At 43.5% G+C, this 288358-nt stretch overlaps 3 protein-coding genes and 1 long non-coding RNA gene across 6 annotated transcripts; 1 reads left to right on the forward strand and 3 right to left on the reverse strand.

Annotated features, from left to right (window-relative positions):
* Positions 1-38816: 38816 nt before the first annotated feature.
* On the reverse strand, positions 38817-169516 carry SUCLA2 (succinate-CoA ligase ADP-forming subunit beta). Its single transcript, XM_077483256.1, has 11 exons — positions 169353-169516; positions 129906-130083; positions 119894-119993; positions 113221-113383; positions 98364-98492; positions 96218-96356; positions 76323-76484; positions 64764-64906; positions 59934-60054; positions 47970-48058; positions 38817-39692 (listed from the first exon to the last, which is right to left on the reverse strand). Exons 1-11 carry the CDS (start codon positions 169425-169427, stop codon positions 39618-39620), a joined length of 1374 nt encoding a protein of 457 aa, XP_077339382.1. The 5' UTR covers positions 169428-169516; the 3' UTR covers positions 38817-39617.
* A 22146-nt stretch (positions 169517-191662) lies between these two features.
* NUDT15 (nudix hydrolase 15) lies at positions 191663-212366 on the forward strand. Of its 3 annotated transcripts, none has more exons than XM_077483259.1 (4): positions 191663-191827; positions 198725-198944; positions 205861-206057; positions 211609-212366. In XM_077483259.1, exons 2-4 carry the CDS (start codon positions 198796-198798, stop codon positions 211737-211739), a joined length of 477 nt encoding a protein of 158 aa, XP_077339385.1. In that variant the 5' UTR covers positions 191663-191827; positions 198725-198795; the 3' UTR covers positions 211740-212366. The 3 variants fall into 3 exon arrangements, with proteins under 3 accessions (XP_077339385.1, XP_077339386.1, XP_077339387.1); XM_077483260.1 differs by having other exon boundaries at positions 191725-191747; XM_077483261.1 differs by lacking the exon at positions 191663-191827 and adding an exon at positions 198427-198448.
* Positions 212367-218216: 5850 nt separating this feature from the next.
* Positions 218217-238434, reverse strand: MED4 (mediator complex subunit 4). Its single transcript, XM_077483257.1, has 7 exons — positions 238325-238434; positions 233253-233319; positions 229192-229362; positions 227693-227750; positions 222239-222325; positions 221317-221448; positions 218217-218853 (listed from the first exon to the last, which is right to left on the reverse strand). The coding sequence occupies exons 1-7, from the start codon at positions 238393-238395 to the stop codon at positions 218681-218683; spliced, it is 759 nt and encodes a 252-aa protein (XP_077339383.1). The 5' UTR covers positions 238396-238434; the 3' UTR covers positions 218217-218680.
* Positions 238435-278353: 39919 nt separating this feature from the next.
* On the reverse strand, positions 278354-280611 carry LOC143984444 (uncharacterized). Its single transcript, XR_013274863.1, has 2 exons — positions 280131-280611; positions 278354-278724 (listed from the first exon to the last, which is right to left on the reverse strand). It is a non-coding gene; the product is annotated as an uncharacterized LOC143984444 (long non-coding RNA).
* Between the last annotated feature and the right edge of the window lie 7747 nt (positions 280612-288358).

Below are 288358 nucleotides of genomic sequence, written 5' to 3' on the forward strand. Positions count from 1 at the left end.
CACACACAGCCTAAAGAACTGGTATATGCCAATGACCACTGCATTCATGCCGGACCACCTACATGGATATTAATGATATGCTCTGCCAGTCTACATATCTTGTAAGTGTTTTTAACCCTTTTTGGGGAAATTAAACAGCTTTTAATTCTACACTTAGAGGCGCCTTTTCTTTGTTTTTCTGTTTCCTATTCAGAGATTGCTTCTCTCCATAAGTGCAGCCCTAAGTGTGGAAGATACCCTATTATAGACTTTCTGGTTCATAAAGACATCTGTTTTTTTTTGCTTGGTCCTGAAGTTCAGAGCGCCCTTACAAACTGTATCCAGCTATTTATAGGCCTGTGATTGGCCTCAAGTCACACCTGATTGCAGGAGGTGCTGCCTGCTCCATACTGCCAGGATCCATCCGCTGGTGGACGCCAGTACTGCAGCCCAAAGATGATATAACATCAGCAGGGAAAAGCTCTCCTGGCAGCTCAAAACTGACAGGAGACACCTGCTGGTGGACCACAGTACTGCACGCCAAAAGACAGATATTATCAACGGATGGAACATTTCCTGACAGAAACACTACTTCTTGAGTTCTGTGTAACTTGGATGCTACCTTATTGAGGTACAGGGGGTCCTGCCTAAGTATAACCTTGTCCTCAAGCAAACTAAAATTTGGTACTTTAATCGAAAAGGCCTGAATATCGCCTACTCACCTGGCAGATGTGATCGCCAGTAGAAAAGTCAACTTAAAGGTGAGAATTTTGAGGGGAATCTGATCTATTGGCTCAAACGGAGCTTTGGTTAACCCCTCTAAAACCAAGGTAAGGTCCCATGGTGGAAACCTAGACAGCTGAACAGGTGACAACCTATCTCTGAGCAATAAGAACCTCTTGATTAGGGGGTCTAGTGCCAAACGTTTATCCAAAAAACAGAACAAGGCTGCAACCTGTGCCTTAAGGGTCTGGGTTGCCAGTCCCTGATCCGCTCCATCCTGGAGAAATTCCAGAATGGCAGGAATTTCTTGTTGGGAAGTCCCGCTTGCCTGACATCAGCGAGAGAGGAAAACAAACAGGTCTTAGCGTAAATACGCCTTGTGACCGGCTTTCTACTTACCAGAACAGTATCCACTACTCTGTCTGATAGGCCCTTCTCCCGCAGGTTCTGCCTTTGAAGAGCCAGGCCGCCAGCTTGAAGAAGCTGGGGTCTGGATTATAGACTGGACCCTGAAGGAGAAGGTCCTGCCAAACAGGTAGGTGCAGAGGCAGGGCTATGGACCAAACCTGTAAAGTTGGAAACCAAGCCCTCTTGGGCCACCAAAGGGCTATTAGAATCAAACTGCCTTCTGAGAAAAACAACTTCTTAAGAACTCTCGGAATTAGCCCCGGGGGGAAGGCATAGGCCAACCGGAAGCCCCAAACCTGGGCCAATGCATCTATCACCTCCTGCGGGCGAAGAATTCGATCTCTGGATTGCCTAACTGCCGGCATACCAGGGGGAATACCTCGGGATTCAATTCCCATTCTCCCTGGAGAATCAGCTGAAGACTGAGATAGTCTGCCTCTATGTTTAAAGCTCCCTTTATGTGTACTGCAGAAATAGAGAGAATCCGATGCTCCGCCCAACCAAGGATCTCTAGTGCCAGGGCCAGGAGAGCATGAGATTTAGTGCCTCCCTGATTATTTAAGAATGCCACCACTGTGGCATTGTCTGACAGAATCTGGACCTCCTGGTCCTTGATCCTCCCTTTGAAAGCTTTGAATGCTTCCCCGATGGCCAAAGGCTCTCGAAAATTGGAGGAGGCTTTTCTCTGATCCGGGTCCCAGGAACCCTGGGCTTGTAGATCCTCCAGGTGGGCCCCCAACCCCCAGGAACTTACATCTGTAGTTATCCTGAGAGGCTGAAGTTGATTCCAAAGGAGACCCCCCCCCCCCTGAACCCTCTGAGGAAGGAGCCACCAGCGAAGAGTCTTTTACTTTGACCGGAATGGCGACCTTTATATCCAGAGACCTTCTCTCCCTGTCCCAAGAGGATAAGAGGAAGTGCTGGAGAGTCCCTGGAGTGTAGCTGCACCCATGGAACTGCTGGGATACATGAAGTCATTAGGTCCAGAACCCTCATAATACTTATGTATGGGATCGTTTTTGCCTCTAACTCAGATCTGACTGCTGAAATGAGGCCCTCTACCTTGTCCTGAGGTAGAACTAGTTTTTGTTCTGAGAAATCCACCAGGAATCCTAGATAAACTTTCGTCTGGGCAGAAATCAGTGAGGATTTCTCCTTGCTGATGATCCACCCCAGAGATTCTAAAATCTCCACTACCCTGGTTAGATCCAAGAGCAGCTGATCTCGATTCTGATTGTAAATCAGAATGTCTTCTAAATAGGGGATCAGCACTACTCCCTGGAGATGCAGGAAGGCCGCTACTTCTGCCGGGACCTTCGTAAATACCTTTGGACTGGATGCCAGTTCGAAAAGGAGGGCCGCAAACTGCCACTGCTGAATTCCCTACGGAGAGGCAATTATGAATCTCAGGAAGACCTGATGATCCTGAAAAATAGGGACATGAAGATAGGCATCTTTCAAATCTAAATAAACACTCTCCATGCAGAACTTTTTGTACCGTAGGAAGACATTGATGTTCCTCAAATTTATAATGAGGCGATACCTTCCTGAAGGGTTTGGTACCACAAAAATGTGGGAGTAAAAATCCTGACCCTGCTGACCCTCTGGGACTGACACTATGGCCACTTGATTGGCAAGTTCCTCCATATTCTGCAGAATTCCCGCTGCTTTGAGGGGATTTCTGGGAAGTACGGCTGTTACTGATTAAAATTTTCGTGTTCGATTGATCGATTTTTTTTAAAATGGATGAATCAACTAATTTTGATTAATTATAACGCACACACATCCTGGGAGTTATAGTCCCCCCTCCTCCATCCCGGGAGTTGTAGTCCCCCTCCTCCTCCATCCCGGGAGTTGTAGTACTCCTCCTCTATGCTGGGACTTGTAGTCCTCCCCCCCTTTAGAAGTAATGATGTAGAATATGGGGTGTCATCTACCTAGTGGCAGTGCTCAGAGCTCATAGGAGAGCGGTGTAGTGCTTCCTCCAGCACGGCTGAAGCCCGATCTCCGGCACACTCACACATCGTGCTGCGGATAGAAATTTCCTCCCTCCTGCCTGCAGACACCACCGACCCCAGATCAGTTGACCCGCGGGCACTGCACATTCCCTCATTGTGTAGTCTGGGGAGCGCCGGAGGAGCACTCCTACTCCCCCTACTGCTACAACCCGGGAAGTGCAGTTCATGGCAAAACACTGCTGAGAAAAGCTCATTGAGGTGCAGAGGAGCCCTCCGGTGGCCAATAGTGAGAATACAGCAGAAAGAAATTTGGTCCCTGAAGATCCGGAAGCCGGCGGAGAGGTGAGTACCTATCAAAAGAATTATACTTTTTTTTTTTTACTAGTAATGGTGGCGATCAGTGATTTTTATTGTGACTGCAACATTATGGCGGACACATTTGACATTTTTGACACATTTTTGGGACCATTGTCAATTATACAGCAATCAGTGCTATACAAATGTACTGATTCCTGTGTAAATGACACTAGCAATGAAGGGGTTAACCAGGAGGTGGCAGTGTAGGGGTTAAGTGTTTCCTAGGGGTGTGTTTCTAACTGTGGGGGGTGTGGTTGTGATTTACAGATCACTGATCTCTGCTCCAATCACAGGGAGCAGAGATCAGTGTCACTTGTTGCTAAGCAGAATGGGGAGACGCTGTTTACATCGGCATCTCCCCGTTCTTCCTCCCTGTGAGACGATTGAGTCCACGGGACCCACGGTGAGACTCACGGGGGTCCCAACCGGCACACACGTGATGGCACAGTGGCAATTTTAAAGGGACGTACCTGTACGCCCATTTGCCTGTCTGTGGCATTCTGCCGGCATACATCATCGTGCGTCGGTCAGGAAGCGGTTAAGAGAGAGACCCTTTTACCTGGGAAGCGGTTCTTCGCCTGGGGGCCTCGAAAAAAATGTCTTATCCCTCCTCGGTTTAGTAGAGAATTTTTTCCCCTTTTCGGTAGATCTAGCAAGGGCTTGATCTAGGCCTGTACCGAAAAGGAGGGAACCCTCAAAAGGGAGGCCACATAAACGGGTCTTAGATGAACTATCCCTGTCCCAAGTTTCAACCCAGAGGGCTCTCCTTGCTGAGTTCAGTAAGGCACCGGATTTGGCAGTTGTACGCACCGTCCCAACTGCAGCATCCGCTAAATAGGCAACAGCACTACCTATGACATCCAACGAATCTAGGACTTCCTTAGATTTTCAGGTCCGGGATACGTGGTCTATTTAGACATCCACATGTCGGAATTTCATAGCCGCAGAATTAGACTCCCAGGCCCTGCGTAAAAAAAGTTTCGGCCACTGATCCATCTGATCTTTGATGTTACCAGTGTCTTTAAAGGAAAGATCGGACTGCTTAGCAACCTGTCCCAAGGAGGCGTCTAGCCTAGGAGTTTTGAAAAACTTCTCATCTTCCTCTATAAAAGTGCATCTATGCTTCCATGTCTTGTTTTTCAAGAGCTTCCTCTCAGGTTTCTTCCATTCCTTTAGGATAATATCCTTAAGGGCGGAATGTATTTGGAAGAACTCTAGCTTGGGGCTTAATTAAGCCTCTATACATTTTGTCTTGGGCAGAGACCTGAGCAGTGGGCTCCTGAATCTCCTCAGATGCATAAATGACCCTTAGAAGTCCCTCCATGCCGTTGGCTGAAAAAAGATGCCTACTAGACCGGGAGTCACCCCCCTCTTCCTCCTCTTGGCTGTCCATTACACCATCAATCGAAAATCCCTGCTCAGAGGATTCGGACTCATCTTCCTCCTCCGAAGAATAAAAAATGAGAAATTTTGGATTATCTGCTAATCCTTCATAATCTGAGATGTTTGCTTCTCTGTCAGCTTTTGTATGCATTTAAAGCAAAAGGGTTTGGAATGGTCCAGGGGTAACTTATCATTACAGATCCTACATCTTTTAGAATGGGTAGAGGATTTAACAGGAGAGCTGGCAACCCCAAGGGCAGTGGCATCCACCCCTGAAATAAAGAGTACACATCATAAAACAGCATCATAAAACAGCACTGTGACACACAGAGGAGAAGAGTTGGGGTACCTCCCCCCATCTAAACCTCTGGCGGCCTGTCTGACTCACCCCTGGTCCATGGCTGTGGACCCTGCGGGTCTCTCCTTGCACTCCATGCTGCTGGTGTCAGTTAGCTTCTTCGGATAGCCTCTGACAGTTACCGACCAGGTGGCAGCTGGTGTGCATAGTAGAAGTTGGCGTCTGCTCCTCCTGGACTTTCTACAGCGTCTTCCTCCACCTCCATATGCGCTGGTGTCGCCGCCATTTTGCCGGAGACCGGAAATTACATGGGGCCCACTGAGATCACTTCCTGTCCTAGGGAGGAAACAATGTCATTCCTCCACTAGATGCCAGGCTGATGGTGCTGAGTGCCCTCAGCTTACAGGACGCTGAGCGTTGCCTTCTCTTGTATGCGCCAGTTAAGAAAAACGGCAGCGAAGCCACAGGGGGAGTGACTGGGAAAACACAGCCTTCCATTGCTGCACCAGCCACCTGCTCTCCTCTCCCAGCCATCGCTGTATGGCTACAGATGAAGGAGGAAGAAAGTCTCCACACTATAGCCAAGCACCCTCAGCTTACAAGAAGGACAACCAGGGCTCCTTTTCTGCACGGCCCCTGCACAGGTAATGAGGGGAGACAGGATAATGGCCCCTGAAGTTCTGGGTACACCACTGTACCCAGGGTCCTTCAGTTCTCAGGGGGGCTCTTCCAATTGCTGCCCCCCCCCGAGGAAAAGGTAGGGGGACCCCCCAGAAAGGACAAGAATATCCTACCAGACCCAAAGGCTTCCCAAGCTTTAGGTCCGGCTCCCAGGGGGAGACCACCAGCTCAGGCTTCAGGTCTGAGGAAAATAAACAGTTTCGCTGTGGGGAAATGCAATCAAAAATTGAGGAGCACAGGGAGGGGCGGGGGTTTTAACCTCTTTGATTGATTGTGTTTTCTCTCAGGTGGACCAGTCATCTCTCAGGATGCCGTCCTGGAAGACAACTTGAGAAAATTATGATTTTAAGTGAAAATTTTAATATTTAGGCTACAAACAAGTACAATATGCAATTAGCAATGTGATTTAAAGTAGACAATAAGGCAAAAAACAAGGGCAAGAAATTAGAATGGGCAGGCACACACACACATGAAATCAACCCTCACAGTGACACTGACAGCAGTGTGCAACAGCACAGATGACAGCTCACGAATATAACACTTCTCCTCTTGAGTCAGTGACAGGCTCTCTCCATGCCAGGTGGTCCCTTCAGTCCACTCCAGTCATAATGGCGCTGACAGTTTTAATCCCGGCTTGCCTTGCCCTCATTCGGCAGGCCACACATGAAGCTCCGGCCGCTCAGCTCCTCTCCATTGCACCACGAGTCCAAGACATCACATGACACTCAGGCACCGCCTCCACTAAACCCACCCCCTCTGGTGATGCCCGAACACACTGTAGCAGGCACTTGGATGGTCTTGGCTGGGTGATACAGCGATGGTGGTCTATATTCTTTATAAGATTGCTGTAATTTATGGACATATTTCAAGTTAGACACTTCCAATGGTCTCATCTTCTGCTCTACAACCACTTCTTGAAATTGAATTTCTGAAGGAAACAGTTTTGGTCACCAAAGAGCAAGAATAAAAACGGAGCACTTAATGAAAATAGAACCACTGTAATAGAATTTATTGATGAGCACAGCAAAACAGAGTGAAATATAAGATCCCCTATTCACACAGCAGTTCAAAGCTTGCCATCAGTTACACTCATGGTAAGGTGTATAACATTTTTTAGGTGGATGTGTAACACTTGTCCTTTTAGTCCACTCCAGTCAAAACAGCACTGACAGTCCCGCTCCCGGCTTGCCTTGCTCTTGTTCTGTAGACCGCACAGCACATGAGGCTCCAGTCGCTCGGCTCCCTTGCACCATGACATCATATGGCACACTCAGACAACGCCTCCGCCAGACCCATCCCCGCCAGCGATGCCCAAACACACTGTAGCAGGCACTCAGATGGTCTCGGCAGGCTCTGGACCAGAATTGTGCATGCCTAGTTCTGAACTGAGCATCACAGCCATATTTTTTTCTGGCATCCTTTTTCCTGTCACTGGTATTTACTGCCAGGAGAAAAGTGCCAGTGTTTTACTGGCTGCCAGTAAAAATACTGATGGTTGGCAACACTGGCTCCAACACACTGCTAATAAACTACCTTGCTTCAAACTATTATTCCAGTTGTATCTAATCAGACACCCTTGCTAGGCAGTACTACCAAGCTCTACAATAAGTGTTCAAAATTTACACACACAAGGCACCCAATTTCAGTTATTCTACTCCTAAATACTCAGGAATGGAAAAATTAAGTTCAAATTAAATGCAATTTCTGTAGCACCTAGATTTTTTTCTGCAGCACCATGGTCTTGTATTGGTTGAGGCAGATCCCCTTTTAAAAGTTCTTGTTTGCATTGCAGAATGCATTCAAAAATGATTGATATGATCTGGCAATTTATTTGATGACATTTGTCTACAGACACACAACTAAAAACACTGCTAAATAATACTCTCCTTTCTAGGAACTACCCCCACTTTGTCATCTATGTGATAAGAAATAATACATTTCCCAATAAAATGCCATTGTTTGAAATATGTTCAGGTATTACTCTCTAATGTGATTATATTGGCTTTTATGTGAATAATGTAGAAGAACTTATTTTAACATTTGAAAATATTAGAATATAATAGTGTGTATATCAAAATGTACAGTCACGCAGCACTTGGTCTGCTTTCAAACAGTTAAACATTTATCTCTCTCCAGTGGCTCTGTTCAACTGGTAGCTATTCTTGAGATCTCCTGGTAGAGGTTATAGGGTTACGTCACTCCATGAAACAAAGAAACAGAGGGTTGATCGGGCTTTCATTGCAACATTTTCACATAAAAGGAATTTATAAAGTATATTCTCTCACATACCCAGAAAGACCTCGACTAATCCCAAGTCCCTTAAGTGCTCCAGTAAAAATGCTACACGCTGACATTTCATGATGTTCCCAACTCATGGTTCAGTTTGGTAAAAATGCCTTTTCCTGTTCCCGTCTGTTTAGCCTACTTGAATTTTTCTTTGAAATTACATAGTATTTCTTTTTTAGGTTGTACACACAGGCCATTTTTTATGAAATAAACAAAGATTGAATATCTTCACATTATCAAAAAGATAGGAATGGCGGTAATATGTATTTGGTGATCAGATGTTGAGATTCATGCAATTTTTTAATGATCAAAAGCTGTTTAGAATTTTTTGTTAAAGAAAGGGCTGTTTACTGTCCATCAGACTGTTGGGGCTCAGACTGAGGTCATTGGTAGTAAAATGCCCTAGCATCAATATCAGTGGTGTGAAGAATGCCTCATTGACAGTGGAAGTACAAATAAGAAAAATCAATATATGGTGGTGTGCTCCAAAATTATACTAAGCATACAAATTAATAGCAAGAATCAATCAGGAATACATTAAAGTAACAATAAAGTGTACTCGTGCCGTAAACAAGCGTATTAATACAGCCTACACAAACAAAGTACATATGTGCCACAAAAGTGCAAAAGGTTATACAATAAATGGGTGATCCACATAAGATCAGGTGGAAATTAGCAAATAAAGTGCATCCGTGTCAAAACATACTAAAGAGAGACATATATTGTAAATAAAATTCACATTAAAGTGCATAAGTGCCACACATATAAATCTGTGAAAGTGTCCAGCTCAAAATTAACCACGGTGCTAGAAAACAGCACATATGAAACAATCTGTCAATGCGCAACGTGCCACTGGGAAGTTATAGAGTCCGTGAAAAGTATTGGATGCCACAGGAGGTACCAGGGAGGTCTTGAAACTTCACAGTGCTCACAAACGTTTAGGTGCAATGGCTCCTTACCTTACTGCTGTAAGGCAAACAGCATAAATATATCCAACATACTGTGCTTAATGGAGGGTATACATAAGGCTCAGCAGAAATTCCAATAAACACTCCAGCGGTAGGGTATCATAAGAAAAATGAAAGGGCTCCAAATGGTGACGTATGTAAAACTCGGTTGAAAATTTATTAAAAATATACTGGGTACTCACAACAAAGCAAACATGCGAAACAAAACGAGCGGCGCTCGTGCTCTGGGCGTCACTTCTGGTGTCCGAGTATCACTCTGTATTCCTACGCATATCGCCACTCAATCATGTGACTTCATGAGGGATCCCTGATAAAGTCACGTGATTTAGTACCAATACTTGAGTGATTGAGTACCAATACTTTTCACAGATTCTATAACCTCCCACGTTGTGCCTTCACAGATTGTTTCATGTGTGCTGTTTTCTAGCACACATGCCTGCCAGGTTGTGTGCTCGGATAAAGGGTCTGGTATGGATATTTGGGGGAACCCCACGTCATTTTTTTAAAATTTGACTCTTGGTTCCCCTTAATATCCATACCAGACCTGAAGGGCCTGGTACTTGAATTTGGGGGGAACCCCACGCTTATTTATTTTTTTATCAATGACTCTCAATGAGTGTTCTCTGTATTACGGGGAGCCAGCAATTCATTATAGCCGCGAGTGATTTTAAATGACACTTTGTGCAGGGACAGTTCTAAGCACGGGAAGCATGCGCCCCTTTACAGGCATACTATACACACCCCCCAGGTACGAAATTTAAAGGAATATTACACTTTTATTGTTTCACTTTAAGCATTATTAAAATCACTGCTCCCCAAAAAAACGGCAGTTTTTAAACGTTTTTTTTTTGCATTGATACCTGTCCCCTGGGACAGGACCCAAACAATGACAATAACTTGCATATAAGCCTTTAAAATTATCACTTTAGATTTCTCCCATAGACTTTTACAGGGTGTTCCACGGCTTTTTGAATTTGCCGCGAACACCCCAAAGTGTTCGCTGTTCAGAGAACAGTCGAACATGAGTTTGACTCGAACTCGAAGCTCATCTCTATTTGCTGCAACCAATATATATATTTTGTTGCTTACCTTTAGTGTAGTAGCGCAGGGATATTTGATATACCTGGAAGTAAAAATAAACCCCAGCAGCAGTGGTCAGTGAGAGTAAAAAAATGTCCTGTAATCAAAGATCAGTTTGACAAAGCAATGCCCTAGAATTAGTGGGTGTAAGAAAAAAATTTGTGTCAATAGTTAGTGGGACTAAAAAATAACCCAATGTAACTGGTCTGTGGGAGAAAGTCTCAGCTTCAGTGGGAACAAAAAATGTCTATCATTGATGGCCAGCAGGAATAAATAAAAATGCCCATGTGGGAGTAAAAAAATTCCCCATGATCAGTGGATGGCAGAAAAATTTTCTATTGTTTGTGTCAATAGGAGAAACAGACACCATCATTGGAATCGTGCCCTATCAATTGTTAATTAGATAAGCTCCTTCTAGCGTTGGTGGTCAGAAGTCACTTATCTTTATATAGACTTCATGCCTTGCACTGCTCTTCTACTGACCAGATTCAGTCAAGGATGGAAAATACAGGCACCATCAATTCACTCAAGAGTGCCAGATAAGGTAAAACATTATTTCAGAACCCAAACACCTGTTGCCACTCTGCAATTTTTAGGTATTAGTTAGCACTTTTGACCAGCTTTCAGTTACAAAAATGACAGTTTCTATCAGCGCCACGAAGTGCTGATGTTAAGTCTGGATGGCTGTCATATTCATCAAATTACATTAACATATTTTAAGTAGTTGATCCAGAAAAAGATGCTAATCAAACATTCAAACTTTACTGTGACTTAGCTTGCTGTGCATTGATCCTGGTCACAGACATATAGAATTCTGAAGCCACTGTATCCAGCTGACAGGCAGATGGTTATCATTTTCTAAAGGAGGTCAGTAATGGTAGTTTATGTATTCAACCCTGAATAAGTAGGGTCCCTTAATGCAGGTCCCGTTCCATATTACATTGCAGCCTGCCATAGACTTTGACAGGCAGCAGGGCTGAACGTTGCATTTGTCCCTCCCAGGCGCTCTAAAATGCCAGGAGGGATAAACAGCAGTTAAATAGCCCAGTGTGAAAGGGGTCCTAGATGTTGTAATGTACTTCACACGTTATGAAATCACACCCTGAAAAATTGCTCCTTTCATCATTTTGTGAAAAATGGGCATCTGCAGAGAATTTCTTCATCAAACTGGAATCTCACTGATCGGTATAGTCCAGTGCTATCAGTCATCAGCAACCATTTTTGGACCTTGAATCTTTGAACTTTCAATCCTTCAATGCGCTAAATATTGTTTACAGTTATGCATTGTCTATAGTAAACATAAGGAGGTTATTTAAACACTTGACCTCCAGAAGCTTTTACCCCTTCATGACCAAGCCATTTTTTGCTATTCAGCAATGTGCTACTTTAACTTGAAATTGCTCAGTCATGCAACATTGTACGCAAATTAAATACAATTTTATTTACATAAATAGAGCTTTCTTTAGGTGGTATTTTATCACCCCTGGATTTTTATTTTTTTTATATAAATTTTTTTTAAAAATGTTCTACATTCTGTTAAAAAAGATATCCAATAACAATAAAATAATCAAATATATTCATAAATTTAGGCCAAAATTTATTTTGCTATGTCTTTGTAAAAAAATCCCAATAAGTGTGCATTAATTGGTTTGTGTGAAATGTATAGTGTTTACAAACCATGGTGTATATACAGTATACTGGAATTTATGCAGCTATGATGCTATACTGGTAATGGCGGTGATCAGCCACTTATAGTGGGACTGTGGTACTGTGGCCAGCAATCTGGGCAAACGGACACTCTGCGAGAGACACACTGACACCAACATCAATAGTGACATGAATATAGTGATCGGTAATAATACTGTACACCGGGGGTCAGCAACCTGTAGATCGCAATCTACCAGTAGATTGGGAACAAGTGGCTGGAAGATCTTGGTCTGGGTTTGCTAACCTGCCATTCCAGAGCATCAAACAGAGTGCAATGCAGAGGGCCTACTTGTAAAGTTGGAGCTGTAGAAGGGAGCAAGAGCCACATAAGACGATGCCTCCTCTCAGTGGCGTAACTAGAACCTTCAGGGCCCCGATGCAAGAAACCATGAAGGGCCCCCCTGAACCCCAGCCAGGGCCCTTCCCTCCGAGTCCGGCGGTGGAACTCAAGGGCGTGGTCACAGGTATGACCTTTGTGAGCCCTGTAGTTCCACCACTGGTATCAGTAGTTTTTTTTTTTTTTTTTTTTTTAGGTGCCCCATTGGGGGACTGTCCCTAGGCAGGATGGGGTCCCCATCCCCAGAAGAGATGAGGTCCCTTTTTCTAGGGCAGATGAAGTTACTGTGCCCAGATGAGAAGGGGTCCCTGTCACCAGGGGAGGTGGGGTTCCCTGTCCCCACGTGAGAAGGGGTCCCTGTCCCCAGGGGGAGATGGAGGGGGTATGTAATGGTGTGTGGGGGATGGGGTCCTCTCACTCCCCATGACCAAGCTGCAGGCCACACACTCATCCATGTTGGCCTGGGCTCCATCCAGTGTGCTGGACGGGCGATCGGCATATCTCCCAGAAAGACCTTTCATCATCTGTGTATGACGGGGGAGGAGGGGGGCTGGCAGACAAGCCTGCAGTGTCCTCCGGGGGGAGCCATCTCTCATAGGGCTGCACTGCATCTGTGTGCTTAAATTTTGTTTACCCGGGAGAAGTATGCAGTGCAGTGTGGGCTGGACTCAAGGGGGGGGTGGGACTCTGGCTGGGGAGAACAGACATCGGACTGAGCGGCAATGCATGGAGCAGGAGAGGGGTACTCTGAGGAGCCGGCCGAGGACACAGGTCATGCGGGGAATGCAAAACTAAAGAGCAGCCAGTACGATAGTTGAGAATGGAGCTCTGCTAGTCACCCTCCACCTCCAGGCACCCGTGTGCATGGTGCACTGGTACCCCTAGCTGCCTATGCTGCTGCCGGCCATATGTAGAGGGGGCTGCATGGGCCCCCTGCATCACAGGGCCGAGTTGCGGTCGCGACTGCTGCACCCCCTATAGTTACGCCCCTGCCTCCTCTGTAGTACTGGCTCCTGTCCCATTCGGAGTGATGCCAGCCTCTTATCCCGGATAGTGGTCTCAGCAGCAGGAAAGAAAAGATCTTCCAGTCAGGGTGAAGCAATACACTGGGCATTATAGTATAGGTCTGCTTTCACACTGATGTGCTACGGTTTACCCCCACGTGGGTGCTGTGCAGTGTACCTGCAGCTTCGCTGTGGGTTTGCTGCGCTTAGCCATAGACTTCTATTATATCCTGCTGTTTTACCAGCCCCTAACCTTACGTTTGAACGAGCACAAGTCCTACTCCTCTGAAAAGTGATCTGAGTGTACAGTATGTTGATAGGTGGTGAGGAGGCGACATGTGCCTTCTCACCACCTGATTTAAACCCATGATTGCCATGCAATGCATGCATTTGCCACATGGTAGTCCTGCAATTATAGCTTTAAATCAAGTATGAGGAGGCAACACTATGACCGATGATCTTTGACTTTTCCCGTGATGTTCAGGTATATCTGAAACTCTCTAAGGTTGCCTACCCCTGCATGTACACTGTCACTGTACTAATGGCACTGTGTGTAATATGTTGGTTTTACTTACAGATCTGGCTGTTTCTTTCTCCCTGCTTTGCATATTGTAGAAGCTATATCATATGTAGTTTGAAACACAGTCATTTGCTGATACAGAAACAGATGTGTAGGAGGCTTAAAACAGAATGAGGAACAGCAAAACTCTGCTACTAGGTGAGGTTGTGGAAGACATGTCACAGGTCATACACCATGGTAAGACTAAGCACAGCAACAACACGTAAAGTGATTATACTACATCAGCAAGGTCTCTCCCAGGCAAAGATTTCAAAGCAGCTGAATAAATCAAAAAAGCTTGGATCTACCGTTGACCTGACAATCAGTATAAACACCTTATAAACAGTAGAATTGATGCAAAAGGGATTTTGTATAGGGATTATAATGATACCCAGGTATATAAAAAAAATAGTTATTACATAAAAGATATATATTTTTTTACATGAATATGCAACAAAAAAACAAACATAAGGTGCATAAAAAATAAGCAGGATAGGTATACAGACATTAGTACTGGCCAAAGTATCCCTATGCATGGAATGGTCACTGATGCGTGTCAGGTCCCTACATGTTTCGCCAAACAATGGCTTCTTCAGGGAATTATATAGTAACCAGTGTTCAACAGTGGCTCTGATAATAATAAATACATAATAAAGATTACAATAGCCAAAGAACATCAAGAAATGAATTTAAATATAATATAACAAAAAACAAATCGAGTTCATGGCTCATAAACGCTCCCACCCCGCAGGTCCCACCCAACTTACCAAGGAACCCCCACAAAGGGCATCCAACCCGGCAGTCCAACAACCACGGCAAAGTGGGGTTTTGCTCATGTGACCACATGTGACCATGTGACCATGTGACCATACATGGGCCAGGCTATATCAGAATTAAAAAGAAAAATGAGAGGAGAGTAATATACATTGTTGGACCTAACACAGTCCAATATTGTGGGCTAACATAGCCCCAATTATACTTACATATACTCTGCTATGAAAAGGTATGGGTACAGGGGTGCCAGGAAAGCCAGACATCTTTGTAAAGTTTTAACTTCAACATATACAAACCACTGTAAACAAAAAGGAATGATACAGATGAGAATAAAGGAATCACGTATAGTTTAATAATAAAGGAAAAATAAAGAGCTGAAGTATGAAGACAATTCAAATATGCTGGTAAAATAGAAAAAGCTATAATGATGCAGAGACGCTGACAAGGATTAGATATGTCCCATTATAGACCTACAGAAAATAAGCAACCAACTGTAGAAAACACCCAGTCCCAAAGAAATAGTTAGCATAAGTGTACAGTGGTTCTCAGTGATAGCCCCGCATATAGGAGAAGAAGAAAAAAGAGAGAGACCAGCTCAGCACAATAATACAAAATGATTCAATCGAGCAGCATAAGCCCACCGATGACAAAAGCAGAATGAAGTAGTATAAGAGACCATCCAAGTTTACCTGGCATCAATTTGATTGTCACAATGGCTGCCCCTGGGATCCAGCTGATGGAATGCTGGACTCACCGGCCCTATATATCCTTCACTCGGTCGGCGTCTGGCGTCACCGACCGAGTGCTGATGAAACAGGGCCACTGCACATGTGTCGGAGGGCCCTCCGTTCGCCTACAAACCTCAGAGTGCTGAGCGGCGGTGGATGTCTAACACATGATGCAATAACCACATGGATGAAGGTGGGTGGGACTACCCTTCGCATGATAGCCTGCCAGCAGACTGGATTGGGCAGAGCGGGATGGGGAAGAAACCGAGGCCAGACTGACATGCCTCTGGCACGGCTAACAGCAGCCAAAATCAGGTATCTGTCCTAATTGGGAACAGAAGCCTGGGGCGTTCATACAGCTACACACTATGTCCACCCAAGGCCATCATGGACAGCCGATGCAGCCCAAGGAAGAGGGGGGTCACTAGAGTGAGGGGGGCAGGAGAAAAGAAGGGGAGGACAAGTCGGGGGACAGGTATTAATGGCCCCACTGGTGCCCCAACCAGTATGGACCAATCCCATCAACATGAACCATGACACATGATAATCAAGACATATCACAAAGATAAATGACCATTTAGACAAAACATAGTTATAAATATATATTCCAAAATAGCTGTAATACTAATAAGGACAACAATTAATAAAATGTGTATCAAAAGAAAATCATGTGCATATATTAATATATCCTAAAGTGTATACACTATGCAGTGACACAAATCACCTAATCCAGGATAGTTAAATGGCTATGGTGATACATAATGTGGGGGAAGGGAGACAAGATAAAGTACAGCATTCATGACTATATCTAATGTTTACAAGATATTCCAGATTGAACACACACTTTGCACAAGGTACAAATAGAATCTATACATTACAAAAAGATTTGAAACTAATATATTCATTCAAAGCCAGAATATCTTGTGGCATCCAAATTGTGGATCCATCAAAATCCTTCATTATCAACGTAAATCTCTAAATCCAAAAAATGAATTCTGCACTGATTGCACTCCATAGTAAATTTAAGGTTAAAATAGTTGACAGTCAGTTTTGTCCATGAACTGTGAGTTCATCCCTAGTACCGGACCAGAAAAATAGAATATTATCTATATATCTGTGCCAATAGATGACATGTTACAAAAGACCAGACATATCCTCTCGTGCAGAGTTCCCTCTCCCATCCCCCAGGTACAGGTTGGCATTTGATGGGGCACAGCGTGTCCTCATAGCCACCCCCTGTACCTGGAGGAAGTGGAAGGAACCAAACAGGAATATGTTACAAGTAACGATGAACTCAAGTAGGTCAAGGAAAAACTGTCTGTAAGAGTCTGCCATCGGTTCCCTTTCTTTTAACTGATTAGGAATTATCTCAATCCCTCTATTGTGTGGAATGAAGTTATAGAGGATTTCAATATCAATGACCACAAGCCAAGCATTTTTGGGGATATGCATCCCCTCAAGGGTATGAAGAAGATCAATGGTATCTTTGATATACAAGAAAAGAAAAGTAACATGAGCATATAAGTATTTGTCTACAAGAGAACTAGCATTTTCTGTTAAGCCTTGGCAGCCTGACACAATCAGGTGGCCAGGAGGGTTTATAAGTGATTTGTGCACTTTGGGCAATGCATGGAATGTGGGGGTGTTTGCTTCCTTAACATTCAGATAGTTCCAAGTGTTTTTATTATAGCATTATTATAGCTTTTTCTATTTTACCAGCATATTTGAATTGTCTTCATACTTCAGCTCTTTATTTTTTCCTTTATTATTAAAATATATGTGATTCCATTATTCTCATCTGTAGCCTTCCTTTTTGTTTACAGTGGTTTGTATATGGTGAAGTTAAAACTATACATTGCTGTCTGGCTTTCTTGGCGCCCCTGTACCCATACCTTTTCATAGCAGAGTATATGTAAGTATAATTGAGGCTATGTTAGCCCACAATATTGAACTGTTAGGTCCAACAATTTATATTACTCGCCTCTCCTTTTTAATTCTGATATAGCCTGGCCCCTGTATGCCCCCTGTAGTCACACAAACAAAACCTCCCTTTTCCATGGTTGTTGGACTGCCTAGTTGTATGCCCTTTGTGCCCTCTCCTTGGTAAGTTGGGTGGGACCTGTGGGTTAGGAGAGTTTATGAGCCATGACACTTGATTTGGTTTTTGCTATATTTAAAATAATTTCTTGATGAATGTTTTTTGACAATTGTAATCTTGTATTTATTATTATCAGAGCCACTGTTGAATACTGGTGGCTATACAAGCGCCTGAAGAAGCCATTGTTTGACGAAACATGTAGGAACTTGATGCGCATCAGTGACCATTCCACGTATTTGGATAATTGTGGCGGAACTATTATCTGTATATCTACTCTACTTATTTTTTAGGCACCTTATGTTTGTTTTTGTTGCATATTCATATAATAAAATTTATATCTTTTAACCACTTGCCGCCCGCCATATAGCAAAATGACGGTGGCAAAGTGGTTTTAATATCCTGACCGGACGTCATATGACATGATCAGGATATTAAGCCACTGCGCGCCCCCTGGGGCGCGCATCGCGGCGATCGTTGTTGCGGTGTGTCAGCCTGACACCCCGCAACTACGATCTCGGTAAAGAGTCTCTGACAGAGACTCTTTACCATGTGATCAGACGTGTCCAATCCCGGCTGATCACAGTGTAAATAGGAAGAGCCAGTGATCGGCTTTTCCTCACTCGCGTCTGTCAGACGTGAGTAGAGGAGAGCCGATCGGCTGCTCCTCTGACAGGGGGGGTCTGTGCTGATCGATTATCAGCGCAGCCCCCCCTCCCCCCCGAGGATGCCCACACTGGACCACCAGGGACACCACCAGACCACCAGGGATGCCCAGCAACAGGTATGCCCCCCCTAGACCACCAGGGATGCCAGTCAGTGCCCACAATGGATGCCAATCAATGCCCATAATGGATGCCAATCAGTGCCCACAATGGGCATCACTGATTGGCATGCATTATTGTTTGGCACTGATTGGCATCCATTCCTATAAAATACTGTACACTACAATGCCCATCGGTGCCGCCTATCAGTGCCCATCCATGCTGCCTATCAGTGTCCATCCATGCCGCCTATCAGTGCCCATCCATGCCGCCTATCAGTGCCCATCCATGCTGCCTATCAGTGCCCATCCATGCCCATCCATGCCACCTATCCATGCCACCCATCCATGCCAATCCGTGCCACCTATCCATGACAATCCATGCCACCTATCAGTGCCTATTTGTGCCGCCTATCAGTGTCCATCCATGCCGCCTATCAGTGCCCATCCATGCTGCCTATCAGTGCCCATCCATGCCACCCATCCATGCCAATCCGTGCCACCTATCCATGACAATCCATGCCACCTATCAGTGCCTATTTGTGCCACCTATCAGTGTCTATCTGTGTCGCATATCAGTGCCATCTATCAGTGCTACCTATCAGTGCCACTTCATTGATGCCACATAATTGGTGCCCATCAGTGCCGCCTTATCAGTGCCAGTCACTGCGGCCCCATCAGTGCCCATCAGTGAAGGAGAAAACGTACTTATTTACAAAGTTTTGTAATTGAAATTGAATAATTGAAACAAAAAAAATGTTTGTAATTGAAACAAAAAAAATGTTTTTTTCAAAATTTTCGGCCTTTTTTTATTTGTTTAGCAGAAAATAAAAATCCCAGAGGTGATCAAATACCACCAAAAGAAAGCTCTATTTGTGGGAACAAAATGATAAAAATTTTACTTGGGTACAGTGTAGCATGACTGCGCAATTGTCATTCAAAATGCGACAGAGCTGAAAGCTCAAAATTTGTCTGGGCAGGAAGGTGTATAAGTGCCTGGTATTGAAGTGGTTAAGTAATAATTGTAATTTTTTTTTTATATACCTGAGCACCATTATAATCCCTATACAAAATCCCTTTTGCAGCAATTCTAGCAATACAAGGGATGAGGTGCCGGATCTCATGAGGTCACTTAAACACCCTTTTACACCTTATAAATAGTCTTTTAACCAATCACTTTGGGGATATCTACATATGGTGCAGTTCATGTGACCAGAAAATCATATGCAAAAAAGGAGTGGAGGAACCCTTCGAAGAATGTGATTCAAAGCAGACTGGGGTTTCAAGATGTTCAATAGGGATGAGCTTCGTGTTCGAGTCGAACGTACGTTCGACTCGAACATTGGCTGTTCGTGCGTTCGGCGAATTCTGAACGTTTTGGCCGTTCGCGTCAAAATTCGAGTGACGCGCGCGTTGGCGCAGTGCATTGCTGCCCGATGATTGGCCAAGCATGCACTGTGACCCCGCATGCTTGGCCAATCGCAGCGCCGGCAGCGAGGAGAGCCATGATTGGCCACAGGCATCCTGCCTGTGGCCAATCATAGCTCAGGCTGTGTAGTGCACGCCCCACACTATATAAGGCCGCCTTTAAGGCGGCCTCCTGTAGTGTGTTACTTTGCATCTGAAGCAGTGGGTGTTCTGTGTACCTTCAACACAGTACACACCAATCGTTTTTGGCTGATTTCCTATCTTGCTGCTGTGTAGTGGTTGTTGTCTGTGCCCTGACTGCAGTATACACCACTATATTCACCTCACCTATATAGCAAGTGATCTAGCTTTAACCACTTAACAACTGCCCATTGCCGATTAACGGCTTCAGGGCGGTTGTTTAACTCAGAGAGGCCGTTAATTAACGGCCTCCCAGAATTCTGCTCTCGCGTGCCCCGAGGTGTGCGCACTCGAGAGCATCCGTGACCGCCGGGTCCATAGGACCCGGCGCATCACGGTAAACGGCCGCTCATAGCGGCCGTTTACCACGTGATTGCTCCGTCAAATGACGGAGTGATCACTTCGAAACAAACCGGCGTCATGTTATGATGCCTGTTCCTCCCTCCCCTTTCTGTACCGATCGGTACAGCGGAGGGGAAAGAGATCGGTGTCAGCAGCGATGTGGGCTGCATCTGCAGTGCCCACATCGCTGCTCACCGAATTTAACCCCTCAATTCCCTGCCAATACTCTGCAATACCAGTGCATACTCTGCAGTACCCTGCCATTACTCTGCAGTACCCCGCCATTACTCTGCAGTACCCCGCCATTACTCTGCAGTGCAGTACCCCGCCATTACTCTGCAGTGCAGTACCCTGCCATTACTCTGCAGTACCCCGCCATTACTCTGCAGTACCCCGCCATTACTTTGCAGTGCAGTACCCCGCCATTACTCTGCAGTGCAGTACCCTGCCATTACTCTGCAGTACCCCGCCATTACTCTGCAGTACCCCGCCATTACTCTGCAGTGCAGTAGCCTGCCATTACTCTGCAGTACCCTGCCATTACTCTGCAGTACCCCGCCATTACTCTGCAGTACCCCCCATTACTCTGCAGTAACCCCCATTACTCTGCAGTACCCCCCAATACTCTGCAGTACCCGCCATTACTCTGCAGTACCCCCAATACTCTGCAGTACCCTGCTATTACTCTGTAGTACCCCGCCAATACTCTGTAATACCCTGCCATAAATTGCCATACCCAGCCATACTCAGAGATACCCAGCCATACTCGGTGATACCCTGAAATACCCAGCCATAGACGCCCCCCACCCCTCACCGCCCTCCGGTGCTTCTACCAACTGTTTTATTTCAGGCTTCCCAGCCTAGAGGTGAGATGTGGGGTCATATTGACCCCCCAGATTTCACTGTAAAGAGGACCTGTCACCCCATATTCCTATTACAAGGGATGTTTACATTTCTTGTAATAGGAATAAAAGTGATCAAAAATATATTTTTTGGAAAAAAAATGTCAAACTAAAATAAATAAAGTAAAATGAACAATAAAAAAATAAAATAAAAATGAAAGCGCCCATGTCCCCATGTGCTCGCATGTGCCACACATGTGAGGTATCGCCGAGAATGTTAGAGCGAGAGCAATAATTCTAGTCCTAGACCTCCTCTGCAACTCAAAACATGTAACCAGTAAAAAAATATTTAAAGCGTCGCCTATGGGGATTTTTTAAGTGGCGACGTTTGGCGCCATTCCACGGGCATGTGCAATTTTGAGGAGTGACATGTTTGATATCTATTTACTCAGCATAACTTCATCTTTCACTTTATGCAAACATTGGGCTAACAAGTGGTTAATAATAGAGCTTGCAGTCAGTAGTGTTAGGAGATAGTGCGTGCTGTCTGCGTGCTCTGTACCCAGTACATACCGCTATAATATAGGGCAGGCCCCTACTTTCAAACATCCAACTTACAAACATCTCCTACTTGCAAACGCAAGGAGACAGCAGCAAGTGAGATGAAAAAAGATGGACGACAAAACAAATTATACAGGGGTGATAACCCTTCCCTATGTTTTCCAAAAAGCTTAAAGATATTTTTTTTGACTGGAGCTACACTTTAAAAATGTACCGGTTGAAAATGACAAACAGATTCAACTTAACACAACAAACCTACACAGTCCCTGTCTTGTTTGCACCGCCTGTATACTGCTGTTCTGAGTATATAGGGCCTGGGGGCCACACGCATTTCCTTTTTTTAATATGGGTACGGGGTTCCCCTTAATATGTGTACAAGACCCAAATAGGCTGGTAATGGGCAGGGAGGGCTACCCATGCCATTTTTCTGAATGATTTTCAACCATATTGCAGGAACCAGATATAACATTAAAACCGCAAGCAGTTTTAAATGGTGTTATTTCCGTTTAATGTCATTTTGTGCAGGGACTGTTCTAAACACGGGAAACACGTGGCACTTCACAGGCATACTATAGACACCCCCCAGGCACCATATTTAAAGGAATATTTCACTTTTTTTTTTTTCACTTTAATCGTCATTAAAATCAGTGCTCCCGCCAAAACGGTAGTTTTTAAAACTTTTTTTTGCAGTGACCCATGTCCCCTGAGGCAGGAGGCAGGTCGCCAAACCCTTTTTAGGACACTATCTTGCATATTAGCCGTTAAAATTAGCACTTTCCAATTCGAACGTTCGAGTCCCATAGACTTCAATGGGGTTCTAACGTTCGTACCGAACGCGGGGGTCGTTCGCAAGTTCTGGTGCGAACCGAACCGGGGGGTGTTCGGCTCATCCCTAATGTTCAAACTCTTGACAATGTTGAGGGCCATAAACGCAGTGGTCGGCCAAGGAAACATAATGCAGTAGATGAAAGACACATTATTACTATTAGATAGAATTGATATAGCACAGTTTGTGCAGCATTTTACACAGTAAACTGAGACAGTAAAATTACAACACAGTTCTACAAAAAAGGAATAGGTGGGCCCCCGCTCATGGAGCTTACAGTCTAAAGGGAGGGGAAGTTATTACAAATGATAATAGCTGCAGGGGATGATCTAAGGGAGATTAATTACATACAGTTGTTAGGTGAAGGTCGGGTATTCTTCCCTGAATAAATTTGTTTTCATGGATCACCTAAAGATAGGCAGGGTAGGGGCTGACCAGACATACTGGGGTAGTTCTAGAACAGTGATGGCACACCTTCGCACTCCAGATGTTTTGGAACTACATTTCCCATTATGCTCATGCACTCTGCAGTGTACTTGAGCATCATGGGAAATGTAGTCCCAAAACATTTGGGGTGCCAAGGTTCGCCATCACTGCTCTAGAAGATGGGAGAGGTTCTGAAAAGTCCTGGAGGCGAGCATGGGAGGAGGTAACAAGGGGGCTAGAGAGTATTGGGAGGAGCGGAGAGGACAATTTGGGAGATAGCTGCAGATGAGGTTGGTGTAGGTGAGGGTGGTGTTGTGGATAGCTTTGCATATTTTGGTATTTTGAATTTTACAGATTGTGCTAGTAGAATCCAGTGAAGGGATTGACAGAGAGGGGCAGCAATCATGGACCAGTTAGTAAGGTGTATAAGTCTAGCAGCTGTATTCATAATAGACTGAAACGGGGTTAGCCTATGTTAAGGTAGGCCAGTGAGGCCTTCTGCATTTTATCATTTTAATTTTTTTTTCACAATTTGTGGACTTTGTTCTCTATTTCTGTGATATATGTGTGATACACATAGTTATAATGAATATTTTAAGTGCAGCACTTTGTGATTCACTGGACACATACCACTTCATCAGGCTGCGATCAGGACTTTTGCCAAGTGGACTGCAAAGCATCAGAGTAGAAAAAAAAACCCCATCCAAGTACATATACACAAATTGGGACCCATGCAATAAGGGTACCCTATAACAAAAGGGCAGGAAGTGAATCTGTAAAGAATAAAACCTTGTCCCAGTTCAGTCTGATTTTTGGTTACTTGGTTACCGGACACTGAAAATTTTTCAATATCCTGTAGCACCCTCCTAGTTCAGAGTAGAGTCCTAGGCAAATTTAGTTAGCTACTCTGTGATCAGTGGAGCAGGGGTTGATTGTTTGGGGCTGTTCAGTGTCTCACAGGCTGTTGTTCTGCTACTCTCCCCTATCTTCTGGAAATTTCAAGAAGTATAGTGGGAGTGAGAGCAGGACAGGCAGTCTGAATAATCATGTGTCTCTGGCCAATCCCTTAGGAGGTGTTACCAGAAGGTGGAGGGAATGTGCAGAGTTCCAGGGTCCAGCCTTCTCAAGGAGAGCCCTGTGCTGGGGGCTTTGCCCCTGGGACAGAGAGAGACAGCTGAGGGGCCCTTTGAAGATATCAAGGTTCCAGCTAGGCAGAGCTGGGGGTCCTACCAAAAAAAACATGCATCAGGTAGAGCCAGGAGAGATGGTGAGGAACTTCCACTATTATGAGACTGAACGAGCGCTTAATTTCTTCTATATAAAAGGAGAAGTGACTGTGGGGTGATTTTTTCACAAACGTGCAGTGCAGCCAGGAGTATGCTAGACAGCCAGGAGCATGCAACACTGCTAAAGTGTGTGCTCAGTGCAGACCAGAGCTGTACAATACACGCAGGAGTATTACAAGTCAGCCAAGATAAAGTATAGTGCAGCTTGAGGTTGTGCAAAACAACCTGCATTTTGAACAGAGCAGCCAGAAGCCTAGCAATCTTTGATTTGTACAGTTAAGGGATGGGGAGCATGGAATACCCTGTCCAATCTCCTGTTCCCAATAATAAACCCATAGACTAATTATTGAGTCAAAATAAGAGTGCTGAAAATGCTGTGTGCCTGACTGTGCATGCTGTGACTGGGGGAAATGGGCTCAAGTAACCAACATCCCCTGCAGGGGGCAGTGCTTCAAACCAATATGGACCAAAAGTAATAAACAAAGAGGAAAATCCAATATTGTAGTTTATTAGCTAAAAAGTATTCTAATGCTTATCCAGAGAAAAACTGTGTAATGTATTAAACAAATATAACCAGAATTTCAAGGGTGCCAATTGCGTGTTGCATGTTTCCTGTGTATAGAAAAATATGTCATGAAAAGTAGTGAGAAGCTTTTAATATATGCTGTCACTGCAGTTACTTCCCTGAGGTGTGCACTAAAGCACTTCCTTCCCATAGAGACTGCTTCAAAAAGTAATTTAATGGAAATTTATGATTTCTCATTACGCACAAATAAAAACATGCTGACAGGATAATTATGAAGTTTCAAACAACTCAAAATTACTTAAAGCGGAGTTCCAACCATAAAAATAATTTTACATAAATGTGCAGCAAATAATATAACAAATTACATTTGGAGAATTTTTTATTTTATTTACCTTTTAATACGTGTTGCTATGTGGTCCCTTCTAATCTTCCCCTTCCTCACCATGGTTTGTGACGTCACTTTTGTTCACCCTAGCCACATCATACGACCAGTGAGCAGAGCATTATGTATAATTCCTGGGGGCAACCAAGTACTGCTAGGTCCGCTTGACCTCAAGTGACACTAAACAATATCCTTAGACTCCAAAAAGAGCCCATATGCTACCACTACCTAATGGTCCTGTAATCTAGTTTTCTTGAAACTGTTCCTTACTGTGTTTTTCTGCCTCCATCCATGTGCTGTCAAATCTCTCCCTTCCCCCCTCATTTTAATTTGATTGGAGCAAGTAGTACACATTAGTTGTGGTCGAATGCACTACTCCCATAGCCTATCTGGGTAGCAGGCAAAAGAGTGCCTATGTTCCCACACACAGTAGTGCCATGGACATCCACCGTAGCCCCTAACAGGAAAAATATATACTTGAATATTCTTTTGTTAGACCAGGTTTTTAATGTGATTATAATGGGTACATTTTCTTTTTTTAAAGCATATGATTCTTACGAGTTCTGTGCAATGGTTTTGCACAGATCAGCCCCAATTCTCCTCTTCTCAGGTCCCCCGCCAGTGGTCCTGGCTCCTCCCCTCTGAGTCCCCCCATTGCAAGTCATTTGCTCAGGGGGCAGTCGTGTGTGCTCGCTCCCAAGCCCTGATCAGCTCCGCCCCCCACATTGGCTGTGATTGACAGCAGTGGGGCCGCTACTGTCTCTGAGCAAATGAGGAGAGAGGGCCTCTGCTCTCATGCACATTGCTGGATTGAGATCAGGCTCAGGTAAGCATAAGGAGGGGCGTGAGGTGGGAGGAGCAGCACACAGAAGGTTTTTTTTTTTACTTTAATGCAGAGAATACATTAAGGTAAAATAAAATAAAAAACTTCTGCCTTTACAACCACTTTAAGGGAACAGAGCTGGAAGGAGCAAGTAATTTATCAGGGTTCTTCCAAACTTCATAGAGAAATAGTTGGAAAGGCAACAATGCAAAGGCATTATTAATTGACCCAAGGGCAGGAGGCAGCACTAGTAAAACCTACAAGCTGAACTTCTAGTTTCAGGGTGGTGCACACTGCATCAGCAAGAACCAGAATGTTTAGGCTCAAGGTAAGGGGCACAAACCTGGACAGCCAACAGCAGGTGAGGGTTGGATGGAGGTAGGTGAGCAAAGAAACTCTATGCAAGCAACAGGAAAGGATCAAAGACCAGAATGGAGTCCCCATGCAAAAATGTATTTCTAAAAGCTTCCAGGATATCCCCACAACCTCCAGTCCATGCTTGCGGCCCTTCCTTTTCCAGCCATTCAGGCTGGATAAGAGCCATAAGGATTTTAAGGGGAACTTGACAACAGTTTTTGTTAATGTGTGTGCTTAACAAAAAAGTTAAAGCCCAGCAAAGATGTGCAGTGACATCCCAGATCCAGGACTGCTTTGTTTACATTAGTGCAGCGTCAGTGATCAGTCTTAATGATGGAAGTGTGAGGCTGGGTTCACACCTATGTGAATTAGATGCAGATTTTTCCCCGCATCCAATTCACATAGCAGGAGAATGTGACTGTCTCCCTCTGGAGCGCACTGCACAGAAATGTTGTGCGTCTTTGGCTCCGTTTCAGGCATAGAATTGGCCCCAATTCATCCCTGAAACAGGGACACAAAGTGCTCCTGTGCATTCTGCAGTGGGTTACAGGGTGAACCCCGCCGGAGAGACCAACATCGTCAGGTGGTGATGGGGAAAAATCATTTGTCTGCAGGCCATTGCAATCGATTATAGATTTATATCAATAAAAGTACCCACCCTTATTCATAGAGGGCAAAAGTGCTCTATTTGCAACTAATATCCCCAAGTGTAAAATCACTACTTGACTCCTGCATTGAAAAGATTGGCAAGGACTTTAGTACTTCCATGCAAGGAATTGTTTTGGAAAGTTTTTTTTTTTTTTCGTTAACAAGGCTGGTTCACATTATTGCATTTTGGTAATGAGACAAAATACTTAGTTTTTTGATTCTATGCATGAAAGTAAAAAAACCTTGTGTGTGCAGCAGTACCCCCTAATACTTACCCAAGTCCCCTCTCAATCCAGAAATGTGCACAAGAGCATCAGCTCTCTGAGACTGTCCCTCCTCATTGGCCGAGACCGCAGCGGCGGGAGCCCCAGGCGTTTAATTTGGTGCTCACCTTCAGTTATGGTGCTGTAGGATGTAAAGAAAAAAAAAAATAGACTACAAGTGTGGTGACATCCCTATACTTTTGCTCCATTGAGATCTACAGATTCCTTTGCCATTATGTTCATTCACAGATCTGTCTCTGAGTATATATGATTGTAACAAGAAACATGGTCCCAAAAAGGTAGAATTAAAATAGTATTAAACCCCAAAACAAAAAATGTATTGAATTACAGCCAACAAAGTCATAGAAATGCAGTGGCTGCATTACTTTTCTTATTTTTGGACTTTTCTTTATTTTGGTCTAGTAATCTGGCCAGTAGGTCTGTTATATTTCAAAATACATTAACAGACAAAGTTGTCAAGCAAAAGTGGCAGAGGGATGAGACAAACCATTTAACATTGACAGGGGAAATTACAATGGTCAGCATGTATTCAATGGTTTAAAACATTTATTCCAAGGGGAGAATAAACTAGTTGCTGCAACTGCTTAAAACGTATTAGCCGGAGTTTTATTTGCTAGTCAAGTCCAAATCTGCTATGCATCTTATGCCACATAAACACGACCGGACTTTCCGTCACACCAGGTCCGAAGGAATTAGTCCGTCGGACAATCCGATAGTTTTTTGGAAAAAAAATTCAATAAGTCAGACGGACCTAGATATAGAACATGTTTGAAATCTATCTGATGGACTAAAATCGGGAAAATCGTTCGTCTGTGTGCTGGTCCGACTGACCTAATACGACGCAAAGGGAAGCTATTGGCTATTGAACTTCGTTGTTTAGTCCCGTTTACGTCATCACATTCAAAATGAACGGACTTAGTCCATTCATGTGGCGGTCCGTTAGTTTGGAAAGTCCATGGGAACTCCAACAAAAGTCTGTCGGGAAGACCGTCGGACCTAGTCTGCTGGAAAGTCCAGTTGAGTGTACGCAGCATAACACTACCTTCGCCACAGGCTGACAATGCTGCTCTCCAAGGGTGACTACATTTCTTCTCCATCCTAAGTGGAGAAACCCTAAGACAGGAAGCGTGTTATTGGCCAGATCAGCAGGTGAAAAACGAAAAAACGAAAAAGAAAGAAAACTAATGCAGACACCCCATCTTAGGACTGGTAAATTGCAACATATTCATTTTTTTTAATACAATCAAATTATTGTTTGTCAGTTTAATACCACTTTAACACAGTGTGAAACATTACACCACAAAAGGTTTAAGGGGCTTGTAATGTTTTATATTAAATTCATACATTATTCTTGATTTCAGGTGGATTGCACCTGGTGATGTAGCACTAAACCCATCGATTTTAGGGTTTCCCAAAATGGTTACATTTAAGGCATGTACTCTCAGCCTAACTGTCAAATCACCAAATGGCTGATGTCATAACTGATTACACGTGTAGCACCATAGCAACTGCAGAGTGTAAAGCATTTTTTCATGGATATGAAATGCAATGTTTGAATTGTGAATTATATTTTTCTACATGATTTATATAACGCCAAAAGGCACAGCGCCTTACAACAGGAGGGTGAATTTGGTCTAAAAGAGCAGTGTTATCCATGTCTGTTATTAGTTGGGCTATGCGTTGCTTTCCATCGCTTTCATTTTAAAAGTCAAGAATGCAGCTCAAATGCTTTTCTAACTTATCTTGGGCAAAGATCCACTGCATTTGACATCTGAATGCAAGTCACCTCTCTGTATCCAACTTGATCCTCAGTCCAAAGCTCATGTACACATTATCAGAAAGGATAATGATAATGGTTTGGCAACAGTATGAAATGGCTAAAGCCTGTTAATTTTTTTTTGTCTCTGTGGGGAGCTTTCACTATACTTCATAGACACAAGAAGAGGTAATCTCCAAAGTCAGAATTTCCTTAAAACAGCTGTCACCAGAACAGATTTTCCAATTGGAAAGTTTACCCTCATCCTTTGGTGACAACTGTCTAAACCTTTTGCATTTCCTGGTACTCTGTCTTTCTGACAATGGACATCAGAACAGCGGGAATGATACAAGTAACTATAGTGGTTGCAATCCTATCCTGTTCTCTCAAAAGGCTAAACATCGGGATTAAATGTAGGAATTTTTTAACTGTTTTATAACCATGTTTTACATTTACAGCAGGTAAAAAAAAAAAAAAAAAAAAGTAGACACATCATTTTTCTAGGTAAAAATATTTATAAAAGTGCTATTGACATTACAATTTCACCACGTCGGTAACAACGCATGCAATCCATACATACAAAGAAACTAAAACAAATACATTCAGAAATTAAGTCATGTGTAATAAAATGGAACGACACAGGGAAAAAAGTATTGAACACGCTAACTGAAATTCATTTAAATACTTGGTACAAAATCCTTTGTTGGTAATGACAGCTCCTGTATGGAGAAACTAGCATGCATTGCTCAGGTGTCATTTTGGACCATTCTTCAACACAGTCTTTAACCACTTTCAGACCGGACCATTTTGCTGGTAAATGACCAGAGGTCTTTTTACACTTTGGCACTGCACTGCTTTAACTGGTAATTGCGCGGTCATGCAATGTTGTACCCAAACAAAATTTGCGTCCTTTTCTTCCCACAAATAGAGCTTTCTTTTGATGGTATTTGATTGCCTCTGCGATTTTTATTTTTTGCGATATAAACGTAAAAAGACCGCAAATTTTGAAAAAAAATGATATTTTCTACTTTTTGTTATTAGAAAAATCCAATAAACTCAATTTTAGTCATACATTTAGGCCAAAATGTATTCAGCCACATGTCTTTGGTAAAAAAAAAGTCAATAATTGTATATTTATTGGTTTGCGCAAAAGTTGTCACATCTACAAACTAAGGTACGTTTTCTGGAATTTACGCAGCTTTTAGTTTACGACTGCCTATCTCATTTCTTGAGGTGCTAAATTGGCAGGGCAGTACAAAACCCCCCCAAATGACCCCATTTTGGAAAGTAGACCCCCTAAGGAAATTGATAAGAGGCATGTTGAGCCCATTGAATATTTTATTTTTTTGCCTCAAGCGATTGAATAATGACAAAAAAAAAATATTTTTTTTTTTTTACACAAAGTTGTCACTAAATGATATATTGCTCACACATGCTATGGGCATATGTGAAATGACACCCCAAAATAAATTCTGCTGCTTCTCTTGAGTACGGGGATACCACATATGTGGGACTTTTTGGGAGCCTAGCCGCGTACGGGGCCCCGAAAACCAAGCACCGCCTTCAGGCTTTCTAAGGGCGTAAATTTTTGAGTTCACTTCTCACTACCTATTACAGTTTTGAAGGCCATAAAATGCCAAGATGGCACAAAACCCCCACAAATGACCCCATTTTAGAAAGTAGACACCCCAAGCTATTTGCTGAGAGGCATGTTGAGTTCATGGAATATTTTATATTTTGCCACAAGTTGCGGGAAAATTACAAACTTTTTTTTTTTTTTTTTTCACAAAGTTGTCACTAAATGATATATTGCTCATGCATGCCATGGGCATATGTGAAATGACACCCCAAAATAAATTCTGCTGCTTCTCCTGAGTACGGGGATACCACATATGTGGGACTTTTTGGGAGCCTAGCCGCGTACGGGGCCCCGAAAACCAAGCACCGCCTTCAGGCTTTCTAAGGGCGTAAATTTTTGAGTTCACTTCTCACTACCTATTACAGTTTTGAAGGCCATAAAATGCCAAGATGGCACAAAACCCCCACAAATGACCCCATTTTAGAAAGTAGACACCCCAAGCTATTTGCTGAGAGGCATGTTGAGTCCATGGAATATTTTATATTTTGCCACAAGTTGCGGGAAAATTACAAACTTTTTTTTTTTTTTTTTCACAAAGTTGTCACTAAATGATATATTGCTCACGCATGCCATGGGCATGCCATGGGCATATGTGAAATAACACCCCAAAATAAATTCTGCTTCTGAGTACGGGGATACCACATATGTGGGACTTTTTGGGAGCCTAGCCGCGTACGGGGCCCCGAAAGCCAAGCACCGCCTTCAGGCTTTCTAAGGGCGTTACAGTTTTGAAGGCCATAAAATGCCAAGATGGCACAAACCCCCCCCAAATGACCCCATTTTGGAAAGTAGACACCCCTAAATTTAGGGGTACACTAGTGAGACTAGGTAATAAATGGCGGGTGCCCTGAAACTATAAAAAAATAACTAACCAACCAGCGTCACCTGTAACAGTTATATGGTGATCACTGGTGAAAGGGTTAACTAGGGGGCAATCAGGGGGCTTTATGCGGTAGTATATGGGGGTCTCTGGCGCTATAAAAAGCTGCGGCGAACCTAAATACCTACCTGCCTAACTAGCGTCACCTGTGACACTAATACAGCGATCAGAAAAACGATCGCTTATTAGGCTGGGTTCACACTGGAGCGATGCGGGAACGCCACGAATGCGCGGCGGGTTCCCGCATCGCATGCCTCCCGGCGGCAGTTCACACTGCCCTATGCGAACTGCTGGGAGTGTCAGTGAAATGTTAATGACACCCCCAGATTAGTTCGCATATCGCAGTGCGATCTGCAAACTTGGATCGCATGGTGTGAACACCCATGCGATCCAATTCTGCTGCGGACCAAAAAAAGGGTCCCGTGCGAGTTTGCGGCGGGTGCGGCGGGTGCGACACGAATTCAGCCATACTATCTGTATAGCTGAACTCGAATCGCACAGAGATCGGATGTGATTTGCACTGCAGTGCGGTGCGAATCACATCCGTTCTCATAAACCGCTGCAATGTGAACCCAGCCTTAGTGACACTGGCGACGGGGGGTGATCACGGGGTTAAACCTTTATTGGGGGGGTTAGGGGGTACCTTAGAACTAAAGGGGGCTAACCCTAACTGCCCTAACAGTTATTAGTCACAAATGACACCCGCCGGGTGATCAGGGGGTTAAACCTTTATTAGGTAATAAATGGCGGGTGCCCTGAAACTATAAAAAAATAACTAACCAACCAGCGTCACCTGTAACAGTTATATGGTGATCACTGGTGAAAGGGTTAACTAGGGGGCAATCAGGGGGCTTTATGCGGTAGTATGTGTGAACACCCATGCGATCCGATTCTGCTGCGGACCAAAAAAAGGGTCCCGTGCGAGTTTGCGGCGGGTGCGACGCAAATTCAGCCATACTATCTGTATTGCTGAACTCGAATCGCACAGAGATCGGATGTGATTTGCACTGCAGTGCGGTGCGAATCACATCCGTTCTCGTAAACCGCTGCAATGTGAACCCAGCCTTAGTGACACTGGCGACGGGGGGTGATCACGGGGTTAAACCTTTATTGGGGGGGTTAGGGGGGTACCTTAGAACTAAAGGGGGCTAACCCTAACTGCCCTAACAGTTATTACAGTCACAAATGACACCCGCCGGGTGATCAGGGGGTTAAACCTTTATTAGGTAATAAATGGCGGGTGCCCTCAAACTATAAAAAAATAACTAACCAACCAGCGTCACCTGTAACAGTTATATGGTGATCACTGGTGAAAGGGTTAACTAGGGGGCAATCAGGGGGCTTTATGCAGTAGTATATGGGGGTCCCTGGCGCTATAAAAAGCTGCGGCGAACCTAAATACCTACCTGCCTAACTAGCGTCACCTGTGACACTAATACAGCGATCAGAAAAATGATCGCTTATTAGGCTGGGTTTACACTGGAGCGATGCAGGAACGCCACGAATCCGCGGCGGGTTCCCGCATTGCATGCCTCCCGGCGGCAGTTCACACTGCCCTATGCGAACTGCTGGGAGTGTCAGTGAAATGTTAATGACACTCCCAGATCAGTTCGCATATCGCAGTGCGATCTGCAAACTCGGATCGCATGGTGTGAACACCCATGCGATCCGATTCTGCTGCGGACCAAAAAAGGGTCCCGTGTGAATTTGCGGCGGGTGCGGCGCAAATTCAGCCATACTATATGTATGGCTGAACTCGAATCGCACAGAGATCGGATGTGATTTGCACTGCAGTGCGGTGCGAATCACATCCGTTCTCATAAACCGCTGCAATGTGAACCCAGCCTTAGTGACACTGGCGACGGGGGGTGATCACGGGGTTAAAACTTTATTGGGGGGGTTAGGGGGTACCTTAGAACTAAAGGGGGCTAACCCTAACTGCCCTAACAGTTATTACAGTCACAAATGACACCAATGCAAAAAAAAAAAATGCAATTGGTGTCACTGTGACTGGGGGGGCAGGGGTGATTGGGGGGGTGATCGGGGGGTGAGAGTGTGCCTGGCATGTTCTACTGTGTAGTGTCGTGTTGGTGCAACTCACCGATCCTCTCTCCTCGGTGCCGGAACGAAAAATACCGACACGGAGGAGAGATTACATCACTTCCTCTGCCTGTGTTTACATTACAGGAGAGGAAGTGATGTCACGCCTCACTTCCATTCGTCAGGAGCGATCGCGAGGGGGTGGCCATGAACGAATGGCCGCCCCCTCATCCCGGATCGCTCCTGAACGGATACCGACCGCCGCTGGCACCGATCGGGCCCCCCACCCGCGGGAAGGCAGGGACGTACAGGTACGCCCATATGCCTGCCCGTGCCATTCTGTCGACGTACATCGCCGTGCGGCGGTCGGCAAGTGGTTAAATCTTAAAGGCTCTGTGAGCCTCTATGAACTCTGATCTTTAGTTCTTTCCATAGATTTTTCTATTGGGATTCAAGTCAGGTGATTAGCTGGGCCTTTCTAGCAGCTTTATTTTTTTTTTTCATTGAAACCAATTGAGAGTTTCCTAGGGGTTGTCTTTGGGATCATCATCTTGCTAAATTGTCCACCCTCATTTCATCTTCATCATCCTAGTAGATGGCAGCAGATTTTTTTTCAAGAATGTCTTGGTACATTTTTCTATTCATCCTTCCTTCCACGATATGAAGTTTGCCAGTACCGTATGCTGAAAAACAGCCCCACACCATGATGTTCCCACCTCCAAGCTTCACTGTTGGTGTTTTTTTGGGGTGATGTGCAGTGTCATTTGACCTCCAAACATGGTATGTATTATGGCATCCAAAGAGTTACATTTTGGTCTCATCTGACCAGATTATATTCTCCTAGTATTTCACAGGCTTGTCTAAATGTAGTGCAGCAAATTTTAAACAAGCTTCAACAGGCTTTGTCTTCAGCAGTGGAGTCTTGCATGGTGTCCGTGCTTACAGGCCATGGCGGTTGAGTGCATTACTTATTGTTTTCTTTAAAACAATTGTATGTGGTAATTCCAGTTATTTCTGAAGCTTAGAAATACTTCTGTAACCAATGCCACGAGTATGTTTTGCAATAAGTTTGCGAAGGTCTTGAGAGAGCTCTTTGCTTTTACCCATCATGAGATATTTCTTGTGTGACATCTTTTTATAGGCCAGCAGTTGAGACTGAACCAGCAGATATTAATTTGCACTGACAAGTGGCAGGATTGCTTTATAACTACTGACAGATTTCAGTGACTTGGCTTTCCTTACCTCTTTTCACCCCTTTCTTTACATTCAATACTTTCTCTGTGCCAGTCAATTTTTTTTGCACATAACTTCTGAACTCGTTTTGTTTTCTTTGCATGTATGAATTGCATAGGTCAGTGATGGTGAGCCTTGGCACCCCAGATGTTTTGGAACTACATTTCCCATGATGCTTATGCACTGTGCAGTTGAGCATCATGGGAAATGTAGTTCCAAAACATCTAGGGTGCCAATGTTCGCCATCACTGGCACAGGTTGTTACCAACATGCGATTTTCCTGTCAATAGTACTTTTAGAAATATATTTCCTTCGAAAAATAGTGACATGTTCAATACTTCTTTTACCCGCTGCATCTGAATTTTTTTTTTTTTTGTGTAATACAAAGTAAAAAGTATGTTGAGCTAAAACTTTAACCACTTCCCACCCAGCCTATAGCAAAATGATGGCCAGGTGACAGTCCAGCTATCCTGCGTGGACATCTGACGGAGGCTCTTTACCATGTGATCAGAAGTGTCCAATCACAGCTGATCACAATGTCAACAGGAAGAGATGTTTAATTGTTTATCAGCACATATAATGTGATTCTGTACTTGCCAAATATGCTGCAGAAATCTGCCTCCACCAAGTCTGGCTGCATCCATTTTAATTGTGGGCAGCTGAAGCTGCTGCTTGTTCACTTTTTTGATTTACAGAGAAGCAAACCTCAAGCTCTGCAGCTTTCATTGGCCCTCTTATGACTCATGCCCCCTCCCTTCCAGGCAAATGCGCTCTAACTTTTTATAGCTGTCTGTGTCCCTGCTTGCTAGATGTACACTATTTGTTTTGGTAACCTTGTTGAAAATTTTAGAACACTAGAACAAGGGTTGAGAGTAACTACTCCAATGAGGATATCTGTTGAAGTATACTGTATTTTTGTGATGTGGTGTTGAAAGACATCTCTCACTACAAATTGGTACTGCTGATGGCAACAGGAAACTCAGACGGTATGCCTTCAGATACAGTGCCTTGCAAAAGTATTCGGCCCACTTGAACTTTTCAACCTTTTGCCACATTTCAGGCTTCAAACATAAAGATATAAAATTTAAATTTTTTGTGAAGAATCGCCAACAAGTGGGACACAATTGTGAAGTGGAACGAAATCTATTGGATAATTTAAACTTTAGCAAATAAAAAAAAATGAAAAGTGGTGCGTGCAAAATTTATTCGGCCCTTTTACTTTCAGTGCAGCAAACTCACTCCAGAAGTTCAGCGAGGATCTCTGAATGATCCAATGTTGTCCTAAATGACTGATGGTGATAAATAGAATCCACCTGTGTGTAATCAAGTCTCTGTATAAATGCACCTGCTCTGTGATAGTCTCAGGGTTCTGTTGAAAGCGCAGAGAGCACCATGAAGACCAAGGAACACACCAGGCAGGTCCGTAATACTGTTGTGGAGAAGTTTAAAGCCGGATTTGGATACAAAAAGATTTCCCAAGCTTTAAACATCCCAAGGAGCACTGTGCAAGCGATCATTTTGAAATGGGAGTATCAGACCACTGCAAATCTACCAAGACCTGGCCATCCCGCTAAACTTTCAGCTCAGACAAGGAGAAGATTGATCAGAGATGCAGCCAAGAGGCCCATGATCACTCTGGATGAACTGCAGAGAACTACAGCTGAGGTGGGAGAGTCTGTTCATAAGACAACAATCAGTCATACACTGCACAAATCTGGCCTTTATGGAAGAGTGGCAAGAAGAAAGCCATTTCTCAAAGATATCCATAAAAAGTCTCGTCTAAAGTTTGCCACAAGCCACCTGGGAGACACAACAAACATGTGGAAGAAGGTGCTCTGGTCAGATGAAACCAAAATAGAACTTTTTGCCCACAATGCAAAACGATATGTTTGGCGTAAAAGCAACACAGCTCATCACCCTCAACACACCATCCCCACTGTCAAACATGGTGGTGGCAGCATCATGGTTTGGGCCTGCTTTTCTTCAGCAGGGACAGGGAAGATGGTTAAAATTGAGGGGAAGATGGATGCAGCCAAATACAGGACCATTCTGGATGAAAACCTGTTGGAGTCTGCAAAAGACCTGAAACTGGGACGGAGATTTATCTTCCAACAAGACAATGATCCCAAACATACAGCAAAATCTACAAAGGAATGGTTCACAAATAAACGTATCCAGGTGTTAGAATGGCCAAGTCAAAGATTAGACCTGAATCCAATCGAGAATCTGTGGAAAGAGCTGAAAACTGCTGTGCACAAACGCTCTCCATCCAACCTCATTGAGCTCGAGCTGTTTTGCAAGGAAGAATGGGCAAAAATTTCAGTCTCTCGATGTGCAAAACTGATAGAGACATACCCCAAGCGACTTGCAGCTGTAATCGCAGAAAAAGGTGGCTCTACAAAGTATTAACGCAAGGGGGCTGAATAATTTTGCACGCCCCACTTTTCATTTTTTTATTAGTTAAAAAAAAAAGTTTCAAAAATCCAATAGATTTCGTTTCACTTCACAATTGTGTCCCACTTGTTGGTGATTCTTCACAAAAAATAAAAATTTTAGTGTTGAAAATATTTTTATTGGTGCTTTTCAAGAGAAAACAGTAAAACAGTAAACATCATGAGATAAATGTAAGCAAAGAACAGTAACAGAAATACATTTACGGGGGGCCAGTTATCAACTATCGTCCACAGCTGGTCCCCGTCAGTAAGCTTGGAGAATTGGGAAGATAGCCTATTCTCTGATCCATGAGGTCATACTAGTGAGAGATGCTCATGGTTTACTACATGAGGCAATGTTTAAACAGTAGCATAAAGAGCCAGAAAGAGAGAAAAGAGGAAAGAGAAGAACAAAACAAAGGAGGAACAAGGTGGTAGAGGGGTGAACTGAACAGCAAGGAGGGAGGAGAGTAGAGGGAAGGGGAGAGGGGGAAGGATTATGGATAAGGGGGTAGGGTAAGAGGGAACCCAGAGTGTCCCTATGTGTTTGAGATTTTGTTCAACAAAGTGTCTAAAAAAAAAAAAAAAAAAAAAAAAAAAATTTATATCTTTATGTTTGAAGCCTGAAATGTGGCAAAAGGTTGAAAAGTTCAAGGGGGCCGAATACTTTCGCAAGGCACTGTATTTATCCCTCATGCCATACCATCAGGGATGCATGCGATTGGCCACACATTTATTCTGCTTTGGCCCCAAAGAGCCCTGATCCCATCATAGAGTCTGTTTGGGATTACATGAAGAGACAGAAGGATGTGAGGCAGCCTACATCCACAGAAGATCTGTGGCTAGTTCGCCAAGATGTTTGGAACAACTTGCCAAGTTTCTTCAAAAACTGTGTGCACAAGCACTGTGTGTAACTAGAAGAATTGATGCTGGTTTGAAGCCAAAAAATGATAGTCACAGCAAATATTGATCTAAATTAGATTTTTCTTCCATTTGTTCACTTTGCATCTTGGTAAAAATTAACAATTAAAATATATATGTTTGAAAGCATTCAGTATTCAAGAGGAAGTAAACCCTAATGGGTTTACTTCCTCTTTTTTTCCCTGCAAAGGTAAAGCATAATGGACTACTATGCATTGCATAGTAGCTCATTATGTGTCACTTACCTGACACAGGAGCCAGCGAAGTCGCCGCTGTCCCCTGTAGTCCGCCGCATCCATCTTGCTGGTGGCGTCTCGCAGCTCCGACGAATGAGAGCGGCGAAGCCACGATGATGTCACTCCCGCGCATGCGCACGGGAGTCACGTCTCGCAGCTCCGCCGCTGCCATTCGGCGAAGCCGCGATGACGTCACTCCCGCGCATGCGCACGGGAGTCGACAAATTAGGCAAATCCATTCTTGGACTTGCCGCATTTAGTGCGCCTGCGTGCCGCTGTCTACGGCGCATGCGCCGTAGACAGCGGTGCCCATTTTCGGGCAAATATCTCCTAAACCATATAGGTTTAGGAGATATTGCTTGGACCTACAGGTAAGCCTTAATCTAGGCTTACCTGTAGGTCAAAGTGGTTTGAAAGGGTTTACTTCCTCTTTCAGTTTGAAAGCATACAGTATGCACAGTACTGTATATGTAAGTAGCAGAGGAAGAAAAATGTACCAGTTAAATGTACACTGTGTATGTGTAGGTATGCAATACGGTATATATTCTTAGGAACCATGTAATGATTGAGACAAGGAAATTGATTCTACACATGGTTTTACTTTACAGTGCAAGAATTAGGATTGTTTTTACATTGCTTCAGTATTAAGAAAAAACAATTTACAAGGCTGACATTGTGCATTGATGGAATCTTGACTTTGGCTTTATTTGAAAATTTGTACATATGTTACGTGGCCATTTGCCAGACACAGGTTAATGCACAAAAGTGGAAGTAATGAACAAGCATTGGATCGTGAAGATTTTAATATGTATATACATTATCACTACAGAGAGGAAGTGCTTCAAGCAAACCTACAGCAGAACTAAAGTTGTTCCTCGCAGAGTAGTACTAACATTCCAAAGAATAATAACTTCTTTAATTCTGAAAAAACTACGTTCTATGTGACAGCATAGTAGGGTAAATCGGAAACAATCAGCGGTGGGATTGTTGTCTATAGCATCCAAATCATATTTAGAGGGGATGTTGCCCACAACAAAAAGGTTTCAGGTGACCTTTTTTGTAGTGCAGATTAGAATTACTAACCCGATTGAATGCTACTTACAAATATTCTTGTCTAAAAAAAAATAAAGCCTAAACATAAAGCTCATGTGAAGAGCCAGAAATGCAAAAATCCTGTACATGAATTTCAGACTATTTTTTTGAGCAGACAAACTTGTGAACAGTAACCAAAACACTGGTTTGGGAAGAAGCAACTCACACGATAGCTATAGGATTGTTAACTGGTAAGTGGACACTGGTAAAATGAAAAATACCAAATGTAAAAATACTGCCTATATATACGTCATGACAATGATTTCTAAAGCAGCAACTCAGTTTAAATACAAACCACTTTCAAAATAGATTCAAACATTTAATTAAAACCTAGACAAGAGGAAAAAAAATACACAAAATTTCCAACTCAGTAAATTGCTGGTGCACCATTAGATAGGTAACTGAAATTTGACATCCACTTGCGCTTGTTTCGCCAAGGTTACAATTTCTGAGAGTTTAACAACCTACAGAATGAAAAAAAGAAAGAAAATTAAAACAAAAAGCACAACATTAAATAACATACATTGGATGTATCACATGCTACTTGGAACTGCAGTTCAGATCATAATCAAACAGGACAAGGACAAAAGATCAAGAGATCAGCTACACTCAAGTTCCAAGCAAGTTTTATGGTTATACCTGGTTTGATATCATATGCTAGTAGGGGGAGGGGGTTGCGCACTGTGGATATTACACCCCTGAAACCTGCAGGCCGCACATAGCACACCCCTGAACCCCCTACAGAGTGCACTCTGAGCCCCACTCTGTGTACAGAGCGCACCCCCTGAACCCTGCACTGTGTACAGAGTGTACCCTCTGAATTCTGCACTCTGTACGTAGCACACACCAGATACAACTGGCCCTTTGAGGGAGACCATACCGCTGATGAAAATTGATTTTGCCACCCCCAATATACAGAAAAAGCATCTTAAAAAAAAAAAAAAAATAAACAACGAAACAACAGTTTTATTTAAAGTAGTTGTAAACCCTATTTTTAAACTTTATGCTACAGGTAAGCCTATATTAAGACTTACCTGTAGCTAACCAGTATATCTGCTAAACCTTCACGGTTTAGAAGGTGTCCCCTGCATGAGCCGATGACATTGGCACATGCACACTAGAGCAAACTGACGCAATGGCACCAATGTGCCGCTGCATTAGTATGTGTGTCATTACCGGCGTCTCCCGCGCATATGCACGGGAGTGACGTCACTGCGGCTCCAGCCAATCGCAGCACCGGAGCCGCGATACCCAGAAGTAACTCTGGGGCGACATGTCGGCGGCTGAAGGGGGAGACGAGGGCAGCTTTAGGGGCTTCAATCTGAGGTAAGTAATACATAATGAGCTAGTATGTTATGCATACCAGCTCAGTATGCGTTTGTCTTGCAGGTTGTCTTTTATTGTTGCGTTTTTGTTTTTTACAAGAGTTTACTTCCTCTTTAATCTACAGTTAGGTCTATATATATTTGGACACAGGCACAATTTTAGTTTTCTTTTGCAGGTATTTACCAAAACCTATTCAAGCTATAGCTATATGGATATGGGATGAATGTGCACACACTCAGGTATAATTTGAGGGTATGTACATCCAAATCAGAGGAAGGGTTTAGGAATTACAGCTCCCAAGAACAGCCAACCCCTCCCCTTTTTTTTTAAGGGAATTGGACAATTCAACCAAAAGTGGTTTCATGGCCAGGTGTGGGCTACTCCTTTGTTATTTTTTCATCAATTAGGCAGGTAAAGGGTCTGGATTTGATTCCAAGTGCAGTATTTGCATTTGGAATCTATTGCTGTGAACCTACATGCATTCAAAGGAGTTGTCCATGCAAGTGAAACAGGCCATTGTAAGTCTTAAACAACAACAAATCCATCAGAGAAAGGAGCAACATTAGGAGTGGCCAAATCCAGTGTTTGATACATTCTGAGCAAATAATGCACTGGTGAGCTCAGCAACATAAAAAGGCCTGGATGTCCACAGAAGACAACAGTGGTGGACGATTGCAAGATCCTCTCTATGCTAAAGAAAACCCCATACAGAAAAGCGAGGGACACTCTACAGGAGGCGGTGTATAAAAAATAGGATTTTTGTACTCGCCGTAAAAACCTTTTCTCTGAAGTTCATTGACGAACACAGCAACTTCATCTTGACCTTAGGGATATATCGCCCCTTCAGGAAAGGACTAGGCAGAACATGTTAAAAACATCAAAACTGCATAGTACCGCCCAGGGGGCAGTCCTACTGGCTATAACACCTCACACTGCATGCATCAGCTCAGTTCGTCAAAAGCAGTACAAACATAAATAGGGGGGGTGAGTGCTGTGTCCGTCAATGAACTTCAGAGAAAAGAATTTTACGGTGAGTACAAAAATACCATTTTTGCTTTCATTCATTGACCGACACAGCATCTTCATGTTTACCTTGGGGACGTCCACAACCAGTGTCAAAAAATCTAGGGGTGGGAACAGCAAGAAAATAACTCCACCCATAACAACCAGAGCTCCTCAATGGAGAAGTTGCAACCTTAAAACAGCCGCTTGCAAAACCTTGTGGCCGAAGCAAGCATCCGAAGATGCGCTCACATCGACCAAAATTTTGTGAAAGTGTGAATGGACGACCAGGTTGCTGCCTTACACACCTGAGAAACAGACGCTTGATGTCAGAAAGCCCAAGAGGCACCAATTGCCCTGGTAGAATGTGCCGTGACAGGAAAGGGAGTCGCCCGCTCCCTTATGGCATAAGCCTGAACCACAATCTGTCTGATCCACCGAGAAATGGTGGCTGATGAGACCGCCAGGCCCTTTTTCGGACCACCCACCAATATAAACAGGGAGTCCGACCTCCGAAAAGGAGCCGTAGCAGACAGATACACCCTTAGAGCTGTACCACTTCCAAGGAATGCAAAGCAACCTCTTTGGGGTGTGACGGACATAAGGATGGAAGCACAATGTCCTCATTTAGATGAAAGGCCGAAACAACCTTTGGAAGAAAAGAAGGCTGCGGGCGCATGACATTGGAGGCGCCTATTCTTGTGGAGGACCAAGTAGGGAGACTTGCATGACAAGGCCGCCAATTCATAAACTCTCCTGGCAGATGTAATAGCCACTAGAAAGACTACTTTCTGAGAGAGTATCAATAAGGGGATCTCCCTAATGTTTTCAAATGGCGGTTTCTGAAGCACTGAGAACCAGATTCAAATCGCACGGAGGCAGCGGTGGCCGAACCGGAGGGGCCACATGTCGAACCCCCTGAACAAACATACTCACCAATGAATGAGTCGCCAAGGGTCACTGAAAAAAAAAAAAGACAGCCAAAGCTGATACCCGCCCCTTAATTGTACTTAAGGCGAGTTTCTGATCCACTCCTCGGATGCGAGCGACCTCCTCCAGTGCTGCAGCCATGCTCCTTATTCCTCCTTGATGATTGACATGCTCCACCGCCGTGGCCCTGTCCGACTAGATCCTGACCGGATGCCCTTGCAGCCTTTGTGGAGAGGCACCGACCTGATCGCCCCCAAAGCTCCAGCACATTGATCGGTAGGCAGGATTCTTCCTACGTCCAGCAACCCTGGGCCGAATGTACGCCCCAAACTTCCCCCACAACCGGTCAGGCTCCCGGACCAAAGGGTCAGTGACCTCAGCCACCAGAGCAGGGAATCCCTGACTAGCTGGCTCCCCCGAATATGATAATCCAGGGACAATGGAGATTTGGACAGAATCTTGTTTTGCAAGACTCGAGTGTGGAATTGAGCATACGGTACCGCCTCAAAAGTGGCTACGATGAGGCCCAGGACTCGCATGCAAAAACTCAGCAAAGACCACTTGCGGGACACCAACAACTTCACCACAGCTTGAAGAGTCTGCAGCTTGTCCGAAGGGAGAAAGACTCTCACCTCTGAGGAGTCCAGAAGCAAGCCCAGGTACTTCAGGCGTGGAGTCGGCACCAACACAGACTTCTGGAAGTTCATTACCCAACCAAATTCCCAAAGAGTTTGCATGGCAATTGCCACATCCTCCCTTAATTCTGAGGCAGAAGCTGTTGTCAATCCCACGATTGCGATTCCTTGCTGCCTTAGCAAAGCCAGAATTGGGGCTAGCACCTTGGTGAAGACCCTCGATACTGACGCCAGGCCAAAAGGGAGAGCTAGAAATTGGTAGTGCTCGTCCCCAACCACAAATCAGAGAAACCCATGATGCCTGATGCATATGGGGACATGCAAGTATGTTTTATTGATGTCCAGGGACGCCAGAAAATCCCCCTGATGGAGTGCAGCGAGCACTGAGCGAACCGATTCCATCCTGAACCTTTGTACTTTTACATAGCTGTTGAGGGCTTTGAGTTCCAGGACCGGATGGACCCCTTCCTTCTTTGGGACTACAAACAGATTGGAGTAGAATCCCTGAAACCTTTCCGGAGACTGTACAGGCACCATCAACCTGTGCAGCAGCAGGTCCTGTACTGCCCCAAACAGGGCCATCGACGTGCCAGAAGAAAATTGGAGTTAAAAAATCTGGCGGAAAAGAAAGAAACTATCTTGTACCCTGATGAAACCAATTTGCAGACCCACTGGACGGAAAGTAGGGAGGTCCACCGAGCCGCAAACTCCCGAAGGCAACCCCCTACCCGAGAGTCGGGCGGGACTAACCTTCATGCGGCAACAGATTTGCTTGCAGGTTTGTTTTGCGTGCGAAACCAGGGATGCTTTTGTCCCTCAGCGGCCACCTTGTCGGACTGGGAACGCTTAACTGCCGACTTGGGCGGAAAAAAAAAATCCACTTCTGAGCGGAAAAGGAGGGCCCTTGCCTACGGCGTGGCTCCTTACCTTTCCTGGACTGTGAGAGCAATGTACTCTTACCCCCAGTAACATTCTTAATGTCATCCAGCGAGGCTCCAAATAGCCTCTCTCTGGAAGAGCAAGTCCGCCAGTGCTTTCTTAGATGCCTGGTCCGCAGACCAGCATTTCAGCCAAATCAGGCAACGTAAAGCTACTGCTGATACCGAGGCTCTAGGGAGCAAGGGGGTCGTATCTAAGGCTGCATCACTGACATGCTTAAGGCCCTGCACCAATTGGTCCACCAGCTCCACACAGACCTTGGAAGCCTGTTGCTTCTCTAACTCACGGTGCAACAATTTAGCCCAGTCAGTAAGTGTGACACCAGAGCCATGGCTAACACTGGCCGCAATGCTGACCCCACCACCGTAAACATGGGACCGGGCAACCGCCACGGCCCTCCTGTTGGCAGGGTCCTTGAAAGCAGGGGTCCCCTCTGCCGGAATCGTGGTTACCTTATTTAACCTGGATACCAGGGAGTCAGCAATCGGAGATGTCCATTTCTTCAGGAAACTCTCCTGAAAGGGGTAACGCACCGCCATGCGTGTCAGAACTGAAAAGGCCTGCTGCGGCTTCCCCACTCCTTGTAAATAAAATCAAAATAAGTTAGGTAAGGAAACACCTTACAAGTGCAGGCCAGCTTGTGGGACCTGAAAGGGACCAACACCTCTGTAGATGCCCCTGCTGTACTCTCCATCTTTAGGGTCTCCCGCATCGCTGTAATAAGTGCTCCTACAAGCGCTTTTTCGTGCGCTGACCCGGACACCGAGTCATTCTCACAGTCTGAATGGTCCTGAGCCGCATCCTCTGACAGGTCAGAACAGGGGTCGCCTGCCACAGCAGGACCCGAGTCTGAATCAGAGCTTTCCCCAGAAGACTGTGGGAGGAGGGGCATTTTTTACCCCCCTTGCGCATGCACGGCACTTTCACCCTGGCAACAAAGCACTCTAGGACCGCCGACAGAACGTTCATAGGTGGTGCAGGGTCACTGGTTGCCATAACAGGGATGTCTGGGGCAGAAGCGCCAGCTTCTGATGGCATGCTGACCCTCACTCACCTGTCACCACTTAGGGACCTAAGGTAAGTCACACAAAATGTCCACCCTCCTATCTGCCACAGACTGAGGGGCCTCAAGAAGGACTCACCACCCTGACCCAGGTACTGCGCTGTGCTGCTGCCATCCGCTCTCCCGTGTCAGCCACGAGGTGTTCTGTGTAAAAAGTGTGCCGTTCTATAAGGAAACCAGCAATAGAGCCAAAACAAGCTGAGGCTACTAGAAAATGGCCGCCTCAGCAAAAAAAGTCTGAGGGCACCAGGGAAATGGCCACCGGACTTCCAGGTAATGGCTGAAAGGAAAAAAACTAGTTGTGGCTACAGGAAAATGGCCGCGGCCCACGGACGGCCTCCCCACATGGCATACACACCAAAACACCCCACCATGGCCCAGAAACAGGGAAGAGGACGAGCGGACCCCCAACACCCAGCGCACCCCCCTGCCAGGACCTGGAACCCCCCGGAGGACCCCTGGCCAGGTACGTGCACCTCACCCCCATGTGAGTCATACGGCGGCCCATAGCATGGGGAGGAGGCAAGGGACAGGGAGAGAAGAAAGGGAGAATGAGAGACCCCCTAGCTACCTCCCAGGAATGCCCAGCTGCTCCATCCTGCCAAGATAGGTGGAACCATACTTGCTCCTCCTGCAGGGACTGCAGCACGCATTCCATGGACAGACCCATCACCCGAGCAGTACAGAGTGGCTGTCGGCCACGGCACACTGCGACACGGACAGCAGTAGCCCGGTCATGTGTGTGCCCTGGAGTATATAGCTCACCGACTGCCCCTGGATCAGGGGCATGTGGTGGCCGACCCAGCGCATAGCTAAGGTCTGCTCACGCTCGATGGCCAGGCTGGGGAGACTACCAGGATCTATATTATCCAGTCTGTCACCCAGCCCGGCTGTTGATTGTAGATCACAGGAATCAAAAATGAAGAAAAAAAATAAAAAAAATTGCCAGGATCAATGGTCCCACTGGGAGCCAGGTCCTTCTCCTACACTAGGCAGATAAAAACTGAGCTGCTGGATGCAGTGTGAAGGGTTATAGCCAGTAGGACCGCCCCCCCTGGGCAGGACTATGCAGTTGTGCTGTTTTTAACGTTAACGATATAACCCTAAGGTCAAGATGAAGATGCTGTGTCCGTCAATGAACGAAAGAGAAATGGTTGCAGTTCCTAAAATTTGTACCAGATATTTAATTCAAGGGGTTGAACATAAAGCTGAAAGTCTGCACTTCAAATTAATTTGGATTGTTTAATTTTATTCTGGTGGCATACAGGAGCCAATATGAAAAATGTGCCAAATATATATGGACCTAACTGTATATCTAAACCTATAAGAAAGCACAATTCTTCTACCACGCACCTAAGATTGTTAGAAATTGGAATATATTGACCTCTGCGTGACTTTTAAAAATCACTTTAAAATACACTTCAATCGTTTTGGTGTTCTTTGAAAAAGTAAGGTTTTGGACTTTCTACTCTTTGCACCACAGGGAGCCCATTCAGAGTTTACAGTGGCACTATGTTTAGAAGGAAAAAAGTCATCCTTTTATTAAGGCAGAAACAGATCAATTTAAAGCCTTAACCCTTCCACATCACAGAATAGTCCATGGGTATTTTACCCAATGCAAAACAGCAATTAAAATATGACACCAATTACAGGCTTATAATGATGATTTTTACATAGAAAGTAAACCTAAGCTCAGAAAGTGATTTGCTTTCTTATAGGGAACATCTAGAAATGTTAATTGTCAAAAGGAAGAACGCTTGTTTTTTTGGATTCTGGGGGAGCATCTTTGATGCTGGTGAGGCGAACAATTTCATGTCCTAGATTCTATGGTGGATATCTTCCTACAGAATTTTTCTGGTCAGGCTTCATGGAAGCCACCCTTTCACACTATAAGAATTTTCCTTTAAAAACTAAGCTTAATTCTCGCTTTTTTGATCAATGTTTTGAACATGACTGGGGCACTATTATTACATAGTATGTTTTCACACAAAGGCGAAAGAACATATTAAAAAGGCATATATAGTATGTTTACTATTTTTAAAAGATGTATAGCATCAATTGAATTTTACTTTATTTCTTTAAAACACTTAATACTATTACTCACTTACATTCAACCTGTTATTGCATTTCTTTGAATATCTTTCCAATAGCGTAAAAAATATCCTCAGAGAATTACAAAATCATCCTGCATAGCTGTATGTCATCATATCTAATAGCTGTATTCTAAGTTGTTACCTTGAAAACTCAGAATAATATGTTGTGTCTGGTTTGAATTTAATTAGGTGTTTGGACCACTTGGATAAAATAAAAGTGAGGATTGAAAACAAAACAGCCTTAAATGTATTCTGTCTCCTTGTACTAGGATAGAGCATGCATAATGAACATGTGCCTGGCTTAATATGAGTAAACTAAAGAGATCAGTAGGGTTTGATAGCTTGGCTAGTAAAACGTTCTGTAAATCAAATGATTTGTTAGGGAACATTTGCTAGTAGTCAAATATAAACTACTTTTAAATAGGAAAACCATAACTGTAAAACTATTAAGGTATATGGCCTTAGAAAAAAACAAAAAACCAATTCAATGGAAACTGAAAATCTATCATAAAATATGTGCTAAGCCAGTCTGAATTACACGGTATTCACTCAATTAGGCTTGCATTTGCATTTAATCCTGCATCTGTTCTTTTGGGGTCAACAGAATAAAATTATATTTGGTTAGCATTCAGCATACTAATTGAAACATATGTTCTTCTTTGACGACTAAACAGATATTTCCTAATACTTGTTAACAAAAGAAAATAACTCAATCAATTCAAAAGGTTTGGATCAAAGACATTTTATACTTACCATCTTTGCAGCTTCATCCAGATCATCACATGCAAGGATTTTCAGCCCACTGGCTGTTATAAGTGCTTTAGCATCATCGACCCTTGTACCTAAAGAAAAGAGGGTAAGGCAATGATGAGTGAAATTTAATACACTTAAGACTTCTTACTTAGAATATTGTGGGGAACAATTTAAAGTTTAGTACATGGTGTTGGGCAAGGTTCTAATCACTGTACTCCATGACCACAGTTGGGGAGGCAGGAAAGTTGAGGATTAGGCTTCTGCCTGCTATCCCTTGGCTCTGCAATGCTATTGTCATATTATGGGAAACCAAATCTATTCACCTCTTCTTAATATCTTGCTGCATAAAGCAAGATTAGCTTTTACATTTTTTATATTTCTTTTGACAAATTACTAAGTATTATTAACTATAAACTTAAAAAGGATACCTGTACATTAGAGGTAAACGTCAGTACCCTCCTTTAGAGAGTGGTTCCCAAGCTTGGATAGAGTCCTGGAAAATGAGAAGTTGGTCTACAAGACACAGAATAAAGTTGCAGAATTTACCAAGGCTTGGGCATGCTGGTCTCATTTCAAATGGAAACCAGATTATATCCCGATGAGGGTAGTCTTTTTGCCCCAACTTTAACTCCTACTGCACCACCCTAGGGAACATATGCCCTACTGTGGCCTGTGAGGGGAAGCATCAACAGACAAAACTTTTATAGGTTTCTGTGAGATCTCATACAAACTCATATTGCAGGAGAAGCCTGTACATTTGGATATACCGTGTAATCTGTATTATATTTTTTTCCTGTTCTTGAAAATGTTCAAACATTTATTATCCACATGCCGACCAGCCGCGGCAGTTATACTGTGGAAGAATGGCACAGCTGGGTGAAATGCCGTTATGCAACGTCACTTCGCCCTGTAGCCACTAAGCGGTGGCGCACACCCCCTGAGCCGATGCGGTTGGTGGTTTCGATCACTGCCGGGCTGCTGCGATCGCCGAGAACCCAGAAGTGCGTTTGTAAACGGTTCTCTAAGGGGAGAACTGACAGATTGTCTGTTCATACAGATTATCTTTCCTGCACAGTCCCCATCCCACTTCAGTTAGAACACAAACTAGGACAAACTAGGACAAACTTAACCCCTTCATAGCCCCCTAGTGTTAACCCCTGCCAGTGATATTTTTACAGTAATCAATGCTTTTTTAATCACGCTGATTGCTGTATTAATGCCAATGGTCCCAAAAAGGTGTCAAAATTGTCCGACGTGTCCGCCATAATGTCGTAGTCACGATTTAAAAAAAAAAAAAAAAAAAAAAAAAAAAAAAATCGCAGATCGCCGCCATTACTAGTAAAAACAAATATTTAAAAAATTCATAAAATACTATAAATCTATCCCCTATTTTGTGGACGCTATAACTTTTGTGAAAACAAATCAATATAAGCTTATTGCGATTTTTTTTTTTACCAAAAATACGTAGAAGATTACATATCAGCCTAAACTGAGGAAAAAAAATGTTTTTTTTTTATATTTTTTTGGGGGACATTATAGCAAAAAAAAAATGTGTTTTTTTCACAATTGTTGCTCTTTTGTTTATAGCCCTAAAAAAAAATAAAAAAAAAAATAAAAAAAAAAAAATCGCAGGGGTGACCAAATACCACCTAAAAAATGTCTATTTGTGGGGAAAAAAAGGACGTCAATTTTGTTTGGCTGCAACTTCGCACAATTGTCAGTTAAAGCGACGCAGTGCCGAATCGCAAAAAGTGCTCTGGTCAGGAAGGGGGTAGAATCTTCTGGGGCTGAAGCGGTTATAAAAAAAAAAGAAAAGAAAAAAGGATAACTGTAAAGGCAGGAACAAGTAGGTTCTCAATGCCAGCTGAAAATACTAGCTGCCTGGTAGTCTTCACCTTGGAAACATTCTATGACATTGACACAGAACAAGCATGCAAATTATGACAGGGAGAGTGAAATTTAAGTTTCTAATCTGCTGGGTCATCTTGATAACCAATTAAAATGGAACTTTACCCGTAAAAATTTGATAAAAAAAAATAATGTTCTTTAACAAGAAACATACATCTCACAATCATCATGCTACCAAAATTAGCGTGTGCTGTAAATTGCCTCCAGCACTGTTCCTGTTTCTTCTTACTGGATGGAGCCTGCCATTTTGTTGAAGCCCACAGCCCTGAGCAGCAGTTAAAGCAGAACTACCCCCCCCCCCCCCCTAGCCTTTTCAGTCAAGGAAGCTGCCATCTGTTTGATCTGAAAATGCCATGGTACTACACATGTGATCAGTTATATCACCAGTCATTTGATAAGTTTGTCACATTTGCTTGTATTCTCAACCATACTGTCAGCAATCCTGGCATTCCAGGAATGTAACCATTACACAAGCCTCATTCACACTGGCAATGACATACATGCATTTGTATGTGTTTATAAAAGACATTTCTAAAAAATAGGGTTGTTTGTTCTCGTAAAATCCTTTTCTCTGTAATTCACCAATCGACACAGATCCTCTCTGGAACAAAATGGGTTGTTAGCCCTATCACTGTAGATTACTAGGCAAAGTTGTAATACAACACTTCTGAACTTTATTTCAGCCAAGGGGGGCGGTCCCTTAGGCTACAATCCCCACGCTCTGCCCTAGCAGCCTCAGTAGGTCAAGAAGCAATATAACGTAAAGAGAAAAAAGGAGGGGCGGGTGCTGCGTCAGTCGATGAATTACAGAGAAAAGGATTTTACGGCGAGTACAAAAAAATCCAATTTTCTCTTATATTCACCGACCGACACAGCTCCTCTCTAACAAAATGGGACGTCCCCAAGTAGTGCCTAACAAGGGGTGGGAAAAAACAGCATAAAAACTTCATCCACCATGGCAAGTGGGAACTAGTGAAACTAAACCCACAAAAAAAACAGCAGTGCATGGAAAACCACCACAAAACAACATGGTATCCTCAACAGGAGTGAGCCCCAAGACCGCAGCCAACTGCGGAAGTAATGCAACAGTGCATTAACATAGCAGTACTGCGTTTTTTCGAAAGCCAGGAAAAAATAAAAAAATCGGTTGTATATTCAATTGCAACTACACGGCCGTCTGCAAAACTTTGCGGGCAAAACAGGCATCAGCCGATGCAATAACGTCTACCTTGTAAAACTTGGTAAACGTATGCACAGACGACTAGGTCGCTGCCTTAAGCACCTGAGCGACTGACGCTTAGTGTCGGAAGGCCTAAGACGTTCGATTGCCCTTCAAGGCGTAGGCTTGTACCACAATCTGTCTGATTCACATGGAAATGGTGGCCGACGAGACCGCCATGCCTTTCTTGGGAACAGCTACCGAAACAAACAGAGTCTGACTTCCGAAAGGGAGCCGTGGCAGACAAATACACCTCCAGAGCCCTTACCACGTCCAAAGCGTGAAGGGCCACCTCCTTAGGGTGCTTCGGCTTAGGACACAGAGATGGTAATAAAATATCCTCATTGATATGAAAAGCCGAGATCACCTTTGGTAGGAAAGACGGTTGCGGACGCAACACCACCTTATCCCTGTGGTTAACCAGATAGGGCGACTTGCAGGACAAGGCCGCCAACTACGAAACCCTCCTGGCCGAGGTGATGGCCACTAGAAAGACCACTTTCTGGGAAAGAGTGAAAAGGGGGGATCTCCCTGATATTCTCAAACGGTGGTTTTTGAAGTGCTGACAACACCAGGTTCAAATCCCATGGGGGTAATGGTGGACGCACCGGAGGGACTATGCGTCGTACCCCCTGAACGAAGGTACTCACTAAGGAGTGCGATGCCAGGGGTCGTTGAAAAAAATAAAAATAAAAAGACAGCCAAGGCTGAGATTTGCCCTTTGATGGTGCTGAATGCCAATCTCTGGTCGACTTATTACTGGAGAAACAGCAGGATTCTGGAAATGGAAAAGGAGCGCAGATGCCATCCTTTCTCCTCACACATGGAGATGTAGGCCTTCCAGGTGCGATGGTATATCTTCTGAGAAGATTTCCTGGTCTGCATACCAGGGACGCTGAGGCCAATCTGGGGCAACCAGTATTACTGGGATCCCCTCGGCTTCCACTCTCCGAAGCAGACGTGGCAACAGTTTCAGTGGTGGAAAGGCGTAGATCAGCTGGTACTGATCCCACGGGGCCACCAGCGCGTCCGACACATCTGCCCACGGATCTCTTGTCCTGGACATGAATCTTGGCACCTTCCGATTGAGACGGGAGGCCAGTAAATCCACATCTGGTGTGCCCCACTTCAGGCACAGCAGCATGAATGTCTCCAGATGCAATGCCCATTCTCCTGGGTCCAGCATCTGGCGGCTTAGATAGTCCGCCTGCCAGTTCTCCACTCGCAGGATGTAAATGGCCAACAGGGCTGATACGTGTCACTCTGCCCATCGAAGTATGTAAGCGACCTCCCGTGCAGCGGCTGAGCTTCTTGTTCGCCCTTGGTGATTTACGTACGCTACAGCCGTGGCGTTGTCTGACTGAATACTGATTGGATGCCCTTGAAGACTCATCGACCATGTGTGGAGACACAGCCTGATTGCTCTTAATTCGAGCAGATTGATCGGCAACTCTGATTCTTCCATCGACTAGAGGCCCTGAGCTGACTGAACCCCCATCACTCCACCCCAGCAGGATAGACTGGCGTCCATAGTGATCACCGTCCATTTCAGAGGAAGGAACGTTTTCCTGGAACGACTCACCGGGGACCTCAACCACCAGATCAGTGAGTCCCTGACTGGCTGGCTCACCTGGATCTGCCAATCTAGGGACAACTGAGATTTGTCCCATTTTAACAAGATCTCCTTTTACAGAACTCTGGTGTGGAACTGGGCATAAGGTACTGCCTTGAAGGAGGCTACCATGAGTCCCAGTACACGCATGCAAACCCGGAGCGACGACCACTTGTGGTTCATCAGTAGTTTGACCGCAGATCTGAGAGTCTGCAATTTGTCTGAAGGGAGAAAAACGCTTGCTTCCTTGGAGTCCAACAGCAAACCTAGGTACTCCAGATGCTGGGTCGGCACAATCACCGACTTCTTTAGGTTCAACAGCCACCCATATTCCTGCAGGGTCTGCATGGTGATCGCCACATCCTCCTCTAATTCTGAGGCGGAAGATGCTCTCAGGAGGAGATCGTCTAGGTAGCCCACGATCGCAATCCCACGTTTTCGCAGCAACGCCAATACGGGAAGAGACACAAATTGGTAATGGTCGTCCCCGACTGCAAAGCGCAAAAAAAATAACTTTTGATGCCGAAGGCATATGGGTATGTGAAGGTACGCATCCTGGATGTCTAAGGACGCCAGGGAGTCCGCTTGATGGAACGCAACGACTACTGAGCGAACTGATTCCATTCTGAACCTCTGCACTTTCACAAAGTGATTGAGGGCTTTTAAGTCTAAGACTGGACGTACCCCTTCCTTCTTGGGAACCAAAAACAGATTTGAGTAGAATCCCTGGAAGCGTTCCGAGTTCGGAACCGGTACAATCACCCCGCGATTCAGCAGGTCCCTTACTGCCCCCAAGGGGGCCTCCCGGCGAGCCAGGGATACGGGTATGCTGGAGGGGAAGAATCAGTTTGGCGGCCAAGAGAGAAACTCTATCTTTTAGCCTGTGGAAAACAGATCACAGACCCACTGGTCGGATAACCACCGGGCTGCAAACTCCCGAAGGCAACCCTCCACCCGAGACAAGAGTGGGGGCAAACTTTCATGTGGTAGCACTTTTATTCGCAGGCTTGTTAGGCTTGCAATTCCAGGGACGTTTCTGACCGTCCGTGGGCGTCCTGTCTGCTGGGGACGTTTAGTCGAAGCTCCGGGCGGATGAAAAAGCCGCTTGTGAGCGGAAAAAAAAAGAGGGCCCTTAGCTTTCCTGGCCTGTGGGAGTAGTGTACTCTTAACACCAGTGGCATTTTTAATAATGTCATCTAACAAGGCTCCAAAGAGGCGGTCGCAAAGGAAAGGAAGATCCGTCGGGGCTTTTTTGGATGCCTGGTCAGCAGACCAGCATTTTAGTCAAATTAGGCGCCTCAGCACCACAGCTGACACTGAAGCCCTGGATAACAGAGATAGAGTATCCAGGGCCACGTCACAGACGTACTTAAGGCCTTGCACTAGTTGGTTTGCTAGTTCCACGCAGACAGGGGAAGCCTGTTGCTGTCCCAATTCGCGGTGCAAAAGTTTTGCCCACTCAGTTAGTGTCTGCAACACAAGTGTGGATGCCAGTACAGGTCGCACGGCTGACACCACGACCGTAAACAAGGAACGATCCACCGCCTCGGCCTTCCTGTCCGTGGGATCCTTGAATGCAGGAGTCCCCTCAACCGGGATCGTGGTTACTTTATTTAACCTGGATACTGGGGGGTCCACGACCGGAGGAGCCGACCACTTTTTGAGAAGGCCTTCCTCAAAAGGGGAAACGCACCGCCATGTATTTGGGGACCGAAAAGGTCCATTGTGGGCAACCCCATTCCTTGTAAATTAACTTGTCAAAATAACTAAGATACGGGAACACCTTAGGTGAACGTGCTGGCTTATGGGACCCAAAAGGCACCAGTACATCAGCAGAGGGATCTGCTGGCTCCTGAATCTTCAGGGTATCAAGCACAGCTGTGATAAGTGCTCCAACAAGCGCTTTGTCACACACAGACCCGGACGGGGACTCATCCTCACTGTCCGAACGGTCCTGGTCAGCGTCACCTGACAAGTCAGAGCAGGGGTCACTGGCCTCAGCAGGGCCAGAGTCTGCGTCAGAGCTCTCCCCAGAGGACTGCCTCCATCTTGGCAACGTACAAATTGAGGACCGCCATCAGGGTGTGCATGGGAACCGCGCAGTCCGCAGATGACCCGGTTTGCAATTGCCTGGATTTCAGGAGAAGAAACACCAGTTTCTGAAGCCATGCTGACCCTACCCTGTCTGCCACCCGAAGGGGACTTAGGACAGTGATAGTCCCACCCTCCTTGTTGCCGCTGACTGAGGGGTTCTAACCCGCCGGACTCACCGCCCTGAGGAGTTTTGCGCTGTATACAGCAGTGCCTGTAGCCCCCTAGCACTCCCAGATGCAGAGGGACCAAAGCTGTGTCGGTGGCAGCCCGTCAGAACGATCGATGAACGATCGCTGAGCGATCTGAAAAATGTGTCCAGATTACATAGAAAGCCTGCCAGCGCTCTGTGATGAAAAAACAGGAAGCTGAGGGCACAGGAAGCTGCTGCCAGAGCACAAAAAACGTGGTCCAGCTTCAAGAAAATGGCCGCCAGTGTTCTGAATAGGAAATCACAGCGGAAATGGCCGCTTGAAGCCCAGAAGCATGCGGTCCCTTGCCCACACTGAAAATGGCCACCAGCCAGCGCCATGAGAGGCAGAAAGTAACATGTGGCAGACACAGCGCTGCACCGACACAGGGGCAACCCTCACAGACACCTCCCGGGATTAAGCACTCAGGACCCAGGCACCCCAGTACAACCAGAACCCAGGTGAGGGACCAGGGGCGCACACACACCGCTCAGCATCCATGCACAGCCCCCCTCCCCCTGTGAGGGGGGGGGGAGGAGGGTAGTGAGGGGGCCCCCGAATCAACCTCCCCGGGAATGCCCAGCTGCTCAACCCTGCCAGGACAGGGAAAGCCATACTTACCAGTCCTGAAGAGCTGGGAGACATTCCATTGTAGCCAACTCCTGATCAGTACAGGGAAGGATACTGGCCCGGCATACTGTGATGCAAACATCAGTAGCCCGGTCATATGTATGCCCCGGACCATAAAAGCTCACGACCACCTCTGGAGCTGAGGTATGTTGTGGCCTGCCGAGCCATAGCTGCGACCTGCACACGCTCGATGGCCGGACTGGGGAGACTACAAGGATAACTGAACCAGCCTGTCACCCAGCCGGCTGTTGATAGAAGATCACAAGATCATTCATCTTGCGCAAAAAGCCAAGCTTCTGCATCAAAAAAAAAACACGGACCTATGGGCCCACAGGGTTTCTAGGTCCATCTCCTCACTAGGCAAAATAAAACTGAGTCTGCTAGGGCAAAGTGTGGGGATTGTAGCCTAAGAGACCGCCCCCCTGGGCAGAACTAAAGTTCTGAAGTGTTTTATTACAACTTTGCCTAGTAATCTCCAGTGATAGGGCTAACAACCCATTTTGTTACAGAGAGGGGCTGTGTCGGTTGATGAATATAAGAGAAAGTATAACTCACACTTTGCGTACATTCAGTTTATCTGGATTTAGAGAAAACAGAATTATGCGTGTTTTGGGGCAGATTGGATACTATGAACGCATTTGAAACAATTGTAAACACAAGCACATTTAAATGCAGGAGAACAAGATCGGTGGAAACAAAGAGGTTGTAAACCTTCAAAAGGAAAAATTAACAAGTATATCCTTCTCATATAGTGTACTTGCCTTGGTCCATAAAACCTAGTTTGGATCCTGGCTATTTCCTGTGCAATCTATGTGTCACTTCTGACGGTCTTCCCAGATACCAGGCAATCTATGGGGTTGGAACATCCTCATGCCACCCCCCAGGGAATCCATAGGTACCCCCCCCCCCAGCACATAGCAGATTGACAGTGAGACTGTGTAGAAGGGAGTGTGCCTGTTCCCTCCACTCAGGTTTCAGATTACACTGCTGTGCAGTGTGTGATGACAGATCTCTGATCCCTTTAGCCCTACAAGCTAAGAAATATAATTCGTTTTGTGCACTTTGGAGGGCTCTTGAGGAGAGAGGGCAAGTAGAGCTTATATGGGAGGATGTGCTTTATCACTGTGTATCACCTGAGGCTAATCCCTTCAGTGGGCTTATATATGAGTTTATTATCGCTTAAAAGTTTATTGGGTGAATACTAATAAAAAAAAGTTTGTGTGGGGAAGTATACTTGATATTACCTGTTTATACCCTGTGGAATTTTAATGTATAACTAAAAGGCAAAACTTTTTCTTTTGTTTTGGATAGAGTGCAGAGGGATTAGAACACCTATCAGTTTCTATTGCTGTCTGTGTCCCCATTGAGGAGATTCACCTTCTCTGTTTGGCCTGTTTACCATTAATGTTAAAAGTGAAAGTAAAATAAAATCCCAAATTTGATTTCCCCCCAGAAAAGTAACTAAGGCAATATCTTCAAATGGGGACACTAGTTCTGGTGACCTGGGGGTCCCTAAGGAATTCTCTCAATTTGCAGGGATTTCCCCTCACTTCCTGCTTGGCTATGGGACAGGAAGTGAACGGAAATCTCCACAATGGGACACAGATGGCAAAAAAAATTCAAAGTAGTTAATAACCCTCCCTCTTGGTCTATCCAAAATTGAAAAAAAAAAAAAGTTTTAAATATAGATCTACTTTATTTAACCACTTAAAGCCCGCCTGCTGCATATATACAGTGGCAGGGCGGCTCTATTGCGCAAAATCACATACCTGTACGTCATTTTGTGCAATAGATGGTGTTGGACTGAGGGAGAGCCAATGAGCGGGTTCGCCGGCCACTGCGATCGTTCCTCAGAGATTTAGAACACAGATCTTCTGTTCCTGCTAAGCAAGAACACAGACCTCTGTGTACAACCAGTCAGTATATCCCCGACACAGTTAGCAAGCACCTCCTAAAGACACTTAACCCTTTGATCAGCCCTGGTGTTAAGCCCCTTCCCTGCCAGTGTCATCAGTACGGTAACAGTGCATTTTTTTTTAGCACTGATCACTGTAATGTCACCGTTTCCCAAAACAGTGTCACAGTTAGGTGTCCGATTTGTCCACCACAAAGTCACAGTCCTGCTAAAAATCGGTGCTCACCACTATTACTAGGTAAAAAATAAAAATGCCATACAAATATCCCATAGTTTGTAGATGCTATAACTTTTGCTCAAACTAATCAATATACAATTATTGGGATTTTTATTTTTTTACCAAAAGTATGTAGCAGAATACATATTGGCCTAAATTGATGAAGAAATTAGATTTTTTCATTGGATATATTTTATAGCAGAAAGTAAAAAAATAGTTTTTTTTCAAAATTATCGCTTTTTTTGTCTATAGCGCAAAAAATTATAACCGCATTAGTGATCAAGCACCACTAAAAGCTCTATTTGTAGGAAAAAAAAAAAAAAAGGACATCCATTTTATGTACAGCGTCGCATAACCATGCAATTGTCAGTTAAAGTAACGCAGTGTCATATTGCAACAAATGGCCTGGTCATTAACCACTTGCGGACTGCCAGATAGTTGCCATAAATCTGTTATCTTTTTAAACAGCAGGCAGTCCGCTTTCAGATAAAAGTGGCCTCTGCAGAGGATTCACTGCGAGATCACTTTATTTGGGGGCCAAACAGTGGTCTCCTCTGCTTACCGAAGCTGTAGGTAGCGGTGGCGACAATCAGGTCCTCTCTGAGATATGGAGCAGAGTGAGGGAAAGATGGTCCCCACTCTGCTCCATAAACACTGTATGACAGAAGCGATGTCCAACGTCACTTCCACCCAATGGTCTTAAAGAGGGTGGGGGGAAGAATAAATTAATATTATATATATTATATATATATATATATATATATATATATATATATATATATATATATATATATATATATATATATATATATATATTTTTTTTTTTTTTTTTTCTCTTTTTCCAATAAAAAAAATAATAAAAAAAATAATAATTTTTATTTAAAGTGTTAATGTGAGATCAGAGGTCTTTTTGACCCCAGATTTCACATTAAAGAGGTCCTGTCATGCTTTTTTTTTCTATTACAAGGGATGTTTACATTCCTTGTAATAGGAATAAAAGTGAAAACATTTTTTTTTTAAATGTACAGTGTAAAAATAAATAATTTTTAAAGTGCCCCGTCCTGAGGAGCTCACGCATACGCAAGTCGCGCCCGTGTATGAAAACTTGAAATTTGAAGCATGGCATGTTGGGTATCAATTTACCCCGCGTAACATTATCTTTCACACTATAGAAAAATTGGGCTAACTTTACTGGCGCCTTATTTTTTAATTCAAAGTGTATTTTTCTTTTAAAAAAATTGCGCTTGTAAGACCGCTGTGCAAATACGGTGTGACAAAGTATTTTATTCTCTAGGGTGTCTCTCTCATATATATATATATATATATATATATATATATATATATATATATATATATATATATACACATATACATATACACACACACACACACACACATATACATATATACACACACACACACAGTAATTTTCTAACAAAATACAAAAATAATTTTTACATCTAAAACAGGATCTCAAAAAGAGGCTCAGTCATTAAGTTGTTATGGGGGTAAAACCTTCAAGGGCTGCAGTGGGTAGTAAACTAAAAAAATAAACTAAAAAAAAATAAAGTTTGTTTATATTTACCAGATAATTTCTTCTACATTTAAATAAACCAAAAAATGCAGGAGGCTAATGTGATTGTAGCCTTAAAAGTATACAACAACCACAGTGACAGGTTGCCTTATTTTTTATTGTAATTACAGACTTGAAAAATAACCCTAGTTCACAGTGTCTTTACAGATCTTAAAAAGGTAGCTTATCTTCACACACAGGACATATTCTTGCACCTGACTTGTTAGCTGATGTTTCTCTTTTATCCTTCAACTGTGCACCCTTTGTAATTAATCTTTCTGCTTTTACTGACACTGTCCATTTTATGTATGTATCTGCCTATCTAGCAATACTGGAATGCAGAATAGAAAATCCTGTAATAAGGCCCAGCAATAAAGGGCAAAAAAATAAAAAATCACATTAAAAAAAAAATTCACAGTAATTACAAAATGTCACAGCAACTTCTTTTTTGTGCATTTACCAATTGATAAAGCTGAACCTTACACCTGCTCAAACAATGTAATAAGAAAGAAAGGACAAGAGTGAGATTCTTGGGAATGTAAAATGTGTTTCTCCTCATGAGAGCAAAACGCAAAGAAGAGCCAAGGGGCTTGAATAAATTAGGTTACCTTGTAAACGCACTACAATGGGTATCCTGAGTTCCAGATCCTTTACAGCCATTATGATGCCTTGTGCAATTACATCACATCTCATAATACCACCAAAAATGTTAACCAGTATAGCCAGCACCTACACAGAAAAATAGGTTTAAAGTTAGATTACACTGGTCTAATTCAAAAGGCAGATAAACCTACAAAGCAAGAAAAATTTGTTTTTCAAACAATAAGTGAAAATATTTTACAATATATCTATAGTAATTCATAGATTATAAATGCTTTTCCATTACGATTATAACTGTCAGTTACATTGCTTCATATATGCTGGTGCTTCTCCCATGTAGTACACTGAACAGCATACAGCAAGATTGTATGTTATTTTTTTTATTTTATTTTTTAACACAAAATGTTTACCAACCTGCTAAACCTGCACAACAGCCTTTGTTTAAGAAAAAGACCTATTGATGACATTAGTAATATGATCAACCATCTGCATGGATACATAATTAAAAAAGGATTCAAAGCTGCACTTCAATAAGATATATATAAAAAAAAAAAAATAATAATAATATGACACAAATTGATACAGCTTGGTAATTAATCATATATAACTGAGGTAGTAGCACAAGCAGCCAATCAGGTATACAGTAGTCCAAGGAGCAGGCTAATAGAGTCACAGAGAGAGGAGCTCATCATTGTACTGCTTCAGTTTTTACTATTTAGTCACAGGCTAGTGATAGGGAGGAGTAAGTAGAAAGTGCTACTCGGCAGCAGATAACAATCAGGTCTCCCCTCCTGTCAGGTAAGGCTGTGTGCTGTAACAGAGCTGTGTAAAACACGACTGGGTGAAAAAAAATAAAATACAAATTCTTTGGCAAGTAAAATAATTCACTTGCATGTATTCCATTTGTTTTTAGCTGTTTACTGGAAGTTCAGGTTTAACCCTTTCACTGGCAGGTCCATACGCCGTACGGAACTACAGAAGTGCCCACAGGTGGCCAAGTCACTTCAATGACCATAAGCTTATATCAGAATTGTTCAGCAAACTTTTCTGAACAATTCTATAACTCTGATCAGCGGATTACAACCCGCTGATCAGTTAATCCCAAATGTGACCATCCCCCACCCATGCTGCTGATTCCTTGTCCTCAGCCTCTCCACCCCACCGCCGCTCCAGTCTACCTGAAACTGCTCCCCCCATTATGCTTTACTATCCCTTTCACCCCCTCCACCCCCCCCCAAGCACTGGATTACCACCCCTCCATCCGATCCCCCAGCCCCCTCGCAAACCCGTAGCTACCCTCATTAGCTGGCATTCCCCCTCTTCCACTCCTGCTGGCTTCAGGTACTGCATGGGGCTTGGGGGGGGGGTTCAGATGCATCTCCCCGCCAGTCAGATAGCCCCCATACCAGCCCCCCAGACCCCTGATCCATTGCTGCTCTGGCGGCATCTCTCCTTGCCTCTCACCGCCTGCACTTATCTCTGCAATCTGTCAGGCTGGGGAGCATGGCGGAGAGAGAGGTGCAGGTGGGGGTGAAGTTGTGGCTTGGAGGGGCTTGGTAGACATGTGTTTAACAAGCTCCCCACTGTAGTACAGTATATATAGGCAGTGATCGCTCCTATATCCACTGATAGCTGATACATAGTAAACAGCGAGAGTTACTATATATTAGAGCTGCACAATTCTGGCCAAAATTAGACTTTTTGCTTAGAATAAAAAGATCATGATTCTGTCACAATTCTCGCAAAGTAAAATTATTCACATTATACGGAAAAAAATGGGTTAACTTTAATGAATTAAAAAATAAAAATAAAATAACCAGTAAAGTAATTTAAAAAAATAAAATAAAATTGCATTTGAAAGGCCGCTGTGCAAATACAGGGCATTTACTAAATGATATATACATATATAATATTATAATTATAATATGTTTGGGGGTTCTAAGTAATTTTCTAGCGAAAAAAAAAAAAAGATTTTAACTTTAAACCAACAAATGTCAGAAAAAGGTTTAGTGTTTAAGTGGTTAAACTTATTTCACTTATACACAAAGTCTATTCCATTGACAAAATTGTTACAATGTTTATATTTAAGTTCAAATGATAACGAATGTTTTGGTTCTTGGTAGACTGCCCAGTTTCTCTTCGTTTCTTTTAAAAAGAAAGAAAGAATTGTGAAACTTTAGTCAAGATCAATATAACAATTCTTGACGATTAATTGTGCAGCTCTAATACACACAATGATATTATATTATATTATATTATATTATATATATATATATATATATATATATATATATATATATATATATATATATATATAAAATCAGACTGTCATTTTATGAATGAATGGAATTTCTATAGATTCCTCTTTCATTCACGTAGAGTGCTACAGAGAAAAGGGACTATCATCAGTCCCTTACTCGGTCTCAAAAAGATATGGGGGTCTGTTTAGACCTCAGATATTCACCAAAGACCAGATTTTCACCATTTCTCAAAAAGGACGCAATATAAAATTTACAAAATATTTGTTATGTATTAATTCCATACATGTTAAGCTTTTATATTTAGTTGGAATCAAGCAGCAATTTTGTAAAATTAGCTGCATTTTTATGTGCCAATAATGGTTTTAGTGTATTTTATTATTTGGATAAACATTTGTGCAAATACCACAAGGCCTAAAAAAATCAGTAGCACCATCTTTTTATTCCAGATGTCATATGCTTTCAGAGAATATATGGTTTGGGGGTCTTTTACAAACTCTGAAAGCTGCAAGTGAAAATGAAAACCTCCAGATTGAGAAATTTTTGGGTATGTTAGATTTTCACCATTTTGCAAAAACGTACAATGTAAAAATTAAAAATATTTTTTATTCAATAACTCCATACAGGTTAAGCTTTTATATTTAGTAGGGATTTAGCAGGAATTTTGTAAAATGAGCAGTGTTTTTATCTGCCAATAATGGTTTTAGTGTATTTTTTTGCAAATATATTGGTTTGATAAACATTTGCACAAATACTGCAGGGTCTAAAAAAATTCTATCACCTTCATTTTAGTCTAGAGGTCATATGCTTTCAGAAAATATATGATTTTGGGGGTCTTTCACCAATTATGAAAGTTGTAAGGAAAAATGAAAACCTTCAGATCTTTTACAGAAATTTGGATATTTACATTTTTGCATACGTTTAATTAAAAATCAAAAAGATTTGTTATTCATTAACTCAATATAGGTTAAGCTTTTATATTTAGTAGGAATTTTGTAAAAAAATTTTTTTACCAAAAATATTGTTTTGATAAACATTTGCGCAAATATCGTGGGACCTTAGAAATCAGTAGCACCTTTTTATTCTACTTATCACACGCTTTCAGAAAATATATATGGTTTGGGGGAGATCTTTTACAAACTTTGGAAGCTATAAGTGAAAAATGAAAAAGCAATGGAAAAATTTGAAAATGGTTTGGCCACCTGAGTGTACAAAATGGAGCACAGGGCCTGGCAGCGAAAGGGTTAAAGAAAGTGGCTTGACAAATACTGCAAACTTTAATAGGAATGCACCTCCAGTTGCTAGATCTTGTTGCTGAACACCCATCTGTTTATTATTATCACAGGGTTCTGGATTTGAATTAACTGAGTTTACAAGTATACCATGCCAAAGTTTATTTATAAAAACATGTTTATTACAACCCATTACAAGCAATGGCAGAAATGGCTTTATGGTTGAGCAAAGAGCAAAGTTCAAATTACTGTATTTCATAGCAACAAATTATCAATTATTCTTCATTGTTTTGACTGAGGAAAAAAGTGATTTTTGTATAGTTAAATGCCATGGATGAATGCACACCATGGCACAACCTTATGATTCCACTTCCACCGGGGACTAAAACCACTGAGATACCTTACTGTACTAAGTATCTGTTTTCCTGTTTAAAGTGATTGTTATTTTAAAAAGGAAAAAAAAAAAAAAAAAAAAATCTTCCCTGTACAATAGAATTACCTAGAGCAGCCCCAAGCCTCCCCTTCTTGAGACCACAAAACGGCGCTCCTGGCTCCTCCTCTTCTCTGTGTACCACCACAGAAGCCGATTCCTTATAGTGGCAGACCTGTGGGCTTGAAAAACGAGTCACGCCACCTGCGTCTATAGACAAAGTGGCTCGGCCCTGCCCCTGCTACCTCATCACAGAATTTGATTGACTATCAATCTGTCATGTGAGGAGTGAGAGAGCCACCACTCTTGGGCACAGCTCTGGATCGAGATCAGGCTCAGGTAAGTATAAGGCGATACCGGAGAGACTACTGCAGAACACAAAGGTTTTAACCTTTTATAGCTACTAGGCATTTCCGTGCAGCTTTTATTTTTGCTTGAGCAATGAAATAGGGTTTCTTTATATCAGATGGAATTCCTTAGTGATGTCATCATTCTGTGATAAGTTTGTCTATGTTCACACTTGTCTGCAAGATGCACATAGTAACTAGAGCCATTAGGGAGCTTATCATATGTAGGTGTGAAAGAGAAATGGGTTACATGCCCAGAGAAACACAAGTCCAGCTCAATACTACATATCCCACTGGGCTGAACACAGAAAGCAATCTCTGTTTTGTGCAAATTGCTTCAAGCTCCATTTAACTGCAATATGACCGTCTCTTACAATCTGGAATTATTAAATGCCAGACAACAGAACAGAAAAATTAACAATCAATCAATGTTGCATAAAATTTTACCACTATAACAAAAGATAACTGAAAAAGCCAAGTCATTCAAACCTGCTACATGCACACACAGTCTTGCATGCAGATATGTATAATACACAAAACACTGCTGCATATTTCAGAGCAAGGCATTTACCTTTTTGTCAGACGTGATGAGCCTAAACGCTTCTGTTACTTGCTGAACCGTAGCGCCACCACCAACATCTAAGAAGTTTGCTGGAGTTCCTCCATGAAGTTTTATAATATCCATTGTTGCCATAGCTAGGCCAGCACCATTTACTGTTGAGCAAGGAGACCATATATTATACCAGGCACATAAAACACTGTTGTCAAATTTTAAGAACACCTGAAGCATCGGACAGCATTCAGGATTGTAGTTGTGTACTAGCAAAAGTGCGCCTGTTGATTAAACCAGATGGCATGCAGCAGTCAGAGGGGTATTTATAACTCCCCTCTACTAATGACAATACCGTGATAATTATTGGTATGAAAAAAACAGAGCACAACAATCATTGTTAAGTGGTGAGTATGCAATGTACAATGCATTTGACAGTATAAGACAGTCTGAAGAATGTCATGTATAGCACAGTGTAGGCAGAGGCTTCCCTGCCATGTACTCTAAATACACCCCACAATGCACCACTATACATTCAGCACATCTCATAACTAAATTCATCCTGGCCAGCAGGCCATTTTCCTTTGTTTTTTTGTTTTTTTATAAAAAGAAGCTCCATCCACTTTATACACATCGCTTCTCTACTTCTTGTTCACATTAAAATTGCCATAGAAGAAGGTGGATGGGATTTTATAGCAGAACGATTTTTTTCTAAATTGGCAGTCTCTTGTTTATAGCTCAAAAAAAATAAAAAAATATTTTTTGTTGGAAACAATTACAATTTTTTTGGGGGGGTAAAGCCTTGCATAACGGAGCAAATATCAGTTTAACACAGTGCCGTATTGCAAAAAAAATGGCCTGGTCATGAAGGGGGGTAAATCTTCCAGAGGTCAAGTGATTAAAGAATAATTGCAGGCATCTGCAAGTTTTACATAGCTGCAATGGTCCAGCTTGGACCAGTATAAAACTTTGTATATACCATACCTGGCTGATGCTGCTGGAAATCAATGAAGTAGACCTCACTAATTCAGTGATCTAGTGATCCAGTTTCTGTCCTTAAAGAGGAAGTAAACCCTGATGGGTTTACTTCCTCTTTTTTTCCCTGCAAAGGTAAAGCATAATGGACTACTATGCATCGCATAGTAGCTCATTATGTGTCACTTACCTGACACAGGAGCCAGCGAAGTCGCCGCTGTCCCCTGTAGTCCGCCGCATCCATCTTGCTGGTGGCGTCTCGCAGCTCCGACGAATCACAGCGGCGAAGCCGCGATGACGTCACTCCCGCGCATGCGCACGGGAGTCGCGTCTCGCAGCTCCGCCGCTGCCATTCGGAGAAGCCGCGATGACGTCACTCCCGCGCATGCGCACGGGAGTCGACAAATTAGGCAAATCCATTCTTGGACTTGCCGCATTTAGTGCGCCTGCGCGCCGCTGTCTACGGCGCATGCGCCGTAGACAGCGGTGCCCATTTTCGGGCAAATATCTCCTAAACCATATAGGTTTAGGAGATATTGCTTGGACCTACAGGTAAGCCTTAATCTAGGCTTACCTGTAGGTCAAAGTGGTTTGAAAGGGTTTACTTCCTCTTTAACGGCTGTTTTCCTGGATTGTGAATACAGGAGGTTGTCCGATGCTTTCCATTTTCTGAATGAATGTAAAGCGTTCTCTTATTGGATGATGTGGAGAGATAGGGTGGCGACATCACCCTCTCCACCTTGTTCAATCAGAGAATGCTTTGTATTTTTTTTTTTTTTAATGCAGGGCATTCTCTGAACAGTACCCATGTTGAGTGGCTGACCACCTGTATTCACAGTGTATCAGGCCAGCGGTTCAGGACCTAGAAGCCAATGGAGATCACTGAAATACCAAAAAAAAAAAAAAAATACCCACCAACAGCTTTTGGTATTTATTTTTATGCGGAGCCTGCTCACTGTTTGTTAAATTGTCCATCTCTGTGTGAATCAAAATCAGACAATTCGGCCAAAGCCAGCTTTGTTCATAAAAATGTCATCTGCTCACTAGGATACCATAGTCATCATATGATCGGAAAACATGCAGCTTGGTCCTTGATTACTTTGACAGGGTGGTATTAACCACTTAAAGGACTGTCCCACACAGATACTGCAGCAGAGCAGCCCCTCCTGTGCGAAATCACATACAGGTACATGATTTCGTGCAGTGGGTCTGGGGCCCTCACATGTGCCGCCAGCAACTTGCTCCCGCTGTGATCGGACACAGTGGGAGCCAATCAGCAGGTCCAGTGGCCGATATGGCCACCAATCATTTACAGGAGAGACAGAATGGGAGTCTGCCTATGTAAACAAAGCAGTAGGGATGGGCTGTCTATTTGAGTCGAACTCATGTTTGCTGTTCGCCAGTTCGTCGAATAGCGAACAATTTGGGGTGTTCACGGCAAATTTTAAAGCCACGGAACACCCTTTAAAAAAGTCTATGGGAGAAATCAAAAGTGCTAATTTTAAAGGCTAATATATAATAATAATAATAAAGCTATCATCATAAAAAGTGTTTGGGGGTCAGGTAACGGGTGACCCCGCCCCCTCTGACGTCATGGGGAAAGCCATAGGGAAGTCCCCGTCAAGTCCCTGTGCGTCAGAGGGGGGCTGGGTCACTGGGTGGCCCTGCCCTCCGTTATATAAGAAGTGTCAGAAGAAGAGAAGCTTCACACAGCGGGAGCCTCCCATGGATGCGGAGCGGTCCAAGAACGAAGTGGGGAAGAAGACGCCGCGGAGGAAGATGCCGGATGAGAACACTGGAGCAAGAAGATGATGGAGGAAGAAAGCGAAGATGGAGGAAGAAAGCGAAGATGGAGAAAGAAAGCGAAGATGGAGAAAGAAAGCGAAGATGGAGAAAGAAAGCGAAGATGGAGAAAGAAAGCGAAGATGGAGAAAGAAAGCGAAGATGGAGAAAGAAAGCGAAGATGGAGAAAGAAAGCGAAGATGGAGAAAGAAAGCGAAGATGGAGAAAGAAAGCGAAGATGGAGAAAAAGCGAAGATGGAGAAAAAGCGAAGATGTAGGAAGAAAGCGAAGATGTAGGAAGAAAGCGAAGATGTAGGAAGAAAGCGAAGGAAGAAGGAAGGAATTCGACCCGAATAAGATGCAAAGACGATGACTTTAAATAAAAGATATTGTCAAAAACTGTCTCTTGTCATTTTTAACACTTATTTAATGAAATGGTAGGGGTACTTTTGTACCCCATTACCATTTCACACAGGGGAGGGGGGCTTCAAGATTCCAATAAACCCCCCGCCTGCAGACCCCCACAACCACCAGGCAAGGGTTGTGGGGATGAGGCCCTTGTCCCCATCAACATGGGGGCAAGGTGCTTTGGGGGGGCTACCCCAAAGCACCCTCCCAATTAAGATGGCATGTGGCCTGGTACTGTTCGGGGGGGCGCTCTTTCCCCCCCCCCTCTTTTTCTGCAGCCTGCCAGGTTGCGTGCTCAGATAAGTGTCTCAGATAAGGAATATTACACTTTCATTGTTTCACTTAGCATTATTAAAATCACTGCTCCCAAAAAAAACGGTTTTTTTTAAAACTTTTTTTTGCATTGATACATGTCCCCTGGGGCAGGGCGCAGGACCCCAAACACTTTTTATGACAATAACTTGCATATAAGTCTTTAAAATTAGTACTTTTGATTATTCATGTTTAAGTTCCATAGACTAACGGTGTTTGCACAAATTTTTTGCCTGTTCGCATGTTGTGGTGCAAACCAAACAGGGGAGTATTCGGCTCATCCCTACAAAGCAGACCGTGGTTCTGTGAGGGTGGAAGATGGAGATGATGAAACATGCATCTCTGTACTCCTCCAATCACAGCATGCTCCCCACAGTTAGAAAGCACTACCTAGGAGCATACGTAACCCTTTGATGGCCGCTGATGTTGTGTCATTAGGACAGTTACTGTATTAGTGTCACTGGTCCCCAAAAAGTGTCAGTGTCCAATTTGTCATCGCTGCCATTACTACTAAAAAAAGAAAAAAAAAAAAAACATAAAAATATCCAAGTTTGTAGACACTATAACTTTCGTGCAAACCAATTATACGCTTATTGGTATTTTTTATTTATTTTTTGGTATTTTGGTACTTATTGGTATTTTTTTACCAAAAATATGTAGCGTAGAGTACACTTTGGTCTAAACTGATTAAAAAAAAAAAAAAAAAAAATTTGAATTTCTTTAACGGTTTTCTTTTCAAAATTGTCGGTCTTTTTTTGTTTATAGCAAAATAAAAAAATCACAGAGATGGTCAAAAACCACCAAAAGAAATCTATTTATGGGGGGGGGGGGGGGGGTGAAAGGGACAAAAAGGACTGCAACAAATGGCCTGGTCATGGGGGGTGGGGGTAAACCTTCTAGGGCTAAAGTGACTAAAGAACTAGTAATAAGTAGAAAAATGGCCAAACTAAAATGGTGTTAGGCCACGTAAACTCTCTGATGGTAGCAGGAAATGATACATCAGTGGGACTACTTTCACTGCTACATGTGACAGCTTTTGTTCAGGCTGGTTGTTAGGAAGCAGACAGCAACTGCCATCCTAACAACCATGACAAGATTTCTTTCATCTGGAAGCCAACAGTCAGTAAATAAAATTTACACACAGTACGAGACAAAGATACATCATTTCAGAACTTTTTCCACCTTTGATGTGACCTATAAATTGAACAAACTCAAATCTCTTAGGTAGAGGGAAGTAAAAATAAAAAAAATTAAATATGGATGCATAAAGCATGCACACCCTTAAACTAATACTTTGTTGAAGCACCTTTTGATTTTATTACAGCACTCAGTCTTTTTGTGTATGAGTATATCGGCATGGCACATCTTGAACTTGGCAATATTTGCCCACTAAAAACACTCCAAATCTGTCAAATTACGAGGGAATCTCCTGTGCACAGCCCTCTTCAGATCATCCCACAGATTTTCAATCGGATTCAGGTATGGGCTCTGGCTGAGCCATTCCAAAACTTTAATCTTCTTCTGGTGAAGACGATCCTTGTTTAGTTGGATTATGCTTTGGGTCGTTGTCATGCTGAAAGATGAAGTTGCTCTTCATGTGCAGCTTTCTAGCAGAAGCCTGAAGGTTTTGTGCCAATATTAACTGGTATTTGGAACTGTTCATAATTCACTCTACCTTGACTAAGCCGGGCTTGGATGTTTTTCTTTGTAAGAAAAGGCTTCCATCTTGCCACTCTACCCTATAGCCCAGACATACGAAGAATATGGGAGATTGTTGTCACATGTACCACACAGCCAGTACTTTCCAGATATTCCTGCAGCTCTTTTAACCACTTCATGCAAATTAACGTAGCTGAACGTCTGTACTTTGACGTTAAATATCAGGGTTATGGCAGAAGCTAGCTGCCATAACCCTGGTATTTAAAGGAACTGCGTGCATTTCGCATTATGATAAAAGTGGTCTGTGCGGTGGATTAATCGCAAGATCACTTATCGGTGGTGGGAGAGGCCCACCTCCCGCTGCGTGCCGGTAGTCTCCGCCGATTACTGTAGCCATCGGTAGCAGCGTCCGCTCCCCTCACTGCCTGGATGCAGAGTGAGGGAAAGATGGCCCCTGCTTGGCTCCATTGCACTGGAGGGCAGAAGTGACATCACAAGTCACTTTCGCTCAATGCTCTTAAAAGGGGAATTTTTATTTATTTTTTTATTGCATTTTAGTGTAAATATGAGATCTGCGGTCTTTTTGACATTTAAGAAGTCCTGTCGTGCTTTTTTTTCTATTACAAGGGGTGCTTACACTCCTTGTAATAGGAATAAAAGTGACGCAAAATTATCCTTTTTTAAAGGACAGTGTAAAAATAAAAAAGGTAAAAAATAAATAAATATATATATATTTTTTTTAATTGCCCCGTCGTGCCAAGCTCGCACGCAGAAGCGAACGCATACGCAAGGCGCACCATCATATAAAAACGGTGTTCAAACCACATGAGGTATTGTCGCAATCGTTGGAGCGAGAAAAATAATTATAACACTAGAACACCTCTAACTTAAAACTGGTAACCTGTACACATTTTTAAACGTCGCCAATGGAGATTTTTAAATGGCAAAGTTAGTCGCCATTCCACGAGCGGGCGCAATTTTGAAGCCTGACATGCTGGGTATCAATTTACTCGGCGTAACATCTTTTTTTCCCAAAACAATTGCGGTTGTAAGACCACTGCGCAAATACAGTGTGAAAAAGTATTGCAATGACCGCCATTTTATTCTCTATGGCGTTAGAAAAAATATATATATATATATAATGTTTGGGGGTTCTAAGTAATTTTCTAGCAAAAAAATAAATAAATTAAAGTAGTAAACAACAAATCTCAAAAAGAGGCTCGGGCTGAAGTCGTTAATGTTGCTGTAGGCAGCCTCCATGACCAGTTTTCTTCTTGACATTTCAACAATTTCGGAGGAATGTCCAGTTCTTGGTAATGTCACTGTGGTGCCACATTTTCTATACTTGATGACTGTATTTACTGTGTTCCATGGTATAGCTAATGCCTTGAAAATTATTTTGACTGATATCTTTTAACAATGAGATCCCTCTGATGCTTTGGAAGCTTTCTGCGGACCATGATTTTTGCTGTAGGATGCAACTGAGAAAATGTCAGGAAAGACCTACTAGAACAGCTGAACTTTAATCAGAGGTACTTTAAATGGTGGCAAGTGTGTATCGGCTCCTATTTAACATGCGTTGGAATGTGATTGCTTAACTCTGAACACAGCTACATTCCCCAGCTATAAGAGGTTGTGCACACTTATGCAACCATATTATTTTAGTTTTAGTTTTAGTTTTTTTACTTCATCCACCCCCCCCCCCCCCCCAAAATATTCCAGTTTGTTTTTCAATTGAGTTGTACAGTTTATAGGTCACATTAAAAGGAGGAAAAAGTTCTGAAATTATTTATCTTTGTCTTATTTTTTACATCACAGAAACCTGACATTTTAACAGGGGTGTGTAGACTTTTTATATCCACTGTATATTGGTGGCAATGAATGTGTTAAATGAGCTGTGCACTTTTTTTTAATCATTGTCCTTTAGTCAGTCATTCACTAAATGGCTGCTCCCCAACAAATGGAAATTATATATATACACACACACACATATATATATATATATATATACACACATATATACATACACATATATACACACATACATACATACATATATATATATTCACACACACACACACATATATATACATACACATATTTTAACGTAAAATATACACAAATAGTACTTTAATTTATACAGGCCTATATATCAACCATAAAAAAGGGGACAAATTTGGTTGAAAAAGATGCAAAGGCCTAAAAAAAAAAAAAAAAAAAAAGAAGAAAAGCCTGGGAGTTAAATAAAAGTAACTTTTCATCAAATCAAGCCAATTATGACTACATCTCTTCTGACCTGCTGTTATTCTGAAAATACCTGCGCTGACTAAGAAACAGCTAAAATTATTACCCAAGTGAGATAAGAAAGCACTAACATAGCCACATAGCAGCTGCACAAATCAGTTTTTGCCACATTTTCCACTATGATAATGTACCAATTAAAAAGTTACAGGGAACATAATAATGTCATTATAATACAGATAAAGAAAAAAAAAGGATTAACACATTCAAGGTTGCTTGAAATGTATGATATTTATACTCTAATAATCATGTTACAGAACAATTGAGCTAGTGGATTAATGCGATTTAACAAACAGATATCATAAAGAAATGCCTGCAGATAAAATAAATGTTTCCCCAAGTGCCAAAAAATAGACGCACATTTTAGATGATAGACATAACTAATGAAACTAAGAGAGGCCTGAAATACTGATCTCAAGTAGGTAGCACAGACTAGATCAGCTTTATTTAAAGCAAATCCTAACAATTTTAGTTTCATTTGGTTTGAAAGCCCCTTTTGTCTTCATAGTAATTTTACAGTGAATGCTAGAATTGGCTCAATAAAAACTGGATTATGTTATCCAGAGACATTGGGAAATGATTGTCCTATACATCCAACACGAAGAGCAGATCTACAGCACACCAAATTGCTCACATGGAGCCTTTTTTATGATCAGGCAACAATGCCCCGTATGTCTGACTCGAGCAAAATTGGGCAATGGTCATTATACCTACGAGTACAAGCAAGATACTACTTCCTATGATCATATAATCCCACTGACCAACTAGAAGGAAAATTGCAACTGATCTGAAGGATCAGGCTGGCTTCACGGGTGCCTGGCTGTGCTCCCCCTCCAATCCCAATTGCTAGCATATGGGTGAACCAGTTGTGTATAAAAACGCTTGCGAACCATGTCCATGTGTCCAACCACTCTCCTCAGGCAGCTTTAAACCCTGTTGCAGATTTGAGCAGTATGATCTGTATTAACTAAACTTATTTATTCTCATCACAATTCTGGAAATGTTGGTAGGATACATCTTTATTTGCTAAATGTGACAGATCTTGCGCTCAGCACAAAAATCACACCACGCAGGTCTCTGACCCGGTAAAACTTATTAGCAAATAAAAGCCTGCTTCTGAAGATGTCATACGATGATGAAACGGGTCAAGTAGAACTCCTGCTTAGTCATTTCCAGTCCTAGTGGAACATGCACAAATTGCTAAGGGACTAACCAGTTTGACCGGGCAGACCGGGTTAAAACGTCACTCTGCTTTTTTTTCTTTTTTTAATCAGATTTTGTAAGCGATTGTTTTTACAAATAAATTAATGGTTTTATATGCTATAGGAGGATCCCTCTTCTCTCCCTTTCACCAATTTCTGATGTCAAGACACCAATGTTTTTTTCACTTTTATATGGACGGTCTACTTTATTTGTGGAATATTACACACATATTACACGCAGATATTACAATACTATGGGATGGCAAACTTTATTATTTAGATAAATGTATACTATTTGTGGTAGCATTTATATTTGTCATTTATCGTTATTGTTTTTAGATAACAGCTACACAGTAGGTGCAATATTGGTGTGATTGATCATTTTTACACAAAAATAGTAACTTTGGTACAGAAAAATTGTAGACTAAAAGTAGTGCTAGATACTGATAAGCTATGAAAATAAAGTTTTGCTCTTGAAAAGTGCAAGTTTCAGATTCAACTACTGACAATGCTGTAAAAAGACCCCGAAATCGTTAGCAAATCCTAAAACTTTGTAACTTCGCACATGAATATGGTTTGTGTTCACAGCCTAAATTCACTTGCTCAGCAATCCCTCCAGCTCTATGAGTGAAAGGCAGGAAATACATTGGTCTTCAAACAAGAGAAACCCTGTATCTGTCTTTTCTATGCATGTTACACAATTACAAAATTTGCATGCTGCAATTTCAGTAAAGATGAATAGGTCAGGACAGACGGATCTATTTTAAAATAGTTTTTTTTTCCTTTTTAGTTAAGTGAACTATTCCATGGATAATGTACAATTTATTCAACTCATTTTTAAAGTGGGACATTTCTGTAACTGAGCTGACTTGTTTCATTAAGGATAGCTCCTATGAGGATTCCATTTGAAGATGCATGTGTAAAATTCTCAAAGAACACTTGATTAGTGTCTTTCAGTTCAACATTACATGTTATAGACGGGTATGGAAAGCATGACTTTCATTACAAACTGCAGAAAAACATTATTTCATCTTAGAGAATCTGATGCAAAGCAAATTATGACATAAGTTTCCATGTATGATGTGGCTGCTCTCCAGAGCACATCAAATTATATCATACATGGTTGGATAAACAAAAAAAACTAAATCTAATCAGAAGTACTGTATGGCCATCAAGTTCAACCTTAGAGTGAACAGACCTTGTCCACCAAATTGCATAAACTGATATTACTAATAAAGAGAAAGCATCATGGTTCTGTGCTTGCCTTCACACTAATCTTTTTTCCTCCCTTGGGGGAAGTTTTACTTTAATCTAAAGAAAAATCACCACTCTGTATGAAGTCTGGCCCTGGATTTATGGTCCTCCCTAGAAACAGATATTAGGCAAATGACAGGTATTGGCAGGCACAACAAAACATTTGTGTACACAACAGGTTCACAATGAACATATACATCAACTTGTTTATTCCCAGACAAGTTTATTTTGTGCAGGGTGCTCAACTCCAGTTCTGAAAAGCTAGGACCATACATGGTTTTATGATTCCTCTAACCAATAGACAGTAATGGACCAGCTACAGCCCACTAAGCAGAATTAATTTGATCCAAACATTTCAATGTTTTCCTGGCCTTCACAATCTGGAGCTGTTTATGTACTTCTCTAGAGCATTTTGAGCTGAGATGAATGGAAAACAAAAGCTATGACTGATGTAGTTTTCCATATGATTAATAAAACAATAACTTCTACAGGTCACCATATTGAATAAAACCCAATTGGATCGATTTAATAAAACTAGAGTGCACATTCTGGTGCAGCTCTACATAGAAACCAATCAGCTTCAAAGCTATTTTGTCAAAGCTTAATTGAACACGCGGAAGTTAGAAGCCGATTGACTAACATGCACAGCTGCATAATATGTTGCACTGTCCAGTTTTTTTTTTTTTTTACAAACAAAATGTTTATTGGGTTGAGAAAAAAAACTACAGGCACAAAGTACAGAATACATACAGTACGTAAATAAAACGGAGTTACATCAAAAAATAAACCATCATGCTGAGTGGGAACAGCTGGTAGCAGGAGCCAAACTAATGAAGAGGGTGCATTGTAATAACAATTAACATGGTCAAGTGGATAGGGGGTAAAGCAAAGCACTGAAACAGAACAGCGCAGGGGGTACAGAGCAACATTACGGACAGTCTTGGGGGAGATAGGGGAAGGGGGGAGACCAAGGTGGCCGGACCCTCCAGAGGACAAATATATTTGGGATCAGGGATCGACCTCTATGTCATTACAAGTGGCTGCGTTGCTTAACCATATATCCCATATCTTCCCATACTTAGCAGGGCAGCCCCTATGTGCATATATTTCCTTTTTATAAGGAAGGACACCATTGACGGTAGCTATCCATTCCTGTACACTCGGGGGTGTCCCTCTCATCCATTTCCTTGCCACCAACAACCTGGCAAGAAATAATACCTCCTGTAGAAAAGTGATATGGGGCTTGTCAAAGTCTGGATCTGGGAATATCCCCAGTAAGCACTGTTTGGGGCACATGGTCAAGGGGGATCCCAACTCATCATGTATAAATTTAACAATATGGGACCAGTAATCATGTATTACCAGGCAGGACCACAGCATGTGGAAGAAGGTACCGGACGAGCCATTGCATCTGGGACAGCTAGGGTCTTGTACCGGATTAAACCGAGCAAGGCGGGATGGGGTGATGTAGGCCCTATGAACAATGTACATTTGGGTCAGGCGGTCAGAGAGTTTGGTAGACACCTTTTTACATGTAGTCAAAGCATCTTCCCACTCCTCATCCTCCAAGCGTCCTACGTCCCCGACCCATCTATCCCTCAGCTTGTATGCAGAGGCGGCCGCTGCACTGTCCAGTTTTAGTAAATCAACTCCATTATTCAGAGTGAAAAAAGTGTTAAAAACTTACCGAGACATCCAATATTTCCATCCAGACCTATATAGTTGAGGTCAGCTTTCGCTGCTTGGTGGTCTCGCTCATCTTCCTGTGACCAGTCTCGGAGATCAAAAATTGTCTTTTGACGATATGCCGCATTGGTGTCAAAATTAATTTTTGCATCCATGCACATCACTGGTTAAAAAGAAAGAAGAAAATGAAAAAAAATATATAATTTGACAATCAATGAAATCCTTCAAATTTAAATCCAACCACACAGACAAATGGAGAGCTGAAATACATACATGTGTATGGTTTTTCGAACAAAGGATTCATAATTCTGATTACAAACCCTTATGGTTTATAAAACCCTGTTACTGTGTTTTGCCAGTAGTACAGTGCCACTATGCAAAGTCTGCAACTTCCTAGTTCACCGGAACAGCTAGAGGCTGAAAATTACTTTACACAGATTATGTATGTACCCATCGGAACGGCATTCAAATCTGCTTATACATCAATTTAGCGTGCAGTTAGAACACTCAAAGTGCTGCCACAACCTTCTGGAAATCCTATTCAAACAATTTTGCAAAAGTCCCTATATGCATAGGAACGCCCTATGGCAATGCTTGTGCTTGATTGGTCGCTCTGGCAACAATCATTGATGCAGGATGATTGATAATTCTACTAGGGTCACAAATTTTAACGGTTGTGCCCTTAACCACTTGACAGCCACGTTATAGCTTATTATTTTTTTTTTTTTTTTTTTTTATCAAGTAATTTTTTTAAATTCTTTTATTATTAAACATACTTACAGATCTGTTACATTAATCAACGAAATATCAAAAAATAGGAAAACACATAAACACAAATAAACCTGGCACCTCTCGGACTAAAGTAGCTTAGCGTATACTAAACAAAACATTATAGAGACAGATACATTTTACTCAACAAGTTGTTCACCGCTAATTTCAAACTTTAAACCATGGCAGCTTCCTCCATACAGCATCAAGTTATATTTCTATTGCGCACTAATTTAGTCTCTTCTACACCTCACGCCTCTACTTGTACTATTTGCCCTCATCTAACTCTTCTACCTCACTCCTCTCCACTAGGTAAACCATCATATAGGGATTACTAGGGTCTATCCAGCATGACCATATTTTACCAAACCTTTGGGGTGTACCTCTATGTTTATATGTTAATTTTTCTCTTTTGAGTGTGTAATTAAGTTTCTCAACCCATTGTTTATGGGTTGGAGGATCAGCAGATGACCATTTTTGTAAAATAACTTTACGTGCTAAATAAAGGGATCTTATCCACATAGTATGCTTGTCTACTAGCAACGTAGAGTAAAGATCCCTTATTAATCCTGCAAGAAACTGAAGTTGCCTTTGATAATATTTTAAAATATTTATACTGTAGTTGGATTTTCAAGTTCTGAATCTGTAAAGCATGGCGTAAAGATATTGGTAGAAGTTTTTGTTTGTTAACTGATAGCGATCTTTTAATATATCAAAAGGAAGTAAAACGCCCCCTTCATATAACTGATACAGAAATATTATACCCGCTTTTTTCCAATCCAAAAATTCCACAAGTTTATTCAGTTCATAAAGGTAGTAGTTGTCACATATAGGCATACGTTTCATATAGCCCTTATGTTGACTGATAGTTCGGACTGCTCCCCATAACCTATGAATCAAATAAAAAGTAGGGAATTTTCTTTCATTGTAAAAGTGGTGAGCTACTATTAGTTGAACTAAAGGTCATTTTTTAAATTGTGATATTATCTTCTGTGCAGGGTCCTGCATATCCACTAACTTCCAGCCATGCCAGTGTTGTAATTGTGATGCAATAATATAATCTTGGATTAGGCATTGCGACTCCCCCCTTATCTATGGGCTGTTGTAATGTTTCTAATCTAATTCTAGATTTTCCACCCCTCCACACAAAGTCCCCAGAAATGGAGTCAATAGTCCTAAATAATCGCAACGTCACACATATGGGGGGAGTTGTGTAATACATATAGCATCTGGGGCATCCACACCATCTTCACCAAGTTCGCCCTTCCTACCACGGACAACAGGAATTTACTCCACGTTTTACTCAGTTGTCTAAATTTGACAATGAGAGGGAGTACCATTCCTGTCTGTATTCTGTGATATCTGATGTAATTACCACTCCTAAATATTTAAATGATGTAACCAGGGCTATCCGATGAACCTGGCGTGGGTTCACAAAACGCATAGGGTCCAAGAGCAACATTACGGATTTGTCCCAGTTATACGTTATAGCTTTAAGATGGTTACAGCGTGCACCTCAAATGCCAGGAGACAGTGAGTAACACTACCTGCGATTATAGTTGCCATTAAAAGTCCTCACTACAGTTCTCAGATCAGCAGGTGACCTTAATCAAGCGCACCCAAGATGGTTGATTAGAACTTCCCGCCAAAACTGCCACTCATCCCAACTTCCTGCTAGCACTGCCACTCATCCCAATTCCTCCACCAAGGAGTAAGAGAAGGAATAAAGAGAATACATGGAAGGAATAGGGAGAGAAAAAAAAAAAGGGGGGAGGAACAAAGAAAAAAAGGGACAGAAAGAATAAGAGAAAGAACAAGAAAGATGGCTAGAGAGAGGGATGGGGGGCATGAAATTAGGATAGAGAGAGCTAAAAGGGAAAGAAAGGAGAACAAAAAGAGTGGTACATCCTAAAATGTATCACAAGGGGTTTTAATATTGTACAAGTGGAAAGGACTCATTGGCTAAATGCCAATGGGTTAGGGGCGCAAATTACTTGGCTTGCCTTGGGTTCTGACAAGCCACGCTACGGAAATTTTAGCGTTAAGGGTCTCCACAACATGGGAAATCTTATCAAGGGGTCACAGCACTTGGGAGGTTGAGAACCACTGTGTTAGAGGGACATCAGTCCCACACAGTGTCCTCCAATGATGCTGATCAGTGGCCATCAGTACTGCTGATCAGTGTCCACCAGTGCCACTCCATGCCCATCTGTGCCTCCTGATCAGTGCTGTCCATCAGTGCCTCCTGATCAGTGCTGTCCATCAGTGCCTCCTGATCAGTGCTGTCCATCGGGACCCATCAGTTGCCTCCTATCAGTGTCTATTGGAAGCACCTATCAGTGTCCATCAGGGAAGTCGAAAAAATTACCTGTTTGTAAAATTTTATAACAAAATATGAAAAATTTTGTTTTTTTTTCACATTTTTTCTGTCTATTTGTTCAGCTTAAAAAACAAAACAAACAAACAAAAAAAAACAGTGGTGATTAACCGCTTCAGCCCCAGAAGATTTTACCCCCTTCCTGACCAGAGCACTTCTGCACTGCGTTGCTTTAACTGACAATTGAGCGGTCCTGTGGCGTTGCACTCAAACAAAATTGACATCCTTTTTCTCCCATAAACAGAGCTCTCTTTTTTTGCGCTATAAACAAAAAAAGAGCGACAATTTTGAAAAAAAATAAACACTGCATTCTTTTTTACTTTTTGCTATAATAAATACCCCCGAAAAATATATTAAAAAAAATACTTTTTTCCTCAGTTTGGGCCTATACTTATTCTACATATTTTTGGTAAAAAAAAAAAAATATCGCAATTAGCGTATATTGATTGATTTGCACAAAAGTTATAGCGTCTACAAAATAGGGGATGGTTTTATGGCATTTTTATTATTAATTTTTTATTAGTAATGGTGGCGATCTGCAATTTTTTATCGGGACTGCGACATTATGGTGGACACATCAGACAATTTTGACACATTTTGGGGACAATTGGCATTAATACTATAGAAAATGCATTGATTACTGTAAAAATGTCACAGACAGTGAAGGGTTTAACACTAGAGGGCCATCAAGGGGTTAATGCGATTCCTAGTTTGTGTTCTAACTGAAGGGGGGAGGGGACAGATCGCTGTTCATACTCTGTACTCTGTCTGGACATAAAGTTGTTTCGCCTAGCCATGCCATTCTGCCTCAGTATAACTGCGGCAGATGGTCGGCAAGTGGTTAAATACCACCAAAAGAAAGCTCTATTTTTGTGAAAAAAATTATAACAATTTCATTTGGGTACAGTGTAGCATGACCGCGCAATTGCCATTCAAAGTGCGAGAGCGCTGAAAGCTGGAAATTGGTCTGGTCAAGAAGGGGGGTAGAAGTGCCCAGTAAGTTGTTAAGTAGAAGTTCCACTTTTGGGTGGAACTCTGCTTTATCTGTCTCCTCCGCCTCCTCTGGTGCCACATTTGGCAACTTTCGGGGGGGCGACAAGTAACTTTTTTTTTTTTTTTTTTTAACAGCGACCATGTCCCCACTTCCTTCGGACCTTGCCACGGCAGAAGTCTGGCCCCCTCCCTCCCCTACTGTCGAGCCAGTAGGAGAGTGCAGCCCCGCTTTGCGCACGCGCAGTAGGGGCTTCAAGGACGGTTTCCCGTACCGGCAATGGCGGCAGCAGCACCTGACAGCCAATGGAATCATCAGCTGTGGTGCCGACATCTCTGGACTGCAGGACAGGCAAGTGTCCTAATATTAACCACTTGCCGACCGCCGCACGACGATATACGTCGGCAGAATGGCACGGGCAGGCATATGGGCGTATATATAAGTCCCTGCCTGCCCGCGGGTGGGGGGCCCGATCGGGCCCCCCCCGGTGCCTGCGGCGGTCGGCATTCCTTCGAGAGCGATCCGGGATGAGGGGGCGGCCATTCATTCATGGCCACCCCCTCGCGATCGCTCTCGACGAATGGAAATCCTCCGTGACATCACTTCCTCTCCTGTAATGTAAACACAGGAGAGGAAGTGATGTATTCTCTCCTCCGTGTCGGTATTTTTCGTTCCGGCACCGAGGAGAGAGGTTCGGTGAGTTGCACCAACACACCACACATACAGTAGAACATGCCAGGCACACTCACACCCCCCCTTTACCCCCCGATCACCCCCCCAAATTACCCCTGCCCCCCCAGTCACAGTGACACCAATTGCTTTTTTTTTTTTTTTTTTTTTGCATTGGTGTCATTTGTGACTGTAATAACTGTTAGGGCAGTTAGGGTTAGCCCCCTTTAGTTCTAATGTGCCCCCCTAACCCCCCCAATAAAGGTTTAACCCCGTGATCACCCCCCGTCGCCAGTGTCACTAAGGCTGGGTTCACATTGCAGCGGTTTATGAGAACGAATGTGATTCGCACCGCACTGCAGTGCAAATCACATCCGATCTCTGTGCGATTCAAGTTCAGCCATTCGCCGCACCCGCCACACCCGCCGCAAATTCGCACGGGACCCTTTTTTTGGCCCGCAGCAGAATCGGATCGCATGGGTGTTCACACCATGCGATCCGAGTTTGCAGATCGCACTGCGATATGCAAACTGATCTGGGGGTGTCAGTAACATTTCACTGACACTCCCAGCAGTTCGCATAGGGCAGTGTGAACTGCCGCCGGGAGGCATGCGATGCGGGAACCCGCCGCGGATTCGTGGCGTTCCCGCATCGCTCCAGTGTGAACCCAGCCTAATAAGCGATCATTTTTCTGATCGCTGTATTAGTGTCACAGGTGACGCTAGTTAGGCAGGTAGGTATTTAGGTTCGCCGCAACTTTTTATAGCGCCAGGGACCCCCATATACTACCGCATAAAGCCCCCTGATTGCCCCCTAGTTAACCCTTTCACCAGTGATCACCATATAACTGTTACAGGTGACGCTGGTTGGTTAGTTATTTTTTTATAGTTTCAGGGCACCCGCCATTTATTACCTAATAAAGGTTTAACCCCCTGATCACCCGGCGGGTGTCATTTGTGACTGTAATAACTGTTAGGGCAGTTAGGGTTAGACCCCTTTAGTTCTAAGGTACCCCCTAACCCCCCCAATAAAGGTTTAACCCCGTGATCACCCCCCGTCGCCAGTGTCACTAAGGCTGGGTTCACATTGCAGCGGTTTATGAGAACGGATGTGATTCGCACCGCACTGCAGTGCAAATCACATCCGATCTCTGTGCGATTCGAGTTCAGCCATACAGATAGTATGGCTGAATTCGTGTCGCACCCGCCGCACCCGCCGCAAACTCGCACGGGACCCTTTTTTTGGTCCGCAGCAGAATCGGATCGCATGGGTGTTCACACCATGCGATCCGAGTTTGCAGATCGCACTGCGATATGCGAACTGATCTGGGGGTGTCATTAACATTTCACTGACACTCCCAGCAGTTCGCATAGGGCAGTGTGAACTGCCGCCGGGAGGCATGTGATGCGGGAACCCGCCGCGCATTCGTGGCGTTCCCACATCGCTCCAGTGTGAACCCAGCCTAATAAGCGATCGTTTTTCTGATCACTGTATTAGTGTCACAGGTGACGCTAGTTAGGCAGGTAGGTATTTAGGTTCGCCGCAGCTTTTTATAGCGCCAGGGACCCCCATATACTACCGCATAAAGCCCCCTGATTGCCCCCTAGTTAACCCTTTCACCAGTGATCACCATATAACTGTTACATATAACTGTTGGGTTATCCCAAAGAATGACAAAGCAGTGGTAGTTGGAACAATCATTAATTCACGACTGGACTACGCAAACTCGCTTTACATAGGATTACCACAATATCAACTTGCGCGATTACAACTGATCCAAAACACGGCGGCAAGGCTGATAACAGGAAAAAAACCCTGGGAATCCATTTCTCCTTCACTGAGGAGCTTACATTGGCTAACCGTGAAAAATCGGATCACGTTCAAGACCCTTTGCCTCACCCACAAATGCGTGCATAGAGAAGCTCCGCAATACCTAATGGAGAAAATAAATCATTACACACCAAACCGCAGTCTTCGATCAGCCAACAAAAACCTCCTCCTCGTGCCCAAAGCCCGGTATAAATCCAAGGGGGATCGGAGATTCGCTGTCCAAGGGCCTCGGCTATGGAATGCTCTACCAATCAACATCCGCCTGGAAGAAAATCACCTGGCTTTTAGGAAAAAACTCAAGACCTTCCTCTTTTAGCAGATGATCAAAGCTCGCCACAGCGCCTAGAGGCGATTCAGTTCGCATTGTGCGCTATATAAGTATTTCATTCATTCATTCATACAGGTGACGCTGGTTGGTTAGTTATTTTTTTATAGTTTCAGGGCACCCGCCATTTATTACCTTGTCTCACTAGTGTACCCCTAAATTTAGGGGTGTCTACTTTCCAAAATGGGGTCATTTGGGGGGGGTTTGTGCCATCTTGGCATTTTATGGCCTTCAAAACTGTAACGCCCTTAGAAAGCCTGAAGGCGGTGCTTGGTTTTCGGGGCCCCGTACGCGGCTAGGCTCCCAAAAAGTCCCACATATGTGGTATCCCCGTACTCAGGAGAAGCAGCAGAATTTATTTTGGGGTGTCATTTCACATATGCCCATGGCATGCGTGAGCAATATATCATTTAGTGACAACTTTGTGAAAAAAAAAAAAAAAGTTTGTAATTTTCCCGCAACTTGTGGCAAAATATAAAATATTCCATGGACTCAACATGCCTCTCAGCAAATAGCTTGGGGTGTCTACTTTCTAAAATGGGGTCATTTGTGGGGGTTTTGTGCCATCTTGGCATTTTATGGCCTTCAAAACTGTAATAGGTAGTGAGGAGTGAAGTCAAATATTTACGCCCTTAGAAAACCTGAAGGCGGTTCTTGGTTTTCGGGGCCCCGTACGTGGCTAGGCTCCCAAAAAGTCCCACATATGTGGTATCCCCGTACTCAGGAGAAGCAGCAGAATTTATTTTGGGGTGTCATTTCACATATGCCCATAGCATGTGTGAGCAATATATCATTTAGTGACAACTTTGTGAAAATAAAATAAAAAAAAATTAAAGTTTGTAATTTTCCCGCAACTTGTGGCAAAATATAAAATATTCCATGGACTCAAAATGCCTCTCAGCAAATAGCTTGGGGTGTCTACTTTCTAAAATGGGGTCATTTGTGGGGGTTTTGTGCCATCTTGGCATTTTATGGCCTTCAAAACTGTAATAGGTAGTGAGGAGTGAAGTCAAATATTTACGCCCTTAGAAAACCTGAAGGCGGTTCTTGGCTTTCGGGGCCCCGTACGCGGCTAGGCTCCCAAAAAATCCCACACGTGTGGTATCCCCGTACTCAGGAGAAGCAGCAGAATTTATTTTGGGGTGTCATTTCACATATGCCCATAGCATGTGTGAGCAATATATCATTTAGTGACAACTTTGTGTAAAAAAAAAAAAAAAAAAATTATTTTTTTGTCATTATTCAATCGCTTGAGGCAAAAAAATAAAATATTCGATGGGCTCAACATGCCACTTATCAATTTCCTTAGGGGGTCTACTTTCCAAAATGGGGTCATTTGGGGGGGTTTTGTACTGCCCTGCCATTTTAGCACCTCAAGAACTGAGATAGGCAGTCGTAAACTAAAAGCTGCGTAAATTCCAGAAAACGTACCTTAGTTTGTAGATGTGACAACTTTTGCGCAAACCAATAAATATACAATTATTGACTTTTTTTTTACCAAAGACATGTGGCTGAATACATTTTGGCCTAAATGTATGACTAAAATTGAATTTATTGGATTTTTCTAATAACAAAAAGTAGAAAATATCATTTTTTTTCAAAATTTGCGGTCTTTTTCCATTTATATCGCAAAAAATAAAAATCGCAGAGGCAATCAAATACCATCAAAAGAAAGCTCTATTTGTGGGAAGAAAAGGACGCAAATTTTGTTTGGGTACAACATTGCATGACCGCGCAATTACCAGTTAAAGCAGCGCAGTGCCAAATTGTAAAAAGACCTCTGGTCATTTACCAGCAAAATGGTCCGGTCTGAAAGTGGTTAAAAGTCAGCAGCAACAGTATGTAGGGGTAGGCAGAATTCCACTTTAAGGGTGTCTGCCATTTAACAGCAGCCTAGTTCACATAAATTTGCAACATCACAGATTTAATTTAAAATCTTTTTGGAAGTTTTACAGACATAGTATACATGTCATAAAAGTGCTGCGTTTCAAGATAAAGAATGCTTTTTTTCTTCTTCCTTACTAATAAAACACAATATCAGCGGAAGCATCAGAAAAATTACCAAACAGTGCAGGGTTTAACAAGTGAAACATTTTTCAGTGAAGCATGAGGTCTTTATCAAGCTCCATGCAATGCAAAAGAAAGTGACATGACTTCAAGAGCACCAAGGGCCCCCAGCATGACCTCTGTCAACATGTGGCATTTTTGAGAAAGTCACAACAGGTAAGCCACATTTGTGAACCTGATCATAAAAAGGACAATCTGTAAATAAATTTAAAAAAAAAAAAGAAATCTCTGCAAGAGTAAGCAAAAGGAATAAGAGGTATGCAAGCCTATAGGCTAAAGAAATAAAAACGGAAAAAAATTGCAAAAACACAGTAGTCAAAATCTGTAGGAAGGCATTTTTTCAAAAAGATTTAACAGCTGAAAACATAAGGGGACATACACTCAAAATGCCATCCTAAAGTGTATATAAACCCCATCAATGAACGCCCAATACTTGCTCAATAAGTGCAAAAACAAAATCTGTTGATCAGAAATTCAGACCTAGCCCTTTGTCCCCAGTAGACTTACTACGTAGGTGATATTTTGGAGTACAGAATGATTAGCCTTTATGTTGTTGAGATCTGATGGTATCAGTGGTTGAACAGTTTAGCAAAAGACAGTGGACAGAACTGACAATATCCAGGCCACAGAAACGCTATGGGTTGTCAGCCCACAACAGAACGTAGGAGTTCATTTTACAAACCATAGCCTTAGCTTTTGATCATACGATCTCTGCCAAAAAGGGAGAGCTTAGCCAATATGAACACTGATCCTCTGCTTCAACAGATCCAGTCAGCAGGGCAAGTAATAATGCCTGTTCCTGTAGCCCCTAGACCAGGGGTCTCAAACTGGTGGCCCTCCAGCTGTTGCAGAACTACAATTCCCATAAGGCATTTCAAGGCTGACAGCTACAAGCATGACTCCCATAAGCAGAGGCATGATGGGACTTGCAGTTCCACAACAGCTGGAGAGCCGCTTGTTTGAGACCCCTGCCCTAGACATTTGGCTGTACTTCTGTGGATCACAGGAGTACAGTTTGTTCTGAAGTCCCGTGACCAGTTTTCAGTAGATAGCGGGCTGGAGCCTGCTGGCAGCTGATGTTGCAGTGTAGGTCCAGGCTGGGATCCACCCACAACCCCAGACCAGCACCAGGCTCAGCCTCTCAGCAAGCTGCTGAGAGCCCGAGCCAGCTGCTCCCGCAAGGAGGGGAGGTCAGAGCAGACACTGGTGACCGACAGTGACCAGCTCCAGTTTTTGGATGCAAGCAGACATCATAGTTCAATTATCCTTAAAATGTACAGGATAAATGCACAATGAAGAAATTGAAATGTAGACTGGTTAGTATCTATGCATATTAAAATTTCACTATACATTTTCGCCTGTGTTTTAAGACTCACACGCCTAGACCAATGTAAATGTTGCATTTTTTTATTATATTTATTCTTTCTCTATCTGCTCTTTAGTGACAGAAATGCACGGAGAATGAAGCCATGCTCTCCACATACCCCTATGAATAAACATTATCGCTGTCAAGAGCCATAGATGATGGCGTTTATCCTGGAATTCACTAACGCAATTCCCGCAATCAAGGTAGATCAGATCACAAGCTGCTTAACTTTTGCTAGGGCTATCCACTGTAGGAAAGTGTTGCCCATCCTATTACAGGTAATTCCAGAAAGATAATTTTGCAAAGCAGATGGAGGGTATCAGGGATACCTGATGCCCTCCTTGCTCTGTCTCGCTTGGCAGACTTGCACTCTCTAAACAGAGCCCAATCTCATGCTGGGACAATATCTCCCACACCTCCTTCCTCTCTGAGGGTGCATCACCACACCAGCATAGGCTCAGGGTACTATTGCACTAAATATATACGCCAGGTGCGCTACCAGATAGATAATTTAATGAGTGCATAGAATAAAGAGCACTGCCAACTGAATGATTTAATAAGTGCTAAAAATAAAATATTGCCAAGAGGTTTGCAATTCATTTTTAACACGCCCATATCAGCTAGGGACAAACTCCTCCAACTGAGATATATTCACAGAGAGTTTACTACACCCCTCAACAACTCTTCCTTATGCACAAACAAGAGAGTCCTTTGTGTCACAAATGCAAGGCTGAATAGGGTTACTTTCTTCACATGGTTTGGGCTTGCACCAAGATTAGGCCTTTGTGGCCAGAGGTTACCAAGTTTATTGCCTCTAATTTTGAGCTCTCCAATATATGCAACCTCAAAATGGGAGTATCTGAGAATGTAGAGTCACCAGCTAGGACCAAAAGTTTTCTTAGACTACTACTCTTATGCTAGGAAGACAAATGCTCTGCATTGGATTAAGATTGATGGTCTCCCCTTGGGCATGTGGAAATGATTGAATAATCAAAATCTTTCGCTTTATAAAGCTGACATATGAGGCGAGAGGTTGCCCTAGGAAATTTTTTTTAAATATAGGGGAGCATGTATAGACTCTCAGAATACTAGTGATTCCTTGCTTTATTTAGACACCCACCCTTTCCCCTAGTATACTCTTACATTGAGTCTATATGTCCTCATGACAAAGTGATGTGACAATCCTACTCTGATCTTTAATGGTTTCATATTTCTTGACAAAAATGGTAATATGGGTGAGCACCAGTTACTGTACAATGTGTTATCTGTAGTTAAGTAGTCTGTACGTTTACAGGTAATTGTGCTGGTTCCGCTCTCTTTTACTCCTTGTGCATTACTGCAATATACTGTTGAGATTATGTGTATATATCTATTGCCAATACTATGCTTATAATATATTTCCATGTTTATTGTACTATGAATATATACTTTTTTTGGAATAACGAGTTAAAAAAAAAAAAAAAATCAAACATATGTGACCAATTCAATATAAATTACAGGTGGAAACAGTCAATAAATAAATAAATGTCCATCCACCAAGTATTAATGAAATGTGCAGGGCCCTGGGTTCACCCACAGCAGCATGAATGATGGTGTAGGAAACACTCCAAACAATCTCATGCCCTCCAATACAAATGAGCCTCTTACCAGATGTTATGGATCTCCAGTAACAGCTCCAAGTTGACAAACCCAGGGAGGCCGTTTATAGCAACCACATACTATTATGCGAGTACCTGTTCGTGTTTGTAATATATGCCTAGCGATTTTCACACTATATGCAGCCTCTGTTTTCTTCCTCCATGTGGTTGATACAAACAGCCTGCCTAGATTTGTGTACTTGGAGCTGCTCAGCTTTATTGTTGGATAAGAACCACCACAGGGTATCTACAGGCACCTGTTATGGCATATGCTTGATTGATCTCTGTCACTTGGAGATCCATAGCATTTGGCAAGAGACTCATTTGTAGTGGAGGGCATGAGATTGTTTGGAGTGTTTGCTAAACCTTCATTCATGCTGCTGTGGGTATGGGAACCTGCACATGTCATTAATATTTAATTGATGGACTTCCTTTCTTTATTTATTTTTGACTGTTTCCACTTCTAATTTATATTGGACTCGTCACATATACTTGATTTTTATCACTTACCAAATCATTCAGTTGGCAGTGCACTTTATATGTAATCCATTTTAAACCTTTTAATTGTTTTTTAGCACTCAGCTAATCATCTGATAGTGCACCTGATCTATGTGTATATATTTTTTGTTTATATTTGTATTTAGATGTGAATGTAGGTATAAAGTAATTATACGGAGTGCAAAAAAAAAAATATTCTGTTTGTCTACTATTGTACTAAAGTCCAGGGGTAGGCATCCTGGGGCCTTCCAGCTGTCGTGGAGGCATTGCAATCCTGGCAGTTACAATTACTCCCAGAGGCATGATGGGACTTGTAATTCTGCAACAACTGGAGGGCCCCAGGTTGCCTACCCCTGCACTAAACAAGGCTTACAGTTATTACATTGAGTGCCCTTCAGTGCAGGAGTGATAACATCCAATTATCGCCATCAGAGGAAGAAAGGACCCATGATGTCACTTAAAGCAGCCAGAAGACCCTTGACAAATATTTAATTTCAGTAATGAACCATTAATGCTCACTTAAGTGTTTTTCAAATCAAAATTTAAGAAAAAAGGTGTTGAAGAACATTTCAAATGACTAAAAATCATATTTTCATGGTCTAGGACAGCCTTTTTAAACCAGGGTGCCTTGGCAAAGTGCCTAAAAATTGCCCAAAAACTGTATACAAGCTGGCGTGTGGATAAAGCCTGCCTTCTAGTTACAAAAACCCACAGGTTTTCATTGTGCACCATTACAAACTTCTAGCAGCAAGGCATCCTTATTTCATTGTTATCAATTGATATGGAAGATGTCAGTCGTCTGCATAGCATCCTTGTTTGACCCTCCCCTGCCCCTCTCCATCAGCGTTGGGTAAACATTAGCTGAGTGATGGAGAAAAACTGAGGGAGAAGAGAAACATTGGAATACTAGTCAGTACCAGTTTACAAAAGTGTATTTGCTTTGAAAGAATACATCATCTCTAACATTTGGTGTCCTACTTGAGTGGATGTTGCTGCATTATGTAAAACTATTAGAATCGTTTTAACATTTTAAAATGGAGTGCTTCAAGATTTCCATTATTTTTAAAGGGTGCCTTGACTGAAAATAGGTTAAGAAACACTGGTCTAGGAAACAAGTAAAGCTCAAATCTAACATGTCGCTTGGCAAAGTCAGGACATATATGTGCCCCATAAAAGGGTCTATTTCTATCATCTTATTGCTAAAGAAGGATTATCCAATCATTATCTGAACACAAGCTCAAAGTTGAAGTATTATTTTTCCATTTGCGGCAATCCTTAATGCTAATCAAAAGTACTTTAATTCTTCAATTTTCCTCGGATGTCAAAATTCTTTATATATTATTAGGCACCAATTTCCGGTTCTAATATTGGTGACAACTCGCATGCACATGAATAGTGGCTTCGCTATAATAGTAGCAAGTCTTTTATCACTCCCAGTGCCAATACAATTAAGACCCCTTTCACACTGAGCCGCCACCGGCGTCAGAGGTAAAGCGGCTACATTTCTAGTGCCACTTTACCGTCGTTTAGCGTCGCTATTCGGACAGTTTTAACTGCCCACTAGCGGCAGAAAAGGGATTAAATCCGCCCGCAAAACACCGCCGGAGCAGCGTTTTGCCGGCGATGTCGCAGCGCTGCCCCATGGATTTCAATGGGGAGCAGCGGTGAGTTCACCGCTACTTCACCACTCCAAAGAAGCTGCTGCCAGGACTTTTTCTGATGCCCTGCCAGCACACCGCTCCAGTGTGAAAGCCCTCGGTCTTTCACACAGGCGCTATAGCGTTAAAAACAGCGCCTGCAAAACGCCCTAAAAAAGATGCTCCATTCACTCCTATGTGAAAGCGATCCAGTGTGAAAGGGGTCCTATGCCCTGTAGACGCGGTCGGACATTCTGATGACAAAATCCGTTGGATTTTGACCCAAAATTGTCTTGCATGCACACGGTCGCACAAAGTTGTTGGAAAATCTGATCGTTCAGAACGAGGTGGCGTAGAACACGTACGACGGAACTATAAAGAGAGCAGTAGCCAATAGCTTTCGTCTTGTAATTTATTCTGAGCATGCGTGGCACTTTGTCCGTCGGAATTGTCTACACACAATCGGAGTTTAAAACGATCACATTTTGTTGTCGGAAAATTTTTGAACTTTGTGTGTCAGAAATTCTGACGGAAAAAGTCAGATGGAGCCCACGCACAATCAGATTTTCCAACAACAAGATCCGATCGCAGATTTTCCGTCGGAAAGTCCGACCGTGTGTACAGGGCATTAGAGTGCATATTGCAGCCATGTACCCATGTGTCACGCCTACTAAATATTTTACAAAGCAAATCTCCTCCCACAATCGTGCGACTATATCACATCCTCTCTGCTCACATGCATCTTCTGAAATCAGGACAAATTGTGCAACTGGAACCAGGAGACTATTTTATAGTATTTTAACAAAATACATTTTTATAAAAAAGTGAACGTTTTATTACGCATACACCTGGTGTTTCCTTACAAAACTGCCTTCATTCCAGTGCCTTATCCTCTACTTCTATGCGAGTTATTTGTTAAATATATATCCACATTCAAAACGAATAGTATAGAAGGAATGGTATGGAATATGAAATATAAAAAAGGTGTGACAGTGAAAGCTATCGTTGTGTGTAAAATTGCTTTTCCATTGTGAAAAAAAAAATCAAAAGTAACACGCTGAATATTGTAGTCTTTTTAAGGCTACATTTAAAAACAAGTATGCATCCTCTACAAAAGGTTTGTTTTGTAGCATGAAATTTTCCAATTATCTTAGTTTCAGCCATCCACTGTGCCCCGCTATGGAGGATGAGTCAGACGCATTCAAGAAGTGTGTGCAGGCAAGCCACTCAAACATCTGAACAGAAGTAGAACCAGTGGCGTAGCACAGAGGCACAGAAGGGAGAAATGATAAACAACCATTACATATTGGCAATCTTTCTGCTGTAGGCAGAAAATGGTTCAGAAAGTGCCTTTTTAAATGAAGAACTAAATAATCAATCTCCTAGTTATTTTCAGGTATAACTAAGCAAAACACACAACTAAATATGGCTAGGTCTGGAGAATAGTCAACATCAGCATAGAAACAAAGGCAGATGTCATCAGTGAATGTAACAATTTGGTGCATAAAGGTGTGTACGTATGGCTGTAAACTATGGCTTTTGACTGTATACAATTTCTTGTGCAGGTTGCTGACCATCTATAATCTTTTACAGCGTATAGCTATAGACTATAAAAATGAATACACATCATAGACAAAAATATGTGAAACAGTAAAACAAGTATTTAACCATAGCTGCAGCTGAGGCTTTTTTTAGGCGCTATGCAGGCGCTATTTTTAGTGCTGTAGCACCTAAAAAACGCCTCCAGTGTGAAAGGGGTCTAAAGATTACATAGGATGTGGCACACTTACATTTAGGTGTCTGATTGGCACCTGAGGGCAATGCAATCAACCCAATCTCATGTATCTCTATTCTATCATGCAAGTCAGCCTTGTTATTAGTGCCATAAGCCAGTGATTATCAGCTGGAAGCCAATACACTGCAACCGTAGATATTCATGACAGGCTTCTCGGAGCTCTGCATGTTAAGAAGTACACTTAAACAGTGATTTGGCCACTTTGGAATATAAACACAAGCCTCAAATCAGCAGTTTCAATCAGGACACTGACCTAAGCTCTGATGCAGAGAAAGTCCTTTATAGATAGATTTACGGTCTATATTGCTTTCAGAATTTAAGTACTTTAGGGCAGATTAGCAAAAGCAATAGATCATAACGACAGCAATGGCCACTACATTTAGAAAAATAGTACACCGAGTAAACATATTCAACAGGACCTCAGCTCGTGAGCAGCAATTATGACAATTCATTTTACAGATGTATTGCGTCAGCACAACAGCATTAAAATGTGACATTTGCTCTCTTGGTATTCGATATGATGAGAATCCCTCATAATCTATTGTGTGTATAATTTATCTAGGAGACATTTAAAAGACCTTTCATTTAAAAATGCATGACATCTGCTCACTGGCAGACTTTGGCTGTGTAATGTCAAGTTCCACTGAGAAACTTCTGATGTGTAAATGACAAGACAATTCATTGCAGATATTAAATAAGTATGAGTCAGTATATTACTTTGTTTTCTGTAATAAAATTTAAAGTGGTATTAAAGTTATACTTTTTTTTTCAGTAACAAACATGTTGTTATACTTACCTGCTCTGAGCAGTGGTTTTGCACAGAGCAATCCTGATCCTCCTCTTCATCCCAATAGCAAGCTGCCTGCTATGGGGGCACTGATGTGTGCTCGCTCCCAAGTCCTGCTCTATGTGTCCATAAGACAGGGCTCGACAAACCCCAGGCGCCAGGTCGCCAATGCGACCAGAAATCGCAACCTGGTGCCTAAGCTGCCACCAGCCCACTCACTATCAATGCCCCAGACATGCAGCAGCATTAACACTGACTGCCGTCCTCCTCCCTCCTCCACACTCAGCAGCGCCTCGCTAAATGTGTGAAACTGACAAGCAATGGAGAGAGGAGGATCTGTCAGCCTGATGTCGGGGTGGGCGGGACCCGGCCGGGGTGGGGGCGGGACCCAGCAGCTATCAAACACCAGCCAATGGGATCTGGGCGGGCCGCTACGTGTATGTGGCCCGCCCCTTTTCTTAAGCAGCCCAATCGTTGGCTGGTGTTTGATAGCTGCCGAGTCCCACCCACCCCGGCTGGGTCCCGCCCACCCCGACATCAGGCTGAAATCTGACATATCTGCCTCTCTATTACTTGTCAGTTTCACACCCCGGCTGGGTCCCGCCCATTCCGACATTAAGCTCAATTCTGACAGCTCCTCTGTTACATTTCAGTAACAGAGTGCTCTGTGTGAAACCTGCCAGTGCCAACCAGTGCCACCAATCAGTGCCACCTGCTAGTGCCAACCAGTGCCACCTCCAATCAATACCACCTGCAACCACCAACCAGTGTCACCTGCCACCGCCAATCAGTGCCAGCGCCAACCAGTGCCACCTGCCAGCGCCAACCAGTGCCACCTGCCAGTGTCAGTGCCACCTGCCACCGCCAACCAGTGCCACCTGCCACCGCCAACCAGTGCCACCACCAATCAATACCACCTGCCACCACCAACCAGTGCCACCAACCAGTGCCACCTGCCAGTGCCAATCAGTGCCACCGTCAGTCAGTGCCACCTGCCAGTACCGAGTGTCACTGCCAATCAGTGCCACCCGCCACCGCCAATCAGTGCCACCTGCCAGTGCCAACCAGTGCCACCTGCCAGTGCCACCACCAATCAGTGCCACCTGCCAGCGGCAACCAGTGCCATCTGCCACCGCCAATCAGTGCCACCGCCAATCAGTGCCACCTGCCACCACAAATCAGTGCCAACCAGTGCCACCGCCAATCAATACCACCTGCAACCACCACCCAGTGCCACCTGCCACCACCCAGTGCCAATCAGTGCCACCTGCCAGTGCCAATCAGTGCCACGTGTCACCGTCAATCAGTGCCACCTGCCAGTGCCAATCAGTGCCACCACCAATCAGTGCCACCTTCCACCTCCAATCAGTGCCACCGCCAACCAGTGCCACCTGCCACCGCCAATCAGTGCCACCGCCAACCAGTGCCACCTGCCACCACCTACCAATGCCACCACCTACCAGTGCCACCACCAACCAGTGCCACCACCAACCAGTGCCACCTGCCACCACCTACCAGTGCCACCACCAACCAGTGCCACCTGCCAATGCCAACCAGTGCCACTGCCAACCAGTGCCACCTGCCACTACCAATCAGTACCACCTGCCAGTGCCACCGCCAATCAGTGCCAACTAGTGCCACCGCCAACCAGTGCCATCGCCAATCAGTGCCATCTGCCAGTGACTAGTGCCACCGCCAACCAGGGCCACCTGCCATCGCCAACCAGGGCCACCTGCCACTTCCAAACCAGTGCCATGTGCCACCGCCAGTGCCACCTGCCAGTGCCAATAGTGTCACCTGCCAGTTCCAAACCAGTGTCACCTGCCGGTGCCATCTGGCAGTTCCACGTGCCTTCCAGTGGCAACCAGTGCCACCTGCCAGTGCCAGCCAGTTCCATCTGTTGCCAGCCTTACTTTTCTGTTCAGCCCATACCCCTGATGTAACAGCGTTTCAATTGAGTTATTGACTGGGTGCTCCATTGTGAGTTAGGGATAGGGGGTGAAAATGAGTGGCCTTACCCTGGGAGCTGAAAAAAAAAAAAAAACTGGCTCCTAAGTTTTTTAACTGGCTCCTAAATTCAAAGCAAATTTGTCAACCCCTGCCATAAAGACATTGAGTCCTGGCTCAGCCCCGCCCACCGTTCTTTCCTCATTGGCTCACTGGCTGTGGTTGAGAGCAGTGGGAGCTAATGGCTCAGCCAATGAGGAGAGGGGGCCCTGAGGACAGCCAAGGGTCTCGTGCACATTGCTGGATCGAGAGGTGGCTCAGGTAATAGGGGGGCTGCACACAGAAGTTTTTTACCTCCATGCATAGAGAATGCATGAGGGTAAAAAAACCTTGAGCCTGTACAACCACTTTAAGTCATCACCACAGCTAAGCAGAATCAAGCCTTAAAATTCAAGCTAAACTATTTTTGGACATTTGCTATGTAAAATAAAATGACCCCTAATGAGTGTCCAATGAGTGGATGGAGCCGAGTTAGGCAACACTATTAGTTTCATTCATCTCAGACACTACTGTAAACACAGAACTTACAGCACTGAAACAGCCAGTTCTGGCTCTAGTACAGTGAATGATAATGGGTCGCTCACCCACCACTTTGCTGTCCCACGAGTCATTCTGTGAATGGATGAGGGGAGACCCTGATATTAACCTGCCCCTTCCCTCATCCATTCACACACCTTTGTATTCTGTGAAAGCATGAAGGGAACTGCTGCAGCCAAGGGCAGTGCTGGAGCAAAAGTGGACACAGGCAAGTGTCTAGGGATTGGGGGAGGGGCAGAAAAAGCAGTAGGAGGTTTCTTATCTCAATGTAGTGAAAAAGTATTCAGCATTCTTCTTTACTGCATAAAACATTTCCCTATTACGCGTCTCTATTAAAAACAATGCAAGTACAGATAATAGCTGTTGATCCACAGAACTTCAGTTCTTCTGTTTGAGTGAACGCCTCTGCTGCACTAAAAACCTGCGTTTTCAGCTCAAAGTTTACAGCATACTTGACTCCTGGTATCAAAAGGTAATTCTCTATACAAACGGTCATATATTGCATATATTTTTTGTTTCACCCTCGCCATACATTTTAAAGCTAGCCTATGTTCAAAACTCAAACTGCAGAGTCTGAAATGTTCCTGAAGGCTTGCATGGCTTACCTACTCCCGAAGCATCTTCTACCATGGGGTTAATTTCCACCATTGTAGCATCATACTTCATGAACAGATTATACAAGTTGATCATGCACGCAGCTGCCTCATTTACAATGTTCTCTGGGAAACCCATTTTCTGTGCAAGCTGAAAATACACAAAAGAAACAGAAAATTAAAAACAAGATAAACAATGGTCTGTTTAGTCAGCTAAATTCCCATGGAAAACATACTCATTTTTCTTTTCTCCTCTAGCACTGTGATGATTTACATGATTTGGAAGCATTACTATAGTTTAAAAAGGTATAAAGTAAACAATGTATTGAAGCAATCAAGGAGAGAAACACAAAGTTCTTTCTTCTAAACATAACTGATTATTTTATATCACTTTCTTTAGGGGATTATGCCATCACCACTTCCAAATGCTTACCGACTTTAAATAATTAAATACTGCCTTACTCTCCTGTGTATCCAGATTGTCATTTTTTACTGCTAAAAGCAACTGCTAGCATTAACATGTGGTAGGTCTCCTTTTTTACTGTTAATAAATATTAAAATGCTGGAGGGTATCCCATCATTGTCCTAGAGTTCTTCAATGGTGTAAAAAGCTTGACAAGAGTCCTAAGGCAATTTCTACAATGATAAAAAGCTAAGAGGATTTAGGAGACAACATATCCATTCATGAGGAGTTATTACAATTACAACATATCTTAACAGAACAGAACAATGAATACATGTCTTACTATAAGCCTACCTCTAAGTAAAACCTGTCATTTGAAAATAGTGGGGAAGCCTCAGAACCTCTGTTAGGTTTTTACTGACATCTTTGTCCCAATTGGGAGACAGGGAACAGGGAGTGATGGGTAATCTGTCCAACACAGAATTATATATATATACACACACACACACACACACACACACCATTTCAGCAGTAGTTCAGATGTAAAAACTTTTTTTTTTATGCCAAAATGTATTACAATTTAGGCCTCAGTTACATCACAATACACGTGAAGGTTTGCCATTGACTTTTAGCCCTCATTCACATTGATGTGGCTTTTAAATCATGCAACATCTGAAATTACACAATTTAAAAGCCGTATGTCAGTGTGACTTGAAAGACATCTGCACGGCTTCATGCACAAAGGTCTATTAAAGTCACACCTCAAATCGCCAAAAGTAGTGCTGGAACTACTTTTGCAAAAATCGGTGCAGCGTTGCAAAATTGGCATTGGACCGATCGGAATGGTGCCATTGCTGTCAATAGGCTGCGACTTGTCATGCGATTTGATCTGTCAATTTGCATGACAAATTGATCCAATATGAGCTAATGGTATCAGGTCAGATAAAACGCATGATGTTTACATGTGTTGGCCATAAAAAAATAAATAAAAAAAATAATATCATGTCCATTTTTTCATCCATGGACACATTACAAGGGCTCATCAAAAACAGCAGTGCATGTAAACGCATGACAACACATCTGCCCAAAGCAATAAAAAAGCATAACAGAGATACATTAGGTATGAGCCCAGCCTAATGCTGGATACACATGGGAAGTGGGGAATGAAAAAAAAAAACCTAGGCCACTTTCACACAGACAGTCCAAACAGGTCTGCCTGTCAGTTTTTCCAAGCAGACCCAATCGGACCATCCATTGCTCTTTATGGAGTGGCAGATGTCAACTGCTGACATCTAATCTGATCATTAAAAAAAAATCAGACGTTCCCCATCCATCTGGCGGATTGGATGACTGTTGGATCGAAACAGGCAGGTGGTCCGTTTCCATAGGACAGCTCATACAGGACAGTGGGCTGTGTCTATGTCCACTCAGCATCAGTGGAGTGGACATGAACCTGTCATCCGCCTGCTAAGTAGGGATCAGCAGAAAACTTCTTCTGAGCAGGTGGACCTGCTGGGAGACTTTGCCAATGTAAAAAAAAAAAAAGAGGCCTTACACAGATAGCCAAACTAACCCATCCTATGTTAGTGCGGTGATCTCCTTGCTGAGCTATCGTGTTCTGACAGGGGAACTGCCCCAGCCCACACAAACCGTGATCTGGATGCTGGTTTTCCAGCATGATCATTCGACAGAAACCAGTTGTGAGACAGGACTGTGTGTACCCAGCGTAAGGCTTCTAAACAATGACATACTTACCCTAACAGCTTGATCTTTTTGGATGCCTTCTACAATGTCAATTGGCTCTTTCACAATAGCATCTGGGTTTTCAGCCGCAACATCTTCAATGTTAACTCCACCTTGAGAACTTCCAATCAGCACAGGACCCTGAGAAAAATCAGAGTTGTTAGAATTTATATTTCTTGGTGGCTGCAAAGACTGTTTTACAAAAACATAGGCGCCCATGTGCACAGACACGGCAGAAAGGAATTCTCTTGTAGTGTCTGCATATTGAGTGCATTAGCACAGGCAATTTCTACCTCAGTAGGTCCCCTGGTACCTCTTTGGATGTGAATGTAAGGTAGTGGCACTATAAGAACCTGGAAGAAGTGATAAGTGTCAATCTGGGATGCACTTCACAGTAGAATTGCCCACATCTGTGCTCAAAAGAAGACATCATGACAAATAGAGAAGATGCCATGGCTAAACAGTTTTTGGAGGTGCCCATTATCCTCCTCGTCCTGCCTTCCATACTTGGTGAGTAACTGACCTGGAAAATACAGTTTAAACAACTGCTCCAAAGCAGTAACTCATAAATTAAGACAACAAATAAGGAGCCCAGACAAAGTACCTATGAAGCATGCGTTCATGTACTTTAAAGTGCAACAAGTACCCCCTTATACACCTATTTTAATTACTATAGCCACATAAACCTGGGTAATATAAAGTAAACGTAAAATGTGTCCCGTCTCCATTAGAGGTCAGTTCCACAGTCACGGTTGGACAAGCATTCATCGAAAACATACCTCTATATTAGTGGTTCTCAATTCCTGTCCTCAGGACCCACTAACAGGCCAGGTTTGCAAGATAACTGAAATACAACACAGGTGATATAATTTGCTGCTTGGTGATTGCAAAATTCTAGTCTGCATCTCCCCAAGGTAAAACATAGACCCCTTTCACACCAGGGAGTTTTGCAGGCACTATAGCATTAGAAATAGCGCCTGCAATCCGCCCTAAAAAAGCTGCACCATTGTTTGTAGTGTGAAAGCCTGAGGGCTTTCACACTACAGCGGTGCGCTGGCAGGACGTCAGGGAAAAGTCCTGGCAGCAGCTTCTTTGGAGCAGTGAAGGAGTGTTGTGTTTACCACTCTTCCATCGCTGCTCCCCAATCAAATCAATGGGGCAGCGCTGTAATACCACAGGCAAAACGCCACAATAGCTAGCGGCCAGAATGCGCCGCAAATCCGCTAAAAATAGCGGCGTTTTACCGCCCACGCTATGGGTGGTGTGGTGTGAAAGGGGTTTAAAACCTGGCCTGTTAGTGGGTCCGGAGGACAGGAGTAGAGAATCACTGCTCTAGGCAAACCAACTCACTTTTATTCTCAACAGCGTCTAGGCCATCTTCAAAATCCTAGTGGAATAGGTTCATTTTATATATGCCAAAACCTAGACAATTAATTATACATTCCAAGAATGCAATCTCTCTCTCTCTATATCTATATCTATATCTATATATATATCCTTGGGGCACTCTGAACAAGATAACTTCTGCTAGGCAAGCAATGCTAGGCCAGAAGATACTCGTTGCACACACCACTACAGGTTCTGTATTAAATAAGTGAGATAGCAGTACCTGAATTGGCAGAGAATATTTAGGTTGCCTTTACATTGTTGTGTGATAGAATACAATATGCATGTTGCAGTAGATTGACATGTATTGTTAAAACCACCCCAACCTGCATACATGAACCAAAAAAACTAAAATCTATCCCTTAGGACAGTTACTTAGTAAGGTTGAAAAAAAAAAAAAAAAAAAAAAAGACACTAGTCCAACCTGTGTGCACTTTTGTCAGTATTACATTGTATATCCCTGTATGTTGTGGACATTTAGGTGCCTAATAGTTTTTTTACATTATCGATGCTCCCTGGAAGGGAATTCCACATCCTAACCGCTCTTACAGTAAAGAACTCTCTACGCAGTTTAACTACTTCAATACCGGGCACTTAGATCCCCTTCCTGCCTAAGCCAATGTTCAGATTTCAGCGCTGTCGCTGTTTAAATGACAATTGTGCGGTCATGCTACACTGTACCCAAACAGAATTTTTATCATTTTGTTAGCACAAATAGAGCTTTCTTTTGGTGGCATTTGATCACCTCTGTTTTTTATTTATTGCTAAACAAATTAAAAAAATAGACCTAAATAAAAAAAAAAAAAATAAGTTTCTCTTTTGTTTCAGTTATAAAATGTTGTAAATAAGTTTTCTCCTTCACATTGGTGTAGCGGTGTGTCAGACTGCCACGCTGCACCACCGATCACAGCGATGCACGCCCCATTGGGCATGCACGGGCAGCCATTCTGGGCACCGTCATAGGACGTCCACCCAGAACGAGGGCTGCACCGCACCCACCACCATTTGACAGTGGACGGACGGCAAGTGGTTAAGGTTAAACCACTTTTCTTCTCATTTTAGTGAATGGCCACAAGTCTTTAAATGCCCTATCGTGGAAAAGTTGTACCCCTGATGTGGGGTCACCAGTATGGTAGTTGTACATTGAAATCATATCTCCTCTCAAATGTCTCTTCTCCAGAGCGAATAAGTTTAGTGCTAGTAATCTTTCCTCATAACAAAGATCCTCCAGTCCCTTTATTAGCTTTGTTGTCCTTCTCTGGACTCTCTCCAGTTCCAGCACATCCTTCCTGAGGACTGGTGCCCAAAACTGGATGGCATACTTCAGGTTCAGTCGGACCAGAGTCTTGAAAAGTGAGAGAATTATTGTTTTATCTCTGGAGTCAATTCCCTTTTTCAAGTGGAATTCCACCCCAAAAAAAAAAAATATTTGGAGAATAATTTTTTTTACTCACCTCTAAATGCCTATTGCTAGGGGTCCCTCGTAGTCTGCCTTCTTCGGCGCCTGTGCTCCTGACATCACATCCCTCAGTGCAGAAAGGGAGATCACCTCTCACCTCTCCCTTTTGTCAATCATCTGGGACACGTGACCGGTCCCAGATGATTGCCCAGCTGTGAAGCCACAGCTGGGCACCCACAGTTAAAATGCTGGTGCAGCCGAGCGGGGGGATGAGCGGGGCTTCGATCCCCCGCATCGCTGGACCCTGGGACAGGTAAGTGTCCGATTATTAAAAATCAGCAGCTGCAGTATTTGTAGCTGCTGACTTAAAAAAAAAAAAAATTAAGTGGGAACGTGTTAATGCATGCCAATATTCCATTGGCTTTGCTTGCACCACCTTGGCATTGCATACCATTGCTGAGCCCATTATCCACTAGGACCCCCTTTTCCTTTCTAGATTCCCTCAGAGGTTTTCCCCCTAGTGAGTAGATTGCATTCGTGTTTTTGCCAATCAAATGCATAATTTCACATTTTTCTACATTAAATCTCATTTGCCATGTTGTTGCCCACCCCATTAATTTGTTCAGATCTTCTTTCAAGGTTTCCACATCCTGCGGAGATGCTATTGCCCTGCTTAACTTAGTATCATCTGCAAATACTGAGATTGAGCTTTTTACCTCTAGATCATTTATGAATAAGTTAAATAAATAGTGTTGGTCCCAGGACAGAACCCTGGGGGATCCCACTTTCCACACCAGACCATTCCAAGTACTCCCCATTTATCACTACCTTCTGAATTCACCCCTGTAGCCAGTTTTCAAGCCATGTTACTCACCCTTCGGTCCATGCCAACAGACCTTAGTTTGTACAGTAAACGTTTATGGTGAACTGTATTGAATGCCTTTGCAAAATCCAGATGATACACCACGTCTAAGGGCCTTCCTTTATCTAGATGGCAGCTCACTTCTTCATATTCTAACAATCACATGCGTTGTCTTATGGTGTGCTCCAAAAAATGAGGCAGTCACATTTTGTTAGCCCATGAACACAACGCGATCATAAGTAAACTTGAGAAAAATAAGGCTGCCATTAAAGTGACACTAAGGCTTCATTTTTTTTTCTTGATAAAATAACAAACAGGTTATACTCACCTTCTCTGTGTAATGGATTTGCACATAGCAGTCCCGATGATCCTCCTCTCGGGTTTCCTGCTGGTACTACTGGCCCCTCCCTACTGCCGAGTGCCACCAGAGCAAGCAGCTTGCAATGGGGGCACCTGAGCAGAGGCACTCCCGAGTCACTGCTCTGTGTGTCCATTCAAACTCAGAGCCAAGGCTTGGCCCTGCCCCCTTTCCCTCCTCATTGGCTGTGATTGAATCCTTTTGAAAAAGCTTATCTGACTCTTAACTTCCAAAAGCCTTAAAGCTATCCTATATGGCAATTATTGTTTCAAACTGGACGAGGGTGTGCATTCCAGCACACCAAAGGCCGGGATAAATTTACCTTTATTTCAGTGATCTAAAAGTATGTTTCATAACCATAAATGAAAAGTCTTATAGGGTGAGGTAAAAATAAATATACCGTATTTGCCGGCGTATAAGACGACCCCCTATTTTTCAAGTGAAAACATAGGTTTTGGGCAATACTCGTGGTATAAGACTACCCCCCTTCTGAGGCCACACCATTTTAAAAATACATTAGAACGATTAAAAAATACAAAGCAAGAATGCCAACTACTCATACGCGATGCTGTGTTATGTCATAAAGTAAATCAAACAATAATAACACAAACAGAGATCTATTGAATGCCACAACTCTGGAAAGTAGAATTTTTCACTAACCAAACCTATACCACTTTTGGGTTACATTCTATGGGAATTGTCCACCAAAATGCATTTAATAACCCCCCTGTCATATGTCCCAGATTTACCTGTCCCTCTTGGGTGCCTGGGACTTGAAAGGCAAACAGCAGGATGTATAGTAGTAGGAGATCAGTGAATGGATTTACCCAGGGAAGTATGGTGAGCGGTGTATTATTTTAATGAATACAACGCCTGCTTGGATTGGCAGAGGCTGTAGCATCACCAGCCCTTGCCTCTCTCTCTCTCTCTCTCTCTCTCTCTCTCTCAAAGCCAATCCGAGCAGGCTACTCTATGTAGCCTGCTTGGATTGGCAGAGGTTGTTACTCCAATCCAAGCAGGCTCTGTATTCATTAATAGAATACATTGCTCGCCGGGATTGGCTCAACGGCGTATACTGTTTGTAGTTAAAACCACATACAGTATTAGCAGACATTTGGGGGCTGACATCCATCGGGCAGCATTGTATACCTGTATACCCGGCGTATAAGACGACCCCCGATTTTTGGGCATTTTTTTTAAGTGTAAAAGATAGTCTTATACGCCAGCAAATACAGTATACTTATTTTAAGTACCTTCAAGTAACATAAATCTATATAGATGTCAACTTTTATAGCAAATCAATCAATTATTCTGAGCTAAGACACCTATGGGACACAATAGCTACATGGTACTATCATATGTATACCCAAAACAGTTTTAAGATGTATAACTGGGCATACAATCTGGCCGTTTGGCTGATGTACAGGTTGCATCAATGTCAGAAATCCTTGGCTGCATGCTTGTTACTGATCACCAACTCAAACATGGGTCAGCTTAATAGTCCAGCCAACTTTTTCTTTCAAATCTGCTAAAGCCTTAAATGAATAAAATGAATTTACAGCATACATTGTTACATTGTTATATTATAAATGTGTGCGGTATTTGGTATATCTGTAACAAGGTCCTGTCCCAACTTTGAGACTGATGTTGCTGCCATCCTTCACCCAATTATTATTTTTTTCTTAAAATGGCACATTTTCTCATTTTAAACATTTGATGTTTTCTACTGTGAAGAAAATATGGATTTATGAGATTTGCAAATCATTGCATTCTGTTTTTATGCAGATTTTACACAGCGTCCCAATTTTTTGGGAATTGGGATTATAATAAATACATGTTTTGGTGTCACAGAGAATAGAGGGAGCAATTTTAGCTCCCCTCACCTCAGCGATATACAGTGACACACGACAATTGAGGAAAAAAAAATATGATCTGCTTTAATAAGACTAAATTTTAAGTATTTCATGTAACATAATCTGGAATCAAAAGATTTCAGATCAATTAGAAATTGTCATTATGATTAATTTAGTCTTTAAACTGTAATTTGAAGACTTGCGTGGAACAGAAAATGCAGGAATACACAAGGTTTTATGTGCTTGTTAGGCACAAACAATAAATATGTGACCAAAACACACAAAACAAATATGGTAAATGTGGTTTATTGCTGCCACCTAGTGGTTATGGTTGCTAACATGTAAAAGGATTTTGGAAACCTGTCAAACAGCAGAGGAAAAAGAACTAAAAATCACCCAGCGGAAGCAAATTGCTTCCAAATTACTGGATCTGGTATCTAGTTCCAGGTCATGAAAGTGAACCAAACCTTGCAAAAGACTTCAGCTGTAGGATTAGTAAATGGGCTTGATGGTGTTCCATGTGGCTAGCACTCTTGCCTTTCAGCTGTAGGGTTCTGGATTTACGTATCTGAATAGAATTTACTTATCTCTATGATGGTATTAAAAATAAAAAAAAATTATATATATATATATATATATAACTTGATTCTGAACAAATTAAGACTCTGGAAGGAATATTAGAGCTGGTTCACATCTGTGTGGTTCGCTGTGCTTTGTTTTACGCACGTTACCATTGAATTCTACAAAATGTGCATTTTGATGAAAGCATCAAAGATGCAGTATGCAGGATCTTGCCACACTGCACCTAAATTGCACATAACTGCATAACTGTGGCAGTGCACAACTGCACTGCCACAACCGAGGTATCCATCTCTTCAGGCGGCAGTTCGGTAAACGATAATGGTGGTCTTCGTGGCGGATTCACCACGAGATCCCCATTATCGGCAGCGGGAGAGGGGCCCCCGCCGCTCTCCAGAGCCGCCAGCAGAGGCAAAGGCCATCGGGTCTTATCCGTGGCTGGGTATGGAGACGAGTGCGGCTAAGATGGCCCCCAACAGTCTCCATACCATAGCAGGGCAGAAGAGACACTAAAACATCACTTCCGCCCTACGTCTTAAAAGCACTTTTTTTTTAATGTCTTTTTGACCCCGATCTCATATTTAAGAGGACCGGTCATGCTTTTTTTCTATTACAAGGGATGTTTACATTCCTTGTAATAGGGAAAAAATTACCCACATATTTTTTTCTTTAAAGCACCCCACACTGGCGAGCTCGCACGCAGAAGCGAGCGCATACGTGAGTAGTACCCGCATATGAGAACAGTGGTCAAACCACACATGTGAGGTATCGCCGCGATCGTTAGAGCGAGAGCACTAATTCCAGACCTCCTCTGTAACTCAAAACATGCAACCTGTAGAATTTATTAAATGTCGCTTTTGGAGATTTTTAAGGGTAAAAACGTTTGATGCCATTCCACGAGCGGGTGCAATTTTGAAGTATGACGTGCTGGGTATCAATTTACTCGGTGTAACATTATCTTTCACAATATAAAAAAAAAAATTGGGCTTACTTTAAATGTTGTCTTATTTTTTTATTCAAAAAAAGTGAATTTCTTTCCAAAAAATGTGCGCTTGCAAGACCCCTTGCGCAAATACGGTGTGACAAAAAGTATTGCAATGACCGCCATTTTATTCTCTAAGGTGTTAGAAAAAAAATGTAAAATGTTTGGGGGTTCCAAGTAATTTTCTAGCAAAAAACAAAACAAAAAAAAAACAACTTGTTTTTAACTTGTAAACAGTCTGAAAAAGAGGCCCGGTCCTTAAGTGGTTAAAGTGTAAGTTCTTTTTATTTTTTCTAAATAGGTGGTCTACACTGTACCCCCCCTCCCCACTCGACTTATCTCCGTGGGTGATGAGAGGTTTATACCCATACAGTTCGATGTAGCGTTTTAGGGCACCAGAAATTCTCGCCCTTTTCCCGCTTCCTTCTGCAGCTCTTCCAGGACAGATCCGAGTGATGATCCATCCTGAAAGCACTGCAGAGAGAATGGGCAGAATAGCAAGGATTTCAAATTTCTGGTGCCCTGGACTACCTGCCCATGGGCACTGAGAGCCCATCACTTAGCGAGGCAAGCATCAGGGAAATTGGGGAGAGTGTATGGTGTTCTTTAACCTTGTCCTTTTTTTCTGAAAAGTGAACAGCGAACCCTTTAAAATCTTCTCAGTACAGATTTCCTTTAAATTGCAAGTGTCCATTCTGCCAATATATTTCAGACACAAAGGGTATTGATAAAACTACCGAATTTTGAAAGCTGGACAACTTTTCCCCTGAACTAAAGCATAAAAGCAAGTGCAAACTGCATTTTTTGCCCGATGCCCCATTTACACTAACACAGCAATGTAACCTATGCACCATTTTTTACCTGCATGCGGCGTATCTTCTGTTTGCAAGCATGACACGTTCTAATGTCGTTTTTAAGTGTGAATGCAGCCTTAAGGCGGCTATAGAAGGATCAAAATGTATCTGGTTCAGCAGCAATTAACCAAATTTAGATCCATCCATGGGCAGGCTAGTTGTACTGAAGCCGACTTATCAAGATAAAATCGATATAGATATATACACACGCACACACTATATATAATTTGAATGGTTTCTCCGTTCCAAGGAAGTTTTGTAAACAATCCCCAGACTATTCTGTAGGAAATCTGTACAGAGAAAAAAATAAAATGTTGAAATTGCAAACCTACTTTTGATAAAGCTGCCTACCTGGCTTTAAAGTGATACTAAAGTCTTGTTTTAAAAAAAACAAACACGTCACTTACCTGCTCGGTGCAGGGGTTTTGCAAAGAGCAGCCCGGATCCTCCTCTTCCCGAGTCTCTCACCGGCACTCCTGGCCTCTCCCTCCTGCCGAGTGCCCCCATAGCAAGCAGCTTGCTATGGGGGCACCACATCTCTGTGTGTCAATTCACACACAGAACTGTGGCGCAGCATTTACCATCACTTTTAGGCCTCGTACACTGGACGTTTTTAAAGCTGCTGTTTTTGGCTTCAGACTTTTTTTTCTGCAGCCAGTAAACTCCCCCGCATATTATCCTGTGTGTCTATGGACACATAGGCTGTTGTCAGTGTTTTTTTGGCAGGGGCATTGTGTGGCTGGAAAAATCCTCCAGAACTAGTGGGTTTGAAAAGCAGTTTTACAGCTGTAAAAATGCTCCAACTCTGAAAAATGCTGAAAAATGTGGCTATTGGCCATTTAGGAGTGCTTTTGAGCAACATGCTTTTGTACGAGTATAGTTTTGCTAAAAAAAAACGCTAATGCAAAAAATCTACAAAAACGCAGCAAAACTTGTGTTTTTAACTCAACATTCTACAGCTAAAGCTACTGCCATTTTTTATAACATCCAGCATGCATGAGGCCTAACCTTTCATTTTTTTTTTTTTTTTTTTTTCATTTTGAATAAAAGGCTGGTGTTAGACCTTATAGGTAGAACTATAATAGCCAAAACTTTTTCATTTTGGATAGAGTGAGAGCTATAACCCCTGTCAATATTTTTTGCCATCGCCATCTCTGTCCCACTTAGGAGATTTTCCTGTCCCATATCCAGAACAGGAGCGAGAGGAAATCCCTCCAAAAGTGATGAAATCTCTGGTTGTCATCAGAACTAGATTTCCACTCTATTAGTCCCCTTTCACATTGGGGCGGTGCGGACGTCGGCGGTAAAGCGTAGTTTTAACCCCTGCTAGCAGCCATAAAAGGGTGGTGGTATAGCCACGCTGCCCCATTGATTTCAATGGGTAGGAGTGGCTTAGGAGCAGTGAATACACCGCTCCAAAGATGCGGCTATCAGGACTTTTTTCACCGTCCTGCCAGCGCATCGCTCCAGTGTGAAAGCCGGAGGGAAAGGGACCGGTTTTTTGAGGCGCTACACAGGCGCCTGAAAACTGCCTCGGTGTGAAAGGGGCCTTACTGTTCCCAAAACAGTAAACATTACAGCCAGAGAAGATTAATGCCGTTTTGTGTAACACAGGGATCTCCAAACTACGACCCTCCAGCTGTTGCGGAGCTACACGTCCCATGAGGCATTGCAAAACTCTGACATTAACAGACATGACTAGGCATGGTGGGAATTGTAGTTTCTGAACAACTGGAGGGCCAACGTTTAGAGACCCCTGGTGTAAGGGATAAAATAGACTGATATACAGACACATTATAGGCAGAAAAACACCAAAGGTGCGTTCAGGAGAGGAGCTAAAAAGCAAAAAAAAATAAAAAATACACCTAAACACGCATCTCGCGTTTGAGCGTTAATCCAGCCAACAAAATGACCTATAATAGGTTTCAATGTACTTTTATTACAAACAGGCGCATCCCAATTTATGTGTCAGTAAAGTCTGTTAAATTATTGGCTTTGGTATTTAAGGTTTCACCAATAGAATGCATTAAACGCCCAAACGCTAGGTCTGCCTAAATGCATGTCTACCGCATTTTTTAGAGCAGCCAGGAGTTCTGGAATTAAGAGGGGCTTAAAAAGATGCCCTGAGTGCATGAGGCCTTAAAGCTCCTACAGGTTGTCTGTTTAGAAATGGATGTAAATAATGGGTCCAAAATAATTGCTCTCACTCTGGCGTGTGCGGAAATATGCAACATGTGTAGCGCAATCATGCGTAGGTGGCCCTTAAAGTGTGCGCTTGCGCTTGTATGTGCATGTATATGGGGGTGGGGCTCGAAATGTTTTTGGGAGGGGTTTAAGTGTTTTGGTGTAACTACGTTTTTGACACTTTAACTAAAACATTTTTCATCACATGGGGACAAAAAGTCCCCTATGTGATGATTTCTTGGTGGCAAGTTGCCTTTAACGAGACATTGGGATTCTTTTAGATCAGCTTACCGGCATATATTGTGGTAGAAAAAGGACTGCAACAAAATGGCATTTTTCACATCTACCTGAAGTTACAACAATACCTATAACATTGGTCGGAGCAAGAACTCACAGGCATAATGAGTCTATCAGAACTAAAAAAAAAAAAAAAAAAAAAACCTTTAACAAGTTTTCAGACATTTGTTAATTAAGGAGTATATTTAAAAGGCTTAGGGGAAAAAAAAAAAAAAAAGGACCTATAGGGGATTATTTAAAACTGCTTGTTGTGAAGTGATCACAACTCTCACATATTTTTGCAAACTAATGCGAGTTATCTGCTCTCCAGGGCATCATAATATTGGCTGCTAAACATCTGACAGTATCATAAATCACTGCAAGCTGTTTGTGGAGATGAAGAGATGAAATACAGAGCATGCTCCAGGGACAGAAAAAAAACATCTTAGGCTGCTGCTGTTAAACTCACGTTTTTGTGAGTTTAGGTGTTTTTTTTTTTTTTTTCTTCTGCCCTTGAACTCCCCTAATGTTATCCTAAGTGTCCATGCACACATGGAAGTTTTTACCAGTTTAGTAGCAGGGGAGTTTAGAGAATGTTTTCTGAACGCCCAAAAATCGCGTTAAGAAGGAAGTTTGACCACAAAAACCTCTGAATGCAGTTAAATGTACCCAAGCGCTAGGTGCATTGAGCACTTCAACGTTATTTCAATTGCCAGAACAAAAAAAGCCATCCTAGACCCCTTTAGCTTTCAGTACTGTGAAGTAAATTCATCTTGCAACAGAAACTCAGAGTCAGCATTCACCTCTGTAGGGAACAGTGACAGGCAGTATTGCCTATCGACTGCAACATGCCTTATTTTCTTTGTCATGATCATGTGAATGGGGCTGTGCAGCGAATATTGCCTGGTTTTGACAGGCAGCTGACACGTTAAAAAATGTGCCTCAAGCACCAGGTTTTGCCACCTAACAGTGCCCATGTGAAAGGGGTCTTAAGAGTAGTTATTTTTTTGGCCCTTTTCACACAGACATTCTCCGATCAGGTCCGCCTATCAGTTCTTCAGGCAGACCCAATCAGAACCTCCATTCTTCTCTATTGAGCGGGTTGTGTAAACAGACATGTGTCCGTTTACACCAGTCTACATCCAATCTGATAAAAAAAAAAAAAAAAGGAAAGATGGGGATCTAGCGGATTGGATGGCTGGTGTAAATGGACAGGTAGTCCATTTACATCCATCTGCCCATAGAGGAGAGAGGTCTGTGTCCGTTCTGCATGAGCGAACCAGACATGGACCTGTCAGCCGCCTGCTCAGCAGGGATCCATGGAGAGATCCACTGCTGAGCAAGCAGATCGCAGCCTCAGCCACAGTCTGCCCCATGTGAAAGGGACCTTAAAGTGTTTGTTCCCTTATAGCAGGTTAAACAGCGGTGCTTGTGATGTGCAATTTGCCCCCATATATCATAAAAAACCTGGCTGATCCTGCCTGGTTCTGCCCTCACCCCTGTAAACTGGCCATGGTTTATCATGGCCGCTGAGCCCTGACACTGGTCAGTTTACATGCCTCAGTCATCTGCAGCTCTCCTCTGTCCTCCTCTCTCCCCCCCCCCCCCCCCCTCGCCTGTCAGCTCTGTGTGCCTGTGTCTCTGACCCATAGTCCAAACAAGCACAGCCTACATAAGAGTCTCAACTCTGCTCTAAAATCAGAAAGCTGCATTATATGGACTTCACGGGCAGGCGTAACAGGCATATGTAAGACTTTGCAGGTGGACCAAGGCAAAATTGTAGGTGCAGATATGCTATAATTAGGTGCCCCCACGAGAGGCCAAAGTTATACTTAAAAAGTCTCAGATCTGGAAAAAGAATGACAGCATATTAAGCTAAATAGGTCAATTAGGGCTGGTTCTAGCTCTTCTACTGCTTCTTAAGAATATGTAAAATCCTAAATGTCCACAGTCTGCACACAGAAGCACTTTAGGTACATGCATACAATCACAATGGGGCAATGTTTACTCATCTAATAAACTGACTGTACAGGTCTTAGACAAAATTGTTTTACATCACAAAATAAATGGCAACACCATGCATAACTTTTTTTTTCTGAGATCCCTTAGTGCAAGGGTAGGCAAACTTCAGTCTTCCAGCCGTTTCAAAACTTGAAGTCCCATCATGCCTCTGCCTTTGGGAGCCATGCTTGTGTTTGCCATAGTCTTGCAATGCCTCATGACACTTGTAGCTCTGCAACAGTTGAAGAGCAGAACCTACCCCTGGATAGTGATACTGAATACTGGAATTCTGACATTAGGTTTGCCACTGCTATTGCCAAAGCTGTAGATAACAGACAATAACCATAGCTGAAGGCAGAACTCAATGGAAAAAGCTTGAAAAGAAAGTACTGAATGATTGAAAAGAAAAAAAATCAAGCTAACAGATATTAAAGCACTATTAAAGCTAAAAGCAAACATTATATTGCAGATTACCAATTCTTAGATGTGATGGCTGTGTTTTTTTTTTTTTTTTTAGGATTTTTCTTCTATGTTCATATGCTAATCCAGCCAGCAAGTTTACGGTGTTTCAAAAGCATAAGCTCTCCAGCAGAATGTATCAGTTTATATTGGTGAGGCAAACAATTTAACACTGACGAGGGTGATAAAAACAATCAGCTTTTATTTTTTCATCCAAAATCTTTATCCCAAAAGGCTAAAAAAAAAAATGGTTTGCTGTAGCTGATTATAACGTGTGAGCTGCAGTTTGGCTTCAATCCAAATCTGCCAATACTATTAACACTCCCCTCTACCCCACACTAACAATGCTTCTGTCTGCTGTGCATCCTGTGCTCCTTCACCCTGAGCTGTGTCTCGCTAATACAGGAGGTGTGTTACTGGCCAGATCTCCAGATAAAAAAAAAAAGGAGGGGGAAAAAGCTAAAAAAAGAAAACAAATGCAGCCACCACATTTAACGATCAGTAAGCTGCAATATAATCCTTTCCCGGTTTTGGGTTTAATACCGCTTTTTGCTTTTCCCGTTTCCTCCCTTCAAAACATGTTAATGGTATTTTTAAAACATAAACTTTGTTTTATTGCATACCCAGCAACTGGATTGTTGTTATCCCTTGGTTTCCGTGCCTCGCAAAGAAACTGTCAGTGTTTGCAAAACATTCATGTACCTGAAGAAGTCAGGTCGAGGAGTTTTGTAGTGCAGTGGGTGGGGCCTGATGGGAAACAGACAATAGTTCTATATCTTGTCTGCTTTGCTGTTCAATTGAGGGCCAATTCACACTAGTGTGTTGATCAACATTTTAGTGCAGCTGTAAAATACAAAATGCAGATCAACACAAGAACATCTGAAAAACTATTTCCAATCTGGCCTATTCACACAATAATGCTGGGCAAGCCATGTCAACGGACATCAGCACACGTTAAGGGCCAAGTGACACTAACTTGCGCTAAAATGGATGGAAACATGCATGTGCATGCTGATGTCGCATTATGGTTTGAATAGGACACATTGGAAATTTTTGTTTTTCAGATGTCCTTCCATTGATCTGTGTTTTACAGCTGCGCCAAAACGCAGATCAACACACTGTGAATTGGTGCTAAAACTTGACTAAAATTGAAAGAAATGTACATACATTTTCCATACATTTATTGCCAGTCAGTGAGTGGGCCCTGACAGCGTACAGCAGACATTGTCATATTTGGGCAATAACATCAGCCCTAGTATTCCTTAGCCCCTTTCTTTACATTCAGCTGTGGGATGGGGAATCTCCCAGCCAGCAACACACTGGGGCTGGGGACAAGTCATCAATTGCTAGGAAGCTGGCGTCCAATAATCTCCACTCTTTCCATAACAAAAGTTAACAAATGTCTAGAGTTTTACGTTATAGGTCAGTATAGAATAAGTGTTTGAGTATATTAGATATGTATAATAAACAATACATTTAAAATCCTAAAACCATGTATGAATCTATGAAAACATTAAAGCACGTACAGTTTATAATACAGAAAAAAAAAAAAAAAAAAAAAAAAAAAAAGAATTATCAGACAGTTAAAAAGTAAAAAAAAAAAAAAAAAGGAAGGTTCTCTGCACCAAAAACCCCTCCTCACAGCTTCCAGAGTTTAGGAGAATACCGCAACTCACTTGAAATGACCTTTCCATGGTAATTGCGAAGTAATACTCTCTCCTGGGATATCTGCGCTCGCAGATGAACACATGGTTACATATCCTGCCCTTTTCTCCTGTCTGTTTCGTAAACAACTTCTTTCCAATCATCTGTGAGGAAATGGCTTTGGCTTCTTCTGGACTAAAAGGAGAGGTAAATGGAAAATGAAGGAGTAGAGCAAACTGTGAAATAAAACAGACATGTACTGCATTTTTTAACAGCCTGTCACCTTGCTTCAATTTCATTTCTTCGTTCTCCGACAGATGAAAATGTGAGCATGATAGAATGCATTCAGTACACGGTTACCTTTATCAACTGTGCAGCTCTGACATTTTCAACGACGACAATATCAAACCATTTCCGAGTGGAAGAATTGCATTTATAAAATCATAACATTGAAGTGATGGTGCATATGAAATCTGTCTCATTTCCCTGTGATGGCTGAACTGTACAAGTGTCCAGAGAAGCCTAATAGTAACGAAGCAGGTGTCTGAATGCCTAGGAAATGTATGATAAAAAGGCTAGGGATTGAACACCACCACCAAACCAATATACTTAAAGCTAAAAAAATATTAAAAGCCAGCAGCTACAAATACTGCAGCTGCTGACTTAATATATGGACACTTACCTGTCCAGGGAACCCGCAATGTTGGCAACCGAAGCCGATCTGTCCGTCGGCTCTCGGCTGCTGCCACCGGCATCCTCAGTAAGGGAATAAGGAAGTGAAGCCGTGCTGCTTCACTTCCTGATTCCCCACTGCGCACAGCATCCCTGCTGTGTTCTGGGACCCGTATGTCTCCCAGAAGACAACGCAGGAGGACAGAATAGGCGCCGGAAGTGGCGTAGGTCACCGCGATGATCTATGCCAGGAAGTGGGAGCAAATACCTATATTAGACAGGAATCTGCTCCCCCCCCCCTCCCCCCCCGAAATGTGACACCGGAGGGGGAATTCCAAAAAGTGGAAACTCCACTTAATAGGCTGCGTTTTTGTTCCATTTATATAAATTTGCTTTACAAATAAATATTTAATACAAAATACATCAGTGACAGGATTCCCAGAAAACTACTAGTTTACTACCTAGCAGAAGTAGAATCATTCAGATTTTAGTATGAGCTGTTAAGATATGTATGGATGTATGTATGTATGTATGTATGCACTGGAACAGCGGTTCAACAACTAAGCCATGGGCCCACTGCTGGGCTGCGGCCTTCCTCCTGCCAGGTCTCCAGAGCAGCTGCAGATACCCCAACATCCCACAATGCCTCCCAGCTCCCATTGTGCCCTCCAGTCTCTCGTTTTAAACCCCTTATAGGCCCCCAGCCTCCCTAGAGAGCCCATCCCATAAACAGTTGCCCCAAGCTCCCTCCAGAAACCTCTTTACCTATAGGGACACCAAGCCTGCTGCAGAGTCCCCCAACCCTCGCTAGAATTTTCATTCTCTCCACGGTGACACCCAGTCCCATCCAGAGTCTTCAAAAATCTCAATACATACTTTGTATTCCCAATATTTTATTGTGTGAGGGGACACCAAAGGTTTTGGAAGAGTTTATTGGATCTCAATAACGGCGAGAACCACTACCCTAGAAAACATGAGAAAAGAATCCTAGAGCTCTACCCACTGACTATATAATATGGAAACACAACCTACTCATCTGAAAAAAATATTTACTTTTTATCTAACTAAAAAGATATTCGATATTTTGTGTGACCATAAGGGCTCATGCACACAGGGATTTAAAAAAAAAAAAAAAAAAAAAAAGCCTTTACAGTAGATTGACTTTTTATTTTTTTTAAGTCTGTTAAAGCACCTCTAGATTAGCTTATATGTTCATAGACATATATTGTAGGTATTTACAGGTATATTAGAATAAGAGGAGTGTTTAACTCTTTCGCTGCCAGAGTCGCTTTTCGCACACAGTGGATATAAAAAGTTTACACATCCCTCCTTAAAATGTCAGGTTTCTGTAATGTAAAAAGACAGATAAATCATTTCAGAACTTTTTCCACCTTCAACCACTTCCATACTGGGCCTATTCTGGCACTTCTCTCCTACATGTAGAAATCTTTTTTTTTGCTAGAAAATTACTCATAACCCCCAAACATTATATATGTTTTTTTAGAAGACACCCTATGGAATAAAATGACTGTCATTGCAACTTTTTATCTCGCACGGTATTTGCACAATAATTTCAAATGCCTTTTTTGGGGGAAAAAAAAATGGTTCCATGAATTTAAAAAAACAACAAACAGTAAAATGAGCCCAATTTTTTTGTATAATGTGAAAGATGAGGTTACGCTGAGTAAATAGATACCCAACCCAAAGTCACGCTTTAAAATTGCTCACACTCCTGGAATGGCGCCAAACTTCGGTAATTAAAAATCTCCATAGGCGATGCTTTAAAATGTTTTAAAGGTTACCAGTTTAGAGTTACAGAGAAGGTCTAGTGCTAGAATTGTTGCACGCGCTCCAACGCACATGGCAATACCTCACATGTGTGGTTTGAACGGCATTTACATATGTGGACAGGACTTGCGTGTGTGTTTGCTTCTGAACTCAAGGCTACTGGGAACAGGGTAATTTTAACATTTTTTTTTTTTTTTTACTTAATTTTTTATAATTTTTACACTTTTTTTTACATTTTTATTCACTTTTATCCCTTTTACAAGGAATGTAAACATCCCTTGTAATAGGAATCTATTGCCACAGGTCCTATTTATGGAGAAATGCAGGGTCAATAAGACACCACATCTTTCTTCCAGGCTGGAAAGCATGAGATTGAGAAAAAAAATGAACCAATCTCATGCAGACAGCAACGATTGCAGCTTTGTTTACATCTGGGAACCCGGGCGTGACGTCCCAATGTTGCGCCTGGGCCTTCGATGGCCATAGAGATGACTGGTGACCATCTGGTCAACGTAAATCTCTATCGTCGTCATTCGGCGCTGGATAATTCTTTCTCCAGGCCCCCCGATGGCACGGGAGAGCACGGGGAAGCACCGGATGGTGGCGGGAGGGTGCACATCCCCTCCTGACGCCTAAAAGAAGGATCAAGTGGCAGAACTTTCGCTATGATTGTTCTTATCATGCATAGAATCGCTGGCTGGAAAGAATGAGATCTGAACGATGCCTGTAGCTGTAGGCAGCTTTGTGAGGGGCAGATGTCCTTGACTTTGTGCAGGGCTGTCATATGACTATGTGCAGTATTGAAGTGGTTATTGTGACCTATAAAGTGTACAACAAACTGAAATATTTTAGGTGGAGGGAAGTAAAAAATAAAATATGGTTGTTTAAAGAGGAAGTAAAACCTGATGAGTTTTACTGATGCCCGACGTACATCTACAGCGATTTGTGCAGCTGAGCCAACCTGCCGCAGTATAACTGGAGCAGCTGGTCGGCAAGTGGTTAAAAGGTGGAAAAGGTTCTCAAAATGATTTATCTTTGTCTCATTTATCTTTATCTTTGTCTCATATCTGAAAGCAGACACCCTAGAGCAGTGATGGACCTGGGCACCCCAGATGTTTTGGAACTACATTTCCCATGATGCTCATGCACTCTGCAGTGTAGTTGAGCATCATGGAAAATGTCGTTCCAAAACATCAGGGGTGCCAAGTTCCGCCATCACTGCCCTAAAGAATGAAATGGTTGTAGTTCCAATTTTATGTTACACAATATCAGTGCAAAGATGTAGGAAACACAAGATTTCTGTAAAAAAAAAAAAAAAAAAAATACACTCAAGTTAATTTTAGGGTAAACAGATGCAATAAAATAACCCAAATTTTAAGTAAAAATGTAAAATTGAGACCGTGCAGTGTAAGTAGATACCAAACATGCCAAACCAAAAAAATTGCGTGCGTCCATGAAATGGCCACAAACTTCATTACCCTATATTTTCCATAGGCGACGCTTTAAAAGTCCCTATAGGTCATCAGTTTAGAGCTAAGCAGGAGGTCTGGTGATACAATGATTGCTCTTACTCCAGCATGCACAGCAATAGGTAACATGTGTCTCAAAATCAATGTTTTTGTGGGAAGGTGGTCCCGGCGCCTGAGTTTACGTTTATACCTGCATGTTTTTGGGGATTGTGGGGAGGGGGGGGGCCCCAAAAAACATTTTGGGGGGGATTGTATATGCCTGGATGTAGTTAAAAAAGAAAAAAAAAAGAAAATAATTTTTTTTCCATCGCATAGGGGGACAGAAAGCTCCCTATATGATTACTGTTGTATGACAGGTTCTTTTTAAAGTGATTGTAAAGTCGCTCTCTCTTATTTTATTTTTTTTTATTTAAATAATAAACATGTTTTACTTACCTGCTCTGTTGGTTTTGCACAAAGCAGCCTGGATCCTCCTCTTTTCAGGTCCCTCTTTGCTGCTCCTGGTCCCTCCCTCCCATGGAGTGCCCCCACAGTCAGCAGCTTCTATGGGGGCACTGGAGCCAAGTCAAAGCTCCCTGTGTCCATTCAGACACACAGATCCGATCTGACTCCGGCCCTCTGTCCCCTTATTAGCTGACTGACTTTGATTGACAGTCCCAGGAGCCAATGGCAACACTGCGGTGTCTTAGCCAAATCAAGAGGAGTGCCCCAGATCTAAGAAAATAGGAGGTGTTGGTGAGGCTGCTATCCACAAAAAGTTTCTTAATGCATAGAATGCATTACGAAAAAAAAAAAAAAAATAAAATAAAAAAAAAAAAAAATACCTTCTGCCTTTACAACTCAATTAATGAGACATTCAGGGTCTAAAAGACCCCACATTTCTCACTTGGCCTCTAGCAAATCGAATGCAGTGCAGATCACACAATGTACTGAACTGGCAGTAAAAGGGCTAAAGGCAGGAAAAAAAAAACTGCTTTTTCCTGCCAGGAGTGAAAGGCATTCAGAGGAGAATTTCACACACTCATTGTGAGGCCTTATGAAAGAAAATATGTGCTAAACAATGTAGATTCCCCATTAACCACCTGACATCCGCACTATGGCCGAATGACGGCCCCAGTGTGGATGTGAATTCCAAGGAGGCCGTCATATGACGGCCTCCCCTGTGCAAGCTCCCTGCAGAGTGCGCGCGGAGCGTGCTGTGATCACCGAGTCACTGAGACTCGGGTGATCACCGATCTGAGTAAGGGGCCGGTCCCAGCCCTTAACTATGTGATCAGCTGTCAGCCAATGACAGCTGATCACATGATCAAACCAAAAGCTCAGTGATAGTTTTTTTTTTCCCTCCTCACGCTGACAGCAGGGGAGAGAAAAAAAAGCCGATCACCAGCTTATCTTAAAGGGACATCGGTCCTGAAAAGGAAGAGGCTACAAGTGCCACCTATCAATGCCCAGCAGTGCCACCTATCAATGCCACCAAGAACTGCTGCCTATCAGTGTAGCTGATCAGTGCCCATCACCGACACCCATCAGTGCCGCTTCATCAGCGTACATCAATGATGGACAAAAATTACCAGTTATAGAATTTTAACACAAAAGAAAAAAAAAAAATCAATCTTTTTACAGTGTTGTATGACCGCACAGTTGTCATTCAAAATGTGACAGCACTGAAAGCTGAAAATTGCTCTGGATAGGAGGGGGGGGGGGTTAAGTGCCCAGTAAGCAAGTGGTTACGAAAGGCCATCACAAGAGAAACTACGAGTCTGCCATTGCATCTGGAAATTTTAGACAGCTATCCTGCAGGGACACACTTCTGATGCGACAGCCAGGTGGCAGAACCACAGCAAGAAGCGAAGAAGGCGGGCCTTCAAATCACAGATCCTGAGGATTCTACCAACGGGTATAGTTATGCGGACTGCAGGACTGGTATAGGTTTTAAATGTATTTTTTATTTTTCTTGAACAAAAGAAAAGAAAGTGTATATTAGAAATGCTGGACCTCTTGAGTGGACAAGAATAGGTAGTCTAACCTCTGAACTTAGTGATATGATGGAAAGTTGAAAAGCTAATGCTTTTCAGGGGCTTGTTCTGACAATTTAGCATCGGCTCTCACAAAGCTGAGCCTAACTTCTGTTAGACCCCTTTCACAATGCCGAGCCCATAGCGTCGGCGGTAAAACGCTGCTATTTTTAGCTGTGTTTTCCGTCGGATTTGCAACGCATTTCGACCGCTAGCGGGGCGATTTTACTCCCCCCCGCTAGCGGCCAAGAAAGGATTAAAACCACCTGCAGTATGCCGCAATAACGGCAATGGGGAGCAGCGGGGGAGGAGAGGTAAACACACCACTCCAAAGAAGCTGCTGGCAGGACTTTTCCTGATGTCCTGCCAGCGCAACAGCCCTCGGGCTTTCACACTAGAGACAAAGGAGCCTCAGTTTGAGGGCGGATTGCAGGCGCTATTTCTAATGCTATAGCGCCTGCAAAACGCCCTCGGTGTGAAAGGGGGCTTAGACAAAGGGAGAGCATGCTGCACATGCATGCTATTTGAACAAGCCAGAGTGCCAACTGCCACTTCTAACCTCTAGCCAATCCTGCTATTAGGATAGGATAGAGGGGGTTTGGCTACCTGGAAATTTTTGAAGAAAGGCTGCACATGCCATATGAAAATGGAGTAGAAAAGAAGCAATGGCATGTAATGAGCTGAGGAAGCTGAAATAAATGTGTGCAGAGGGAAGACAACTGTAGTTTATAAAACTTCAAGCTTATCAAGTCATAACTTACGAATATACAATCTTCACGCCTCCTTTAAGGCCACCTTCAAAAGTTCCCTTGCCTCGACCACCAGCCAACACTTGTGCTTTAACTACCAAATCCTTTGAACCTTGAAGGAATAAAAAAAGAGAAGAGAACTTTAAAAAAGGTCATCTATTTACGTGAAGAAAAAAACAAAAAAAAAATCCCTAAAATACCATTGTACTTATTCAGTAACATTCATACATACATACTTGAAAGAAAAAGGAGGGTCTAGTTGGTGTAGCGTATCACAGTGGGATGGACTTAAAAGGGGATAAAAAAAAATATAATGTTCTTTAGCAAGGAACATACACCTCACCGGCCACTTTATTAGGTACATCTGTTCAATAGCTTGGCAACACAAATTTGCTAATCAGCTAATAACAGGCAGCAACTCAATGTATTTAGGCATCTAGATGTGGTGAAGACGACTTGCTGAAGTTCAAACCGGATGAGGAAGAAAGTGACTTTAAACGTGGCATGGTTGTTGGTGCCAGATGGGCTGGTCTAAGTATTTCACAAACTGCTGATCTACTGGGATTTTCATGCACAACCATCTCTAAGGTTTACAGAGAATGGTCCGAAAAAGAGAAAATATCCGGTGAGCGGCAGTTGTGTGGACAAAAATGCCTTGCTGATGTCACAGGAGAATGTGCAGACTGGTTCGAGATGAAAGAAAAGCAACAGTAACTCAAATAACCACTTGTTACAACCAAGGTAATTGGAATATCATCTCTGAATGCACAACACATCGACCTTGAAGCAGATGGGCTACAGCAGACCACACGAGTGCCATTTCTGTCAGCTAAGAACAAGAAGCTGAGGCTACAATTCACACAGGCTCACCAAAATTGGACAATATAAGATTGGAAAAATGTTGCCTGGTCTGATAAGTCTCAATTTCAGCTGCAACATTCAGATGGTAGGGTCAGAATTTGGCGTAAACATGAAAACAAGGATTCATCCTGCCTTTTATTAATGGTTCAGGCTGGTCATGTAATGGTGTGGGGGATATTTTCTTGGCACACTTTGGGCCCCTTAGTACCAATTGAGCATAGTTTAAATGTCACGGCCTACTTGAGTATTGTTGCTGATCATATCATCCCTTTAAATCAGCCTTCCTGATTTAAGGTATGGTATCTGTGGGGCCTGAGCGTCCTGGCTAGAGCACCGGATCACAGTTCACAGTGGAGCTAGGGTAACAATTTCTTTCTCTTACTACCACACCATTTTTATTTCTACAAGCTATGAAAAGGTCATAAAAAGATTAACTTGGTATGCATCAGCAGAGACCTCTACAACACTACAGCCAGCTGATGAGAACTTGTGGCAATTGCAAAGCTTTTAAACATCAAATGCTCAGAAAAGACAAAACAATTAACTCCACTGGAAACCTTCAGATTCACTATTCCTGTGTCAAGAAGCTGAAACGAGATCCACTGCTTGGGATAAAAATAGCCAGGCCTCAGCACATTTCATTTCAAGTTCCCTTCCTCATATTAGAAGACAACGTATCTGGAGATGCCATACCAATTTAGCATATTCTGTCAATTAGTGGCAAGCATCATAATGAGCGAGTCATTTTCCTTGCTACAATGCACAATTGTGTAACTAGAACAAAGAAAACAGAAGATGATAATAGAAAGGGACACGAGAGTGACACCAGTAAAAATTCAATATAACAATATAAAACCTAGCCATGGAATGCTGGTCATTTAAGGCCTGTTTACAATCGTAGACAGCTGCCAGAGAGTATAACGGAGTGCTTTACTTGTCTGTGGTAGGGGGTGGTGTGTTGTGCGATTTAGCGCATCACACAGCTTTTTTTTTTGGTTAAAAAAATAAATAAATATATTATATATATATATATATATATATATATATATATATATATATATATATATATATATATATATCATATACATATACATATACATATACACACACTTTTTTTTTCAACATTGTTTATCAATTGATTCTAGCCTACTCCTATTAAAATCAGAATGATCTTAAAGTTTGTGAACTTACTTTTTGATGATTGTACACATTTACTTCCTCCTGATCTCCATGAGAAGCACCACACCCCCCTCCCTGAACAGGAGCCCATTGTGTCATGTGCACAATGAATCGCACAACAATGTTGTATGCTTCATTTCATACATGTATGACAATACTGCAAGATCTCAGTTTTCTTACAGAAGGCAATAGTGATGATTGCCTTACCAGGAGGGAAGTGAAATAAAAAATAAAGAGAAGAAAAAGCAAAAAAGAAGAAGAGTTAGGCAATTTATTTCACATCAGTGTGCACAGATGCGTGCTGATGTGAAGTTTAGGGAACATGGGGGGGTGTAAGGGGCCTTTTACTACAATCTCCATATTAACGTATGGAGAACCCATTTGAGCCTGTGACGAAGATCTAACCTATCAAAGACATTGTCAGGTACAGTTGTCCTTTGAGGACCACTATATCAGCAGTCATAAGCATTCATTATGCACAGATTTTCAGAGAGGCAGTATTTACAGAGCCTTTGGAACACCAACAATAAGGCTCTGGCTATGTTAAGGCACAGAATAGGTCCGGTGAGAGACCAAGAGCAAATCTGCCAAGTTTTTTTCAATGACCAGTCCCTCAAAATAAAACCCTTGCAGAGATCTGGGGAGCTATACATTACACAAAAGAATGCTATGGCACTCATGGCACCTGCTAGCGAACTGTGGAATGCTGCACTCAAAAAATAAAAAGGGAAGCTTTTCCAGGTCATGTGGCTTTGCTCCCATGAGGCCTCAAAAATTATAATGCAATTTTAATTTACAAAAGGTGCAATTCATTATGTAAAAACGGGTTATACAGCCACCAGGACTAAATGTGCTTAGGTCTGGAACAAAATTACACTCAGGAGATTGCCAGCAGCAAAGACACAGGAGGTTACAAAGCCAGCTCAAGACTTCTGAAATCCGTTCAACATGGAATCACATTCATCATTACAATATTAGATTTACAATTAGAATCCAGAGCAGGGCACATACTTGAGCTGGAATACTGTTAGACTGCCACATAACTCAGCCACAGTACCCTTTAAAAAAAAAAAAAAAGCTAGTATAAAGAGTGGGACACGGCGAATACATAGGGCTAAAGTACTCAGCTGTCATAGGAAAAGTTGCCCGACTCAGATGACATTTCAGGGTACATAGACACGGCGTTCCTACCACCTGCCAGTACGAATGGCAGTTCATCTTCATGCCCTTTGTATGTGTAGATGTGGGAAAGGCATCGATAGCAATTAGGATAAGATGACACACAGCACTCCCATTTTGAAAGACTGCAAAACCTGGAAGCCAGTTCCGAAAAGAAATACCCATTTCTCACTAACTTTTTAAAGTAGTTTCTGCTGATGGAAAAAATAAATAGCCTCATAAAGTTTCATTCTCACCGACAACGAAACAATCAACAACTAAATAACCAGAAACAAATACTAAAGAGAGGTACAGTCTTGTGAAAAATTAAGTACACCCCATGGAAATTGTTGATCTCCCCCAAAAAAATTTCAACAAAAACATACATAAATATAATGGTGTAATGTGGATAAAGTAAGTACACCTTTTGTCTTGGAAGCTGGTCCCCTTACCCCCTTGAGCAAATCAATTTTGCAGTTCATATTCACCAGTCTGAAACAAAACTAAGTTTCCTTGCATGAATTGCCCATTTCAATGGGACTCAAATCCCACTTAACTAGGCCACGCTATAACCTTCTATGTTTTCATCTTGAACTATTCTTTCATGGATTTGCTAGTGTGCTTCAGATTATATGCCATTTGTAGAATATATTCTTACAGTGGAATGAAAGATTTTAAATAATTTGGTTTTACATGCCATGTCAGATTAATTTGCATCTACAATCTTTCACCTCCCCCCCCCCCCCCATGTGTATGCAAGACAAGTTTGGGGCAAAAAAAAAATGGATGGATTTTGTCGTTGGAATGTCCGACCGCGTATACAGGGAATATGCTCCGTTCACATCTTGGCATATGGGGGCGACAATATCAGTAAAACTGCGCAAATAGAATTGCGGGACGCCCGTCACTCAAAAGAAGTGTCCCACTATTCTGTTCGTGCAATTTTACTGAGTTTGGCGCCCGACAAATTGTGGGAAAAGTGCGCCGCGTTTGGGGTGCTATTGAAATCGACGAGCAAAGCATGAGCGTCCCGCGATTTGCCACCATTGCAAAATGCGAGCAGAATCACAATTCCGATTCGGAACGCGGAGGACAGAGCCTAAAGCATCCATTCCCAACTAGGGTTCATAGGTTTCTAGGGTTTTTTTAAGCTGTGGTCAATTGTCCTTCCATTTGATGATACCTGCATAGTTCCTAGTTACCAAGCAATTAAACAGGGGTACCTAATACAGTGGCCAGCGAGTGTATTTATAAAAAAAAAAAAAAAAAAAAAAAAAAAAAAAAAAGAAGGGGGGGGGGGGTGGGGGCATAGTTATAATAATGTTTATTAGAGCTGCACGATTCTGGCTAAAATGAGAATCACGATTTTTTTTGCTTAGAAGATAGATAACGATTCTCGCGGAGTAACATTTTCTTTCACATTAAAACAAAAAAACTTTGCTAACTTTACCGTTTTTTTTTATTATTATTATTGAAGTGTATTTTTGCCCAAACAATTGCATTTGAAAGACTGCTGGGCAAACACAGTGTGCCATAAAATATTGCAGCAATTGCCATTTTATTCCCTAGGGCAGTGATGGCGAACCTTGGCACCCCAGATGTTTTAGAACTACATTTCCCATGAAGCTCCACTACCCTGCATAGAGCCAGAGCATCATGGGAAATGTAGTTCCAAAACATCTGGGGTGCCAAGGTTCGCCATCACTGCCCTAGGGTCTCTGCTAAAATGATATATTATATATAATAATTTTTTATTTATTAATGTTTGGGGGTTCCAAGTAATTTTCTAGCAAAAAATATTGATTTTAACTTAAGAAAAGTGTCAGAAAAAGATTTAGACTTTAAGTGGTTAAACTTCCTGCATTTACAGGTGGTTGAAAGCTTGGCAGACTGCCCAGATTATTTGTTTACACAAGAAGTTCTATACCTTTGATCTAAGAAGTTAGTTACAATGTTTCATGCAAGTTCTAAACTTGGCAGATTGCCTGGGATGCTTTATTTTGACAGCTGAGTGAGCAGATAATCTCTCCACTTGTTTATATGAAAGAATCGTGAGATTGTCAGAGGAGAGAATCGAGATCGCGGTTTTATAACGATTAATCGCGCAGCTCTAATGTTTATATCTATACAGAATCGTTTTGCCTTCCATTTCTATTTTAGGCTGTATGAGTTGTTTTACAAGGCGAGTGGTGACATACTTAGAACATTTTGCATTTCGAATAAGGCAAGGGAGGTTTATAAACCCTGTAAGATTTTGTTGTTTTTTTGTCATCTGAGTTCCTTTGCGGAGACTTGGCTTTACTGCTTGTCTCACAGGAATATGTAACATTGTCTTTGCCTTAATGACATAAGTTGACTGTATGTGATAGAGATGATAGAGGAGATAGATCCTATGGAGTTGTCACTACTTTTCAAATCACTGGAGGGGCAAAGATGTTTTAAAGTTTCTTTTTTTCTTTTTAACAATACTGTTACTGGATACGGCATTGTTAATTTTCAATGGCACATGCTTATCATATATGCTATCCAGGGTACTATTTTTAAAATTTTTAAAATTAGGTTTCACATCCTGATGCGATTTCTATTTTCATTTTGGCTGTGTGTATTGCGAACTCTTGAATAATCTTTTCTGCCATGATGGGCCCCGCTGTGGTGCGCATTCGGATATGCCTGGCTTTGTTGTGTGTGTGTGGGGGGGGGGTTCAGGCCTCTTGTATCGTTCCGCGGGGGTGCGATTCTTTTCTGCTCCCCCCCCAGACGGTGATTATTGCATCAGTGGGCTGTTGCTGCGCGACAACCCTCCATCCGACTTGGGATGGGCGGTTGGCGTGCAGTCGTGGCTCGGAGGGTCCCGCTGTATGGCCTATGCGGATATGCCCAAAAACTTGTTTGGGTTTCCCCCCCCCCCCATATAAAATGTAATTATTTTTTTTCTATTTTTTTCATATATTTTTATTTTTTATTTGTTGTCTTAATTGTTTGAGGCATGTTTCTGCTGGGGTGTCACGATGTCAGCAGCTTTGATTGCTGGCATGTTAGACGATTCGCAGCAATGAACCACTATCTGAGGATTTTTCTTCCTTTGCAGACACCCATGTCCCAAAATGCATTGCGGGAGCTTCCCTCTTCCTGTGGGCTGTGCACATGTGTTATACACCCATTTTACACTGCACAGGTTTTGGCGGATATAAAATGACCACCGAATGCCGTTTTAGTGTGCTGTTCAACTGCCTAGCCACCACACGTGGAAATTGTTTGTTCCCTCAACAGCATAATATAAGGTGAATCTTTGGTGATGTTCATTGGACTATTTCCTTATTGTATTTGTTTGTTCTTTGTTTGGCTAGATGGGAGAGGAACAATTTGAAAAAGTTACTTTTTTTGTCATTAATTTTTTTTTTCTAATTTATTTATTTCCTGGGCTGCGTTTAGGCTGGGCTGTTGTGGGCTTTGTGGCCCTGACTGCTGATATGGCAGTAGGTTTGTGTTTTTGTTGTGTTTCTGGTTATGAAGATTTTCCTTTTTTGCGGACACTTGTGTCCCAGAATGCAATGCGCACACATTCCTCTTTCAGTGGGCGATGCTCTTACGCTGTACATTTATTTTTAATTTCACACTGAGCAGGCCGCCGAATGCCTGCTTCAGTGTGTTGTTCAAACTGTTTAGACGCCATACGCATTGATATTCTGTTCTCCCAGCAGCACAATATAAGGTTTTTTTTTTGGTAATGCTTATGGTTAGATCTCTTTATCATAATTATTTTTATTTTTTTTTACTCTTTTTTTGGTTTTGAGATATTTATACATGTTCATTTATGAGTACTTTCTTTTTTCTGTTTTTTTAGACCTATGTGCAGGTTTGAAGCGGGCCACCTATGGGTCCCTAGCACTTTCTGGCTGTGCATCTCCGTGGGGCAATCTACCAATAATTCTGGCAGAGAACATCTTCAATATACATACACATACATACATACACACATACACACATACATACATATACACACACACACAACTATTTACTCTTTATATGAGATTCATTCTCAGTTGTTTTGTTCATTTAAAAATGGTATGTACCCTGGATGTATATGTTTGAAGCTATGTGAATCCTGCCTTGTTGAACATGTCGTTAAAGAAATTTCTCTCGTTTTGATTCCTTTTCAGACTACAGCTATTTGTTCTCCTTAGATATGCCTCTGAAAAAGGGAAGGTTTTCCTGAAACACGTCAGGCGTTTTGGAGTTCACATTATAAAACCATATATGAAACCTTTGATGTTGTACAGACTATATATTTACATGTATGATTCCACGCATTGATATATGTATGGATTTTTATACTGTTCTATAAAACGATTTTGTGTATAATTTTTGTGAATAAATTTGTAATGTATTTTTTACTCATATTTTGGTCTGCCTTAAAAGTCTGGCTGTACCGGGGGGTACTGTGATCTCCTTGTTAGGGGATCTTTCCATTTTCCTGTCTCACAGCCAAACAGGAAGTGAGAGGAAATCCCTGCAAATTATGGGAATTCCTTGGAGACACCCAGGTCACTAGAACTAGTGTCCCTATTACTTTTCTGGGGACAGTCCAAAATTCAGGATTTTTCGTTACTTTTACTTTGAATAATAGTAAAACAGGGCAAATAAAGAGGGGGAATCTCCTTAACGGAAATACAGGCAGCAATAAACACAGCTATTCTAATCCCTCTCCACTCTGTCCAAAAAGAGAAAAAAAAATAAAAAGTTTTGCCTTTAGTTATAACCGACCGCCCTATTACAGTTTTACTGCTACAGGGTGTCAGGTGTGTGACAGAATCCCATATTTATATATATATATATATATATATATATATATATATATATATATTATATATATATATATATATATTACACACATATATATACACACACGCATGATTCCAGCCAATTCCAGCACCAGCTCCTGCCAATCGTCAGGCAGAGAGACAGAACTGTGATCTGCCAATATAAAACAAAGCAGATTGCCATTTTGACAGGTGGGAAGGGATGGAGTTTATGTTCCTGCAAAGCAGGGAATAAATTCCCTCTCTTCATCTAGTAAAAGCACCTGGCAGTATGTAGTAAAACCCTGGTTAAGCACACAGCTAACCCACCGATGGCCCCTATTAACCCCTTCCCAGCCAGTGGCATTAGTACAGTGACAGCGCATATTTTGAGCGCGGATCACTGTTATTAGTGTGACTGGTTCCCAAAATGTTTCAAAAGCGTCAGAATGTCCCCCGCAATATTGCAGTCCTACTACAAGTCACTAATGGCCACAATTAGTAAAAAAAATGTTTTAATAAAAATATCCCATAGTTTGTAGAGGCTATAATCTTTGCACAAAATCAATATACGCTTATTAGGATTTTGTTTTAGCACAGATATGCAGCAGAATACATTTTGGCCTAAATTTATGAAGAAATTAGATTTGAATTTTTTTTCTAACCACAGGCTAACAGAGCCAGCGTCCAGCGCTCAGACGCTGTGTCAGTCTGACACACCACAACCGCAATTGTGGTATGAAGCCTCCGACAGAGGCTTCTTACCACGTGATCAATCACAGCTGATCATCGAGTAATCCAGGAAGTGCCGGTAAATGGCTTTTCTCGGTTCACAATGGCAGCTCTCCCTGTCACTGGGTCTGCGCTGATAATCAGCACATTGATTATCAGCACACCCCCCCATCAAAATGTGCCCATCAGCTGCCAATCAGTACCCATCACCTGCCAGCCTGTTCCCCACTATAAACAGTCAGTGCCCATAAAAGCGCCAATCAGTGCCCCCATCAGTAATGCCCGTCAGTAGCTTCTCAGTGGGGCCTATCCAGTGTCGCCCATCAGTGCCGCCTATCCGTGCCCTTCAGGTTTTTTTTTTTTCCAAATTTGTTGGTCGTTTTTCCATTTATAGTGCAAAAAATAACTGCAGGAGCTGATCAAATACCACCAAAAGAAAATTATAAAAATGTAGCATGGGTACAGTGTTGCATAACTGCGCAATTGTCAAAGCGTGACAGCGCTGAAAGCTAAAAATTGTGCTGGGCAGGAAGGGGGGGGGGGGGGAAGTGCCTGGTATTGAAGTGGCTAATCAATATGTTTTAAAATCTAATCTAAAAAATATTTGGTATTTTCTTTCCCTAAAATTGTGTCTTTTTTGCACTATAAACAGAACACAGGTTGATCAAATACCACCAAAAGAAAGCTCTATTTGTGGGAAAGAAGGACATACATTTGGTACAGTGTCCCACAACCGTGCATCTGCCAGTTAAGGTAACGCAGTACCACATCGCAAAAAAAATGGCCTAGTCAGGAAGAGGGAGAATCATCTAGGAGGTCAAGTGCCTAAGTAAAGGTTCCCAGAGAACTGGAAATTTTAGTGGTTCCTCTGGGGTAGAAAGGTTGACAAAGGCTGCTCTAAATACTCAGTATGTGGGTGTAACTTATTTTTTTTTTTTTTTTTTTTTTTTTTAGGTAAAAGGAGGTTCTAATTGTTGGCATCTAATCTGGAACACCTGACACTAAACCCGTGAATAAGAAGTGGTTGGAAATGCATCGGTGAACTTTTTCCATGCGACAGATCTGCATTTTTGTTCATTTAGATTATGAGAACTGAAACGGCATATCAATTTAATGTTTTGTTTGTTTACCTTTATTTGTAGGCATTGTTTGAGTTGTTCACCTGTTAAAATGTGAACTCATCAATAATTCACATGAGGTGTACGTCACATAACTATAAATTGCCTCTGGTTTAAACAGCCAACTCTCAACTTTCAAATAAAGTTTTATCCTTTTTGGCACCAGAATACCCATACCTATTTCTTTAGCTACAGAATAAGCCTCTTCTGGCGTTCTTGCAACAAAGCCTTTAGGGATGGAGATGCCAGCATCTTTAAGAAGATCCATGCTTAGATACTCGTGCAGTGATAAGTTTCTGTGTGGTTGTGCTTGTAACCCATGGCAACCGAAGAGACCTGGGAATCCACCAAGAACCTGCAAGGAAAAGAAACTATTATTACAAAAAGAACAGTCAAACCAGTGTTAGAAATCAAGTTATAGTTTAGTAGTCAGAAATCATAATTAACCATCCCCTCAAATCATGGGAAAAGTCTGAAGATGAGCGGTCTGTGGATTTTCGGATCGTTAGTACGCTGCATTCGACAGACAATTTGACTTTTACAGCACACAAAAGCTGGATGTGCAGCCTATAAAATTTTTGTCTGATGTTAACTCAACGGCTGATTTTTCGGATGGTCAGTACAGAAATCAGTCACACAAAAGTCGAAAGTACAAATACGCATACTCAGAATCAAGGAACGACTGGCAAGAGTTTGGCTTGTAAACTACTGTTCGTAATCTAGCATCAACATTTGTGACATGGCAATTGATGAAATGTCAAAATTCTCATCTTCTTTAACCACTTGCTTACTGGGCACTTAAACCCCCCTCCTATCCAGACCATTTTACAGCTTTGAGCACCGACGCACTTTGAATGGCAAATGCGTGATCATAACACTGTACCCAAATGACATTTTTATAATTCCCCCCCCCCCAAATAGAGATTTCTTTTGGTGGTATTTGATCACCTGTGCGATTTTTTTTTTTTTTTTTTATGTAAAGCCCGAATAAAAAAATTATTATTTTTTTTTTATTTTGTTATAAAATTTTAAAAACGGGTAATTTTTGTCCATCATTTATGTACACTGATGAGGCGGCAGTGATGGGTACTGATGGGTGGCAGTGATGGCCAGCATTTCTATGTGGCACTGATTGGCACCACTGGTGGGCATAGATAGGTGGCACTTGTCATACGACGGCCTCCCGGGAATTCACATCCGCGCTGTGGCCATCATTCGGCCATAGCGCGGATGTCAGATGGTTAATGGGATAATAACGAAGCTGCTTTGCATGTAGTTATGCCAAACCTATTTTAAAAGGGCATTTGTTTTGTACGATTACCAAACTTCTACTAACATGAAATTCAGCATAAGGAGCCCATGGGGTGGCGCTTGAGAAATAAACTTATGCTCTATACTCGCATAGTACTGTACATCACTGCATTCATGTTTGTCAAACAATTTGCAAATAGTTAGTATGCTAGGCAAAATCCTGAACACGTCTTTTTGTCAAAAATCAGACGCTTGGTCGTCCAACAATCAAACTGTGTACAAGGCTTTAGATTGGAATAAGCTGCACTGTGTGACAACTGATGGAGGAAAGCACATATCTGGGGTGAAGAAAGGCATGGTTGAACAAATAACAAAAGCTTGTAAGGTTGGTGGATTCTCAAAGCCCATGTTTCTGCATTGCATTATCCGTCAACAAGCATTGTGTGGAAAATATCTGGATATGTCTTGCATTCTGAAACCTGTTCCTTCAATAGCAAATTTAATTCAATCTTATGGGCTTAACCATCGCCAGTTTTGCGATTTTCTAGAAAAAAAAAAAAAAAACAATGGCTAAGTTGTGGAACAGTTCTCACTGTGACCCACAAAAAAAATATTACAGGTGCCACTCAAGGCTCCAACAGGTTCTTTTGGAATGACAAACCGTTAGACGTGCCCACAGGGACAGAGCTCATTCCAGCTCAAATCATCCAATAGAGAAAGGAAGTCACATATTGCAGCAAAATCCTGTGAGGAGATACATGACAGCCCCAGCTCGGGCTCCAATCATGGGCCCTGGAGGCTGCGTTAGACATGTTGGTGGGCATGGTCTGGTTGGGGACCCAGCAGGGGCTGACATGCACCTCCTCACAGAGTTTTGCTGCAAGGTGCGACTTTCAGGATTTCCTTACCCCATGTGGAACAGTTCTATCATGCTTCTTTCAGTTTAGAGAAAAAATAAATTCATTTCTCACAGTAGATAATAGACCCGACCCACTTTTATCAAACAGTGCCTGGCTTTGGAAATTGCCCCTTTTTTATCATATGAAATCAACTGAATTTAAAATTGCAAGGTAAAACTGAATTTGATTTGTGACCACTTTGTGCATATCAAGTCATTCAGAAGAAAACTAATGCTGTTTGAAGGACAGGTAAAAAAGTTCATAATTTGGTTAAATTCCTATGCTGTGAAAAATGAAACACAATTTACTTTATTGATATGCAACTGAAATTGTTTAAACAAAAAGAATAACGGGAACAAATTTTCTGATCTTGATGGGAAAGCAGATGAAACAAAAACCTTTTCAAAATCCATTTGACTGCAATGTTGAAACACTCTCAAGTCCGTTTCAATTGGAAAATGATTGACCTACAGATGATATGCTGAAAGACAAAACATAAGGAAGCAAAATTTGATCCAATTTTGTAAAGCTCTGCAGCCTAAGGCCTCATGCACACGAGACGCAGTTAAATGCGCGTTCAGATGCAGTTGGACAGTTTTTTCAACTGCTCCTAAACTCATTCAATGTTATCCTATGTGTCCATGCACACAGTCTCGTTTTTTTTCCGTTTTTATGCAGTTGCGTTTAATCTCGTTTTTCCAGAAGCAAAAAAATGCGTTCAGAAGAAAAAATTTCCACGTTTCAGACGCAAAGCGCGGCAAAACGCCACTACCGCGTTTAGCCGCGTTTATATGCGTTTTTAAAGGTGACCTTTTTTTTTACATTAAAAATCTCAAAAATGATTGCAAATGATGAAAAACCATTAGAAAAATATTTTAAACAATTGCAATTGCAAGTGGACAATCCACAACTTGTGGCAAGTGACATGGCAGGTGGCAAGTGACGTGGCAAGTGGACAATCCACAACTTGTGGCAAGTGACATGGCAGGTGGCAAGTGATGTGGCAAGTGGACAATCCACAACTTGTGGCAAGTGACGTGGCAGGTGAAGTGGCAAGTGACGTGGAAAGTGGACAATCCACAACTTGTGGCAGGTGACGTGGCAAGTGACCTGGCAGGTGACGCGGCAAGTGACCTGGCAGGTGACGTGGCAAGTGGAAAATCAACAACTTGTGGCAGGTGACTGGCATGTGACGTGGCAAGTGGACAATCCATAACTTGTGGCAGGTGACGTGGCAAGTGGACAATCCACTTGTGGCAGGGGACGTGGCAAGTGACATGGCAAGTGGACAATCCACTTGTGGCAGGGGATGTGGCAAGTGACGTGGCGAGTGGACAATCCACAACTTGTGTCAGGTGACGTGGCAAGTGGACAATCCACAACTTGTGGCAGGTGATGTGGCAAGTGATGTGGCAAGTGGACAATCCACTTGTGGCAGGTGACGTGGCAGGGGACGTGGCAAGTGGACAATCCACAACTTGTGGCAGGTGACGTGGAAAGTGATGTGGCAAGTGGACAATCCACAACTTGTGGCAGGTGATGTGGCAGGTGACGTGGCAAGTGGACAATCCACATCTTGTGGCAGGTGACGTGGAAAGTGGTGTGGCAAGTGGACAATCCACAACTTGTGGCAGGTGATGTGGCTGGTGACGTGGCAAGTGGACAATCCACAACTTGTGGCAGGTGGCATGGCAGGTGACGTGGAAAGTGGACAATCCACATCTTGTGGCAAGTGACGTGGCAGGTGATGTGGCAAGTGACGTGGCAAGTGGACAATCCACAACTTGTGGCAGGTGACGTGGCAGGCGATGTGGCAGGTGATGTGGCAAGTGATGTGGCAGGTGATGTGACAAGTGGACAATCCACATCTTGTGGCAAGTGACGTGGCAGCTGACGTGGCAAGTGACGTGGCAAGTGGACAATCCAAAACTTGTGGCAGGTGACGTGGCAACTGACGTGGCAAGTGGACAATCCACATATCGTGGCAAGTGACGTGGCAGGTGACGTGGCAAGTGACGTGGCAAGTGGACAATCCACAACTTGTGGCAGGTGATGTGACAAGTGGACAATCCACATCTTGTGGCAAGTGACGTGGCAGCTGACGTGGCAAGTGACGTGGCAGCTGACGTGGCAAGTGACGTGGCAAGTGGACAATCCAAAACTTGTGGCAGGTGACGTGGCAAGTGACGTGGCAAGTGACGTGGCAAGTGACGTGGCAAGTGACGTGGCAAGTGACGTGGCAAGTGACGTGGCAAGTGACGTGGCAAGTGACGTGGCAAGTGGACAATCCACATATTGGGGCAAGTGACGTGGCAGGTGATGTGACAAGTGACGTGGCAAGTGGACAATCCACAACTTGTGGCAGGTGACGTGGCAGGTGATGTGGCAAGTGATGTGGCAGGTGATGTGACAAGTGGACAATCCGCATCTTGTGGCAAGTGACGTGGCAGCTGACGTGGCAAGTGACGTGGCAAGTGGACAATCCAAAACTTGTGGCAGGTGACGTGGCAAGTGACGTGGCAAGTGACGTGGCAAGTGGACAATCCAAAACTTGTGGCAGGTGACGTGGCAAGTGGACAATCCACATCTCGTGGCAAGTGACGTGGCAAGTGGACAATCCACAACTTGTGGCAGGTGACGTGGCAGGTGATGTGGCAAGTGATGTGGCAGGTGATGTGGCAGGTGACGTGGCAAGTGAAGTGGCAAGTGGACAATCCACATCTCGTGGCAAGTGACGTGGCAGGTGACGTGGCAAGTGACGTGGCAAGTGACGTGGCAAGTGACGTGGCAAGTGACGTGGCAAGTGACGTGGCAAGTGACGTGGCAAGTGACGTGGCAAGTGACGTGGCAAGTGACGTGGCAAGTGACGTGGCAAGTGACGTGGCAAGTGACTTGGCAAGTGACGTGGCAAGTGGACAATCCACATCTCGTGGCAAGTGACGTGGCAGGTGATGTGGCAAGTGACGTGGCAAGTGGACAATCCACAACTTGTGGCAGGTGACGTGGCAGGTGATGTGGCAAGTGATGTGGCAGGTGATGTGACAAGTGGACAATCCACATCTTGTGGCAAATGACGTGGCAGCTGACGTGGCAAGTGGACAATCCAAAACTTGTGGCAGGTGACGTGGCAAGTGACGTGGCAGGGGACGTGGCAAGTGATGTGGCAAGTGGACAATCCACAACTTGTGACAGGTGACGTGGCAAGTGACGTGGCAAGTGGACAATCCAAAACTTGTGGCAGGTGACGTGGCAAGTGACATGGCAGGTGATGTGGCAAGTCACGTGGCAAGTGGACAATCCACAACTTGTGGCAGGTGACGTGGCAGTTGGACAATCCACAACTTGTGGCAGATGACATGGCAAGTGACGTGGCAGGTGATGTGGCAAGTCACGTGGCAAGTGGACAATCCACAACTTGTGGCAGGTGCCGTGGCAAGTGACACGCTAAATACAAGTACACTGCAGCTCTCACAGCTGCTGCTACTCACTTTGGTCTCACAAAATTGCTGAAATAGTTAATTTTTGAGCTGGGGAGGGTCTATGATGTTAGCTTAACTAAACGCTTCTAGACGCAAATGCGGTAAAACGCCGCTAAATCGCGTTAAAAATCGCGGCAAAACGCGCGTTTCTAAACGCCGGTTTCAACATGTGTCCAGCAGCGTTTGCATCTGCGTCTCGTGTGCATGAAGCCTAAGCAGTTTACAAATTTGAAGCAATTTGCTCGTAGACTTCTGTCACTACTTGGTACATCAAACATACCTGTGTGAACAAACATTTTCAAAAATGAAGTAGGTCAAGTCTAAATATCAAGCAAATTTATCTAATGATCACTTGAAGTCTATTCTAATAGCTGGCTACCAAAGCTTGAAACAAATCAGCTCCACTGTTTGCATTAAACACTTGCTATAGCTATAATATATACAAATTAAAAAATATATATATATAAAACACACACACACACACACACACACACACACACACACACACACACAGTGATTTACCAGGGTTATGACTGAAGCTTTCAGCCATAATGCCTTTTTTTGTTTGTTTTTTTTAGCCACTGACTTTTCTTAGATTTTCTCATGAAAGCGGTCTTAGCAGCCAATTAGCCGCTGGATCGCCCCCTTCATCTGCTCGCCGGCGTTTCTTGGACTTACCATTTTTACCGGCACGCCTGAGACTCAAACTGACAATTACATTGCTTGCAATAGGAATAAAAGTGATGATAAAAAAATAACTAAAACATTTTTTAAGTGCCCACATCCCTCTGTGCTCTCGTGCAGAAGTGAACGCATACATAAGTTGTATATGTTAACGATGTTCGCACCACATATGAGGTATCGTCGCAAACCTTAGAGTGAGAGCAATAATGCTAGCGCTAGTCCTTCTCTAACAAAAATTATCATGTTACCAGTTTAAAGGGTCGTCTTTGGAAATTTTTAAGCTTCGTAGTTTCTCGCCATTCCATGAGCATGCGCAATTTTAAAATGAGACATTTTAGGTATCCATTTACTCTGCGCAACATCATCTTTTATATTTTAACAAAAAATTAGGTTATATATAGTGGTTTTTTGAATTTATTAAAGTGTATATTTTCCAAAGAAATTGCATTTGCAAACCAATACTATTTGACATAAAATATAATGATCGCCATTTTATTCTCTAGGATCTCTGCTAATATTATATATATGTTCCAAGTAATCTTCTAACAAAAAAATACGGTTTCAAACCTGTAAACAAAAGTGCCAGAAAAGGCTTTGTCGGCAAGTGGTTAAATTTGTCAAAGAACATACGCAAGAGATTCATTATGTTTTGCGGTTACTCAAAATTGCAAGATCTGTTTTGAAAGGTGCAGACTGGATTTATTTTCGTTTGACCTTTAGTTTATTTTGAATGCCTTTGCTTTGGCTTACTAAAGTCATTTATTTACTTATTTTTCCATTCATTTATAAAATAACATATTCTTTGGAAAATCTACAGTGTGCCCCTTGGACTGAACAGTTTGGAGAACCCAGCTGTAGAGGAACCTTTGAAATAATTTTCAGGTCTCGGGAAAACCCCCGTTATAATTATAATAATAATAATAATTTATATCTATGATTCATAGTACACTAGTGTGATCAGTAAATCAAAGAGTTTTAAATAAAATAAATGTTCTTGACAAAATGATGTTCAATTAAAAAAAGGTACATAAAATTAAACAATGACCAGAAATAAAAATAAAGACATTATGTAAAAGGACTGAAAATTGTAGCACCCCCTGCTGTTGCCTGTCAGCGGAGAATTTCTCCCTAAAGCCTGGTACACACAATCAGACTATTGGACGAATGATCTTCTGTTTTTTTGTTTTTCAAATCAGCTGTACGGATTAAAAACGAAAAATTGTACGATCTGGCATTGTACAAAACAATTTTTTGTGCGTGTCCAATCAAATAATATAGATGAACTGTCCTGATCGGCTCTTGAAAGCTCTGTACCAACGATCCGATTAACGCACAATCGATTCGAAAGCGGTATTTTTCAAACTATTTTCTGATTGTGTGTACTGGGCATTACACTGGCCGTCAGACGTTACATAGTTAGTCAGGTTGAAAAAAGACAAAGTCCACTTTTTTTTTTTTTTTTTATATGGTTGAAATAAAGGAAGGGCACACTGAAAACTGACAAATATCCACTTGAAGACCAAGCTTTTACTGGCACTTTATTTACATGCAAAAAAAAAAAAAAATGATTTAGAAGACCCAAACATAAAAATGTATTTTTAAAGCAGAAGCCCTAGAGAATAAAAATGGTTGATGTTGCAGTTTTTTAATGTCATGTGGCATTTGCACAAAAACACAATATAATGCCCAGTTGTTTGTTTAAAATATAACAGATGATTTTACACTGAGTAAATAGATAAACATGTCACGCTTTAAAATTGTGCACGCCCGTGCAACAGTGACAGACAATGTCAATTTTAATATCTATAGGTGGCGCTTTGAAAGCCTTTACAGGTTACCATTTAAGATTTGTTACCTCACATGTGGACCGATGGCTTTGAGAGGACAACGGGGAACAAGAACTTTCATTATTTTTACACTGTCCATTTATTTTTAAAGTATTCCCTGTGATAGCAACAGGTACTCTTATGGGGCGTCTCCTTTGCCCTTAAAAGCATTTGATCACACCAAAAATCGGTGTGATCAAATTGTTTCCCTTTTTTTTTTAAATGGCGCCATTTACATCTGGGGAAATGGAAGCGACTTCCCTTCCCGTTTCCTATACCATAGAGGCAGTCAGAGCTATTGTGGTCTCTGCTTACCTGTATGGCTGGCCAGCCAGTGGAAGTGCTGGCGGTTGCCTGCTTGGGCAGCCCCATCCACACCGCAGCAACAAAACTAGCTACAGGGGTGAATTCCTCTGATCGACATGTCACAATGCCCGCAGGCCTCCTCTCAGGCAGAACAATCTGGCCACACTCGACAGGGAACAATAAACACATTTTTCCCTGAGAGTCAGAGGCAGCAGAGTGGGAGATCCAAGATGGTGCCGAAGCGAGCGGCTCCACAGCACCACAAGGAGCCGCCATTCCAGCCTGCAGCATCTCCTATCCCCTCTCCTCTGTCGGTGAGTGATTCCCCCCCAGTCTCCCCCCTCTACTGTATCCCAGGACCAGAGCACAGACCTTGCAAGCCTATTTGTGGATAGGGACATTCCCTACTAAGGAAGACTCTGAGCACTTCACCAGCTTAAAGCAATTGGCGAACAGGCTTGAGATGGTGGAGCAAAAAGTTGACACCCTGACCACCATATCTATATTGGGAGACCAATGCACCGCTCAAGATCAGAAAGTTGTAGCCCTTCTCTGCCAGCTGGATGACTTCCAGAACTGTAGCAGGAAGGTGAACATCTGCATTTGCGGTCTTCCTGAAACCACAGATCCTAAGGATATCATTCCTACCTTAGGTGGCATATTCCACAAAATCCTGAAACTCCCCGTTACTGCTTCTATTGAAATTGACAGAGCCCACACAGCGCTTCTACCCCCCATCTGATGATCCTGAGAACCCCAAGGACATCATCTGCAAATTCCCCAAATTTACGCTTAACCACCGAAATACAGGGCACTTACACCATCTTCCAGCACTGTCACATTTTGAATGACAACTGTGCGGTCATGCTGCACTGTAATCATGTGAAATTTTTATCATTTTCTTCACACTAATAGAGTTTTTATTTTTTTTTTATTTTTTAGGAAAAAGACCAAAAATTGATGAGGCAGCACTGATGGGCAATGATGAGGCACAGATAGGCGGCACTGGTGGGCATTGAAGGGTTGTATTGACAGGCACCAGTGATGGGCAGAACTGACTGGCATCACTGATGGCCGATTGCTGGCACTCAAATGTAATCAGGGCACTGATAAGCAACTGTTTATAGCAAAAGAGCCCCTACCCCACCTCGACTCCAAACTCTTTAAACTACTGAGTTTCACCCCCACCTTGGGACATAGCTTTCAGATGACCAAATTACACATCTCTACTAATTAACGCATTCTAGCGCCATTGACTCGAAGACTTAGGAGACAAATTACAACATGCCAATGCGTTAGTATTGTGTACCTACAGCCTTTTCACAGCTGGAGAGGTTGCAGCCAGCATGGTAGACTGCTGCACTTGTGGTTGGAGTGCCCTGCGATTTTTCCTTTTTGGTTAGATATTAAAGGCTGGGTTCACACTGCTGTGGGATGCGGCTTGCAGCAGGTGAACCCTTGTGTCCCTGTTGTCAGTCAGTGGTGTGTTGACGCGTGACGCAGCTCCTCCTGGCCCCTCTCTTGGTGGTAGGGAGTGTGTGGCCGCACCGCGTGCCCAGATGCCGAGGGATCCATGATGGATGCTGGATGCCCAGACTTAGGCACCAGCCTTTCCACCTTGCTTTATTATTATCAGCTGTCCCCTATTATTCAATTGGGGATTGAATCATCAAGCAGGAAGTTGAATGAAGTCATGAAAGCGGATCCAGGGGTGGCAACATGTAATGACAGACAGGAACGCCTCTCTAGTATTTGGGCGACATGGTAAGATCACACCTCTGACCCTTCTTTGGTCCCGATTGGTTTAGATGTTGCTTTGTTGGAGTTAGCAGAGCCCTCCTACTGTACTTGAATACTGCAGCCATTACTAGAGTTTTGATATCATACTTTTCTTGGCAGCTTATGTTTATTATTACTTTATTTTCTCCCAGCCTCCTGGATTGGTGTGGGTGCCTGCAGTCCTGGCACATTTTGAATAAGCCCTCTGGTTATATACTAAAGTTGTTTTGTCCCTTTTATTTTTTTTTAAATGTCTCTAGGTTACCAGTACCTTGTTTATTCCTGACGCATACAGCCTAGGTCCCCATATTTTGCTTTCCCTGGGATGCCCCTCATGAGAGGATGGCCCACCCGTCTTGGACTGGCTTGCTTTCCGCAGACAGACAGCCGCAATCCTCGGTTATAACTTTTCCAAACAAAAGAACTCGCTGCTCCTGGTGAGACAGGGAGCCAAATGATATCAGAGCGGCCGTTTACGACGTGATCGATCCGTCAAATGACGGAGCGATTACTTGTAAACAAACCCTCCCTCCCCTCTCTGTACTGATCGGTACAGTGGAGGGGGAGAGATCAGTAACAGCAGCGCTGTGAGCTGGATCTGTAGTGCCCACAGCGCTGCCCAGTGCCACTTAACCCTGCAATGCTCTGCCCATACCCTGCGATACCCAGCCATGCTCGACTGTACTCGGCCAGGCTGTGGAAGTCTCACACATGTGGTATCGCCGTACCCAGGAGGAGTAGGAGAATCTATTTTGAAGTGTCATTCTTGCTATGTACATGCTATGTGTTAGAAATATTGTATAAACTGACAACTGTTTGTTTAAAAAAAAAATATATATATATATATATTATAATTACACACAAGTATTTTTAAACCACTTCCCGCCTGCTGGCCGTCATATGACATCCTTGACTTTGTGCGGGGATATCTGAATGATGCCTGCAGCTACAGGAATCATTCAGATATCAGCTTTTTCAGCCGGCGATTCCCTACACCATGAGAATGATCATAGTGGCTGTCCCGCTACTTGATCGTTCTTACGGGAGGCGAGAGGGGACGCCCCCCCCCCCCACCCCCACCCCCCTCCGATGCTGCAACTGACTCACCGCTACGATCAAAGCCAGAAACATTTTTTTTTTTTTTAATTTCAGGCTTCCCAGTCTAGAGGTGAGATGTGAGGTCTTATTGACCCCATATCTCACTGTAGAGAGAACCTGTCATGCCATATTCCCTATTACAAGGGATGTTTACTTTCCTTGTAACGGGAATAAAAGTAATCAAAAAAATTTTAGGGAGAAAAAAAAAAAAAAAAAAAAAAGGGTCAAACTAAAATAAAGTAAAATTAACAATAAAATTTTTTAAAGTGCCCCTGTCCCCGTGTTTTGGGGTGTAGTTTGTGGTATGCATATGCTGTGTGTGAGAGAAAACCTGATAATATGACAATTTTTTGGGGAAAAAAAAAAATCTTGATTTTGCAAAGAATTGTGGGGGAAAAAAAATGACAACTTCAAAAAAAACTCAACATGCCTCTTACTATATATACCTTGGAATGTCTTCTTTCCAAAAAGGGGTCATTTTGGGGGAGTATTTGTTCTTTTCTGGCATGTTGGGGTCTCAAGAAATGAGATAGGCCATCAGTACTTCAGGTGTGATCAATTTTCAGATATTGGCACCATACAGTAGGTGCCGCCGATATGGTGTTTCCAGCGCAATACTGTCGCACTGATTCCCGGCGACAGGCTTCTCCAACCAGCGCGATCCCATTGCGCTGGCTGCAATATGAAAATGTCATTTTCCTATAGTAGTAAGAGCAAGAGAGTGGCAACAATGTCGCCTCACTCATGAAGCCTGCATGCCTTCTCGGGGGCATACCAGGTCCTTAGGTCCGGTAGGGAATTTTAAGGGGAATCGCCTACGCCGGAAAAAAAAGGCGTGGGGTCCCCCCCAAAATCCATACCAGACCCCTATCAGAGCACGCAGCCCGGCCGGCCAGGAAAGGCTGTGGGGACGAGCGAGCGCCCCCCCTCCTGAGCCATACCAGGCCGCGTGCCTTCAACATGGGGGGGTGCCTTGGGGGAAGAGGGGGCCACGAGGCCCCCCCAACCCCAAAGCACCGTGTCTCCATGTTGATGAGGACAAGGGCCTCTTCCCGACAACCCTGGCCGATGGTTGTCGGGGTCTGCGGGTGGGGAGGCTTATCGGAATCCAGGAGCCCCCTTTAATAAGGGGGCCCCCGGATAGCTGCCCCCCACCCTATGTGAATGAGTATGGGGTACAATGTACCCCTCCCCATTCACCTGTGGAAAAAAGTATGTAAAAAAATAAAATAAAAAAAATAACACACACAAGCGTTAAAATAGTTTATTGCACAGCTCCGGGGGTCTTCCGTCTTCGGGGGTCTTCTCGCCGGACTCCTCCGCTATCTTATGCTAGCTCTTTTACTAGCGGAGGAGCCCAGCTTTCTTCTTAGTCACCGCCCTCTTCTTGTCCCCCTCTTCGGTTCTTCTTGCCTGGCCACCGCTTCTTCTTCCAGCTCTTTTACTAGCGGTGGCCCGGTCTGCTGCCGCCAGGCCTTCCGTTTTTCTTCTTCTTCTTTCTATTGGTTATTATATTAACCAATTAAGGACCGCTGCATGTAGATATACGTCGGCAGAATGGCATGTACGTGCTTGCCTTCCAGTGGGTGGGGCCCTGCCCCCTCCCGCTGACTGCGGCGGTCTGTTTTGCTTCAGGAGCGATCCGGGATGAGGGGATGGCCGTTGTTTTCTGGCCATCCCCTCTCGATCGCTCCTAGTGAATGAGAAGCTTTCCCTGCCTGTGTAGTGTAAACAAAGCCAGGGAGGAAGTGATGTCACTCTCCTCAGGCGGTCTTTTTGACCGGACTGCGAGGAGAGGACATAGTAAGTGTGCACCAACACTACACTGACACGTAGGTACATATAGGCACACAAATGACCCCTCGATCACCCCCCCCCCCAATCACCCCCCGCCCTCCCAGTCACAGTGTCACTGATTGCAGTGATCATTTATTTACCGATCACTGCATTTAGTGTCAGTTGTGACAGTAAAAAGTGTCAGGGCAGTTAGTGTTAGGTCCAGGGTAGCCCCCTACCTCCCCCCCCCCCCAATAAAGGTTTAACATCCTGATTGCCCCTAGAGTTAAACCCTTTCACCCCCTTTTGCCAGTGTCACTCATCGATCGTTTTTCTGATCGCTGCATTAGTGTCACTGGTGCCGCTAGGTAGCTAGTTATTTTTTAGGTTCACCGCCAGGTTTTTATAGCGTCAGGGACCCCCATATACTACCTAATAAGGATTTTAACCCCCCCCCCCCCCCCCGATTGCCCCTAGTTAACCCTTTCACCAGTAATCACCGTATAAGTGTTACGGGTGACTCTGGTTAGTTAGTTTGCTTTTTATAGCATCAGGACACCCACCATTTATTACCAAATAAAGGTTTAACCCCCTGATCACCCAGCAGGTGATATCAATTAGGTTTTAGGGTCAGGGTCTGCATCGCCCCAGGCAGCGCTAGGTTAGTGCCAGTACCGCGAACACCCACAAGCAAAGCATACACCTCCCGTAGTGGTATAGTATCTGAACAGATCTGATCAGATCTATACTAGTGTCCTCAGCAGTTTAGGGTTCCAAAAAAAAAAAGCATTGTTAGCGGGATCAGCCCAGATACCTGCTAGCACCTGCGTTTTGCCCCTCCGCCCAGCCCACCCAAGTGCAGTATCGATCGATCACTGTCACTTACAAAACATTAAACACATAACTGCAGCGTTCGCAGAGTCAGGCCTGATCCCTGCGATCACTAACAGTTTTTTCTGGTAGCGTTTTATAATTAAATCCTGAAGGCGGTGCTTGGTTTTCGGGGTCCCCTACGCGGCTAGGCTCCCAAAAAGTCCCCCACATGCGGTATCCCCGTACTCAGGAGAAGCAGCAGAATTAATTTTGGGGTTTAATTTCACTTATTCCAATAGCATGTGTGAGCAATATATCATTTAGTGACAACTTTGTGCAAAAAAAATAAAATAAAATAAAAGTTTGTAAAATTCCCGCAACTTGTGGCAAAATGTAAAATATTTCATGGACTCAACATGCCTCTCAGTAAATAGCTTGGGGTGTCTACTTTCCAAAATAGGGTCATTTGGGGGGGGGGGAGGGTTGTGCTATTTTGGCATTTTATGGCCTTCGAAACTGTGATAGGTAGTGCGGAGTGAAATCAAAAATTTGCACCCTTAGAAATCCTAAAGGCAGCGATTGGTTTTCGGGGTGCCGTACGCAGCTAGGCTCCCAAAAAGTCGCACATATGTGGTATCCCCGTACTCAGGAGAAGCAGCAGAATATATTTTGGCATGCGATTCCACATATAACTATGGCATGTGTGAGCAATATATCATTTAGTGACAACTTTTTGTAAACCTTTTATTTTGTCATTATTCAATCACTTGGGACAAAAAAAAAAAATATATATATATTTTTTTTTTTCATTCAATGGGCTCAACATGCCCCTCAGCAGTTTTCTTGGGGTGTCTACTTTCCAAAATGGGGTCATTTGGGGGACGTTTGTACTGCCTTGCCATTTTAGCACCTCAAGAAATGAGATAGGCAGTCATAAATTAAAAGCTGTGTAAATTCCAGAAAATGTACTCTAGTTTGTAGACGCTATAACTTTTGTGCAAACCAATAAATATACGCTTATTGACATTTTTTTTTTACTAAAAACATGTGGCTGAATACATTTTGCCCTAAAATGTGTGAGTAAAATTTAGTTTATTCGATTTTTCTTATAACAAAAAGTAGAAAATATCTTTTTTTTTTTTTTCAAAATTTTCTGTCTGTCTTTCTCCTTTTATATCGTAAAAAATAAAAATCGCAGAGGCAATCAAAAACCATCAAAAGGAAGCTCTTCTTGTGGGAAGAAAAGGGCGCAAATTTTGTTTGGGTACAAAATTGCATGACCGCGCAATTACCAGTTAAAGCAGTGCGAAATTGTAAAAAGACCTCGGGTCCTTAGGCTGAGAATTGGTCCGGGGCTTAAGTGGTTAAGGGGGGTTTAAGTGCCCAGTGGTCAAGTGGTTACACATGGTTTCATCGATGAGACATAAAATGACTACATATATACTGGGATCTGAATCGTGGTACAAACACTAGATAGTAAAATATTCTTCCAGAAGAGATGCCAGACAAAACCATTGAATTTGAATTCCACACCCCAGAATTAGAATGTAGTTGGACCCCTTTCACACTAAGCCGCAGCCACGTTAGTAGTAAAGCACCACTCGCTTTAGCGCTGTTTAAGCCCCGCTTTTCATCCACTAGCGGGGTGCTTTTAAACCTCGCTAGCGACCGAAGGGGTTAAAAGCACCTGTGTTGCAGCGCATCTAAAACACATTTCAAGTACTTTGGAAGCGCTGCTCATTCATTTCAATGGGCAAGGTGTTCTGGGAGCACGGTATACAGCGCGGTAAATTCAGCAATTCTCTATTTGACAATGTTTAGGAAAAAAAGTAATAATGTGGGTAAAGGTAGGTTTATAGGATATATTAACTACATAGTTGCAGGGAAATTATACATTTTCCCAAGTTTGTATTATTCATAAAGCAATTATGAAACAAGCAACTATCCCAATGTGATACAGCAGAGAACACATTTTCTAGGAAGGAACAAGGCATTGAGCGTTATAAAGTACAAGGCCCATAGGAAAGTTTTACAGTCTGCGGAATGTACAGGTAACATGAGGCCAGGGAATCCTATTACATTACATAGAATGCTACAGGAATTTTTCACAGTCAAAAGGTTAGCCAAGGACACTTAGTAATGTTCTCTTCAACCCAACTAATATGAAAGTTTACAGGAGAACAGTACTCCATGTAACACAAAGTGTTCACAATCTGACAGTTTTAGGACAGCCTTTTTACTTCACCGCCAGACTGCATTTATAGAGCAAAAGCAGGATGATGAGGGTACAAGAGGAAGAACTCTGTGTTACAGTGTTAAGGGATAAAGAACAAGAGTGGAGCCTTGTTAACAAGGGCATGCTACATGATACGCCCCTGCAAGGGTTCAGTTTCCCCGCAAGGGGATGCATCCCCATGCAGGCAGTCCCATTCAAGTCAATTGGGACACAACTGCTGCTCCCCATTTGAACCCCTGCAGGTGCACAGCCACAGCCCCAAAACACACATTGCTGTTACCAATCCTTAAATGTGTTGCTGCAATTTTTTTTTGTTAGAATTTTTTTCACCTGGTGATAACACTTCCGGTCATAGGGTGGCTTCAATTAGGATGGATGACTAATGGAGCCACCCTTGGACAACAGCCTTGTCAATCTGAGGAGAGGCAAATGAACCACTTTCTGCCCACACTATAGCTTAAAGAAAGCTACAGCACAGGCTTACTTTCCCGAGAGGGCATACATGGAAGTCCTTCTGTGATTGTAGCATGCCCTGTGTTTTTGCAGACTCAGCTGATCAAAAATCCAGGTATAGGGGGAAAAAAAAAAAAAAAAAATCACAGCAGCCCTTTACCACATGATCAGCTGTGTCCAATGACAGCTGATCACAATGTAAACACCACAAGCCGGTTAACGGCTTTCCTTTCCTCACACTGACAGCGTGAAGAGAGAAGAGAGATGATAACTGGCTTGTGTTAAGGGGACATCTACACTGATAATCAGGGCACGATTATCAGTGTAGTCCCTCATCCTCTGCCCTGCTGACCCCGTCCTATGCCCCTCTGACCACATATAAGGCACTTGGAGAATTCCTGTCTCAGGGTCTGAGGATGAAGCCACAGCAGTTCACTGTGAACAGCTGCAGCTTCCTTATCGGACCCCGAGACAACGGTATGGCACAGCTGAGGTGGGACAAAATTAGATGGGGGGGCAGATTTTAGTCTTCCCTAGGGCAGCACAAAACCAAAAATAAACTACTGGTTTAGAGGCATATTTTAAGCTCAGCGTTTAGAAGCAGAGAAAAAAAAAAAATGAAAAAAAAAAAAAAAAAAAAAACACCACACGCACAGATTTGCAAAAGTAGTTGCTGCACTACTTTTGGCGACTTCGGGGGACAATTTCAATAGACATCTGTGCATGAACCAGCACAAAAGGTCTTTCAAATAGTCCCCAACTTGCAATGAAATACAAGTTTGAACTCGCACGATTTTAAATCCGCCTACAATGTGAACGAGGGCTCAAGGTGGTTCACTGCACCTGGAAACCCCATGCAAATCAGGATTGCTGTTGCGTACTGCTCCAGATAATGGTACAGTTCAGGATAATGAAACAAAGGGGGAAGGTTTCATAGTGAACAAAAAAAAAAAAAAGCAAATATGAAAGTGCTGGGTAATTAGCCACAAGCGCTACACAGATTACTATCTGGTAAGCATGCAATCTACTTGGTGGAGGATTTTGCTGCGTTTGTGTGCCACCGAAACCTTGAGAGGATTCTGAAAAGCAATGCATTCACTCTAAAGAGCGATTCACAGAACTGCATATATCAATTTCAGCACTTAAATATTTGTCTCATTGACAATTTGAGAGGACTCCGAAAAGTGATTCACACACTTTAGAGAGCAATTCACAGATTTGCACTTTCATATTTGTTTTTGTTTACTATAAAACCTTCCCCTTTGTTTCATTATCCATGTTCATCTTGATGAATATTAGTGCAGTTCCTCATTTTCCTATATATTTACTGAATGCATCTTACGGTTGAGCTGCTGATGTTTGTCTATTTAGTTTAATAAGTTTATTTAGCACGGTTTTTTTGTTTTGTTTTATTTACCAATGGTACAGTTCAGATGGCTGTGGTTACCCAACAGTGCTCTCTGACACCGCGCACCCAAAGTCCTGCATGCATCTGTTTGTCTGCACTTCAGCTATAGGAATTCCCTTAGGTCACCTTATCCTAAAAGCCAAATCACAGGTATTTTCAATCCACAGTTTTGAACACAGATACTGTACATAAAATATCCAGAATTAAAGACCTAAAACAGTAGTATTTGGCTCTGCTACCTTACTTCAAGTGTACCTAAACCTAAGAACACAAATTTGATAGTATTGCAGCTTACTGGCCCTTAGATGGGGTGGTGGCTGCATTTGTATTCCTTTTTCACAAAGTATTAGGACTACACAACATGCTAACTGTTAACAGTCCACGTTATCAGCTGTTAATATCTGACAGGGTGAACAGCTAATTTTTGCACTCAAAAATGTGATGGTACATTTAACAGAAGAAACACAAATATATTATTAGAGTTTTGCATACACTATCAAAATGTTTTCTCAGTCAAAATATATTTTCAGCTCAAACAAAAAAAAAAAAAAAAAAAAAATTATAAAATAAAAACAAAAAAAACAACACACACACAGACCCATATCAATCACTACACAAGTGTGTGTATGTGTAGATAGAGAGATTATATATACATATATACACACACACACACACACACACACAACACACACATACATATATACACACATACAGAGGGGCGGCTGGGATCAGAGGCCGAGGGGCGGCTGGGATCAGAGGCCGAGGGGCGGCTGGGATCAGAGGCCGAGGGGCGGCTGGGATCAGAGGCCGAGGGGCGGCTGGGATCAGAGGCCGAGGGGCGGCTGGGATCAGAGGCCGAGGGGCGGCTGGGATCAGAGGCCGAGGGGCGGCTGGGATCAGAGGCCGAGGGGCGGCTGGGATCAGAGGCCGAGGGGCGGCTGGGATCTGACAAAGCCAGAATGATGAAACGTGTCCAAGTGTGACCACACGGCTTGCTGTGTCTGTCACTGGTTCCGATCTCCTCCCGGGAACCACCAAGGACGATCGTATTTCCACAAGAGGTGGCGAGTATTGGAACTGATTACACAGTGCAATATTTTATGCCCAAGCTGATAAAAAGAAGGTTTTGGAACTGAGCGAATCATAGGACCAGAATGTCTGATATCCTTCGATTAATTGATTATTGGAGATCCAGGCAGATGTCCTTTAGGCGGCGATCGTAAAGGTATAATATCTGCAAAGGCGCTTGTTAATTGGGAATCAGGTGAGTGCAACTCACAAGGGAGCGGAATCACTTGGTGTGGTGATGGTGGAACATTTAAATAGCTGATGTTTTCCATATGAACGGTCCCACAAATATTCAGAATTCTCTCACCCAGATTCATATCACTATTGATTGATTTATTGGTTTTTTAAATGTTTTAGCGCTGCTTAAGCTTGAAGGACTATATATTAGATCTTTTTTGCTCACCCTTTATAAATGCCTTGTATTAACATAGCTGTTTAGCTTAATTTGGATTCATTTTATAACTAAGCGCTGGAAAAGTGAAGCCGTGTACTACTATTTTGTGAAAGTCTACAATCAAGAGAAGGTTTCACAAGAGCAAATACAGAGGGTTCACCACAAGGTACAAACCATTCATAAGCCTGAAGAATAGAAAAGCCAGATTAGACTTTGCCAAATGACCAGTTCTGAAAAAGCATTCTTTAGACAGATTAATCTGTACCAGAACGACGGGAAGAAAAAAAAGTGTGGAGAAAGTTTGGAACAGCTTATGATCCAAAGCACACAGCGTCATCTGTAAAAAATGGTGGAGGCAGTGTGATGAAATGGGCGTACATGGCTTCCAGTAGCACTGGGTCATTGGTGATTATTGATGATATGATAGAAGCAGCCGGATGAATTCTGCAGTGTTTAGGAGATAGAATGTCAGCCCAGATTCAGCAAAGTTGATTGGACGGTGCTTCAAAAGCATAGATGGACAATGATCCAGAACTCATTGCAAAAGCCACACCGGGAGCTTTTGAAGGAAAAGAAGTGTAAAATTCTGCAATGGCCGAGTCAATCACCTGATCACAACCCAATTGAGCATGCATTTCACTTGCTAAAAGCAAAACTAAAAAGGCAGAAAGACCCACAAAGAACTGCAGAAAGCTGCAGTTAGAGGCTGGTAAAGCATCAGAATGGAGGAAACCCAATCTTTGGTAATGTCCATGGGTTCCAGACTTCAGGCAGTCATTGCCAGTAAAGGATTCTCAACAAAATTTTATTTACGATTATATTCATTTGTCCAATTAAATTTGAGCCCCTCAAAAAAGGGGGGGGGGGGGTGATGTATAAAAAAAAAAAAAAAAAAAAAAAAAAAATGGGTGCTGTTCGTTCCTAAAATTTGTACTGAATATTTATTTTCAACCCCTTGAATTAAATTTGGATTGTTTCAGTTTATTTTTATTCTGGTGGCATACTGAGACAAAAGTATGAAAATTGTGCCTGTGTCCCAATACATACAGGCATACCCCACTTTTAAGTACACAACGGGACCAGAGGACGTATGGAAAAAATACCTAAAGTTAAGCAATACCTTTTTTGACTTCTAGGGTGTAGTAGGGTGTCAGGGGCACACTGGAACAGGGCAGAATAGGCTCTCGGAGCTTCAGCTCCTTCTACTGCGGCTGCAAAATGTCTGTACAGTACTTGCGAGGCACTTTACATACACTCATAGGTATGTCCGTACTCACGAGTGTACTTAAAGCAGGGTATGCCTGTATGGACCTACCTGTACCACCAAAAGAAAGCTCGATTTGTGGGGGGGGGGGACATACATTTTAGTTAGGTACAGTGTCACACGATCACGGAAATGTCAGTTAAATTAACGCAGTGCCATATTGCAAAAAAATGGCCTGGTCACAAAGGGGGTAAACTTCCCAGAGCTGAAGTAGTTAAAGAATAAGTTAATCTTTAAAAAATAAATAAATGCACATTTTATGCAGACTCCTGCAGACTCTTAGCATGGCTGTCTGCTTGTACTTCGTATAGAAAGGCAGTTACCTGAGAGCAGGAAAAGACTCAATGGACTATGAAAGTGCTTACCAGCCCCCTTAAAGTTCATTGAGAACTACGAGCCGTCAGCCGCAATCGCACTTTTAGGCATTCATTCATGGGAAATTGTAAAAAGATGTGGCTGTGTAGGCGGATTGATGGCCATTTTTTGATTAGCACAAAAAATAAAAACCGCAGGGGTGATCAAATAACACCAAAAGAAAGTGCTGTATCGCAAAAAATGGCCTGGTCATTGAGGGGGTAAATCCTTCTGGTCCTCAAGTGGTTAATTTAGTGGGGAGAATGCACTTTGAAAAGCACCATCTAGCATTTATAGCCACGGCCATCTTGAGTAAGGGCAAATGATTCATGTATCATTTACATCCTAGAATCCATCTGTAATTAGCTCTAGCTTGCAAGCAGGAGGGTGTGCTTATCTGATAAATCCCATCCTCCCCTTCTCAAGAGCAAAGAAAACATAAATGCCCATGAAGACTCCTGGAATTTATGACATCATTTGCCAAGGCCTGAAACCAACTGAAGAAGTGTGGAAAAAAAACAAAAAGGTTTAAATCAAAGTAATTAAATTTATTTACTAATGCTAGCAGCATAAGGATTGAAAATAGTTAATGTTGGAGGAGGAAGAGGAAGAGGAAGAGGAAGGAAGAAGAAGAAGAGGAGGAAGAGGAAGAGGAAGGAAGAAGAAGAAGAGGAGGAAGAGGAAGAGGAAGGAGAAGAAGAGGAGGAAGAAAGAAGAAGGAAGAAGAAGAAGAGGAGGAAGAAAGAAGAAGGAAGAAGAAGAAGAGGAGGAAGAAGAAGAAGAGGAGGAAGAAAGAAGAAGGAAGAAGAAGAAGAGGAGGAAGAAAGAAGAAGAGGAGGAAGAAAGAAGAAGAGGAGGAAGAAAGAAGAAGAGGAGGAAGAAAGAAGAAGGAAGAAGAAGAAGAGGAGGAAGAAAGAAGAAGAGGAGGAAGAAAGAAGAAGAGGAGGAAGAAAGAAGGAAGAAGGAAGAAGGAAGAAGGAAGAAGGAAGAAGAAGGAGGAGGAGGAGGAGGAGGAGGAGGAGGAGGAGGAGGAGGGAAAGAAAGAAAGAAAGAAAGAAAGAAAGAAAGAAAGAAAGAAAGAAAGAAAGAAAGAAAGAAAGAAAGAAAGAAAGAAAGAAAGAAAGAAAGAAAGAAAGAAAGAAAGAAAGAAAGAAAGAAAGAAAGAAAGAAAGAAAGAAAGAAGCACTACTGGCTGCCTGCAACAAGACCAGTCATCCTGCCCAAGGAGAGAGAGCAGCAGTGACTGGTCTTTATTACAGGAACCTCCTGCACAAATGCAGTGTCACACAATTACTACACAGATCTGGAAAAATACACAGAGCCCACCGAGAACCAAGTAAGAAAAAAAACACGCCTCTTGTATGTAGATAATAATTAGCTTCTCCTGGAGATCAGTTTTAATGGCTAACTACAAAGAGAAAAAAGGCACAGATCATTAGCACATATTCAATATTTTGAAGGCCATGTGGCACAAAGAAGTTGTGTTATCACTCCGGCTACGAAGCTACTGATCACACAGTCTAGAGTACAACGCACATCTGTAGTTAACAGCCTAGAAGTAACATTCCAAATGCTGCTAAGCAAAAGAACGCCAAGTTACATTTACTCAAGACAGCTGATCTTAGATGTCAGTACAAGGACACACTCCGCAGCAACATAACACTCCCTCCTCCCCACCACAATTTCCTTACTTGCTCCCTACATGCTGAAAAAAAAAAAGGTCTAAGACAGCAGAGACATACTGTGCTCTACATTGCATAATATACACACTGCAGTGATTCATTGATCAAACAGCTCTGGATTTGTATGTTGCTGACAAATATGGCATTTAAAGCCAGGGCAGGGACATGTGCCTACCATTATGCGTTTACAGAATTAGGAAGTATTCCTGGAGACCAAAGAGGTTCGAACATTTTGCATGTTGGATCTGGGAATTGTAATAAAGGGTTCTGTCTACACACATCATAGTACATAGTAAGCCGCAGAAATGTTGCATTCAGCAGATTCCAAACAGTCTATTAAGGCCCCTTTCACACTGAGGTGGTTTTCAGGCGCAACAGCGCTAAAAATAGTGCCTGTAAAAAACCTGGGCCTTTCACTCCAGTGTGAAAGCTGGAGGGCTTTCACACTGGAGCGGTGCAAAAAGTCCTGCTAGCAGCATCTTTGGAGCGGTGAATTCACCGCTCCTACCCATTGAAATCAATGGGGCAGCGCGGCTATACCTCCGGCAAAGCGTCACTGCAGCAGCGCTTTGCGGACGGTTTTAACCCTTTTTCAGCAACTAGCGGAGGTTAAAACCATCCCACTAGCGGCCGCATATCACCGGTAAAGCGGCGCTAAAAATAGCCGACGCCCGCACCGCCCCAGTGTGAAAGGGGCCTAAAAGATAAAAAAGAAAGCCAATGGCGTGTCCCAAGGCCTCAGCTCCCCACCCCTCACTGTTGAGCTCCATTTGGCAATATAAGATTTCTCTTTTCCTTACCAAATAGTCGATACGGATGATCCCACCCCCACACTTCATCATTGTGCCAATAAGACATTACATTTCCTGAGGCTCCATTCACACTTGCTTTAGAAAAAAATAAAAAAAATAAAGCTTTTAGCAGCAGCTTTTGAGCACGTTGTTTTTTTCTGCCTCTAGAAGCAGATACTGTTATCCTATGCTTCTAGACCCCACACAGTTTTTTTCCCTAAGATTTGTAATTGCTGGCAATTCTTTTATTTACCTTCAGTTGTCAGCAGGGAACCCCTCTAACAGCCGAGTCATTGGTTAAGGTCAGCTGAATGCCAGCAAAACCGCCAGCACAGAAAAAGGAAACCACCATAAAAACATGCTCATATTGAAACGCATTTTATCCAGCGTTTCATTTTTTGCTCCTCGTGTGCATGGAGCCTTATAGCTTAACCACTTTCAGACCGGACCATTTTGCTGGTAAATGACCAGAGGTCTTTTTACACTTTGGCACTGCGCTGCTTTAACTGGTAATTGCGCGGTCATGCAATGTTGTACCCAAACAAAATTTACGTCCTTTTCTTGCCACAAATAGAGCTTTCTTTTGATGGTATTTGATTGCCTCTGCGATTTTTATTTTTTGCGATATAAACGTAAAAAGACCGCAAATTTTGAAAAAAAATGATATTTTCTACTTTTTGTTATTAGAAAAATCCAATAAACTCAATTTTAGTCATACATTTAGGCCAAAATGTATTCAGCCACATGTCTTTGGTAAAAAAAAAAGTCAATAATTGTATATTTATTGGTTTGCGCAAAAGTTGTCACATCTACAAACTAAGGTACGTTTTCTGGAATTTACGCAGCTTTTAGTTTACGACTGCCTATCTCATTTCTTGAGGTGCTAAAATGGCAGGGCAGTACAAAACCCCCCCAAATGACCCCATTTTGGAAAGTAGACCCCCTAAGGAAATTGATAAGAGGCATGTTGAGCCCATTGAATATTTTATTTTTTTGCCTCAAGCGATTGAATAATGACAAAAAAATAAATTTTTTTTTTTTTTTTTTACACAAAGTTGTCACTAAATGATATATTGCTCACACATGCTATGGGCGTATGTGAAATGACACCCCAAAATAAATTCTGCTGCTTCTCCTGAGTACGGGGATACCACATATGTGGGACTTTTTGGGAGCCTAGCCGCGTACGGGGCCCCGAAAACCAAGCACCGCCTTCAGGCTTTCTAAGGGCGTAAATTTTTGATTTCACTTCTCACTACCTATTACAGTTTTGAAGGCCATAAAATGCCAAGATGGCACAAAACCCCCACAAATGACCCAATTTTAGAAAGTAGACACCCCAAGCTATTTGCTGAGAGGCATGTTGAGTCCATGGAATATTTTATATTTTGCCACAAGTTGCGGGAAAATTACAAACTTTTTTTTTTTTTTTTTTTTTTCACAAAGTTGTCACTAAATGATATATTGCTCACGCATGCCATGGGCATATGTGAAATGACACCCCAAAATAAATTCTGCTGCTTCTCCTGAGTACGGGGATACCACATATGTGGGACTTTTTGGGAGCCTAGCCGCGTACGGGGCCCCGAAAACCAAGCACCGCCTTCAGGCTTTCTAAGGGCGTTACAGTTTTGAAGGCCATAAAATGCCAAGATGGCACAAACCCCCCCCAAATGACCCCATTTTGGAAAGTAGACACCCCTAAATTTAGGGGTACACTAGTGAGACTAGGTAATAAATGGCGGGTGCCCTGAAACTATAAAAAAATAACTAACCAACCAGCGTCACCTGTAACAGTTATATGGTGATCACTGGTGAAAGGGTTAACTAGGGGGCAATCAGGGGGCTTTATGCAGTAGTATATGGGGGTCCCTGGCGCTATAAAAAGCTGCAGCGAACCTAAATACCTACCTGCCTAACTAGCGTCACCTGTGACACTAATACAGCGATCAGAAAAACGATCGCTTATTAGGCTGGGTTCACACTGGAGCGATGCGGGAACGCCACGAATGCGCGGCGGGTTCCCGCATCGCATGCCTCCCGGCGGCAGTTCACACTGCCCTATGCGAACTGCTGGGAGTGTCAGTGAAATGTTACTGACACCCCCAGATTAGTTCGCATATCGCAAGTGCGATCTGCAAACTCGGATCGCATGGTGTGAACACCCATGCGATCCGATTCTGCTGCGGGCCAAAAAAAGGGTCCCGTGCGAATTTGCGGCGGGTGCGGCGAATGGCTGAACTCGAATCGCACAGAGATCGGATGTGATTTGCACTGCAGTGCGGTGCGAATCACATCCGTTCTCATAAACCGCTGCAATGTGAACCCAGCCTTAGTGACACTGGCGACGGGGGGTGATCACGGGGTTAAACCTTTATTGGGGGGGTTAGGGGGGTACCTTAGAACTAAAGGGGGCTAACCCTAACTGCCCTAACAGTTATTAGTCACAAATGACACCCGCCGGGTGATCAGGGGGTTAAACCTTTATTGGGGGGGTTAGGGGGGTACATTAGAACTAAAGGGGGCTAACTCTAACTGCCCTAACAGTTATTACAGTCACAAATGACACCAATGCAAAAAAAAAAAAAAATGACATTGGTGTCACTGTGACTGGGGGGCAGGGGTAATTGGGGGGGTGATCGGGGGGTAAAGGGGGGGTGTGAGTGTGCCTGGCATGTTCTACTGTGTGTGTAGAGTGTTGGTGCAACTCACCGATCCGCTCTCCTCCGTGTCGGAACGAAAAATACCGACACGGAGGAGAGAATACATCACTTCCTCTCCTGTGTTTACATTACAGGAGAGGAAGTGATGTCACGGGGGATTCCTATTCGTCGGGAGCGATCGCGAGGGGGTGGCCATGAATGAATGGCCGCCCCCTCGTCCCGGATCGCTCCCGGACGAAAACCGACCGCCGCAGGCACCGGGCGGGGGCCCGATCGGGCCCCCGACCCGCGGGAGGCAAGGGACGTACATGTACGCCAATATGCCTGCCCGTGCCATGCTGTCGACGTACATCGTCGTGCGGCGGTCGGCAACTGGTTAACTTTTTACAGAATTCCTTGTTATGGCAATGATCTTTTAGAGAGCAGAAATGCCACCTCTATAACCCCTTGCACCTTCTGCCATTATGGAGTGTGGACTTAAAAAAAGAAAAAAAAAAAGGCAGCCATACAAGAACTAATAGAGGAATTTAAAGAACAAATCTATGAAGCCATTTCCTCATCCTGTTCGTATTTTGCACTTTGTCCCGTGGATCCAGAGCTAGCATGGTCAACAGCATGTCCCCACTACCCCAACACTGTCGAACCATGCTGCTCTATAGGTGACGTTTAACTATTCACTGATAGACAGCGCCAGTCTTGGCACTAGGTGCTTTCCAGGGACCTGTGCTGTCACAACACTTTCAGAAGGCGTGGGTAAGGCAGAGCAATTATGTGTGCAAATTGGCAATAAGGGCACCTAATACTTTGCATTTTTATGCCAGTCAGCATCTTATGTCTAGCAGTGGGCCTGTCAGCTTTGAGAGAGGGTAACCCTGGGCCCCGCAGGGAGCCTCTCCGTTTTGGAGATTTAGTAATTTTGTGATAACAGACCTCATATATATTAGATATATGGGTGCGACCTCATAACATTATGAGGGGACAAGTGTATTGCAATACAGACCTGTCCTTTGTATAAACATGATCCATTGAAGATTGTGCTGTGGGCAGCTTCTGGATTTCATCTGCTACCGTGGATTATAAATGAAGGCAGCAGCACACATGATGTGCACACACTATAGGGGGGACTGAGCTCTGCCCAAACGCAGCAAGAAGAAGGTCTACAAACAGGGCTTCTGGCAGTGCAGAAGCTGACAGGCAGCAATGGGAGAAATGAAGAAATTCCACAAAAATCATGATTTCTTAGAAACAAATTTGTTTGTTTCTTTCCCTCACATTAATCTATACGGCAGTGTTTATTCACTTCTCATGAGTAGTGTTGATTTTGCAGTTAAATTTCGGTTTTAGTCATAGTCTTTTGACTAAAATGCCATTTTAGTTTTATTCCCATTTTAGACATCTGAATTGTGAAAAGTCATATTTTAGTAGACTCAAATTGAATAGGTTTAGTTGTAATGCATTATTTAAGCATGTCTCTAGAATTGCCAAACTCATTATATACTCCTGGAGTAAAAATCTAACAACATGTAGTGGGGATGGGGAGGTAAATAGGAGTTAAGGAGTACACAGGGCAGATAACTGGTCTGGGGAGGTTATTATTTTACACAGTGCCAAGCATTGCTACCTTGCTGGGAGGGGGAAACGCTCACCACGTAGTTCGCAGGGCATTGTTCCAGAACTTCCAGGTAGACAGAGGGAGCCTGCATCTCTCAGCCAATACAGCTTGTCAGGGGTCTGGGGCTTTAAACGGACAGGTGGAGCTCAGAGGAAAGCAGAAGTTCAGGAGGATAAAACGTCCCTCCCTCACATTTTTGTTCCGTATTTATCAATTTCCAATTATTGTCAATGAATGGTCATCATAGTTTTCAATTGACGAAATTAGAATTTTATTTCCGTTTAGTTTTTGTCTCTAAAAACATGCAGCTGATGAAAATATTTTTGTTTATGAAATTAACATTGGTCATGAGGCCACTTTACCAGTTCATTGTGTGAACTGTTGGTCAACAACATCATCCAATCACTACAGCTTTGTGTAATCTGATGTAAGGATGAGTTGATGTGCTTATCTGTGCGCCATATTCAAAACCAGTAAACTGCAGACAAGCAACAGGAATTATCAAACTTGGAACCATAATAATAATAACAAAAAAATAAATAAAAAAAATAATAATATATTTAATAATGTTAGCCTCCTGAAAAATGTCAATGTCACAGTAAACCTCATGCGTCCATTAACTTATTTTGGCTAGTTCTTGCTATAAACTCTAAAGATCAGTATCCATCCCCCTCACCATTCCCAGGTGTAGAATGCTCTCTCACCCTTTCTTGATGGAGCTGGCACCATCTTGCCTGCATTTTAGTATGTACTTCCTCCTCTAATTCTGTCAGCCTCCCCGAATGAGCTGAGCCAAGCTGCTTTACGATTTGAAGGTTGCCATGTTGCTTTCACCTCAGCTCACCCCCCTGGCAATAAGTAAACCCCGCTTTAAGAGAACTTCCCAAACCCTGTGATGTTGTCAAGGGATTGCAAGAACAAACTCCCAGCTAGAGACAGATGAGCTCATCATGGTTGGGCACTCTGAACATCTCGGCATGGCCAAGAATTAGAGAAAGAATGCACATGCATAAAATTACTTTACTAGAGGACAGCAGCTAGATCTCAGGAAAATAACAGTTCTAGAGCATTTAATGACAAGCAGCTTAGTACAGTAGATTGTTACCTTGACTTTACGTTCAACCGAATACTGTGCCACAATCCCAGACAAGCAGTTGTCAGACACAACAGTTACAGTGGGAGAGAGTACGCAATAAAAACCCCCATGCTTCTCAGTACAAAATTTCCTTTCATGTGAGGATGGAAACACAACGCAACCATTTACCTTAGTTTAAAGCTCCAAGGACAAAAAGGGAGGCAACTCTCTTCAATGGAGCAAAAGATAGCAGAAAAAAAAAAAAAAAAAACAAACAGACAGGAGTTCAGACATTGTCAGGGTGCCATATTCCATGCATCAAGCTTTCTGCAAGTTGACCTCAAACTCTGCAGATTTTTGTGAGAAGCAAACATTAAAAATGGAAAACTGTATATAATATAAATATAATCTTACCTGGTGGTAATTTTCCATTCCTGATGCTGACGCAAGACAGCATACACATATGGGTACAAGCTCCACCCCTTGCCCAATCGGGACCGGTTATACTATATTAATACGTTACCTTCCCCAAGGCGGCATTCTCCTAACTATACTCAAATGTGAAGCCCCAAGGGATGCATCAGGAAAGAAAAATTACCGGTAAATATACAATTTTCCCGACACAAGCATGACAGCATACATGTACAGGATGTAGCATGCCAAGAAAACTCCACATAGGCGGACCATGCTGAAGCATTTTAATCAAGATATCATTCGATTAATTTAGAACTGAAGTCAACTCCCCTGCTTCCGATGTTGCTTGATTACCTTTGTAACAAGCTAGAAATGGTTTGTATTATATGAACCTGGTTGGTATTCTGTAAAATAATTGTGGACCTTTGAACTTTGTCTGTGACCGTGCAATTCGTCTGGTAAAGTGGGCTCTGCGTTAGATTGATGGATTCATCTTCGCCACATAAGCCACTTAGGCTACTTTGACCAGAGATAATGCCTTTCTCCTAGTGGACAGTGAAAGTTTTCTGATACAGCCAGGCCTGGAGAGGCCATTGTCTGAGCCCAAAGCCCGGTGTAAATCCAAGGGAGAATCAGAGATTTGCTGTCCAAGGGCCTCGGCTATGGAATGCTCTACCAATCAACATCCGCCTGGAAGAAAATCACCTGGCTTTTAGGAAAAAACTCAAGACCTTCCTCTCTTAGCAGATGATCAAAGCTCGCCACAGCGCCTAGAGGTGATTCAGTTCGCATTGTGCGCTATACAAGTATTATATTCATTCATTCATCCATCCTCTAGAGAAGGGCCATGTCCATGCATTTCTTCCACATCAAGTTCACTACCAAAGCTTGTGGTGGCTCAGACAGACATTCTAGTTTGGACATGCTGGAAGGGCGATGTCCTCACCAGATGCAAAAGATGCAGCCCTTTGCATGGTGGTGGAGAAGAAAGAAACTAGAGCTATTCTCTTTGAGAATGGTAGCAATAAAAGTAGTTTCACAGCTTGACACTTATCTGAAATCCTTCGCCAAGACATGATAGCCTTAAAGTGATTGTAAGGCTTTGTTTTTTTGTTTTTTAAATAACAAAGTCACACTTGCCTCCACTGCGTAGTTTCGTTTTGTACATCGATCCTCGACTTCTGGGGTCACTTGCCAGTGCTGGTTACCTCCTCCCCCGGGGGTTACCTTGAGGGCTCCCGAGTCCAGCATTTGCGTCACTGGATTTGATTGACTGCAGCAGGAGCCCATGGCTATCAATACATCCAATCAAGAGCCGAGACAACGGGCAGAGGGGAAGAGCACATCTCCGGCATAGGAATTGCATGACTCAGGCGAGTAAAAATGGGGGGGGGGGGGGGGGGGGTTTCATTGTAAAATAAATAAAATATATATATATATATATATATATATATATATATATATATATATATATATATATATATATATATATATATATATATATATATATATATATATATATATATATATATATATATATATATATATATATAAAAAGCCGGCAGGTACAAATACTGCTGCTGCTGACTTTTAATAAAATGGACACTCACCTGTGCCAGGATCCAGCGATGTCAGCAGCCGAGGCCGATCGATCCCTCAGCTGCTGCTGCCGTCATTCTAAGTGAGGGAATCAGGAAGTGAAGCGTTGCGGATTCACTTCCCGGTTGCCTACTGCGCATGCGCAAGTCACGCAGCGCAATAAGAATGGTCCGTGCTGTCTCTGGGACCCATGTGTGTCCCAGCAGACAGCACGCCAGTACAGGAAGAAGCATAGACTCCAGTGGGAGTCTATGCCCAGAAGCGGGTGCAAATACCCATCTTAGACAGGTATCTGCACCCCCCTGAAAGGTGCCAACTGTGACGGGGGGGGGGGGGTGGCGGGAAGGGTTTCGATGAGCAGAAGTTCCACTTTAGGGTGGAACCCCGCTTTAATGCATAGATGCATTAAGGTGAAAAAAAAAAAACACGAGAGTTTGCAACCCCTTTAAGAAATACTGCTTCAGAGCCATTGAGGAAGCCTTGCTCAGAAGAATGTCGTGGGGGGGGGGGGGGGGGGGAAACCTTCCCAGCACCATTTGCACTGCAAGTCCTAAGGGGAAAGAATTATCTGTACAGGCCTTCTGGAATTGGTTCACCAGGATGTGTGGCAGTCACTGGATCCCAGGAGGTGAAGACCTAACCAAGACTCGACTACCACTTAATCTCTTATTTTGACTTACTTGCAGACATCTCATGCTTTACAGCAGGGAGCAGAGGATTCCATCCCTAAAATTCTGCGAGGTTTCCCCCATGTTCTAGTATATCTGAAGTTTGAAGCAGGTGCTCTGGCTCTGGCTTCCACAGGGTTTCAAATACTGAAGGCGAGACCCCTAGATGAGCCGTTCCTACTTGGTCTCCCAGGCGCTAGATCTAACTTGGCTAAATTTGAATAATACACTTTCCCCACTGTGTAAGGTCTGAAGTCTCAGGAAGGAGGTTCTTAGACTAAAGACTGTAGTTGCAAACACCGTGGCCTGCAAGGCCACCTGGAAATTATTGCCCCCATCACAGCTGGATGACTACAGATCCTGATGAGGAGCCTGGAGACCACTAGGTCTGGTGGCTAACCTGCTGACCCAGCTGGAAATTAGTAGAACCAGTTTTCACTTGCAGGAATCACTGCCATTAGTGACCATAGTTTACTGTCAGGTTGAGATTCGTTGAACTGCTTGTTGGTTTAGGGACCCACCCTTGACATCCAAGGCTTGTATCGTATAATGTCTGACAGGAAGTTCTGAGAAGCCAGAACACAGAGCGATGGGATGAAACAGGTTCTACTGTTGGCAAACTTGAATGGAAGATACCTCTGACATAAATTGCATAATCCTGTATTCCTTCTTGACACAAAGATAGGAAATTACCATCACCGTCAGTTTAAAGCATAACTGTCAGGCCCTGGCCCTGGTTTGGCGATGGCAGGTGGCCCTGGTTTGGCGATGGCAGGTGGCCCTGGTTGGCGATGGCAGGTGGCCCTGGTTGGCGATGGCACTAGTTGTCACTGGCAGATGGCACTGATTGGCGGTGGCACTGGTTGGTGTTGGCAGGTGGCACTGATTGGCACTGGCACTGGGTGGTGGCACTAGCAGGTGGCACTGATTTGTGGTGGCAGGTGGCACTGGCAGGTGCCACTGGTTGGCACTGGCACTGATTGGCGGTGGCAGGTGGCACTGGTTTGTGGCAGGTGGCACTGGTTGGTGGTGGCAGGTGGTATTGATTGGCAGTGGCACTGGCAGGTGGCACTGGTTGGCGCTGGCACTGGTTGGCACTGGCAGGTTTCACACGGAGCACTCTGTTACTGAAATGTAACAGAGGAGCTGACGGGACCCTGCCGGGGTGTGAAACTGACAAATAACAGAGAGGTGGATATGTCAGATTTCAGCCTGATGTCGGGGTGAGCGGGACCCGGCCGGGGGGGGCGGGACTCAGCAGCTATCAAACACCAGCCAACGATTGGGCTGCTTAAGAAAAGGGGCAGGCCACATACACGTAGCGGCCCGCCCAGATCCCATTGGCTGGTGTTTGATAGCTTGCTGGGTCCCGCCCCCCACCCCGGCCAGGTCCCGCCCACCCCGACATCAGGCTGACAGATCCTCCTCTCTCCATTGAGTGTCAGTTTCACACACAGCGCGGTGCTGCAGAGTGTGAAGGAGAGAGGAGGACGGCAGTCAGTGTTAATGCTGCTGCATGTCTGGGGCATCGATAGTGAGTCGGCTGGTGGCAGCTTATGCGCCAGGTCGCGATTTCTGGTCGCATTGGCCACCTGGGGTTTGTCGAGCCCTGTCCTAATCCTATACGGTTTAGGAGATATTTACAAAAAGACAGGCACCGCTGTCTACGCCGCATGTGATGTAGACAGTGGCGCGCAGGTGCACTGAGCAGGCCACAGATCACGGCGATATGTTGCTCGTGTCTGCTCCCGTGCGCATGCGTGGGAGTGACATCATCGCGGCTCCGGAGCAGCGACACCCGGAAGTCATTCCGGGATACATGGCAGCGGTGAAGATGAAGGAGGACCGATACGGGGGCTTTATTCTCAGGTAAGTTATTCATAATGAGCTAGTATGCTATGCATACTAGCTCCTTATGCCTTTGCCTTGCAGGTTGCAATTTTGTTTTTATTTTTTTAAGTGCCTTTACTTCCTCTTTAATGCACAGGCCCCACGGATCCTGGGCCTCCTCTGCCCAAATTGGAGGAGAGTTTTACCTTCCAAACTGCCTATACACTTTACGAATAGTATACCTACCTGACCCTCACCTTAATGATCATGGCTGGTCTCTAGGTAAGCTCATGGCTCAAGATGGGAGCTGCAGGTCTGTGGTCATAATAAATCCCTGGAAGTACTAAGACATTAGCATTAATACACGATCAGTGGCAATCCACACATCCATCTGCAGACATTGAAGCAGAAAACGGACCTATATGCTAGTGTGAGCGAGGATTAACCCATCAGACAGAATCAATTGCCGATAAAGGTGTAGTAGACAAATTACTTAAGGCACTGTAGACTTAAAGAGGAGATTCAGCCCCCCACCACGAAAAATTAAAAGTCACTAGCTACAAATACTGCAGCTGCTGACTTTTAATATATGGACACTTACCTGTCCAGGGAGATCACGATGTTGGCACCCCAGCCAATCTTAGGATCGGCTGTCAGGTGCAGCCACCACCATTCTTGGTAAGGGAACCTGGCAATGAAGCCTTTCGGATAAGCGAAAGTTACACTTTTGAGTTAAAGCTTGGCTTACACTGATCAATTGCAATTGTGCCACATAACCAGGTGTTCAAAGTGAATAGAACATCATTTTTTTTACTAAGCCAAGTGTACAACTGCAAAATATGAATACAGTCAGTCAAACATTCTATTTGCTAGATGAATAGTCTGTTTTAGTAAATTAACTTCACTCCCTACAAACCATCACAGAAGTGTGAACCTAGGCTGAACAAGGAAAAGAAAAATCAATAGATTCTTTAATCTATGCAAAACAACATGATAGGATGCAGACACAGTTCAGCTGATAATTTTCCTACTCAGCTCACTTGATTTTTAAATCAGCTTTTGTGGATCTAAGTGGCACCAATAAGTCCACCCACTGCTTAAATATAAGCTAATTTAGCAAAAATTATCGGACACTCAGGTGGTCTATGGCAAGCTTAACGTAAACTAAAGCCAAAACTTTTCTTCTGCACATTTTATAACGGGGGGTTAGGCATAAGGAAGCGAGAGGAAATCCCTCCAAAGTGATGAAAACCCTTTTTGGCCGTCACCAGAACCAGCATCCAGATTAGAAGATTTTCCCTCAAATCTTGTTCTGGTGACAACTCTATTTATTTTCATTCTCTGAAATAATGAGATAAATAAATAGAGGAGGAGAATGTCCCCTGTGGGAGTACAGATAACAGATGCCATGCCCACTCCCACATGTTTCTTGTTCCAGGGTGGCTCCCTTTTCTTGCAGCATCCTATGGAGTCACCCAGGCATGCAGGTCTGGATACACTGGATGCATCAAAAGAAACCAACCATCCCATAGTTTAGGATATCAAGGGAACCCTCTGATCCTTCATTCCCCTCCCTTCTCTGAGCTAACAGACTGCCTGGAAGCTGCACTATCCAGTGTCACACTTTCAGGTGAAGATTAAGTTCGGGGAAGCAACACAGAGAATAAGAGCCAGCAGATTTGAAAGTTGTAAACTGCAATTGCAGGGGTGAGAATTTTAACAAAGAGTTTAATAGGGAATGACTATGATATTGTGCTTAACGTGTTAAACCAAAAAAAAAAAAAAAAACACTGAGGGTTTATTACTAATGTAAGTATTGTTGTCGTGGCTACAAGAGAGGGGCATTTTAAAAACTTTAGCAACCAACAAATATGTAAAATATTGAATCATACATGCTAAAAAAAGGTAGGAGGTTCAATCTGCATTTGGTTACATTTAAAAAGCAGGATTATCCGCTAGGACAAAAAGGTTACAGTGAAACCATGAATACCAAACACTGTCAATGGAGGAGTAATCAGAGAGAGAAACACTGAGGACAGTCTCTGCAATAGGCAACTAAAATGATTTCCAGGGAATCAGAATTTCAGAGCAGGTGAATCTCAAACAAAGAACACTTTCTTCACTACTTATTTACCTCTCCCCTCTTTGTCCCCAGCTGTTATTTGCAAACACTTCCTTTCATTATTGTTTAAAAATAAATAAAAAGCTGTCAGACCAGAGATGTCATTGTGAATCCAGTAAAATATATATATTCACATAGAGAAACCATTGGAAACACAGATCCCTGGGGCAATACTCCGAGCAATAACAATCTTAGCAGCAGAACCACCAATGTGACAGGACCCTCTACCGACTAGTTCACAACTGTGTGCATACTAAGCCATGTGCTGGTGTGCATACAGTAGGGGCAATGCAATGTGTTATGATGTATTGCAGTTTACTTTTTTCTCATTAACCAGCAGCCCCGGAAGGATTTAACCTGAATGACCAGGCCATTTTTTGCAATATGGCACTTTGTTGCTTTAACTGACTACTGCGCGGTTGTGCGACGTACCCAAAAAAAATTGATGTCTTTTTTTTCCCCACAAATAGAGCTTTTTGTGGTATTTGATCACCTCTGCAGTTTTTATTTTTTTGTTCTATAAACAAGAAAAGACCGCAAAAAAAAAGTAAAAATACTAAATTTCGTTGTCAGTTTAGGCCAGTGATTCTCAACCAGGGTTCCTTCAGCATTGGGCAATTTTCCCACTGACACCATTGATCTTTTTAGCTATCTGTAAGGAGGTAATTCTTCCCAATGACCACAAGTGTAAGGACCATTCTTCCCACTGACCATCACACTATTGTATCATGAGGTGTAGATTTCTAATTTTTAGCAGGGGTTCCCCGAGACCGGAGAACTATTTCAAGGGTTCCTCTGTGTTGAAAAGGTTGAGAAAGGCTGGTTTAGGCCAATATGTATTCTGCTACATATTTTTAATAAAAATAAAAAACAAATCCCAATAAGCGTTTATTGATTGGTTTGCGCAAAAGTTATACCATCTACAAAACAGAGGATAGATTAATGGCATTTTTATTATTTCATTTTTTTTTTTTTACTAGTAATGACTGTGATCAAGTCAAACTTTGACATTCTACTACACGTAAGAACATACAGTAGAACAAAATGTATCTCACAGGACCACGGCGCTACATACAAATTAAACATAATTATAAATAAATATACAGAAAATAAAAAAACACCAATAAAAGTAAACCTATACACATCTGGGAACTACATAACTGTACATATACTATATGTTTCCAAAAGTCTTTGTAGCAGCAAGTGTTTATAAAAGTGTCTAGTGCATATTCAAGATTAAAAGGGAGGGGACGTGAGATGTTCCTGGTCACAATTTATAGGTTGTAGAAGAGGTTTGGAGTTGAGGGCTCTCACAGTCTGGCGGGAAAAAAATAAATAAATAAAAAAACTGCTGAGCAGTCGGACAGTCCTGGTTTTGATACTCCGGTACCTTCTACCTGATGGCAAGAGCTGGAAGAGACTGTGGGAGGGATGGATAGGATCCCTCACAATACTGATAGCTTTGCTGGAGCATTGTGTATGGAAAATGTCCAGGATGGATGGGAGAGACACACCAATATTTTTTTTCTGCCGTCTTCACTAGCCGCTGCAGGATTTTGCAGTCAGCAGAACTGCAGTTCCCATACCAAGCAGACAATGATGCAGATGGTCAGCACGCTTTCAATGGTTTCCCTATAGAATGTAGTAAGACCCGGAGTAGCCATTGCGTCTAACTACGCCACCATTTGTACCTGGAGGCGACACACACTGCAGAGACTCAGACTGAACCGTGAGGCCTGTAGCTGGAGATGATACACACTGCCGAGACCATGATCAGCAATTTTTAGCAGGACTGCGATATTACGGCGGAGAGATCAGCCACATTTGACACTTTTTGGGACCAGTGATATTTTTACAGCAATCAGTGCTATAAAAATGCACTGATCACTGTATAAATTAAATTACACTGGCTGGGAAGGAGTTAACGTAAACAACTTTGACCTACAGGTAAGCCTAGATTAAGGCTTACCTGTAGGTCCAAGTAATATCTCCTAAACCTATATGGTTTAGGAGATATTTGCCCGAAAATGGGCACCGCTGTCTACGGCGCATGCGCCGTAGACAGCGGCGCGCATGCGCACTAAATGCGGCAAGTCCAAGAATGGATTTGCCAAATTTGTCGACTCCCGTGCGCATGCGCGGGAGTGACGTCATCGCGGCCTCGCCGTATGACAGCGGCGGAGCTGCGAGGCGCGACTCCCGTGCGCATGCGCGGGAGTGACGTCATCGCGGCTTCGCCGCTGTCATTGGTCGGAGCTGCGAGACGCCACCAGCAAGATGGACGCGGCGGACTACAGGGATCAGCGGCGACTTCGCTGGCTCCTGTGTCAGGTAAGTGACACATAATGAGCTACTATGCGATGCATAGTAGTCCATTATGCTTTACCTTTGCAGGGAAAAAAAGAGGAAGTAAACCCATCAGGGTTTACTTCCTCTTTAAGTGTGTCCTAGGGAGGTGTTTCTAACTGTGGGGGTAGTGGGAAGAGAGGGGAAGAGAGACACTAGTAATAGACAAATCACACTGTACTCCCCTGACAGAACAAGGATCTGCTTTGTTTACAAAGGCAGATCCCTGTTTTGCTTCTGTATGGAGCGATAGCAGGGTGCTGGCTACCAGACACATGCATTGGCTCCGGCGCCACATGTGCCTGCTAGATCTATTAACTGAAGTGCCGTACCGGTATGGCGATTTGCGCAATAGAGTCGCCCTCCCACACTATAACTGTGGCAGCTGGTTGGCAAGTGGTTGAGGACAGCAACCCAACAGCAGCAGGAGGGAGGAGGAGGAGGAGAAACGGCTATCTGAAAAGCTATACAGGGAGATTGGTGCTTGTAGTGGTGCCCCCGATCATCTGTGTGGCTGCCTACCTTCCCCCCCGCTATACTGATGCCGGGTGTACTGGCCTCCTGTCAGGTGTCAGTTCAAGCATCGGAGCATTTGCACAAGTACTCGGTATTGGTGCAACCCTAATAATTATTATGCTACCAAAATTAATGTGTGCTGCAAAATGCCTCCAGCAGTGAGTTTCTTCTTGCTGGAGGCTGCTGCCAGAGCACCTGAACAGCATTAAATCATAAAGTGGAACTAAAACCATCCACCAGTTATAAAAAAAAACTGTTATGCCGGGATTGCAAACGGTCACATTTGCTTGTGTCCTCAACCAAACTGTCAAACTATCAAAGGGCCGGTGTCATAACTGATCACACATGCGTCACCATGACAGTTGCAGATCAAACAGAAGCAGCTTAATAGACTGTAAAGGGGAGGAGGGGATCTTTTAATGATTAATTGTGCAGCTCTAGTTCAGTTGAACCTCACGCAATTTCAACCAGGCAATGCAGTCAGACTTGGGGGGGGGGCGCTATTTGACAGACATCTGTGTGGGTTCATGCACAGGTGTCTATTCAAATTGCCCCCCGAATCACCAAAAGTTGCCAATCAGTGCTGCGCCGCACCAATTCGGACAGTGCCATTTCCGGCACTAGCAATAGCCACCGATTTGACATGCCAAATCGGAACCAATGTAAACCTAGGCTTAAGCTTACCTGTAGGCACACATTTTAAGAGCTTATTACCGCTTTAAGGACTCATTAATGACTCTTAAACTACATGTATGTGACATCCGGTACCTTGCATACAAATGCTGCATTTCTGGGGTTTTTTATACAACACACAGCAAACCACCTCAGTACAGCTCGATGGCATGAGCAGGGCACATAGAGAACAACTGAGCCCCATGGACAGAATCCTGCACACAAAAAGACAACAGCCCCTTCTACAGTGTAGGCATCCAAATGAAACCCACACTCTGATTGGTTGCTATAGGCAACCATAAACGTTGCACCGGTCACCTTCCCACACTGAGCCCTGAGGGCACCGAGGACAATGGGGGGTGTGCTGACAGCTGGGCTCCTCTATGGGCTGAGCTGACACGTCAGGCTCTTGTATGACAGAAAACTACAACGTCCAGCATATCATGCCCAGCTCCATATTCTATAGTCCTAGGAACACTGAGAGGACAACACAGACCCCCGAAACCCACACACCCCTCTTCCCGACCTCCACGTTCTCCTCATTACCTGTGCAGCACAGCCCAGAGCACCTCGACTCTTCAGCCCCACTGACAGCCGGCTGTACATTATGGAGGCCGCCATGTTGTCTCTGTCAGACACACCTCGACATTCAACTTTTCACGCAGGCGCAGCCGCCGTTACCATAGAGCCGTCCGAGCGGAGCGGCCGCCTACTGCGGCTGGGTTGTTTACACGCGGTGGACGCTCTAGCTCTGGCTGTGGGTAGAAGGTCAAACTCTATGGTAGCTGTACAAGTTCTCGGTTCTCGCCTGCGGCGGTCGCGCAACAGTATGCAGACATGGCCAGGGGAGGGTGCACAAGATGTCTCAAGATAAAGGAATGCAGATCTACTTTTACAGTATAGCTGAAGGCAAAACTTTTTTTTTTTTTGATAGAGTGAAGTGGAATTACAAGCCTGATCAGGTTTTACTGCTGTTTGTGTCCCCATTAGGGAGATTCGCCCTCTTTATTTGCACTTCCTGTTTCTCATTATCACGTTTGGACGTTTTGTTTGTCACCAGAACAGGAATAGAGGGGAAATCTTCCAGTGGGGACAGCCAGGGATTCTGTAGCTTCGGAAGGGATTTCCTCTCACTTCACGTTTTGGCTATGGGGCAGGAAGTGAGGGGAAATCTCCCACAATGGAACACAGATGTCAAAAAAAACCTAAGAGGCGTGACAATCCTCTTTTATCAAAAAAAAAAAAAAAAACTAACTTTTGGTCTACATAAAGACCCCCTTAATGACCAGGCCATTGTTTGCGATACGGCACTGCGTCACTTTAACTGACAATTGCGCAGTCGTGCAATGTTGTACCCAAACAAAATTCACGGGTTTTTTTTCCCCACAAAGAGAGCTTTATTTTGGTGGTATTTGATCACCTCTGTGGTTTTTATTGTTTGCGCTATAAACAAAAAAAGAGTGACAATTTTTTACTTTTTGCTTTAATAAATATCCCCCCCAAAAATTAAAAAAAAAGGAATTTCTTGATCAGTTTAGGCCGCTATGTATTCTACATATTTTTGGTAAAATAAAAGATCGCAATAAGTGTATATTGATTGGTTTGTACAAAAGTTATAGCATCTACAAAATAGGGGATATGTTTATGGCATTTTTATTATTTATTTTTTTACTGGTAATGTCGGCGATCTGCGATTTTTAGCGTGACTGCGACATTGCAGTGGACAGATCAGACACTTTTTTGGGACCGTTGGCATTTATACAGCGATCAGAGCTATAAAAATGCACTGATTACTGCGTAAATGTCACTGGCAGGGAAGGGCTTAAAGTGGTTGTAAACCTTTACAAACCACTTTGACCTACAGGTAAGCCTAGATTAAGGCTTACCTGTAGGTCCAAGAAATATCTCCTAAACCTATACGGTTTAGGAGATATTTGCCCGAAGACAGGCACCGCTGTCTACGGCGCATGCGCGCATGTCGGCTCCCGTACGCATGTGTGGGAGTGACGTCATTGCTGCTTCGCCGAATGACAGCGGCGGAGCTGCGAGACCCCACCGAGAAGATGGATGCGCCGGACTACAGGGGACAGCGGTGACTTCGCTGGCTCCTGTGTCAGGTAAGTGACACATAATGGACTACTATGCGATGCATAGTAGTCCATTATGCTTTGCCTTTGCAGGGAATGAAAGAGGAAGTAAACTCATCAGGGTTTACTTCCTCTTTAACACTAACATAGGGGCGATCAAGAGGTTAAATGTGTTCCCTCATTTGTGTTTTTAACTGGGGGGGGATGGGACTGACTGGAGGAGGAGAGAGATCACTGTTCCTGATCACTAGGAAAAGCAGATCTCTCTCCTCCCCTGTCAGAACGGGGATCTGCCTGTTTACATTGAGAGATCCTCGTTCTGGCTCTCTTTCCCACAATTGTGGGTGGCCAGCGAACATTGCGGTTGCCAGCCACACGCATCCGGCCCCAACCTGCCGCAGTATAATGACAGCGGCTGTTTGGCAAGTGGTTGTAAACCTCAGACCTGAAATATGAGCAAAGCATTTCCTTCTATAGCAGGGGTCTCCAACCTGTATGAACAAAGGGCCAGTTTACCTGCAATCATCTCATGCCTTTACCGCACAATTTCCACGATCCTCCTACATAGTGATCCAGTCAGGATTGGAAAAGACACTTCACACCAGATGCGCCGAAAAAACCAACCTCCCATCTTTATGAACATCTGACATTTGTGTGTCTCCCACCCATGAATAAACTTTGGTCCTGCTGGCAAAGAGACATTCCAAAACTGGACAACGATGACTGGGATGATGTGTGGGATTTCCCCTTTAGCTACCTGGTTTCACTAATGCCGCATACACATGAAAAAGCTCTGATGGTTTTCCCGACGGAATTTCTTACGGGATTTTGCTCAAGCTGTCTTGCATACACACGGTCACACCAAATTCCAACGATCAAGAAGGCGGTGACCTACAAAACATACGATGGGACAAGAAAAAGGGAGTTCAGTACCCAGTAGCTTCCATTTCGTAGTTGAATCTGAGCATGCGTGATTTTTGGCCTGTCGGAATTGCATACACACAATCGTAATTTCCGATAGAAAGTTTTTCCTTCTGAAAAATTGAGAACATGCTCTTACATTTTTGCTGGCGGGAATTCGGCCAGCTAAATTCCGATGGAGCATACACACGGTCGCATTTTCCGATGAAAAGCTCTCACCTGTCTTTTTCTGGCCAAAATTCCAATTGTGTGTACGCGGCATAAGAGACAAACTTGTGCAGTTTAAAATAGAGCATTCTTCACACCATATAGACTTCATAAAATGAAACTACAACACTCCGCAGAATGCTGGAGGTGCAGCACTTCCCCGGCAGGCTTTACTCATATTTTCTGGACCTGTCCTAAGATTCGGCGGTATGGACTGAAGTGCTAGACATGATTACTCTGGTTGCCTCGGTTATGATAACGATGAAGATGCAAGTGTGCCTCTTGGGCCTGATAGAAACAATAGTGCCAACTGTTGCGAAAAGAACTTTGATTGGGTTGTTGCTCTTTTATGCCCGGAAAAACAATGCTATGCATTGGAAAAAACCTACGGTACCTTCCTTGGCTCAATGGAAATGTCTCCAAAAGGAGAGCCTTCCACTATACAAAGACACGTATATAAATAGGGGATGCCTCCTGAAATATGATAACATTTGGCGTACATGGCTTACTGAACCTACTACGGCTTGAAGGCCAAGAGAAGAGGAGAACGAATAGGGTGTACATATAAGCATATTCATATAAACATATTCATATATTCCTAAATATATAAACAGAGGACAGTATGCCTGAATAGGCAATAGCTGACTCCGAAAATATAACGAGACAGCACACCAAGTAAACATTCTTAGAGCCATAAATGATCTGACAACTTATTAACCATGCAGACAACTGTTAAGCACTCAATGGTTGATGTTTATGTATAATTTTGGTTTATCTTTTGTTTTTCTTGTTTGTTCGAAAATACAATAAAAAGATTTAAACAAAAAAAAGAAAATATCCCCCACACCATCACACCACCAACCTGAACCGGTGATACAAGGCAGGATGGATCCATGCTTTCATGTTGTTTACGGGAAATTCTGACTCCACCATCTGAATGTCGCAGCAGAAAACAAGACTTATCAGACCAGGCAACATTTTTCCAATATTCTATTATACAATTTTGGTGAGCCTGTGCAAATTGTAGCCTCAGTTTCCTGCTCTTAGCTGACAGGAGTGGCACCCGGAGCTTCTGCTGCTGTAGCCTATCTGCTTCAAGGTTCAATGTGTTGAGCGTTCAGAGATGATATTCTGCATACCTTGGTTGTAACGAGTGGTTATTTGAGTTACTGTTGCCTTTCTATCATCTCTACCCATTCTCTTTTGAACGCTTACATTAACCATGCATTTTCCTCCATACAACCTCAGCTCACTGGATATAATCTAATTTTAGGACCATTCTCTGTAAACCCTGTAGATGGTTGTGCATGAAAATCCCAGTAGATCAGCACTTTTTAAATACTCAGACCAGCCAGTCTGGCACCAACAACCATGCCACGTTCAAAGTCACTTAAATCCTCGTTCTTCCCCATTCTGATGCTGGGCTTGAACTTCAGTAAGGCTGCTTTCACACTGGGGCGGTATTCAGGCGTTACAGCGCTAAAAATAGCGCCTGTGTAACGCCTGAAAAAAACCGGCCCCTTTAACTCCAGTGTGAAAGCCGGAGGGCTTTCACACTGGAGCGATGCGCTGGCAGGACGGTGAAAAAAGTCCTGCCAGCCGCATCTTTGCAGCGGTGAAGGAGCGGTGTATTCACCGCTCCTATACCGCTGCTACCCATTGAAATCAATGGGACACCGCGGCAATACCGCCGGCAAAGCGCCGCTGCAGCGGCGCTTTGCGGGCGGGTTTAACCCCTTTTCGGCCGCTAGCGGGGGTTAAAACCACCCCGCTAGCGCCCGCGCACCGCCGCTAAAACGACGGTAAAGCGCCGCTAAAAATAGCGGCGCTTTACCGCCGACGCTGCTCTCGCCCCAGTGTGAAAGCAGCCTTAGTCATCTTTACCATGTCTAGATGCCTAAATGCATTGAGTTGCCTGATTTGTGTTACCAAGCAATTGAACATGTGTGCCCAATAAAGTAGACGGTGAATGTAGATCCTTGTAATCTATCCAGTTAGCTAGTGAGCATGTCTCTACTAATGCTATAGTTAGAATTTACTGCAACAGCCATGCTTTCCAAACAGGTAGGCCAGCTCATGCATTCACGAGCACCAGGAGCACATACAACAGAAAGGACAGCCTCTCTGTCACAGTGCCCCCCTCTGGCTGCTTGGATTCTGGAGGCTGCTGGATGGGTCCCTTGTCAGTCAGTAGCTGATGCACTGGGATCATGCTGAAGCACTGGACCTCCACCCTCCCAGCTCAGGTGATAATCACCATTAAGGATAGGCTTTATGTTCGAGTCAAACATGAGTTACGTAAACGGGGTGACCCCGCCCCCTCTGACATCACGGGGAAAGCCATAGGGAAGTCCCCATGCATCAGAAGGGGGTGGGGTCACCGGGTGGCCCCGCCCTCCGTTATATAAGAGGTGTCAGAAGAACAGAAGTGTCACGCGGTGGAAGACTCCCACTGATTCAGATCGTGAGGACGGAGGGGAGAAGCCGGAGCAAGATGCAGGACGAGAAGAGTGGAGGAAGAAGAAGATGGAGGAAGAAGAACACCGAAGGAAGACCAGAATAAAGAAGATGGAAGAAGAAGCAGAAAGAAGAAGAAAATAATAAAGGACTTGTCGAAAACCGTCTCTTGTGTTTTTAACCCTTTTGACACTTTTTTTGTGAAATGGTAGGGGTACATTTGTACCCCAATACCAATTCACACAGGGAAGGTGGGATCTGGGGGTCCCCTTGTTAAAGGGGGCTTCTAGATTCTGATAAGGCCCCTGCCTGCAGACCCCCACAACCACTGGGCAAGGGTTGTGTGGATGAGGCCCTTCTCCCCATCAACATGGGGACAAGGTGCTTTGGGGGGGCGCTACCCCAAAGCACCCTCCCATGTTGAGGGCATGTGGCCTGGTAGGAGGGAGGGGGGCGCTCTTTCCCCCCCTCTTTTCCTGCGGCCTGCCAGGTTGCATGCTCAGATAAGGGTCTGGTATGGATTTTGAGGGGGAATTTTAAAATTGTGGTTTGGGGGTTCCCCTGTGGGGAAATTCCATGCTGTTTTTATCAATGAACTTTTATGTGTATTGTTGGACCAACAATTCATTATAGGCGGGAGTAGTTTAAGATGACTTTTTTTCCTTTAGAAATGTCATTTTGCTGTCAGAGTGTTGTTAACACGGAAAACATGCGCCCCTTTACAGGCATACTATAGAAACCCCCTAGGTACGAAATTTAAAGGAATATTACACTTTTAGCCCCCGTTCACACCTATTCAAATTAGATGCTGCTTACACCGCATCCAATTCGCAGGACATTTTAAAATACATTCAAATTAATGTATCTTGTTTACATATGTGCGTTGCATTCGCACTGCGCATTGCACAAAAAACTTGTGCGTTTTCTGGGCATTGCGGTGCGAATTACAAGCACATTATCCTCTATGGGAACGCATCTGATTCGCAGATGCATTGCGTTCTGAACAAGAAATCTTTCCTTCTTCTCACTACACCTCCCCCTCTTCTCCCCCCTCTCCCGGCTCAGCTGATGCGCAGAGAGAACGTAGCGGCACCACTGAACAGCTGCCCTTTCTCTTCACAGAGAAAATGTAGCTGGAATTCGCACCACACTGGTGTGAACCCGGGTTTATTGTTTCACTTTAAGCATTATTAAAATCACTGCTCTCTAAAAAACTGACGTTTTGAAAACTTTATTTTGCATCGATACATGTCCCCTGGGGCAGGACCCAGGTCCTCAAACACTTTTTTATGACAATATACCATGCATATAAGCCTTTAAAATTAGCACTTTTGATTATTCATGTTTGTGTCCCATAGACTTAATGGTGTTCGCGTGTTCGGACAAATCTTTTGCCTGTTCGCATGTTCTGGATGCGAACCGAACGGGGTGTTCGGCTCATCCTTAATCACCATACCTACATGGCAGGCTTACCAATTTTTAACTGTGATGGCTGCATTCATTTTCTGTTGTAGGCTTTTTTTCCTCTGTTTTCATCTGGTGATCTGGCCAGTAAGTCTGTTATCTGCCTTGTGTTTTGGTTAAGCTACAAAAACCAGCAGCAGCATATTTTAAATGCCCATAACGCCTGAAAGGAGGAGAAAGTGCTGTATTCAATTCACTTATGAGTGTTCACTTATAATGTTATTAGTTCTGTAACGTATATGTTAAAGTCTACAGCAGTGGTCTCCAAACTGTGGCATGGGGGCTGGATATGGTCCTTTGCTTGCCTTTATCTGGCCCTTGGGGCACTATTTCTCCAACTGACACTTACAATGGGGCATAATTCCTGGCACTGACACCAACGATGTTACACTATTCCTCCCACTGAGACCAATGATGGGGCAATATTCCTCCTACTGACACCAATATTGGAGTACTATTCATCTTATGGACACCAATGAAGGGGCATTGTTATTGATGCCAGGACATTTTCTACTTCCACTGGCCACAATCCAGCTCCTCTAAAGTCTGAAGGACAGTAAACTGACCATTTGTTTAGAAAGTTTGGAGACCCCTGGTCTACAGGAACAAGTAGAACTCTTATTTGTTACATTCTCTTGTAAACTAATGATGAATTATCAAAGAAGTTACAAATTTGGAAGTCTGTGACAAAAGTTTGTCTGCTGTTGCCTAAGGGCCGGTTCACACAGCGAGGCGCGGCGAGGCGTCTCCGACTTACCTCGCCGCGACCTGCGGGGAGCTCAGCGGCGACTTGCAGAGGACTTCTGTATAGAAGTCAATGCAAGTCGCCCCCGAAGTCGCCCCGAAGTAGTACAGGAACCTTTTTTCTGAGTCGGAGCGACTCGAGTCGCTCCTCTCAGAACGGTTCCATAGTACTGAATGGGGGCGACTTGCGGGAGCGAGGCGAGCCGTGTCGCCTCGCCTCGCTGTGTGAACCGGCCCTTACATTCTGTGTTTACCGGTGTTTGTATTTATACTATGGTACAAGCACCGGATTCATTTTTTTTTTTTTGCGTACCTTATGTTTTATTTCAATACATTTGGACAAAACAGCACCCAAGGGTACATGCAGTACTGTACAGCATTTGTAACATTTAGTCTGGCTTCACACCATTGTATTGTGGTAACGCATGTTACCAGCGTTGGTGTGTTATGTTATCATTCATTTTAAATGACACCCCAACACACTGCATCAGAAAAAAATGTTTTTTTTTTCTGGTGAGTTTCCAGCATTCATATAAACAAATTCTTTAACCACTTGACCCCCAGGCATTTTCTGGGGCTTTTTGTTTACATGTAACAATCTTGTATTTTTTGCTATAAGATTTCTCAGAACCCCCCAAACAATTATATACATATTTTTTAAAGTAGAGGCTCAAGAGAATACATTGGTGGGTGTTGCATTTTTTTTATGTCACATGAAATTTGTGTATTAGTTTTTCAAACGCAATTTTAGGGGAGAAAAAAAAGACACTTTTTAAAATTTTATTGCAAAAAAAAAAAAACACAATACTTAACCCAATATCAAAGATGATGTTACTCCAAGTAAATAGATGCCCAACAATACAAATTCAGATCACTAACTGCGTCAAAGTAATCCCTCTTATGGCCAGTTCTACGCTGCCTTGCCACTGCAAATGCTATGGTGGACACCATGCCAACACAAGGCATAAAGACACAAGGTGGGGGAGAGCAAATTGGTTCAGATCTGGTCACTGACCTGCACTACAACAGAGAAAAGACATACCTGTGCTACAATCCCAATAGCCTGTACATGTATTTAAACTATCAGGTGCTAAAGGGGTGTGACCACATATTAACACTACAAATTCTGGATGGACCCTCTGCACACTGCTACACCATTTGTTGTAACACACAACACTTTTCTTTGTTGTAACGCAGGTCAGTGACCAGATCTGAACTTTTCGTCAGCTGCACTTTTCGGGCACTTTTAACCCCGCTAGGGGGCAAGGAAAAGGTTAAAAGTGCCTGCAAACTGCCGCTGCCGAAAAGAGCAACTAAGTTCAGATCTGGTCACTGACCTGCGTTACAACAAAGAAAAGTGTAGCAGGTGTACAACAAAGAAAAGATAGCAGGCGAAAAGCGCAGCTAAAACGACAGTAAAGCGCCACTAAAACTAGCAGCGCTTTACTGCTAACGCAGCCATGGTGTCAGTGTGAAAGGGGTTTAAATAAATGTGCAGGCTATTGGGATTTGAGCACAGGTACAATTTTTCTTAGATTCCAAACATGGCACGCCCGTGCAATGGTGACAAACGATAAAGTTTACTATCCATAGGCAATGCTTTAAAAGCCTTCACATGTTACCACTTTAGGTTTACACAGGTGTTATGGGGCTAGAATTACTGATTTCGTGTTCATGGTGATGCCTCACATGTGTTGGAAAATGGCCATTTGTGTGAATTAGCATTTTCAATTTTTTTTAAACTCTCGCTTTGATTTTTGATTTTTTTTGTATCACTTTTATTGCTGTCACAAAGAATGTTAATATATCCCTTTGACAGCAATAGGCATGTTACAGGTATTCTTTATGGAGAGATCTGGGGTCCCTCTTCTGCCCTTAAAGGGATTTGATCACACCAGGATCTGTGTGATCCAATTATTTTAATTGTAAAAATGGTGCTATTTACATCTGGGTAAACTGGAAGTGATCATCCCATCAAGTTCCCTATATCATAGAATCAAGCAAAGTGGTTGCAGTTTTTGTTTGTCTCTATGATCAGCCGATGGAAGCGCCAGCAGGTTGATCGAGTGATCGGGGGTTATGTTCCCTCTCACTGCTTTTAACCTCCCCTGGCGGGCTGATTATTTCAGATTTTTGATGCTTAAAGCGGTACCATTATTTTGCATGAAAATTTGGCATTTTATATTGTAGGCCTGTAATTCTTAGGAATAACTTATTTAAACCAAATCAGAGTCTAGTAGACATCCCGGGTATGCTAAAATTTGAAAAACAAAATCGTAAATTAAAATATAATAACTATAATAAATAATCATACCAAATAATAATAAAAATTATTCAATAATGTAATCAAATCAAAAATACTGAAATTTGCTCAGTTGCAGAATTGTCACTGTCATTACTTTTCAGTATTTGATGACGGATCTCCACACAAATCGCTTAATTCTGCGAGTGGTTCAAATTTATTATCGCTGTTTTCTAGCTGGTCTAAAATCACTTTTGATGTAAAGGGACAGTTTTGGTTGCTATGGACAATCTCCAGTTTCCAGGCAGAAAAAAATGTTTTCATAATATAAAACTACACGCAGGGCACTGGACAGACCACTAGGGACAAAAGGGATGTAAAATAATTTCATACAGCAATGTAATCTGTAAGATTGCATTATACTGTATGTAATGTGTGTGTTTCACATTTTGAATTTGGCATCGTTCTCCATCCCCGTGCGTCACAACGCTCGCAGGGAACGGAGCTCGGCTTTGTGATATATCGAGCGGAGGATGAGCCACTCACACAGCGGGCGGACATCACTGGATCCAGGGGATAAGGTAAGCACAGTCTTCATGGATCCTACGATGCAATCCCGAGTCTGGCTCGGGGTTACTGCTTTTGATTCTGAAATTGCACCCTGAGCCAGACTCGGGAATACCACCAGGGAGGTTAAAAGCAATCTAGCTGCTAGTCTCCCCAAGTGCCCAATCGAAGCCTTCTTATCTGCTGTGAATAGATTGACCTTTTACATGCACATATTCAGCCATTAGCTTTTTTCAATACATGCCAGCTTGTATCTCGCCTACTCCAGCCTTTTGCTCCAACAACATGTACACCCCATTTTGTTGCCAATTCATTGGTGGCATCTTGAGCCAATTACCTATGGCTCAAGATACCACCAATTGGGTGGGCCAACCCCCCCCCCCCTCCCCCGTCTCTCACTCCCTCGTGGTTCTGCAGGGAGGCACCTGTGTACCTCCATCTTGTTTTTAGAATTTGGGGCTATAACTCTCTCTCTCCCTCTATACAGTATATCTTATGTGCTCAGCGTCATATCCAGAGGTTGTCTTTTGGAAATAGATGTATGAGTGCTGCCAGTATTGCTGCAAAGGTTGAAGGGATGGGGGGTCAGCCTGTCAGTGCTCCATACACACACCGCATCAGTATGGTCTGCATGACTGTTGTCCCAGAAGGAAGCCTCTTATAAAGATGATGCACAAGAAAGCCTGCAAACAGTTTGCTGAAGACAAGCAGACTAAGGATATGGATTACAGGAAACATGTCCTGAGTAGGGATGAGCTTCGTGTTCGAGCCGAACGTACGTTCGACTCGAACATTGGCTGTTCGTCCGTTCGGCGAAATCCGAACTCTTGGTCCGTTCGCGTCAAAATTCGTGTGGCGCGCACGGCCCACAATGCACTGCGATGGCGCAGTGCATTGCTGGCTCATGATTGGCCAAGCATGCACTGTGACCCCGCATGCTTGGCCAATCGCAGCGCCAGCAGCGAGGAGAGCCATGATTGGCCACAGGCAGGATGCCTGTGGCCAATCATAGCTCAGGCTGTGTAGTGCACGCCCCACACTATATAAGGCCGCCTTTGAGGCGGCCTCGTGTAGTGTGTTGGCATCTGAAGCAGTGGGTGTTCTGTGTACCTTCAACACAGTTACACACCGATCGTTTTTGGCTGATTTCCTATCTTGCTCTTGTGTAGTGGTTATTGTCTGTGCCCTGACCGCAGTATACACCACTATATTCACCTCACCTATATAGCTAGTGATCTATCTTTAATAATAGAGCTTGCAGTCAGTAGTGTTAGGAGATAGTGCGTGCTGTCTGCGTGCTCTGTACCCAGTACATACCGCTATAATCCACCTACATAGCTGTTCTCTATTTGAGCCCAATTGCCATCTGCAGGAGTTAATGGAAGTTGTGTGTGCCTCCAGCACAGCACAGTATACATCTGTATATACCCCTTTATCTCTGCTGTTTTCTGGTTATTGTCTGCGTGCCCTGACCGCAGTATACACCGCGATATTCACCTCAGCCTAAGGCCCAATTTTTCTGCCCCTGTTTAACAGGGGCGTTTAAGTACAATTTTTGATGCAATGCTTTGCAGCAGGGCTAATTCCAGCAAAAAAACTAGAGTATATGGAAGAGGTTGCAGTGTGGTGGCACCAGCAGCAGTGCCTAAGGCCACATTTTTCTGCCCCTGTTTAACAGGGACATGTAATTACAATTCTTGATATAATATTTCACAGGAGGGCCCCTTCCTGTGCCCACCCAGAGTAACGGTGAGGACTTATAGTGTTGTGGCACCAGCACCACAACCACCAAAGGTCAATTTTTCTACCACTGTTCAACAATGGCATGCAATTACAATTCTTGATATAATCGTTCACAGCAGGGCGCTCCAGCGCCCACCAAGAGTCACTTTGAGGGCTTACAATGTTGTGGCAAAACCAACACCTTGTTCCGCCATTTCTGCAGAGCATATAGGGCAGGCCCCTACTTTCAAACATCCAACTTACAAACATCAGACAGCAGCAAGTGAGATGAAAAAAGATGGACGACAAAACAAATTATACAGGGGTGATAACCCTTCCCTATGTTTTCCAAAAAGCTTAAAAATAGTTTTTTTGACTGGAGCTACACTTTAAAAATGTACCAGTTGAAAATTACAAACAGATTCAACTTAACACAACAAACCTACACAGTCCCTGTCTTGTTTGCACCGCCTGTATACTGCTGTTCTGAGTATATAGGGCCTGGGGGCCACACGCATTTCCTTTTTTTAATATGGGTACAGGGTTCCCCTTAATATGCGTACAAGACCCAAATAGGCTGGTAATGGGCAGGGAGGGCTACCCATGCCATTTTTCTCAATGATTTTCAACCATATTGCAGGAACCAGATATAACATTAAAACCGCAAGCAGTTTTAAATGATGTTATTTCCGTTTAATGTCATTTTGTGCAGGGACTGTTCTAAACATGGGAAACACGTGGCACTTCACAGGCATACTACAGACACCCCCCAGGCACCATATTTAAAGGAATATTTCACTTTTTTTTTCACTTTAATCGTCATTAAAATCAGTGCTCCCGCCAAAACGGCAGTTTTTAAAACTTTTTTTTGCATTGACCCATGTCCCCTGAGGCAGGAGTCAGGTCCCCAAACCCTTTTTAGGACAGTATCTTGCATATTAGCCGTTAAAATTAGCACTTTCCATTTCGAATGTTCGAGTCCCATAGACTTCAATGGGGTTCTAACGTTCGTAACGAACGTGGGGTCCGTTCGAAAGTTCTGGTGCGAACCGAACCGGGGGGTGTTCGGCTCATCCCTAGTCCTGAGGTCTGATGAGACCAAGATAAACTTATTTGGTTCAGATGGTGTCAAGCGTGTGTGGTGGCAACCAGGTGAGGAGTAAGACAAGTGTGTCTTAACTACAGTCAAGCATGGTAGTGGGAGTGTCATGGTCTGGGGCTGCATGAGTGCTGCTGGCACTGGGGAGCTACAGTTCATTGAGGGAACTGTGAATGCCAACATGTACTGTAACATACTGAAGCAGAGCATGATTCCCTCCCTTCGGAGACTGGGCCGCAACATAACGACCCAAAACACACCTTCAAGACGACCACTGCCTTGCTAAAGAAGCTGAGGGTAAAGGCGATGGACTGGCCAAGAATGTCTCCAGACCTAAACCCTATTGAGCATCTGTGGGGCATCCTCAAACAGAAGATGGAGAAGTGCAAGGTCTCTAACAGCCACCAGCTCCGTGATGTCATCATGGAGTGGAAGAGGACTCCAGTGGCAACCTGTGAAGCTCTGGTGAACTCCATGCCCAAGAGGGTTAAGGCAGTGCTGGAAAATATTGGTGGCCACACAAAATATTGACATTTTGGGCCCAATTTGGACATTTTCACTTAGGGGTGTACTCACTTTTGTTCCCAGCAGGTAAGACATTAATGGTGTGTTGAGTTATTTTGACGGGACAACAAATTGACACTGTTATACAAGCTGTACACTCATTACTTTACATTGTAGCAAAGTGTAATTTCTTCAGTGTTGTCACATAAAAATATTTACAAACATGTGAGGGGGTGTACTCACTTTTGTGAGAAACTGTATGTGTGTGTGTGTATATATAAGACCATATCCAACACAGTTCGAACATCCTTGAGTTTCGACATGAGCATCTCTAAAAAAAGAGCATAAAATTCCTACTCTCGAAATGCAAAGGATTTATAATCAAGATTATGTTCAGCCACAACTGTGTGTAGTCTATGTATCAGCCACTTGCATGCTATTTTATGGTCTCTGTGCTAGTATAATAAAGATTTGTATATTTTTATATATTCATGCTTTGAAGTTAATTTTTCTGTGTTGTCATTCAATAGTCTCATATTCTCTTTTTGGAGGGTATTTGTTTCTTGCTTTTACAAGAGAGTCAACCGTTGGCTTTAAAAAAACAGTACCGGGATGATGGGAACGAGAAATGAGAAGCCAGTGGGCGTTTAAAAAAAAAAAAACGCATCCATCTGTAACTATAATATTTGTTTTCGGTAGTCTGTTTGTTAACTGATCAGAATAGGACAATCCCATATAAAAAAAAGCCCAGAGGTCATCAATTATTCCATATAGTTCTATTAAAATTATGTGTTTCATCAAACTAATTTCCTTGCACTGACCTCATTGTCATGAAATACCATATTCACCATAGTGGACTCTCAACCTGTTGTCAGTAATGCATTATGCATTATTTTGATAGAATAATCACCATTTGTTCCCTTATCTCTATATTTTATGCAAGAAAACAGGATATTGACACCAGGACAATACTGAGCATCAGAGGACTACAATATGTTATTATGTAAGACTATAATATATTCACACCGATATTAACAGAGCTGTTTGTTGCTTGGTATTGGCTGTCACTGTGACTTTGGAACATTAGCTAATATCAGTAAAAAGAAAAGTGGATTCATCTGAAGAAAAATTTAATTTACATATCTTTCTTGGAACCCTATGTGGTTATATGTATGACTATGAAGACATCAAAGCTTGAGTTCCTTTAGTCCAGAAAGTTATCACTATAGCAAGTTCCACAATTGTGTCCCATGGTTCAAGTGTTAAAATACTTTAAAGTGGTTTTAAACCACTTTGACCTACAGGTAAGCCTAGATTAAGGCTTACCTGTAGGTCCAAGAAATATGTCCTAAACCTATACGGTTTAGGAGATATTTACAAAAATATTATACAAAAAGACAGCCACTGCTGTCTACAGCGTAGACATCGGCGCGCAAGCGCACTGGGCAGGCCGCAGATCGCGGCGATATGCTGCTCGTGTCGGTTCCCGTGCGCATGCGTGGGAGTGACGTCATCGCGGCTCCGGCGAATCACAGTGATTCACCGGAGCAGTGAGACCCGGAAGTCGCTCCGGGATACTTGGCAGCGGCGAAGAGGAAGACGGAGGACCACTTCGGTGGCTTCGTTATCAGGTAAGTTATTCATAATGAACTAGTATGCTATGCATACTAGCTTATTATGCCTTTGCCTTACAGGGTGTGTTTTTTTTTTTTTTATATATTGCCTTTACTTCCTCTTTAACCCTCTTTTAAAGAGAACCTTTTTTTAGAATTAATACAAGCTTTATATAAGAAAATATTAATAATAGTACATACAGTATCTCACAAAAGTGAGTACACCCCTCATATTTTTGTAAATATGTTATTATATCTTTTCATGTGACAACACTGAAGAAATTACACTTTGCTACAATGTAAAGTAGCGAGTGTACAGCTTGTATAACAGTGTAAATTTGCTGTCCCCTCAAAATAACTCAACGCACTGCTGGCAACAAAAGTGAGTACACCCCTAAGTGAAAATATCCAAATTGGGCCCAATTAGCCATTTTCCCTCCCTGGTGTCATGTGACTCGTTAGTGTTACAAGGTCTCAGGTGTGAATGGGGAGCAGGTATGTTAAATTTGGTGTCATCGCTTTCACTGTCTCATACTGGTCACTGGAAGTTCAACATGACACCTCATGGGAAAGAACTCTCTGAGGATCTGAAAAAAATAACTGTTGCTCTACATAAAGATGGGCTAGGCTATAAGAAGATTGCCAAGACCCTGAAATGGAGCTGCAGCAAGGTGGCCAAGACCATACAGCTGTTTAACAGGACAGGTTCCACTCAGAACAGGCCTCGCCATGGTCGACCAAAGAAGTTGAGCGCATGTACTCAGTGTCATATCCAGAGGTTGTCTTTGGGAAATAGACGTATAAGGTTGCATTGCATTGCTGCAGAGGTTGAAGGGGGGCCCAGCCTGCCAGTTCTCAGACCATACACCACACACTGCATTAAATTGGTCTGTATGGCTGTCATCCCAGAAGGAAGACTCTTCTAAAGATGATGAACAAGAGAGCCCGCAAACAGTTTGCTGAATTCAAGCAGACTAAGGACATGGATTACTGGAACCATGTCCTGTGGCCCGATGAGACCAAAATAAACTTATTTGGTTCAGATAGTGTCAAGCGTGTGTGGCGGCAACCAGGTGAGGAGTACAAAGACAAGTGTGTCTGCCTACAGTCAGGCATGCGAGTGGGAGTGTCATGGTTCATTGAGGGAACCATGAATGCCAACATGTACTGTGACATACTGAAGCAGAGCATGAGCCCCTCCTTTCCGGAGACTGGGTCGCAGGGCAGTATTCCAACATGATAATGATTCCAAACACAACTCCAAGATGACCATTGCCTTGCTAAAGAAGCTGAGGGTAAAGATGATGGCTGGCCAAGCATGTCTCCAGAACTCCAGAAGTCCTATTGAGCATCTATGAGGGCATCCTCAAACGGAAGGTCTCCAACATCCACCAGCTCCGTGATGTCATCATGGATGAGTGGAAAAGGACTCCAGTGAACTCCATGCTCAAGAGGGTTAAGGCAGTGCTGGAAAATAAATGGTGGCAACAAAAAATATTGACACTTTGGGCCCAGTTTGGACATTTTCACCTAGGGGTGTACTCACTTTTGTTGCCAGCAGTTTAGACATTATTGGCTGTGTGTTGAGTTATTTTTAGGGGGCAGCAAATTTACACTGCTATACAAGCTGTACGCTCACTACTTTACATTGTAGCAAAGCATATCATAAAATATTTACAAAAATGTGAGGGGTGTACTCACTTTTTTGAGATACTGTACAGCCAATTACAAACAGATAGTATCAGCAAACGGCACAATAGGTGTCCTGGTGGAATTGTGCTCATACACCTGCGTATATATAGTTATTAACCACTTGGCGCCCGCACTATAGCCGAAAGATGGTTACAGAGCGGGCTTAAAATGCCGGGAGCACATCCATGGATGTCCTTCGGATTTCGCGCTGCCTGCGTGCCCCGGGGGGCTCCCTTGGGACTCAGCTGATCACAGATCGGGGTAAAAGGCCAATCACAGCAGTCCCTTTACCACGTGATCAGCTGTCAGCCAATGACAGACAGTACAGGGCTAGATAGGTTAGTGTTAGATTGCGGATGTCTGTAGATGCAGGGATTTTAGTGTTAGGGTGGGTGGACTTCTACTTTAAAGCCAAATCCCATTCATTTCAATGGTCCCTGTTCTCATTTGAGCGTTCTGTTGCCTGAAGCAAAACGCCTGTCACTCAAAGAAGTACATGAGCTTCTTTTTTGGCAGATTACGGATGTTTTTGGCCCCATAGACTTCAATAGAAATGCTTGAATTGAGTGTTTTGTATAGGGTTGCCACCTCATCCCTTTAAACCCTTTTTTTCTGCTCAAACAGCAGCTCTCCATCCTTAATTTCCTCTCCCTCTCCACCCCCTAGTACTTTCTATTAGCTAAACAAAAACACTTGAAGTTGTAAAAAGCCAGAAAAATGCCAGTAAATTGATACCTTTCGGTGTGAATGGAGCTTAAAGTGTAAGTACACCTTTACAGAAAAATCTGTGAACTTACACAGGACCCCCTCTTCGCCCCCCCCCCCTGTCCTACTGACCTGTTGCGTGACAATCTCCCATTTTGAGCCCCGGTATAACCGCCTCAGGGGTACGGGGCTTAGAAATCCCCTCGGCATTCACGCATCTTCTTCCCTGCTGACAGGATAGGCTATGCGGGTTCTGATTGGTCGGCACCTGACGGGGTACGTCTTGGAGATTCATCTGCAGGGATTTCCAAGCCCCAGACCCCTGAGGCGGCTATACAGGGGCTCAGAATGGGAGATCGCTGCAATCCAGGTCAGCAGGACTGGGGGGGAGGAGGACTTCTTGTGTAAGTTCACCTTACAGATTTTTCTGTAAAGGTGAACTTACCCTTTAAATGAACAAGCTAAAATTAGAAGCTGATTGGTTTCTATTCACAGCTGCACCAGTTTTTGCACTCTCCAGTTTTAGGCTACTTTCACACTGAGGCGCTTTACAGGCACTACAGCGCTAAAAATAGCGCCTGTATAGCGCCTCTCCTGTGTCTTCAGTGTGCTTGCAAGACAGTACAAAAAGTCCTGCAAGCTTCATATTTGGAGCCGCTCCTAAAGCGTCCATCCCCATTGAAAACAATGAGGCAGTGCCGCTAAACTGCTGGCATAGCGCCGCTGTAGCAGCACTATGCGGGGGGGGGGGTTTGGCCGTTAAAACTGCCCTGCTAGCGGGTGAATATCGGCGCTTTACTGCCCAATGGCCCAATCTGAAAGTAGCCTAAGAGCCCTTTCACACTGAAGGCAGTTTTCAGGCATTTTAGCGCTAGAAATAGCACCTGTAAAGCGCTTGAAAACTGCCTCCCATGCTTTCATACTGGGGCAGATCGCTTGCAGGACGTTACAAAAAGTCCTGCAGACAGCATCTTTGGGGCGGTTTGGTAGTGGTGTATACTCCTAAACTGCCCCTGCCCATTGGAATGAATGGGCAGTGCTTCCAAAGTGCCTGGAAAGTGCTTCAGATGCGTCACAACACGGGCAGTTTTAGCGCTTTCTTCGGCCACTAGCAGGGGGGTTAAAAGCACCCCACTAGTGGCCGAAAAGCACTGCTAAAATGTCAGAAAGGCCAGCTAAAACGAGCGCCGCTTTACTGCCAACATAGCCGCAGCTACAGTGTGAAAGTAGCCTTCTGCCTCGTAGCCTTATGCCTCGTAAACACGATCAAACAATTTGGTGGAAAAGTCCGGCGGACAATCCCCCCGTGTGTGGGCTCCGGCTGACTTTTTTTACCCAAAAGTCCGGTGGACTAAGAAAGTATTTTTGCACTTCAATCTGTCGCCGTACTTTTGAAATGAACAGACTTTTCCAGTCCGGAGAAAAATCCGCTCATTTTGAGCGCGTCTTCAGGTAGTCTGGGCCAGCGAAGGAGGCGTCGCTGGCCCCGTCACCTAGTATGGAGTTAAAGGGGAATCCTTACGCTGTGCAATCGGCGTGGGGGTCCCCCCCAGGTCCATGTCAGACCCTTATCCGAGCACGCTACCCAGCCGGCCAGGAAAGGGGGTGGAGACGAGCGAGCGCCCCCCCTCCTGAGCCATAGCAGGCCGCCCCAAAGCACCTTGTCCCCATGTTGATGAGGACAAAGGCCTCTTCCCGACAACCCTGGCCGTTGGTTGTTGGGGTCTGCAGGCGGGGGGCTTATCGGAATCCGGGAGCCCCCTTTAATAAGGGGGCCCCCGGATACCGGCCCCCCACCCTATGTGAATGAGTATGGGGTACGATGTACCCCTACCCATTCACCTGTGAAAAAAAGTAAAAATAAACACAACACACAAGGGTTAAAATAGTTTATTGCACAGCTCTGGGGGTCTTCTTCCGTCTTCAGGGGTCTTCCTGCCGGACTCCTCCGCTATCTTCTGCTCTTTTGCTAGCTCTTTCACTAGCGGAGGAGCCCGGCTTTCTTCTTCGCCGCCGCCCTCTTCTTCTGACTTCGGGGGTCTTGTCCCCCCTCTTCGGTTCTTCTTGCCAGGCCACCGCGCCTTCTTCTAGCTCTTTTACAAGCAGTGGCCCGGTCTTCTGTCGCCGCTGTTGCCGTCTTCTGTTCTTCTCTTCTTCTGTTCTTCTCTTCTTCTGTTCTTCTCTTCTGGAGATGTTGCCTTGTCGCTGCCTCCGGTCACAATGGCAGGGACGCGGCGTGCGGCGACTTATATAGGGACATCACGGCATAGGGGTTCCCCTTTAAGTCCATACCAGGTGACGGGGCCAGCGACGCCTCCTTCGCTGACCCCGGCTACCTGGAGATGCGCTCAAAATGAGCGGACTTTCCTCCGCGTGTGTGGGCGAGTCCGTTCATTTTAAAAGTACGGCGGATAGTCCGGCGGACTTAGTACGCCGTATTAGTCCACTGAAAAAGTGCCATGTGTGGGCAAGTAGCTCGTTCGGAAAGTCCAGCGGACAGTCCTGTGGAAAGTCCGCCAGACTAAGTCCGCCGGATAGTCTGCTACGTGTTTACGCGGTATTAGTAAATCAACTCCATAGTAACAAAGTACCCTGCATTTTGGTGCAGCATGATTTAAAAAAAAAGGGTCATGCACTTCTTTTGTGCGATTTACATGCAGGAGGCAGCCTATTCAAATGAATGGGCTACCCTAACACAATGCATGGCAACGCACAGGAACACGTGCTCAAATGTGAATCTAGCCTAACTGAACAAGGGTTAAAATAGTTTATTGCACAGCTCTGGGGGTCTTCTTCCGTCTTCAGGGGTCTTCCTGCCGGACTCCTCCGCTATCTTCTGCTCTTTTGCTAGCTCTTTCACTAGCGGAGGAGCCCGGCTTTCTTCTTCGCCGCCGCCCTCTTCTTCTGACTTCGGGGGTCTTGTCCCCCCTCTTCGGTTCTTCTTGCCAGGCCACCGCGCCTTCTTCTAGCTCTTTTACAAGCAGTGGCCCGGTCTTCTGTCGCCGCTGTTGCCGTCTTCTGTTCTTCTCTTCTTCTGTTCTTCTCTTCTGGAGATGTTGCCTTGTCGCTGCCTCCGGTCACAATGGCAGGGACGCGGCGTGCGGCGACTTATATAGGGACATCACGGCATAGGGGTTCCCCTTTAAGTCCATACCAGGTGACGGGGCCAGCGACGCCTCCTTCGCTGACCCCGGCTACCTGGAGATGCGCTCAAAATGAGCGGACTTTCCTCCGCGTGTGTGGGCGAGTCCGTTCATTTCAAAAGTACGGCGGATAGTCCGGCGGACTTAGTACGTCGTATTAGTCCGGCGGACTTAGTACGTCGTATTAGTCCGCTGAAAAAGTGCCATGTGTGGGCAAGTAGCTCGTTCGGAAAGTCCAGCGGACAGTCCTGTGGAAAGTCCGCCAGACTAAGTCCGCCGGATAGTCTGCTACGTGTTTACGCGGTATTAGTAAATCAACTCCATAGTAACAAAGTACCCTGCATTTTGGTGCAGCATGATTTAAAAAAAAAAGGGTCATGCACTTCTTTTGTGCGATTTACATGCAGGAGGCAGCCTATTCAAATGAATGGGCTACCCTAACACAATGCATGGCAACGCACAGGAACACGTGCTCAAATGTGAATCTAGCCTAACGGAACAAGGGTTAAAATAGTTTATTGCACAGCTCTGGGGGTCTTCTTCCATCTTCAGGGGTCTTCCTGCCGGACTCCTCCGCTATCTTCTGCTCTTTTGCTAGCTCTTTCACTAGCGGAGGAGCCCGGCTTTCTTCTTCGCCGCCGCCCTCTTCTTCTGACTTCGGGGGTCTTGTCCCCCCTCTTCGGTTCTTCTTGCCAGGCCACCGCGCCTTCTTCTAGCTCTTTTACAAGCAGTGGCCCGGTCTTCTGTCGCCGCTGTTGCCGTCTTCTGTTCTTCTCTTCTTCTGTTCTTCTCTTCTTCTGTTCTTCTCTTCTGGAGATGTTGCCTTGTCGCTGCCTCCGGTCACAATGGCAGGGACGCGGCGTGCGGCGACTTATATAGGGACATCACGGCATAGGGGTTCCCCTTTAAGTCCATACCAGGTGACGGGGCCAGCGACGCCTCCTTCGCTGACCCCGGCTACCTGGAGATGCGCTCAAAATGAGCGGACTTTCCTCCGCGTGTGTGGGCGAGTCCGTTCATTTCAAAAGTACGGCGGATAGTCCGGCGGACTTAGTACGCCGTATTAGTCCGCTGAAAAAGTGCCATGTGTGGGCAAGTAGCTCGTTTGGAAAGTCCAGCGGACAGTCCTGTGGAAAGTCCGCCAGACTAAGTCCGCCGGATAGTCTGCTACGTGTTTACGCGGTATTAGTAAATCAACTCCATAGTAACAAAGTACCCTGCATTTTGGTGCAGCATGATTTAAAAAAAAAAGGGTCATGCACTTCTTTTGTGCGATTTACATGCAGGAGGCAGCCTATTCAAATGAATGGGCTACCCTAACACAATGCATGGCAACGCACAGGAACACGTGCTCAAATGTGAATCTAGCCTAACTGAACGAGCTAAAGACAGAAGATGATCGGTTGCCATCCACAGCTGCTCTGGATTCTGTCTGTTTAATTTTTGATGAATCTTTTTTAATAAATAAGGCTGCCCATGATCCTTCATGGGTAAAATGTATAAACGTCCTTTACAAGGAAATTCAGTGATCATCAGTTTACATTGATTTATGAATATAGATGCAAAGGAACCACCTAATGCACTATAGATTTCCTGTACCCCCACTTGTGTGTTTGTTTTGGACTCTGCACATGTATTACAGGGCACAGCAAGATACATCAGCAGAGAGCCTGGGCTGACACTTCACTCTGATGTCACAGGCTCCGCCCCCAGCAGTACAGGAAGCATGGTGCTGCAATGAGGACATCAGGAGATTGTACAATGTGGATGTAAGGTACAGTATATCAATCCTCAATCAGGACTGGGATGTACTGAACCAGAGAAGACTACAACTTGTGAACATTAACTGGGAAGGTAAATAATAGGAATGCTTAGCTAGTGCCTCTCATGCTTTCTTTTCATTCATTCTGGACACATTCATTTATTTTCATAATCACCCTTGGCTTGTATTCCTTATTCTTTCTCTGCACATTGCCATCTCTGTTATTTGAAAGTCCTACAGCAGTATGTAGTTATGGGACACAGAAAGTAATGTATGGTGAAGAACAGCACTAAACATTTGTACCTGATAACAGAACAGACATGTAATTTGTAAAGAAAACAGAAAGCTGTCTATGTGGCCCCCATTGCTCGGGGGGGGGGGGGGGGCAGCAACCTTTAGATCGCAGACAGGTGACTGGTAAGTGGGGATCTGAGATTGCTGAACCGCCATTCCAGAACAGAGGGACTACTGGTAAAGTTGGAGCAATAAACCGATGCCTCCTCTGTAGTGCTGGCTCCTGTCTAGGAATGGGTTCGGGGCATGTTCCCATCAGGAAGTCGACACTGTACAACGCTAATCACAGGCATCTCCCGGTCCGTGGCTGCACAGATTGGGAAATGTCTCACTACCTGTGATTAGCGGTGTGCAGTGTCGACTTCCTGTCGGGATCAGGCACGTGGGATCCCGAACACGCCCGAGCCCAGCTCTACTCCTGTCCCATGCGGAGTGATACCAACTGCACTCCATCTCTTATCCCAGCTAGTGGTCTCCAGAGTGGTGACAGCAGCAGGAAAGAAGAGATCTTCAGATCAGTGTGAAGCAATCAATCCACTGGGCATAATAGTATAGGGCTTCTTTCACACTGATGTGCTGCGGTTTACGCTCACCGCTGAATGCAGGAGTTTTGGTGCGCTTTCTGAATGCAGGAGTTTTGTGCGCTTTCAGAAAGTGCACCATACCTGCAGGATATAATAGAAGTCTATGGGAAAACGACACTTAATCCAGGAAAGTTGCAGATGCACTGCACTACACCTGTGGTGCAGGTGAACTGCAGCACATCAGTGTGAAAACAACCTCGTAGGGGGCTCAGAATAGTAAGGACTGGTTCACACTGCTGCAATGTCCGAGATCGGATGGGATTCGCACCTCACTGCAGTGCAAATCACGTGCAATCTCTTTGCAATGCGATTTCAGCCATATAGTTAGTATCAGTGTGAAAACAACCTTGTAGGGGGCTCAGAATAGTAAGGGCTGGTTCACACTGCTGCGATGTCTGAGATCGGATGGGATTCGCACCTCACTGCAGTTCAAATCACATTCAATCTCTTTGCAATGCGATTTCCGCCATATAGATAGTATGACTGAATTTGCGTCGCATTCGGACCAAACTCGCACATGACCCTTTTTTTGGTCTGCAGCAGAATCTGGTAGCATGGGTGTTCACACCCATGTGATCCTATTCCTGTCCAAGTTTGCAGATCACACTGCGATATGCTAACTGATTTGGGGGTGTCATTAACTTTTAACTGACACTCCCAGCAGTTTGCATAGGTCAGTGTGAACTGCTGCTGGGAGACATGCAATGTGGGAATCCGCAGTGGATTTGCAGGGGTCCCGCATTGTAGTGCAGTGTAAACCGGCCCTAGGGATTTGTTTACATTTGCAGTTTGGGGGGTGGTAAAACCCCATAGTTAAAATGTGTTTTTTATCACCCCTGCCCCAACCACACCCCCTTTAGCTGCAGTGGCCAGGGGTGTACAAATGTTGCAGCAGCAGTAGAAGTTATACACCCTGTCATGGTTGGTGGGTAGCACCTGCGAAGCATGACCTATTCAAGTGAATGAGGCGACTCTGCAAGTGCCCTGCAACCTTGTGCAATGCAGCAAGGAAGGGGTTAAAGTAGGGAGTGTTGTGTTTTTTTCAGCACCTGTTTTAACCCCTTGGACCCGAAGAAGAATGCAGTTGCAGGGCACTTGCAGAGTGGGTGCATTTACTTGAATGGGTTATGATTGCTAGGCGGCAGCGCTTTGCAAAAGCAACAAGGGGCCTAATTCTTGCTGCATCATGTGTACGCCTTTCCATGTGGGTTCGGATCTTAAGCAGGTTACAGAGTATGTGATTTTCTTTTCTTCAACTACGGTTGACTGTGTTGATGGGAGAATCCCTCCTGCAGAGCTATTGTGTTTTCCCAGCAGGGGGGGCCTGTAGAGCCATGATTACTGCTAGCTGCTGGCAATATTTGCATGCTAAAAATCTGACATGCTGGTTGTACCCAAGTTGATCGACGGATCAACTTAAGTACAATCAGCCTGCCCATAGATGGATCAAATCTGCATTGGCCCCTGCTAAGGATGAGCTCAGGCGTGTTCGCAAACAGCACGAGAAGAGCCCGCCAAGAAGTTGGCACTGCACATCGCTAATCACAGGCAGTGAGACATTTCCCGATCTCTGCAGCCGCGCATCGGGACAATGTCTCACTGCTTGTGATTAGTGCTCCGCAGTGCCAACTTCCTGGCGGGCTCTGCACGTGCTGTTTGCGAACATGCCTGAGCTCATTCTTAGTCCCTGCTTAACCAGCCAAGATTTGATCCATGGCTGGCTTTAGTTTGAACACACCCATGTTTTTCATGGCTACACGCTATTCAGCAGTAGGGATCATCTCAGGGGTGTTTGGATCCTAGTCTGAACCCACCTGAGCTATCCCACTAGGTAGATGTCACTGTGCACCACCAATCATAAGTAGCTGAGATGCACATATGAAAAGGGCAGAAATACATGCAGCTGCAGGGTGGGGAATGCCCGGTCACTTATTATTGGCAGTGCACATTGACAGCTTCCTGGCAGGATAGCCTAGGTGGATTGGGACTAGGATCTGAACACGCCTGAGCTCATCCCTCTTCAGCATCTGTGGCACCCGCAGCTTTCTGATTACGGGGCCACTGATTGCTCTGATAGGACGCAGGCACTGTTCAGCTGATAATTTTTCACCCGGCTGTACAATCTAATTTACATTTACCAAAATGATGTAATATAAGGACAAACCTAAAAAAATCCAACCAATTCCTATCCACTCACACAACCTTTATATTACATGTCTGTTGGTAGAGATAAAGAAGTTTGTACAATCAGAGTGTATAGTGTACAATTGTATTCTATAATTCCCCGTTCACCCCACATCGCTGATATAATGTGCGCTTCAGTGTGAAAAAATGCAGGCATGCATGCTGCATTTTTCCGCAGCGTGCTTAATGGCACTGCATGTTACCGCACTGCTGTGCAGAGACATGAGTTAAGTGTCAGCTTGTGCACTTCAAATAAAGTTAAAAAATAAAAGTAAACTGTGATGCACTGATATGCGCATCACACCACCCCCTTACTGTGGCTCACTGCAGGCAAAAACTAATGGCTGCCTGCATGCTGAAACAGAGAATTTAACATAAAGGCAATGTGAATGAAGCTTTACATTTTAGGCTCCATACACGCAGCAGTTTAGCAGCAATAAATTGCTGTCTTCAGAGGTGGCTAAATGCTGCCTCCAGGGGCATCAGCACTACACTGCTATGGCTGCATACAGTTTTGTGCATTGCTAATACTCAGCAGAAACGACAATCTGGCTGCATCCAGGGTCTATCAGAGGCTGTCACGTGTGAACACCGGTGGTGCCAGCCCATAGGTTTTGTACAGAGTACAAATCTGACAGTCGCCTTGGACAGCTGCAACTGTTCGCATACAGGGTGTACATGCAGCACTTACAACCACCCCCGAGAATCTATGTTTAGACCCGCTGCATGAGGCCCTGGCATTTACCTGCTCATGGAGTGTACAGCTTGTATAAGGCTAGGTTCACACTGCTGCGATGTCCATGATCAGATGTGATTCGCACAGCCCTGCAGTGCAAATCACATCCGATCTCTGTTGCGATGCGATTTCAGCCATACAGATAGTATGGCTGAATTTGCATCGCATCCGGACCAAATTCGTACAGGACCCTTTTTTTTGGTCCGCAGCAGAATCGGATTGCATGGGTGTTCACACCATGCGATCCGATTCCTGTCCGAGTTTGCAGATCGCACTGTGATATGCGAACTGATTTGGAGGTGTCATTAACTTTTCACTGACACTCCCAGCAGTTCGCATAGGGCAGTGTGAACTTCCGCTGGGAGACATGCGATGCGGGAACCCACAGTGGATTTGCAGCGTTCCCGCATCGCAGCAGTGTGAACCTAGCCTAACAGTGTAAAATTTGCTGTTCCCTCAAAATAACTCAACACACATCCATTAATGTCTAAACCGCTGGCAACAAAAGTGAGACAGTGGATGGCTGTTGTCCTAGAAGGAAGCCTCTTCTAAAGATGATGCACAAGAAATCCTGCAAACAGTTTGCTGAAGACAAGCAGACTAAAGACATGAATTACTGGAAACATGTCCTGTGGTCTGTTGAGACCAAAATAAACTTATTTGATTCAGATGGTGTCAAGCGTGTGTGGCGGCAACCAGGTGAGGAGTACAAAGACAAGTGTGTCTTGCCTACAGTCAAGCATGGTGATGGGAGTGTCATGGTCTGGGGCTGCAGGTGTTCTGTTAACCTCCCTGGCGGTATGATTCAGTCTGGAATAAGGTGCTGAAAGCGGTACAATTATTTTGCATGGAAATCTGGCTTTTATTTTGTAGTCCTGTAATTCTTAGGAATAACGCTCTGAAATCTGTTCAAACCAGAGTCTAGCGGACATCCCGGGTATGATAAAGTTTATAATATAATAAAGAATAATAAAAATTATTCAATAATGTAATCAAATCCAAAAAAAACTGAAAAAGGGACATGTTTTGGTTGCTATGGACAATCTCCAAATTCCAAGCAGTAAAAAACTGTATTTATAATATAAAAGTGCATGCAGGGCATTGCACAAACCACTAGGGACAAAGGGGGTGTGTATTTTTTACTACAGCACTGTAATCTGTAAGATTACAGTGCTGTGTGTGTTTTGTGTACTTTTACTTTTTTGAATTTGCCGCCGTTCTCCGCTCCCGTACGCCGTAACGCCGCAGGGAACGGAGCTTGGCGGCATTCGGCACTGTGAATCGAGCGGAGGACAACTCGATCACACAGCGCGGCGGACATCGCTGGATCCAGGGGACAAGGTAAGTAACGATCCCTGTGTCCTCCCCTGCATCGAGCGGTGCAAGCCCGAGTCTGGCTCGGGGTTACCGCTATTGTAATGAAATTCCCAACCCGAGCCAGACTCGGGATTACCGCTAGGGAGGTTAATATGTGCCCATCGTTGAAAAGTGCCCGTGTATGCACAGAACGGAAGGGCACTCCAGCTGATTTCCCTATCAGCTGGAGTGACGCCACCATAGCACATGCGCATATCATAGGAGCCTTTTTTGGATGGGAGATACCATTTCTCAGGCACAATTGAATGATATGCAAACAGCGGAGGAACACCATATTTGTAGTGCTTCGCTGTTGTGTTGTGGTTTTACAGCAAGGCACAATCTGACATCTACGGTGTCCCTCCTCTGCCAACATGTACTGTGACATACTGAAGCAGAGCATGATCTCCTCCCTTCGGAGACTGGGCCGCAGAGTAGTATTCCAACATAACAACCCCAAACACACCTCCAAGAAGACCACTGCCTTCCTATAGAAGCTGAGGGTAAAGGTGATGGACTGGCTAAATTCAGTATGTCTCCAGACATAAACCCTATTGAGCATCTGTGGGGCATCTTCAAACGGAAGGTGGAGGAGAGCAAGGTCTCTAACATCCACCAGCTCCGTGATGTCAACAAGTGTCTTGCCTACAGTCAGGCATGGTGGTGGGAGTTTCATGGTCTGGGGCTGCATTAGTGCTGCCGACACTAGGGAGCTACAGTTCTTGAGGGAACCATGAATACCAACATGTACTGTGACATACTGATGCAGAGCATGATCCCCGTCCCTTCGGAGACTGGGCCGTAGGGCAGTATTCTAACATAAGGACCCCAAGCACACCTCCAAGATGACCACTGCATTGCTAAAGAAGCTGAGGGTAAAGGTGATGGACCGGCCAAGCATGTCTCCAGATCTAAAGCCTATTGAGCATCTATGGGGCATCCTTAAATGGAAGGTGGAGGAGTGCCAGGTCTCTAACATCCACCAGCTCCGTGATGTCCTCATGGAGTGGAAGAGGACTCCAGCGGCAACCTGTGAAGCTCTGGTGATCTCCATTCCCAAGAGGGTTAAGGCAGTGCTGGAAAATAATGGTGGCCACGCAAAATATTGAAACTTTGGGCCCAATTTGGACATTTTCACTTAGGGACTTAGACATTAATGGCTGAGTTATTTTGAGGGGACAGAAAATGTACACTGTTATACAAGCTGTACACTCACTACTTTACATTGTAGCAAAGTCTAATTTCTTCAGTGTTGTCACATGAAGAGCTATAATAAAATATTTACAAAAATGTGAGGGGTGTACTCACTTTTGTGAGATACTTGTACATGCTGTTCTGCCCCATCCATTTGCAGCAGCTGTGATCTCTTCAGAGTTTGACAAGCTATCTGCAGCAAGTCAAGGACGGTGCACCTGTTCCCTCCACTCACAGCTAAAGACCAGAGCTTTATGCACCATGGCTAAACGCATGCAATGTGCATGAGGTCTTAGAATCTAAAATGTAAACTGGGGTTCCTAGAGATTTTGTATACTTGGAAATTGTGCCATGACTGAACAAAGGTTGAGAAACACTGCTCTTTACTGGAAATATTGCTCAAACATTTCTGTTGTTTCCTACTGTTGGTGTTGGGCTGGTGTGATCTTTGAATACATGATAATATAGTTACATGAATGTGTCGGAACGATACCTACCATCCATTTCCTTTCCAGACTAGTCCTGCTGCCATTGTCATTATTTATAATTCATGTTTGTACATGATTTTGGAAACCTTATTTTTATCATTATTGTGTCCTTTTATAGTTAAAAAACAAATGTATTTATAATAAATGATTCAGTTACAGGACCTGCCAGCAGTAGCCAGAAGTATCTGCGTTTTGTCAAACCTGTATGAAATCTCCGAGGCACTATGGCAACCAATGGTAGACCTGGAGTCGGAGTTGGTGTTGTGATTACAAGTACATCTCATCCAGGCTGTGTTCTGCTGGGAAGAAGGAAAGCAAAGGGATCTCCAGGAGCCGGCATGTATCAACTACCAGGAGGACACCTGGAATTTGGGTATGGCTTGCCTTATGCACATGGTGAACAATGTATAGTTAAAATAATGAAATAATAATAAAGTGTTACATAACCACTTGACCTCCGGTAGATTTACCCCCTTCATGACCAGGCCATTTTTTGCTATACAGCACTGTGTTACTTTAAAGGATATCTAAAGGTTAGTTTTTTTCTGTGTTTTTTTTTTTTTTTTTTAAAACAAACAAGTCATACTTACCTCCTCTGTGCAGTTGGTTTGGCACAGAGTGGCCCCGATTCTCCTCTTCTGGGGTCCCACAGCGGCTCTCCTGGCTCCTCCTCTTCTCGAGTGCCCTGTTGGACACCTGCTCTCCCTCAGGGCACTCGTATGGGCACGCTCCCGTGTACTGCTGCTGCGTCTATTGACACAAACAGCAAGACTCGGCCCTGCTCCCGTCGTTGGATTGGATTGACAGCAGTGGGAACCAGTGGCTGCGCTGCTATCAGTCTATCCAATAAGGATCAGAGTCACTGGCTGGAGGTAGTGTGCTCGTCCCCGTCACTGGAAAGACCGGGTTCAGGTAAGTAGAAGGGGGGTCTCTTGGGGACTACTGGATCACTGGAGGTTTTTCACCTTTAATGCATTAACGTGAAAGACCCTGAGGGTTTACAACCCCTTTAAGTGCACGGTCATGCAGCACTGTACATAAATTATATGTCATTTTTTTCCCCACAAATAGTGGTGATCAAATACCACCAAAAGAAATCCTGAGTTTTTTTGTATTTTGGTCCATACACAAAAAAAGATTGAAAACATTATTATTATTATTATTCACGATTTATATAGCGCCAACAGTTTATGCAGTGCTTCACAATGTAGAGGGGGGACAGCACAATTACAGTACAATACAGAAGGGACAGGAGGGCCCTGCTCGTAGAGCTTACATTCTAAAGGGAGGGGGTGGTGGTACAAAAGGTAATAGATGCAGGGAATGATTTGATGGGATTGTTAGGTGGGTGTAGGATAGGCTTCCCTGAATAATTGAATTTTCAGGGATCTCCTAAAGGTGGACGGGGTAGGGGCTGATCGGATATATCGGGACATGGAATTCCAGAGGATGGGAGAGGCTCTGGAGAAGTCCTGAAGGCGAGCATGGGAGGAGGTAACAAGGGAGGTAGAGAGCAGGAGTTCCTGGGAGGAGCAGAGGGGACGATATGGGCGATATCTGAAGATGATGCTGGTGACGTAGCTGGGGGTGATGTTGTGGATGGCCTTGTATATTGTGGTTAGCATTTTGAATTTTATACGGTGGGGGTGGAAACCAGTGAAAGGATTGGCAGAGAGGGGCAGCAGTCACAGATTGATTGATGAGGTGTATTAGTCTAGCAGCAGCATTCATAATATACTGAAGGGGGGATAGCCTGCGTAAGGGTAGGTCGTTAAGGAGAAAGTTGCAGTAGTCAAGGCGGGAAATAATTAGGGGTGAATATGTTTCTTTGTGGTGTCATTAGCCAGGAAGTGTCAAATTCTGGAGATGTTGTGGAGGTTAAGGCGGCAGGATTTAGCCAGTAATTGGATGTGGGGGCTGACGGAGAGGTCAGAGTCAAGGAGGACACCCAGCACCCTGGCATGTGTGGAGGGACCAATGGTTGTGCTGATGATTGTAATGGTAAAGTCATGGGGGGGGGGGCGGAAGGAGGAAATATTACAAGCTCAGTTTTAGAAAGATTGAGTTTGAGAAAGGGGTGTGACATCCATACCGAGATGTCATTCAGTAAATTTGAGATCCGTGAGGAGATCGAGGGGGTGAGTTGAGGAGTGGAGAGATAGATTTGGGTGTTGTCGGCACAGAGGTGGTATTGGCAGCCATGGGAGGTTATCAACTGGCTCAAGGAATAGGTATAAAGCGAGAAAAGGAGGGGCCCAAGGACAGAGCCTTGGGGTACCCCAACAGAAAGAGGAAGGAGAGCGGAGGAGATGGTATTGTAAGTGACACTGAAAGTGCGCTGAGATAGGTAGGAGGAGAACCAGGATAAAGCAGAATCACAGAGGCCAAGGGAGTGTAGTTTGCTGAGGAGGAGAAGTTGGTCAACTGTGTCGAAGGCAGAAAAGAAGTCTAAGACCGCGTACACACGGGCGGACTGTTCGCCCAACTAAGTTCGTCAGACAATCCGACAAACAGTCCGTTCAAAATTTGCATGAACGGACTTGACCACACACGATGAGCAGACAGTCCGCTGAAAGCGTGCGCGATGACGTGAACGGCACGTACGACGGGACGAGAAATTCGACGTCCAATACACTGCAATGCAACCTTCGCCGTGTAAATCCTTTCTGAGCATGCGCCAAACTTAGTCTGTCGAACTAGCCTACACACGAGCGGACTGTCCGCTGAAACCAAGTTTGGACGGACTGTCTTACGGAAATTCCGTAAGACTTTGTTCGTCAGACTGTCCGCTGAAACAGTCTGCTGAAGCCCACACACGAGCGGATTGTCCGCTGAAACACTGTTCAGCGGACTAAGTTGGGCGAACAGTCCGCCCGTGTGTACGCGGCCTAAGTGTATGCGTATAGACTAATGGCCATTGGTTTTAGACGTTAGTAGGTCATAGGGGAGTTTTAGTAGGGCAATGTCAGTAGAATGTTGTGGATGGAAGCCGGACTGTAGGGAGTCGAGAAGGTTGTTGTCCGTGAGGTAGGGACTCATTCGGTCATGGACAAGGCAATGCGAAGAGCTTGGAAGCAAACAGGAGCAGGAAGATGGGTCTTAAGCTATTCAAACAGGTGGGGTGCAGTGAAGGTTTAAGTATGGGGTTAACCAGTGCATGTTTGAGCAGGGAAGGAAAGGTGCCGGAAAGGGAGAGGTTGAGAATAAAAAACGTATCCAAAAAATAAAATAAAAAAAGTTTTCATAAATGTAATATGTACTCTGCTTATATGTATTATGCTGCATATTTTTGGCAAAAAATCCTAATAAGCATATATTGATTGGTTTGCGCAAAAGTTATAGTGTCTACAAACTGTGTGTGTGTGTGTGTGTGTGTGTGTGTGTGTGTGTGTGGCGGATGACGCTTTGGACAAAGTGTCATTCATGTGTAAATTTAGTTTTTGCCTCAGAACAGTAGTTGTGTTCTGACGGTTAATTATGTAGGTTTAACTTTGACATCAGTTTGGCTGGGCTGTGTTAGAGTTCTGCTTGGTCATGTGTACAGTGAGGTGCACATGACAAGCCAGAACTAGGCCTGGTTGGACATTTTGGGTATCGGCTTCCTCTGAACCAATCAGTGGGTGTGCCGGGCACCGCTGAGTAGTCTGGGAAGGGGTACTTAAGATGTTGAAGTCACATGTTCAGTAGGAGTTTGTGAGGCCCGAGCAGTCTGTTCTTGATTCCTGGACCAGGGTAGCCCCGCGAGGGGTCCCGGTCACGGGGTGTTCGACATCCCGCAACATGCTTCCCTTGGTTAGCCCCAATAGACCCGCCTGGTCTGGGGTGGGGATCCATCTGTTCCCGAGTCTCGGAACCGGCTGGTCTGAGGCGCAGTAACTGAGGGAGGATTCCAGGCGTCCGGGTGTGCTCTTGGCTTGGAGGGGCACCACAGCTTGTGAAAGTGACCGGGGGAGTACTCTTCGGAGGAGGGCCAACAAGTTGGCATCCTGAGAAGTACCTGGTTACTGAGTTGGGAAGGACATTGACGAATCCACGCTTTTTCCAGTACTATCAAGGAGACAGAGAACGTTCCAGGTACTGAGGAAAAAGGTTCCTATTCACTTTCAGTTACAGCTTGTTCAAGGTCAGAGATTTTACAAGTTCTGAATCAAAGTGCTGACTGCCATAAGCTCTGGCTAGAGATGTGTACAGCCTTGAAGCGCCCAGCTGCGAGTGGCTACTCTCTGGGTGGTACTAGAGACTTTGTTATATCTGCAGTTCAAGGTGCCTGAGTTCTTCACTCTTGCCCTCTGTTCCTATATGAGACTGTGTTGTTGGATGTTACCCCTGCAAAATAAACATTTCAAAAGGACTTTATTTGTGTCAGAGTCCAAATTTGTTGGGTATCAACCCTGGGAACCCCTAGACGTGGAAGAACCAGCCAACTGGAGGTAACCGGTAAGCCTATAAAGTTAAGGCCACCTTACAAAGGGTTATGGCCGCTACATATATATATATATATATATATATATATATATATATATATATATATATATATATATATATATATATATATATATATATATATATATATATATATATATATATATATACACACACACACACACACATACACTAGAATTTTTATTTTTTTATACTAGTAATGGTGGCGATCAGCAACTTATAGTGAGACTGCGATATTGCAGTGGACAATCTGACCGATGGAGCATACACATGGCCGGAATTTCCAACCAAAAGCTCACATCGAACTTTTGCTGCCGGAATTTCCGATCGTGTATACGGGGCATTAGGCTTTAGCCCTTGTGGGGGGTGGGGGTACTGCAAGGGTACAAATTTTGTTTTCAGGAGTTGGTCTTAACATTTGGGATCTTCACAAAATATTCATATGTAGTGCCACTTTAAAGGGGAAGTAGAGCCAAAGCTCGTTTGGTTGTACTTCTGTGGATCACAGGAGTGTAGACCGTTTTGCACACCTGTGACCGTTTTTCAGCAGACAGCGAGCTGAAGCCCACTGTTGGCTGACGTCACACAGCCCACACAGGTTTGGGCAAGATCAGGATCCGCCAACATGCCTGGACCGCCAGCTGCTGAGAGACTGAGCCAGGTGCTCCTGCCCCTCCACAGCCCAATGCTTCAGTGAGCGTGGGAGGGCAGAGCAGACAGTGGTGAGTGACAGTTATCAGTTCTCTGCTCAGGGAACACTTTGAAGTGAGCATTCAGCGGTGTTTGATCCCTCGGTTCTCAACCTTAGAACTGGCAGAGGACAGATAGCAAGGGCTTTTCTTGCCACTGAATCCATTCTTGAACAAAGCCAGTACTGACAGGATTATGCTGCTGCAATTGCAGACCTGTATTTGTTAATGCTAGCTGCCTGGTTGTGACTTGCTTCAGTACAATCTGAGTCACTAGTCCAGGCTGCCGGAAAAAGCAGAGAGCAAGTTAAACCAAAATAAAGTCAGAACTCTATATCTGATTTTGCATGGCAGCCAGGCAACTTGCATTTTCAGTTTGGGCAGCCCTTTTATGCCTTTCAGGTTAGGCTTTAATGAAGATGTAATCATAATAGAGTTTTCTGCCAAATAGCATTGTGTATATAAATACCGACCAATTTGTATCTTGATGCGGTCATTATTCCGTACTCTTACTTTTGGACCTTTTCACTGCCTTCGATACCGTTGACCACCCCCTCCTCCTCAAAAAACTAAATTTGCTTGGTCTCCATGGCTGCGCTTTCTGTTGGTTCGAATCTTACCTATCTCTTCACACCTTCAGTGTCACTTACAACTCCACTTCCTCTTCTCAAACATCTCTTACCGTTGGGGTCCCCCAAGGTTCTGTCCTTGGACCTCTACTATTCTCGATCTACACATTCCTCCCTGGGTCAGCTGATAGCCTCCCATGGCTTTCACTACCATTTATATGCTGATGACACCAAAATCTATCTCTCTGCCCCTCAGCTCACCCCATTAATCTCTTCACGCATCACTGATCTACTAACAGAAATATCAGCCTGGATGTCACACCACTTCCTCAAACTAAATATATCTAAAACCAAGCTCATAATATTTTCTCCCCCACTTGCCCCTTCCCCTGACTTCTCTGTCAAGATCAATGGCCCATCTATCAGTCCATCCCCAGGGTGCTAGGTGTAACCTTAGACTCTGAACTGTCCTTTCAGGACCACATCCAATCCCTGTCCAAATCATGCCGCCTTAGCCTTCGCAACATTTCCAGAATACGCCTCTTTTTAACTAATGACACCACTAAGCTTCTAATTAACTCCCTGATTATCTCTCGCCTCGATTACTGCAACTCCCTCCTCATTGGATTACCTTTTACATAGACTATCCTCCCTTCAGTCTATAATAAATACCGCTGCAAGACTCATCCACCTTACCAACCATTCAGTGTCCTCCACCCCTCTCTGCCAATCCCTCCACTGGCTTCCACTCACCCAACAAATAAAATTCAAAGTACTAATAATTATTTACAAAGCCATCCATAACTCTGCCTCCAACTACATGACTAACCTAGTCCCAAAATACCAACCAAGCCGCTCTCTTTGGTCCTCCCAAGACCTTCTGCTCTCTAGCTCCCTTGTCACCTCTTCCCATGCTCACCTTCTAACGAACACTGCTTTACTTCCTCAATCAGCTCCCCCCCCCCCCCCCACAGCTATTACCTTTTGAATCAATTGACCCTCCCTCCTAGATTGTAAGCTCTAACGAGCAGGGTCCTCTGATTTTTCTTGTACCAAATTGTAATGTAACTGTAATGTCTGCCTTTATTTTGTTAAGCACTGCGCAAATTGTTGGCGCTATATAAATCCTCTATTATAATAATATAATAATAATTGCCTTTAACATGATTTGGAGATTATCAGGTTTTTGTGAAATTCTTGCAAGGTAACTTGATTGGCAATTAAAAAAAAAAAAATGATCTAAATCTATTATGACATGACTCTAAATCTGACCATAGTGGAATCGAAAATCAGCCTGTTCAGGAAGGACTGGTCGAATTTCGATCCATCAGTGGCCTTTCCCACTTGAAACAAGTTGATCTAATGATTGCCTTCTCTCCAATGGGAATGTTGTTACATTTTTATTCAATCAGTGATATTATATATTTTTCTGGAGTTCAGCTTTTCATTTCTTATTTTAGGATATACAACCATTAAATGTTTATACTAATTTGGATTGTGATTTTTGCAAATGTCAGCATTTATATACTTTTGTACTTATGGCTTTAAAATCTGTTCATCTGACAGTTCATCTGTGTTGTCGTTGCAGTGAAAGCTGGGAGGCCTGTGCGGAGCGGGAGACCCTGGAGGAAGCAGGACTTCACCTTACCAATGTCCGTTTTGCTTCAGTAGTCAATTCAATTAGCATTGAACATAATTATCATTATATCACAATTCTAATGAAAGGGGAAGTAGACTTGAATTATCCATCAGAACCAACAAATAGAGAGCCTGAAAAGAATGAAGGTAAGTCTTTATCTCCTGAGAAACAAGAACACAGCAAAACTGTTTATTATCTGTATAACCAGAGGGGTTGACAGTGAAGTGGGCACAATAGAAAAGGTTTTTTTTTCAATGTCTTACTATCAAACTAAAGTGATAATTCAGGGCCAAATAGATGAGAATACAAAACAAAACCCAGTCAGGCACCCAACTTACCTCAGTGTATTAGAAACAAGAGCAGGCTTTGCAGTGTGAGGCTGAGATTACAAATCCTTCATCAGCAATACTTTACTGTGCTTCTTAGAAAATAAATGTAATGATTAATAAGTACATGGAAATATATACTATATACAGTGTGTATATATATATATATATATATATACTGTATGTATGATATTTGGAAGCACTAGAGAAAAATATATATATATACCATATTTATCGGCGTTTAACACGCGCCGGCGTATAACACGCACCCCAAGTTTAGGAGGGAATTTTAAGGGAAAAAACTTTTAGGAGGGAAGTTTAAAGAAAAAAAAATACATTTAAATGGCCATCAATGCAGCCTTATCAGTGTCCATCTGAAGCCTTGTCAGTGTCATTTGCAGCCTTGTCCATCATTGCACCCTTGTCAGTGTCATATGCAGCTTTGTCATGCAGCCTTTTCCATCATTGCAGCCTTGTCCCCTTGTCAGTGTCATTTGCAGCCTTGTCAGTGTCATGCAGCTTTGTCATGCAGCCTTGTCCATCATTGCAGCCTTGTCAGTGTCATTTTTAGCTTTTATTTTTAAAAATGGCGCCGCCAAGATGTCCTGTGTATCTCGGTGGCGCTCGGTAGTTCTCGGCCGCCTTTGGCCATTCTCGTTGGCTTTCAGCCCTTCTCGTCGGCTTTCGGCCACCTTCGGCCCTTCTCGTCAGCTTTCGGCAGTTCTCGGCGGTTTTTCGGCCACCGAGAAGGGCTGAAGGTGGCTGAAATCCGCAGAGAAGGGCCGAAGGCAGCCAAAAGCCGCCGAGAAGAGCCCAAGGCAGCTGAAAGCCACCCAGAGGCTCCAAAATGGTGGAGGATCGGCGTATAACACGCACCTGCGATTTTTCCCCTGATTTTAAAAGTATACGCCGATAAATACGGTAGTATGTATATGCAACAGGATAAAATAAGTATTGAATATGTCACGTCTAAAGGTGCAATTGACATGAAATGTTCACCACATGCCGGTAACAACCCATGCAATCCATACATACATACATACAAAGAAACCAAAACAAACAAGTTCAGAAATTAAGTTATGTATAATAAAATGGAATGCCGCAGGGAAAAAGTATTGAACACATAAAGAAAGGGAGGTGCAAAAAGGAATGGAAAGACAAGACACCAGCTGAAATCTATCAGTAATTAGAAAGCAATAATGCCACCTGTCAGTGCAAATTAATATCGGCTGGTTCAGTCTCAACTGATGGCCTATAAAAGGGTGTCTCCTTACCAAGGTGTCACATAAGAAACATCTCATGATGGGTAAAAGCAAAGGGCTCTCTCAAGACCTTTGCAACCTTATTGTTGCAAAGCATACTGATAGCATTGGTTACAGAAGGCATAGTTGCCAACATTGTAAAAAAAAAATTCGGGACACTTTTTTGGCAGAAGGCGGAGTTGTGTTATAATTAGGGGGCAGGGCGTGCGGTTATAGGTGTGGCATAGGAAAAGGTGAAAATGCGGCACACTCAGCGCGCCGGGGCAAAGTATGGGCGTGGTTTACGTAAAATAGTGGGCATGGCTCAAAGGGGTGTGGTTAGTGTCTGAGATGAATGTGGGATGGAGAGGGAAAGGGGGGGGAGGGATGGAGGGACAGCAGCCCCCCGATCCTACGCCACAATAGCAATATGTGTTTTCCAGAGTTTGACAATCAGCAGATAAAGATACTCCAAATACCTGGTGTTAGCGCTTCAATCATCCCGGCGCCATGATTGTTATGGTGTCAGGATGATTGAAGCGCATTATTTCTATTATTACATTGTAATATGAAATTACAGCCGGAGGGCTGTGGAAAGTTTTTTTTTTACCCACTGTGTGTGTGTGTGTGTGTGTGTGTGTGTGTGTGTGTGTGTGTGTATATATATATATATATATATATATATATATATATATATATATATATATATATATATATAAAATGTATTTATTTTATATACACATGCAATCATTAACCACTTGCCGACTGGGCCATAGCTGAATGACGGCTACAGCGCGGTCGGCTAGATCTAGGAGGGCGTACAATGACGTCCCCCCAAACTCACACTTCCCGCGTGCCCCCTGGGGTGTGCACCCGCAGGACCCAGCGCATCACAGATCGGGGTAAAGGATCAATGACATCGGCCCTTTACCACATAACGGATAACTCACTTGTCAACAAACCATCACATGTCTGGTTCAGCTCTCTCCTCACACCGATCGGTACAGCATAGGAGGGAGCCAGTGCAGCAGCACAAGTGGGCTGTATCTGGAGTACCCACAACGCTGATCCGTGCCTCATTCATGCCACATCATGCCTCATCTGTGCTCATCCATGCCCATCCATACCTCATTCATACCAGATCAGTGCCCATCCATGCCACATCAGTGCTCATCAGTGCTCATCAGTGCCTCACAAAAGTGTGATAGGCAGTTAGAAAATTAGATGTGTAATTTATATCCTTAGAACACCTGATGGTGCTCCCTGCATGGTTGGAAAAAAATAAACTTAATTTTTCAAAGAATAGTAGGGCAAAAAAAATAGAACTTCAAAAATTCACTATGCCTATTACTAAATACCTTGTAATGTCTACTTTCCAAAAATGAATCATTTGGGGAGTATTTGTACTTTCCTGGCTTGATAGCTTGTAGACGCTATAACTTTCACCCAGACCGAATAATATACAGTGATTTGGGTTATTTTTATCAAAGATAATTAGCCGTATACGTTTTCAAAATTTTATAACCAAAACAAAGAAACATGCATTTTTTAATTTATAGTGCAAAAAATAAAAACCCCAGAGGTGATCAAATACCACCAAAAGAAAGCTCTATTTGTGTGGAAAAAAGGGACACACTTTTCATATGGGTACAATGTTGAATGAGTAATTGCCATTCAAAATGTGAGAGCACTGAAAGCTGAAAATTTACCTGGTTAGGAAGGGGGTGTAAAGTTCCCAGTGGGGAAGTGGTTAATAATGGTCCAGCTTGGCTTAATGCAGGTATCCATATCATATACAGTACCTGGTTGGCTGTTGGGGATTCTGAAAACCACTAAACACAGGGGTCCTTACTCAGCACCGCCACTGTTCAGAGAATGTCTTGTATTTTTTGTGACATCAACTGCCCCTCCTCCCCCACCAATCAGAGAACCAATTGATTGAAAAAATACAGTGCATTCTATGAATTGCGGCAGCCCTCTAGATATAAATTATGGACAGTTTTATAAAGCTAAGTTGGACCAATGTAAGTTGAAAATAAAGATTTCACTTTAAACTGATGATATATATCTATATGACAAATAATGTAGCAGGGAAGATGTGCAATCACACAGTTCTCTCTGCTGCAGAGAGAGATCTGTGAACTAACACAAGCTTGATACCAGGGACTGCATTTTAAGAATGGGCCACAAAATGCAGGCTGCGTTATTGAGCAATACTGCAGTGTATAACAGAGAGCAGACGGCAATATCCACTTATCTTAAATTATTGTAGAGCCTGCTCTTTATTATTATTATTATTATTATACACGATTTATATAGCGCCAACAGTTTACACAGCGCTTTACAATGGGGGGGGGGGGACACAATTACAGTACAATACAAAAGGTACAGGAGGGCCCTACTCGTAGAGTTTACATTCTAAAGGGAGGAGGTGGTGGTACAAAAGGTAATAGCTGCAGAGAATGATTTGATGGGGGTGGCTCAAGGACAATTGTTAGGTGGGTGTGGGATAGGCTTCCCTGAATAAATGAGTTTTCAGGGATCTCCTAAAGGTGGACAGGGAAGGGGCTGATAGGACAGACTGGGGCAGGGAGTTCCAGAGGATGGGAGAGGCTCTGGAGAAGTCTTGAAGGCAAGCATGGGAGGAGGTAACAAGGGATATAGAAAGCAGGAGGTCCTGGGAGGAACAGTGGGGACGATTTGGGCGATATCTGCAGATGAGGTTGGTGATGTAGATGGGGGGTGATTTTGTGGATGGCTTTGTATGTTATGGTTAGCATTTCGAATTTTACATGGTGGGGTAGGGGAAGCCAGTGAAGGGATTTGCAGAGAGAAGCAGCAGTCACAGATCGATTACTGAGGTGTATTCGTCTAGCAGCAGCATTCATAATAGACTGAAGGGGGGATAGCCTGCTTAAGGGTAGGCCATTAAGGAAAGAGTTGCAGTAGTCAAGGCGGGAAATAATGGGAGTGAACAAGTTGTTTTGTGGTGTCATTATTTAGGAAGGGTCGAATTCTGTAGATATTGCGGATGTGAAGATGGCAGGCTTTAGCCAGTGATTGGATATGGGGGCTGAAGGAGAGGTCAGAGTCAAGGATTACACCCAGGACCCTGGCATGTGTGGAGGGACCAATGGTTGTGTTGTTGATATTAATGGTGAATTCATGGGGGGGATCGTGAAGGAGGAAATATAACAAGCTCAGTTTTAGAAAGATTGAGTTTGAGGAAGTGGTTTGACATCCATATCGATATGTCATGTCATTCAGTAAGTTTGAGATCGGTGAGGAGATCGAGGGGGTGAGTTCTTTAGACTAAGTATCCACAGACCTAAATATAGAAGCAAGTCACCTAATATCAATAGTTAGGCTGTGCTAAGAATACTGTTGGACCAAGCAAATCAAGTCAACTACAAGCCACATAATGAACATGTTTTTTTGGAATGACCAAATCACCAGAAAAGGCAGAAGTTTACTCTGAGCTGTTTGGCTCCAGACATATTTTTCATACCTGTTGGTTGAGGAATGCTTGGCAGGGGTCTGAAATTCCCCCTTCCCACCTACTGAATTCCCCTTTTAAGTCCCACAAACAAATCATATGTAGATCCTATGTCATGGGCTTTGTTCTCATTCAGCCAAAATTAACCTTAAGTGGTTGTAGAACTCAGACATGAAATATGAACAAAGTATATACCTTTATATTGTGTACTTGTCTCTTGAACCAAGTGTAATTTCTGACAAGTTTTCCTGACACCAAGAGAAAAATAGTGATGGGGAAGGACCTCCAGCTGATTGACAGCCTCAGCTTTGTACCTGTAAGTTGTCTAGAGAGAGGGAGGGGGTATCCCTGTCCTCCAATCAGCTCTTAGAGCTCTCTTAACTGAGTTCTGCAAAATGTAAATTCAGCTCTCCGCCTCCTTTTCTCAGACAAGATTATAAATCCAGCACTCTGAATGGATGTAGAGTAGAGAAGAGAAGACACCAGATAGACAGGTACAACTTATGTAGAAAGATTTATTTCATTTATGTGTACCACCTGATAATAGTTACTTCACTGGGTATATGTAAGGTTTACAACCACTTTAAAGATATACTGTGCATGACTTCAAATTGTGTTTTTTTTCATATTGTAGGCTGGAATTGGGTTAAGTGGGACGAATTTCCTCCAAATGACCAGCTGTTCTGGGCTTTGTACTGTTTAAGACAGCAAGGATATAATCCCTTCACAGAAGATTTTAATCATCTCTACCCAGCCCAGAGATGACCCTGGACAACAAGAGATTTTATAGTAGAAAATCTATTTACTGCATATTTTCTTTAATATGCTTTGATATGGAAACGTAAATTATTTACCTTCTGTGTTTTCAACCTAACTTCCAACTGTAATAACTTGTAGATTAACTAGCCGAGGGTTATAGTTTTGTTTTTTATTGCCTCTCTACTTTTTTCTGTTTTAGATTGCAAACTGTAGAAACGGTTACAGAAATAAATACAAGGAATGGTTCCAGCAAAGACTCCACCAAATACATTTTACACATTAGAAAGTAATAAAAGACCTAGAGGTGTTTTTATAAAGCATTCATCCAGGCTGCACAAAACTTTCCTGTATTTTCTCTATTACTATAACATCCTAGGTTTGTCAGCTCCATCTAGTGGCCAGAGTGCAGTATATTTTTCTAAAAAAGTGCAGTCAGAAAATATACAGCATTTTGGCCTTTAGATGGAGCTGTTGATCATAGGAAGTCATAGTATTAGAAAAAATTCCTGCAGCCTGGACTTTTTACATTCATTACATTGTTACATTACATTTATATTACATTACTTGTTACATTAAATTGTTAAATGCAACAGCTAATGAAATTTTTATTAAAAAGACACCATAGTATTATTAGTTATATTGTATATTTTGCAGCACCGATTGTAAACACTTAGAGTCCATTCACACAGGGGCAACACAACTTCCAGCGCGACTTTGGGAGACAACTTTGACACGACTTGAGCATGAATCACAGAGCGACTTGAGGCAACTTACAAGTCAACTTGAAGTTGCCTCCAGGACAGGGGACTTTGCCAGTGGCCAATCACATAATAATGAGCTCTGTGGGAGGGAGGGGTTTGCCTAAAAAAACATTTTTACTTCCTGGAAAGTTGCTTCAGTTAAGACAGGGGATCCGACTTGGATGCAACTTCCATTGAAATCAATGGGTACAAGTTGCCTAGAAGTCAGATTGAAGTAGTACAGGAACCTTTTCTGAAGTCGGAGCGACTTCAGTAGTGTACATTAAGACGACTCTCATTCACTTTCATTGATTTTATCATGTTGCATGGCTTGAGGCAACTTCGGACAACTTGTGTGAATGGACTCTTACAAGCTGACTATTAGAGATCAGCCTGATGTTCATGTCGAACGTAAGTTCAACTTGAACATCGGGTGTTCAGAGCAAATTCAAAAGCTGTGGAACACTGTTTAAAGTCTATTGTATATTAACATGAAAAAACAAAACTGCTCATTCTAAAGACTTATATGCAATTTATTGCCCTAAAAAGTGTTTGGGGACCTGGGTCCTGTATCAATGCAAAAAGAAAGTTTTAAAAACGTCCATTTTTTCAGGAGCAGTGATTTTAATAATGCTTAAAGTGAAACAATAACAATGAAATATTCAGTTAAATATCGTGCCTGGGGGGGTGTCTATAGTATTCCTGTAAAGTGTCGCTTTTTCCTGTGTTTAGAACAGTACCACAGCAAAATGACTTTTCTAAAGGAAAAAAAAGTCATTTAAAACTGATCGTGGCTGTAATGAATTGTCATGTCTCAGCAATATAGATAAAACAAATGTAAAAAAACGGCATGGGTTCCCCCCCCCCAGTCTATTACCTTTGGGGCTGGTATTACTATTAAACCCTGAACCAAAAATTTAAAAAAATAATTGCGTGGGGTCCCTACAAAATCCATACAGGCCCTTTAGGTCTGGTATGGATATTAAGGGGAACCCTGTGCTAATTTGTTTTTTTTTTAAATGGCATAGGGGTGCCCCCCAAAATCCATACCAGACCCTTATCCGAGCACGCAACCTGGCAGGCCGCCGGAAATGAGGGGGGGGCAAGAGAGCGCCCCCCCCCCCTCCTGAACCGTACCAGGCCACATGCCCTCAACATGGGGAGGGTGCTTTGGAGTAGCCCCCCAAAGCACCTTGTCCCCATGTTGATGGGGACAAGGGCCTCATCCCCACAACCCTTGCCTGGTGTTTGTGGGGGTCTGTGGACAGGGGGCTTATCGGAATCTGGAAGCCCCTTTAACAAGGGGACCCCCAGATCCCAGCCTCCCCCCCTATGTGAATTGGTAATGGGTACATTGTACCCCTACTATTTCACAAAAAAAGGTGTCAAAAATAGTAAAAGACAGGAGATACTTTGGGACAAGTCCTTTATTAAAAGATAAAAAAAAAAAAAAAATGTCCTGCGATATACAGTAAATCCATCTTTTTCAGCCCAACAAGCTGAAAAAAAAAAGAAGCAACAGCTCCACCTCTATGGGAGGCTCCCGCCGAGTGATGCTTCTTCTCGGTAACAACTGATATATAGCTGAAGGCGGGGCCACCCAGTGACTTAAATGCACCATCTGATGAAGCATAAAATAATGTAAACCTGCAGATTTCTGATTACTTACACCCTGTTCCTAGATAGAATACATAATTCAGCAACCTGTGCGTCTTCTTCTCCCTTGCAGAGGAAGATATGTCAACTTTTAGCCATTCACTATAAAATGAGCAGCAAAATTAGCAGCTTGCATGTGGGAGTAAAGAATACAAAAAAATGAGTCCTTGTGGAGGACAGCTCTTAATAGGATAATTGTTGTATGTTAAAAATATCACCGATAGCTCCCAAACTTCAGCTACTTTTCTCCCACTGCTTAGAGGTTAACTACTTACTGACCACTATTTACGATGCCCACATTATACTCATGCCTAAACCAGGCAAAGACCCCAAACTCTGTGCCTCCTACAGGCCTATTTCTTTATTAAACTACGAACTAAAAATTCTGGCCAAGGTCCTCGCCACTAGGTTGGTCAGAGTTCTGCCTGAACTGGTCCACTGATCAAACTGGATTCATGCCAGGAAAATCCACTGCCATCAATCTGCGAAGAGTTTTCACTCATCTGCAGCTCCCAAATTCTCATTCCCAAACTCGTGTAATGGATGCATTAGATATTGAAAAAGCCTTCAATATGGTAACCTGGCAATACATGAAATCAGTCCTTCAGGCCTTTGGATTCAGTCCCTCCTTCTGCAAGTAGATAGATATATTGTATAAATCCCCAATAGTACAAACCAAATTAGGGGGCCTGCTGTCTGATCCTTTCCAAGTAGGGAGATGTACCAGACAGGGGTGTCACCTCTCCCCATTTTTGTTTGCTCTGGTCATGAAACCCCTGGCTATGGCCCTCAGGAACTCAGACTCAGTAAAGGGCATTAAAGTAGGCACTACCACTGAAAAACTTGCTCTGTACGCGGATGACCGCATGCTTTTTGGGTCTCGATGACCCAGGACCCTCCCTCCGCGCTGCTCTGAATATTATTTCTGCATTTTCCAAATTATCTGGGCTGAGAGTCAATTGGGACAAATCTCAAGCACTACCTATTGACTCTCAGGCAAAACTTCATGCAGACCCCTCTGTCTCACTGACCTGGACCTCCTCTATCAGATATTTGGGCATTAACATTACCCCTAGAGTCTCTGACTGCTAAATTAAACCTATACCCCTTACTCATCCAACTCAAACTAAAACGTCAAGCTTAATCTGCCATTATCCCTCATAGACAGGATAAACCTACTCAAAATGAAATTCCTCAGTTTCTCTTTATGCTCATAGGCACTCCCCAATTTGGATCCCCAAAGCCTGATTTCAAAAATTTGACTTTGATATAACCTCCATTCTGTGGAAGTCTAACCCCCCCGAAAAAATAAATCTATACTCAAAGGGCCCTGGACAGTCTAGCCTGTCCGGATCTTCAGAAGTATTTCTTTGCTGCACTACTATCACATGTCCAGAATTGGTTAGTCTCGGATACCAATGGTGCTGTAGTCCTTGAGGCCACACACACACCTAAGTTTCTACAAAGCACTGAGAAATGCTTTATATAGGGGTGTCAGGGCCCCCTTTCCATGAACGTGGTGATCAGGGTTTGGCAACTATTGGTATATAAACTTCAAGGGGACCCTCACACTAGATCTCCGGACACCCCCTTGTGGCTCAACCCACATTTATCAGTTTGACTGTCCCAGGCCCAGGGTTCTGGGCTGCTAGAGGAATCAAAAAAAACTGCAGAATATCCATTTTAGTGGCTCCCTTTGACTCCTTTAAGGAGAAAAATGGGTTTACTAATCTCCAATTCTTTAGATAACTTCAAATTTGCCACGCCTTCGCTACCTACCCAATTTGGATCCATCCCAGGGCTTCTTTAGGGGATGTCCCTCCAGTCAATCCCACCTCTACCATTTACAAAGTTTTATTACCCTCATTCCACTTTGGTCTGGAGGATTTGTTCTTCAAGTCTCAGGGCAAGATCCCTGATCTGGATTCAGCCGTCACCTGGGAGTATCCTTTTCTACAACTTATCTCCGTCAGAGATCCGTTGATACAATTTAAACTGATTCAGAGGGTAGATTTGTAACCCCAAAGATTTTACAAAACGTACCCAAATTCCTCCTCCAACTGTTGGAAGTGTGGTAAAGCAGATGCTGACTTCAATCATATGTTATGCTCCTTTCCCAGGATCCAGGCCTGTTGGACAGAGGTCACAAACTTCAATGGATCTTTGATCACGATTCATGTTCCCCTGAATGTGTTGATCTGCTTGCTGGGTCTGGTGGACTCCCTGGCCTGCCGTTGAGCAAATAGGACTCCTATTTTAGGCTAGGAAGGCTTTTACTCATAAAATGGAAACAAGCAGAGTTACCCACTTTGAATTCATGAAAATCGTTGATCAACTCAGTGGTGCCACTATACAAAGCAGCCTACCTCACCAGATGGTGCCCAACTAAGTTTGACAAAATTTGGCATGTGTGGTTAGAATCAGACATCACAAAATGCAACACAATAGGGTCCAGATCCATTTGTTTGCTTACATTAAGTAAACATGTAGCGGTGAAGCCCTACTATTGCGGGTATCTGAAGGTACATCTAGATGCATTATCCCCAGTATCTCTCCCTGAAGTGTTCACCTGAAGCATACCATCCAGTATCTTTCCCCGTTTCCCTCCCATTTGACGACATAAGTAGTTTATGTTTGTAGTGGTTTCTATAGAATGTATTAGATCTTATAGGACTGTTACAATTTAAGCCGGGGTATGCCTAAATGCTTTATTATGTAACCCTCTTTTTCACACAAAACCTCAATAAAAAGTATTTTAAAAAAAATAAATAAATGAAAAATATCACCAATACAGAAATTATATATAGTTATACAGTGCATCGGTCTGATGGTAAACCTTGGAGAATATGAAGTGAAACAATTGGCAGTATATGAATGAAATCTTATGATTCTGTATAATGGGTATATGTTCAGCTGCATTACAGTCAAGACTACACAAAAATCATGATGCGACTACCTATGTATAAAAGCACTTCTATTAAATCTAGGCTGTCCCTGGAAGTAGGGTCACCTTGGAGCTCAAGTTAATGTTCATATTCGTTTGATACCCCTTGCATTTTTCTTTTTGCTAGTCCACAATTCACTGCTCAGATGGTCATTTCCTTAGGTGGAACAATAGATCACCAAGTTGTACTTTAAAAAGGAGAAATCTAGCCAAAAGGTTATCTGGCTGTATGTCTCCTAGAGAAGAAAGGCATGCAATTCGTGCCTGGACCAACACTTGTCTCAGTGAGCCCCTGAGAGATTGAGCTGGCCACCCCCACCACCTGCACAGTCCAGCGAGGGGCAGTCCCCAGCTCTCTGCTGGGGGAGCTATCAGAATCAAGTGATGAGCGGTGTTCAAGTGCTTGGCTTAGTGCAGAGGTTCCGGGGGAACAAATGCAGCATCAGACCGATGCTGCCGTCACCTAGGCAAGTATAAAATCAGAGAGAAGGGGGGGGGGGGGGAGAGAAAAAAAAAAAAAAAAACCCATACTTCTTTTAAGTCTAACGTATTTGTGCTGGGATTCACTTTTTTTGTAACTGTATATGCTCCACTGAATTCTATGGTTGGATTTTTAACTTGTCAGATATGTATGGCACTGTATATTGTCAATGGGATTGTTATTCTGCATTAAAAAAAAAAAAAAAAAAAAAAAAAAAGCTTAATTGAATGAGCTGAAGTTAGAAGCAGATTGGCTACCATGCTCAGCTGCACCAGATTTTGCACTCTCTGGTTTTTAGTAAATCAATCCCATCCCCATTGTAAAATGTGTGGGTTCATTAATGTACAAGTTATTTCGAGTGGTCTATATAAAAAAATAAAAAATAAAAATAAAAAATAAAAAAACCACACACACAACAAGACACATAACCTAACACACAGGAAATCAAATACAGTGCATCCCGTTTATGGTGTGTTTGCATTTGCTACTTCTATTGTGAACCCACTGGAAACACAAATTTTTTTTTTTTACCATTGTACAATTCTCCTGCAGGTAGAAACAGAAGCCAAATGTTAAAGACTTCCTGTACATTTTACCAGGTATAAAAAACAAAAAAACAAAAAAAAAAAAAAAAAAAAAAACAAAAACACCATACACCAGCATTCAAATTTACATTACAAAAATCTATATTTAGAAATGTCACATTGTCAGTATGTACACTTTAGCATATACAAGCATACCACCATGTGTAAACACAAACCTATATTACATACACACAGGTATGCACAGGAACTTATATACAATAACAGTGGTGCCAACTTGTTCTTGCTACAGAAATAGTGGGTAACAAAGACCATTTATGGAAATATAAATGGAAAAGAATGGGACAAAAACGAATACATGACAAAATAAAGACCTTCATGTATACAAAAATTACAATTTCCACTAAAACATAAATGCAAGTTAGAAAAATTTCCCAGTTCATTGAAACTGAGCAAGTGGGTCAAGAATAAAAAAAAAAAAAAAAAAAAAAAAAAAAAAAAAAGGGAAGTTCAGTTTATCAATAGAAGAGCCAGGATGTATGCGTTTCCCAATACAAGTAACGTTTGTGCATTCTGTATATAGCTTAGTCCGAATCACTGCTGCTACTGGAGGAGTCTGTAGACATCACTTCAACATCATCTTCATTCTCTTTGTTGGGCCCCAGAGATTCCATTAAGAAGTCATTGCTGTGATTTGGTGGTAACATGTTTATTGACATGTCATTCGACTGCCATGGGTACTGGGGAGCCAGGACATCTGGGAAGAACAAACATACAACTTCTTTATCAAAACTAGATTAAACAGAACCTGTCCAATGAGAATATAAGTGCTGGCACTGCTTGCTTTTTTTTTTATTCCATCATGAATACCTTTATAAAACAAACAATCTTTTGTAAAAGGTCTTACATTTTCTAGAAATGTGGAAAAAATTAGCAAAAAAAAAAAGGGAACATTTAGAAATTTACCATATACACACACACACACACATTTAAAAACCATTCTTGCTTTCAGTAATACAGCATTCAAAAAAAAAAAAAAAATCTTTTCATGTGACAACACTGAATAAATGAGACTTTGCTACAATGTAAAGTAGTGAGTGTACAGCTTGTATAACAGTGTAAATTTGCTATCCCCTCAAAAGAACACACAGCCATTAGTGTCTAAACCGCTGGCAACAAGAGTATACCCTTAAAGAGGAAGTAAACCCCGATGGGTTTATTTCCTCTTTCATTCCCTGCAAAGGCAAAGCATAATGGACTTCTATGCATCGCATAGTAGTCCATTATGTGTCACTTACCTGACACAGGAGCCAGCGATGTCATCGCTGTCCCCTGTAGTCCGGCACATCCATCTTCTCGGTTGGGTCTCGCAGCTCCGCCACTGTCATTCGGCGAAGCCTCAATGATGTCACTCACGGGAGCCGACATGCGCAGCATCTTCGTCGTTGACGATGCCGCTCTCAGTGCGCCGCTGTCTACGGCGCATGCGCCATAGACAGCGGTGCCCATCTTCGGGCAAATATCTCCTAAACCGTATAGGTTTAGGAGATATTTCTCAGACCTACAGGTAAGCCTTAATCTAGGCTTATCTGTAGGTCAAAGTGTGTTGTGAGGGTTTACAACCACTTTAAGTGAAAGTGTCCAAATTGGGCCCAAAGCATCAATATTGTGTGGCCGCTAATATTTTCCAGCACTGCCTTAACCCTCTTGGGCATGGAGTTCACCAGAGCTTCACAGGTTGCCACTGGAGTCCTCTTCCACTCCATGACAACATCACGGAGCTGGTGGATGTTAGAGACCTTGCACTCCTCCACCTTCCATTTTAGGATGCCCCATAGATGCTCAATAGGGTTTAGATCTGGAGACATGCTTGGCTGGTCCATCACCTTTACCCTCAGCTTCTTTAGCAAGGCAGTGGTAGTCTTGGAGGTGTGCTTGGGGTCCTTATGTTAGAATACTGCCCTACGGCCCAGTCTCCGAAGGGAGGGGATCATGCTCTGCTTCAGTATGTCACAGTACGTGTTGGTATTCATGGTTCCCTCAAGAACTGTAGCTCCCCAGTGCCAGCAGCACTCATGCAGCCCCAGACCATGACACTCCCACTACCATGCTTGACTGTAGTTAAGACACACTTGTCTTACTCCTCACCTGGTTACCACCACACACGATTGACACCATCTGAACCAAATACGTTTCTTGGTCTCATCAGACCACAGGACATGGTTCCAGTAATCCATTTCCTTATTCTGCTTCTCTTCAGCAAACTGTTTGCGATCTCTCTTGTGCATCATCTTTAGAAGAGGCTGCCTTCTGGGACAACAGCCAAGCAGACCAATTTGATGCAGTGTGCAGCATATGGTTTGGGCACTGACAGGCTGACCCCCCCCGCACCCCTTCAACCTCTGCAGCAATGATGGCAGCACCCATACGTCTATTTCCCAAAGACAACCTTCTGGATACAACATGGAACATGTGCACTCAACTTCTTTGGTAGACCATAGTGAGACCTGTTCTGAGTGGAACCTGTCCTGTTAAAATGCTGTATGGTCTTGGCCACTGTGCTGCAGCTCAGTTTCAGGGTCTTGACAATCTTATAGCCTAGGCCATCTTTATGTAGATTAATTTTTAGTTTGCAGATCCTCTGAGTTCTTTGCCATGTAGAACTTCCAGTGACCAGTATGAGAGAGAGAGAGAGCTTTAACATAGCTGCTCCCCATTCACACTTGAGAACGTGTAACACTGGTGTGGGAAAATGGCTACTTAGGGGTGTACTTACTTTTGTTGCCAACAGTTTAGACATCAATGGCTGTGTGTTGAGTTATTTTGAGGGGACAGCAAATTTACACTGTTATACAAGATGCACACTCACTACTTTGCTACAGTGTAAAGTGTTATTTCTTCAGTTGTCACATGAAAAAATAAAATATTCACAAAAAAAAAAAAAAAAAAAAAAAAAAAAAAAAAAAAAGTGTGTACTCACTTTTCGGAGATACTATATGTACATTTACAAAACTAGCAAGACAACTACCATATCCCCCTTTAGCATCAGTAAAGTCACGTACTAAAACAGACAGACAATCTGTTGAATAATGCTCAGTCAAGAAAGCAAAAAATGTAATTCCCCATTTTTTTAATGTTAGGATTGAATAGATCTCATTCTCTTCCCCCACCCCGTCCAAATTTTTTTTCTTACCAAGCTAAAAAAATGCCTTAAAGTTACCTGGTAGTCTCCCTGCTGCCAGTGCATCCCCAGGCAAATGCCCATTAACACCATTTGTAGGTAGGTTACTCATCTGACCCAATAATCCGCTCCGCATCTCCAGGTCTGTAGGGTAAGGTCGACGTGGATCCCCTTCAATAAAGAAATATAAATACATTACATGCATGTACACTAAAAGCATAATTCAGGTCAACATAAAATCAATACCTCATGTCAAACAAAGGCAGATTTCACCATTAGATGCAGCCATGTCATATGTTTACTTGTTTAAATAAAACCAAAATTTGGGCATTTAAAACACGTACATAAGAGGCAGTTTACTTTTAGTGAAGACGAGATGTCAAATGCAGATCAACCGTTATAGATAACCATATACATAAACCTCATGTTCTCCTCAAACTTGGGCCCCACTCTTCCCATGTTCCTATTATCCATTTATGTAAAAGGCAGGCAGCATAGACCAAAAGGAAGACTTGGGAGGTGGGAAAGAAAGCTATTTTTTACCCATCATATGCCAATTGTAAAACTTCAGGCTTGCAACTAAATTTACTTTAAAAAGAACAATTTTTTTAAAAAACAAACGTGCAGGGACCTAAAAATGATCTCTAAAAGCCTACTGGAACAGCATTATCCCAAAGCTTTGATACCTCCTGATCATGTGGAAGCCTGCCTGCTTCTTCATGCCACCTGACATTACAACCATCGAATAGGTTGGGGGGAGGCTTTGCCTATCACAATGGCTAGGGATTATTATTCTATGATGGGAGGGTCCAAGAGCCTGCTGCAGAGTATGTTCAGTATATAAACTTTGTTCCTGCAGCAGTATTTGTTATTTTCATGACCGTATCTCTTGCTGGCAATAAAGCTGTGTGCCTTTGCAGATTATAACAGGGTTAAATAAAATTAAAAACAAAATTATTACCTGGAACCCATGTTGGTGGAGCACACACTGCATTGCTTGCACTAATCCGATGGGCATATTTAATCAGTTCCTCAGACGAGATGGCACCTGGAAGACATGTGAAACAAGATGTTTTTTTTTTTTTACCAAATATGTACAAAAAGTGTTATGCTAACCTTTTGAAAAAAATTATTAACTGGCAAGTCTTGGGCAAAATCTGTCAGCATTTAATGTTTTTGCTGTCTAAACTTGGTACTGATAATGTTATGCTAGGAGGAGGAGAAAGAAGATGTTCACCTTTTGTAACATGTTACAAGTTGACTGGTCCCCCACATCCCCTGATCCCCACCATCCATTCACAGTGTTCTGTGAATGGGAAGACTACAGGTGTTGGCTTGTAGTTCTCAACAAACTATCATGGCAATTACTCGGGTAGTTCATCGAGACTTCCTGTTAGTGGAAGTGCTTTGCCCATACATTGTACAGGCAGTTTTAGAGTCTGCAGGAGACCTGCATGGCATCAGCGTCAGAGGTTGACCGATATGGGTTTTTCTCTGGCCGATGCCGATAGTTAGAAATCGCGGCGGTCGATATACGATGGCGATTTTTTTGGGCTGATTTTTTTATTTGTTCCCCCCCCTAATTTTTTAATCATTAGTGTATTTTTGCTAAATAAATTGCGTTTGAAAGACCTCTGAGCAAATGCTGTGTGACAAAATATTGCAACAACTGCTATTTTATTCCCTAGGGTCTCTGCTAAAAAAATTTTATATATATATATATATATATATATATATATATATATATATATATATATATATATATATATATATATATATATATATATATATATATATATATATATATATATTCCAAGTGATAGAAAAGATTTAGTCTTTAAATGGTTAAACTGAGAACTCCTACACACAGGCAACTTGCATTGACTTCTATTACAGAAGTCATTTGCAAGTCACGCTGAAGTTATAATCGGCCTTTTTATCAGCACAATTGGCATACCAATTAATAAAAAAAATGCCAAATATCAGTCGATATCGGCCAACCTCTAATCAGCGATCTGCTGATCTCTGGTGCAATGCTTTCCAGTCTCCTAAAACAAAGATAGTAAAGGGACTTCTACCAGCAAAAAATGTGCATTTATTTTTATTAAAAAGGTGAACTTCACCTTTAAAAAGGGATCCATGCTAAACTCTCATGCCCCTTTCACACTGCCACGACTTAAAAGTAACGCAGTTTTAGGGAATGCCTGTGTAAACTTGAGGTCTATGGACCTTAACTTGCATCAAAAAGCCAGACCAAAGTAGTACAGAACTACTTTTAAGTCGGTGTGACTTGAAGTTACAGATATGAATGGTACTCATTGGAAATCATGGGGTACGACATGTCATACAACTTTGAAGTCACAAGTGTGAAAGGGGCCTTAAAGAGACTTGTCCATTCAAAGAAAAACAACTATCTGTGTGTAAAGCCCATCCCTCTAACAGTTCTTTACTTAACTTCTCCAGCGCTCCACTGCAGCCCCTTTTTCTGTGGCTGCCGTTATCAAATACTTGGTGTTCTCTGGTACAGTAGAGCATGTGTTGCTCCCGAGATGCAGTGCTCGGGTCTAGCAGCCACTTGCTAGGACATTGGCACTGTCACAAGATGGAGAGGCTACTATCACTACCCCCCCCTAAACACCTAACACAAGCCAACAATGGGGATTTTGGTGGCGGCTGCGACAGAGGAAGACGTAGGAGATCACTGGAGAAGAGAGTATTGGCCAGAATGTGGGCCTTACACAGACAGACACTCTCGCCCTGAATAAGCTTATATTTTACAAACCAAATAAAATAGTTTATCACAGCCAATACACCTATCCTTAACCCTATAAATGCTGGACATTAAAGTAGCTACCATTCGTACACCAAATTGAATGCTGCTGGTACTAAAATCTACTACTCTTTAAACATGGGTTTAAATGAAAGTCACTTAACCCTTGTAAACAAGGCGGGGGTTTCCTAACAGCTTTCCAGTTTAAACCAGTTTCAGGAGCTGTAATTCCAGAATATACATGGTCACACTCTGGTCTGATATCCTTTATAAACAGTGAAAATCCTTTTATAGAAGAGTGGGCTTGCAAGGAAGCTTCTGCTCCAAGTATTCAGCTTACAGGTTTGCTCTTATCTTTGTTTTTTTAAATGGATTGCACCACTTGTCCTTTTTGCTGGCAACATGTTTACTTTCAATAGAGGTCTTGTGGATATGGCAGTTATTGAAGCGATGCATACGAGTTTACAGCTTTTTTTAAAGTGGAAGAAAAGCCCAAAACCCCTTTCACACTGGAGGATTTTATTTTTTTGGCACTTTAATGCTAAAAATAGCACCTGAAAAATGCCTCATCTGCAATTTGTGTGAAAGCCCGAGTGCTTTCACAATGGGGCACTGCGCTGGTAGGACGTCATAAAAAGCCCAGCAAGCAACTTCTCTGTATGCACCGCTCCTAAAGCACCCCTGTCCATTGAAATCAATGGGCAGCGGCACTTATTCAGCCTCTAGTGGGGGTTAAAAGCACCCTGCTAGCGGTTGAAAAGCACCTCTAAAACAGTGGTAAAGCGCCACTAAAACTAGCAGCACGTTAACGCTGACACCCCCGTGCTGGCAGTGTGAAAGCTCTTACCCACATGAAAAAAAAAAAAAAAAAAAAAAAAAAAAAGAAGTGTGTGTGTGTGTGTGTAGATTTTTAATCCACTCCAGTTCAGTCAAATAATCCAGCTCAGACAGCTCTTGAATACAGCTGGGAATTCCTGAGGAGCCATGATGTTATCCACAAAAGCCCAGATGCTGTCTTCACTCCCTCTTCCCACCTGCAGCAGCCGCTCACTGACACAGATGAGCCGGAGCTGTGGGATCGCATGACCAAAGTGGAGCGGATTAAAAATAGGCAAGTGCACACTTTTTTTTTTTATATAAATACAGATTAGGCAGTATAGGTAGGAGAGAATATTTTTTAGTTAGACTTCAGCTTTTCTTACACTTGAATTTTGCCTAGTGCTAGGGTAGAGATAAATATCTCATGAGTCACAGGGCAGGTGGGGGAAAAAACCCCACCAATGTCACCTTGTTGGACCCTGGCACCCATCAGCAACAGGTTCATGTTGGTGTGGATAGTACCATAGCAAGGGAAGCACATTCTTTGTATCCGTCTGCTATGGGAATACCAGTCCATATACCTATGGGTTGGTCCTTCTGGGTGCAACATTATAAAAAAAAAAAAAAAAAAAATCTAATTTTTGTAAAGGATACACACAGTCAGCATTAGATAGGTAAATACAGGTGCTGCCCCCCCTTTTTTTTTTAAAGTCCCAATTTAAAGAGTTATTAAACACTGAAAAAATACTATACGGTATTTTGAAACTGTATACAGTTAATTCAAGTAATGACAATGTAGCACAGTTGGTGAAAATTTTGCTCCGGTACTTGCTTCAGCTACTCACTGTAGTAATTCGGTAGATAGTCCCTTAGTGGCGACAGCTTCCCCTCTACCTCTGACAGGTTCACCAGCCAGCAGAACTCACTTCTGGTTGGACTGCATGCCGAAATCCCAACCCTACGCTTTTCTCTTGCTTACAGATAGGCCCTCAGACAGCCTAGCAGCCAGATATCCCCAGGATAGGCTCAAAACTCTGGCCTAACAGCCCGGTCAATACAACTCACATCCACCCGGACAGCTGTCCAGGTGACTCAACCCACATATATAGGTTCCCCCAGCAGGCCAAGGGATTTAAGAAAACCCCTACCCATTGGCTGGGATACCCTATATGACCATAATCTGACCTTGCTTTGCCCTTATATCCAATGCCACCAGGTACCCAGTCACCTAGTGACAAAAGAGAAGGGCAGCAATTACAGACTTGGAGATCAATGCATTTCAATTTAACAATAGGCCAAGGTAGCTATACCTGGCAGGTAAATTTAGCAGCAACCATGCCTAAACACCAGGGTGCTAGAATATTAGTGAGGAATTCCTTTTATTTCACATGCTTTTTTTTTTTACCTGACCAATTTGTCTTTCAACAGTGACAAGGCTGAGGCAAATGAACACAAATAAAAAATAAAAAAAATTGACCATTTAAAGTCCCCTTGATAGTGATGTAGCTTGTGCCTACCCCCTCCAATTGCCCATGCACGAGATCAAAAAAAAATAAAAAATCGTACGAAAAATACAGCTAAGCGATCGTACGATAATCTGATCATTCATATAGAGATTTTGATAGCCGATCACGATAGGACAAGCGTGAAAAATTTCCTCATACAATAGCAGATCATACGATTTTCAGTACAGTTGTCTTCCAAAAATACAATACAAATACACATCACTTCCAAAAAAAAATAAAAAATCTGTCGTACGAAAAATTATGACTTTAGTAACCTATTCAATATCTACTTACGACTAGTAAGCGGAAAAAGTCAGAAGATCTGTCGTCCAGTTTTTGGATTGTGTATACCGGGCATAAATGTTGCCAGAAAGCTTGGTCTGCATACCTAATACATGGACTTTAGTTTACATTAGTGCGTACAGCAAACGTTTGGAAAGCTTTCAGATTGCCTTGAGCAACTTTTTTTTTTTTTTAAAGTGTTTTAAAAGCACCCTTCATCTCCAGTTTATGAATGTTAAACACAGACCATTAAGAGCAGTGCTGCCTGTCACTTTAAATAAGTTGCTAGCAGTCCTCAGACAGCTTTCAGAAAGCTTCAGGCCACACAGAGCTTGATAAAAAAAAAAAAAAAATAAAAAAAAGGCACACTTGTGAGCAGTTTGTTTAAAAGGGAAAAAACAGCACTCCCAGTAAGATCTATGTTTGATAGCTCCAAGATGACAGGTGCATTGAAGGCTTTAAGAAAGCTGCAAACTGTTAAAATGCTTTGTAAAAGTTTGTGGCAGACACCGCCCTAATACACATTTAAGCCTCATGTGTACACAGATGAATGTGGAAAAATGACATGTTGTCTAAACCAAGTACTACACTGTATAGCACATAATGCATATACATAGTTATATGATTTTTTTACAGTATGCCTTTAGAATGGAAAACTGTATCAAAGTGGATGTTAATGGGAAAAAATAAAAAAAAATAAAAAAAAAACACCACACACCATGTAAAAACAAGGGCCCTCAACCCCCAGGCAACGCAGCAGGAAAGCTAGCCAGCACAACCTGCATTGCCACCCTCCCACCACCAGAGGATTCCTGCTTCTATTCTCAGCACCCACCCCCAGAGGTAACAGGTTGAAACCCCCCCCTTTTCCCCAAGGGAACATGTCACACACCACAAAAAAATGTAATAGGAAACAGCAGCACCAATAGCCCCACCCAGTCTGTGAAGGGGTTGTCATCACAGAGGCCGGCCCCTGGTGCCAGGAGGTTGGGGACCGCTGATGTAGAAACTTAACAAAAAAAAAAACAGTCACACTAACCTTTTCTTGCTTTGTCTATCGATTTCAGCTTTTCTTTTGCTTGGTATACTGCTGTAGCCTGGTAAGAAATGAAGAAACAAAATAAAATAAAAAATCTTTGGCGTATTTCAAAATTAAACTAGAAGAGTTGATAAAACACAAGGTTTCCCTTCTCATTTTCTCCTGGCCATTTAAGGAACAGACAAAAAGGCTTCATTCACATTTGGCCTTTTGGGATTTTGAGCAGAAATGCTGTGATTATGCCCACAATCTCAAAAACGTATGTTTGGGTGCCATTCATTTTCAATGGCACCTAAAAGCAGCGTCAGTTTTCTGCGATTATCACACAGCAATCTGCAACGCTCCTCGCCCAAAAAAGCTCCTGCTCCTTTTTGGGCAACAAGCTTCATGCTAAACCCGTACCCGAACACGCATTTTGTGATTGTATTATGATTTGCGATCACAAGCAGAACTGCAGCGATTCTGCCCAAGATCCCAAAAAACACCAAATGCCCAAGACTGTAAAATCTGTAACCATGTATCTGTTTAACCATTTTACTGCCAGGCCCCACAGTCCCACTTTAAAATCCTTGTGGGGTGGTTGTAGAAAATTCATACAAAAAATGGTCTGGGTACCTGAGCTTTAGAGTTTGTGAATGCTAAAAGAATCTCCAAAACCACTTTGTAGGTCCCATGATAGATGCACATTAACACACACACACACACACACACGAAATTCCTATTAAAGCTAAAGCTGTATTGCGTTAATAACAAACATTTTGTGACACTGAATACCAAAAGTTACAAACCTTAAAGCGGAACTTCAGGCATTTTTTTTCACCTATGAAAACCTTCTGCCCTTGTTTTAACTTTGGATAGTAAAAACGGGATGCCAGTGCACTGACTGCCATTGTGCCTGGTGACCCCCCATGCTACACCACTGGGGCTGACAAATGCCCAAGCACCTGGGATTTGTCGAGTCCCGGATGTCTGCGTTAGTTTTCTTATGTCTGTTTTCAGACATTTTCTGATCCAGCCAATAAGACTGTTTTTCAAAACAAGCTCTTCCAGATGTACCAGTTTACAGGTATGGGACAAATCATTTAACACTGGCAGGGTTGCTTAGAATGATCAGCTTCTATTTATGCAAAACCCTTATCCATAAGGAAAAAAAGTTAAGTTTGCTGTAACTGATAATAAAAAGTGTGAGCTGGGTGGTTTTGACTTCAATTTGATACTGTATCTTAATCTGCTGGTAAATTTAACACTTCCCTCCCTGCAGACTGACAATGTCTGCTGTGTGCCTTCAGCCAGTGTGAGGGCACTCTAATACAGGAGGTGCTAATGGCCAAAACACCATGTATTTGTAAGCAGTAATAGCTTACATTTTTGGGTTTAATATCGCTGCAAAGTGGCGCTGTCCCACTTCATAGAGCGTATATGGCCCCTTGAAAAGTAGGATGGATAACCCAGACACTAGCAACTGTTACATAGATTAGAGGACATTAAGGGCCACTTACCAGTATGTGTTCTGCCTCTTTCAGCTGTTTCTGTAGTTGCTGGATATCACTGTCTCTTTTCTCAACTTCCTTCTCCAAAAGCTGCATTTCTTGATGAATCTTGCCCTGACTGTATGCCACCTTCATGAGTTCCTGAAACTCTCCATCCTGCTGTATTAATAGCTCCAAAATCTGGAGGAAAAAAAAATCCATGATCATTCCACCAGTGCAGAGCTGCCATGAACCATAATGGACATTTCAAATGTTTCCTAAAAAGTCTCACAAATAACGGGGTTAATTCCTGTATCTGCATACTGTCCCAACATAGCGATCTATTTGTTCATAAATCAGTATTAGGCATTAGGATCTTCTAAAGCCTTTAAACAGCACAAATAATTCACAGCTACTATACAAATCAAACCAAACATTGCTTAGTACACCATTCAAAGTGGAAATGACAGTTGTAAGTGGGCACCGGTGAACTGAATCACCTGTTATCTTTCATAAGATTAGATTTTCCCCAAAAGAACTTTGGTCTCCACAACCTTTTATATAAAAAGCACAATACAGGTTGTCACTCTAAAGTAAATGGACCTCGATATGTTTTTACATAAGCAAGGGGGCACAGCACAGCTCTGCCTATTGGAACAGGTAATACTGGTTGAGCCATCACAGAAGTTTACTTAGCAAAACAAAAGGGCCAGCATGAGATTAAACCTGACAGCAACCAAACCAGAATGAAAACAGTTTCAGGAGGAGCTGACTTTAAGCCCTTGTACACATGGTCGGAGATTCCGTCAGAATGTTTCCTATCGGACCGTTTTGTCAGATATTCCGACTGTGTGTGGTCTGCATTGGACTGTTTCCGTCGGAATAACCGACGGACCAATTTTTCCAACTTGCCGGTAAAATTTTCAGACAAAATGCTCCTATCGGACATACTCCGATCATGGGTAGCCTACACCGACGGACAAAGTGCCACGCATGCTCAGATCAAATTCCTATACCAAAGCTATTGGCTACTAGCCTGAACGTAGTTCTGTCGTAACGAAATAACGTCATCACGTTATGTACAAACTGATTTTTCGACAACTTAGGCCGCGTACACACGGGCGGACTGTTCGCCCAACCTTGTCCGCTGAACAGTGTTTGGGCGGACAGTCCGCTCGTGTGTGGGGCTTCAGCGGACAGTTTCAGCGGACAGTTGGCCGAACAAGGTCTTACGGAAATTCCGAAAAACTGTCCGCTGAAACAAGGTTTCAGCGGACTGTTCGCTCGTGTGTAGGCTTGTTCGGCCAACTAAGTCTCGCGCATGCTCAGAAAGGATTTCCACGTCGGAAGGTTGCATTGCAGTGTATTGGACGTCGAAATTTTCGATCCGTCGTGCGTGCCGAAACGTCATCGCGCACGGTTTCAGCAAACTGTTCGTCCGTCGTGTGTGGCCATGTCCGTCCATGCTAAGTTTGAGCGGACTGTTTGCCGAAACTGTTGGACGGACAAAGTTGGGCGAACAGTCCGCGCGTGTGTACGCGGCCTTAGTCCGACCGTGTGTATGCAACATCACTTCCGGACCTCTACCGGAATTACTCCGACGGATTTGGTTGTCGGAATCTCCGACCGTGTGTACAAGGGCTTAGGAGTTAAAGTGGACTTTCCACAGAAAACAGAAGGTATGCTATTTGCCAGTGCCTGCCTCCCACCCCTAACACAGCTGGCTATCTCTCTATATATGTCTATTTGTAGTCCAGCTTTTGATGCACAGCGACATCATCTGCACCTTCCTGTAGAGCTAGGCCCTCAAAGAAAACACTTTAGATGAGCTATTGATGACATGTAACATTCTGGGGCCAGATTACTGACTGAAAAAACTGAGTCCATCTTGACCCTTCTGTCCTTGAGCAGGGGGGGGGGGGGGGATACCATAAACTATTGCGTAGCCCTGAGAAAGAGTGGTCAGTATAAACGGATTTGATGTTATGGCTAACCACTGCGGAAGTAAATTTTGCAGCCTCGAGTCATTGGGATTTTTTCAGCTTGCATAAGAGTAGGGAAAAGGATTCCGCCTTTCGCTTTTTGTGCAGACCAATTCTTCCTCCTCTGGGATTTCTTGTCCTGCTCCAGAGCTCTTGGAGGCTGAAGAAAGCACTTCAGGGGTTGTCTTTTTTTACCAGGAAGAGGCGTTCTTCCTATCAGAAGTCCTGTCTAGACTGGTATCTTGATCAAGGCCAAAGAGAAGGTCACCTGAGAAATGAATCCCACAGAGTTTACATTTTGATGCCGCATCACCCGGCCAAGCCTACAGCCATAATGGTCTTCTAGCCGAATTTGTTAAGGCTGCAGATCTAGCAGACATTCTAATTGCTTTGGCCAAAGCATCCGCTATATAGGCTACCACAGAGGACAAGGTAGAAAAGGAATCCAAAATCTCCCGTTTGGGTGAATCAGCTACTATATGAGCTTTTAGCTGGTTAACCCAATACTCTAGGTTCCTGTTCCTGTCATAGCTGGCTTTAAATTGCATATGGCCAATTGCCAAGATCTCGAGCAAGAGATCCATATGCTTATCCATTGGATTCAAAGACCAGGTCGGTGAAGCTAAAGACCAGGGAGAAGGCAGCATCCAGCTTGGGGACCTTGTTCCATACCGCAGAGGGGTCTTCCTCAAATGGAAAGAATTTCTTGTGGGCTCTCGGGGAAAAAAAAAAAAGTTTCTCTGGTTCCTGACATTCTCTCTTTAAGGAATCAGATGACAGAATGAACCAGAAATGTTCGAACTTTAGGCTCACTTAGACCCACGTACATGCATTCATGCAGCGTTCGTTCCTTTTTTTTCCCCTTCACTTCAGGCCAAGGGTAACATGTATGGCTTTAAGAAGCTCTTCAACTAATTCCAGTGATGGCTTAAACTTGGAGGGGGCCACTATAGCCCCCTTCACTCAGGTTCCTCTTCCGAATCATAGAACCCCCTCCAATTTTCTCCCATCTTAGCCTTGCACGAGGGGCATCTTTTTCCCCCCAGGTCAGAGCTTTTGGCCTGAGAGAAAAAGCCAAAGAAAGGGAAAAACCCAGGGAACCCTTATTGAGCCCATTGAGACCCAACCTCTGCCTGCAGACCACCCAACAAGGTGCCTCCCTTTAAAGATCTGGAGGAAAAAAAGTGTTTTACCCGTGGTCCAGTGGGAGGAGCCACTACCTCAGGTGCTGTCCTAAAAGATGGCTTGGGAAAAAGTCTAATTTATAAGGGCTCACACACACACCTTGAACCCAGCTCAAAGTTATTCTGCTCTACATTCAACACTTTTTAACTTTGCTGAAAGAGCCTCAATATCTGACACTTCCAAACATGACTACTGCATTCTGTAGTGACATAGGGGTTTGCAGAACGCAGTGGGGAGTCAAGGATCTGACACTTCCAGAAGCATCGACCGTTGATCTTTCAGCAAGATTATCTCTTCAACTTAGCAGAGTTTGGCAGCGAGAGCAGGATAAATGAGTAGTGACAGTTTACTTTGCAGAGACCTACTGTTTTTAGGTTTAAAATTTGTTTTAAAAGCCAAGTTCACCAGAGTTTTCTGAATGAATGAACTGCGGTCAATGGCTTGTAGTTCTTAAAGCAGAGCTCCACCCAAAAGGGAATTTTCCACTTTAAGCACTCCCCACCCCTGCGACATTTAGCATGCAATTTCTTTGGGGGGGGGGGGGGGGGGAGGTTGGCGGCAGCAGTTACCTAGTTTTGACAGGTATCCACTCCCACCACCTAGTTTTCCTCTCCCCATCTTCTGGGACACATCACAGGTCCCAGAAGATTGCCAAACCATTCAGCAGGCACATTGCGACGCATATGCAGTGTGCACCCAGCTGTGAAGCCGAAAGCTGTTTATTTTCATATATAAAAAAGGTGAGCTTATCCATCGAAAGCGATAACTTCTCTAAATGTAAATACAATTTAGGTGTACAAATTATTTCTGGCAATAAGAAAAGTCAGGTCATAAGATCTTTATTTTCTATTGCTCTAACATGGCACCTGGTTTTTGCCAAGCTATATAAAAGCAGTAAGGCAGAGTATATACAGGAAAGCTTACTTGATTTTCTTCCCCAGGTTGATTTAGCTTCTGGTTCCGTGACAGTGCCAAAAGTTCGATCAATTCTCTGCAAAAGAGGAACATGTTGCTGCAAATATAAAAACTGAGGAAATATCACTGCAAGTTTTAAAAATCTGTAGCTACCTGGTGTAAAAGCAAACATGCAGAAGAGAAAAAAAAAAAAAAAGCTAAACAGTGAATGAAAGCAGAACTGTGTCCAGGCTAAAGACATTCAGATAGGTGTCATACTTTTACCTCCACTGTGCAGTTCATTTTGCACAGAGTAGCCCGATCCTTGACTTCTGGGGTCCCCCAGCGGCGCCGGTAACTTCTCCCCGCATCATATAACCCCCTAGGAGAAGCGCTCTCCCAGGGGGGTGACCTTGTGGGATCCCGAGTTTAGCATTTGTGTCCATAGAGGCAGAATGCCAGACTTGGCCCTGCCCCACGCATCATTGGATTTGATTGACAGCAGCGGGAGCCAATGGCTGCGCTAACAATTTATCCAATCAAGAGCCGAGACAACAGGCACAGGGGAAGAGCGCGCCTCTGGCGTGGGAATTACAGGGCACAGGGGAGTAAAACAAGGGGGCTGGTCAGTGACAAAAGTTTTTTCCCCTTAATGCATAAGATGCATTAAGGTGAAAAAACAAGAGGGTTTACAGCCCCTTTAATAATTTAGTTTAGTTTATTTAGCATGAAGTGGAGCTTAGTTATGTAGCATGAGGATGTATATTCTGCAATAGTTACATTTTTGGTAAAACCATTCAAAGAATCCAAGCCCTGCAAGCTGAGATAACATGCACTGATGCATTCACACAATTTCACAGTAACTGAGATAAAAAAAAAAAAAAAAAAGTCAGGAATATTTCCCCCCCCCCCCCCCCCCCCATTGTTTTTCAAATCAACATACACTACAAACTCTGATTGAATCGGTTCAGCTATCGCTGTTTTACTAACCTGACAGCTTATTATTCTAAATAGGAAATCTTAATTTTGTTTGCAAACTACCAGCAGCAATAATAAGTTCTTACATTTTAAAGAGCACTTGTCATCTCAGATCTATCATGGCAGCGCCTGCTAACGGGCATCCACTCACTTGCTCCTGCCACATGCCTCGCCAGCCCTCCTATTAACGTGAATGGGACTGTATGAGGCCGCAGCGGGACAGAGGAGGAGCCGCAGCGGGACAGAGGAGGAGCCGCAGCGGGACAGAGGAGGAGCCGCAGCGGGACAGAGGAGGAGCCGCAGCGGGACAGAAATGACAGTTGCTCTTCAAAAATTATGATTTAAATCAAGCCTTTTTACTAGCGATTTAAATCAACTTAATTTAAACTAAATCCAATCTGCTTTATAGCAATCTTGTCAGTAAGTGCAGCAAACTAAAAGAAGATTATGTATGCTTAACTTTTTAGAGGATGAAGTCTTAAAACATTGTGCTCTGCATGTCCAGCCACCATAAGTCTGTTACATCAAAAGCAGTGGTGGTTAGACGTGAAACACATATTGTGGATTAAAAAAAAAATTAAGTCAGCTTTCAATGAAGTTGATGGCTTCTTGAGATCCAGCTATTCATGTAACCAGGGTGCAAGCCACAAAGCTTTGCTTCCTGTTTCCCTTACTTGCTATGCCAACGACTGTACCCACAGCTAATTAAAGAATCTGTTCGGGTGAGGTCCATTGATCTGGTGGATCCCTCGAAAGGCAAGTGTCCTTACATCAAAAGTCAGCAGCTAAAGGATTTGTAGCTGCAGACTTTTTTTTGGGGGGGGGGGGGGAGCCTCAACAAGCCTTTTTCCTGGTTAAGGATGTCAAACAAGGCTCGGGGGGACGAATCTGACCCTCCAGGCCATTTCATGTGGCCCTCGCAGCCAAGGTTTTTCCACCTGGAACGTGGTGAAACAACATTCCGCCACAATCAGCTCCCCCCCCCCCCCCTCTGCTCGCCACTATCAGCAGAAGCCTTCTGTTTTAACTAGAACAGTTTTTCTCTTGGCGCCTCGCAGCTCACAGATCCCAGCCTGCCCTGCATGCATTCACGGCAGGGACAGATGCCAACCAATTATCTCCCTGCAGAAGAAAGAGGCCGCCTACACTGCCAGGAGGTACTAGAGCTGTGCTGGGTGGTGAGAGATGTGAAGAAGCTTTTGGGGTGGGGGGGGGGGAGATGAGGGCTGTACAGGGAGATCTGTGCAGAGATGGGGGACAGTGGTGCATAAATCAGAACCGAGGAGGAGGGGTGGAAGTGAGATGTGGACAGCCTGCAAAAGAGCTGAACCGTGAAACCCCTAAGCTGCACTCTGTACACAGGGAACTCTGCATGTAGCACACTCCTGAACTCTGCACACAGTGTTATATACAACCGGCCCTTTGAGTGCAAACATAATGGTGACATGGTCCTCGATGAAACCAAGTTTGAGATCCCTGCCCTAGAGACTAAAATGGCAGTTGTTGCAATACTTTGTCACGCCGTATTTGTGCAGTGGTCTACAAGCGCAAATTCTTTTATTTTTTTTTAAATACACTTTTTTTAATAAAAAAAAAAAAACACAACAGTAAAGTTGACCCTTTTTTTTATATTGTGAAAGATAATTTTGCAGCAAGCAAATTGATACCCAACAGGTCATGCTTCAAAATTGGCGACAAACTTTGACCCTTAAAAATCTCCGTAGCTGACGTTTAAAAATGTCTACAGGTTACCAGTTTTGAGTTAAAGAGGAGGAGGTCTTTTGCTAGAAGTATTGCTCTCACTCCAACAATCACAGCGATACCTGACATTTGTGGTTTGAACAGTTTTTAAATGCAGGCATGACTTACGTATGCGTTCGCTTCTGCACACCAGCTCGACAAGGCACGATTTAGGATTTTTTCCCTCCTATTTTACACTGTCCTTTTAAAAAAAATTAAAATAATTTGGGTTGCTTTTATTCCTATTACAAGGAATGAAAAACATCCCTTGTAATAGAAAAAAAAAAGTATGACAGAACCTCTTAATTGTGAGATCTGGGGTCAAAAAGAACTCAGATCTCACATTTACACTTAAATGCAATAAAAAAAAAAAATTTATTATTTTTTTCCCTTTCAGACCATTGGGTGGAAGTGATGTTTGGTGTTGCTTCCAACATTCAATGTTAAGGAGCCAGGCGGGAGCCATATTGCTCTCTGTTGGCTCCATGTTTCAGAGGGGAGAGGACCCGATCGGCTCTGCCACTACTGACGGAGACGACCAGAGTGCGGCGGGAGAGGGGCCCCTCTCCCGCCCCCGGTAAAAGTGATCTCGCGGGCGAATCCACCACAGACTGCTTTTATCAAAAAGAGGACCTTACGCCGCTTCAGAATATACCGGGGTAATAGCAACTATCTGCTGCCATAACCCCAGTATTCTACGTCAAAGTACCGACATACAATGCAAGTGGTTAAAGGCCCACTTGGGAAGTGAGGATTCACTTTAACCCCGGAAGAATTTACTCCCTTCCTAGCCAGGCCATTTTTTGCGATGCAGCACTGAGTCGCTTTAACTGAACTGTATGGTCATGCGATGTTGTACCCAAAAAAAAAAAAATGTATATGTCCTTTTCCCCCACATATAGAGCTAATTTCTTCATCAGTTTAGGGAAATAAGTATTTTTTATTTTTTTTTGAAAACCAAAAAAAATACTAGAACGCAATAAGCGTATATTGATTGGTTTGCACAAAAACTATAGTGGCTACAAAATAGAGGATAAATTGAAGCATTTTTATTATTTTTAGTTATAGCAGTGACCTGCAATTTTTATCAGGACTGCAACATTGTGACAGGGTAATGTGGCTGACTAGTGGAGACAGATCATTGTTCCTACTTAGTAGGAACACACAAGATCTCTCCTCTTCCCTGACAGAGCTGGGATTTGTGCATTTACACACACAGATCCCGGTTCTCGCTCTGTCACGAGTGATCAAGGGGCGCACATCGACTCCAGGGACACGCTGTGTGCACATGCCACAACGTCTTAAAGAGCTGGCATACAGCTACAACAGCTCACGTAGGGGAGTCATCCTGCCGCAGTATAACTGTTGGTCAGGAAGGGGTTAAAGGATAAGGTCACCTTTGTGAACATGTTCCATCCGTTCTTGGGATAGAACACGCAACATGTTCCCAATAATGCAGCTGCTGCCCACTGCTCTTTTCCCCCCTTTAACATTGCTATGGGTAGTAACCTGTACTAGCTGTTACTTTTTGAAATTAGCACAGTCTACGCACTCGGCCGCATCATTCATTCACACAGCTTTGTGTGTGAATGAATGACAAGCACCGTCATCCTTTGCGTCTGCCGACTTGTTGTTCTCATTGAACTACCATGGCACTGTGGTAGTTAATTCTCTCTTCCTGGCTGATTGTATCTGTTGGCCCATACAGGAGGTGTGGGCACACAGATACACTGACGGATCTGCTGGAGACCCGCATGCCATCAGAAAGCTACTGATCACGGGTGCAATGCTTTACAGACTCCAGAAACAAAATAAATGTACATTTTCACCTGCAAAGAAAAAAAAAAAAAAAAGTGTGCATGATTTGTTGTTAAAAGGTGAACTTATGATTTAGAGCAGTGGTCATCAACCCTATCCTCAAGGGCCACTAACAGACCAGGTTTTTAAGATAACTGAAGTACATCACAGATTATATAATTTACTGCTCAGTGATTGCAGTATTCTAGTTTGCATCTCCCCAAGGTAATACATAAAACCTGGCCTGTTAGTGGGCCCTGAGGACAGATTTGATGGCCACTGCTTTAGATGAAAGCTTCTGTGTCTGGAGACCAGATTTAAACCTCTTGTGAGAGGACTAGGCTCAGCTAATGGCAGCTTCAGTGTTGTCCTCACAGCAGGTTTAATGTAATATTCAAGTCCACCAGAAAACTTCACCTGAGAAGTCAATGGGACCCTCCAGAGAAAGAGGAGCCTCCATGAGAATGAATGAACACAAGTGTCTGAAACTGCTCTCAGCCTTAAACTAAGCACAGCCTGGGCTATGCTAGACCGTGTGTGTAAAGCGCCTGTCCCTCACTCAGTCCCAGAGAAAAGCCATGACTTACCTGGACAGAACCTCCACATCATCCAGCAATGACAGCAGCTTCTCCTTCGTGCTCTTCTCGGCGGCCGCCATCACTACTCTGTGATCACAACATGGGAAGCAACGAGTTGCTCAACTTCCGGGGGAAAGAGGAGACCATGGCTGAAAAGACCTCCGCTATTTCCGAGCAGCGCCACCTGCTGGGCAAACAGCTAATGGCAGCCCTACAAATTTTACTACAGTACAGAATATGAGGGTCTATGGTACAGCCTTTTAATGTTTAACCACTTAAGCCCCGGACCAATTGTCAGCCTAAGGACCAGAGGTCTTTTTACAATTTCGCACTGCACTGCTTTAACTGCTAATTGCACGGTCATGCAATGTTGTACCCAAACGAAATTTGCATCCTTTTCTTCCCACAAATAGAGCTTTCTTTTGATGGTATTTGATTGCCTCTGCAATTTTTATTTTTTACGATATAAAAGGAAAAAGACAGAAAATTTTGAAAAAAAAAGATGTTTTCTACTTTTTGTTATAAGAAAAATCGAATAAACTCAATTTTAGTCATAAATTTAGGCCAAAATGTATTCAGCCACATGTCTTTAGTAAAAAAAAATGTCAATAAGCATATATTTAATGGTTTCTTGAGGTGCTAAAATGGTAGGGCAGTACAAACCCCCCCCAAGTGACCCCATTTTGGAAAGTAGACACCCCAAGGAAACTGCTGAGGGGCATGTTGAGCCCATTGAATATATCGGTGAACCTAAAAAATAACTAGCTACCTAGCGGCACCAGTGACACTAATGCAGCGATCAGAAAAATGATCATTTAGTGACATTGGCAAAAGGGGGTGAAAGGGTTACCTGGGGGCAATCAGGGGGTTAAACCTTTATTAGGTAGTATATGGGGGTGCCTGACGCTATATAAAAACCTGATGGGGAACCTAAATAACAAAATAACTAACTGGCTAACCAGCGTCACCAGTGACACTTATACGGTGATCGCTGGTGAAAGGGTTAACTCTAGGGGCAATCACTGCCCCAAGGAGAGTGACATCACTTCCTCCTGCCTGTGTTTACACCACACAGGCAGGGGAAGCTTCTCATTCGCCAGGAGCGATCGAGAGGGGATGGCCAGAAACCAATGGCCATCCCCTCATCCCGGATAGCTCCTGAAGCGAAACGGACCACCGCAGCCAGCGGGAGGGGGTCCGATCAGACCCCCCACCCGCTGGAAGGCAGGGACGTACGGGTACGTGATTGTGCCTGTCCGTGCCATTGTGCCAACATATATTTACATGTGGCGGTCCTTACGTGGTTAAAGCATAAATTTAACCATAATGACTTGATAATAATGTTATTTAGCAAGGAACATTCATTCCATATGAATAATTATGCTACCAAAAATGAGTATGCTGTAAATTGCCCTAAGCATTGCTTCGGTTTCTGCTTGCTGGTGGCTGCCATTTAGCTGAAGCCCAGAGTCCCCCTGAACAGCAGTAAATCAGTAAACAGAACTATACACATTGATTTCAAAAACAGTTAGACCCCACAGAAGGGGTTAAAATCACCTGTGTTGCGGCACTTCCGAAGGGCTTTTCAGGTGCTTTGGAAGTGATGCCTATTCATTTCAATGGGCAGGGCGTTTTGGGAGTGCTACATACAGCGCTCCCAACCCGCCCCAAAGATGCTGCTTGCAGGACTTTTCCTAACGTCCCGCAAGTGCAAAGTCCCAGAGTGAAAAGACACACTGAAATGAATGGGAGGCGGTTTTCAGGCACTATTTCTAGCGCTAAAACGCCTGAAAACGACCTCAGTGTTAAAGGGGTCTTACATTTCTGGAATGCCAGAATTGCTAATTGTCACATTTGCTTGTGTCCTCAACCAAACTGTCAAACCATCAAATGACTGGTGTCATAACTGGTCAGTCACATGTGCAGCACCACGGCAGTTGCAGATCACACAGAAGCAGCTTCCTTGACTGTAAATGATACGAGGGTTTAAAACAGAACTTTATCCATAACAACTTGATAAAAAAAAAAAAAGTAAAAAGTTCTTTAGCAAGGAACATACATTCCAAATTAAAGCTGTAGTAAACCGTTGAAAAAAAAAAACGAAAAACCCCCCTGGGGGCAGCAAACAAACCACCTGCCACCCCCCAACGACCCCCCCACCCCCCCAGTTGGTTAGTCGGTCAATCAAACCCTCCACCCTGCCCCCCATCGCTCACTTGTCTGCCCACCAGCCCCAAACTTACTCCATCTAGGTTGTGGGTGGCTTTGGCTCCTTCCTGCATCTCTTCCTCCTCAACAGCTTCTTCCTCGGCAGCTTCACCCAGCGTTTCTCCCTTCTCAGTAACTTCATGGCGACTTCACCCTGCATCTCCTCCTCCTAGGTGGCCTATACGATCGCTTCTCCTCTCGTCCAATTGGGTCTTAAGACCCACTTCTTGATAGGTCGGGAGGAAAATCAGGAAGACAATAGTGAATATTAATTCGCTATTGTCACACAACTGGGTGGGCACAGGGCGCAGTGCTCTGCGCTCCCAACCCACCCTTTTTTAAAGCCAATTAGAGCCCCAGGCTCTAATCATGTGCTTCAAAAAACAAACATAAAACCACTGAAATCCATGCGTCTGGTGCCTTGCATGTAGATAAGGAGCCGGGCGCATGGATTAGGGGGGTCAGCACCCCTACGCCTCTTATAGACGGGCCGCCACTGCCCATTGGGCAGGTGACCCTCCAGATTGTTGTAAGCTGTTATTGCTTTACTTCAATACAAGTTTTCTATTGCACTTTTCTGTGTGAGTTACTGCTGCTGCACACAGTGGATCCCACCTACACATCAATCGGAATAAAAAAATTGAAGCTTGTATGGCCACCATACTGTACATATAACAGATATGTCTTTGTGTGACTAGAATCTGTATCTTTTGTTCTGAGTTTGCATTGTGTACTTTGAAGGCCACCATTGCTCCATTGTATGGTGTGTTCCTTTGTTTAGTAAGTATACCAAGTTCAGTGAAAAGAAGTGGGAAATGCTGTGATGTAGACAATCATGCATCTGTATTCAAATAATATGACGACAGCTTGGCAGGGGCTGGAAGATGACTTCATCATATTTCCCTTGCTCTGCGTACTAAGAGAAAACGCTGCCAAATCTAATCAGAACAGCACAAGCAGAGGTGTTCCTGCAATGAGATGAGATGCGTATCACAACAGAATGAGCAGGCTATGAGGAAAGAGCAGGAAAATCAAAAATTGTTTTCATTTTTAATTTAAAAAGGCCTCCTTCTTTTATGAGTTTTCCTTATCTTTTCTTATTGCAGCTGTTCTGCAGATTACTGAGTTTTATTAAGGTTTTCTACTGAAATTTATATACACTCTTTGATATCCATGTGTAACTGTATTCTGGCTGTGCACTAGGGTTGCCACCTTTTCTTCAAGTCAAACCCGAACAATTTAGCGGCACACAGCAATTTTATTTTTTATAAACTATACATATATTTTGCTATTAAAGCAGAGTTCCACCCAAAAATGCAACTTCCGCTTTAAGGGAAGGTGACCCACTGACATGTCACATTTGGCATGTGATTTGTTTGGGGAGGGGATGGAAACCCTCAAAAATGAGGGTTCCAGCTCCCACTTCCTCCCGGGGCTCTGCAGAGCCAGAAGTCAGTTCACCTCTCCCTCCTCCCTATCAGCAATCATCTGGGACACGTCACAGGTCCCAGATGATTGCTCAGCCAGTCACAGCGCACAATGAGGCTGGCGCATGCGCAGTGCGTGCCTGGCTGTGAAGCCACAGCCAGGCGCCCACAGTGACAATGCCGACACCGCAGAGAGGAGGGGGAGATGAGTGGGGCTCGTTCCCCCTCTTTCCTGACCTACCGGGCTGCGTGTTGCGGTGGGTTTGTTTGGCGTATCCCCCAAAAAATTTAGCATTTGGTAATATATTCATCTCAGAACATGCAATTACGAAAATTGTGTGAACATTAAGCCTGGGTTTACACTTATATTCAAATCACATGCGATTATATTTGAGCCCATTCACTTTATATGGGTTCAATTCATACTGCATAAAAAAGGTGCAGGCATCTTTTTTTTTGCCGCAGCCATGCAATCCAAATCTTGCAATCACACTGAGTTTTGCAACCTGTTTTGGGGTGTCATTAATTTAACATTGACAGTGGCAGATCACACACTGAGTGCAATTTCAATGCAGTGCGGGAAATGCTCAGGATTCGCTGTGTTTCCCACAACGCATATATGTAAATCAGGGCTAAAACATATATTTATATAAACATGTATATCTTTTGAAAGTCAAATGGATTTTCTAAAATATCAATAAAAAATGGGCAAACATGTTCAAGCGTAACTAAAGTCTCGTTTTTTTTGGTTTCAAAATATCAAACATGTTATAGTTACCTGCACTGTGCAGGTGGTTTTGCACAGAGCAACCCAGATCCTCCCATTCTGGGGTCCTTATCTGGCACTCCTGGCCCCTCCCTCCTGTTGAGTGCCCCCACAGCAAGCAGCTTGCTATGGGGGCACCCAAGCTGAGCCGCAGCTCTGTGTGTCCATTTAGACATGGAGTGGCAGGCCCAGCCCTGCCCCCTCTCTCCGCTCATTGGTTCACTGACTTTTATTGACAGCAGCGGGAGCCAGTGGCATTATGGTGCTCTCTCAGCCAATGAGGAGGGAGAGTCCTGGACAGTCGAGGCGCTTGTGCACATCACTGGATTGGAGGGTGCTCAGGTAAGTATTAGGGGGGCTGCTGCACACAGAAGGCTTTTTATCTTAATCAGGGGTAAAGTCCTGGGGAAAAAAATACGGGAACTCGCCCAAGATCCCCCACCCCCCACCCCCACCTCAAAAATACAAAATGTGTGTATATCGCCTTTACATCAGGGTCCGCAGAGTTCCCCCTTGCAGTGTAAGGGGGAATCTTGCAGACTCTAATGTAAAGGGGAATGCCGGGAACTCTGCCCCCTTCACTCTGCCCCCTAGTGTTCTCTGTATCCTTCACTCCCCCCCCCCCCCCCCGTAATGTCCTCTGTCCCCTTCACTCCCCCCCCCCCAGTAACATCCTCTGCCTCCCTTCACTCCCCCTCCCAGTTATGTCCTTTGCCCCCTTCACCCCCCCCCCAGTAATGTCCCCTGCACCCCTTCTCCCCCCCCCCCCAGTAATGTCCTCTGCCCCCTTCACCCCCCCCAGTAATTTCCAGTTCCTGGAAGAGTGGGGGCTGGCGAGATCTCAACTGACCTGTCAGCAAGGTAATGAGCTGACAGCGGCGTGGTGCTGTTCCTGCGTTGATCATGAGGTGGCAGCGGTGGCCCCGTAGAGCAGAGGCTAGGTGGTATCGGTAGTAGTGGAGATGTGTGCGGCAGCGGGGTGAAAGAGGAGGAATTGGGAAGGAGAGTGGAATGGGGCACACCTGTGACATCACACACCAGGCATGCCCATTCTACGAGGTTTGCCATTACACCGGGACACTCACAGCTGGTGTTTGGGACTCGGGAGTTGTAGTTTCCTCCTGCGCTGCTCAGTTCTCTCCAGTCTCCATCCACCGCCACCAGGAACTTGAGCGTGGTCCAGACTACAACTCCCGGAATGTAGCACAGTAGACTGCCCTCCCAGCTCAGCCCTCCCCTGTTCAAAGGCCAGACCTGCTAAAGGGAACTGCGTTCCTGCTATGGAAAAAGTACAGGAACTCCGTTTCCATGCGTTCCCGCTGGACTTGAGCCCTGATCTTAATGCATTAAGATAGAAAACCTTCAGCCTTTAAAACCACTTTCAGCAAATGTCCCAATAAATAATGTGTACATCACACTGGAACTTCTATGCAATAATGGTGTAACAACAAAGAAACAGTAAATCAGCATTCTTCTGATGCCATCCACACACCATCCAGATTCACTTATAGAAGTGCCCTCTTGTGATGGATCTTGGCACTATACAAGAGGTGTAATGCAGCTTTAAGAATCAGGCTGCACAGATCTGCTCCTTAGATAAAATCCTCCATCAAGGGATTCATTATATATCTGTAAGGGATACCAAATGCAGGTATCCTGCAAGGATGACCAGATCAGTGGGCTGCACCTTAAGAAATCAGTAACCAGGCTGAATAAGGTTAACTGAAGTTTATTAACATAAATATCAATCTTCCAATACCAATAAACCATAAACAATGTAAAATGTATAAACGTGCAGCAACCCAAACAACTATCTAACTATGTACAAATGGAGAGAGCACTCATGGGCAGGGCAAGCAGGACTGAAGGAACAAAGGGAGCAGAGCAGGGTAGGGAGTACTGGATGCAGGGAGTAGGGTACTGGGAGCAGGTCACAGGAACAAGGCACAGGAGTAGGAACAAGGCACAGAATCAGGAAAAGGCACAGGATCAGGAACAAGGCACAGGAGTAGGAACAAGGCATAGGAGTACGAACAAGGCACAGGATCAGGAACAAGGCACAGGAGTAGGAACAAGGCATAGGAGTAGGAACAAGGCACAGGATCAGGAACAAGGCACAGGAGTAGGAACAAGGCACATGATCAGGCAGGGACATGGCTCGCAGGAGGAATACTGAACTTGAGGGAGGTTTGATGGGAAGGGTGGGGGGCAGAGGACACTAATGTCAATGGGCGACTGTGATGTAAAGAGGCAAAGGAACTGTGATGTGAAAGGGGGCCGTGGTGTAAAAAAGGGCGTTGTGATTTGAGAGGGGCTGAAGACACTGTTGTAAGGAGGGGGGAACTATGATGTAAAGGGGGGGCTGTAATGTGAAGGAGGAGGGTTTGTGATGTGGTCTGATCAGTCACAGGATTCTCTCCCTCATTCAGTGTTACAAGCAGTGTAATCAATCAATAGTGGAGAAGGAGGAAAAAGGGGGCATTTCCCCATTGAATCATCCCTGTGTCAGCAGGAGAAGTGCTCTAGGACCCAGTATCTGTCAGGGAACCAACATCTCCACCAGCACTTCACATAGGTCTTTATAAGGAAGCCTGTAGGTGCTGGAAGTTGCTGATTGATCTGAAGCTCTCTGGGGACCCTGATGTAATGAGGGGGGCTTTGGGGACCCTTATCTGATGATACTATATAATGTTATGTAGCACTAACCCCCGAAGGAGATGCTGGTTATTTTTGGGCTTACCGTTACCTTCCGTTCTCCTTGTGACACATCTAGGGGATGTCCGATGGTAGATGACCCAGTAACTTGAGACTGACAATAGATCCACTTGAATGGATTTTATTTGCAAAAACTCAAACCATTGAAAAGTCTTTTAACTTGGGATCAGAGGGTTGGGAAAGAGGTTCAGGTACTCTCAATGTCAAAGTCTATAAACGTTAAGGAACTTGCTCACTTTGACTGCATCCAGAGAATAGCCATTCGCAGCTGGATGAACACTCAGATTGGACAGTCCCTCTCTCACAAGGCCTAGCAGCCAACAAGGTGCTTACTCAGGAACAAAGTCTTTGTCACAGACGTTGTTGCAGAACATGTAGGAAACTAAGCTGTAGAACACTTGTAGGATACCTGGATCTTTCAGCCAGCTTGGCGATATCCACAAGACCGGATTCTTTCGGTAACTTCAACCCTTCCAGACTCTTGTTAAGAAAACCAAACTCACATGTGGTGTTCTTCTAAAGAGTCCTCCCCTGGAATGCTTGAAGTACAATGGGTCTCTCCCAAACCGGAAACGGCACCCAACCACCTCAGAATACTCCTTTTGTTTCCTTGGCTCAGGCTAGACAGCCCCAAGGCATTAAAGTCGGGTGGATCCGCACCCCAGGCCACAGCCTTCCTGGGGGCTGGTCAGAAGGACCAGCACATCATACTGGACCTGAACCCCGAACCACGTGATGTCTGTATCTTAAATCCCCTCTCCCAGAGGGCACAGCGAGAGGGCCAGCTGAACATCTCACAGCCCAGTCAGATTGACACAGAAGTCCAATTTAGACAAATAGACCCAAACCAAACTGTACTTTTGGTAAAGTTTTAACTTTGAAAACACATAGCACGTGCTCTTCAGGAGGCCGCCGCTACAGTTATATATAAAAAATATTTTAACATATTTGAAAAGCTTTCAGTGCGACAGGCACAACTGACACCCAGCATCTTAAAACATCACAGTGAGTCTAGGTTTACACTAATGCGATGCAATAAACGCATAAAATTCGCTACATTTACCCACATCGCACAGCGTCCATGTTATCTGCCGTGGGTGTCAATGTTATCTTAACAACATCCCAAAACACCCATACCATGCAATTCAGGTGTGGAAGATAAAGAGGGTCCAGCACCATTTTGGTACGAAAGCAATGCAATTTCAGCCAAACAAAATATATGGCTGTCATCGCACCACACACACATCGCATGTGATATGCACTGGTGTGATTCCTAAATCACATGCAGTGTTTTCTCACACACTAATGTGAACCTAGCCCCAAGGTTTTTTTTACACTCCACAGGGGATTGCTTTTCAGAGGCAATTGTCAGGCAGCGGGGAGGAAATAAGTCACCTCCTAGATGCCTCTTTTAACCCTTGAAAGCCTGCAAGGCCATACTGCAACTGCATGCATTACACACATTTGCAGGGCGGTTGCTATTTGGCCCCATTCACTTGAATGAGTTGCGTTTTGCGATGGAACTGCCTGCCAAATGTGACCTGCCATATATTTTTTGAAGCAGCGTAACCACAGCAGTTTGTACTGGCATTGCTGGTGGACATGTTCACTTGCAGGTGATTGGTCAGGGGCCAGTTAAACCATGGCTAAACCATCTATTTTTACCACCCCCAGTCACCTGTGTAACCGGCCCAAAAAAGAGTTAGATTACATGAGAAGTTATGAAGCAAAGTTTGTAACAGCCACAAAATTTCTCTGACAGATGTTTTTGTACTTAGATGTTGAGCAATTGATTTTTAGCGACATAAACAACGGATTCAGTAGCATATAAGTATTTTGTAGCTGCATAAACATGGGTTGTGGCACGCTATACCTCAATTTTGTTGCCAGCTATAAATCACAATAAAAAATACAACAACTTTATTGTAGTACAAAGTGCAGGTAAGGTAACTTGAGGTAATGCTTCTTGAGAAATACATGCAACTACTGTAACTAAAACAAACCTAATGGAACCCCTTTCATCTTTGTAAAGAGAAAGTTGCTGGCATGACAATTGCCTGACCACACAACTCCTGATTGTATAACAGGGAGGGATGTATTTACCCCCCTTCGTGATCAGGCCATTTTTTGCGATACGGCGCTGCGTTACTGTAACTGATAATTGCACAGTCATGCAACACTGTACCCAAATACAATTGATGTCCTTTTTTTCCCCCTCAAATAAAGGGGAATTTGATCACCTTTGCATTTTTTATTTTTTGCGCTATAAACAAAAAAAGGCCGACAATTCTGAAAGGAAAACAATATTTTTTACTTTCTGCTATAAAACATATTAAAAAAATAAATAGAAAAAATCGAATTTCTTCATAAATTTAGATAAATATGTATTATACTTTGGGTAAAAAAAATCCCAATAAGCAAATATTGATTGGTCTGCGCAAAAGTTAAAGCATCTACAAACTATGGGATAGATTTATTAATTAATTTATTTATTATTAGTAATGGCAGCGATCAGCAACTTATAGCGGGACTGCAATATTGTGGCAGGAATTTTGAAACTAACTGATGCTTTTGACACTTTTTGGGAACCAGTGACACTAATACAGTGATCAGTGCTAAAAAAAAAATGTACTGTCACTGTACTAATGACACTGGCTGGGAAGGGGTTCCACATCTAAGGCAATCAAAGGGTTAAATGTGTGCCTAGCCAGTGTTTTATTATACTGTATGTGCTGCTTTTACTAGGGGAAGAGATGGAATTTATTTGCAGGGACACAAACTCCACCCCTTCCCTCTGTCCAACAATCGGTGGGTGCCAGCGGAGTGTACCCTGCACCCGCCAATCGGCTTCTGCTGTGTATAATGAGAGTTGGAAGCAGTGCGCATCTGCGCCCCCAACCTGGAAGTGTCGGATCATGTATATATGTGATCCGACACAAAGCTGTTGCCCTGTAGCAGTAAAACTGCTGTAGAGCAGACTTAAAGTTGTTAAACTGGAGCATGCACAATTTGGTGCAGCTCTGCATAGAAAACAATACGCTTCCAAGTTTTATTGTCACAGCTTAAAGCGGACCTCCACCTTAAAGTGGAAGGTCTGCTCAACAGAACCTTCCCCCCCTCCGGTGCCACAATTGGCACCTTTCAGGGGGGAGGGGGGTGCAGATACCTGTATAATCCAGTTCCTGAACAAGCTAGCCGCAGATGCCCCCCCCCCCCCCATTGTGTTCTGGGAAACACACAGTTCCCAGGACACAGTGAGGACCAGTGCGCAGTAGGGTGCCAGGCAGTGAGGCCAAGCCACAATACTTCACTTCCCGATTCCCTGACAAAGGATGGCGGCGGGGGCAGCTGAGAGACAAGGGATTGCTCGTCATCTGCTGCCGACATCACTGGACCCTGGAACAGGTAAGTGTCCATTTATTAAAAGTCAGCAGCTGCAGTATTTGTAGCTGCTGACTTTTAATATTTTTTTTTAACCAGTTGCCGACCGCCGCACGACGATGTACGTCGACAGCATGGCACGGGCAGGCATATTGGCGTACATGTACGTCCCTGCCTTCCCGCGGGTCGGGGGCCCGATCGGGCCCCCGCCCGGTGCCTGCGGCGGTCGGTTTTCGTCCGGGAGCGATCCGGGACGAGGGGGCGGCCATTCATTCATGGCCACCCCCTCGTGATCGCTCCCGACGAATAGAAATCCCCCGTGACATCACTTCCTCTCCTGTAATGTAAACACAGGAGAGGAAGTGATGTATTCTCTCCTCCGTGTCGGTATTTTTCGTTCCGACACGGAGGAGAGCGGATCGGTGAGTTGCACCAACACTCTACACACACAGTAGAACATGCCAGGCACACTCACACCCCCCCTTTACCCCCCGATCACCCCCCCAATTACCCCTGCCCCCCAGTCACAGTGACACCAATGTCATTTTTTTTTTTTGCATTGGTGTCATTTGTGACTGTAATAACTGTTAGGGCAGTTAGGGTTAGCCCCCTTTAGTTCTAATGTACCCCCCTAACCCCCCCAATAAAGGTTTAACCCCGTGATCACCCCCCGTCGCCAGTGTCACTAAGGCTGGGTTCACATTGCAGCGGTTTATGAGAACGAATGTGATTCGCACCGCACTGCAGTGCAAATCACATCCGATCTCTGTGCGATTCGAGTTCAGCCATTCGCCGCACCCGCCACACCCGCCGCACCCGCCGCAAATTCGCACGGGACCCTTTTTTTGGCCCGCAGCAGAATCGGATCGCATGGGTGTTCACACCATGCGATCCGAGTTTGCAGATCGCACTGCGATATGCGAACTGATCTGGGGGTGTCAGTAACATTTCACTGACACTCCCAGCAGTTCGCATAGGGCAGTGTGAACTGCCGCCGGGAGGCATGCGATGCGGGAACCCGCCGCGGATTCGTGGCGTTTCCGCATCGCTCCAGTGTGAACCCAGCCTAATAAGCGATCATTTTTCTGATCGCCGTATTAGTGTCACAGGTGACGCTAGTTAGGCAGGTAGGTATTTAGGTTCGCCGCAGCTTTTTATAGCGCCAGGGACCCCCATATACTACCGCATAAAGCCCCCTGATTGCCCCCTAGTTAACCCTTTCACCAGTGATCACCATATAACTGTTACAGGTGACGCTGGTTGGTTAGTTATTTTTTTTATAGTTTCAGGGCACCCGCCATTTATTACCTAATAAAGGTTTAACCCCCTGATCACCCGGCGGGTGTCATTTGTGACTAATAACTGTTAGGGCAGTTAGGGTTAGCCCCCTTTAGTTCTAAGGTACCCCCTAACCCCCACAATAAAGGTTTAACCCCGTGATCACCCCCCGTCGCCAGTGTCACTAAGGCTGGGTTCACATTGCAGCGGTTTATGAGAACGGATGTGATTCGCACCGCACTGCAGTGCAAATCACATCCGATCTCTGTGCGATTCGAGTTCAGCCATACAGATAGTATGGCTGAATTCGTGTCGCACCCGCCGCACCCGCCGCAAACTCGCACGGGACCCTTTTTTTGGTCCGCAGCAGAATCGGATCGCATGGGTGTTCACACCATGCGATCCAAGTTTGCAGATCGCACTGCGATATGCGAACTGATCTGGGGGTGTCATTAACATTTCACTGACACTCCCAGCAGTTCGCATAGGGCAGTGTGAACTGCCGCCGGGAGACATGCGATGCGGGAACCCGCCGCGCATTCGTGGCGTTCCCGCATCGCTCCAGTGTGAACCCAGCCTAATAAGCGATCGTTTTTCTGATCGCTGTATTAGTGTCACAGGTGACGCTAGTTAGGCAGGTAGGTATTTAGGTTCGCCGCAGCTTTTTATAGCGCCAGGGACCCCCATATACTACCGCATAAAGCCCCCTGATTGCCCCCTAGTTAACCCTTTCACCAGTGATCACCATATAACTGTTACAGGTGACGCTGGTTGGTTAGTTATTTTTTTATAGTTTCAGGGCACCCGCCATTTATTACCTAGTCTCACTAGTGTACCCCTAAATTTAGGGGTGTCTACTTTCCAAAATGGGGTCATTTGGGGGGGGGTTTGTGCCATCTTGGCATTTTATGGCCTTCAAAACTGTAACGCCCTTAGAAAGCCTGAAGGCGGTGCTTGGTTTTCGGGGCCCCGTACGCGGCTAGGCTCCCAAAAAGTCCCACATATGTGGTATCCCCGTACTCAGGAGAAGCAGCAGAATTTATTTTGGGGTGTTATTTCACATATGCCCATGGCATGCGTGAGCAATATATCATTTAGTGACAACTTTGTGAAAAAAAAAAAAAAAAAAAAAGTTTGTAATTTTCCCGCAACTTGTGGCAAAATATAAAATATTCCATGGACTCAACATGCCTCTCAGCAAATAGCTTGGGGTGTCTACTTTCTAAAATGGGGTCATTTGTGGGGGTTTTGTGCCATCTTGGCATTTTATGGCCTTCAAAACTGTAATAGGTAGTGAGAAGTGAACTCAAAAATTTACGCCCTTAGAAAGCCTGAAGGCGGTGCTTGGTTTTCGGGGCCCCGTACGCGGCTAGGCTCCCAAAAAGTCCCACATATGTGGTATCCCCGTACTCAGGAGAAGCAGCAGAATTTATTTTGGGGTGTCATTTCACATATGCCCATGGCATGCATGAGCAATATATCATTTAGTGACAACTTTGTGAAAAAAAAAAAAAAAGTTTGTAATTTTCCCGCAACTTGTAGCAAAATATAAAATATTCCATGAACTCAACATGCCTCTCAGCAAATAGCTTGGGGTGTCTACTTTCTAAAATGGGGTCATTTGTGGGGGTTTTGTGCCATCTTGGCATTTTATGGCCTTCAAAACTGTAATAGGTAGTGAGAAGTGAACTCAAAAATTTACGCCCTTAGAAAGCCTGAAGGCGGTGCTTGGTTTTCGGGGCCCCGTACGCGGCTAGGCTCCCAAAAAGTCCCACATATGTGGTATCCCCGTACTCAGGAGAAGCAGCAGAATTTATTTTGGGGTGTCATTTCACATATGCCCATAGCATGTGTGAGCAATATATCATTTAGTGACAACTTTGTGTAAAAAAATAAAAATATTTTTTTTTTTGTCATTATTCAATCGCTTGAGGCAAAAAAATAAAATATTCAATGGGCTCAACATGCCTCTTATCAATTTCCTTAGGGGGTCTACTTTCCAAAATGGGGTCATTTGGGGGGGTTTTGTACTGCCCTGCCAATTTAGCACCTCAAGAAATGAGATAGGTAGTCGTAAACTAAAAGCTGCGTAAATTCCAGAAAACGTACCTTAGTTTGTAGATGTGACAACTTTTGCGCAAACCAATAAATATACAGTTATTGACTTTTTTTTTACCAAAGACATGTGGCTGAATACATTTTGGCCTAAATGTATGACTAAAATTTAGTTTATTGGATTTTTCTAATAACAAAAAGTAGAAAATATCATTTTTTTTCAAAATTTGCGGTCTTTTTACGTTTATATCGCAAAAAATAAAAATCGCAGAGGCAATCAAATACCATCAAAAGAAAGCTCTATTTGTGGGAAGAAAAGGACGCAAATTTTGTTTGGGTACAACATTGCATGACCGCGCAATTACCAGTTAAAGCAGCGCAGTGCCAAAGTGTAAAAAGACCTCTGGTCATTTACCAGCAAAATGGTCCGGTCTGAAAGTGGTTAAGGTGCAGCTCCTCTTTAATTGAACAAGCTGAAGTTAGAAGCTGATTGGCTACCATGCACAGCTGTACCAGATTTAGAGTGCTCCTGTTTTAGTAAATCTCCCCAATAGTGTCAGATAACACAACTATTTAGTTGTCTACTTTCCTATTAACTACGGGGCTGTGTCTTTGCTACGCATGCTCCCTGTTATAAAGGAACACCGGAGCTTGACAGGAGTTAAAACGGCAGGCATTCTTATGAGAAAATCAGCCAGCTAGGTCCTAAATATATTTGTTTCATCACAGCTCCAATTCAAACCTCCTAATAATCTTTGTGTTGGAGGGTTTATTGTCCTCAATTTCACTGTAGCCTTTGTTCCTTCTCCCCAAGGCCTGTAAACAGTGCTCACTTCTTATAGTCACCTGTCGCTATGGGCTGCTAATATGCATCATCTTCAACAGGTATCAAATACAACTTACTTTGGTTAAAAAGACTGAGCCTGAGGACACAATAAAGTTTCCAATAATCTCAAATGTCAGGGAAGACAGTTCCCATAGGCCACACAAGACCCTCCATGGTAAATATCTTTAAACAAAGGCTTCCCATAAGGCATTTTCGAGACATTCCACCACAGTAAAGTCTTGAATATCACCCTTGGTGTAACTGAGATGGCCGTGTGTCATTCCATACATAACTGGATTCATCCTCCAGACTAGGGTTGCCACTTTTTCTTATAGCCAAACCTGAACATTAATGGCGCACAGCAAAATTTTTAATTTTTAATTTTTTTTGGAAAACACTAAAGGGTAAGAGACCTGGGACACCTTTGGGTGCTCCTAAGAGAATAGAAATGCGGCATGCATAGTGCCCCCTCACCAGGGGCCGACTGACAACTCATGGGGCCCCCAGGCAATAGGAGATTATGGGGCCCCCAGGCAATCAGACATTATGGGACCACACAGTATACACAAACACACACACACAGTATACAATCACACAGTATAAACAGACACGTTTCTATTGGCTGAGAAGGTACTGGAGAGGTGGGGCAGCTATAATCTCAGGATTTTTAGACCAAAAGGATGTCGGTAAGGGACATTTCAGAGACAGATGTAAAAAAAACACAGATTTTTACATACTTTCCCTGGTTTTACTGAGGCTGGCAACCCTGATGGGGCCCCCCCAGTGGCACAGGGCCCTCGGGCACTGCCCGAGTGGCCCAATGGTCAGTCCGCCCCTGCCCCTCACCCTACTGTCAGGCCCTGTTCCAAGCCACATTCCTGTCAGAATAATGTGTCCGGGTTTCAGGCAGACTGCCAACCCAGACAGGTGGCAACTCTACGCCAGACTAACAACCATGGGACAACCAATGTATCTCAAATTATGCATAATCATCCTAGGCTTTCTGGTATCAGAAAAACATATATGCCTCAATACTTATCATGTCCTTATGGCTGTTAAGTTGTGAGCTGGCACAAAAAAACAGAATCTAGGTTTCCCGGGTCATTAGAGCTAAGCACGCTATACTGTGCCCTATTTCAAAGCTGTATTTGTCCCAACAGCATCCCTCCATTCATCTCCTGTATAACAGTCTCAGATAACAGAGCCCTTGTGTACCTTACTATTAAATTAATACTAAACACACATTATTTAATTTAGATTTTCTCCTCTCTTTCTGTCTGTGGATGATGGCTCTGTAATTATTTGCATTAACCACTTCCGGACCGCCCACTGTCGTTATACGTCGGTACTTTGAAGGAGGATATCGTTGTTATGGCAGCAGCTAGCTGCCATAGCCTCGGTATCCTCGTCATCAACGGGCAGTCCAGTTTAAGATAAAAGTGGTCTCTGCAGCGGATTCGCTGCAAGATTACTTTTATCGGTGGTGGGAGAGGGCCACCCGCCACGATCCGGTGCCCTCCGGCACTTACAGGAGCCATCGGCAGTGGCTGCGGCGATCGCGTCTGTCCCCTACCTGGGTATGGAGACGAGTGAGGGGAAGATGTCCCCCACCTGTCTCCATATCACTGCAGGGCGGAAGCGACGTCAAAACATCACTTCCGCCCATAGCTCTTAAAGCGGGAGTAAACCCGCTGATGTTTTTTTTGTTTTTTTTTCAGACCTGTATGCACTGCATACTAGCTCATTATGAAATACTTACCTTATAACGAGGCCCCAACATCTTGCCCGATCCACGCCAAGGGAGCTGACATGTTCCCTCGGCGTGTCTTCCGGGTATCGCGGCTCTGGCGCTGTGAGTGGCCTGAGTTGCGATATTGTCACTCCTGCGAGAATCCCTTGTGCGCATTCGCCGCTGCAGTCAGCGGCTCATTGCGAGGGGAATATCTCCTAAACCATATAGGTTAAGGAGATATTTTTTTTACCTACAGGTAAGCCTGTAGGTAAAAGTAAAAAAAAGACTATACAACCGCTTTAAAGGGGTTGTAAAGGTTATTTTTTTATTTTCTAAATATGTTCCTTTAAGGTAGTGTACTATTGGTTCACTTACCTTTTCCTTCGTTTTAATTTGTAAATGCTGTTTTTCTGTGTGTGTGAATTTTCAACATCCTGTTCCTGCTCTAGAAGCTTGCCCCCATCATCCGAGCCATTCTGGCTGGGGGTTAGTCAGCGTGCTTGCCCCCTCCCTTGGGACTACATCCCTGCTGGGAGACGATGTGTTCGTTCACAGGCACTGGAGGCAGGGGAGCCGCAGACGTGTCTAAGGCTGGATTCATACCTAGGCAGTTTTAGTGCTTTTTGCATTTTGCAGATTTGCACTACAGAACATGTTCAATAGGAAACCATGGTAAATGTACTGTAGTGCAAATCTGCAAAATGCAAAAAGCACTAAAACTGCATAGGTGTGAATCCAGCCTATGACGCTGTAGCTCTGCCTCCCGTGCCTTGCTATTGTAATCTGAATGACCATCTCAACACAGCCCCGCCTTTACTCCGCCCTACTCCACCCCCTTTTTTGCTGAAGTGGAAGTGTGGCTCAGGTTCGTCGTCACACAGCGGAAAAGTGGCACTGCATATGCGCAATGCCGCTAAGCATCAAGGGAATTGTAGTTCCTTTGAAGTCGTGACATTGCTGAAGGCAGTACACTTGAAAACCGAAAGATGAGGAGAACATACAGAGAGGAAAGGAAGAAGTACTGATAAAGCCTATTTATCTAACAGGTAAATAAAAAATTTCAGTAGAAATAACAGCTAGATTCAGACATTGCCAAAATTTGTTGGGCTTTACAACCTTTAAAGGGCCTTTTTTTTTCTTTTTTTTAAATGACAATTTTTTTTATTTTTTTTATTTTAATGTAAATATGAGATCTAAGGTATTTTTGACCCCGGATCTCATATTTAAGAGGTCTTGTAATGCTTTTTTCTATAGGAATAAAAGTGACTCTTTTTTTTTCTTTAAAAAAAACAGTATAAAATGTAAAAAAAAAAGGGTAAAATAAAAAAAATAAATTGTAAACGCGCCCCGTCCCGACGAGCTCACGCGCAGAAACAAACGCATACATGACTAGCGTCCGCTTATGTAAAACAGTGTTTAGCCATATTATCATCTATTTAAAAATAAATTGTTCTATGAATCGCTTTCCTATTGGTCAAAGCTTTGGGGGGGGGGGGCTGCGCCCCTTATGGCCGCCACTGGTTTAGACACTAATTAATTGAGTTGCGCTGCACTATTTTATTTTAGTTTTACTGTGTATCAGAGTGTTGTGAAATAACTGCAGACTGTTCAGCTAGCAACATTTTGCATAATCTTTAGAATTTAAATTTTTTTATTTGGTGTGATTCATTTACACCAGGCAAGTAGGGTTAGTGCTGATTGTAACTGGATATACAATAACTACACTGCCAAAGTGTATTGGTGGCGACTATGCTAGACTTAGACCGACTAGATGTGCACTGCCCAAATGAATGAAGGAAATGAGAGAAGGGAACAAAGGGGACCTGCAGGATGGTTTTACGGGAGGGGCAGTCCTTTATGTTGTTCTTTGCCGGCTATCATTGAGGCCCTTTAAGAAGCATCGTACGCTTATGTGCCGGACCTTCAGAGCTTGTGCTGTAAACGAGGGCTCTCGTGTGCATGTGAGAGAGTGACGTCAACGCGGCTCCGGCCACTCATGTAGCCGAAGGCCGCAAACTCGAAAGGAAGACTGGTTGAAGATGGAAGCCCTGTAAGCACATTATGACATTGCCTTGCAGGGGATTTTTTTTAGCACATTGTACCAAGAGCATAGAGTTATTCACATGGAGGTGGAAGTTAAAGATCATTTTCACTTGATTTTGACTGTGTCTGTCATCGGATCAGATGAGAGGGTTTTTATTTCAATGGTCACTTTTCTTTTGTGTTGTTTTATTACAGCAATAACTCTTGCAGACGAATATAAACTGTACCAAGATGTTCCTAACCTGCATTACCTGGGTGACGTCATTATAGGAGATCTAACGCATAAAGACTACATCCTGTACTTGTCCTGAATATTTGTGAATTTATGAATTATGCTCTGAAGACATGTTAATACTGTGGACATGACAGGTAATGTTTATGGCATCAGAATGAAAACTGGAACGATGTTAAATCAGACATCTGTCACTGAGCTTATGTCTGCAAGGTACACATCACCATGAAGATGTTAGGACCAGGAAAATAAATACTGGTATCAATAGCTGCTTTGAAGGTAAAATATGTATTTATCAAGCACACATTTCACAGCTGTCAGAGTATTTTTTTTCTGAAGGAATTCAAGTTTTTGATACGACTGAATGTCACATCAAAATTTTTACTGTAATCAAGTTGCTATAATTTTTATATTTGTAAATAATACAAAATCTAGGCATCTGAAGACTATACTAAACGAAAAAAAAAATATCACCATGCTTATATAAAATGTATATACTGTATAACCAGATGAGTTTTAGCAAGGGTAGAAAAGAAATAAAACCCCTATTAGGTTATGTTTTCTGTTTGCATCCCACGAGGAGAGAATTCTCTTCACTTTCTGTTCTTTCCTGTCAAATGAAACAAAATCTTCCCAAGTTGAGCAGAATGCCCATCTTAGATGTAGCAAGGTCCACAGCCTCCTTCGGTCTAATGAGAACCTCCAGGACCAGAGATTGCTGACATCCTTCTGTGTATAACGGGTTTTGAGGCATGGTGGGTGCAAGATGATTAAAGTCATTGGGCGGCAGACACTTCTTGAATACAAAAGAGAGTTTATTTCTCTTAAAAATACTTTTGGGGAGAGAGGATTAGGTTAGGTCCAGGACACCCTTAGGTAGTTGCAAATTCAATTGGCAGACTCCAAGACTTCAATAGGACAACCATGCTCGGAAAGACATCCAGCAAGAAGCCACATCTGCATGTGCAGGAATGCTGCCAACTATGGCAACAGTCTTTAACAGTTTCTAACACAAAGCTGTACAGTTCCTTTCTATTATTCCCCTACAATCACCCCTAGTCCTTCAGCCCACAGCCCACTGAGCTCCCAGTCTCTCACTAGACCCACTGATTCACTGTCACTGAATCTCTTGAGCTCCTCCAATCTGCCTCAAGAGTCACTCCCACTTCTCTGCTGGGTCCCTAGCTTGGCACTCAAGATACCTCTCAAGCTTCACCCCTGCTGGCCTGCTTGGCCCCTGCCTTGACATACAAGGCTACTCTGCAAGCGTCACCTCTGCTGGCTGGGTCCCTGGCTTGATACCCACCGATCCCCGGTTGGTGAGAATGCTTCTCCAATACTTGCTTCAGTTACTCACTGTGGTCCCTAGTAATTAGGCAGATAGTCCCTTACTGATGACAGCTTCCCCTCTACCTGTGACCAAAACAGGTTCTAGGGCCAGCAGAACCATCACTTTTGGTTGGACTGCAAGCCGTAGGCCCTAACCTGAGCTGCTCTCTTGCTTCTAGATAGGCCCTTAGACAGCCTGGCCTCCAGATGTGCCCAGGATAGGCCCAATCTCTGGCATAGCAGCCCAGGCAACACAACACATGTACACCCAGACAGCCGTCCAGCTGGCACAGAACATAGATCACCTGACTCCACCTGAATATATAGGCTCTCCCAGCAGGCCAAGGGATTCAATAAAACCCTTGCCCGTTGGCTGAGATACCCCATATACCCATAACCTGACCTTGCGTTGCCCTCCTCATATCTAGTACCACCAAGTAGCCAGCCACCTAGTGGTAGAAGAAAAAAGTGCAATGAGGCCAAACTGCAATGAGGGAGAATCAATAGAAATCTAACAACCAGGATAATTATTACTGGCAGGTAAATTTGTGAGAAGCAACCCTGGCTAAACTCCAGGGTGTTACATTGACAGTTGTTGAAAGAAGAGGCTCCTCCTTTCAACCATGTGGCATAAAAGGATAAAGCTCATGACATGGGCATGCAGCATCTCAGGTACCCCAAGAAATGTGGTTATGCCTGGATGACAGAGCACATGCAGTCTATTTAGATTATTTGAGGTCTACTGCAGATGTGCACGGCTACCATTAATTCTTAATGGCACCTCCACTTTTCTCACACATGTGGGTGCGCTCATGACCACCAAAACACATAATACTGCCGTACCGGACAGTTTGGTGCAGCGCAATTTTAAAAGTCCCATCTACCATACTTTATGTGTGTTTACAGGTGTTTCGCTGCCCATTGGAATTAATGGACTGACAAAAACCTACTGCTTGGGAACATGCAAAACCATTCATGTGAGCACACTATTTGTGGTGTGAGTTAGCCCTAAATGTGGTGACTGCATTCATTTCTTACTTTGGGCTTTGCACTTGTAACAGACCAAGCTGTCCAGCAAAATATGCCAATTAGAGGGTTGATGAGACAAACCAAATAACGCTGACAGGGGTTCTTACAATGGTCAGCTTGTATTCATTTATGCAAAACCTTTATCCAAAATAGCAAAAAAACTGTTTCCGTAGCTGTTTAAAAAGCATTAGCTTTAGTTAGGCTTTAATTTGTAAGTCACTTATGTAAATGTATCTAGGTCTACTAGTCCATAAAACAATAATGTCTCCAAACAATGCTGCTGTCCATGGGTGTCTCCATTGTTCCTTCGCAGATGGAGGAGATGCCCTAAGACTGGAAATGTATTACTGGCCAGTCACCAGAAGAATAGAAAGAATAGCTTAAAAAAGAGAACTAAAGTAGTCACCACATTTAAGGACTAGTAAGCTACAATATATAAAAAATTTTGTTTTTGGGTTAGATGCAATTTAACTTTACAAACTACAATACAACCCACAACAATGTTCTACACCCTCTATATTCCCCCCCCCCCCCCTTTGCAACATTATATGCCTTAAAACTGTACAGGTGCTCTTAGGTCTAAAGGACTCAGGCCGCGTACACACGGGCGGACTGTTCGCCCAACTTTGTCCGCTGAACAGTGTTTGGGCAGACAGTCCGCTCGTGTGTGGGCTTTCAGCGGACAGTTTCAGCGGACAGTTGGACGGACAAGGTTTTTCGGAAATTCCGAAAAACTGTCCGCTGAAACCTTGTTTGAGCGAACAGTCCGCCCGTGTGTAGGCTTGTTCGTCAAACAAAGTTGCGCGCATGCTCAGAAAGGATTTTCACGCCGAAAGCTATAATGCAGTGTATAGGACGTCGTATTTTTCGTCCCGTCGTACGTGCCGTTCACGTCATCGCGCACGGTTTCAGCAAACTGTTCGTTCGTCGTGTGTGGCCATGTCCGTCCATGCTAATTTTGAGCGGACTGTTTGCCGAAACTGTTGGACGGACAAAGTTGGGCGAACAGTCCGCGCGTGTGTACGCGGCCTCAGAGTTTACTGGTCCATAGCATAAAAATACAATAATATGGATTCTAGAAAAGAACATTGATTAAGGTGGGTGATTGTGCCACTTACAACTTATTGCCAGTGGCAGAATTATCCAGGGGAGGGTACTCCTTGGAATCCCACCCTCACTGGCCCACTCATCTCAATCTCACTCATTTGCAAAGGATAAGAATCTCAATGGTCCAACCCAGCTGTCCCCAGCAACAAGATTGCTTGTTCAATATCAGCCTTATGCAGTGGCTGCTGCACCCCCCTCCCCCCCATCCATGCATCCGGCCCCCTGATCTACATGCAGAGCGCCAGACGCTTGGATTCCAATGGGGATTTTTTTTTTTTTTAAAGCATGTGATTAGAGCCAGAGGATCTAATAGGCTTAAAAACCCACTCAGTTGTGTGACAATAGCGAAGGAAATTTTTCTATTGTCACACTGATTCTGCCTCCCGGCCAATCAGGAAGCGGGCCCTGAGATCTGTTTCACGATTGGCCGAATGGAGAAGTTACCTTAATGGCTGAGGGAGAAGGAGGAAGGAGAAGTACGGCGAGGACACCGACATGATGCCGAGGAGGAGACACACGGTGAGGACACTGCTGTGATGCTGAGGAGGAGACGAAGGGGAAGCCGGCTGCCCGTCGCCCTGGAGGGAAGCACTGCCTAGTGTAAGTGTTGCAGGTGACTGACCGACCAGGGGGGATGCAGGGTGCTACCAGCCGTCACTGGTCTTACAGTTCATCAGCTTATGCATTATCAGGGCTTTTTTTCTCAGATGCAGGAACTCAACAGGAGATGACACCCCAAACCCCCCCCCTCCCCCCCACACAAACACCCTCTGAACCGCATCAAATAGTGGGTGTGGTAAAATTACGCCAACAGTGGAAGGGTCTTATTCCTGGAGTGTATTAAGTACAGAGTGCAGAGTTCCTGGGAGGGGGTGTTACAGAGTGCAGAGTTCTGAGATGCGCTACTTCAAGAGTTCGGAGGGTTCTATGTACATTCAGTGCAGAATTCAGAGGTGTGATGCATACAGAGTGCAGAGTTCAGGCTTCTTCCACAGCTGCTTACCTCTGCATCCACATCTCACTTTCACCCTCTTCAGGTATGACCTCATTATGCAACTCCCCTTCCACTGCTCTCATCTTCTCCCTCCCTCCCTAAAAACTCTACCATCTTCCACAAGTCTTACTTGTGTTGCTGTATTACACTGAAGTGCCCGGCCTGCTCTAGTACCTCCCCGCACGCTGTAGATGGCTCTGCCTCCTCACTTGCAGGGAGATCATCCAGTAGGGGGTGTCAGAATCTGCACTGAACCCTGGGCACCTGCATCTCTCTTGTCCCTAGCCTGCACTCAGTGGGAGCCGCTCAGGAGATCAGATTTATGGGAGCCATTGGGAGACAAGCTGCCACTTGTAAACACAGAAGCCGGACTTCTGTGTTTACAAGTGATAGTGGTGAACAGGGAGCAGAGGGCCTGAGCCAGAGGTGGTGGAACTGAGTTCCACAAAGTTCCAGCTGAAAAAAAAGCCCTGTGCATTATAGTTATGGCTATACCTTTATTAAGCTATAAAGTGATCAATCAGTACAAGGAGCACTCCAATGATTGATAATTTTATTGTTTGTTTATTGTTTAACTTATTTCAGTACAGCAGCTATAGAAATTAAAAATATTGGAAAACGTGGTAAAAGCAAGAGAAATAGATTTGTTTTCATTTTTTTATATATCATTTGCATAAATTAAACAACTACATAGGTCATATGTAGTGATGATATACTGATGTATTGATTAAGCATTTGAAGCAAGAGTGGCCTCTTTCCAGTCTTCCTTTGCTTGATCTTCTGTTGTAGCTCAACTTTTCTGGAACGCAGTGGAACTGACAGCACTGGTGTGAACTATGCCATTGGAAACCATATAACCTACTTTCCATGCTGTTTTGATGTAGAAAAAGAGCACTGGACTGCATGGTATGAACTGGTCCTAAGTGCGAATTCTGTTTTGTCAAGCAAATGTACCTGCACTACCCATGTGCAAGTTGAATCCACTATTCAAGCATGAGAGTCGATCTGCTTTGAGAAAAGTACCCATGGTATAAAAGATTTAGCAGCATTAATGCACACCTATGACAGCTGGAATGTTTGTATAACTTGATAGATCTATAAAATAGTAGATTAATATGAAGAGTACAGTATTTTTTTTTTACCACGTGTCATGCATAAGGAAGATTTACCATGCATAACATTTATTAACCCATAGGAATGATAGGAATTGTACATACAATTGCTGACTAATTGCTGATAAAACACTTTTCATTTAATGATCAAAATACATTTTCCCTGAAGTCCTCATTATTGTGAATCTCTGTGTTTTCAAATGGGCAAAATGTATTCAACTGAATAAAGCTTTTCAGCGATATAACCACTGTGGTCTGTGGGTATGAGATAGATGGACCAGAGTAGAAGTCATTTCTCAAATGTAGGGCACTTGGGCAATAAGAGATCAGAGTCGTAATAGTTCTCAGACTATGCATTTCCAGGCTCAGGGAAGCCCTGCTAAAAATTACTAAATCTATAGCTCATGGTATATTAGTGTAAATGGTCAGTGGGAAGAAAGCTCCTTACATTTGTTGCTCAGTGGGAAGAATCCCCCGCTAAAATAGCTAAAAAGATCATTGATTTCAGTAATTACCTATCTCAGTGTAAGAAATTTCTCATTGCTCAAGGAGGCTGATTTAAAGTGGAACTTTACTCTCTCAATCAACAGTGACTATTTTGAATACTCATGCTGCTAGCATTAGTAAATGGATAGGAATGTATATCATATTTATGTAGCACTGACCCCCGAAGGATTTGTTGGTCTTACCGTTACCTTCTTGACCTTGTGTGCGTCTAGGGGTTTCCCGAGGTAGATGGCCCAAAGAATTGTAGAAACTGACACTGGATCTGCTTTTGGGATTTTTATTTGCAAAACAGGTAGACAAAACACAGTCTCTTAATGAAGGATTGAGGGTTTAGGTAGAAAGTTCAGGTACTCTTGGAACTGCTCAAGATAGGAAGTCTCTCACTATAGAAATCTAGAGAATAGCCACTCACAACTGGATTCTCACAGCTACCGGATAGCCCTCCTCTCACTAGGCCTAGCAGCCAATAGAGTGTTCGAATAAAGCAAAGCCTCTGCCACAGACTTGCATGTAGAACGCTTGAACAAAGTCTCTGTCACAGACTTGTTGTAGAACACTTGTTGAATAAAGTCTCTACCATAGGCTTGCTGTAGAACACTTGCTGAATAAAGTCCCTGCCACAGATTGTAGAACACTTGTAGTAACTGAAGGATTTAGACAAATTTAGAGAGCCCTTATACGGTACCAGTATCTTGCAGCCGGTCCGGCGATACCGTAGGACTGTAGATTCACTTGGTGTCTTTCAACTAAGCCTTCAGGCTCTTTCTGAGAAGCCAGCCTCATGCGTGGACTTCTCCTGAAGAGTTCTCCCCTGGTTGCTCCTTCAGTTGCTGGGCCTCTCCACAGATGAGACCACACTGGACCACCTTTGAATCCTCCTTCCAGTTACTTTGCCTCGGGCTAGCCTGCCCCAAGACTCGGAATTGGATAGATCCACACCCCAGGCCGTGAGGGACATGGGGGCTGGTCAGGAGGACCAGGACCAAACAGACAGAAAGATCTTCTGGACCGGAACCCAGAAGCACATGATATCAGTACCTTAAATACCCTCTCCCAAAATGCACAGCAAGATGACACTCCCACTGGGCTGGTTTCCGAGAAAGAATGGTACTCAATGCGCCTAGCTAAACTGTGTTCTCACACTTGCCAGAAGTGACAGCGACACCTGTGGCCAAGCAGAACCCAGTGCAATCCAGCCAGACTGGTACTGAAACCATAATTTGGTATAATTAAGCCCAAAACCAAAGTGCGGTTTTAGGAATTTTAAATAGAAAAAAACACATAGCTCATGCTCTTCAGGGGCAATTGTCATTTAAAGCGACACAGTGCCGAATGGCAAAAAAGTGCTCTGCTCTGCTCTTTGGCCAGCAAAATGATCCGAGGCTTAAAACGGGAGTCCGCCGTTTTTTTTTTTTTAAAGCCAGCAGCTACAAATACTGCAGCTGCTGACTTTTAAAATAATGACACTTACCCGCCCAGCGCGCCCACGATGTCGGCACCTGAAGCCGATCTCTCGATCGTCTCTCGGGTGCTGCCGCCGCCATCTTGGGTATGGGAATCAGGAAGTGGAGCCTTTCGGCTTAATTTCCCGGTTCCCTACTGCGCATGCGCGAGGTCACGCTGCACAATAAGGATGGTCCCCGCTTTCTCTGGGATCCGTGTGTTTCCCAGCAGGCAGCGGGGGACCTTTGGAAAGGGGCGTAGATTCTGCGGAAAGGGGCGTACCTTCTGCAGAATCTACGCCGGAAGTGGGTGCAGATACCTGTACTGTACAGGTACCTGCACCCCCCTCCCCCCTGAAAGGTGCCAATTGTGGCGCCGGAGGGTTCCAATGAGCGGAATTTAACCAGTTATTTCCTGGTTTTCAAGCCTGGTTAAATTATGTCAAACATTCCAGGAGGGGTTTCCTCAGCTATGCACACCCCCCTGCATGCATGCCTGAGCTAGGGGCAGATGGATTTCAGGAAGTAAATGCTACATGAATCATGTAGATGGCCAAGGCCAGAAATGCTGGGGGGGGGGGGGGGGTTCTAGGTGATTTCTCAGCAAAATAAAGCATGGAGACATGGGTGAATTTGCTTGGAATATTAAAAATTTATTAAATAACACTTTTGGTTTGTGGTGATCAGAAGATACAGTGTAGTTCCCCTTTGAGTAATATCTATTAATACATCACATCAGTGATTGTTAATACAGTGCAGTGGCCAGAATAAAACAATAAAATAGGATGCATAAAACAATCTTACTTGTATGAACTTTTGAGCTGATTGCCTTTCCTGTGACATTTCAGTGATTAGTAATGATGATGCACCACTTTTTTATCATCCTGGAAATGTAAAAAAAAACAATGTGTTCTTGATTTACTGTACATTATTTTGCACTACTTGCATAGTGCTGATTCATTAATGGAGATGTTTTCTACTTAGTGGTGAGACCAAATAGTTCTATTGTGTCCTCTTGAAAGATCACATTATTTTCTTACAGGTACCTCTATACAAGCAATGTTAAGCCAGAGGATATATTTGCACAGCTGTGACAGACTTCTACATGTGTAATATATTGCTCCAGCTATCAGACTATAACAGGTCCTGACAAGACAACCTGACACGTATTCAATGTCTACTTCAATAAACATTATAACTCTTATTTTATGGTTTAAGAATGTATACCAAAAATCAACATACCTTTAACTTTATGATTATTCTTAAGATTAGGTAGAGTGTTATGGAACTTGAAATGGGATTTTCCAATCTACATAATGAAAAGATTAACAAAGGAGATTGCGGTTAAAGCAAAGATTAAACTGATGTAAACTTACAGGAAAAGCTAGTCACTTTCTATAGGTAGCACCCTTGTTCCTGCCTTTTTGTTGTGAGCTCAAAAAACAAGACTACATAAGGTATGCCTTATGTCCTTTATAAAAGGTGAAAAAACTCCATTGTGCCTAAGGCCCTCTCTAAAGCCCCATACACACTATTAGATTTTCTGCAGAATTTTGTCTTTAGATTTACCAAAACCATGTAGTGCAAGGGCATGCCTGACTGCATACAAATTGAAACTCCTAAGGTTTGAACTCATATTATATGATTTTGGTAAATCTGAAGACAAAAATCTGCATAAAATCTAATAGTGTGTATGGTGTCTGATGCCGCGTACACGCGGTCGGATTTTCCGACGGAAAATGTTCGATGGGAGCCTTTTGTCGGAAATTCCGACCGTGTGTAGGCTCCATCGGAAATTTTCCATCAGAATTTCCGACACACAAAATTTGAGATCTGGATCTCAAATTTTCCGACAACAAAATCCGTTGTTGGAAATTCTGATCATGTGTACACAATTCCAACACACAAAGTTCCATGCCTGCTCAGAATCAAGCAAAAGATCCGCACGGGCAATTGAACTTCAATTTTCTTGGCTCATCGTACTTCACTGCGTTCTTCTCGTTCGGAACTTCCGACAGCATTGTGTGACCGTGTGTATGCAAGACAAGTTTGAGCCAACATCCGAAGGAAAAAATCTCAGGGATTTTGTTGTGGGAATGTCCGATCGTGTGTACATGGCATAAGAGGTGGCTCAGACATGCATGTTTTGACAGAAATAGTCCTGCTAGGTGTGGCTCAGACCCTTGCCCCTAGATACTCTATCTTCTAGTCCTATGGATTCTAAGGATATAATGCCAAAAGCATAATATGTATAATATAAAACAGCTTTTCAGAGTGATATGAAGACACACACCAGGACTGTAGATAGAGATACCTGTGAAATATCACACAAGTTCATTACATGCAATGGTAGAGTTCAGACAGACATCCGGGAGGACCGTACTCAAGCCAGTTAGAACTATTTTAGACAGGGCTGTGGATAATTTAAGAAATGGCATGATTTTGATGGATGAGGTTTATCAGTTTCATATGATCTTTCTATGCAAATTGTGATTTTCTGATTCCCTTGAATATGCACTTGATGGACAAATTCTGAAAATTCTACATTCCGATATTAAAAATTTAATATTCCTGATATGTGCCTGCTGTACCAGGTACTTGTATGAAAGAGTATCCTGTTCTCTTTGTATTGCTTCCTTTGTGTGAAATCCCTGGTGTTCCTGCCAATCCCACTGATTTACAATCAAAAACTGACCACACTAGGCATTATAGCACAGTGGGATCAATTTTCTAGCTGTGCTGGGAACTCTGCTCTCCTGCAATGATCAGACTTGTCCTGACATGCCCCCTCCCCTCACCCCCATTCACTGAGAAGATCATCGTCCTCCCCCAGCACTCTAAGATCCTTATGCAACTGAGGACAAGAGGGTATGTGATCATTTATTTAAAAAAGGGGAAATCTTTTTTTATTTATAATGTTCTTTTTTATATGTATACACAAATGTTTTGCCTTGCATTTCTATTTCAAACTTAATGGGTTGTTTTACAAGGCAAGGGTTTACATATACTTTAAAGGAGAAGTCCAGCCTAAGCTCATTTGGCTGGGCTTCTCCTATGGGTCACAGGAGTGCAATTCGTTTTGCACTCCTGTGACCCATTTTCAGCAGAGAGAGGTCTGAAGTCCGCTCTCTGCTGACGTCACATGAATCAGTCCAGGCACCGCGTCATCACGACAATGGAAGTCAGGATCCGCCAAGTGCCTGGACTGACACCCGTCTCAGGCTCTCAGCGAGCCACTGGGAGCCTAAGACGGTCGCTCATCACCCCTCCACAGCTCAGTGCTCCAGTGAGCGAGGGGGGACAGAACAGAAGAGATGCTGATTGACAGTCACCAGCTCTCTGCTCGGGGAGCTGTGGGAACCGAGCCTTTGACGATGTTCGATCACTCGGTTCTCAGTGTAGATGCGTTGGGGGACAGATACAGCATTGGACCGATGCTGCATCCACCTAGGTAAGTATGATGGGGGAAACAAACCCAAACCCATACTTCTCTTAAGAAAAAAAACAACAAATCCTAGACTCAAAGGCCCTGTTCCACCGGAATGATTTTATGCTTGAAGCTAATTTTTGGCAGATTACAAACGTTTTTGGCCTCATAGACTTCAATAGACATGCCTGACTTGATTGTTTTACCAGCATTTTGTTGCTCGTTTTCTGCTCAAACAGCAGCTCTCCATCCCAAATTTTCTTTCCCTCTCCTCCCCTAGTATGCTAAAAAAAAAACAAAAAAAAAAACCTAATAAAAAAACCTAAAAAGCTCTAAAAATGCTTACAAAATGTACAAAAAACATCAGTAAACTGCTACGCTCAGGTGTAAATGGAGCCTTGTCGCCATTTATTCATTCTTTGATTCTACCTACTGTTTGTACTGTACATAAAAAAAAAGCTTTATATTCTTTAATATCCTATTCCCACAGCAGAACTGGTAATCGTTGCAAAACTTTAAATCAATACAAATACTGTATTTAGAATTTCTACAAGCATAGACGTTGTCCCCTTTTGTGTTGAACCAAAAATGTACTTCTAATAATGACCAGGCAAAATTCCAAGCGCAAGGTTCTTTGGAAGTTCACAGAATTATTCAACTATTTAAGATAGGCAGTAATTGTCCTTACTGTTTTTCTGCTGAATTCACAGGACATGGGGCATATTATTCATTTGGGAACAACAAACAATTCCTTGGGGTCTAATTTGAAAAGAAAAATGTAAGCTAATGCTAATGTAAGCTCCCTTGCAATCGCAATATGTTAAGTATATTTGTTTGTTCTTTGTGCCCACGTCCACAGCTGGGAATATTCACAGACAGAAAGAGCTAAACATTTTATTTTTACAGTGCAATAATTCATCATTGTTAAAGCAGTTCCTTAAAAAGAAACACTGATATAATAAAACTTGAAACATACAGTATAGATAGTTAAAAGTTAAATTTTCCTCTAAAGTTGGTGTTTTTTGACACTTCTTGTGGTCTGACTCTTAGTAACTATTATCTTTAGACTTACCATAGTGGGACCATGCTTTGTTGAACCATCAGGATACTGTTTAAATTGTTTACAGGGGTACAGGTTTTATGGCTGTCATCCTTATCACTATACACTAAACAATATCCGTTAAAAAAATAAATAATCCATGCTCTAAATATTTTTATAAAAAATTGTGTTTTTCTGCCTCCTTGTAGTGTTCTCTGTAGGTTCTCAAACCTCTTCTTATCCCCTTCGTTTCTGTTTGTTTGACATGAGTAGTACACATTAGTGGTAGTCATGTGCACTACTCTATTTCAACTACACATCTCATAGCCCATAGTCCTTGGTCCAAAATGCTTTTTCTTACAGTGGGACCAAGGAGACTGAATGTAGGCAAGCAATAATGACTAGACATGTGCAATTCGTTTAGTTCCAAATTATTTTTTTGACTAAATTCCACAAATTTGTTAATTTGGAAACATATTTGAACAAATTTTCCCAAAATTCGAAAAATCGAAAATTAGAAAACCCAAAAATTAGAAAATCTGAAATAATAACTAACTAATAATAACTATTAAATTATAGATATTGTAATTTCCTTTCAAATTTGGCCGTTAGTAATGTAATGAATATGAATTTTTCCGAAGTTACGAATTATCTGAAATAACAAATGCTGCATATAAACGTGTAGAGCTGGCTCCTGACGAGCAGGCGTTATGTTTTTTTCTAAAGTTAATTTGCCTGAAACCACAGTTGGGTTTCAGGACTATTCTCAAAATTTCTGGTTTCAGTACCAGTCCAGTTGGGTTGCACTGGGTTCTCCTTGACCGCAGGTGTCGCTGTCATGGCAAGGCAAGAGTAGAAACGCAGTTTAGCTGGGTGTATTGAATGCCACCGTTCTCTTGGAACCAGCCCAGTGGGAGTGTTCTCCTGCTGTGCATTCTGGGGGGTGGTATTTAAGGTACTGACGCCACGTGATTTGGGGTTCCATCTTTGATTTTCTATCTGTTTGGTTCTGGTGGTCGTCCTGACCCAGCCCCATGGCCCTCCTAGCCTGGGGTGCGGAACCATGCATTCAAGGGTGGTCCGGTGCCATCTCATCTGAAGGGAGAGGCCCAGCAACTGAGGAACCCCAGGGTAGCACTCTTCAGGAGAAGGCCGTGCGCAAGGCTGGCTTCTCTGAAGGAGCCTGAAGGCTTAGTTGAAGGACGCAACCTGGATCCACACTCATATGGTATCGCCGGATCGGCTGAGAGAACCTGGTACCGTATGATAGCTATTTAAATTTATCTACGTCCCTCAGTAACGCTCAAGTGTACATCACAAGTCTGTGACAGAGACTTTGTCAAAAACCCTACCGGCTGCTAGGCCTAGTGAGAGGAGGTCTATCCGGGGATTGTAAATTCAGTTGTGAAACGGTCTTTATACTCTGGATTTACTATAAGGACTTCCTTTATTTTTTTGCAACCTAAGTACCTGAACTTACTCCTAACTCTACCCTTTATTGAAAGACTCAGTTTCTGTTACAAATAAATAACCCAAAAGAAGATTCAGTGTCAGTTTCCATATTCTTTGGGCCATCTACCACGGGAATATCTAGACAGAGAAGCAAACAAGGAGGTAACGGTAAGCCCAATAAAGCCAGCAGCTCCTTCGGTGCTACAAACAAATGGAACGTAACAAATTAATAATAATAAATAATCATAATAAAAACGTTTTATTATTTATAATGGGAAATTTCCAGGGATTCGGGGATTCCTTCCTACCGGAATGCCGAGGGGGCCACGCAAGGCGCACTTGGGCGGCGGCCATCTAGCTCCTCATAGGTTCCCGCTAAATAGGGATGCTATATATAGTTAAGGATGTGGGTCGATTTGGCCACGACCCCCCCCCCCACATCCTGTTTTGGACGGACAGATGCCTTTTTTCCTCCTTGGGAGTAAGTAATATCAATTACTATCCTCTAACCATTGACTAAAGCCCCATACACACTATCAGATTTTCTGCTGGTTTTTCCTTCAGATTTACCAAAACCATATAATATAAGGTCAATCCTTAAGAGTTTCAATGTGTATGCAATAAGGCAGACCCTTGCACTACATGTTTTTGGTAAATCTGAAGACAAAAATCAGCAGAAAATGGGGCTTAAGTTGCAATGTCTCGCTGGGGTATGTTTTAATTCAACACCCTAATTTGTGATTTGTATCCGTAGCCATATTGGCTACTGATCACTTATATGACATCCATCTTTGGCAACGCAGCCATTTTTTGTGGTGTCAATATCACCTCTGTATTATTAAGAGTCCATTCACACAGGGGCAACGCGACTTCCAGCGTGACTTTTGGAGGCAACTTGGACACGACTTGAGTATGAATAACAGCGCGACTTGGAGTGAGTTCAACATGACTCGGGGCAACTTACAACATGACTTTAAGTCACCCCAGGCCAGGCGACTTTGTGGTCAATCAGAGAATAATAAGCTCTCGAGGGGAAACGCCAGGCCAAATTTTAAATAACACGGCATGGGTTCCCCCTCTGGGAGCATACCAGGCCCTTAGGTCTTAGGTTTAAGGGGAACCCCCTATGCCGAAAAAACGGTGTGGGGGTCCCCCCAAAATCCACACCAGACCCTTATCTGAGCACGCAGCCTGGCCAGTCAGGAAAGGGGGTGGGGACAAGTGAGCGCCCCCCCTCCTGAACCGTACCAGGCCGCGTGCCCCCAACATGGGGGGGTGGGTGCTTTGGGGAAGGGGGTGCCCTGCGGCCCCCCACCCCAAAGCACCTTGTCACCATGTTGATGAGTACAAGCGCCTCTTCCCGACAACCCTGGCCGTTGGTTGTTGGGGTCTGTGGGCGAGGGGCTTATCAGAATCCGGGAGCCTCCTTTAATAAGGGGGCCCCAAATCCCGGTCCCCCACCCTATGTGAATGAGTAAGGGGTACATCGCACCCCTACCCTTTCACCTAGGGAAAAAAAGTGTCAATAAAAAAAAAAAAAAACTCAGGTTAAAGTAATTTATTAATCAGCTTCGGGAGTCTTCTTCCGACTTCGGGGGTCTTCTTCTGACTTCTCCGCTCTGTTCGGCCTCTTCTCCCCGTGTCCGGCCTCTTCTCCCGCTCTCCGGCCTCGGTTTCCACTCTCCGGCGTTGTCTCCCTTTCTCCGGCATCTTCTCCCAGGCTCCTCCGCTATCTTCTTGCAGCTCTTTTACTAGCGGAGGAGCCCGGTCTTCTGCGTCCTTCTTCCCTCTTCTCTCTTCTTTCTTCTTCCGATGTTGACACAACGCTCTCTCCCACTGTAATGTCTTGTGCAACATACATGGCGACTTATATAGGTATGGGGTGTGGTCACCGGGTGATGTCACGTCACATCACCCGTGACCACGCCCCATACCTATATAAGTCTCCACGCATGTCGTTCACCGCATTTCAGCAGGAGAGAACGTTGTCTCAACATCGGAAGAAGAAAGAAGAGGGAAGAAGGACAGAGGAGATAGGGCTCCTCTGCAAGTAAAAGAGCTGCAAGAAGAGATAGTGGAGGAGCCCAGGAGAACACGCCAGAGAGCGGGAGAATTATTTAGCTTGCTTCTTAAAAAGCCCTTTGGGGGAACATTCCCATTACATATCATACTGGCCAATTTCTATAAGACTGACCTGACATAGTGATGAAATACAGGAAAAGGAGTATGGCAACAAACACATCTTTTCAGTTTAACCACAGTTTCGCAACAAAGATTGAGATCAGTAAACTGCATTAATCAAATGTAATGTCTGAGATTTTGTTTTTACATAGTGAAAGGCTATTCTGAAATGATCAGGAGAATTACAGCGTGTACCTGATCAGAAAAAACATGTTCAAACAAGCTGTGGAATATATGACATTGCCAGTGGGCTGGGAGATGAAGACTATGGGGGTTATTTACGAAAGGAAAATCCACTTTGCACTACAAGTGCAAACTGCACATGAAATTGCACTAAAAGTGTACTTAGAAGTGAAGTCGCTGTAAATTTGAGGGGTAGATCTGAAATGAGGAGAAGCTCTGCTAATTTTATTATCCAATAATGTGCAAGTTAAAATGCTGTTTTTTATATTCCTTGCATGCCCCCCTCGGATCTACAGTGACTGCACTTGAAAGTGCACTTTGCTTCTTCCTTGAACCACTGTGGCCATCGTTTTCTGTTAGGATCAAACGGTATAGATCTATTAGAGCTGATCTTTTCCCATTTCTAACTTGCCATGCCCTTTTCTGCACTGTGTATCACGTACCTGATAGGAGACTGAAATTATGAGATCGGCCTTTCTTGTATCTCCAGCCCGGGCCCCACTGAAGGTGGGACAGAGGGTACTGAGGGACAGGGGAACACGGGTGCCTGCAAATGTTGATGGGAGAACTTGTAGCAGGACATGCGGTCTCAAGGGGACTGGAAAATCAATAGATAACGAACAGTAGTAAGGTTCAGAAGTCTAGCACCATTTAAAGGGGCACTCCGCTTATGCTGTTAGTTCAGGACATGCAGCTTGTCAGAACTCTCAGCAAATTTGAGGTAGGAACACTCAGCGGTGCACAGAGCTGGTAAAACGGATAGACAAACAGGCATCTGAGCAGAAAAGGAAGCCAGGATCAGAGACAAAAGTGTAGTCACAGGAACAGCCAGGGTCATCAACAGGAGAGCAGCAAGGTACCAAATCATAAGCAAAGTCAAAGACAGGAATTAGCGACAGGTCAGAAGCAGAATCCAAGATCAGGTCAGGAGCAAGCTGGGTGAGCAACAAGAGAATCATACAGGATAAATGCAGGACACAGGGAACAGTTGAAGATCATTCGGCACAGAACATGGGAATGAGCATTCTTTAAATAGCCTGTCTGGCCCCAACAGGAAGTGTGCATGTGCACACACATGTGCGCGATCACAAATTCTTGCGCGCATGTGTGCATAAGCGCACTAGATGTCTCATAGGGATTCCCTGACACCGTGTCTCTGTCTGGAGGTGGGCAGCCTGGTAGCAGCAGGGTTTTACTTATTCATGTCAGAGCATCCAGCAAATCTATGATCTGTACAATAGTGACATCACTAAATCTCATTCTAAATTTCCTGAGACTAGCAGTGGGGACCGGAGAGCTTCAGATCTCACACTGCAGCTATACAGCTATAAGGCTATAGGCACAGAAGTGTCAAGACGCCCTTACATACCAGCAGGGCTGTCTTTAATATTGATTGGGCCCTGGGCAAAAATTCTCATGGGGCCCCCAACGCCAAAGCCCAACCCGCCCCCCCCATGCAATTTCGCTCTCCGCCTGCTCTGAGATATACAATAAATAGCAGCTAGACTCAAAATCGGTTTACTGTATCAGATCAGGCATGAATGAAAGGATTCTACACCAAGCCCCAATGTAAGGAGAAGATTTACACTGACCACCAATGTAACTGAGACATTTAGCCTGCGTTCACATTTGTATGTCAGGAACGCATGCAAAATCTGCAGCTGCCTTTTAGCAGATACACAGTAATGCCATCAATTGTTAATGACACCCTCACACATCTGCTGACATGTGCCTCGGCACCGTGTGATTTTGAAAAAGGGTTAGGGACCTTCTTACGCATTTCTAGCACATAGAGCAGCCCATTGAAATGAATGGGCTGCCCCACACGCGACCTACATCTTTATCTACCCTGTCAGTACACCTTTGCGTCATAAAACCCCTGCTAACCTCTGCACCCCAAACCTCTCCCATCCTCTCCACACCAACCCTCCACCCCCTTTAACTCTACCTGCCTACTCTGTTCATCTTTGTACCCACCTATTCGCTTGCCTTTGCAGAACAGGCAGATGTTAGGCTTAATGACCACAGTTGTAGGCAGGACTTTCAAGCATGCCCCTTTACCTCCCCAGTGGGCAGCATTCAGTATAGGTGATGGTGGATTTGACCTGGGAGGGGCATGATATACATATTAATGCTGCAATTATTTACATGTAAACACAGGGTCTGCAGACGAGTCATCTGTACACAACAATAGGGCAGAGCTAGGACACTAGCACTTCACACTGAGATATTGGGGCACGGCATGGGACTAAAACTTCAAGGAACTAGGGAATTTAAACCAGGATAGTTGGCAAGTATGTGGCAGCTGTTTGGGCCCCACAACAATGACAAGGCCCAGGGCAGCTGCCCCTTTTGCCCTGCTTTAAAAACGGCCCTGCATACCAGGAAAATGCTCTGCTATTTTTTGGGAGTAATTAAAAACAAAAAAGATATATTTTTTGGGTACTGCTGTGGCACAATTAACACTTGTTCCCTATAACAAAGCAAATCTTACATTCCAGGTCCTCAGTAGATAAACTCATACTTTGGACACCTTAATTCTGCACACATTCACTATTCTGATTGTCCATTATTCAGTTAATCAAATGTGCATTACAAACTCATTCATCAGACCGCTAAAGACTATATTTGCTCTCAGCAATTCAATACCTACATATAAATATTGGGACATCTATAGCACTACAACCCCAATTCCAAATAAAGTGGCAATACTGTGTAAAATCTACATAAAAACAGATTTTTCCACTTCAACCTCCACAATATCTCCAAAATAAGTCCCTTCCAAACCAATGGCATTACAAAGCTCTTGGTTCACTCCCTGGTCACCTCTCACCTTGATTACTGCAACTCTCTCCTCACGGGATTACCTTTACACAGGCTATTCCCCCTTTAGTCCATCATGAATGCTGTTGCCAGACTCATCCACCTCACCAACCGTTCAGTGTCTGCTACCCCTCTTTGTCAATCCCACCACTGGCTTCCACTCACCCAACAAATTAAATTCAAAATACTAACAACTTACAAAGCTACCCACAACTCGGCCCCCAGCTACAGTACATCAATAACCTTGTCTCAAAATACCAACCTAATTGTTCTCATCATTCCTCCTAAATCCATATTTTATTCACAAAAGAAAATAGAAAAATATCAAAAGAAAAAAAAGGTCATTTTAAAATTGATAGCAGCAACATGTCTCAAAAAAGTTGGGACAGGGCCGCAAAAAGCTGGCAAAGTGCAAGGTACCTGCAAAAGGTTAAGTCCAGAGTGGAGTTTTGGCTAGGGGGTTGAGGCGTTTAGCGAAGTCAGGTAGGCTGGGTGAGCAACAAATCTTGATAGCGATGTACAAAGTCAAAATCCAGAAGCGTGGTCTAAAGCAGGCTGGCAGAGTAATGTCGAATCCTCAGAGTGGAGAGTAATCCAGGAAACAGGAAGAGATCAAGGTCCAGAATTTCAGTAAGGGTCCTTTCACACGAGACGGATCAGTGCTGATCCGCCCCGTGGATATCCGTTCGCTCAGCGGGGATCACTCCGTCGATCCCCGCTGAGCAGGAAGATGACAGGTCCATCTCTGCACACTGTGCAGGGACGGACCTGTCACAGCGCCACTCTCCCCTATGGGAAATCGGATGAGGACGGACCTCAGTGTCCGTCGTCACCCGATCCGATCCGCAGACGGATGGAAAAATAGCTTTTTCCTCCGTCACACTTTTTCGGATCGGAGCGGGTCGGATGTCAGTGGACATGTCACCGCTGACATCTGACGCTCCATAGACCTCTATTGAGCATCCGTTCAGGTCCGCCTGAAAAACTGACAGGCGGGCGTGAACGGATCGTCAGTGTGAAAGGGGCCTAAATCAGCAGTATATCACACACCCAGGTAAACAAACCAAACAAATGGACACAAAGAACAGGAAGTTTTGCTAATTAACCACTTACCAACCCTGCTATAGCAGATTGACTAACTGCTCATTTAGTCTTGGGGTGCTAGAATCAAGAGTAATATTTACCTTTCTGGACAATAAAATACTATATTGAACCACTTCAGCTCCAGAAGGTTTTATTCCCTTCCTGACTGGGCCATTTTTTGTGATACTGCACTGTGTTGCTTTAACTGACAATGCACGGCCGTGCAACGATTTACCCAAATAAAATTGACGTCCTTTTGTTCACACAAATAGAGCTTTCTTTTGCTGGTATTTGATCACCTCTGCATTTTTTTTATTTTTGCGCTATAAACAAAAAAGACAGACTATTTTGAAAAAAAAAAACAATATTTTTTTACTTTCTGCTATAAAAAATCAAATGTCTTTCCGCAGTTTAGGCCAATATTTATTCTGTTACATGTTTTTGGTAAAAAAAAGGCCCAGGCCTAGGGCAGCACTTTGCAGGGGGGCAGCACGGAAAGAGTCCCCGCCAGTTGCACTACACTGTCAGTGTAGCGCTAGATTTAGGCGGCGGACTGGGCCGAAAGGCAAATTAATCTAGCGCCCCCATAAAGCGGCCACACTGCTTCCGGTATGTGGGCGGACAGCATTCCGCAACTGTGGGGGGGGGGGATTTGTGCTTAAAGTAGAACTATAGGCAACCCTTTTTTTTATTTTGGCTAGAATAAGGGAGGTCAGTTTATTTTTTACCATCCCTGTCTCATTGCAGAGATTTCCCTTCACTTCCTGCCCCATAGCCAAACAGGAAGTGAGAGGAAATCTATGCAAATTAAGGGAATCCATTGCCCCCCCCCCAGGCCCTCAGAACTAGTGTCCCCACTCGAAAATTTCAGGGCGGGTCTTAAACAGCAAGGGATGTGGTCTTCCTTGACAGAAAGGGGTGGGTCATATTTAAATCAGGGGGTGCATGAGTTTAGTCAGGCACAAAACCTAAATACACTACTGCACACACCGCACTCACCGGACTCACCGGACTCCAATGACTCCCAAGAGAAGTCACCACAGTTTTATTGTTTACTATGGAACCTATCGCGACCTTCCAAAACAGCTCCTTGCTTGGATCCTGTCTAATCCTTGATATGATCCCGATTTCTTCCAGTTGATTCAATAGTCAGGAAGTAAAACCTTTTTTTTTATTAAAAAAATAATTAAAAAAGGACACAAAAAAACACCCAAATATCATTCGCATCAGTCCGCCTGTGGACCAGAAGTGACGTACTAGAACCTCCGCTTAATGCCTTTCTTAAATAAATAATTTGTATATTTTTATACTAAGTCTGAGTGAGTTTCTATATGGTGCACCTTTAAAGTCCTATATCTCCAACAAAATCGCTTTACATGATGTCATAGACTATGTACTTGCTTTGTTGCATAGGTGTGGGTGTCATTATTTAATACTCTGTAAGTGTAATGACATTTTTGTCTCTTTGCCTGGATAAAAGGACCTCCTTGGTAAAGATGATGGTGTTGTGTATAATCATTTTTCCTAAAACAAAGATGGTGTTCTGTTGAATATTTATGGTGAGCAGTAAAGACCCTGATTCATTTAAAGAAAAGCTTTGGGATTGGGACCGGTTCCATTCTAGACCAATATTAGTAACATTGAATTTATTAACACTAAATAGAATATTTTATCATAAGCCGCTTTAATGTTCAAGCTCTTTAGAACCCAGCATGAAATCACTTTGTCAAGAATTATCCAATTCACTGTGGCAATGTGTGTTTATCTCAGAGTGTTTGCTAAATTTCCATATTAGCAGATTAAATCATTATGTAACATGTAAATTAAACAGGGAGGAAACCGTTCAAGTTCACTTTGCAAACCTTTTGACAGTAGGCAACACTTTTCACATTGTTCTTGAGAAAAAATGACTTTAAGTAAAGGGTGGTGATGGGTCAAGATCTGTGGTTGCTTTTTTTCAATGTGTTGGAAAATGTGTTATCTTCATCTCTGAAATATATTACTGATAATTTACACATCAGGGGTTTGCTGTAATGTTCTAGAGAAGAAAACGAAGGTTAGGAAAGTACAGATAAGACGATTTACCAGGAAATATTTTCAAACGTTAAATTTGTCTTGACCAAAACTGAATGAGAGCACAAGTTACAAAAATAGCAACTCTACGGAAGAAAGGGTAGAGGTGCAGAAAGTGGGATTTTTTTCACATTTGTAACACTCGTGCTAGTACCTAAAGTGCACAGTAAAAATAAGTAGTTTAATTTTTGCTCTTACAGAACTAGACCCACCACTGGGATCATCAGAAGAGTTGCAGGGTCACATTGATGATGTAGCAGTTGACAGGTGGAACCACAGCACGCAATGGGGGGGTGCTGGTATCCAAGACACCAGGAAGCATTGGATGCTGAAATTCCTACAAGAGGGAGTTGCTTTGCAAGACAGCAAAGATTGAAGTAATTGGCAAGCTGATCTCGGGGCTCCCCTTTAACTCAAACACATGCCATTCACTATTGCTATGGTCATGTGAATACTTCCTATTCCTGATATGTGCCTGCTGTATGCCTTGAAAAAGTATTCATACCCTTTGAAATTATCCACATTTTGTTATGTTACAACCAAAAAATTCAAAACTTATTACAAATACACATCTGAAAAGTGTGGCGTGCATTTGTATTCAGCCCCCTTTACTCTGATACCCCTAACTAAAATCTAGTGGAACTAATTGCCTTGAGACGTCACCTAATTAGTAAATAGAGCCCAACTGTGTGCAATTTAATTTCAGTATAAATACAGCTGTTCTTTGCAGCACTCAGAGGTTTGTTATAGAACATTAGTGTATTGCTTCCTTTATGTTAAATTCCTGGTGTTTCTGTCAGTCCCTCTGCTTTCCTATTAAAAACTGATCACGCTAAGCAGCAGAGCACACTCCCTGGTCAGTTCTCTATCTATACTGGGAACTCAGCCTGCTCTCCTTCAATAAGCAGACTTGTCCTGAGGTGACCCCGCTGCACAGCCTTTCACTGGGCATATCATTGTACAGCTACTTCTCCTCCCCCTTATGTAGCTGAGAACAGAGGGGATGTGATCACTTATAAAAAAGGGAAAACATTTATTTATAATGTTTTTTTTTATATCTATTCAAAAATGTTTTCTCTTTATTTATATTTTATACTGAATGGGTTGTTTTACAAGGTGATCATTTACAATCACTTTAAGTCTTCTCTCTTCTTCTGCTTATGGAAGACAGGGTACTTCTTCGGGTGTCCATGTCACTAGCTGCGACATGTGGACACTTCCAATTCCAAACAGTTTCCTTTCACGATCAAGAAAAGGAGTCTGCACTGACATCAGCACAATGGGATCTGTAATTAAAAAAGGGTCCTGGGCTGTTTTTTACCTTACAGGTCTGAAACCGACATATCTTGAACTGCCCTGCAGTAAACTTACCATAAATCAGAATATGCCATGTGAAAAGGTAATGGATTCTCCAAACCACCACTGTGGAAGGAACTTACAGGTTTTGCAGAGGGCCAAAGAAATGTTTCCATACTTCCGTCCAGCATGGTCATATGATCTGATGATAATCAAACACATATGGGAAAGTATTACTGTCTCTTCAGGGCAACCTGTAATTTCCCTGCTCAATACTTTTTTGAAGAGTCACTTCATTTGTTGTTCTCTGCAATATTTGACAGGTACTGTATTAGAGTGGTAAGGATGTGGTAAGAAAATTGGGCTCAGTAAGAGGATGGCTGTAGTAAAGGGCACAATAGTAGGATGTCTGGCAAAGGTTTGCGGGGCCTGGTTCATAGTTACATAGTAGGTGAGGTCAAAAAAAGACACAAGTCCACCAAGTCCAACCTCTGGTTCAACATTTGCACCTTGCCCCCTATTTCTAAAGCTGGTTTGTTTCAAGTAATATGCTTGCAGCTAGCTGCTTTAATGCAAAAAGTTGAATGGGTTCACAAAAAAGGACATGAACATGAAATTCAAATATTAATAAATCACCCCCTCATCATAAAAGTTTTGGTGCTAGTCATCCATCCTTGCATCCCCACATTTCTTGTCAGAATGCAAGTATTAGATATACTGTACAACCTTTGGTACTACAAGTCTCATGATTCTTTGTACCCTTTATAACAGGTGTATACTGGTGTTAGGTCTTGTTCACACTGGCTTTGGAGGCACGTTTTTGCTGTTCTTCCATATGATTCCCCATTGATAACGTCTGTTGATGACGAAACGCGTCTGAAGGAAGGCACGTAGTCATGTCACCACGCTATTCGACTAGGAGGATGGGCTCCGTTTGTGTATGCTGGCCGGCATTTTCTTTCTATGCATTTCTATTACCACGGAATTGTAAGTGTAACTGTTACTTAATAAATTCAATGCGTTTTTGATATACTACACCATGGTGGTCCTTCTCTTTTCCCTGAGCATTTAATGAGAGCGCATGGATATTGGGACGGACAAATTTAACAGCTTCACCTGATTAACATCTGCGTTGTGGTCATCTGCAAGTTTAAAGGCCCAGGCTGGGTCAAGCCACTTGCCTTTAATGCTTTCCATTTGGTAAGCAGAATCAACAGCTACGGTGATCGGGCACTTTATTTTGTTTGTGCATGCACACTGTGGTGTTCATTAACCAGTGACTACAGCATTTATATATTTTTTTGATCTTCTTGGCATCATGTGGTTCATATGGACTCAATTGTATGAAATTTTGTAGCGCAGCTTTTTTATTCCCTTCCATAATATGGGCAGGGGATAGAGCTGTTCACATTTAAGAAACATGCATCATTTGTCACTGTGCAGCAAAAATGAAGTTACATGTCAAGTCTGGAGGAGTTGAAACTTGTCAACTCCTTCAAATCAAGTCTAGGTAACGCAACATAAATGAGCCTGTAGCCTTTACAGCTCATTTTTCAGCAAATATTACAAGTGTAGAATGAGGTGGAAAGAAAACTGACTTATTTTTTTTCCCCAGGCTGGAACTCCTTTTTAATATTTATTGGGGTTCCTTGCCTGCATAGTCTATTTTGTGGCAAAAGTGAACTTTAAACAAGAAGTGACTTTGAGGCTAATTTCCAATGTGGTTTTTCACTGGAAAGGAAGATACAATAACAAGGACTGTGCAATCCAGCAAGGAAATTAACAAATATGACCATTTGCTGTTTGGGTTAGGGTTAACATACACTATAAATTAATAAGAAATATACTTTGGGGTTCATTTAAAAAGAAATGTTATGGCCATATTGAGTATTCAACACCAAAAATGAATCTGATTGCAAATGCCACTTTACAATTAATATTTCCCAGTGCATCATGGCAGCATACAATGGGTGGTGGCTCCACCACCACAACCTGATAGGACTGGTTAACCATAAATCAAAGACAGACTCGGCTTACAGCATTCACTTTTTAGCCCTCACCTGATCAGGACTGGAGTCGCAAAATATCCCTTACCACAGCCAGGTTCAGCCTCTCCTGGTTGGAAGTCCTTGCTGTACAGTCTCTAAATGAGCTATATGGTTGGAAAAGAGGTGCCACCTCATCCCATTAAAACTGAACACATATGAATTACACAGGTTCTGAGGCTAATTTAATGCAGGTAAGGCACTAAGTGAATTTAATTACCACCTTAATCAGCGACAGAACCTGTGTAATTAATATGTGTTCGGTTTTAAAGGGATGAGGTGGCAACCCTAGGTTGGAGGCCCATTCTGGTGGTCTGGGGGGCATATTTCAACCTCTCCTGGGTGGAAGTCCTTCCTGTACAGACTCTACATGAGCTATATGGTTGGAGCCCTATTCTGGTGATGCAGGCCTGCCTAAGAAAGCTTTAAATAAGATTTGCCTTAAGTGACAGCGTTCTCCCTTATGCTTTCCACTTATTTTTTCCGATTTGTGGGCATTTGCCATCAGGGGAGGGCTGGCAGCGTTAAGCCTGGGGGGCAAGTCCAGTCGAGTGGCCCATTGTACCACCGAATCAGCCCACCATCCATGCCCACCGGGTTTTATAACATGTATTGATATTATGAAGCAAGACAAATAGGACACAGCAATGACAGCATGACCCCGGTCTTGGTAAAGAGCCGATGACGTGGCTGTTTACCCATGTGATTGGCCATGTGAGTGTCCAATAACAGCCAATCACATGTAAATCACAGCATGTAAAGAGAGCCGATCAGGGGCATCTCCTCGCAGGGGAGACTGAACAGACAATTAGGGTACTGATGTTGTCAGTGCAACATGTTGTCAGTGCTGCCCTAGTAGTGCCCAGCAAGTGACGCCAGTCTGTGCCCATCAGTGACACCAATCAGTGCTGCCTTTCATTGCCACCCATCAGTGCCCAATTATACCACCCATAAGTTCCACCTATCGGTGCCACCTATCAGTGCCACCACCTATCAGTGAACTTCAGTGAAGGAGAAAAATTACTAACAATACCTTGAAAAAGTATTCATACCCCTTCAAATGTTCCACATTTTGTCATGTTACAACCAAAAACATAAATGTATTTTATTGGGATTTTATGTGAAAGACCAACTGGCACATAATTGTAAAGTGAAAGATAAATGATACAAATAAATCTGTGAAAAATGTGGGGGGAATTTGTATGGCGCCCCCCCCCCCCCGGAGTCAATACTTTGTAGAACCCCCTTTCTCTACAAGTCTTTTTGAGGATGTCTCTACCAGCTTTGCACATCTAGAGAGGACATTTCTGCCCATTCTTCTTTGTAAAATATCTCAAGCTCTGTCAGATTGGATGGAGAGCGTCTGTGATCAGCGATTTTCAAGTCTTGCCACAGATTGTCAATGGGATTCAGGTCTGGACTGTGACTGGGCCATTCTAACACATGAATATGCTTTGATGTAAACCATTCCATTGTAGCTCTGGCTGGATGTTTCGGGTCGTTGTCCTGCTGGAAGGTGAACCTCCACCCCGGTCCCAAGTCTTTTGCCGACTCTAACAGGTTTTCTTCTAAGATTGTCCTGTATTTGTCTCCATCCATCTTCCCATCAACTCTGACCAGCTTCCCTGTCCCTGCTGAAGAAAACCATCCCCACCACATGATGCTGCCACCACCATGCGTCACGGGTGGGCAGTGTTACTTTCCCCCACACATAGCGTTTTGCTTTTAGGCCAAAAAGTTGAATTTTGGTCTCATCTGACCAGAGCACCTTCTTCCACATCTTCTCTGATGAATGCTCTCCTTGCCCGGCCGGTCAGTTTAGGTGGACGGCCATGTCTTGGTAGGTTTGCAGTTGTGCCATACTCTTTCCATTTTCTGATGATGGATTGAACAGTGCTCCGCGAGGTTTCAAAGCTTGGGAGATTTTTTTTATAACATAACCCTGCTTTATACTTCTCCACAGCTTTATCCCTGACCTGTCTGGTGTGTTTCTTGGCCTTCATGATGCTTGTGTTTGTTCACTAAGTTTCTCTAAGAAACCTCTGAGGGCTTCACAGAACAGCTGTATTTATACTGAGATTACATTACACACAGGTGGACTCTATTAATTAGGTGACTTCTGAAGGCAATTGGTTCCACTAGATTTTAGTTAGGGGTATCAGAGTAAAGGGGGCTGAATACAAATGCCCCTCCCCCACACTTTCACATATTTATTTGTATCATTTATTATTTTCCTTCCACTTCACAATTATGTGACACTTTGTGTTGGTCTATCACATAAAATCCCAATAAAATACATTTACATTTTTGGTTGTAACATGACAACATGTGGGGAATGTCAAGGGGTATGAATACTTTTCAAGACAATGTATTTACATTTTTTTTTTTTTTTAATTCGGCTTTTTTCATATTTTAGCAAAAAATAAACCCCCCTGTGGTGATTAAATACCACCAAAACGAAAACTCCATTTGTGTGAAAAAAGGTTGTTGCGTTTGTGGTGGAAAGTCATTGCCTGACAAGCTAGTATGTCAAGTTCGCTTGGAAGAAGTGACAGCTGACAAAGAAGGGGATGTCTGGAAAGTAGCCACTTTGATTAAAGAATCAGCCAATGAGTTGATACATGAAGCCTGTACTCCCCAGTCGGTGGCTGAATTGCCTAGCACTTTCAACCAGAGCCAGTAGATGGTGTCCAAATTGGAAAGCTTGTCGGCGGAAGAAGGCATTAAAAGGGCCACAGGCTTTGGCAATTGCCCAATAGAGTCTTTTACAAGGGCAGTTAAGGATGCTATTGCCTCGGGTGAAATGGAAGAAACTCTCCACAAGGTTAAAAAGTACTCATTTGCCTTCACTGAACAACTGGAGGAGCTAATTCAGGAAGCATGGAAGTAATCAGAGAAAAAGGCCTCTATAAACAGGTTGACAAAAATATGTACACTGAAAAAGCTATAAGTCAACCTCTGATAGTGCATGCATCATTAATGCAGCTGGCAAGACATGTCACCTTGCAGTTACATTCAAGGAGGCGCTAGTCCAAAAATTAGATCTAGATCTGAAGTGCTCCTGCGTACTGTAGCATCTGCTGGTGCCTGCAGAACAGCAATAAGCAGCCCATGTGCTGAGCGAGTCTAATGGGAGTGGTTTCATAATTATCAAAGAGCTGCTGCACCTGCAGGACACTGGAAAGTGGCAGGGTCTGCATCCCCGTGGACGTAATTTCCTATTGGGAGTACTTTACCAAAATGATATTTTTGTTGCACTGGATGCCAAAAATCTGACTGGTATCTTAGTGCAGGCTTCTGGGAAAATCAGTGAGCAATCACCCCAGCAGAAAATGCTGTTTCAGGGGGCATTCTGTACACATTCTGTGTACAAAACACCTCCAGATAGCCATATTGCATTGCATTTTACAGAAAATTACAGCCCTGCGGATTGAAAAGGAAAGTTGAGTTACCCTTTGAAGAAGCCTTTCTGGAGGAAGTGAGAAGAGACAGCTTTGTAAGGGCTAAAATTGGTGGGAGACTCTGTGGCAGATGTGTCAGTAGACGTCAACTGATGTTTTTAAGAGCGGTATTCCCCGCTCTTGAAAAGGGCATTATGGCTGAAGCCGTGGTCGTCAGATCCCGCCTTAAAAGTAAAACCGGTGCAAGATACTAGACAATGGATCCAATCTATTTGGGAGTAGACAGGATACAGCTATCTCAAGGGTGACCACTAGCCGGTCAGGGCGAATATCATCTGACAAAAAAACTGAAAAATCTGAAAGGTTCAGCATACAGCTGGCAACTCCAAAGTAGATATAAGGAGGCAAAATCCTATGGACTGGGAAAAAGATTAGTAAAGGAACTGGAGAAGTACCCAATCTTCATGGTTAAAGCTAAAAGTATAAGGCACATGTCTTGGGAGAACAGCGGAAGTCCTTTTAAGGGTGCATCTACGGGGTGCCTGTGTGAACCTTTGCGCATACACCTGGATGGAAAATAGTCAGGATCAGTGGGCCATACCTGCTATATTGATGTGACATTGGTGGAAGTCTAAGGGATGTCCACTTTCTGATCTCTTCCGGCCAGCCAGGCTACCAGATTTGATGGAAAAGAAAAAAATTCTGGTCCAGTTTGTAACCGGATTAAATAAAAAACGAGCAATTGCAAAGGTTCTAAGTGACCAGAGCAGATGAGGATTTGGTTCACCTATGTTCCTAGCGGGGGAAAAAAATAAAAAATCAGGTAATCTGTGCCCAGTGCTAAACTTGAAAAACAAGCACAGGAAGTTGCCGTGCAAGATAGAGAACCTCCAATAAATTCTATTATTGATAAATCTGGATTATCTGGGAGATAGGATGCTCTGAAGGTTTATCAGACACCTACTTACTTGTTCCAATCCATCTTCAATTTCTCTACCAGTTTCAGGGCCTCCACTTCAATCTATTCACCTCCGCCAGGGCATTCACAAAGGTCTTACTGTCTGCAATAGCAACAGGAAAAATTCAGTATAACTTCCACAAGGGAAGATCCGTCCTCTAATAGAGAAAGTCAAAGGTGCGTTGGGAGCGAAGTCTTCCAGCGCAACAGTGCCTGAGTATCCTTGGTCCTTTGTAACTGACCAATTGTGATAATGTTCCATTCCAAAAACATCAGACCCCAGTTAGAAAGGCTGGGGGATGCATTTCAAAGAGCAGGCTGCTGAAGGTTATGGGATGTTCAGTTTATGAGGCATAGTATTGAATGCTCTGAGAGTAGTGTTCAAAGCCCTTCTGTAATTTACTCCTTTTACAAGAGGAGCAAGAGTTGTACTGTGCCTAGACAGCAGTGGAAGGGTAGAATTCTTAGAGCTGGTTCACACAGGGGCAACTCGGGATCCAACTTCAGGTTGCCCCAAGTCGCACTGTTGAGAAAATCAATGTTAGTTAATGGAGCCGTCTTAATGTACACTACAGCAGTCGCTCCAACTTCAGAAAAGGTGCCTGTACTACTTCAATCCGACTTCTAAGCGTCTTGTACCCATTGATTTCAATGGAAGTCGCCTCCAAGTCGGATGTCCATCTATATTGAAGCAACAATGATGCCTCTCTCACAGAATAATCAGCTCTCGAGGGGGAACTCCACGCCAATTTTTAAATAACAAAAAGTCATGGGTTCCCCCTCCAGGAGCTTACCAGGCCCTTAGGACTGGTATGGAATTTAAGAGGAACCCCCCTACGCCGAAAAAACGGTGTGGGGGTCCCCCCAAAATCCATACCAGACCCTTATCCGAGCGAGCGCCCCCCCCCGAACCATACCAGGCCGCATGCCCTCTACATGGGGGGGTGGGTGCTTTGGGGAAGGGGGGTGCCCTGCGGCCCCCCCCACTCCAAAGCACCTTGTCCCCATGTTGATGAGGACAAGGACCTCTTCCCAATTAGAATAGAAACCGAATAGAAACTAAACAGTGGGACGTATATCCATCCAAAAAAGAATCAGAATGTCCTCTAGGTCAGCTCAGACTCAACATGTTTTGTGGTATAACCGGTTCGTCAGGAGTATATTTCCAGAGTCATTATGTGCATAAATGTCTACAAAGAACAAACATATAATCATAATCATAAACAGATCAATTGAAGGTGTATACAGTACTGACTGCAAAGATTTGAGTATATATGAGCACCCCTCCAATCTGCTATAGAGGAGAGCACACTACACAACCTAAACAATAAGATATAGTTACATTGTACATAGTTACATAGTTACATTGTAGGTGAGGTTGAAAAAAGACAAAAGTCCATCAAGTCCAACCCATATGTGTGATCATATGTCAGTATTACACTGTATATACCTGTATGTTGCTGTCGTTTAGGTGCTTATCTAATAGTTTCTTGAAACTATCGATGCTCCCCGCTGAGACCACTGGCTGTGGAAGAGAATTCCACATCCTTGCCGCACTTACAGTAAAGAACCCTCTATGTAGTTTAAGGTTAAGGTTTAAGGTTGTATCCCTATTGCGGGGTCACCAGCACGGTATTTGTATATTGAAATAATATCCCCTCTCAAGCGTCTCTTCTCCAGAGAGAATAAGTTCAGTGCTCGCAACCTTTCCTCATAACTAATATCCTCCAGACACTTTATTAGCTTTGTTGCCCTTCTTTGTACGCTCTCCATTTCCAGTACATCCTTCTTGAGGACTGGTGCCCAGAACTGGACAGCATACTCTAGGTGCGGCAGGACCAGAGTCTTGTAGAGTGGGAGAATTATCGTTTTATCTCTGGAGTTGATCCCCTTTTTAAT

Source organism: Lithobates pipiens, unplaced genomic scaffold (assembly GCF_037356315.1).
Source record: "Lithobates pipiens isolate NorthernLeopardFrog02 unplaced genomic scaffold, aLitPip1_a1.2 Scaffold_16, whole genome shotgun sequence".
Classification (NCBI taxonomy): Eukaryota; Metazoa; Chordata; class Amphibia; order Anura; family Ranidae; genus Lithobates; species Lithobates pipiens.

Coding starts and splice junctions, on each gene's coding strand:
- SUCLA2 (XM_077483256.1), bottom strand. CDS start 169,427: ATGGCGGCCTCCATAATGTACAGCCGGCTGTCAGTGGGGCTGAAGAGT. Junction 113,384..119,893: donor GGCGTGAAGATTGTATATTC/GTAAGTTATGAC, acceptor CTCTCCTTTTAG/TCCAGAAGAAGCCAAAGCCA. Junction 60,055..64,763: donor TCATCACGTCTGACAAAAAG/GTAAATGCCTTG, acceptor TTTTCTGTGTAG/GTGCTGGCTATACTGGTTAA.
- NUDT15 (XM_077483259.1), top strand. CDS start 198,796: ATGGCAACCAATGGTAGACCTGGAGTCGGAGTTGGTGTTGTGATTACA. Junction 198,945..205,860: donor GGAGGACACCTGGAATTTGG/GTATGGCTTGCC, acceptor TTGTCGTTGCAG/TGAAAGCTGGGAGGCCTGTG. Junction 206,058..211,608: donor AGAGCCTGAAAAGAATGAAG/GTAAGTCTTTAT, acceptor TTCATATTGTAG/GCTGGAATTGGGTTAAGTGG.
- MED4 (XM_077483257.1), bottom strand. CDS start 238,395: ATGGCGGCCGCCGAGAAGAGCACGAAGGAGAAGCTGCTGTCATTGCTG. Junction 233,320..238,324: donor GATGTGGAGGTTCTGTCCAG/GTAAGTCATGGC, acceptor CCTCTTTTGCAG/AGAATTGATCGAACTTTTGG. Junction 218,854..221,316: donor GGCAGCAGGGAGACTACCAG/GTAACTTTAAGG, acceptor TGTTCTTCCCAG/ATGTCCTGGCTCCCCAGTAC.